The sequence below is a fragment of the Megascapheus bottae genome, chromosome 18, assembly GCF_031878675.1.
Source record: "Megascapheus bottae isolate mThoBot1 chromosome 18, mThoBot2.hap1, whole genome shotgun sequence".
Taxonomy (NCBI): Eukaryota; Metazoa; Chordata; class Mammalia; order Rodentia; family Geomyidae; genus Megascapheus; species Megascapheus bottae.
The window spans coordinates 40,047,013-40,252,542 of record NC_143526.1 but is presented as its reverse complement, the minus strand read 5'-3'; the positions used below and the strand labels follow the sequence as shown (position 1 = coordinate 40,252,542).

At 45.7% G+C, this 205,530-nt stretch overlaps 3 protein-coding genes and 1 pseudogene across 11 annotated transcripts; 1 reads left to right on the top strand and 3 right to left on the bottom strand.

Annotated features, from left to right (window-relative positions):
- Nucleotides 1–10,449: 10,449 nt before the first annotated feature.
- Stau1 (staufen double-stranded RNA binding protein 1) lies at nucleotides 10,450–66,188 on the top strand. 5 transcript variants are annotated; one of them, XM_090352510.1, is made up of 13 exons: nucleotides 10,450–10,637; nucleotides 22,258–22,314; nucleotides 43,090–43,228; nucleotides 44,491–44,656; nucleotides 53,734–53,832; nucleotides 58,885–59,115; nucleotides 60,743–60,886; nucleotides 61,971–62,117; nucleotides 62,715–62,790; nucleotides 62,912–63,231; nucleotides 63,687–63,809; nucleotides 64,654–64,739; nucleotides 64,939–66,188. In XM_090352510.1, the coding sequence occupies exons 3-13, from the start codon at nucleotides 43,128–43,130 to the stop codon at nucleotides 64,952–64,954; spliced, it is 1,509 nt and encodes a 502-aa protein (XP_090208636.1). In that variant the 5' UTR covers nucleotides 10,450–10,637; nucleotides 22,258–22,314; nucleotides 43,090–43,127; the 3' UTR covers nucleotides 64,955–66,188. The 5 variants fall into 5 exon arrangements, with proteins under 5 accessions (XP_090208636.1, XP_090208635.1, XP_090208634.1 ...); XM_090352508.1 differs by lacking the exon at nucleotides 10,450–10,637 and adding an exon at nucleotides 40,070–40,214 and having other exon boundaries at nucleotides 22,275–22,314; XM_090352509.1 differs by lacking the exon at nucleotides 22,258–22,314 and having other exon boundaries at nucleotides 10,554–10,637.
- Nucleotides 48,189–48,286, bottom strand: LOC150050583 (U6 spliceosomal RNA; annotated as a pseudogene).
- A 4,987-nt stretch (nucleotides 66,189–71,175) lies between the features above and the next one.
- On the bottom strand, nucleotides 71,176–105,371 carry Cse1l (chromosome segregation 1 like). Of its 3 annotated transcripts, none has more exons than XM_090352498.1 (25): nucleotides 105,251–105,371; nucleotides 101,296–101,391; nucleotides 100,772–100,914; nucleotides 98,021–98,122; nucleotides 97,807–97,952; nucleotides 97,442–97,532; nucleotides 95,033–95,140; nucleotides 94,078–94,170; nucleotides 90,825–90,992; nucleotides 90,594–90,723; nucleotides 88,951–89,016; nucleotides 87,527–87,729; nucleotides 86,290–86,374; nucleotides 82,472–82,533; nucleotides 81,106–81,242; nucleotides 79,570–79,673; nucleotides 78,064–78,161; nucleotides 77,110–77,260; nucleotides 76,792–77,000; nucleotides 76,282–76,379; nucleotides 76,100–76,185; nucleotides 75,457–75,538; nucleotides 73,599–73,745; nucleotides 73,046–73,277; nucleotides 71,176–71,542 (listed from the first exon to the last, which is right to left on the bottom strand). In XM_090352498.1, exons 2-25 carry the CDS (start codon nucleotides 101,378–101,380, stop codon nucleotides 71,453–71,455), a joined length of 2,916 nt encoding a protein of 971 aa, XP_090208624.1. In that variant the 5' UTR covers nucleotides 101,381–101,391; nucleotides 105,251–105,371; the 3' UTR covers nucleotides 71,176–71,452. The 3 variants fall into 3 exon arrangements, with proteins under 3 accessions (XP_090208624.1, XP_090208623.1, XP_090208625.1); XM_090352497.1 differs by lacking the exon at nucleotides 105,251–105,371 and adding an exon at nucleotides 104,700–104,839; XM_090352499.1 differs by lacking the exon at nucleotides 105,251–105,371 and adding an exon at nucleotides 104,399–104,487.
- Nucleotides 105,372–112,692: 7,321 nt separating this feature from the next.
- On the bottom strand, nucleotides 112,693–185,874 carry Arfgef2 (ARF guanine nucleotide exchange factor 2). Of its 3 annotated transcripts, none has more exons than XM_090352495.1 (39): nucleotides 185,609–185,873; nucleotides 172,480–172,510; nucleotides 171,815–171,938; nucleotides 165,213–165,359; nucleotides 163,908–164,087; nucleotides 163,328–163,562; nucleotides 155,821–155,889; nucleotides 154,734–154,885; nucleotides 153,066–153,196; nucleotides 151,547–151,781; nucleotides 150,932–151,031; nucleotides 150,169–150,308; nucleotides 149,575–149,683; nucleotides 148,454–148,637; nucleotides 145,694–145,805; nucleotides 144,817–145,022; nucleotides 143,141–143,225; nucleotides 142,866–143,037; nucleotides 142,178–142,329; nucleotides 140,312–140,440; nucleotides 138,601–138,759; nucleotides 137,831–137,978; nucleotides 136,837–136,936; nucleotides 135,875–135,915; nucleotides 135,608–135,777; nucleotides 134,842–134,993; nucleotides 130,785–130,957; nucleotides 129,889–130,049; nucleotides 127,913–128,043; nucleotides 127,675–127,804; nucleotides 124,921–125,056; nucleotides 123,841–123,979; nucleotides 123,667–123,721; nucleotides 121,134–121,248; nucleotides 118,381–118,511; nucleotides 117,881–118,049; nucleotides 116,150–116,288; nucleotides 113,643–113,760; nucleotides 112,693–113,264 (listed from the first exon to the last, which is right to left on the bottom strand). In XM_090352495.1, exons 1-39 carry the CDS (start codon nucleotides 185,727–185,729, stop codon nucleotides 113,088–113,090), a joined length of 5,358 nt encoding a protein of 1,785 aa, XP_090208621.1. In that variant the 5' UTR covers nucleotides 185,730–185,873; the 3' UTR covers nucleotides 112,693–113,087. The 3 variants fall into 3 exon arrangements, with proteins under 3 accessions (XP_090208621.1, XP_090208622.1, XP_090208620.1); XM_090352496.1 differs by having other exon boundaries at nucleotides 154,734–154,882; XM_090352494.1 differs by lacking the exons at nucleotides 112,693–113,264; nucleotides 113,643–113,760 and having other exon boundaries at nucleotides 115,977–116,288; nucleotides 154,734–154,882; nucleotides 185,609–185,874.
- Nucleotides 185,875–205,530: the final 19,656 nt, after the last annotated feature.

Below are 205,530 nucleotides of genomic sequence, written 5' to 3'. Positions count from 1 at the left end.
GGCTGCCTTGCTTCATTTAACATGTTTCCAAGATCCTCCTGTGTTGTCGATGTACCAGAATGTTCTCATGGTTGAATAAAGTCGTGTTGCCTGTACCTAGGAAGAGGAATTGATCATAGGACATAGGAGAGTTCTAGATGTAGCTTTCTGACAACCCCTGACTGGTATTCCCTAGGGGATGAATTATGTAATGATGGATATAAGTTGTGATGGCTCTACCACTTCACCTGTGCTCCATTTCTTTTTTTTAATTGTAATATATAGAGGGATTACAATTACATTCACCAGATAGTAGGTGCATTACTTCTCACACATTGATACCCTTCTCATGTTTTTGTCCCCATTTTCCTCCCCCCACCCCCTCCCAATCATCGTTTTTCCCTCCTTCCCTTTCCTATTTCAAATAAACAAATAAAGGTATATATAACATGCCAGGTAACCAAGTCAGATACTGTTTCCGGGGCCGGGAGTTTGGCCTAGTGGTTAAAGTGCTTGCCTAGCATGCACGAAGACCCAGGTTCAATTCCTCGGTACCACATACATAGAAAAAAGCTGGAAGTGGTGCTGAGGCTCAGGTGGTAGAGCTCTGGCCTTGAGAAAGTCCAAGGACAGTGCTCAGGCCCTGAGCTCAAGCCCAGGACTGGCAAAAAAATAAATAAATAAATAAATAAATAAATAAAACTCTTGTTTCCATATCCTGGAGATCCTTTCATTTAGCCTTATCCTGTATGGCCTTATGACTCTAGGTTTCCTGTGCTCCATTTCTTGACAACAATCTCAAATGGTTTTACCTGATATCTCTAATAGGAGTGAGTTTCATACCCTGGTTTACACATGGAGGCTTCTGAATGAAGAATAGACAACACTGCAGTGGTAATTCTAGATTTTTTTTTTTTTTTGCCAGTCCTGGGGCTTAAACTCATGGCTTGAGCACTGTCCTTGGGCCTTTTCCTCAAGGTTAGGCTCTACCATTTGAGCCACATCACAATTCTGGGTTTTCTGTGTATGTGGTACTGAGGAATCAAACCCAGGTCTTCATGCATGCTAGGCAAGTACTCTACCACTAGGCCACACTCCTGGCCTTAGACTTTTTTTTTTTTTTTTTTTGCCAGTCATGGGCTTGAGCTCAGGGCCTGAGCACTGTCCTTGGACTTTCTCAAGGTTAGAGCTCTACCACTTGAGCCTCAGCACCACTTCAGGCTTTTTTTTCTATGTATGTGGTACCGAGGAATCGAACCAGGTCTTCATGCATGCTAGGCAAGCACTCTACCACTAGGCCAAACTCCCGGCCCCTAGACTTCTTTTTCTTTTTTTTTTTCCTTTTTTTGTCGGTAGTGGAACTTGAAGTCTGGGCCTAGGTATTGTCCCTGAGCTCTTCAACTCAAGGCTACCACCCAGCCATTGAGCCATACCACCACTTCCAGCTTTCTGGTGGTTAATTGGAGACAAGAGCTTCACACACTTTTGTGCCCAGAATGGCTTTGAACTGTGATCCTCAGATCTCAGTCTCCTGAGCACCTAGGATTACAGGTGTGAGCCACCAGTGCCTGGCACTTTTTTTCTTTTTGGTGCCAGTCATAGGGCTTGAACATAGGGCCTCAATGACATGAGACACCAAATTTTCATTTTAATTTATTTACTTTTTTCAAGGCTTGGGATAGACCCCTGCAGCTTAGACAAGTGAACACACTACACACAGTGTCGAAACCCCTGCCCTTCTCTGTTTCTGAGTTGATATCTCTAGATAGCCAATGCTGACCTTGAACTCTCCATCTTCCTGTTTCAGCCTCACAAGTGCTGTGATCACAGGTTGTGTACATTGCCTACCTTTTTTCTTCTTTCATTCTTTTCTTTTCCATCATGAAATCAAGGCCTGAGGCTGAATCAGGACTCCAAGAATTTGTCAATCTTAGCCGTGTTGACATTTGGGACTGAGGAGGACTGTCCTGCGTGTGGCAGGATGTTTGGCAGCGTCCCTCGCCTCTGCCCACTAGGCATCCCCCTCATCCACTGTGACAACCAAAACTGTCTCAAATGCTCCTCGCCCCCAGCCGACAGCCTGCTGCCTTCCTTCTGCATGCTCCAGCCATCCAGGTCCCTGCATGGCTAGGATTGCGCATGTGCCTCGGCAGGCAGGCAGGCAGGCACATGGATGCAGCCTGAAGCCCTGAAACAGTCCTGTGCTGAGCTATGGTAAAATGCATCTCCCTGGAGTGGCTTCAGCATCCAAAGTATATTTTTTCTTTTTTTTATTGTAATTAATAAAAGGGTTACATGATATTTGCCAGATAGAAGGTGCATTAATTCACATACACTGATACCCTTTCACATGTCTTGGTCCAAAGTATATTTTTTAAGATCAACTTATAAGCATGGTATTTTCGTTGGTTCTACAAGTATTTATTGATTTCAGTTGGTTCCAAGTTCTTAGAGGCGCATCATCATCTCATTTGCGCCTCCTCTTCCGCTCCCCACAGTCATCCATTCCCATGATGCAGAAGGATAGCTTTCAGTGAACGAATGAATGATGTGGCTCCTGCCTGTGATCCTAGCTATTTAGGAGGCTGAGACCTGAGGATCGCTTTTCAAAGGTAGCCCAGGGACAAGAAAATCCATGATGCAGACTCGGAATGTGGCTTAGCGGTAAAATGCTTGCCTCGCATGCACAAAGCCTTGGATTCCATTCCTCAGCACAAAATAAACAAAAAGCTAGAAGTGGTGCTGTAGCTCAAGTGGAAAAGCACTAGCCTTGAGCAAAAAGAAGCTCAGGGACACTGCCCATGCTCTGAGTTCCAGCCCCAGCCAGAACTGGCAAAAAAAAAAAAAATTAAGGAAAAAAAGGAAGAATGTTCATGGCACTCATCCCCAATTAACCACCAAACAAACAAATAAAACCCCATGCAACAAAAGCTGAAAATGGGGCTGGGAGCTGGGCCTAGTGGTAAGAATGCTCACCTAGCATGCACTAAGACCCAGGTTCGATTCCTCAGCACCACATACATAGAAAAGGCCGGAAGTGTGCTATAGCTCATGTGGCAGAGCTCTAGCCTTGAGCAAAAAGTATCCAAGGGGGCCCGGAGTTTAGCCTAGTGGTAGAGTAGAGTGCTTTCCCAGCATGCATGAAGACCCGCGCTCAATTCCCCGGTACCACATACAAAGAAAAGAAAAGGAAAAAAAAAAAAGTGCTGAAAGTGGCTCAAGTCGTCCAGCACTAGCTTTGAGAGTTAAACACTAAAGGACAGCGCCCAGGCCCTGGGTTCAAGCCAAAACCAAAACAACAGAAATGTGATAGAGGCGGTTTCTGGCAAAAGATGTGAAGAAGTTCACCCATGGGGATGCTCCCTTCCCACTGTGGAAAGGCTCTGTTCGCTGTGGCGTTAAAGCCTCCTGCTCTGGAGAGGCACTTCTGGGTTCCTGAACACCTTCTCTCTGTGTATCCCCCTCCCCCTTCCCCCCTCCCTGGGCTGGGGGGAGAGAGGGCTGTGAATAAGTCCTGGACCTCCTTATTAGGTATTCATCTCATCCATGAGGACTCTACTTTTATCACCCAACTTACCTCCCATGTGACTGGCCGTTTAACTTAGCACATGAGCCGGGGACTACAACTGCAACTTAGGAATTGGGGGGGAAACATGTTCAGTCCAGAATAGAAGGGGCAACTCACAAATCATGACAATCAAACAACTATGTGTTGTGTTTTTTTGGGGGGTGCTGGTACTAGGACTTGGACTTAGAGTCTGGGTGTTGTCTTTGAACTTTTTTTTCCCTAAGGCTGGAGCTCTACCACTTGTCCCACAGCTCTGCTTCCAGCCTTTTGGTCATTAATTGGAGATTAGAGACTCATAGATGTTCCTGGCTGGGCTGGTTGTTTGAACCACAATCCTAAGATCTCAGCCTCCTGAGTAGCTAGGATGATAGGCATGAGTCACCAGTGCCAGGCTAAAACAGTGACTTTAACCGTGGAGAGGATCATTTGCTTTGGTAAGTGAAGTCTGGGGATGCAAGGTCATGATGTGGCTACTTTGCTCCCTAAGTTCTTTCTAGCTCTCTCAGTCATTGTCTGCATCCTCTTGGTTTAATATGGCAGCTGGAGTGCCGGCAATTGGATCCAAGCTTGTTCCCTGCCTTCAGGTCTCAACTTTGGAATACAGTCATTTTCTCCTGGGCTGCCCTGACCATGTGTCTCTGGGTCCCGTATCCTCTAATAGCTTGTCTTCCTTTGTTCATCTCCTCACTTGCCTGGACTGATTCTGAGGTCTCACCCCTGTAAGGTTTTGGGCAGGTTCCATAATCTCCCTGCAAGTCAATTTCTTATAAAATGGGATTACATCTGGCCTGGAGTGTAGTTCAATGCCTGGTGTGCATAAGCCTCTGGGTTTGACCTCAGCACTCGAAGTAAAATAAGTCATAGACATTAGGCAAAGACCAATGACCTATGATATTGAGACAAGAATAGACCCTTTGGATGAGCAAGGTATCATCAATGTGTCCTCTGTGCCTCTTTCTCAGGAAGAAAACAAACAAAAGAATTCATGGAAGCTGGACACTGGTAACTCACACTAATCCTTGCTACTCAGAAAGCTGAGATCTCAGTGCCATAGTTCAAAGCCAGCCTAGGCAATAAAGTCCTTAAAACTCTTATGACCAACTAACCAGCAAAAAGCCACAGTTGGAGGTGTGGATCAAGTGGTAGAGCACCAGTCTTGAGCAAAGGAACCCTAGCCTTAAACAAAAATCTCAGGGACAGGAAGTGGCACAGTGGCTCAAGGGGTAAGTGTTGGGGGCCGAGTAACGCCATGTCTAATAATTTTCTGCTGAAAACTGTAGTAGGGGTAAACAAGTGGACCTCTTTATCCTGCCCACCTGTTGTGCTGATAGGCTACGGCACCGAATATAAGGAGGAGGGGGGGTTTGGGGAGAGAGATTTTCCTGCCTTGATGAAGCTGCGTGGCGTCTCTGTTCATGTTCCGGGGAAGGAAGGCTGAGTGCGGGAGGACAGTGGGTCGCTCCTCTCGTGGCTCGTCCTGGTCGGGGCATGATTTTCCCCATCCCTCCTACTAGTCGAGAGGGACCGGGGACGAAGGACCCCGACAGGTAAGGGAGTTAACCTTAAGCTGAAGAGTTTAAGGACAGTGCCCAGGCCCAGACTTCAATCCCCAGGACCAGCCAAAACAAAAAAAGCTAAGGAAGAGTGCAGTTTGAGGCCTTGGAGCCCTGGGTTCAAGCCCTAGTTCCTGTACAAAAACAAACAAAAGAAAACCTAATGGAGGGTTGGGAGTTTGGCCTAGTGGTAGAATGCTTGCCTAGCATGCACGAAGACCCGGGTTCTATTCTTTGGTACCACATACATAGAAAAAGCCAGAAGTGGTGCTGTGGCTCCCGCTGTAGAGTTCTAGCCTTGAGAAAACCCAAGGACAGGGCTCATGCCCTGAGTTCAAGCCCCAGGACTGGCAAAAAAATAATAAATAAAATAAACGAATAGAATCAAGAAAGCCTAGGAAAGGACAGTCTTTACCAGTAAAGCAGAATAATTCCTCATCAGAGCCCAAGATAGAATTACAAAGATTTACCAAGAAAAAAAGTATAGACTGCCTTTTTTTTTTGGGGGGGGGGTGGACAGTGCTGGTCCTAAGGTTCAAACTCAGAGTTCTAGCACTTGAGCCACAGAACCACTTCTGGCTTTTGCTATGTATATAGAACTGAGGAATTGAACTCAGGTCTTTGTGCATGCTAGGCAAGCACTCTACCACCAGGCCAAACACCTGGCCATCCAAGAGATTTTGTACCCAAAGCTAGCATTCTACCACTTGAGCCACATATCCACTTAGGCTTTTTGGCATTTAAGTTGGAGATAAATGTCTCAAGGACTTTCCTGCATGGCCTGGATTTGAACCATGAGCCTCAGTTCTCAGCTTCCTGATTAGCTTGGATTGCAGGTGTGAGCCATCAGTGCATGGCTCTGATTTTGTTGTCCCTGAGCTCTTCAGTTCAATGCTAGTGCTCTACCACTGGAGCCACAGCGCCACTTCCGATTTCCTTGTGATTAATTGGAGATAAAGAGTCTGATCATTCGTGCCCAGGCTGGTTTTGAACCAGGGTCCTCAGATCTCAGCCTCCTGAGTAGCTAGGATTATAGGCATGAGCCACCAGCGCCCAGCCTGATGTTTTTGTTTTAACATCAGTTAGAACAAGGTCTTATTCTTTCAGAACTCTACTGTGGTTCAACTGGTGATAGTATACAAAACACTAAGTGTAGCCAGTTTGCTGAACAGATGGGCCCTATAGGATGTGGGCAGAAAAACCAGTTTATTATTGGATGACAAGTTTATTCTTTGTTCTGTTCAAGTTCACTCTGTCACTGTGAAGTCAATTCCCAGCACCAGTGAAGGATGTGAGGAAGTTCCACGGTTCTTTTTTTTTTTCTGTCCATTGTAAGGCTTGAACTTGGTGCCTGAGCACTGTCCCTGAGCTCTTTTGCTCAAGGCTAGCGCCCTACCACTTTGAGCAACATCTCCACTTCCAGTTTTCTGGTAGTTAATTGAAGATAAAGAGGCTCACCGAGGCTTTTTTCTTTGCCTGGGCTGCCTTCTAACCTTGATCTTCAGATCTCAGCCTCCTGAGTAGCTAGGATTACAGGAGTGAATCACTGGCACCCAGCTCCATGGCTCTCTTTGTTAACACAGGTAAAATTCTCTCCGTCACTTTGACTCCCCAAATGCTCTTAAGTTCACCAATGATAAAAAGTACACTCTTGGGGCTGGGAGTTTGGCCTAGTGGTAGAGTGCTTGCCTAGCATGCATGAAGACCTGGGTTTGATTCCTCAGTACTACATACATAGAAAAAGCCCGAAGTCATGTTGTGGCTCATGTGGTAGAGCGCTAGCCTTCAGAAAGCCCAAGGATAGTGCTTACTTTCTGAGTTCAGAACTGGCAAAAAAACAAAAACAAAAACAGAACAAAAACAACAACAATAAAAAAGATGTAGAGCTGTGTCTCAAATGCTAGAGCCCTAGCCTTGAGCAAATTAAAGTCCAAGGACAGTGCTCAGGTTCTAAACTCAAGTCCCAAGACGGAATAAACAAGTATATGCTTCTACATAAACCTGAAATTGTAAGTCACAAATGGTGGGATAATTGGCAATCAATCATATTTGGTTAATTGTAGCAAGAATCAAACATTTCACGTTTTCTGAAAAGAAATCTCCACATCCCAAACACCACCTGGAGCACTCACTGCCTCTGCTCCTCTGGGGTTGGGGGGGGGGGGCAGTGGAGGCAGGAGAGATAAAAGCCTCTTTGACCCTAAAGGGTGTTTGCAAAGTGCTTGTGGCACTTTGACCCTTCATCTCCCACAAGACTGTGATGATCTCTTCAGGGAATCTTTGTTTATTGTTGTTTGTCCTGTGTTGTGGGTCTTGAACTCAGGGCCTGGGCACTGTCCCTGAGCATTTCTACTCAAGGCTAGTGCTCTAAGAGCAACAGCACCACTTCCAGTTTTCTGGTGGTTAGTTGGAGATAAGAGGCTCACGTACTTTCCTGCTCAGCTGGCTCTGGGCATGATCCTCAGATGCCAGCCTCCTGAGTAGCTAGGATTCCAGGTGTGAGCCACTGATGCCATGCCAGCTTCTTCAGGGATTCTTTCACAGATCCCACTCTGCTCTGTGATGGGCTTTGCCTAACCAGAAGCCATGGGATTTTTTTTTTTTGATGGGTTATGGGGTTTGAACTAGGTTCTGTCCTAGCTAGCTCAAGGCTAGTGCTTTACCATTTTGAGCCACACTACTTTGAGGTCTACTACTCTGAGCCACAGCTCCACTTTTGGTTTTCTGGTGGTTAATTGGAGACAGGACTTAAGGACTTTCCTACTTGGGCTGGCTTTGAAATTCACAGGTGGGTTTTTAAGTACACACACACCTTTTTCTTCTTTCTTTCTTTTTTTCCAGTCCTGGGGCTTGAAAAAAAAAAAAGAATGTCATATAAATGGAAGCAAACAATACAAAGGCTTTTGGAGTCCAGGTTTTTGTTGTTTTGTTTTGCCAGTCCTGGGGCTTGAACATAGGACTTGGGAACTGCCCTGGGGCCTTTTCCTCAAGGCGAACCCTCTACCACTTGAACCACAGCACCATTTCTGGCTTTTCTATGTATATGATAACAAGGAATGGAACCCTGGTCTTTGTGCATGCTAGGCAAGCACTCTACAAGGCCAAACCCCTGGCCTCTAGGTTTTTTTCTTTTTCTTTCTTTTTTTTCCCAAGATAGAAGCAATAAGAGTCACGTGGTGGCTCATGCCTGGCATTCTAGCTACTCAGGAAATTGATATCTGAAGATTACTGTTTGAAGGCAGCCCCACCAGAAAAGTCTGAGACTTTTACCTCCAACAAAAAAACCCAGAATTGAGGTGGGGAGTTTGGCCTAGTGGTACACTGGTACAATATGCATAGCATGCATAGAGACCTGGATCAATTCCTTGGTACCACATATTGTTAATACCAATATCTTATTGTTATTATATAGGTGAATGTACAGAGGGATTAGTTACATGAGTCAGGTAATGAGTACATTTCCTTTATATGGTATCTTCTGTTCTCTCATTCCCTTCCTTTCTCTCCATCCTGTCTCTAATCATGAATTATATAGTTCACTTTTTATCAGTGTCCAGTGAAAGACCATGTCTTAAAAACCAAAAGGCCAAAGCTGGGTGCTGGTGGCTCATGTGTGCAATCCAAGCTGCTCAGGAGTCTGAGATCTGAGGATCATGGTTCAAAGCCCAGGCAGGATAATCTGTGAGATTCTTATCTCCAATTAACCACCTAGAAACCAGAAGTGGAGCTGTGGCTCAAAGTGGTAGAGATCTAGCCTTGAGCAAAAGCTAAGGGTCAGCACCCAGGCCTTGAGTTTGAGCCCCAATACCGAAATCAAAAACAAAAAAAGGGCCAGGCATCAATGGATGATTCATGCCTGTACTCTTATGTACTCAGGAGGCTGAGATCTGAGGTTCGCAATTTGAAGCAGTCTCCAGAAAGACTTAAATGCAAATAACCAACAGGTGTGGCTCAAGTGGTAAAGCACCAGTCTTGAGTGAAAAAGCTAAGCAAGAGCCATGAGATCCTGAGTTCAAGCTCCAGGATTTTAATTTATTTTTATTTTTTTTAGCCCTACCTTGGAACGGTCCTTGCTGCTGACTAGCTGAAGCAGGTCCCCTTTCCTTTCCCACTAACCCCAAACGCCCCCAGCAGTTTTGGAAGAAGAGAGCCTGAGACCAAGGCCCTGGCTGGCGCTGACACTGCTGGCAAACACAGATGCTGTTGAGACTTTGAAACTTCTCAGTCAAAACAAGATGCTCTCGCACCCTGTTTCCATCTCACACTGCTTGACTTCACTTTTTCTGCCTCTGTGTGTGTGTGTGTGTGCCGGCTGGGGCCTGAACTCAGGGCCTGAGCAGTTTCCCTGAGCCTTTTGTTCGAGGATAGCACGCTGCCACTTCTGGCTTTTTCTGTTTATGTGGTGCTGAGGAATGGAACACAGGGCTTTGTGCATGCTAGAAAAGCACCGCAGAGCTAAGCCACATCCCCAGCCCCAGTGCCTCCTAGGTAAAGGGACCCCAGCTGGAAGGCCATGTCTCCTCCCGCCCTCCTCGGGTTTTCTCCCTGAATAAAACCTGTTGGTCGGTCAAGCTCGCCTTTCAGCTCTTGGTTCATTTTCTCGGTATTCGCGGTATTTTCTTACACCACCAGCAGTGCCAATGGCAATGGTCATGTCAGCTGTCTTCCCCTGCTAGGGAAGAGGGGGAACTGGGGTTGGCGTTAGGGTTGAAACGTGGCTCCGCTCCTGAGCACACCGCGGACCACGGAGACCGCCCAGTGGCCCCGGCCTCCCGGTCCTCCTCCCCCGCGACCCCGCGGCCCCGCTCGGCGCTCATCTCGCTGGAGCTCCCAGGCCCAGTCCAGGCGGGGCCGCCCGAAGCCCGCGGTGCCGAGCCGGGCCGGGCCGGCGCTATCGCCCGCTTCTGGGGAATGCAGGCTGTGTCAGGGCAGGGCCTTGTGTCAGCGCGCAGCCTCCTCAGTTCTCCCTGCCGCACAGGTCAAGCGTGCAAAGAAACACCTGTGGAAGGAGGAAAGAGGGACCCATCTAGAGCGGGAAGGACCCCAGGATAGCTTTCCCGGCCGCAGCGGCCGGGCCCGATCCCCAGCGGAACTACAACTCCCAGCAGGCTGCGGGTGCGAGGCGTATCCGAGGCCTCCCTCCAGGCTCCCGGCGTGCCCTGCGAGCGCCGGCTCGGCGCGGCGCCCACCGGGACTTGTGGTCCGGCGTGGGTGGGGGTGGGGCTGGGCATGGAGGCGGGCGGGGGCCGGGGGCGGGCGCCGGCCCCTCCCCCGTCACTTCCTGCCGGGCTGCGGGCGCCGGAGCGGCTCTTCAGCGTTTGCGCCGGCGGCGTCCGCGTCTCTCTCGGCTCTCCCGTTTCCTCGGACCCCCCTTCCTCCCCCGGCCCGGCGGCGCCCGCCTCCTCCGTGGCCTCTCCGCGGCCTCTCCGCCTCTTCCCCCTCCGTCCCTTCCTCCTCTCCCTCTTCCTTCCTCCTTCCCCGCCTCGCCGCCGCCGCCCAGGACCGCCGGCCGGGGGACGAGTCCGGGCAGCAGCCAGGTGAGGCGGCCGGGCCGGGCCGGGCCTGGCGGGGCCCGCGCGGGCGCCGCGGCCGCGGGAGGTGGGCGGCGGGTGGGCTAGGCCTCGGCGGGCCTCGCGGCCGGACGCCGTCCCCCAGGCCCGGCTCGGCCCCGCGGGGCCTTCCTGGAGGAGGCGGGTCCTCCGCGTCCGAGTCTCCCCGTCTCTCCCCCCGCGTCCCCCGCGTCGGGGCCCCGGCGCCCCCACCAGAAACAGGTGCCACGCTGCCTGTGCGCCCCGCTGCGTGCGGGGTGCCGAAGTTATTCGCGGGGAGGGAGGGCGGCTGTAGGCTGCGATGCCCGCCTCCGGGCCCCGGGAGCCGGCTCGCCCACGTCTCCCCTGCCCTGCCCGGGGCGGCGGCGCCGGGAGGGCCCGCGCGGGGTGCAGGTCCCGACCTTGGTCCCTCGGGCGACTCGCTCACAACTCTTTTGTGTCTGGGTTGGAAGCGGGCACGGATGCCATCCCTGCTGCCTGAGGTGGCTGGGGTTCGGCGAAATGGGGCGTGTAGAGCGCCTGTCAGAGTGCCAGGTCCTCGGCGCGTCCCGGGACACCGCCTGCATCGCGGGTTAGCGCGCTGTGGACGTCTAGCGGAGTGGGCAGCGCGGACCGAAGTTGACCTACCCACCCGGTTGGGTTTCCTCGGAGGCCGGGACGCACCGCGTGCCCACCGCCAGCGCCCGGGCCCTGTGTCGGGGGGCATCTTGGGGACCCGGTAGCCCGCCGTGAGGGCGCAGGTTAGAAGCGCGGCTTTCCATCTTGTACAGCCAGCGGCCCGGCCGGGCAGGCACCCACTTCCGCAGTACCAGCGCCGGGGCCGCCGTGTTTTCCTCCACCACCCCGCCTCTTGTTGTCATTCCGTTTCTGGGAAAGTTATTGGCAGAAGCTCCTCCGGGGTTCGCAGACCTTCGTCAGCCCTCTCTGAGTGGCAGGCCAGGCCCGGGGGGGGGGGGGGGGCGGGGAGGAGGGGAGGGTGCATCCCGGACTTGTCACTCCCCTGCGCTTTGCTTGCCTTGGTCCTTGTGGGCAGACTTTGCTTCGAAGCCCTGGCCCTACCCACCTCCGTGTTGTCCTACTGAGTGTGTTTAAGTTTGCTGCTCGGCCAAGCAAGAGGTGTTGCTTCTCTGGTCAGCTCTGCCACTCTTTACGGGGGACCGTGTTCATCGTTCTTCCCTTCTGCTGGTAGCTTTAATTATGGAGAGGATGGTGGAAAGTGACATGTCAGGTTTTCTGGTGAGCTAGGGTCTTTCAGGGACCTGTGCTTACCAAACGCAGATGACATTGCTACTTGTTGAAGGGATGTGGAGGGCCAAGTTTGGGCTATCCTGCTGGCCGGTGGGACTTTTTAGGTCAACTTTATTGAGTACTAAATTTCTTTTAGCTCCGGCTTTGATTCCATGGACACACCCGCCACTCCCAGATGCTAACATTTATGAAAGAGTGAAAGGGAGCGTGTGCATGCTCTGCCCAGTGTCCAGCTTTTACTTAAAGTTGTTCCAGGCAATAGATTTCCTGAGTTAACTGATAGTGTGTGGTTTTTTTTTGTTGTTTCATATTCATCTCCCAAGAATGTAACATGACCTCTCTATTTTTGACATTTTCCCAGAATTTTCAGACTGTAATAGTCGTAGTAGTTCTCTTCTTTGTCTCTTTAGTGCTAGGCCTGGGGCTTCAATTTAAGGTACAATTTGATTGTACCTGAGGTTTTGTGCTTAGGGCCAGCACTCTACCTCTTGAGCTATACCGATTGACCTACTGCTCCATTTCTGGCTTTTTGCTGGTTAATAGGAGATAAGAGTGTCAGGGACTTTACTGCCTCTGCCACCATCAGAGCTAAGCCTTTTGAGTAGCTAGGATTACCGGTGTGAGCCACTGGCAACCTGGCCTATTTGAATTCTTTAGTAGCTTTTTAACAACACTTAACTGTACCAGCAATGCAAAACACACCTTTTACTGCCATATCACCCAGGATGGAAAGTGGTTATTTCAATATTGTGATAAAGTTAATCTTTAAAATTTTATTATGGAAAAATATAAATGTCAAACTATACAGAGGACACTATGCATTGATTTCTCAACTTTGACAATTATTAACTCATAGCCAAGATCAATCTTACTTGTGGTCCTCCTTCTCCCAAACTAGAGCATTTTGAAACAGACCCTAAACATAGGATGTTAGCAGTTTTGACTTTTACCAGCTTGAATCAGGCTGCTAACATGACACAAAATTTATTCTTGCTACATTTATAGTTCTATTAGTCGAGCTTCTCTATGCATAATTTCTGGAGAAATGATCAGGAAAAATAACCAGGTAAATCAGCTCTCTTTTTTGGCAATATACTGGGGTTTGAACTCAGGTCCTTGACACGTGCTAGGCAGACATCTAGAGTCTTGCTTTATGAACACAAACAACACTTCTTAAGCTATTAATGACTATAATTGAACAACTGATTTGGAAATAAAAATTTCTTTAAGCTTGATTTTATTTAGACCTACCTTTTAAAGCCATTTTTATTAGAGATTAGCTGCCAATGTTATTATGTATAGTTAATAATTCATAGTGAAAACAAAGTTTCAGTACGGTAGTCATGTAAATATATTCCTATCACCTTTGGTTAAGTATTAAGCTGAGGATACTTGATTTAAAAATGTTCTGAGCCAGGCGCTACTGGTGGCTCAAGCCTGTGATCTTAGCTACTTAGGAGGTTGAGATCTGAGGATTGCGATTCAAAGCTAGCCTGTTTACAAAAGTGCATTAGACTCTAATCTCCAATAAACTACTGGAAAAATGGAAGTGGCTCTGCTGAAGTGGCAGAGTGGTAGCTTTGAGCTGAAGAGTTTAGGGACAACACCTAAGCCCAGAGTTCAAGCCCCATTTACGCCCCCCCCCCCAAAAAAAAAAGCCTGAGCTGGGAATAACAGTGCACACTTGTAATTTTGGCACTCTGGAGTGCCAAGGCAGGGGCATATAAATTTGAGGCCACCTCTCCCCTCCCATCATCTATTGTTAAATTGTTTTCCATGGGCAGGGAGTTTGGCCTAGTGGTGTAGTGTTTGCCTAGCATGCATGAAGACCTGGATTCGATTCCTCAGTACCGAATACATAGAAAAAACTGGAAGTGGCACTGTGGCTCAAGTTGTAGAGCTATAGCCTTGAGAAAGGCCAAGGACGTGCTCAGGCCCTGAGCTGGGAAAAAAAAAAAATAAAATAAATAAAAAGCAGGGCTGGTTGGCTCACGCCTGTAATCCTAGCTACTCAGGAGGCTGAGATCTGATCCTGAGGATTAAAGTTTAAAGCCAGCGTGGGCACAAAGAAGACCTGAGACTCTTATGTGCAGTTAACCTCTAGAAAAATGGGAAGTGAGGCTTGGTTCAAGGGTAGGGCGGTAGCCTTGAGCTGACGAGCTTAGGGACAGTGCTCAGGCCAAGTTCAAGCCCCATAATAATAAAAAAAAAAGTTTACCAAAGAGCTCCCATCTGCTTTATTTACGAACAACAGTTGTTATGAGTGAAATCTTGTGAATAGTGAGGAATCATAGCATTCTTCGTATTTTTCTTGCCTTAAAAGAGGGTTTCCTAGAATACAAGAATATTATACATATTTGCAATTGCTACTTAGTTTTCAGACTTCTGTTGGTGATTGGTTTCTAGATTTTAGACCTGTAACATTGTTATGTCAATTCTGCCAGTTCTGGGCTTGGGCTCAGGGCCTGAGCACTGTCCTTGGATTTTCTCAAGGCTAGAGCTTTACCACTTGAGCCTTAGCACCACTTCTGGCTTTTTTCTATGTATGTGGTGCCAAGGAATCGAACCTGGGTCTTTGTGCAAGCTAGGCAAGTGCTCTACCATTAGACCAAACTCCTGGCCCTTAGATCTACTTTTGAGCTTGATTAGATACCTTGAAAGTGTTATTACAACCTGAGAGGGAAAGACAAAAGGGTATTCCTCTTTAAATAACTTAGGGGAGCCAGGCGATAGTGACTCACACCTCTAATCCTAGCTATTCAGAAGGCTGAGGTATGAGGATCCCAGTTCAAAGCCAGTCCTAGGCACTACAAAGTCCATGAGACTCTTATATGCCATCACCAGAAAACTGGAAGTGGCATTGTGGCCACAGCTTTGAGCTGAAGAGCTTAGGGACAGCGCCCAGGCCGAGTTTAAGTCCCAGAACTGACAAAGATAAATAAATAAAAATAAATACAAATAATGTCTCTGGAATCACAAAATCCCTTTCTTACTAAGTTCCATCCTGGTGAAGAGCTTCAATCAGATGCCTACAAACTGATTCACATGTGACTATCTTCAGTGTCTTCCTGTGGGCAACACTGGATGAAGTATGATTTAAATGATTACACCTGCAATAATACTGATGGTGGGAGCTGTCGAACTGTGGGGCAAGCTTATTTCTGAACTTAATTTATATGTAAGTGGGCTTAATTTAATCTACTTTCCTTTAAGTCTATGGGGAAAACAATAAGTACTGTTTATTGATTAAAATGCATTTTCTATCCTCTCTAGAGACTGTGAGGGCCCTCCCCCTTTTTTTAGTCAGTCATGGGGCTTGAACTCTGGGCTTGGGCGCTGTCCCTAAGCTCTTCAGCTTAAGGTTGCAGCCCTACCCCTGGAGCACAGCTCCACTTCCAGGTTTTTTTTTTTTTTTTGCCAGTCCTGGGCTTGAGCTCAGGGCCTGAGCACTGTCCTTGGACTTTCTCAAGGCCAGAGCTCTACCACTTGAGCCTCAGCACCACTTCCAGCCTTTTTTTTTCTTTCTATGTATGTGGTCCTGAGGAATTGAACCTGGGTCTTCGTGCATGCTAGGCAAGCACTCTACCACTTAAGCCCGACTCTCAGCCCCTCCACTTCCAGTTTTTTGGTGATTAATTGCAGATGAGCCTCTCATGGACTTTGTAATGCCTGGGGCTGGCTTTGAACTGGGATCCTCAGATCTCAGCCTCTGGAGTAGCTAGGATTACAGGCGTTCAGTGAACCATCACACCTGGCCCAGAGGCATTATTTAACTTTTTTGGTGGTACTAGGTTTTGAACTTGGGGCCTTGTGCTTGCTAAATAGGTGCTCTGTCACTTTAGCCACTTCACCATCCCCTTTTACATTGGTTAGATTTGAAATATGGGCTTAACTTTATGCTGAGACTAATATGTGACACTCCTATTTGTGCTTCTATGAGTAGTGGATAATGGACCATGTCCGCACCATTGGTTGAGATGTAGTCTCATGAATGTATCTGCCTATGATGGCTTTGAACTGCTATCCTCTCCCTGCTTCTCAGGTAGTCAGGGTTACAGACCTGGACCAGCAGGCTGCCAGAGGTTTTGTTTTTATGATGATCCCAACTGGTTCATTTTTTTTTTTTTAATTCCAACTGGTTTATCTTATGTGATGTCATACATACAGACACAGAATTGCTAAATATAAATTCTTTTCCCTCAAATTAGAGCTTTTAGAGCTTTTTTTTTCCTTCTCTCTCCTTTCCTCCCCCCCCCCCCCGCCCCATTATACTGGGCTTTTAGGAACTTCAGAAATATTTACTGGGCCAGTCATGGTGGCTCATACCTGTAATCCTAGCTACTCAGGAAGCTGAAATCTGAGGGTTGAGGTTCAAAACCAGCCAGGGCACTACGATCTATGAATCTGTGATATTCTTATCTCCAATTAACCACCAGAAAACTGTAAGTGGTGCTGTGGCTCAAGGAGTAGGGCAGTAGCATTGAGCTGAGTCCAAGGCTCATGATAGACAAAAAAACTGTGGCTCAAGTAGCAGGGCACTAGCCTTGAGAAAGCCCAAGGACAGTGCTCAGGCTCTGAGTTCAAGGCCCAGAACTGACAAAAAAAATTCCCAGGCTGGGAATGTGGCTTAGTGGTAGGTTGTTTATGTTGCATGCATAAAGCCCTGGGTTCTATTCCTCAGTACCACATAAAGAAAAAAAAAATTCCCTAGCTGGGTATTGGTGACTCACAACTGTAATTCTGGCTACTCAGGAAACTGAGATCTGAGGATCATGGTTTGAAGCTAGTCCAGGCAGAAAGTCCCTGTGAGACTCTTTATTGCCGGTTAACTACTCCAAAACCAGTGGTAAGAGCACTGACTAGAAAGAGGCTCAGGAACAGTGCCCTGAGCTCAAGCCCCATAACTGACCAAGGGGGAAAAAAAGTCTCATGGACTTTCCTCCCTGTCTTGCCTTCCAACCATGATCCTCAGCTCTCACCCTCCTGAATAGCTAGGGTTGCAGATGTGAGCCACCAGCACCAAGCCCTGCCCTGGTACTTTTTTTTTTTTTTTGCCAGTCCTGGGCTTGAGCTCAGGGCCTGAGCACTGTCCTTGGACTTTCTCAAGGCTAGAGCTCTACCACTTGAGCCTCAGCACCACTTCCGGCTTTTTTCTATGTATGTGGTGCCAAGGAATCGAACCCGGGTCTTCATGCATGCTAGGCAAGCACTAGGCCAAACTCCTGGCCCTACTTTTTTTTTTTTTTTGCCAGTCCTGGGCTGTCCTTGGATGTTCTCAAGGCTAGAGCTCTACCACTTAAGCCTCAGCGCCACTTCCGGCTTTTTTCTGTGTATGTTGTACTGTAGAATTGAACCTGGGTCTTCATGCATGGTAGGCAAGCACTCGACCACTAGGCCAAATTCCTGGCTTTTTTTTTTTTGGTTGTGGGGCTTTAACTCTGGCCTGGGCACTGTCCCTGAGCTCTTCAGCTCAAGGCTAGTGCTCTACCTCTTGAGCCACAGTGTCACTTCCAAACCCTGGTACAAATTTTTTATGTGAGTTTTTTTTTTTTTTTTTTTTTTTTTTGTGGGTCATGGGGCTTGAACTCAGCCTGGGTGTTGTCCCTGAGCCCTTCAGCTCAAGGCTACCACCCTACCCTTGAGTCAAGCCCTACTTCCCTGTTTTCTAGAGGTTAATTGTGCCTGAGCTGGCTTTGAACCGTGATCCTCAGATCTCAGCCTCCTGAGTAGCTAGGATTATAGTCATGAGTCACTGTAGATGATTCTATCACTATTAGATGGAATTATTTTATTTAGTGTCAGTTCAGGGCCTGTGTACTGTCCCTTAGCTTTTGTGCTCAAGGGCAGCACTCTACTACTTGAACTACAGCTCTACTTTGGTTTTTTAGGTTTTTTTTTTTGCCAGTCCTGGGCTTGAGCTCAGGGCCTAAGCACTGTCCTTGGACTTTCTCAAGGCTAGAGCTCTACCACTTGAGCCTCAGCACCACTTCCAGCTTTTTTTTCTATGTATGTGGTACCAAGAATTGAACCCGGGTCTTCGTGCATGCTAGGCAAGCACTCCACCAGTAGGCCAAACTCCCGGCCCCTACTTTGGTTTTTTAGGCTCAAAGACTTTTGACTTTCCTGCCTGTGCTGGCTTTGAACTACGATCCTCAGATCCCAGTCTTCTGAGTAGCTATGATTACAGGTGTGAGTCACCAGCACCTGGACTAATTTAATTTAGTTTTTGAATGCTTACATTCGTCCTAATGAATGGGTTGATGTAAAAGTAGTGCATAACAGCACTGCAGTGGAGATAGAATCAACACCCTTGCTGCCAAATTGTATTTTCTGGGATTACATGTGTTTGTTTAAGACCTATACTTAAGGGCCCTCATTATGTATTAATGGAAAGCAAAGGTGGAAAATATGTCAAAGAAAATACTTCCTTTTAGCTGGGGCATGGCGACTCATGCCTGTAATCCTAGCTACTCAGGAGGCTGAGATCTGAGGATAAGGTTCAAAGTCAGCCTAGGCACAAAAAGACCTGAGACTCTTATCTCCAATTAACCTCTAGAAAACGCAAGTGGGGCTTGGCTCAAGGGTAGGGTGGTATCCTTGAGCTGAAGAGCTCAGGAATAGCACCCAGGCCAAGTTGAAGCACTATTACCCCCCCCCCAAAAAAAAAAAGAAAATATTTGCTTTTGATTAAAATTTAGACTTTTTTTCTTGCCCAGTCCTGGGCCTTGAACTCAGGGCCTGGGCACTGTCTTTGGGCTTTCTCAAGGCTAGCACTCTACCACCAGAGCCACAGCCCACTTCCAGCTTTTTTCTATGTATGTGGTACTGAGGAATCGAACCTGGGTGTTTGTGTATGCTAGGCAAGCATGCTACCACTAGGCCAAACTCCTGACCCTAACGTTTAGACTTCTAAATGTTAAATTGTAGTCCACCTAACTTATGTTGATCTGGGGCTTACTTGAGAAAGAAGTGTGATAACTTTGTGGGTTTGTATGGTAGTAGAAGCAAAACAGGCCATTAAATTTCTTGCAGTAGAGTCTTTGTCATGTTTCGCAGACTATGAAGGCCACAAAATGAACTCAGATGCCTTGGGTTTGTCTCCCTGCATAAGACTTGCTGAAGACTATGGGTTGACTGATTGCAGTCAGTACATTCTCTGTTATCATTTACATTTTTCCAAGTGGTATGTAGCTGTAAAGTTATATTTATGTGACTGGAGACAAGGTTAGTAGACTTGCTAAATAGTAATGTTCACCAGTATTCATTGAACTCTTCCTAAGTGCCAGCTTAGTCTGAGTTATTTATTTATTTATTTGCCAGTCCTGGGCTTGGACTCAGGGCATGAGCACTGTCTTTGGTTTTTCTCAAGGCTAGAGCTCTACTACTTGATCCACAGCACCACTTCTGGCTTTTTTTCTATGTATGTGGTACTGAGTAATCGAACCCTAGTCGTCATGCATGCTAGGCAAGCACTAAGCCAAACTCCCAGCCCTGAGTTATTTATTAAAAGTACAATTTTTATCTTTATTTATTTATTTTTGTTGGTCAAGGGCTTCAGTTCTGGGCTTGGACGCTGTCCCTGAGTTCTTCAGCTCAAGGCTACCACCCTATCCCTGGAGACACAGTGCCATTACCAGTTTTCTAGTGGTTAGTTGGAGATGAGTCTCATGGACTTTAGTCCTGGGCTGGCTTTGAACTTCTGTCTTCAGATCTCAGCCTCCTGAGTAGCTAGGATTACAGGCATGAGGCTACCATGCCTGGCTCCAAAAGTATAATTTTTTGTGGCTTAGTAGATTGCCTAATCATGCATGAAGCTATAATAAATAATAGTTTCTCATAATTTATAAAAATATAAAATATAATTTTTAATAACAACACAATTTTATTATTAAGGTGATGTACAGAGCGGTTACCATTTCATTAGTCAGGTAATGAGTATCCTCTCCCCCCCACACCCCCCTTCCAGCAATCCTAGGGCTTGAACTGTCAGGGCCTGGCTACTATCCCTGAGCTTTTGTGTTCAAAACTAGTGTTCTGCCATTTGAACCACAGCTCCTGTTCCTTTCTAGTTAATTGGAGATAAGATTTTCATGGATTTTCCTGCCTGGGCTGGGTTTGAACAAGTCCTCAGATCTCAGCCTTCGGAGGTGCTAGGATTGTAGGTATGAATATAGCTCATACCTTTGATTTGCTTTCTGAAAAAAATTTTCTTTTGTTCCTTCCAGTCTATGATCTCCTGAATTTGAAACCTCTGGCTCTCCACCTAGTTATCCCCTTATGGATAGTCCCTGGCCGAATTAGTTAAATCAAATCTGCCTTTGGATTTGTGCTTTTAGGGAGGTGGTTATGCGATTTCATTCTGAGTTGAACTATGTAGGGTTGAGGCAATTGTGTTGTCTATAATGATATATGTCCCATGAATCATGAGAGGGTGTTAACAGTGATTCATTTAGGGGATGGAGTGAACAATAATGCTGCTTTAATTGTTATGTTGCTTCCTTCAGGATCAAGCCTTCTAATCTCACTAGATCTTTTCTGATTCTCTTACATCTTTGCTTTTTGAAAGTCTATGTGTTCTGTACATTAAAATTAATCAAGGTGTGGATTTTCTACTTTTGCAGATTTCACCCTGATTCAATAGGACCATTGTCTGCTGATGCCATTGTAATTTTGTGAAGAATGTTAGGTAATCCTCTGTCCTAAAGAGGGTAATTTGTATGCAATGGACAGAAGTCTGATTATGTTGGAATCTTAAGTTCCCTATTTCACAATTTAAATAACCTGCTCACTGAGGCTCCTGACCTTTTACCTAGAGGACAGTCAATATGGTTAGGTCAATAGGTAGGTTCTTTTGGCTCGCAGTATGGTAGTATCTAACAGTCTTGTGATGTTTAGCTTATGACCACTGGATAGTGATTTCTCTGTTAGTTGAAAATTTAAGTACTAAACATAAATAATAAAGCGATCTCATTTTGTTTTTCTTGGTTCCTTAAAAATGGCTACTTTTGCCAAGCGCAGTGGCTCACGCCTGTAATCCTAGCTACTCAGGAGGCTGAGATCTGAGGGTCAAGGTTCAAAGCCAGCTCAGGCACAGAAGGACCTGAGACTCTTCAGTTAACCTCTGGAAAACAGGAAGTGGGGCCTGGTCAAAGGTAGGGTGGTAGTCTTGACCTGAAGAGCTCAGGGATAGCGCCCAGGCAGAGTTCCAGTCCTGTCACACACACACAGGCTACTTTTTTTTTTCTTTTCTATTTTTGTCAGTCCTGGCCTTGAACTCAGGGCCTGAGCACTGTCCTTGGGCTTTCTCAAGGCCAGAGCTCTACCACTTGAGTCACAGCACCACTTCTGGCTTTTTTTCCTATGTATGTAGTACCGAGGAATCGAGTCTAGGTCTTCGTTCATGCTAGGCAAGCACCCTACCACTAGGCCAAACACCCAGGCCCAAGGCTACATTTTTTTTTTTTTTTTTTTTTTTGGTGCCAGTTCTGGAGCTTGAACTTAGTGCCTGAGCAATGTTCATGAGCTCTTTCTTTTTCTTTTTTTTTTTTTTTTGGTCAGTCCTGGCTCTTGAACTCCGGGCCTGAACACTGTCCTCGGGCTTTTTCCTCAAGGTTAATGTTCTACCTCTTGAGTCACAGCACCACTTCCAGCTTTTCTATGTATGCGATACTGAGAAATTGAACCTGGGTCTTTGTGCATGCTAGGTAAGCACTCTACCACTAGGCCAAACTCCCAGCCTACTTGGGCTTTGTCAAGGCTAGTGCTCTTCTAGCTTTTTCTAAGTATGTGGTACCGACAAATCAAATCCCAGTTTTGGTGCATGCTAAGCAAATACTCTACCACTAGGCCAAACTCCTGGCCCCTGCCTGAACATATTACGATAATTTTTTTTTTTTTTTTTTTTTTTGCGAGTCGTAGGGCTTGAACTCAGGGCCTGAGCACTGTCTTTGGACTTTTCTCAAAGCTAGAGCTCTACTACTTGAGCCTCAGCATCATTCCTAGCTTTTTTCTGTTTATGTGGAACCGAGGAATCAAAGCCAGGTCTTTGATCATGCCAGCCAAGCATTCTACCACTAGACCAAACTCCTAGCTCCATGACAAAAAGTTTGACGATGTCTACATTGCTGTCACCAGGATGCGGTGGAGACCAAAATAGGGAGGGTCTCCCATCCTGAGGTGTGTCTCATTTTGAAGTCTGAAGCTTTTTGTTTCTAGCCATGACATCATGCTTTCACAGAATTCCCTACTTGTAACTTCTGTATTTCCCCACAACTTGATCCATGTGTGTCTTCCTTCTCAGGGAAGATCTACCTTAGTAAGTGATGGCCTTTTTTTTTTTTTTTTTCTTTTTTCTTTTTAGGAGTCTTTGAACCACTTCACCTCACAGCTGGGCAGGACTTGCCTTGGAACGCCCGTGGTAAGATGCACATAATTTCGCTTCATAATTTTAGGTCTGCTTTAATTGGTGATAGTTCTCAGTTCTTCATTGACTTGTGTGGAAATGTTTTGTACTTGTGATTGTAATATCAGAGGAGCAGAAGAAATTATATTCAGTTTGAATTTCTTTTTTATTCTTAGTTTAATTAGAAAGCATATGCAGGAAAAAGTGGGGCCAATCCTGGGGCATGAGTACTCTGCTTCTTAGGCCACACTCCCACCCTGGCATATATTTTAAATGTGCAGACCTGAAGCTGATCTCTGGAGTTGTCATTAAGCATAACTCACTCTGGGAAGCTCTCTGTCAGAGATGTTCTTGTACTTTACTTTCTTAAAAAAAAAATACTTAAGCCAGGTCCAGTGGCTCACACCTAATCCTAGCTACTCAGGAGGCTGAGATCTGAGGATCGAGGTTCAAAGCCAGCCCAGGCACTAAAGAACATGAGACTCTTATCTCCAGTTAACCACTAGAAAACTGGAAGTGGTGCTGTGTCTTCAGGAGTAGAACGGTAGGTAGCCTTGAGCTGAAGAACTCAGGGACAGTGCCCAGGCCCAGAGTTCAAGCCCCATGACTGACTGACAAACAAACTTGATTTTTCAGGTACTTTACATTTAACCTGGTTTGTAGACTTGTGGAATGAAGTCATCATTATTTTCTGTTTCAAGCTTGGTTATAAATCAAGCTCTGTTTACCACTGGTAGCTTGTGATCATTCAGACCACAAGATAAATTTTTTTTTGATTGGTTGTAGGGCTTGAACTCTGGGACTGGGCATTGTCCCTGAACTTTGCAGCTGAAGGCTAGCGCTCTACCACTTTAGCCATAGCACCACTTTCTGGTTTCCTGGCCTTTTTGTGTCTGAGCTGGCTTTGAACCACGATCCTCAGATCTCAGCCTCCTGAGTAAGTAGGATTACAGGTGTGAGCCACTAGTGCTTACCTAAAAATAAGAATTTTATAAGTGGTTCAGGACTTTAGTCTTTTTGGCCCTGAGAATACACTCAGCACATTAACACTAACTGTGCCTCTAGTAGCTGAAGGTACATTGCTGTAAGTCTCCCTGAGATAGTTCTTAGTAGACAGGGCAGCCTACTTTTTGGGGGGAATAAGGATACTGAAGCCTCAGAAAGTTAGAGATATTATACAAAGCTCTGTGAATGGATTTATACCTATCACCCTGAATTTGTATAGTGCTATTTTTTTTTTTTTTGCCAATTGTGGGCTTAGCCTGTTTGTGTTCAAGGCTAGCACTCTACCACTTGAACCACGGTGCCACTTCCAGTATATTGCTTTTTGAAGAGTTGTATCACAAGACCTCAGGGTTCCTTGATGTTAACCCTGCTACAGCTGACACTTTGTCAAGTATTCTCTTATAAGTTTCTTTGGGGAAACTGAGTCATGGGAAACAGATTGCTGAAAGTTGGACTTACAGTTTTGTCTGAGCTAGAGGTAGAACCGAAAACCATAACCCAGAAGTTTGTTCTGCTTGAACCTGGTTGGTTGGCAAGGCTGGTGTCTAGGAAACTGAGTTGTGGCTGAAAATGATAGTTGGTGTGAAAATGATGGTCATGCTTTGAGGTAGATGGTACAGATTACAGCTTTCTTTTTCTGCAAGGAAAAGCCAATTAACTATGTTGTTGAACTAAGCCCCTTCTTAAAGAGTCAAGAATGTTAAACAGTTCAGCTTGTAAAAATCATTGGCAGATTATGAATAGGTAGGTGTTCACTCTGGATAGTTCAACGTATTTTACTTATATTTTTATAGGTTTAGACTTTTACAAAAATAACATGTACTTGAATTGTTTTTTTTTTTTTTTTTTTTTGCCAGTCCTGGGCTTGAGCTCAGAGCCTGAGCACTGTCCTTGGACTTTCTCAAGGCTAGAGCTCTACCACTTGAGCCTCAGCACCACTTCCGGCTTTTTTGTATGTATGTGGTACCAAGGAATCGAACCTGGGTCTTTGTGCATGCTAGGCAAGCACTTTAACCACTAGGCCAAACTCCCGGGCTTGAATTAGTTCATGCCTTTAATCCTGGCTACCCAGGAGGCTCTGAGGATTGTGGTTCAAAGCCAGCCTGGGCGGGAAAGTCTTGAGACTCAGTTCCAATTAACCGCCAGAATAAGTGGTGCTATGGCTTGAAGTGGTAGAGTGCTATCCTTGAATACGAAAGCTCAGGGACAGCATCCAGTTCAAGCCCCATGACAAAAAATTCTAGGAAAGGGTATTTCTGTAAGCTTTTTTTTTTTTTTTTTTTTTTTTTGGTGGGTCATGGGACTTGAACTGGCCTGGGGGCTGTCCCTGAGCTCTTCAGCCTAACGCTACTACCCTTGAGCCAAGCCCCATATCCTGTTTTTGAGAGGTAAATTGGGGATAAAAATCTTAAGTCCTTTTGTGCCAAAGCAGCCTTTGAACCTTGATCCTCTCAGATCTCAGCCTCCAGAGTAGCTAGGATTACAGGTGTGAGCCACTAAGCCTGGCTTTTTTTTTTTTTTTTTGGATTGGTTGTGGGCTTTGAAGTCTGGGCCTGGGCTCTTCAGCTCAAGGCTAGCACTCTACCACTTGAGCCACAGTACCACTCTGGTTTTCTGGTGGTTATTTGGAGGTCAGAGTCTCTTAGACTTTAGTGCTCAGGTTGGCTCTGAACGGTGATCATAGATCTCAACTTTTTGTATAGCTAGGATCACAGGAGTGAGCCACTGGCACCCAGTTTCTGTAAGCTTTTAAAAGGCTAGGAAAAAAACAATAAAAAAAAAAATAAAAGGCTAGGAAAGAGCCAGGTGCAGTGGCTCAGCCTGTAATTCTAGCTACTCAGGAGGCTGAGATCTGAATATTGGTTTCAAAGCCAGCCTAAGCACTAAAGAACCTGAGACTCATCTCCAGTTAACCACTAGAAAATGGGAGTGGGGCGGTGGATCCAGGGGTACAGCGGTAGCTTTGAGCTGAATAGCTTAGGGGCACTGCCCAGACAGAGTTCAAGCCCCATCACACACACACACACACTCTCTCTCTCTCTCTCTCTCTCTCTCTCTCACACACACACACACACACACACACACACACACACACACACACACACACACACACACACACACACACACACACACAGACTAGGAAAGAGGGCTGGGAGTTTGGCCTAGTGGTAGAGTGCTTGTCTAGCATGCACAAAGACTAGGATTTGATTCCTTGGTGCCACAAGGAAAGAAATAAGGTTTATGGTTGGTTAGACTATAGAGGTAATTTTTTTTTCACTTTTGTATGGTCTAATGGTTTTTCTAGGTGAATAAAATAATGAATTCCATTTAGGATATATTCTGCATAGATACCCAACAGTTGCATTTGTGTGAAAAGAAAATCTGCATTGTCTACTTGGCATTGGGTCACTTGTGAAATGGGGGCCATCTTCAGACATTTGTATTGCATACAGAGATCTTCAGCACTCTTGAGTTGTTTCTAGGCATTATCTACTGTTGCTGTCTGGGCAGTGGATGTAACTCCCAAGGCCTGATTTCCTGGTCTTTTTCTTTCACGTACTGAGGATAGTGATCCTATTGCGCCTCTCTTCCCTCTGTCTGACTGTCTTTCAAGCAGTTTTAAGGAATGTATTGTTATTGTGTGTTTTACCTATTTATAGGTGTTTATAGGTTGAACATTCTTGCTTGATACTTGGTTTTGGACATTGGCATGTAGGGTGATAGTGACCCTCATACTCTTGTACTGTGGCTTCCTGGTGGCAGATGCTTGGCTGATGCTTGCATCTGAATTGTTCTTTTGGGAGGTAACCTCATTGCAACTAGAAAAATGTCAGAGAAAGATCTTTGGAAGTAACTGTAAAGATGAAGGATGCACTTTAGCTGGATTTCTAGGGTATTGAAAAGGATTTTTTTTTTTTTGCCAGTCCTGGGCCTTGAATTCAGGGCCTGAGCACTGTCCTTGGGCTTTCTCAAGGCAGCTCACTACCACTTGAGCCATAGCACCATTTCTGGCTTTCTGTATGGGGTACAGAGGAATTGAACTCAGGGGTTTGTGCATGGTAGGCAAGCGCTCTACCACTAAGGCACATTCTACCCCTGAAAAAGATTTTATGTTGTAGGAAAAGTGGCCGGATTTTTCTGGGGGTGGAGCCTCCCAAAAGCTAAATAAAAAGATTACCAGATTTATAACTGGTTGTTTAAAGGTCTCTTCTGTCTGTGCCTTTGCCAGAAGGTTTAATAAACAGCTCACTTTGGCAGAGCACACACTTAACAGTGGTACAGTCCAGAGGTGAGCATGGTCTCTGTGAGAATGATATATGTCATAAAGTGTCCATGTTTTTGTGGTATAAAGAGAGGGAGTGTGGCTTAGTGGTAGAGTGCTTGCCTAGCATGCCTGAAGCCCTGGGTTTGATTCCTCAGTACTACATACACAGAAAAAGCCAAAAATGCTGATGTGGTTCAAGTGGCATACTGGCTGTGAGCAAAAAGTGTCCAAGAACAGTGCTCAGTTAAAGCCCCAGGACTGGCAAAAGAAAAGAAAAAAGAAAGCACTTGTTTCACACACACACACACACACACACACACACACACACACACACGGCCCAAAAAGTGTCCAAGAACAGTGCTCAGTTAAAGCCCCAGGACTGGCAAAAGAAAAGAAAAAAGAAAGCACTTGTTACACACACACGCACGCACGCACGCGCGCGCGCGCGCGCACGCGCGCGCGGCCCCCTGTGGCTCATGCCTATAATCCTAGCTGAGGATCATGGTTTGAAGCTAGTCTGGGTAGAAAAGTCCCCGTGAGACTCATCTCTAATTAACCACTCAAAAACTGGAAGTGACCCTGTGCTCAAGTGATATAGCACTTGCCTTGGGTACAAATAGGCTCAGGGACAGTGGTCAGGCCCTGAATTGAAGCCCCGCAACTGACAACAACAAAACACAAAATTAACATATAGTTTGAACTCACGTGTAGTAAATTCAGTGTTCGCTGGTGACTATTGAAAGAGTATGTTTATCCTAGCAAGGACCTGGGGTGCTCCTTTGTATTTATATTACATGAGACTTAATGAAGGATTTTCTAGGAAAGTGTTTAGTGAGATTTTTATGGCACTTTGAGAGGAAGTTTATCCAGAATTGAGATCCTGTGAGTGTATGCGCGCATACGTACGTGTATACCTACTAGGGTATAAACTTGGGACCTGGGTACTGTCTGAGCTTTTTTCTCAAGGCTAATGTTCTACCACCTGAGCCCCACTTCAGTTTGCCTGCTGTTTGGTGGTTAATTGGAGTTAAGAGTCTTATTGAGGGACTGGAATGTAGCTTAGTGGTAGAGCTTGCCTAACCCTGGGTTCAATTCTTCAGTACCACATAAACAGAAAGGGCCAGAAGTGGTGCTGTGGCAAGTGGTAGAGCGCTTTGAGCAAAAGAAGCTCAGGGGCAGTGCCCACACTCTTGAGTTCAAGCCCCAGGACTGGCACCCCCCCCCCAAAAAAAAGTCTCAACTTTACTGCCTAAGCTACCTTTGAACCATGATCTTCAGATCTCATCCTCCTGAGTATCTAGGATTATAGGCATGAGCCACTATAGTCAGCAAGGAATCTTTTAAAATTAATGCTATGACTCCATCCTTTCACCTCTCTTAGTGGTGTGGTACCCATCCGCACAGGAGACTGGGCAATGACAGTGCCATGCAGATTTCAGAGTCAAAGGTAGTTCCAGTGAAATCTAAAGAATGTGTTTCAAATATTCTTTCATGTCATTAGTTTACAGCGTACTCTCTAAGTTGTCAGCAAGATAGTTTGAGCTTTCAAATCAGGCAGATTGAGTCCCTCATACATAGGCCTGATGGAAAGCCATCACCAGGAACAAGTTTACAGGGAAAGATTACATTTCAGAAAGGTTGCATTGAAGGATTTAAGGTATAAGGCAGAGCACTGTTGAGCAGCAGTTCACCGCTTACACAGGAGCTCCAATTCCATAGTTTCCCTGAAGGCATCCCAACTGTAAGTGCGATCCTTAATGAAAAGCTGGTCTTCCTCTGAATAATGTGAATTCCACAGACAGCTATGGTATCTGTTGATGTCTACCAACTGGAGATTGTTTTAACCAAGAGGCATGGGTATTCGTCTCATGGGACAGAATTGTCCACTTGAGACCCACTGCTTTACTTTCACTTTTGAGGCTAAACCAGGACACCGTTAAGCACTAAATTAGCAAGTAACTAAAAACGGGTTTTTCCAAGGTTCTAGGGATTGAATGCAGGATCTTGTGCATGTTTGAACTATGCCCCCAGCTACTGCTTTGTTAATTTTAGTATTATGTTGGAAATTTTAATGTTTATAAGTCACAGTCTCTTTTCTTTTGCCAGTCCTGGGGCTTGAACTCAGGGCCTGACCACTGTCCTTGGGCTTTCTCAAGGGTAGAGCTCTACCACTTGAGCCACAGCATTACTTCTGGCCATTTCTCTGTATGTGGTACTGAGGAATTGAACCTGGGACTTTGTGCCTGCTAGGCAAGCACTCTACCACTAGGCCAAACAAGTCACAGTCATATTGGAGGTTTTGTCCATGATCTTATTCATTTTCTCTCTCTCTCCCCCCCCCCTCTTTCTCTCTCTTTCTCTTTCTTTTGTGGGTCATGAGGCTTGAACTCTGGGCCTGGACGCTTTTCCTGAGCTCTTGAGCTCAGGGAAAACTGGAAGTAACCCGGTGTTCAAGTGATATAGCACTTACCTTGGGTACAAAGAGGCTCAAGGACAGTAGTCAGGCTCTGAATTGAAGCCCTGCAACTGACATAAACTACCTACCCCTGGGCCTGGGCATTGACCCCCAGCTCTTCTGCTCAAGTCTACTACCCTGCCCATTGAGCCACAGCCCCACGTCCTGTTTTCTAGTGGTTAATTGGAGATAAAAGTCTCACTGCCTTTAGTGCCTGGGCTGGCTTTGAACCTTGTTCCTCAGATCCCAGCCTCCTGAGTAGCTTGGATTACAGGTGTGAGCCACTACACCCAGCCTTATTTGTAATTTCTAAATACTCATTTTAAGTAATCATTAGACAGCTTCTTCAGATATACCTGAAGTTAATGTTTTGGGGCAGTCAGTGTTCTAGAGGTGGATTTATGACTTAACTGGAAATTCTGGCAGTGAGCCTGCTCTAGACAGCATTAGTCAAGAAGGAGCCTTTTGGGCCTCACCCTTTCTAAATTTAGGCCTTCATTCAGTCTTAGTAGCTACTCTGGGCAGAGCTGGGTTTCTTGCTCTGGGATGGAAGAAGATATTAGAACAGACACTTGATTTTGGCTTGTTATTTGTCCTTGTGACCTCTGGTTGATGTTGTGAATCTAGATTAAGTGATTTGCTGCTCTTAGTAATAATGCTCTCATTATAGTTTCAAAAAAGTGGGAAGGGGAGGAGTGAGTGAGTGAACAACTGAGGAAGAGAAGTGTTTCTCATGTTTGCAGAGGAAAGGCTCTGGGCTTGTGTCCTAACACTGGAACTTGTCTGTCTCCTGTCCTTTTACTTTGTGCTGACTCTGAAAGTGAACAGAGTGAGGCAATGTTGCCCCTGCTCTCTTGCACTTCAGCAAGCTGTTTGTGGAAAGGTTTGCCAGGACTCCTCAAGTCGCTTGCTTGCTCTGATCATGCATTGCTTTATAGGGGCTGCTTTTAAAAGTTATTGAGAATCTATATTAAAAGTGAAAGTGACACACAATTATTTGGAAGTAGAACATCTAATTAGTTGGTGTGCTAGATTCTGGAGATTGGCTGTTTCTTGAGAAGCATGTCATTTCTCATCTAAAGTACTTTTGATTTGTTTAAGACATTCCCAGCAGTTTGAAGGATGGCCATGAAATTGGGAAATACTTGTCCCTATTTTAAATTTTAGTGCATTTATTTAGAAATACTTGCCTTTGCCGTCCTTCTAACAAACTGAAGTAAACTTCTGAGTGCCCCCTCAGGTTCAGCAAGCAGTCCACTGCCCAGTGCCTGTGTCTGGTGGGTGGGGCTCTTCTCAGCTCCCCTTTTTTTTTTTTTTTTTTTTTTTTTTTTTTTTTTGCCACTCGTGGGCTTGAGCTCAGGGCCTGAGCATTGTCCTTGGACTTTCTCAAGGTTAGAGCTCTACCACTTGAGCCTCAGCACCATTTCTGGCTTTTTTTTTTTTTCTATGTATGTGGTACCAAGGAATCAAACCCTGGTCTTCGTGCATGCTAGGCAAGCACTCTACCACTAGGCCAAACTCCCAACTATTTACTTGAAATAGTCTTAGTCCTACAGATGGCCTTTGTTATTCAAATCACACTGCTCAGGATCCTGAGCCTTGGTGTGGGTTAACAGGTCTCTCATATAGAGTCTAATTAAATGCAGTCCTCTGAAATAAACCTTGTAAGTGAAAAAGTACATCTTCTATCATCACACCAGAAAAAGCAGCAAAAGTAGGAAGTTCCTCCAGTTAGTCAAATTAAAGAACCACTCTAAGGGACCAACCTGTGACTGTGGCCCTTAGTTGGAAGCAGTATTTACACTGACCAGTTAATGTTGTTACTAACCCAGTTTGCTTTCCATTTTCATCATTTTGAGACCAGAAACATTTACTGAAAAAGCTTCTCTATACTTTTGCATTTGCACCTGCGAATGTAAACAGTAATTTGAGGTTCTAAATCTTCACTATTGATTATCACACTCTATGGTATGTGCTTGTAAAGTGAACATATGCAATTATAAATCCTTCTGAAAACACTAGAGAAAAGTTCCAAAGCTAGGAAATGCTCTGGAGATGGAATGGAAACCTCTTTCTGAGGACTCAGTGTATTGCTACATGCTAAGTGAAGCTGTTTTCATGTCTGAGCAGGTTGCACCAATTTTGACTGAATATCAGCAACTACATATCTCCTCTATAATTTACCTCTTTATTTTCTTTCCCTTACAACTTTTAGGTAGAACTTTAGACTTCATAGCACTGAATTAACCTGCACTGAAAGCTGTTTACCTGCAGTTGTTCACTTTTATTCAAAGTGATCATGTCTCAAGTTCAAGTGCAAGTTCAGAACCCCATCTGCCGCTCTCTCAGGGAGCCAAATACTTCACAAGAACCAGTCACTTCTCTCACAACCTTTGATGAGTATTCCTTCTACCCTAGCTCTCTACTCTCTGAACATGCAGGTAGACCTATCCAAAACTCTGTTTTGCCCTCTGCATCTGTTACATCCTCCAGTACAGCTGCAGGTAAGCCTGTGAATCCACATGTCTTCTCTTCCCATGTTTTCTCAGCATATTTTCTGATCTGACAAGTATATTGCAGAGGTGGAGAGCCACTTGTACTGACCTTTGAGAATCAGAGGAAGCCAGGTACTGATGGTTCATGCCTGTAATCCTAGCTATTCAGGAGGCTGAGATCTGAGGCTTATGGTTTAAATTCAGCTTGGGCAGACAAATCCATGAGAACCTTATCTCTTAATTAACCAGCAAAAAGCTGAAAGTGGAGCTGTGGATCAAGTGATAGAGTGCAAGACTTGAGCAAAAACGTGAGATTTGGAGGTACTGGGGATTTCAATCCTCAATCCCCAGTAGTGGCATGAAAATAAACAAATAGCAGAAGGTATCACCATCACTACCTGTGCTTCTTTGTCCCAGATAAGAGAACCTGAGTGTTCATAGGGTGAATGAAGCCCTCAGCAGCCCATTTGGAAGTTGAAAGAGAGTTGATAATTGCACAGATTGTAAGACCTACTGTGTTAAAGTGGTGACTGAGAGAAAAATTGAACAATAATAGCTAGTTTAGATAGTCATTGTTCTCAAGAAAATTCTGCTCTTAAAATTATTTCCCAGAACTGACAATATGCAAGCCCCCATTCTGTATGTCTACATGATTTGTTCCAAAGAAGGGGACAGTTAGATTTACTACAAGATGCACGAGCCACTGACATTTGTTAGTTTTTATTTTGAAGAAGTAAATTTTAAATCTGGAAGTTTTTGGCCAGTCTTGGGGCTTGAACTTAGGGCCTGGATACTGTCCTTGGACACTTTTGCTCAAGGCTAGTGATCTGCCACTTGAGCCCCAGTGCCGCTTCTGGCTTTTTCTGTGTGTGTACTGAGGAATCGAACCCAGGCTTCTTGCATGCTAGGAGAGCATGCTACTCCTAGGCTTTGCTCTCAGCCAAATCTGGAAGTTTCTTGAGGTGGTTCAGAAATCAGGGAGGCCAAAGTGCTATACCACTCATGCTATGATCCAATTCTTCTGTATTTTAGTTTGTTTTTCATACAGGGTCCTTTGTAACTTTAACTGGACTGTCTTTGAATGAAAATCCTACCTCTGCCAAACAGATTTTTTTGTTGTTGTTTTGAAAGGAAATACATTTAGAAACATTCAAACTTGATTACTAGAAGTTAAACATGAACTAAAAGTAGTCACTGAAACACCTGAAAAGACTTGAAACACTTGAGGAAGAAACCTGAATGTGTTGCTCTGCTTCCTCCCCTCCACTTGCCCAGTTACATAGATGAGATGTCAGTGTGGACCAGTCACTTTTCTTTGGATGGTGCATGTGCTCTCAGCTGCCCATGCATCTTCCCCTTTGATTTTTAATTCTTTTAACTCCCCGATCTGTTCTCTCAGTGCTATGTCTGCCTCCCAGCTGTGTGATGTCTTCTATACTAGCTCTAGAAATCCTGGCACTGCGTTCGTTCCTTAGAGACTCACTTCTCCCATGTTTGACCATATGGGGCATCTTGAAAGGGAAAGAAAGGCACAGGCTCTTTCAGTACTAGGATTTTTGCCTAGTGTGTTCTTGTGTTCGCATCCTATTGACATATATTTTACTTATGTAATCGCCGCAAATAGATCAGGTCCAAGGACAGCAGCCTCTGGAGAAAAGCACTGGGAGTGCACCAGGAGTGGGAAGTTGGCGCTCTGGAGAACAGTCCCAGTTTAGAGATGGTATTGGCATGTGGAGTTTGGTGAAATACCTAACAGGTTGCTGCTGACAGTTGTCCCACCAGTGTGTGTCTGGTTGGAAGACCTAGTGATTGCTTGGGTGGGCTATAGTTGCAGTGTTTCAGATTTCAAATTATGCTTGTGTATCCTAGGTTTGTTCTTGCCCCTGGCTGCTGTCCCCTCCTGCCTTGTGCTGATACTGGGGCTTTGAACTTGGGGCCTCACTCTTTTTTTTTTTTTTTTTTTTTTGGGCCAGTCCTGTGTCTTGAACTTAGGGTCTAGGCATTGTCCCTGAGGTCCTTTTGCTAAAGGATAGCACTCTACCACTTGAGCCACAGTGCTACTTCTGGCTTTTTTCTGGTGATGTGGTGCTGAGGAATTGAACCCAGATCTTCCATGCATGCTAGACACTCTACCACTGAGCCACATTCCCAGCCCAGGGCCTCAGTCTTTTGTTTAGCTTGTTTGCTTAAGACTGGCGATCTACCATGTGAGCCACACTTCCACTTCTGGCCATTCTGTGCTTTGAAGACATCCTTTCCTATGTTGCTTAGTCAGCTGATTCAGGAAACACCCCAATTATGTCTTCCCATGTGTGTTCCCAGCATGCTTTGTAGTTTTGCATCGCTGCAGCTGAAGTCTTTAAATCTTCAGATTATTCTCTCTCCACTTTTATTATCCTTGGGACAGTAGCACTTGCATGTATTTCTTAGATTTCCTGTTCTTACGTTTAGTTTCTAGTTCCCTCCAACTTGACGAACTCCAAAGAGAAAAACTTGAGTGTGTCTTGTGAATGAGGTAGCCTGTTTCCTCAAAGGTCAATCCAGTGTCTGAGTAAGGTCCAGCCCAGTGAAATAGTATTTCCAGCTTGCCTGTGTATTTGTACCCCACCAGGGAGGTTTTCTATTTTGTTACACTGTTAAAAGTGGTAGTATTATGGTTCTAAGCACATAATTTTAAAACTGTGAAGACCAAGATGTTCAAAAATAGAGATTGTCTTTTTGAAAATCTTTGCATAGTAGGTCAAAGAAAATGTATGCTTTTCTCTGGAGTATTTGGCTTTTAAAACTGTATGATTGTTTAGGTTCTGAATAGAGATAATTTATGAGTGCTGTGTTGATGTCTTGTGAACTTTCCAGGGCCATGGACCGCCTTTCCTCTGTAGCCTTTCTTCAGCTCATTTTCTGATTATTGGTGTGTCGGCTAGGTGGGGAGAAGAGGAGGTAAAAAGTCAATTTTGCTGCTTATTTAGCAATCTAGGTAGAAAGTTTGATGAACTAAGGTAAAATTCCTCTGAAACGAGTATTTTAGATTGTGTCTGATTGCAGTTACTCTTGTCTTTTTTCTTTTTTTGCCAGTCCTGGGCTTGAGCTCAGGGACTGAGCCCTGTCCTTGGACTTTTTCAAGGTTAGAGTTCTACCACGTGAGCCTCAGCACCACTTCTGGCTTTTTTCTATGTATGTGGTACCGAGGAATTGAACGTGGGTCTTTTTGCATGCTAGATAAGCACTCTATCATTAGGCCAAACTCCTGGCCCTACACTTGTCATTTCTTTTAGAGAAGGAAAGTCTTACTTGAAAGTTTGCTAACTGCTATTGAGTTCAGTTTTTTAAATTTGGTATCTGCTTATGCATTTTGGATCTTTTTTTTTAAAATTTCAACAGCTTTATTTTTATTTTTAGTTTAGTTTCAATAATTTTATTTTTTTAATATTTTTTTATTGTAATTAATAAAAGGGTTACATGATATTTGCCAGATAGAAGGTGCATTAATTCACATACATTGATACCCTTTCACATGTCTTGGTGCCCATCACCCTCCCCCCCCCCCGACATTTTGGATCTTAACGCTTTTGTATCTGACTTGATCTTTTTTAACACTGGTACACAGTGACAACAGAGGTAAGGAACTGGGCCCATCTGTTCCTGATTCAAGCCTTTCCGCAGAGATATAATAAAGGATAAGCTCTTTATTTCATGAAGCCCCAATTTCTTTCAAAATGAGACTTTCCTCACACCTAGAATAAAGTCAAGTTTCTCTTTGTATTTATTTGCCTAAATGTAACACTTAGCTTTACTTAGAGTTGCCTTTGGAATGAACCAGATTGAGTTTGAATCCCAGCTTCTTTTTACTCTGGGACTTTGAGAAAATTACTGCTGTTGTTGAACCTCAGTTTTCTTGCTCTTTCCAGTGGTGACAACCTACCAAACAGGTCCTATGCAGAGTTAAATGAGAGAGAATCTACTTCTACAAGCAAAGCTGATGCTTGGGAAATGCTTGACAAGGGGTAGCTAGTATTAAGTAATTGTGTATTTAAATAATAATACAAAAAGCAAGTTTCCCACTCCTGTGAGGTTAGTTTATTCTAAAGCAGTTTATTCTAAATTCTATTTGAAATGTTTCTTTGTAGTGGAGGACAATTAGTCATTTTCTGTAACTGTTGTGCTTCTTTACAGGATTTTTAAGGCTTTACTTTGGGATTCTCTTTAATTAACTTTTAAATGTTGTTTGGAATATGAACTTTCTTTTTTGTTTTTTTGGTTGGTTGTGGGGCTTGAACTCTGGGCCTGGGCACTGTCCCTGAGTTCTTCAGCTCACGGCTAGTGCTTTACCACGATGAGCCACAGCACCACTTCTGGTTTTCTGGTGGTTAATTGGAGATAAGAGTCTCATACACTTTCGTGCCCAGGCTGGCTTTGTATCCTGATCCTCAGATCTCAGCCTCCTGAGTAGCTAGGATTGCAGGCATGAGTCACCCGGGTTTGGAATATGAACTTTCTTACTTGAACTTTCATTTGATTGTATATTGATCTATTACTGCATTTCTTGTGCACAAGTTGCTCAAGAGGAGAAGCCATTCTCCTGTGTGACTGTTAGTTTAAGAGCCAGAGTGCCAAGATGCCAGTGGCTCATGGGTCGTGTTGCCCAAAGGTGCCCTCGAGCTCTATGATCGATTGTTCTGCATTCACCAGAATGTTGGGATTGCAAGTGTGTGGCACTGTGCTGGGCCTGCTGTACTTTTTTTTTTTTTTTTTTGGTTTTTGTTGGTAATGATAGGGCTTGAAGTCAGGGCCTGGGCATTGTCCCTGAGCTTTTTTGCTCAAGGTACTGTTTTACCTCTTTGAGCCAGAGCTTCACTTCTGGCTTTGTGATAGTTAATTGGAGATGAGAGTCTTATGAACTTTCCTGCCCAGGCTGGCTTTGAGCCACGATCCTCAAATCTCAGCCTTTTGAGTAGCTAGTTACGAATACGGGTATGAGCCACTAGGGCTCAGCCCTTTTTCTGGGGGTGATCTTTAATTGTGCAGTGAGGTTTCAGTTCAACATGTTAGTTTGTGAGTACACTGCATCTTAATCACTGGGATTTGAACTCAGGTCCTTGGACTTGTTTGGCTGGTACTTTACCATTTGAGTCATACCTCCAGCCATATACTTTTTTTTTTTGCTAGTCCTGGGCTTAAGCTCAGGGGCTGAGCACTGTCCTTGGATTTTTCTCAAGGCTAGAGCTCTACCACTTGAGCCTCAGCACCACGTCTGGCTTTTTCTAAGTATGTGGTACCAAGGAATCGAACCCGGGTCTTCGTGCATGCTAGGCAAGCACTCTACCACTAGGCCAAACTCTCGGCCCCCCCATATACTTTTTTTTTGCCAGTCCTAGAGACTGAACTCAGGGCTTCAGCACTGTTCTTGGGCTTTCTCAAGGCTAGAGCTTTCACTTGAGCCACAGCATCATTTCCAGCTTTTTGTATGTATGTGATACTGAGGAATCAAACCCAGGTCTTCGTGTTTGCTAGGCAAACACTTTACCATTAGGTCAAACTCCTGGCCCTGTCCAGTCATATACTTTTTGTGTGTGTGTGTGTGTGTGTGTGTGTGTGTGGAGGTCATGGGACTTGAACTCGCCCTGGGTGCTGTCCCTGAGCTCTTCAGCTCAAGGGCTACCACCCTACCCTTGAACTAAGCTCCACTTTCCTTTTCTAGAGGTTAATTGGAGATAAGTGTCTTAGGTCCTTTTGTGTTTGGGCTGGCTTTGAACCTTGATCCTAAGATCTCAGCCACCTGACTAGGAGTACAAGGGTGAGCCACCACACTCAGCTGTATACTTTTAATTCTACTAAAACCTTGCGATAACCCTCTCTACAGAATGCAGCTGAGTGGCAGGGTGCTTGATCCTGGAGAAAGTCAAGAGGCTCATGAGGCTGACTCTCCCTGCTTTTAGTATTCTCCCCTGGCCTCTCGCTATGAAGTGACTGGCTAGGGATGGATGGTGAGCATCTACCATGTGACTTCTCACCAGCTAGCTTTTTTTTTTTTTTTTTTGTGCTGTCCCTGAGCTCTCCAGTTCAAGGCTCCCACCCTACCTCACTAGCCAGCTTTTTAACCTTGTGATTTACTGTACATATTTAGTGCTTTAAAATTTTCCCAGTTAGTGGTAGCTGTGTGCCTAGGGACAGAAGCTTGAGACTAAGATCTAGAAGAAATAGGAACTGTGAGAGATACATTGCCTTGATTCTTTAGGCATGAAACTTAAGTGGCCTAGACAAACTCAAACCAGTGTTCTTGTTTTACATATAAAATTGATAGCCTATGATTAAATAAAAAGACAAAAAAAGGTAAAAACCCTTAAATGATTCCAAAGTAGTGATCTTGAAACTTTGGAGCATGTCACAAATCTACAAGCTTAGTAGAAACACATGCCAACACTCCTGCTTGCCATTTGAGGACAGTCCCAAGGGCTACCCCTAGGGACCTGTTCTCCTAGGCCTCCCGGCCTCCTGTGCAAACACGGAGCTGAAGAAACACTGCTTGGGGCCAGGAGCCTCGCCTAGTGGTAGAGTGCTTGCTTAGCACACACCAAGACCCTGGTTTGATTCCTTGGTACCACCATATGTAGAAAAAGCCAGAAGCGGTGCTGTGGCTCAAGTGGTAGAACTCTAGCCTGGAGAAAGTCCAAGGACAGTGCTCAGGCCCTGAGTTCAAGCCCCAGGACTGCCCCCCCCCCAAAAAAAAAGAAACACTGCCTGGTAGTGGTGGCTCCAGAGTGTTGTTACATTAGTGATGGAATGACTGCCTCTGTTTAAGAATGGGAATGTGTGCTTGTGTTTCATGGGTAGAGGAAGAAAGGATTCCTTTCTCTGCATGTGATGGGGTTCCTCCAAAGCAGATTAGTACAGAAACTGTTTTAAATCTTTCCTGTCCTGTTGGGGATCTGATTTTCTTCTAAAGTGAGGTGGTACCCAAATAGTACAGTCAGAAGAAAGTAGAAGGAACTTGGCTGACATGTTTTTGTCCAAAACAAGATTGTGTTTTCAGACATGTCTTCAAACACAGTGCATTTGCAGAAACATCTCTGTGTCCATATTGGAACACATTCTCATTTGGATATTTTTCAAATATTCAGATATTATTACACTATAAAGTAAAGAGCCTTTAGGCTCTGTTTTTACTGTCTCTGAAAGCCTTTTTTTTTTCTTTGGTGGGTCATGGGCGTTGAACTCTGGACCTGGATGCTGTCCCTGAGCTCTTCAGCTCAAGGCTGCTGCCCCCTTGAGCCAGCCCCACTTCCCATTTTCTAAAGGTTAATTGGAGATAAGAGTCTCAGGTCATTCTGTGCCTGGGCTGGCTTTGAACCTTGATCCTTAGATCTAGGCCTCCTTAGTAGCTACGATTATAGGCTTGAACCACCACTCCGGCTTGAAAGCTGGTCCTGGGCTTGGGTGTTGTCCCTGAGCTTTTTTTTTTTTTTTTTTTTAATTTTTTTAAATTTTTTTCTGGGTTATGGGTTTTGGACTCTGGGCCTGGATACTGTCCCTGAGCTCTTCAGCTCAAGGCTACTGCCCTACCCTGGAGCCATGCCCCACTTCCTGTTTTCTGGAGGTTAATTGGAGATAAGAGTCTCAGGTTCTTTGTGCTGGGCTGGCTTTGAACCTTGATCCTCAGATCTCAGCCTCCTGAATAGTGAGAGCCATCATGTCCAGCTGTCCTGAACTTTTTTGCTCAAAGCTAGTACTCTACCGCTTGCACCATGTGAGAAACTTTTTTTTTTTTTTGCCAAACCTGCCTGGGTTTGAACTCCAGGCCTGAGCACTGTCATTGGGCTTTCTTAAAGCTAGAGCTCTACTATTTGAGCTACTGCACCACTTTCAGCTTTTTGTATATATATAGTGCCAAGGAATCGATCCCAGGTCTTTGTACATGCTAGGCAAGCACTCTACTTACTATACTACTAGGCCAAACTCCCAGCCTGAAACTTTTTTTTTTTTAATCAAAGTGGATTGCTTACAGCAACACTTTCAGCTTTTTTTTTAGTAGTTAATTGGAGATAAATTGAGTCTCACAGACTTTTCTGCCCAGGTTGTCTACAAACCATGATCCTCAGATCTCAGAATCTTGTGTACCTAGGATTATAGACATGAGCCATTAATGCCTGGCCTTAAAGCATATTTTTTTCAAAGAATGCCAGTAGCAATGGATTTTAGAAAAAGAATTTTCTACATATAAAACAACAGAGCTGGGAGTTTTGTGCATGCACAAAGTCCTGGGTTCGACTCCTTGGTAACACATACACAGAAAAAGTCAGAAGTGGCACTGTGACTCAAATGGCAGAGCACTACCCTTGAGCAAAAAGTATCCAAGGACAGTGCTCAGGCCCTGAGTTAAAGCCCCAGGACTGGCAAAACCAGCAACAACAACTATAACTATGTCTAGAAGAATATGTTGCTGAGGCATGGACTAGGCTTTAGCCATGACCATAAAATTGTCCAGTGTCCGAGTGACATATGACATACCACCAACATCAGATTTCTAAAATTGCTCACACTTTTCATTTGTAGGTGTTTACAGTACAGCTCACTGTTGGAGATGAACTTTGAGGAACTACAGGAACTAGTATTTAAGAAGCCAGCACACCACTACTGCCAAAGAAACTCCATTTCTTAACTTCCAGCCTACCTTTTCTTAGGGAAGGAAGGAGTGCAGGTACCAGGATAAGCAACTTTTTTTTTTTTTTTTTTTTTTTGCCAGTCCTGGGCTTGAGCTCAGGGCCTGAGCACTGTCCTTGGACTTTCTCAAGGCTAGAGCTCTACCACTTGAGCCTCAGCACCACTTCCGGCTTTTTTCTATGTATGTGGTACCAAGGAATCGAACCCGGGTCTTCATGCATGCTAGGCAAGCACTTTAACCACTAGGCCAAACTCCCAGCCCCAGGATAAGCAACTTTTAAAAAGTATGCCTAGAGGCCCTCTTTAGCCTGATGTGAGTGGCCTCTTAGCTGACCTGTGCATTTTAACTGCATAAATCGTGTGTTACTAGTGACAGATGCTATTGGGGCCCTCAGCCTCACTGAGGTAGTGGCACCAGTTTGCAGGCCCTGAACCCTGATGATCTGCAGAAGTGCTCAGAAAAGAGTGAAAACATTTTTCTTCTGGTAAGGTTGTTCAGATTGCCAAAGCAGTCAGTTTTAGATGGAACCACGTCAAGTGAGTGTTGTTATATTGATTATAATCTATTGGTCAGTAGTGCTGGTTTTTAGTTCAAGGGAATATGAAAATACTATATATGTATGTACACACATACATACACACCAACACATATACATGTATGCACATACACATTGTACATATAAACTACTAGGTCATAGTGATCCAGACAAGAGTCTGACAGAGAATTAAGAAGTAAGGTATGTCTGGTGACAGACCTGACCATTCTCTTTGTATATGAAAATGGAATTCATTTTCCTAACAAATTGTAATGCCAAGAATGAAGCTATCTGGATCTTTTCTGGACCTCATCTAACTTCTCCAAGCAATCTGCCTGCTATTGTGTCTCTGATTTCACCCCTTCCCCACGACACTCCATCCCATTCTCTTGTGATTCTTGGAGTGTTTTGTGTTTTCTGTACTCTCTGGTTAGAAGATGGGTCCTCAAGTTTAGCAAAGTATTTTGCATCCAACTAGTACTTAATAATAAATGTATTGTTCAAAAAATGTAATTTTAAGTATAAGCCCCCAATTCTGGTGCTTGAATTCAGGGCCTAGGCACTGTTCTTGAGCTTTCTCAAGGCTAGTACTCTGCCACTTGAGCCACAGCACCACTGTGGCTTTTTCTGTGTATGTGGTACCAAGAAATTGAATCCTAGGGCTTCCTACAAGGTAGGTGAGCACTCATCACTAGTCCTTGCTCCTGGCTTGGGGATTTTTTTTTTTTTTTTGGTGGGTCATGGGGCTTGAACTAGGCCTGGACGCTGCCCCTGAGCTCTTTAGCTCAAGGCTACCTCCATACCTTTGAGCTAAACCCCACTTCTCTTTTTCTAGAGGTTAATTAGATCTAAGAGTCTTTGTGCCCAAGCTGGCTTTGAACCTTGATCCTTAGCTCTCAGCCTCCTGAGTAGCTAGGAGTACAGACGTGAGCCACTGCTCAGTTCAGGAATTTTTTTAAATCACAGAATACATATATATATATATTATATATACATAAATATGTATGTATAAATATATGTATTATATATATATATATTTTTTTTTTTTTTTGTTAGTCCTGGGGGTTTGAACTCAGGCCTAAACCCTGTCCTTGGGGGTTTCTGAAGGCTAAAACTATCACTTGAGTCACAGCACTACTTCTGGCTTTTTCTATGTATGTGGTACTGAGAAATCAAACCTGAGTCTTCATGCATGCTAGGCAAGCACTCTACCACTATGCCAAACTCCCAGCCCAAATCATGGAATTTTTATGTGCTTTGGAACGTAATTCTGACAACCGTATTACATGATTTTCACTGATAATATCTTGGTTTAAATTACTGTTCACTTTCCCTTCTGCTTTGTGCTGTTTTCTATGTATTAATACAAAGAAATCACACAAGACCCCTGATTTCCTGACCTCATTCCAAACAATGAATTATTCAGTCCTTTTACATAATACATTGAGTGTCCAATTAATAAAAAGCATGCTTACGTTATTTTTTATTTTTATTTTATTTAAATATATTTTTATTGTAATTATTAGAAGGGTTACATTATTTTTGCCAGATAGACTGTACATTACTTCACAAACATTGCTACCCTTTCTCATGATTTTGTCCCCATTTCCCTCCCCCTTTGTTTTTATTTTTTGCCAGTTGTGGTGCTTGAACTCAGGGCCTGAACACTGTCCTTGGACTTTCTCAAGGCTAGAGCTCTACCACTTGAGCCATAGCACCACTTCCAGCTTTTTTCTATGTATGTGGTACCGAGGAATTGAACTCAGGTCTTCGTGCATACTAAGGCAAGCATTCTACTACTAGGCCAAACTCCCGGCCATGTTATTTATTTTTATTTTTATTTTTTTGTCGGTCTTGGGACTTAAACTCTTGGGGCCTTGGTGCTGTCCTTGAGCTTTTCTTTCTTTTTGTTTGTTTTTTGCCAGTCCTGGGCTTGAGCTCAGGGCCTGAGCACTGTCTTTGGGTTTTCTCAAAGCTAGAGCTCTATCACTTGAGCCACAACACCAATTCTGGCTTTTTCCTATGTATATGGTACCAAGGAATTGAACTGGGTCTTTGTGCATACTTTGGCAAGCACTCTACCATAGGCCAAGCTCCTGGCCCCTGTCCCTGAGCTTTTTGCTCAAGGCTAATATTCTACCACTTTGAGCCATAGTTCCCCTTCTGATTTTCTGGTGGTTGATTGGAGATAAGACTCCAATGGACTTTTCTGCGTAGGATGGCTTTGAGCCATGATCCTCAGATCTCAGCCTCCTGAGTCGCTAGGATTACAGATGTGAGCTGCCAGTGCCTGACATGTTATTCTTTTTTTATTCCATTATTCTCAAATAAACATTTGAGAGACAGTTTTTTTTGTGTGTTGATTCTGTTTTCCAGAAAGTATAACTCCTACTGTTGAACTAAATGCGCTGTGTATGAAACTGGAGAAAAAGCCAATGTATAAGCCTGTTGATCCTTACGCTAGGATGCAATCCACCTACAACTACAACATGAGAGGGGGCGCTTACCCCCCAAGGTAGGTGTACTTTGGGTTTCTTGTAGAACAAAACAACATATGCTTAATTTTTTAATTATTTTGTTTATATAGTACCATGGACCTTAGGCATGCTAGACAAGCACTCTACCACTATACCACATTCCCAGTCCTTATGTCTCATCTTTTGCCTGGAGTAATAATTATAAATTGATAAATGAGTAATGATCTGGTTTTCTCTGGACCTGCCAAGTGTGGATGTATTCTTGGCTGCGCCTTTGGGGCTTATCCTGGTATTCTTATTTATTTATTTATTTAGCCAGTCTTGAACTCAGGGTCTGGGCACTGCCTTTGGGCTTTCTCAAGGTTAGCACTCTACCACTTAAGCCACTGTACCACTTCTAGCTTTTTCTGTGTATGTGGTACTGAGGGATTGAACCCAGGGCCTCATCCATGTTAGGCAAGCACTCTACTGCTAGGTATGCTCCTGACCCCGTCCTGATACTCTTTTAGCTACTGTCTGGTTCCTCAAGGGCAATGTGGCTTGGGTCTCAAACAGTCTGGCTAAAGATTACCTTTGGCTGCCTTTTTTCTCAGTATATGCAGAATTTGTGATTATTTTTTATTTATCCTTTCTAATTGTTGAGCTTGTATGCTTTGTAAATAGCTTTTGTGGAGTAAAATGTTAATTGATGGGCCAGGAGTTTGGCCTAGTGGTAGAGTGCTTGCCTAGCATGCCTAAAGACCCAGATCAATTCCTCAGTGCCACGTACATAGAAAAAGCCAGAAGTGGTGCTCATGTGGTAGAGTGCTAACCTTGAGGAAGTCCAAGGACAGTGCTCAGCCCCTGAGTTCAATCCCTAGGACTGGGAAAAAGAAATTAATTGACACTGTAAGATGTCGTGTATTGCAATAAGAGTCTAGGTAGATTAAATAGAGTCTTCCCCCTCTTTTCTCTCCTTTTCTTCCTGTCTTCTGTCTTCACCCTTCTTCTTCCCTATCCTCCTTGGAAGTGGGAAGCTTAGAGGGTACTAAAAAAAAAAATAATGATAATAATAATAAGCTTAGAAATGTTAGAGCTTTGGGAATTACTTACCAGAAATGAAGGTCCTTCAGCCTTAAAATTCCAGATTCCTCTGAGTCATGCAAGTACAAGCTAAGGCTTCAGAAATTGTTACTATGGAATCATGGGAGTCACTTTTAGCAAGTCCATGTTAATGCTTCTGGGGCATGGTGGAGGAGGTACTGGGAACATGCCAGAGCATGTATGGTGATGGGTTATTTCCCAACTTGTTTATTTTTAGGTACTTTTACCCATTTCCGGTTCCACCTTTACTTTATCAAGTTGAACTTTCTGTGGGAGGACAGCAATTTAATGGGAAAGGAAAAACAAGAACATCCTCGAAACATGATGCTGCTGCCAAAGCTGTGCGGGTCCTACAGAGCGAGCCCCCACCTGAGAGGCTGGAGGTGAGAGGCATGTGGAGGGATGGATGGGGCAGATGGGTAGGTAGGGAAAGCCTCTCTCAACAGGAGGCGTGTTGACAGCTGCCTATCATGTTGTTGTGCAATGGCCTACTTATAGATCATTGTAGCTTTCTCCCCCTTCCCCCATCCTTTTTAAGTTTTAGCAAGAAAGTCAAAAGCCTTCTTTATCATTCTGTGGCGTATTTTGAATGGGAAGTGGTATGAACATGTTAGAAAGGCCATGACTTCAATGGCTTGTGAATAACACATGGTGAATTCTTTGTGTGGCGGGTCAGAGACATCTAACCTTCTGTGACCAGTACTCTTTATACAATGGTACCTGCACTCAGTCTCACACACTGTGTGGCAAACAAGGTTTTTTTTTCTTCTAGTGGTAGGACTTGAACTCTGGGTCTGGGTGCTATCCCTGAGCTCTTCAGCTCAAGGCTACTGCCCTACTCCTTGAGCCACAGCACCATTATGGTTTTCTAGTGGCTAATTTTGAGACTAAAATCTCACAGTCTTTAGTGCCCGGGATGGCTGTGAATCGTGATCCTCTTATCTCAGCCTCCTGAATAGCTAGGATTACAGGTCTGAGCCACCATGCCCAGCGCTTTCTGCACTTTTTATATGGCTTACTCACGTGGCTGGCTGTCAGTAAGACACTGTGCCATGTTGCCTGGGACTCAGTTCCTCATAGAGCCCTCTGCAGGGACTCTTTCAATTTCATTGTGCAGTGAGGACACAGAAGTCATTATCTTGAAGCCTGTGCCCCCATATCCCAGCCTTACTTCTGCCATGTTTCATAGGTCAAACAGGCAACACTGCCTAGATCCGAAATAGGAGGTAGGAAGGTTCACCTTCTGTTTGTCTTCATTGAGATAGATACCATGTCACATGAGTTCACACAGTTCTAATGTACAACCCAGGGGGTCAGTGGGTCTTAGAACAGTTATAATGTGGAGGATCCCATAGCTGTTTTTTTTTTTGTGTGTGTGTGTGGGGGGGGGGGCGTCATGGGGCTTGAACTCTGTGCTTGGGTGCTGTCCCTGAGCTCTTGAGCTCAATGCTACAGTCCCACTTCCCGTTTTCTAGTGATTAATTGGAGATAAGAATCTCACGTTCCTTAGTGCCCAGGCTGGCTTTGAGCAGCAGTCCTCAGATCTCCTGAGTAGCTAGGATTACAGGCATGAGCCATTGTGCCTGGCTGTTTTTTTTTTTTTTTTTTTTTTTTTTTTTGCCAGCCCTCTGTGTTGAACCTTCAGAGAGGCTTTAAAAAGTGATTCTATATGGTGGGTGCCCTTGGCTCATGCCTGTAATCTTAGCTACTCAGGAGGCTGAGATCTAAGGATTGTGGATCAAAGCCAGCTGGTACATGAAAGTCTGTGAGAGTCTTACCTCTAGTTAACTTTACCAGAAAACAAGAAGTGACGCTGTGGCTCAAAGCGGTTGAGTGCTAGCCTTGAGCTGAAGAACTCCAGGGCAGTGTCCAGGCACAGGCTTCTTTAAGTCCCATGACTGACTCCAAAAAAAAAAAAAAAGATTTTATAAAGTTCAGTAGTTTATTGGAGACAATAAACTTTTCCGCCCTGCTGGAATGCTGCTCACTGAGGACTAAACACAGTTTCTTTTGCACACCTGTCATGTACCCATACTGAACCTGCAGCCCTGGGCCCTGTTTTAAGACCACTATGTTGGTTGTGGGGTTTGCAATTGTGGCTGATCACTGTCCTTGAGCTTTTTCACTCAGTGCTAGTGCCCTACCACTTTGAGCCACAGTGCCACTTCTGGTTTTCTGCTAGTTAATTGGAGATAAGAGCCTCACAGACTGTCCTGCCTAGGCTGGCTTCAAACTGTGATCCTTAGATCTCCGTCTAGGATTACAGGTATAATCCCCCAGTGCCTGGCAAGGCCTTTCATTTTTGTGCATGACTTTGGTATCAGTGTAATTGGAGTCAGATGGAATAGATGTTTCTCAGTTCTCACAGCCAGCAGCTAATAGATGATGGCAGAACCCCACTGATGTAGTATTGTGTACACCAGAAGAACTTGCTAAATTTAAAAAAAGAAAATTGCCCAGCCCAACCCATATGACCATACAGCAGTGCTGTGATAGAGCACAGCGAGCGGCTTGCTCCTGAGATCTTGGGGTGACTATTTGTGAGCAGAGTCTGGGAGCCACACACCCAAGGGCTGTGGTTGCTTCCCAATCCTCTTCAGGGTCTCCTTGGAGTGACCATAGCATTGCTGCATGCTGTGGTGCTGACTGTCCTGTTATGTTGTTCCCGAGGCCAGCACTCAGAGGCTGAGGTAGGTGGGCTCTGCTGGGCCAGGTTCTGTAAGTGCTTTGCTGACAGTAAAGTCTGGCTCTCCTGGTGTCCTCTGCTCCCCTCCTTCTTCGGTCCTTCCTAGAGCTGCGAGGTAAAGAGACTAGAGCTGGCATGGACTGGATGGGAGGCTGACTTACCTGTCCTTCCTGCCTGGGCCTTTGCCAGCCTCTGATGGTGGAGGGAAGAGACAGTGTTAAATCAGCTACAGACAGTAACTCAAAACATGGAAAAGTAAACAATTGATAGATAATTACTAGAACTGCTTTGGTGTCACCCGTGCTTATACATATGTCTGTTTCCTAACATAGGATAGTGTTGTATACTAAGCACCATTTTCCTCTGAAGTGTTTTTCATAAGTTAATGTCATTTACTGTGTAATTTATATTTTTGTCAGTCCTGGGGCTTGAACTCAGGGTTTGGGCACTGTCCTTGGACACTATTTTTGGTAGGTCATGGGGCTTGAACTCTGCCTGGGCGCTGTCCCTGAGCTCTTCAGCTCAAGGCTACCGCCCTATCCCTGGGGCTGGGTGTTGTCCCTGGGCTCTTTAGCTCAACGCTACTGCCCTACCCTTGAGCCTAGCCCCCCTTTGTTGTTTTCTGGAGGTTAATTGGAGATAAAGAGTCTCAGCACCACTTCCGCTCCCAGCTTTTTCTTTTTTCTGTGTATGAGGTACTGAGGAATCAAACCCAGGTCTTTGTGCATGCTAGGCAAGCACTCTACCACTAGGCCAAACTCCCAGCCTTTTTTTATTTTATTTTATTTTTTGCCAGTTCTGGACTTGAGCTCAGGGCCTAAGCACTGTCTTTGGACTTTCTCAAGGCTAGCACTCTACCAGTTGAGCCTCAGCACCACTTCCAGCTTTTTGCTATGTATGTGGGGTACCGAGGAATCGAACCCGGGTCTTCGTGCATACTAGGCAAGCACTCTACCACTACGCCAAACTCCCGGCCCCCTCCCAGCCTTTTTTTTAAAAAAATTATTTTATTGTTGGGGTGATGTACAGAGAGGTTGCAGTTATATTCATCAGGTAGTGGATATATTACTTTTTGAAAATAGTTACTCCTTCCCATGTTTTTCTCCCACTTTCCCTCACCTTTCCCCCTCCCAATTCATCTTATTTTTCCCTTACCTTCCCATTTTCAAATACACAAATAAATGTATATACAACATACCAAGTACCAAAGTCAGATACAGTGACAATACAGAAATATGGAATGTTTCATGAATTTACGTGTCATTCTTGCACAGGGGCCATGTCATTTCATTGTTCAAGACTAGTACTCTGCCACTTGAGCCACAGCACCATTTCTGTTTTTTTCTGTATATGTGGTTCCAGGGAATCGAAGCCAGGGCTTTGTGCATACTAGGTGAGCACTCTACCATTAGACCATGCTTCTGGCCCTATTGTATAATTTCTTATTTATTTATTTATTTATTATTTTTGCCAGTCTTGAGCCTTGAACTCAGGGCCTGGGCACTGTCCTTGTGTTTTCTCAAGGTTAGAGCTCTACCACTTGAGCCACAGCACTACCACTTGAGCCACAGCGCCATTTCTAGCTTTTTCTATGTATATGGTACTGAGGAATCAAACTTGGGTCCTCGTGCATGCTAGGCAAGCACTCTACCACTAGGCAAAACTCCTGGCCCTGTTCAATTTTTTTTTTTAATTTTAATTTTTTTTTTTTGACAGTCGTAGGGCTTGAATTCAGGGTATGGGCACTGTCCCTGGCTTCTTTTGTTTAAGGCTAGCACTCGTACCATTTGACACAGTGCCGTTTATGGCTTTTTCTGTGTTACTGAGAAATTGAACCCAGGGCTTTGTGCATGTTAGGCAAGCACTCTTACCACTAGGCCACATTCCCAGTCCTGCATAATTTCTTGGACTCAAATGAGTACAGATCCAAGTAACAAGCTTTTTTTTTTTTTTAAATGGGTGGAGGTAGTAATTGGGGTTTGATGGGGCTTAGTGGTCATTCAACTTGCTGCCTCTACCAGTTGAGCTATATCTCTGACTTTGTTTTTGCTGTTGTTTTGGAAATGGAATCTCTGGGGGCTTTCTGCCCATACTGGCTTTGAACTGTGATCCTTTAGATCTCAGCCTCCTGAGATTATAGGCACAAGCCACTGGCACCTGGCTCCTAGGAAACTTTCAATGGCTGCAGAGTATTCCCTTATATGAACAATTTATTTTTAACAGGGGGTTGATTGTTTAGATTGTAGATTTCCCGTTAGCAAATGAAGTGAAGGGTATCATTGGAGTGAAGTCTCTGTGTGTGTATGATAGCTGCTATGGCTACAATTACAGAAATGAATTGTTCAACTGAAGGACGTGCATAATGATACATACACAGCCAGCTTTCCTACCAGAGAGATGGTGCTATTTTAGACCCTTGCCAGCAGGGCTTTAAGCAGCCTGTTTGACCACAGCCAGCCAGTGTGGGCAATGCTCACTTGAGCATACTTTCTGTTATGCTGTTGACAGTTTGTATAGCATGTAGATGGTCAGCAGAGCCAGTGCCTTTGGCCTGGTGTTTCGGCAGATGTTTCTGGTCCCTCCACCGCAGGCCTTGTGCCAGGCCTGACAGTTGCACAGTCCTGGTGGGCATGTCCCTGTGGAGGTAGTAGTGAGGTACAATCGTAGGGGTCACCTAGCTGAGACCAGGATGGTGCCTTGAGTGCAGAGGCTCAGCCTGAGGAAAGTGCGTGCATGGGGATATTTTGGTTTATTAGATCTAAGGTGACTTTCATATGCTGTCTGAGCTGTTTGGAGCTGGATGCTGTTTGCTGCAGTCCCTCTTACTGAGATCACCATGGAAATGAACGGGTACGTTAGCCCAGGCAGCCTGCGGGGAAGATGCCCCGTGGACACTGCCCGGGTACCAAGTGACTGCCTGTGTTCCAGGAAACCAGAGCCAACAGCTTGCTGCTGTGTGTATGCGTGTTTGGATGTGTACAGTGGTGAATTTGAATCCTCTGGTGGTAGTAGTAGAGGGCATTCTTTTATACTGTGCCATTTGAAAGTTTCTATATAATTTTACTTGTGTGGCACAGAGATGGATTGAAACCAAACTGGTAACCCTCAGATGACAGTTTTCAGGGGAGCCAGTTCTCACTCTTTAGCTTGCAGGAGTGGTACTTTCATTCTTTCTACAAGCCTTACAGAAAAGTTGAGAGAAAAGGAAGGAAAGGAAGAAAGAAAGGAAGAAAGCAAGCAAGCAAACGAATGAACCTGTTGGGTCTATGCAGCTTCTGGCAGCCTCAGCCCTATTTATTTCCAGATTTTATTCTAGTTGCATATAGGAGGACATTTTCACTGGTCTAGTTATTCAGCTGAGGGGGGCATACTTTTTAAAGGATGCTTCAGAAAAAAAAATATATATATATATTTTTTGGTGGGTCATGGGACTTGAACTTGGCCTGGGCGCTGTCCCTGAGCTCTTCAGCTCAAGGCTACTGCCCTACCCTTGAGCCAAGCCCCACTTCTTGTTTTCTAGCGGTTAATTGGAGAGAAGAGTCTTGGGTCCTTTTGTGCCTGGGCTGGCTTTGAACATTGATCCTCATATCTCAGCCTCCTAAGTAGCTGGGATTACAGGCGTGAGCCACCGCACCAGCACAACCTCAGTTCTGTCTCTACACATTGCTTGCCTGTTTGCTCTCTAGAGACTGGCTGATGTCCAGGCTCACCCATGTTGTAGCATGCTTCAGAATTTCATTGCCCTTTAAGGCTTGTGTGAAATGGTATGTTTTGTTTGTTCGTTTTTCTGTTGGCGGACATTTGAGTTGTACTTTTGGGCTGTGATGGACAGTGGGTACAAATAACCTGAGTCTTGGGGGTTACAGGCGTGTCCTATGACTCTGCTAATTTGAGGACGACTCCCGCACTACTTGTTATAGAAGCTGTGCTTTGCCAGCATTCTGCAGGCTCTGGCTTCTATCAGATCACCACTTTTTCCTTGCTCTCTTCTGTGCTTTTGGGACAAGCTGTTCCAAGCTGACTATAATTCATTGCTCTAATGGTTAGTGCTGTCAAACATCTTCATTGTGTATGCTGTCCATTTACGTGTTCACTATGAATTGGGTCCTTTCATTTTATTTATTGAGTATTCTGAATAGAAATTTGCAAATCCCATTCAGTGGATTGCTATCTCTCATAATAATGTAGTGTTGTGTGTGTGTGTGTGTGTGTGTGTGTGTGTGTGTGGCTTGAACTGAGGGCCTGGGCACTTTCCCTGCTCTTTTTTGCTCACAGTGGTAGGCTGCAGCTTTACCATTGTGAGCCCTAGCACTACTTTCAGATTTCAGCCTCTTGAGTAGCTAGGATTACAGATGTGAGCCACCAGCACCCAGCTAATAGGATCCTTTGATGCACAAAAGTTCTCACATTTTGGTGGTACCAGAGTTTGTACTCTGGGTCTTGTGTTGGTGGACACATTCTACCACTTGACCTACACTCTCGGCTCTTTTTGCTTTATTTTCCATATGGGTCTCATGGTTTTTGTTGAGGCTACCCTCTGCCATTCTATTCTATTCTATTCTTTTTTTTTTTTTTTTTTTTTTCTCTGCCTGTCCTGGGGCTTGAGTCAGGGCCTGAGCACTATCCTTGGGCTTTCTTCCCCAAGGCTTGCATTCTACCATTTGAGCCACAGCACCACTTTTGGCTTTTCTATGTATGTGGTATTGAGGAATCAAACCCGGATCTTTGTGCATGCTAGGCAAGCACTCTACCACTAGGCCAAACTCCTGGCCCTTTTAATTATGTCTTTATTTGACAGTTTTGGGCTTGAACTCAGGGTCTAGGCACTATCCTTGGGCTTTCTGAAGACTAGTACTTTACCACTTGAGTCACAGCCCCACTTCGAGCTTTTTCTGTGTATGTGGTACTGAGGACTTTGTGCATGCGAGATGAACACTCTACCCAGCCCTTAACCTATATTTTTTAGTGTAGTGTTATTTTAGCTTATGCTCTATTTAAATTTAGATTTCAAAGAAAACTTTGTGGATCTGAAACTACTTATGGCAGGGAGGTTTCTTGAGAAATCTGGGCCCTAGACCTGGGCAGTGCATGTCCTTACTGTAGTCCCAGCCATGTGGGGTCTGAGGTTGGAGGAGTATAGAGCCTAGGAAACTTCCTGGTGAGGACTAAGAGCCATTCCATGCAGTGCCAGGATGTACTGACTCAACAGAATGGGATCAGGCTAGGAGGAAAACTGTTACGGACCTGGGTTAAAAAGCTGCATCTGTCCAGGATTATACCCTATGTTGTATTCATGGTGTGTTTGAGCCTACAATGTTATTTATTTACTTTGCTTTTAATGGTAACGTGTCATGTTGGTCCATCATGGGTGCCCTGCCTGATTAACTCACTGAAGAAATGCATGGAACAGCTCTTAGCCAGCCTGCCCTTGCCCACTTAGCATTGTAGCCAGGAGATGTTATGGCTCTAAGCTTGGAAACAATTTGCAAAGCCAAATGGCTCTCACAGAGCTCTAGTGCTACCCGCTGAGCTGGTCTGGTTCCTCCCACCATCACTGCAGAGGATGAAATGGTTACCAGCTTGTGGGGGAGGGCCAGCCCTCCCTGTGCACGCGCCCTGTAGCAGGATTGGAAACCTTGTCACTGCAGTAGGGGCTCTGCCCTGGCGGGAGTGTGTCTGGCTGTGGGGAGAAGAGCCACGACAGTTTCATAACATCTGCATCTTCTTCAGTGGCCAAATAAGAAACCTATTTATTTTGGGTGTGTGTGCATGCTTGTGTGCATGTGTGTACCAGTCCTGGGGCTTGAACGTAGAGTACTGACTGTTCCTGAACTTTTGTACTCAAGGCTTGTACTCTACAACTTGAGCCACAGCTCCTCTTCTTTTTTTTTTTTTTTTTTTTGATTAATTGGAGATAGAGATAAGACTCACAGAGTTTTCTTTCTAGGCTGGTTTTGAAGGACAAATGTCAGATTTTTGCCTCCTGAGTTGCTAGGGTTACAGTGTGAACTACCAGTGCCTGGCTTATGGTGGATTTTCAAGCTACAGTCTGATTTATGTTTGATTAGGATACCATTTATTTAATCTTTTTTTTTTTTTTTTTTTTGCCAGTTCTGGGTCTTGAACTCACGTCCAAGCTTCTTTTGCTCAAGTCTAGCATTCTATCATTTGATCTACAGTGCCTCTTTTTTTTTTTTTTTTTTTTTTTTTTTTTGCCAGTCCTGGGCTTGAGCTCAGGGCCTGAGCACTGTCCTTGGACTTTCTCAAGGCTAGAGCTCTACCACTTGAGCCTCAACACCATTTCCGGCTTTTTTCTATATATGTGGCACCGAGGAATCGAACCCACGTCTTCACTCATGCTAGGCAAGCACTTTAACCACTAGGCCAAACTCCCGGCCCCCAGTGCCTCTTTTTTTTTCCCCCCTTTCTGTTTATGTGGTACTGAGGAATCAAACCTAGGATTTCATGCATGCTAGGCAGGCAGTCCACCACTAAATCACATTCCCAGCCCATACTTAATCTTTGATATCCAGTGAGACAGAACTACGGAAGTGGCTCAAGTATAGAGGGTTTGCCTAGTAAGTGTGAGGTCATGAGTTCAATCCTCAATACTGATAAAGCATCCGATAAGGTAAATAACTCTGCGAGCCCTCATCACTGGTCCTTCTGGATCTGTAAAGTCAAGATTTGGGCTTTTACATTTTTTACTGCATCTGTGGTGGTGATTGTTGGTGGTTCTAAGAAAAAGGTAACACTAAGTATTTCTTCTTTTAGATTAATGGAAGAGAATCAGAAGAAGAAAATCTCAATAAGTCTGAAATAAGTCAAGTATTCGAGATTGCACTTAAACGGAACTTACCTGTGAATTTCGAGGTAAGCTTATTTTACATCTAGGACTTTGTTTTTGAAATCCCTGTTAGGATTCACCTCTGGAATGACTTTTTCCTCGAGGGCATTGGTATAATTACCACTTTGTGTGGCCTTACACATGTAGGATTTACCCTCTGCATTTAGCAGAGCAGTGCTCAGGCTCTCCTTGGCCTGGCTGTGAACTTCCTGCATGGAGCAGTGGCATGTTGTGCTTCTGCTCGCATGTTTGCTTTCCTGGAAAGGATCTGTTTTCATCTGTTTGAAAAGTAACTTTAACTCCAATTTAAATAGATAGGTTTTACTTCAATTGTTGTATTAGACTTTGTGTTGCTGGGACAGAGCAGGAAGGATTTATTTAGCACCCTGTTTCAGAGGTTAGTAGGTGCTTGGCTGACCCCCCAATTTTTTTTTTTTTTTTTGGCTTACTCTTGGGGCCTGAGCACTGTCCTAAGGCTTTCCGTAAGGCTAGAGATCTACCACTTGAGCCACACCACTTCCAGCTTTTTCTATGTATGTTGGTAACTGAGGAATTGAACCTGGGTCTTTGTGCATACTAGGTAAACACTCTACCACTAGGCTATATTCCCAGCCCATTGTCTTTTGACACTAGGCCAGGTAGAAGTAGCATGGTTGAAGGGCATGGGGAGAAGAGATGCTCACTCAGGTGGAATAAGAAGGGGCTTCAGAGTAAGTGGTGGAGGGAAGCCCTGAAACCAGCGTAGCCCACCCAACCTCCTCACACTGCTCTCTTGGCATCTCCCCATCCCGTCCGGCTGGCGTCAGGCCTACTTACTGCCATGCTTTTCCCAAATCCATGGCAGAATATAGTTTTTTTTTTTTTTTTTTGCCAGTCCTGGGCTTGAGCTCAGGGCCTGAGCACTGTCCTTGGACTTTCTCAAGGCTAGAGCTCTACCACTTGAGCCTCAGCACCATTTCCGGCTTTTTTCTATGTATGTGGTACCGAGGAATCGAACCCGGGTCTTCATGCATGCTAGGCAAGCACTTCAACCACTAGGCCAAACTCCTGGCCCAGAATATAGTTTTGAGAAGGATTTGGGGTTCACTGTTGAGCCACTCAGTGTACTTTTTTAAATTGCTTCATTTGTTGGAGATTGGTTGTCTAATAAAAACAATGGGTTAGTCAAAGTTGAAAGTAAAGTACATTTTATTAGGTTTTCTTCACACATCATAGTAATTCAGATATACTAGTGAGGTAAAGGAGAATGTAGTAAATTCTATCATGCTTCATTATAGAATTATGATCTTTTTTTTTTTTTTTTTTTTTTTTTTTTCCAGTCCTGGGGCTTGGACTCAGGGCCTGAGCACTGTCCTTGGGCTTTCTTCCACTTGAGCCACATCACCACTTCCAGCTTTTTCTGTGTATGTGGTACTGAGGAGTCAAACCCAGGGCTTCATGCTCCTGCTCCTGCTACTTTTTTGTTGTTGTTGTTTTTGTTTTTTGATTAATTGTGGGGCTTGAACTTAGATCCTGAGCTCTTTCACTCAAGACTACTGCTCTACCACTTCTGGTTTCCTCTCTCTCCCCCTTCTCTTTCCTCTCTCTTCTTCTCTCTCTCTCTTTTCTCTCTCTTCTCTCTCTCTCTCTCTCTCTCTCTCTGTCTCTCTCTCTCTCTCTCTCTCCCCCCCTCTCCCCCTCCCTCCCTCCCTCCCTCCCCCCCTCTCCCCCTCCCTCCCTCCCTCCCTCCCTCCCTCCCTCCCTCCCTCCCTCCCTCCCTCCCTCCCTCCCTCCCTCCCTCCCTCCCTTCCTTCCTTCCTTCCTTCCTTCCTTCCTTCCTTCCTTCCTTCCTTTCTTTCTTTCTTTCTTTCTTTTGTCCTTGGGCTTTTTCAAGGCTAGAGCTCTACTTCTTGAGCCATAGCACCACTTCTGGCCTTTTCTATGTATGTAGTACCAATGAATCGCATCTGGGTCTTCGTGCATGCTTGGCCAGCACTCTACCACTAGGTCAAACTTCCAGCCCCTACTGCTTTTCTGGTGGTTAAGAGAGTAGCTGGGATTATAGGTGTGAGCCACCAGGGCCCAGCTTTATAGAATCTTTTTTTTTTTTTTTTTTGTGCCAGTCCTGGGCTTGAGCTCAGGGCCTGAGCACTGTCCTTGGACTTTCTCAAGGCTAGAGCTCTACCACTTGAGCCTCAGCACCACTTCTGGCTTTTTTCTATGTATGTGGTACTGAGGAATCGAACCAGGTCTTCATGCATGCTAGGCAAGCACTTTAACTGGTAGGCCAAACTCCCGGCCCCTATAGAATCATTTTGTAAAGCCTGTCTTAAGGTTATTTGTAAAATACTTTATAGTTTTGTGGCTTTTTTTTTTCTAGTTATAGGTCCTCTCCCACCCCCCCAAGTTTCATGCTTGGCAAAAAAATACATGAATTCTTTTATCACATGTCAGTAATCTAAACTTCCAAGCTCCATCCTGCAGCATGTCCGGACAAAGGTGGGGTTCAGAGTTGCCCTCAGACTAGCGCTGAGGATTTTCCTCTTCCTCCCCGCAGGTGAGCCCAGGTTGACAGTGCTGCTCCCCTTTGGGAGCACTGCTGCTCCTCGCTCTACCTCTGCTCGCTTCTTCAGCTCCCATTGGAGAGGCGGGCAAACAGGGACAGACAAGATGGCAGAACCAGCTGAGTGGGAGAGCTTCCCTCAGAGAGTTGGTCACCTGTGGGTGTGCAGGCACCATTGGGCATCTTCCCTGTGCCTTCCTGTCTAATCATTGTCCCTGAAGCAGTGTTTCCGAGTCTGTCCCCAGGTGTTCTGCCTAAGTCAGCCTGCAGCCTGTGTGGATGGGCCCCTTCCAACACCTCCAGTTCACTAGAGAGACAGGCTTGGGGCCAGCGTCCCACTTGGCCCCTCTTGCCCTGTGCAGCTGGTTCTTGGGCACATTTCTTTTTCCTGCCCAGGTCTTCAATTTCTTAATTTTCCACCTTAAGGAAAGGTTACAAGGTCTCAGACTCACTAGTGACTGGAACCGGACATTTTCCCTTTCTTCCTCTTTTCCACTGAAGGCAGAGATTATTTTGGTCTCCATATTTTCTTTTGCTTAATCACTTGGGATTGTGCAGACAGGATGCCACTGGACTCTTGGTATTTTTGGCATGTGTCTCTAGCAAGGACATTCTCCTAACAGCTCAGTATTAGACACAGGACTCCTGTGTAGGCTGTGTCGCATATGCCCTGCTGCACAGGTTGTAGCCACGTCTTTTTTTTTTTTTTTTTTAAACCAGTCCTGGAGCTTGAACTCAGGGCCTGGGTTTCTTAAGGTTTCTACCACTTGAGCACAGCACTAATTCTGGCCTATTCTGTATCCGTGGTAGCATATCCCAGGGCTGTAATGCCAGTTCTTCATGCATGTTAGGCAAGCACTTTGCCACTAGGCCACATTACTGGCCAAGCCATATGTTTTCTTTTTTTTGCGAGTCCTGGGTTGAACTCAGGGCCTGAGCACTGTCCTTGGGTTTTCTCAAGGCTAGAGCTCTACCACTGGAGCCACAGCACCACACTGGCCTTTTCTATGTGGTACTGAGGAATTGAACCCGGGTCTTCCCTCCTGGTCCTGAGGCTTGAACTCTGGGCCTGGGCACCCTGAATTTTTCTGCTGCCTTTAACATTTAGTGTTGCCTCCTGGCTGCAATTGTCAGAACTCTCGCCTTACCCTGGCTCAGCTTTGAGAGTTCTGCCACTTGAGTGAGAGCTCCACTTTTATTTATTTTTATTTATTTATTTTTGCCAGCCTGGGCTTGAGCTCAGGGCATGAGCCCTGTCCTTAGACTTTCTCAAGGCTAGAGCTCTACACTTGAGCCTTGGCACTATTTTCGGCTTTTTTCTATGTATGTGTTACCGAGGAATTGAACCCGGGTCTTTGTACATGCTAGGCAAGCACTCTACCAGTAGGCCAAACTCTCGGCCCCAAGAGAGCTCCACTTTTAGACGAGTCTCATGGGTTTTTCTGCTGGGCCTGGCTTTGCACCATGACCCTTCTCTCCTTTTTCTTGAGTAGCTAGGGTCAGAGGTATGAACCACGAGTGCTTAGTTCTAGTTATTTTTTTTTTAGTTTTACTTATTATTTTTTTTGTCAGTCCTGGGCACTGTCCCTGAGCTTCTTTTCCTCAAGGTTAGCACTCTACCATTGAGCCACAGCACCATGCCTGGCTTTTCTGTTTAATGTATTAAACTGAGGAATCAAACCCAGGGCTTCCTGGATGCTAGGCAAGCACCCCACCACTAAGCCACAATACCAGCCTTCTAGTTATTTATTTTTAACATGTTAGAGATTTGAGTGGCTCCACTGCTTCGGTGTGTCGGGTCTCTGCCTGGCCCCTTTGTCTACTGTCGGTGACTTCTTCCTTGGTTTCCACTTTGTCCCTGGTGAGGTTGTTTTTTTTTTTTTTTCTGCATAAGCATAGAAGTAAATCTGTAGTGTGTGAGTGTGTGTATGTGTGAATGATACCTGTGCATTTGAATTCATTTGTAAGCCCTTTTTTTTCCTTATACACTCAGGTGACCACCCCACCTTTTCTGTATTATGTACTGACATCTGTTCTACCTTCACTCCAGACCTAGAGGTTTTTTCTTTTCACAACTACACAGGTGCTCCTGTTCCCCCCCTCATATTTTTTTATTGTAATTAATAGAAGGGTTACATTATATTCACCAAATAGAAGGTGCATTACTTCACAAACATTGCTACCCTTTCTCACATTGGTGCTCCTACTGTTTACGTGCCGTCTTGGCACGGCTGCGCAGAGAGCGGTCTTGGATGCCGCTGTGGTTGCTCTGCTGTGCCTGGTGTCTGCATGTACCTGCAGTGAGGAGCCAGGGCCCAGGTTTCCCTGTATTGGCCTGCCTGCCTGTGTGAGCCACCAGACTCCAGGATGTAGAGCAGTTTGAAAAGCACTCGGCCTACTTTAGTCCTGTGTGCGTGCCTTCCTGCACGCACATGAGCTGCCCCCTCATGCCCCAAGATCAGGCTTGCTGCGACTGGGGTGTGCCAACCAGTGTGTCCTACCGCTTTTAACGAGTGTCTGTCACGCTTTCACTCAGTCTTTCCCTCTGCCACAGGTGGCCCGGGAGAGTGGCCCACCCCACATGAAGAGCTTTGTCACCAGGGTTTCGGTTGGGGAGTTTGTAGGGGAAGGTGAGGGCAAGAGCAAGAAGATCGCCAAGAAGAATGCGGCCCGAGCCGTGCTGGAGGAGCTCAGGAAGCTGCCGCCATTGCCTGCAGTGGAGAGAGTGAAACCCAGAATCAAAAAGAAAGCCAAAGCCCCCAGCAAGGTGAGGGCAGTTGCCGGGGGGGGGGGGGGGGGGGGGGGGGAGGGAGAGGCGTCTTGGAGAATGGAGACCATGGGCCGCAGGCCGCCTCTCTCCACCAGAAAAGCCACACAGTTCCATCTGGGAATGCTGCTGGGTTCCAGTGTCATTCCCCTGCCTTAAATGTAGTCTTGTGCAGGTCCTCTCACGGGTCCTGGGAGTCACTGCTGTGGCTTCTGGGCTGCCCGAGGCCTCTTCTCTGGTTTCTGGGTTTACATTGTTGAGGAAGTGGGGACACTGCAGCACAGCCAGTCTTTCCCTCCACAGGCTCCCTGTCTAGTCCTTAGCCACCTTGAATTTAACCTTGGCACATGTTAAAAAGGGAAGCATATCAATGTTGGGATAACCATAGAAAGTCATAAGACAAAAGCTGGGCGTGCTGGCTCATGCCTGTAATCCTAGCTACTCAAGAGGCTGAGATCTGAGGATCAAGGCTCAAAGCCAGCCCAGGCACTAAAGTCCACTTATCTTAATTAACTACCAGAAAATTGGAAGTGGTGCTGTAGCTTAAGAGGTAGAGCAGTAGCCTTGAGCTGAAGCACTCAGGGACAATGCCTAGGCCCAGGGTTCAAGTCCCACAACCAGGAAAAAAAGAAAGAAATAAAAGAAAACCATAAGACATCTTTTAACTTGGGAGATTTTTTTTTTTTCGTTTTTTTTCTTTTGCCAGTCCTGGTCTTGAGCTCAGGGCCTGAGCACTGTCCTTGGCATTTCTCAAGGCTATAATTCTACCACTTGAGTCACAGCACCACTTCTGGCTATTTTTCTAAGTATCTGGTACCAAGAAATCAAACCCAGGTCTTCGTGCATGCTAGGCAAGCACTCTACCACTAGGCCAAACTCCCAGCCCTTATTTTCTTTTTTTTTAAAGATCTGCTTGGTGGGAACCGGGAGTGTGGCCTAGTGGTAGTGTGCTCGCAAAGCCCTGGGTTTGACCCTTGGTACCACATACACAAAAAAAGCTGGACGTGGTGCAGTGACTCAAGTGGCAGAGCTCTAGAGCCTTCGGAAAGCCCAAGAACAGTGCTCAGACTCTGAGTTCAAGCTCCAGGACTGGTTTAAAAAAAAAAAAGCCAGGAAAAAGATCTGCGTAGTGGCTACAGCGCTCGCCTAGCATGCACGAAGCCCTGGGTCAATTCCGATGTACCACATACACAGAAAAAGGAGTGGTCCTGTGGCTCAAGTGGCAGAGTGCTACTCTTAGAAAGCTCAAAGACAGTGCCCAGGCCCCGCGTTGAAGCCCCAGGACTGGCAATAAAATTAAAAATATATAAAATAAAAAAGATCTGCCTAGCTGGGCACCAATAAGTCACACACCTGTAATCCTGTCTACTCAAGAAGCTAAGATAAGAGGATCACAGTTCAAAACCAGCCCAGGCAGCAGTCTGTGAGCCTCTGATCTCCAATAAAACACCACAGAAGCTGAAAGTGGAGCGGTGGTTCAAGTCTTAGAGCACCAGCCTTGAACAAAAAGCTCAGGAACTGAGCCCAGCTCCAGTAGGAGAAAGAAGGTCTGGTTAATTCGGAGCCGTTGTACTTCTGCACTAGTCTTCTCCTCCCTCGAGTAACGTGGCTCCTTATCGCTCCTCAGTCACAGACCGGCCCAGAGTATGGCCAGGGGATGAACCCGATCAGCAGGCTGGCCCAGATCCAGCAGGCCAAAAAGGAGAAGGAGCCGGAGTACGTGCTGCTCATGGAGCGAGGCCTGCCGCGCCGTAGGGAGTTTGTGATGCAGGTGGGTGGGTGTGGTGGTTGGTGGGCAGCTTTCCACTGTCTGCCATCATCAGGCACTGTCACTGAGCCCTGTGGTTGGCAGCCACATACACCTGTCTGCCCTGTGTTGCAGCTCGAGCTCGTCCACGTGGACAGGGCGGAGGAGGGTCGGTTGGGTTGGTGCAGGCCCTGCCCTCACCCACTGTCGATGGTCCTGCTCTGTCCAGAAACTGACAGCCCCATTGCTAATGCTCGCCGCCTTCTGATTCTTGTGAAACTTAGTTTACCAAGTGTTCACTCCATGCAGGCATTTGGATTTCAGCCATTCTAGGCCAGGCACAAGGGGTTCGAGCCAGTAATCCTGGGAGGCTGAGATTGGGGGACCATGGCTCTGATCCTGGCACACATGTTCCCCAGACTTCTCTGTTGAGAGTTACCCTAGCTGTGCGGGAAGCCCACCATAGTTGGTTGTACATGTGCTTGGGCAAAAACTTCATAACTTCTGCCTGTGTACAAGCTGCACACTGCTGTGCTTCCGTTATTCCCATGTTGCCCACTCTGGTGGTGCCGGGGTTCAGACATAAGATCCATGCTTCCTGGAGCCACCCTGCCCCTGTCCCTTTCCTTTCTCTCTGTTGTTTCTCAGGGAAGGTTGTAGTTTCCTTGGCCTTGTTCATCCTGCTACACAGAACTCCTTTGTGGCTGGGGATACATTCCTGAACCACTGTGCCAGCTTTTTGTTGAGATATGTGGGGTCTTTTTGTCTGGAATGGCTTTGAACCACAATCCTTCAGTCTCTGCATCAGCTTACAAGTGTCTTGGCCCACAATAGCCAATTTCAGTTCAGGGAGGCGGCATCTGTGCAGCTTTGCCACAGTCATCCATGTCTGCACTGGTGGACAGGGCAGCCCGGGAGTGCTCAGCTAACTGAGGGTTACGTTTCTGTTGAATCATTAGGTAAACTTGTGTATTTCACAGCCATGTTTAACAGGAGCTCCACGTCTCCTGAGCGTTGTGTGACTTGCTCTGTTTCACTGGAGCAGGGGTGTCTGGGGCACCCCGAGGCCCTTGGTGTGAGCTCATGTCTGTGTTGTGGCTTCCTGCAGGTAAAGGTGGGCAACCACACTGCAGAGGGCGCGGGAACCAACAAGAAGGTGGCCAAACGCAACGCGGCTGAGAACATGCTGGAGATCCTGGGGTTCAAGGTCCCGCAGGCCCAGCCAGCCAAGCCAGCACTCAAGTCAGAGGAGAAGGTGACTGCGGGGCCCCGCCCTGTAGGGCAGCCGGGGCCAGGCTCCGACCTCATTGCCTAAGGGCCTGGGGTGCTTGGCTGGAGGGTGTCACTGTGACATCTGTGCCTAAACACAGCCTGCTGGCGCCAGTGTGCCCAGCATCCTCCCTGCACCACAGGCTCTGGTGTCTTGGACCAGGTAGCACCCGGTTACGTACTTACAGCTGACAGTTCTTTTCCCCTTATGACTTGAGTGGCAGGATGAGTGAACACCACCGCACAGAGCTGTCTTGTGTGCCACGGTGGTGGTGTGAGGCAGCTGGGCCATCCCGGCGCTCTCCTGTCCGCTGCTTAGCACGGGCTGCTACGCTCACTTCCAGGTGCTGGCCTGTTGCTCGAGGGAGCCATGCCCTCCCCTTGCTGGCCCTCCCCTTGCTGGCCCTCCCCTTGCTGGCTCCCACACCTCCCTGGCTCTTCCCTAGTGGTGGGGCAGGCACCAGCTTTGCCTCACGAGCTCCGTGGAGGGGCGGGCCTGTGCCTGCAGAAGGTGTGGTGTAAGGCTGCAGGAAATTAGGATTTCAGCGCAGATTTATAACCTTGATCTTTTCTCTTTCTCAAGACGCCAGTAAAGAAAGCAGGGGATGGAAGAAAAGTAACCTTTTTTGAACCTGGGTCCGGGGAGGAGAATGGGACGAGTAAGTGTGTCCAGCGCGGTCCCCCGGTGCCTGGGGCTGCTGTGGGGTCTGGGGTGGTATGGGGTCCGAGGGGCACAGCATAGCTCTGGGCGTGGCACGTGACGCAGAGCTCTCTGCCCAGGCCACCGGGAGGACGAGTTCAGGATGCCTTACCTCAGCCACCAGCAGCTGCCCGCTGGCATTCTTCCCATGGTGCCCGAGGTGGCCCAGGCTGTTGGAGTCAGCCAAGGACATCATACCAAAGATTACCCCAGGGCGGCCCTGAACCCCGCCAAGGCCACGGTAACTGCCATGATAGCCCGAGAGTTGTTGTACGGGGGCACCTCGCCCACAGCGGAGACCATTTTAAAGAGTAACATCTCTTCAGGCCACGTACCCCATGGACCTCTCACAAGACCCTCTGAGCAGCTGGACTTCCTTTGTAGAGTCCAGGGACTCCAGGTAAGTGCCACTGGGCTATGGCCCTGCTTTAAAGATCAGGTTCTTGCTGGGGCTGGGGCTCCTGGGAAAGTGCTCACCTCAGCGCCCAAGACCAGCCCCACGCAGGGGTACCTCCAAGGCCAGGTGAGGCAAGGCTGGACAGAAAAAAGCTTTGTGCTTTGGTAGCAACATTGGCAAACATTGGAAACAAGCCTAGAAACAAAGCCTTTGCCAAGCACTGAGGACACATTGCCTGCCTAGGCAGGGCCTTTGCCCTATAGAGAGGAGGGGTCGCACAGGCCCTGTGCCCGCCGCGCCCAGCATGGGCCTGAGCTGGGCTTAGAGCAGAGAGCGGTGCTGGTGGCCAGGTTGGAGAGGCTCTGCCTTGTCCTTCCCTTCCTCCTCCTGGCCTCCCTCCCTCTCCCCCCTCCCCCCCACAGCTTCTATCCAGGCCTCAATTCTCTTTCCCCTTTTAGGTTGAATACAAAGACTTCCCCAAAAACAACAAGAATGAATTTGTGTCTCTAATCAACTGTTCCTCCCAGCCACCCCTGATCAGCCACGGCATCGGCAAGGATGTGGAGTCCTGCCATGACATGGTACGCGTGTCAGCTCGGAGCTTGCGTGGATGCCCCCTCCACAGGGGGACAGGATTGTCCTGTAGCGCTTGTGACAGGCAAGGGGGTGGCATGTGTCATGTTTCTGAGGAGACGTCATGGATTGGGTGGACTTCAGCTCTAGCCAGCCTTTCACTTCCTGTGCTGGCTTTTCCTTGGGGCTCCCTTTGCTCCAGAAGGCTGTGAAGTGGCCTTACAAGCCCTGTACAAGCCCTGCCCTAAGGTACAGGCCCCGCCCCACCACCCAGTTGAGATGAAATAGCTCTCCAGGACTGGACACGGGACAGGACAGCAGCTCACCGCTAGCCCCCACAGAAGAGCACATGAGACACTTTTGTTTGAAAGCAGGATAGAAAATTTGTGGTTACGAAGGTGAAAAATTCTAAAAAGAAAATACTTGACAAAATAAGGGATTCTGTAAGGTAATTGTGGGTTTTGTTTTTGTTTTTTGCCAGTCCTGGGGCTTGAGCTCAGGGCCTGGGCACTGTCCGTGGGCTTTCTCAAGGCTAGTGAGCCACAGTACCACTTTAGCCTTTTCTGTGTATGGGGTACTGAGGAATTGAACCTGGGCCTTTGTGCTTGCTAGGCAAGCGCTCTACCACTAGGCCACACTCCCGGTCCTGCCGTGGGTAATTTTTTAAAATTCACATTTTTAAGCCGGAAAAAGCTGGAAATGGAGCTGTGGCTTGTGAAGTGTCCAGGTCTGGAGTGCAAGCCCAGGACTAAAAAAGACTAGTATTTTAAATGTAAATACTGTCGGCTGTGGGTGTGAGTGGTGCCCCCGGCAGTCTGGCCCGTAGGTCACTTGTCTTTCCGTGTTCCCTAGGCTGCGCTGAACGTCTTGAAGTTGCTGTCGGAGCTGGACCAGCAGAGCCCGGAGGTGCAGAGGACAGGCAACGGGCCGCTGTCAGTGTGAGTGGCGGGCCCTTACTAGCTCAGATCTGAATGGTTCCTAGAGATACACAGTGACGCCCCGCCCCCGCCGTGTGCCCTGCCATGGACCCCTGCAGCGCTGGTCACCGCCATGCGCCCTGGGTGGCAGTGGGGCGGTGTGACAGGGCAGCCAGTGCACCTTCATTTTGCGTCATTTTTTTGTTTTTCTCCCTTAAAGGTGTGGGAGGTGCTGAATCTGTTCTGGCCACACAGACCCCAACCCCAACATAGACACTGAGAATACTGAACCTGCTTTGAAAATTTGGACTCTGATCTCTGCAGTGGTTGAGGAGAGCGGAAGAGGCCATGGAGGCTGAGACCCAGGAGGCCTGGGAGCTGGGCTGCCCCACCCCACCGCCTGGGCCCAGGGTCTCCGTTCTTGATTTTTTGTTTGTTGCTGTGTGAAGAAATCAGCTGGCTCGCTCAGACATCTGGGACAATCGGGGACAGGGAAGCCTTACTCCTCCAGCCGAAAGTACCAGAGAAAAATCAAATGCTTCCTGCTCGGTGTGGCCTAACTCTGGGGGACTCTGCCCGCCGCCCCCCCTCCCTCCCCCCACTGCTTTCTCTCCCAACAGTGATTCGTATTCTTAGTTCCTTATTTACTTTTTGATTGATAAGACACTATAAACTTTTCATTCGGGAGTTTCTCAGTTGTATCTAGTTCTACAGCACACTTTAGAACCTTGTCTGAGGCTGACGTTACCATAATCTAACTGGCAGAGCGTACAGCCATGTGTTGCACATGTTTACCAGACTAACCCAGGACCAGCTCAGTGGTGCCAGGGCCTCAGGGCCCTTGGAACCCCACCAATGCATGAATTGGACAGCGTAGGAATTCTAAACTCATCACTTGCTCCTTTTCTATTTGATTTTGTTAATGCAGGACGTACACTTGAGTCTTTGTTTTAAAGATTATTAGCAAAATTGTGTGCCCACATGGCTCTTGAAGCCTTCCCTTGGACAGACCTGGCCACAGGTGTTGCCTGCCTGCTCCTTGCTGGGCCCTCAGCTCCACCCTGGGGAAGGTGGTGGCTGTTTGCAGCTGGGTTGTTGGTGTGCTGTTGTGCGCAGGTGTGTGCGTGTGTGCGTGCGTGCGTGTGTGTGTGTGTGTGTGTGCAGGCCTCTGTGCAAGGCACATTAGCCTGCTAGTTAAGTACTACTTCTGCTCATTTTATGCTGGAACTTTCTCCCCATGGAATGTAAGGAAAACTTCAATGTTTGTCATCCACAAATGGTAATACTAAATTTTTTTTGTTAATTTATTTTCAAATGCCACTACTGCTAGGTTGATCCCTTTCCAATTCAGCCCCTTCCCTTTTTTAAAGGAAACAATTTGTAATGCTTGTGATTCTGTCTGGGCAATTATCTGACGATCTGAAATAACTTTATATCAAACCATTGATCAATAAACAGCTACTAATGAAACTTTGGGGCCTGTGAGCAGTAACTAAAGTGGAGGGGTGAAGTGAGGGGTGGGGGCGGGACTTGTGGTGGTTTCACAGCCTTGGGAGCTAGACTGCTGTGACCCCACGTGCCGGAAGGGCAGGGAAAAGGCTAAGCATAGAAAGGGAAAAAGAGAGAAGGGTATTGGAAGTTGAGCTCCTCATGTAGCTGGCTTGGTGCTCCGCCTCAGTCACACATCCAGCAGCATGGGGTTTTTGCTGGTTCTTTGCAGGATAAGGTTATTTGACTTCAAACCTCTATCCTCTAGTTTCAGCTACCTAAGTAGCTGTGACTGCAGGCCTGTGCCATCAGTAGCACTTAGCTGGCAATTTAAACCTTTCCATCAAACAGTGGGCATGGCTGTGTTAAAGAGCAGCTGCTTAGAAAGAAGGTGGCTCTGAGTTCAAATCCTAGTACTGTAAGAAAAGAGGAAGAAGGTGAAGTTCCCATCAGGATGCCTGCAGGTTAGGGGGTGAGTGCATGGACTTGGTGTGTTGACAGGGGAGGTGGCAGCCAGAAGGCTTATTCCAGGCTCTACACTGAAGGGGCGTTGGGGCCCTCCCTGGGTGACCCACTCAATTCATGGATCCAAAGCATCGCAGTGAAAAAAATAGTTCACGGGGCTAGGAGTTGGGGCTCGCGTGCACGAACACCCGGGTTCGACTCAAGTGGTGCTGTGGCTCAAGTGGTAGAGCTCTGTCCTTGAGAAAGCTCAAGGACAGTGCCCAGGCCCTGAGCTCAAGTCTGGGACTGGCCAAAAAAACAAAACCAAAAAGTTTGTGGAATCTGCCACACACATTACATTGTATCTGCAGACGGATTGCAGCACTTTAAAGTCTTGCTTTTATCCCAGCCTTGTCCTCAAAACTTTCCAAGTCGGGGAGTGAACAGCCACCTTCTGCCTCCTCTCCCAGTGGCCATGGGGGTGGGGGGCGCACAGTGGAAGTGATACATCCTCTTCACACCACACCGTGAGATCCACTGTGGCTGGGCCATGCTGCCCTTGGCAACTCCAGCAGCAGTGCTTCTGGCTGAGAGCCTCGGCTGCTGCTCGTCTCAGGTTTCCACTTGAGCATGGTTATCATTTCTTCTATCAGGAGTTGCTTTTTACTGTTTCCATTGGTGTCTGAAGGAAGAGACAGAACCCAGAGCCCAGAGCTTTCCCAGGCTACAGGACTTTGCTGACAGCCTCCGCCTTCTACTTTGACCTTCGGAGTTTAACAAATGGCTTCCATCAGCAATCCTGTCTCTCCTGCCTACCCCATTTCAGTCCCACCTAGGTATAGTTCAGCATGACCATTCCCCCACCACGCACCTGTCTTCCCTTTGCTTACTTACCCTCCCCACAGTCTGCTTCAGCTGCCTGAAAGTAACTGTTCATTGGCCAAGAAGCTCATTAAAAGCACGGTCTGGGGATTGACTCAGGACCTGGGAACTGTCCTCGGACACTTTTTGCTCAAGGCTAGCGCTCTGCCACTTGAGCTGCAGTGCCATTTCAGGTCTTTCCTGTGTATGTGGTACTGAGGAATTGAACCCAGGGCTTCGTGCATGCTAGGCAAGCATTCTTACTACTCTACCACTATGCCATGCTCCCAGCCCCAGAAATATTTTTTTTTTTTTTGGTGCACAATTTTTGTGACATCCAGTAAAAATTCTTTGGTGCCATATCCAAGAAATTCCTGTTGGCCTGATGTAGTAGAGCAGCTGCTTTTCTGAATGTGTCCTCTAATCGCTGTAACTGTTGCCTTACACAAGGATTGCCCAGCATCACTGTTGATGCCCGGTCCTGGCACCTGTCATCTGTCCTTCGCCTTGTACACAGCTCCCTGCTCCAGTTGTGTACAATCGTGTTTGCCACCCCTTTAAGCTACTATAGCTTTGTAAGTATGCTTGGAAATCAGAGTAGTCCTTTTCCAAGACTTTTGACTATTCTGGATCGATATGAATTTCATGAACTTTAACTTCTGCCAAACCATCCATTTTTTTTGGGGGGGGGGGAGCAGTGGCTTACTTTGAACACATCAGAATTCAGTCATGTTTCCACAGAGCCCTGGACTCCAGGCAGGGCAGTGGGCATCAGAGCACAATCCAGGTTCAGTGATCATCCCTGACAAGGTACCAGCATTTATTCTACATGCACGGCTCTGCTTGTCTCATTGCCAACCCTAGATGTACCATTCCATCTGAAAACGTGCATCTGAGGCCAGGAGCTAACCAGGAGCTTGAGACCAGATTTACCGGCCTGCTCACAGCACTGGGGAGCAAGCGCGCACTGCACTGTCTCCTCAGCCTAGACTGGGAAGAGGGGCTGCTCACATCCCCAACTATGTTTTCAGTACTTGAGGCCAGAATGACGCACTTGACATTTCCCAAATCCATAGGCATTTGTCCAGTAAATCATTGCTGGACTGACAACTACAGAACTAGTCAGTTATCTTAAAACAGCCTTTAAAACAAATATTCTTGCGTGTGGGGTGTGTATGTACGAGTGCTGGCAAGGGATCTTGAACTGTGAGCCTTTCAGTCTAGATAGGCATTTTGGTTCTACCACGTGAGCCTCAGTTCCATATTTGATTTTTTACTGGCTAACTGGAGATGGATGTTTCAAAGATTTGTCTTCTTTGGGTAAGCTTTGAATCCTGGCTGTCAGATCTCAGTAGCTAACATTGTAGACATGAACTGCTGGCAGTTGGCTGTAAATGTGTGTACGTGTGCACACGTGTACGTATGCATGTGTACTGGGGCTTGAATCAGAGCCTGGGTACTGTCCCTGAGCTTTTTTGCTTAGGGCTGGCACTCTTACCACTTGAGCCACAGCTCCACTTCTGGCTTTTTGGTGGTTAACTAGAGGTAAGTCTCATGGACTGTGTTGCCCGGTTTGGCTCTGAACCATGCATGATCCTCAGACGTCAGGCTTCTGAGTAGCAAAGATTATAGGCCTGGGCCAATGGCAACATTACTTCAACAGGACATATGTTAAGGTCTTTAGCAGGTACCCTATATGTACAGGTATTTGCTGAATGATCGAAAACATAATACATAAGTTATAATCTATTTTTGCTTTACCAAGTAAATGTTAATGTCTGAAAGTTTAAAAAAATCATACAACAGTATAGCAAGTGCTACCAACTTTGTTTAGAGGGGGGGAAATAAGTGAACCAATGTTTAAAATTTGTCAGGAGCATAAATTAACTGTTTTCTGTTACTTCCCATATTTTCAAAGAAAAATACATTAAATTTCTAAGCAGCTTTTCAGTGCTTATTCTGTACAGGTTCCTTGTGTTAAGCAATCTGTATGCATTATGTCGTGTTATTCATTTTTAATCTCCGCCTGTTATTCTTGCACACATATCACCTAGGGTGTTAGTACAGTGGACAGATGTAAAGTCCTCTGTTGCATGTTGTCAGTGGAGCATTGGCCAATACTGAGCCAAAGCTGCAGATAAAAGCAGCCAGGAGCTGGACCTAGGGGTAAAGTGCCTGCCTAGCATGCACAAAGCCCTGGGTTAGATTCCTTGTTACCACATACACAGAGTGGCACTGTGGCTCAACCGGCAGGTGTCTAGCCTTGAGCAAAAAGTGTCCAAGGACAGTTCCTAGGCTCTGAGTTTTAGGCCCAGGATTGGAGGGGGGGGAAAAAAAGTGCACCAGACTGGGCTGTGAGTTCAGCCTAGTAATAGAGTGATTGCCTAGCATGCATGAAGATGCAGGAAATGGTACTGTAGCTCCACTGTGGTAGAGCGCTAGCCTTGAGAAAGCTCAAGGACAGAGCTCAGACCCTGAGTTCAAGCACAAGGACTGGAAAAAAAAAAAAAAAGAATAAAAAAAAGCAATAGACTACTAGGCACTGGTGGCTCATGCCTGTAATCTTAGTTACTCACAAGGCTGAGATCTGAGGATCGCGGTTCAAAGCCAGCCTGGGCACTCGAAAGTCTGTGAAACTCTTATTTCCAATTAATTACCAGAAAACTGGATGTGGCACTGTGGACTTGGCACGGGGCTCAAAGTGATAGAGCACTAGCCTTAAGCTCATACTTGTAATCCTAGACTCTTATCTCCAATTAACCTAACCACCAGAAAAGTGGAAGTGGCACTGTGGCTCAGGGATAGGGCAGTAGCCTTGAGATGAATTCAGAGCTCAGGGACAGTGCCCAGGTCCAGAGTTCACAGGTCCAGAGTTCAAGTGCCATCACACACACACACATATGCATGTTTGCACACGCACGTGCACGTGCGAATTCTAGGCCAGCTTGGCATCTACTTAATCAACCTGAGTTGAAGATGCCAAACTTTCCCCAGCAGCTCAAGCAAGCAAAGCCAAACCCGACCGCCGGTGCTCGCTGCTCACTGCCCTTCCACCAAGGACCCCGTGAGGACCGTGAAGCCGAGGAGTAACGTGGGGGTCAAGACCAACAGCACCTGCTGGCAAGTCAGAGAAATGACAGCATCACAGACCTGGGCTGGGGAGTAAAGGGCGCTGGAACTGAGTCACCACCAGTGTGGCACGCTCCCAAGGCCACCTTTCTGGCGAGACCTTTCCCAGCAGTTTGTACTGCCTGCTACCTGGGAATTGCTACAAAGTTCTAGGAGATCAACTCCAATCCACGCTATTTACCTCTGCAGCCCCATTGCAAAAAAAAAAAAAAAAAATTAAAACCAAAAAAAGACAGATTGACCTGAGTTTTAAGTGTTTTAGAAACTTGGGTTTTTATGGAGTTCAGAGGGTGAAGTAGATTTAACGAAATTCATTTTTATAAAAGTATCAGAGAGCACCAAAAATCTATCTTCAGATGTTCTTAGATACATATGTTAGGTTTTACTTTATTGCTAATTACAGACTTAAACTAGGAAATGTGCACTGCTTGGCAAGTTACACCTTTTTTTTTTTTTAAACTTTCTCACATTTCCAATAAAATCTTAAAGAAACAGACGAAACATACAAAGGACAAAAATACCAACCAGCAACAGCTTCAAAACAAAAGGATTTAGTAACAGAAATTAAGTCTCCACAGTCAGTATGTCAAAAATGTAAAATTATCCAAACCGTGCAAATGCTCAACTCAGATGTCCCACACCGCACCACGGCCTCCTGTCACCCGCCACCACCGCACTCACTCAGGCTGCAGCTTCTGAAAGCAGCATTCAACATCCTTCACAAAATGGAACTGGTGCTTGTTTCAACGCGGCTGAGCTCAGGCCTGCGCTCAGAAGAGAAGCCGGGAGTGGCCAGGTGGTAGTGTGCGGCATCACAGCAGGGTCACGCTGGCCGCCTGGAGGTATCCCTGGAGATACTGCAGCGCTTCCGCGTTCAGGCTCGTGCTCACCATCGAGGGAACCTGCAAGGGAGGGAGGGAGGTGCTGTCCTAGGTGCTCACCACCTCTCTTTTCGCCACCGGCAGGAGCTGCCATGGGGTAACGGTCGGAGGAGCAAGCCAGCCCTCCTCACTGTCGACCGCAGTCTCAAGTAACTCCACTGTTTCCTTATCTTCAAAAACAGACAGCTGGGGGAGTCTGGCCTAGTGGTAGAGTGCTTGCCTAGCATGCTCGAAGACTCAGGTTTGAGTCCTAGGTACCACACACATGGAAAAAAACCCAGCTGGAAGTGGTGCTGTGGCTCAAGTGTTAGAGCTCTAGCCTTAAGAAAGCCCAAGGATAGTGCTTAGGCCCTGAGTTCAAGCCCCAGGACTGGCACCAAGAAAACACACACACACACACACACACACACACGCATGCACGCACGCACACGACAGTCTCTAGGGTATTGGTGACTCATGCCTATAATCCTAGGAGGCTGAGATATGAGGATCAGGGTTCAAAGACAGCTCAGGCAAGATTTGGAGACTCTTACCTCCTATTAACCACCAGAAAATTGTAAATGGCTCAACTCTAAGTGGTAGAGCTAGCGCCTTGAGCCAAACAGCTCATGGGACAGCCCCCAGGGCCTGAATTCAAGCCCCAAGACCAAGCAAAAAAGTAAGAAAGGACAGTGTAAGCCAGGTGCAGTGGCCTATAACCCTAGCTACTTAGAAAGTGTACATGGGGGATTACAGTTTGAGACCAGCGAGCAAAAAACATTTTCAAGGCTTCCAGTGGTTGGCTGAGACAGCATACACCTGCCACCCTGGCAACTTAGGAAGCCCTGAGAGGAAGACTACAGTCCAAGCTGGTGTGGGCAGAAAGCAAGTCTCTGCACAAGGGCATGGTGCAGCTGCTGCCTTGAAAAGGCAGTACAAGCCAGGTATGGTGGTGCACGCCTGTAATCCTAGCTACTCGGGAGAGGCTGAGATCTGAGGATCGAGGTTCAAAGCCAGCCCAGGCACTAAAGACCATGAGGCTCTCATCTCTAATTAACCACTAGAAAAGGGGAAGTGGGGCTGTGGCTTGAGGGGTAAGGGGTAGCCTTGAGCTAAAGAGCTTAAGGACAGCACCCAGGCCCAGACGTCAAGCCCCATGACCCACAAAAAAAAAAAAAAAAAAAAAAAAAAGTAACATAGCAGACACAGGGCTTACTGCGCTGCTTGAAATTCCCTGTAATAAATACTTTAACAGCTAATAAGTACAGGAAGTATTGGCTGTGCTGAAGCAAAACCCCTTTGTACACAGAGAGAAAGTACTGGGCTAAATGTAAAGGTCTCTACTCTTCAAGTAATTCAGATAAAATGTTTATCTAGAACAAAACATGAGGGGGAAAAAAATCCCTCCACCTTTAAAGAAAACAGGCTTTCTGCAAAGTCAGGGGATGCGGCATGCTGGAGTGGCGAGACCATTTCTGCTGAGCCAGGTCCTGCTGCCCGCCCTGCAGTCCAGCCTCGGAGGGCTGACCACGACTGACCACTTACCCTTCCTGGACAGGCCGTGGACAACTTGTGAAGGGACTGTGCCAGGTGAATTTTGGGGTTGTTCACCATCTGACCCACAGGGTCATGCTCTTTCTTCCCAGCAAACGCTAGCTGTGAGAAGGCGGTCTGGTACCCGGGCGTGTCCTCTATGTCGATGAAGTGCTCCTCATCAGGAATGCTGTCATCTTCCGGTAACTCAAAGAGCCCAATGAGAGACTGCAACAGAGGAGTCCTGGATGGGAAGAAAGCAAGAGACACACAGGAACACCCTTTAAAGATTCAAAGAAATTCCTCAAAACCGCACTCCACTTAAAGAGCAGAATGGCCACTGGAGCTTCTGCCGGCCCAGAGACCACCCAGCTCCTTTGACTCCAGCACCACAGCACACAAGAGGCTCGAGAAAGACAGTGGGCCTCGGCTACAGGACCACACGCAGAAGCAGAGAAGGAGAAGTGAGAGCTCGCGTCTATCTCCTGGCCCTCAGATTGTCCAGGCCCAAAAGTAGAAGGGGGAGACGCGGAGGGCATGCTGCAGGGAAGGGACGGGCACCTACCACAGCTTGGTGTATTCTGTATCCATCATTGGAGGACACTCGGTGAGTAATTTGGTTATGCCAACTGCACAGATCTTTTTCTCGACATTTCCAGATACTTTCTGAATTTCAGGAATAATGATTTTTTCCAAAACCATTCCAAACATTCTATTAAAGCAAGATAAATTCAATCACTATTAAATAGATTAAACAGAAATTATCTATTAAGTAATAGGTTGAGTCCAGTGTCTCCTTATGAACAGAATAAATTATTATATAAAAAGGCTACTTCAGGCTAGGAGTTTGGCCTATTGGTAGAGTGCTTGCTTAGCACACACAAAGACTGGGGTTCAATTCCTCGGTACCACATACTTAGAAAAAGCCAGAAATGGTGCTGTGGCTCAAGTGGCAGAGCTCTAGTCTTGAGGAAAAAGCCCAAAGACAGTGGCCAGGCCCTGAGTTCTGGAAGGAGGGGAAAAAAAAAAAAAAGGCTGCTTCTTCAGGGGAAGAGACTGAGAGATGACAAAACAAGAAGATCCTTCGTAAACCTCATTACAGTGTAGCAAATACCCTTAGGTTACCGGGAACTTATGCTTTAGGACAATTTTTCTTCTTTTGGTAGCACTAGGGTTTCAAGTCAGGCTTTGTATTTGCTAGGCAGGTACTCTACCCCTTTAGGCCCCAGACCCTTGTTTGCTTCAGACTTTTCAGGTAAGATCTTGTGATTTGGCCAAGGTCCTCTATTAACACTGTGCACAGCTGCTTTGTGTTCGTGTGTGTGTGTATACATATACATACACACATGTGAGTACGCAAACCCGCATACATGTACAAATGTGTGCATACATGTATGCCTATGAGCCAGAGTTCTATTATTTAAAAAAAAATTGAAGAAATCCAATGACTTTCCCAGTTTTCCTTTACTTTCAAATAAACTTATTCTTTACTTCATTAAATAAAACTCCCTACCACTGCACTATCCAGGAACACACAGAAGCATTCTCCATTATAAACTTCCTGGATGGGAAGTAGACAAGTGCATGAATGCTAACTGCTGCAATAACAAATGATTTGGAGAAGGCCCCAAATTCAAAACCCAGAAAGAATGAGGGGAAAAAAATGTCCCATCACGGTAAGGAGCCTAGAAGTCTTCCATGATGACACATGAAGCAAAATCCTTAGACTTTATGTTTCATTAAGTCCTGTGAAACGTGGAAAGTAGATCAAAGCTGGAACCATTTTCCTCTTCTGGCTAGAGTTTTGCTCTTTAGAAATGGTGCCGATTTAGGCTACCCACTGGTGGGCCTAAGTGTCTTCTTTACACTGGAAACTCTACAGTATGATATTTTCTGGTTAAGGCCTGCTTTAGTTAATCTGGAATGTTTGGGGACAATTCAGGAATAGGGATTTATCTTTCCCTAAATAATTTTTCCAGTTATCCTATGTCTATCCTGGGTCTCTGCTTGAGCTTCCTTCCCCTGCTAATGAGAGAGGATAGCACATGACCTTTGTGCATACATTTAGATGAAGCCAGAAAAACAAAGTGTTCCTGGTCCCAGGTATTTCCTGTGATTTGTGCTGCTAGCCTAACAAGGTGTGTTGATGGGGAACACACTGGAGCTACAGTCAGAACCCAGGATGTGGAGGGAAGGGAGGGGGTGGGCTAACTTTGGGAGCTGGGAAAGTGATCACAGGATCTTCCTTCCACAACTCCACACCTGAAAACAGATACTCTCTCAAGACAGAACCATGAAACCATCTATAAAACAGCTGGTTTGCTTTAAAACAGTAAAAATGGTCCTCCTTTTAAAAATAAAATGCAACTATTTAAAAATACTTTAAAAGATCATTGTTTTTAAAAACAAAAAAACAAACTTACTTTGGTTGTATACCATCAAATATTTCTTGTAAAGCCAGTGCCCCGTATCTTATGCAATACAAATTAATGAAGACCAGGAAACCTGTGGAAAGATCCCATGGTTAGAAAGCACAGCTCCTCCAGAGGCCCACTGACGGCTCTCGTGTCTAGCTGCCACCTTCTGAGGAAGCAAGCACACAGAATTTACCTTCATACTGTAGCCCTTTATAAATAATCTCAGTTATTGTATCTTTCTTTTTTATTTGTCTTTGTGCCGAGCCTGGAGACTGAACTCAGGGCCCACAAACTGTTCCTCAGCTTTCTGTGCCTCTGTTTAGCACTCGACCACCTGAGCCACTATTCCACTTTTGGCTTTTTGGTGATCAACTAGAGATAAAGAATCTCTCAAGACTTTCCTGTGTGGGCCCTCAAACCATGATCCTCAGATCTAAGTTTCCTGAATGAGGCACTAGCAACCATCTCTTATTTCTTTTGAAATAGACACACAAACCAACCCGAGGACACATTATATTAGAAACTACTTATTTGGAGACCGCAGACATATCATTTTATATACTGTTCTAACAAAGTTTATTTGTAAATGAACTCTAAGGGTTTTAGCTACTTGCCTTCTTTATATCTATGAAAACAGAGATTTACTTACTTTTGATAAACTTTGTGGTTTTGGAATTCTGAAGTCTTTGGAAGAGCAGAATAAAGATTTGTTTCCTGTACTGGTCAACGGATTCCCTAAAGAATTAAGGAAAAGCAGCAATATAAATTCCATACTCATTTCTGAGCACTTGGTGAATGCTTCTTTCAAGGCACAGGCAGTGTGGGACTCACAGTGGCATGTGCTCTATAATACTGTTGAGAAGATAAAAGCCTTGGTGGTCATTCGCTTTGGATGCAATCAACTTCTGGAAGACACCCAGTAACCCGGGCTACGACAAATCACAGCAGACAATCAGCAGTCAGGGAAGTCACACTCGCCCACCCACATGTTGTGAAAAATGATCCACACTTAAAGAGGTCGGCCTCTCTCTTTATTCAGGCTGGACTGAGTCTGGCATAAGCTATGTGAGTTCTTGAAACCGAGCCATGTGGCTGCCATTTCCACCCTCACAGACAAATGGTAACTGAGGATGGAGGAGAGCAACGCATGATGAGGCTGGTCAGGAAAATGGTCCCACGGGTGGAAAATGTCACAGTAAAAGCCCCCATGTGTGACTCATATATACGAATAAAAAAGAACAAAAGGCCACGCAATTCAAACAAATACTTTCCATTTTTACTGAATCTAACTACTGTGAGTGAAAGAAAAAAATTGTAATTTTCTATTCCCAATGGACTCACGATTTTGTCGGCAGCAGCACTGGCTATGGTGTTGGACCCTCGTTCTAAGAATGCCTGGAGGAGCCTCACGAGGGCCGGGATGTTCCCTGCTCTTTCCCAGAGTACAGGCTGGAGGAGGTGAGGAAATAAGGCCATGTAGGAGGATGGGATGTCATTCTTGTGTGTTTCCAGCAGCAATGACATCACTTGAAAGACATATGGGACGAATTCTGTGGAGAAAGGTGCCCATGGGAGCAGCGGAGTGGAGCTGAGCGCAGGCCCTGCAGGGCGCAGTGCTCCCCACTTCCCCACAGGGCGCAGGGCAGGGCTCATGCTTACCCTGCACATCGTTCTGCAGGATTTCAGTGAACACCAGAAACAAAGCTTCCTCGAAGTTGACAACAGCAGCAGGGTTAGCTTTGCAGGTTATTCTTATGGACAAGCAAATTGCCTCAAACATGTAATGGTTAAAGTGTGGTTTGCTTGGATTCTGAAATTTTAAAACAAAGTCACTAATTAGTCTGATCATTTTAGTGACTACAACATAGCTAACTTTCTAGAACACATTTAAAATAGATTAACATCTACTCTGCAGTAAGGGGGAAAACACCATATAAACTCAACTAGTGAACTACTAGTCTGTTTGCTACCCTCCAAACTGCAGGAACACCATTTGACTTTTTCCCCTCAGTTCTGGGGCTTGAACTCGGTCTGGGTGCTGTCCCTGTGATTTTCCAACCACTTGAACCACCATGTCACTTCCAGCTTTATTTGAGTAGTTTATTGGAGATCAGAGTCTCATAGACGTTCCTGCCCAGGCTGGCTTCAAACTGAAATTATCAACACTCAGCCTCCTGAGTAACTAGGATTACAGGTATGAGCTACCAGTGCCCGGCTCATTTGAATTTTTTTTCTTTTTTGACAGTCCTAGGGCTTGGGCACTGTTCTTGGGCTTTCCTCTAGGCTAGTGGTCTATCACTTGAGCCACAGCATCACTTCCAGCTTTTTCTATGTATGTGGTACCGAGGAATCGAACCTGGATCTTTGTGCATGCTAGGCAAGCACTTTAACCACTAGGCCAAACCCTCCGGCCTCTCATTTGAAAATTTTAAAATGTACACAAGTTTCATCTTCCAGAGCTATAAAATGTGCTTCTGCGCCACAGACTCAGCCAGCCAGCCCTGAAGACAGTGCCGGGAGAACATGGCGGTCAGGGCCCGCCTTCCTCCAGCCTCCTTCACACCAGAGGTTCTGAATGGAAACTGCATGGAGCAGGTGAAAGTCCACCCTTACCTTACTAACAGCTAAGAGCTTCTGTGTGAGCTGAGAGATGAGGGTAGGGATGTAGGGGATTATGGCTTCTTGTAGAAGGGAGAAACTTCTCATGATGGCTGTAAAATAAAATAAAAAAAAGCACCAACAAAAGATTTGGTAAACTTTACAATGAAACACTGACTAGAAGAAACAAAGCCTACGGATTAAATACAATTTAATGATACTTAGATTCCTTCCTGCATTTAGAAAATTTCCCTTCAGTCTAAAATCACTGGGGAACAGTGTGTGCTTCCAGAAGGCCCTAAGCTTATGGAATTTAGAAAGGCCTGTGACAAACAAGCAGAGGATTAGGGAGACAGATGGGAGTACTGAACAAGGCCGAGCAGCACAGAAAGGTCTCAAGACTTCTACGCAAAAATCACTGGCAGAAAATGGCTAGCCTTTGTCTAGAAGAAACTCAGCCTGGCGTGTTGGCTTATGTCTATAATCCTAGCTACTCAAGAGGCTGAGATCTGAGGATCAAGGTTCAAAGATAGCCTGGGCACAAAAGGACATGAGACTCTAATCTCCAATTAACTTCTAGAAAATGGGAAGTGGGGCTTGGCTCAAGGGTAGGGCAGTAGCCATGAGCTGAAGAAAAAACAAACACAATCTCATCTTATAGGAAAGGGAATGTCAGCTACTCATTGTCCCCCAGATTTAGCACCCACAGGTAAAAAAAAAAGTATGCTTAAAGTCTCATACTGTAAAAACAATGCTCATTAACTGGTGTCTAGAAACATCTGGATAACAGTCTGCTTTCCACAACCTCACTTCCACAGTGAGTGCAGACTAAGCAGAACAGGACATTTAGTGAGTGCGTGCTGCTCTCTTCCCTTGCCTGAGCTAAGCCCCCACTTACCTTCCCACACTGCTAGAGAAGCCCTTCCCTGATCCAGGCCAGGTGAGGAGGGACTGAGGGTGAGTCAATCCAGCCATGTTCTGTTACGTACATGGTATTACAGAGAATGACACCGTACCTAAGAACCACAGACCTGCTGGCTGCCCTCTTGTGTGGGAAAGCCACCCTGGCACACACATGTGTGTGTCACAGCTTTGAGTTGCATTTCCCGCCATCCAGACACAGTGAAAGGAGTGAGACAGGCCCTGGACTCAGCAACAAGAAGCTCCTAACTCAGCACCTGGCAGATGACCCAAAGGCAGGTAACCAAGGAGGGCTGGTGGAGTCGACCACTCACACCACACTTGACCACACCCCAGAGCAGCAGCCACAAACATTTTCATATGAGTTGATCTCTGCTCTCAAGAAAGGAAAAGTGAGAGTGCTACAGTTTCTGTAACAAGCTAACACACAACATTTCAGAAAACAAGCAGTACACAAACCATGACTTTTCACTTTATATGTAATTCTTGACAACATTTGGTTTGTGAACTACACACCTGAAGTATAACTGGAGAGTTAGCTTTATCAGAACCTGAGGTTAGACACTTGGTTATGGTCTGCTCACCAGGGAAACGGCCTACCTTTCATAATATATTCATTTTCTGAAGAGCCAGGAAGTGTGAGAGCTTTGAAAAGGTTTGTTAGCAGAATCTCAACAAACGGTGCGATTTCTGCAGCTGTAAAACTATAGATGAAAAAACAGCTTTCAGTCACTACCGCCTGAGATCGCCCCTGTGGAACTCCCTGGCCACTACCAATCACACTTCTTGGCATGAACAAGCCATCTCCCACCACTGACAGTTGGTGCACAGCTTAGGGAAGTTATTGTTTGCATGTGCTCAAGTTACACTCCTGGTCAGGTGAACAAAACCCCGGTGAACCCAACATCACCAACACTGCAGAGGTTGTCCTTGGTTGCCAGGCGTCGCTGGCAGGGGCCCCCACAGCCTTGGGAATCTCCGCCGTCATGTAGGTACCATGTTCTCAGCCTCAACACAGGTCCTGGTTGAACTCAGCTAAAAAGATGTCTTTCTAGCCCTTAACGGCCTGAGGATTCTGTACTTTAAGTTCTTGGTGAAGAAAAAAAACTAGAACTGTTTTCTGTCTCATACTCAGAGCCCAGTTTCCAGAACTAACTGTGAAGAACAGCCTGAGAAACATGCAGACCGCCACTGCACATTTCAGCCATACACTGGGCCAGGCTAGAGAATTTCTTTCCATTGGCAGTGTGACATCTAAGAGCCTGGCAACTACACAGCAGTGCAGGAGTCTTGCTGAAAGGACCACTGTTGCAGCTGCGCTGCACTGCACTGTCTTAACGAAGGCAGCCATCGGACAGGTCTGTTTTAATTGCCACCTCAAGAATCCCATCATCCCCCTCAGCCTTGACTATTAGACCAAATAAAACTAGCAAATTCTTTCTTTTTTTTTGTGGGTCATGGGGCTTTAACTGGGCCTGGGTGCTGTCCCTGAGCTCTTCAGCTCAAGGCCACTGTCCTACCATAGAGTCAAGTCCCACTCCACTTCCCGTTTTTTAGAGGTTAATTTCGAGATAAGAGTCTCAGGTCCTTTTGTGCCTGGGCTGGCTTTGAATCTTGATCCTCAGATCTCAGCTTCCTGAGTAGCTAGGATTACAGGCATGAGCCACCTCACCCGGCTAAAAGGGGATTTACAGGACCCTCTGACACACATTCTATCCATCCATCTTACAATATTTCTTTTGGCAACCTGTTTCAAATCCTTTTGGAATGAAAATATAAATGAATAAAATATAATTTGCTTTTTTTTTTTTCTTTTTCTTTTTGCCAGTCCTGGGCATGAGCTCAGGGCCTAAGCACTGTCTCTGGATTTTCTCAAGAATAGAACTCTACCACTTGAGCCACAGCACCACTTCTGGCTTTTTGCTGTATATGTGGTACCGAGGAATCGAACCCGGGTCTTCATGCATGCTAGGCAAGCACGCTACCACTAGGCTAAACTCTTGGCCCCACTTTTTAAAAAAAAAAAAAACAAAACTAGTGCTGAAAAGTTAAAAACATCCAGAGAAATCTGACAGTGAAGTATATCCCTTATCCCACACTACATGTTACAGAAACTGCTTAGAATCCAACACTTACAGAGTGGCGTTGTTAGGCCCTCTCATGGTAAACAGCCTTTCCAGAGCATGTGCTGCATAAGTATGAACAACAATGCTTTCTGCTTGAAGATGATTAATCAAGAGGGGAATAGAGACTAAAAGATGCTCTTTTGGAACCTGGAAAATACAATAATATATATGTTCTAAATAAGAGACAATCAGAAGAGATGAGATGGTATGTAAATTTTTAATGTGTCTTTTTCCAGCTGTTACAATGGCAAATGATATAGCTAGGAAATCAAAACTTCCATCTTCACATCAATTCATTCCCACTGATTTTTTTCTAATTCTTTTGAACAAGACATCAAGAGGAATGAAAAATTTTATGGATAAGTGAATGGACCATAATATTATAAGAAACAGCAGATAGAATTCATCAATCTTTTTTTTTTTTTTTGGTGGGTCATAGGGCTTGAACTCTGGGCCTGGGCGTGTCCCAGAACTCTTCAGCTCAAGGCTACACCCCTACCCCTGGCCTGGATGTTGTCCCTGAGCTCTACAGCTCAAAGCTACTCCTTGAGTTAAGTCCCACTTCCCATTTTCTAGAGGGTTAAATGGAAATAAGAGTCTCAGGTCCTTTTGTGCTCAGGCTGTCTTTGAATTTTGATCCTCAGATCTCAGCCTCCTGAGCAGCTAGGATTTCAGGTGTGAGCCACTGTGTCCGGCTTCAGAATTCTAAGAGGCATACTTTTGACAAAATTTAAGTTATTTTAAGCTTTTTTTTTTTTTTAACTGTATTTACCTAGGGATAATATCCTAAGGATATAAAAGCACAAATGAAAGTACATTCAGTGATATTAGAATATTACATTTTAAAACTATATACATCTATCTTAATATAAATAAACTTATATAAATATCACATAAAAAAAAAAGTAAAATAAGCCAACTGCCAGTGGTTCATGCCTATAAACCTAGCTGTTGAGGAGGCTGAGATCTGAGGATGCTGGTTTGAGCCAGCCTGGGGAAAATCTACGAGACTCTTCTCTAATTAATCACCAAAAAGCCAAATGTGGAGTTTTTGCTTAAGCAAGTAGAGCAGTTGCCTTGAAAAAGCTCAAGGACAGGCAACTGAAGACATAATCAACCACCAAAAAATGTGTGGCTGCTTGGGTACAAACCTTCAATGAAGCTATAATAAGAAGACAAAAGACTAGGGATCTAGATTGATGGCACAGCGTTTGCTTAGTGTGTGAAGTCCAGGATTCAATTTCCACCGTGACAAAATCAGAAATCTAACAATGTTTTTGCAAGATGTGATGTCTGAGATAGCTGCACAGTTGACTGGTGCAAAAGCTGTATAGAGGAATTCCTCAGTGCCCTACAAAAAGTAAAAAGCCACTTACTTGGTTCCTAAAAATCATAATGTATTTGATGCCATCAGCTTTAAGCACAGGAAATTCATTCACTATTAAAAAAAGAAAAGTCACAGTTACTTAAGTGGTTAAAACTGTTATTCCTAAATCGGTAATATTATCAGAGATTTAAAAAAGAGTAAACAAAATGTCAAGTAAGCCAGGCACCAGTGACTCATGCCTGTAATCCTAGCTACTGAGGAGGCTAAGATACAAGGATAGAGGTTCAAAGCCAACCAGGGCACAAAATGTCCCTGAGACTCTTGCCCACCAAAAAACAGAAGTGGCTCCACTGCTTAAGTGGTAAAGCAATAGCCTTGAGCTAAAGAGCTCAGGGACAATGCCTATGCCCAGAATTCAAGCCCTGTGATTGGAAAAAAAAAAAAAAAAAGTAATTAAAGTATAACTGAGTACCATGTTGTAATGTTTCCAGAACTGAGGTTACTCTAAACCGAAGCAATTTTAAGTTAAGATCATTCTCTTCAGATAATGGCAGGGAAATATACTAAACATCCACCAACTATTAATTCTTAACCAGGTGCCTGCAATCCTAGCTACTCAGATGGCTGAGATCTAAGGATTGTGGTTCAAAGCTAGCCGGGGCAAGAAAGTCCATAAGACTCTTAACTCTAATTAACCACTAGGAAACTGTTAAGTGGCTCAAAGTGTTAGAGCGCTAGTCTTGAATAGAAAAGCTCAGGGACAGTGCCTAGGCTCTTAGTTAAAACTTCACAACAGACAAAAAAACAAAACAACTTGAATTGAAAGAAAACTCCTTACAACATTATCTACTAATAGGTATAGATAAAATTTTCCTACCAAGTTTTTGTTGTTGTTTAGAAATGCAGCTTAGTGACAGAGTGATTCACTGGCATGCATGAAGCACTGGGCTCAATCCCTTAGTACCACATAAACAGAAAAGGCTGGAAGCAGCGCTGTGAATGCTAGCCTTGAGCAGAAAAAAACCTCAGGGGCAGTTCCCAAGCCCTGAGTTCAAACTCCAGGACTGGAATGAATGAATGAATGAATGAATGAATGAACGAACTAAAGTATTTTAATGTAGATGAGCAGTCTCATCAATAGAAAATGGTACTTAATCTGTTAAGTACTTTGAATTATACTTTGTTTTTTTTTTCCCAAACATAAAGAAAACCAAGATAATTGCTATTCATACATGATTAACAAAACAATTTGGGCTCAATTATTCTTATCTCTTGTGTACTTCTCTTTATGTGGCATTCGAATTGATTCAGGGCCTCATGTTCGCTGTGCAGGTACTCTACCACTCAAGTCATGCCCCAGCCCTGTGTTTTGACTTTTCTTTGTGCCAGTTGTAGGGCTTGAACTCAGGACTAGGACAATCTCTCTGGGCTCTTTCAATGAAGGAAAGTGCTCTACCACTTTGAGCCACAGTGCCACTTCAGGTTTTCTAGAGGTTAGTTGGAGAGAAGAGTCTCAAAAGACTTTTGTATCCGGGCTGGCTTCCAACCACCATGCTCAGAACTCAACCTCTGGAGTAGCTACCATTACAGGAGTGAGCCGCTGGCAATCAGCCTGTCAGTTCTTTTGAAGATGGAGTCTAACTTTTCTGTGGAGCTGGCTTTGAACCAGGGTTGAGTCACCAGCACCCGGCTGCTATGCTGAATTTTCAGGTGGGGTCTTGCTTTATGCCTGGGTAGGCATACACTGTGTAGGCATCCCACTTGTGTATAACCTGTGTCGCCGGGGACGACAGGCCTGGACCTCTGTCTCAGACACTGTGCTTCCCTGGAGCAAGGATGACAGGACACACTGCTGTAAGTAACCACTGGCTGAGATGCAGTTTGGCAGATCCCTTTTTGCCTGGGCTTTCAGCTTTCAATGATGTCCATATCTCCATGTAACTCAGACCATAGGCCTGGGCTACTGTGCCCAGTTTCACCATAACATTATTACACATGTTAAGCATACAGAATCCTACGCTGAAAGCTGATAGTATCAAATACAGTTTTTAGGAATAAGCCCAAGGACAGTGCTCAGGCTCTGAGTTCAAGCCCCAGGACTGGCAAAAATTTAAAAAAAAAGTATATAATATATAAAAATATGCAATATGTATTTTGATTACACATATACAAATATCCCCACATCCCTTCTTCTGTCTTTGTCCCTTATTCACATATAAGCAACCTTTTCATTTTTGGCTGTACTGGAGTCTGACTAAGTTCCTTGAACTTGCTACAACACTCGAACTGCTCTATTTTTCAAAGGGAATCTCACATGTCAGGGCCAGCCTGGACCCTGAGGTTCATACTAGTGCATCCAGCCTTTTTTTTTTTGGTCAGTCGTGGGGCTTGAATTTGGGGCATGGGCACTGTCCCTGTGCTTTTCAGTCAAGGATAGCACTGCACCACTTTAAGCCACAGCTCCATTTCTGGTTTTCTGGTGCTTAACTGGAGATTAGGAGTCTCACAACTTTCTTGTTGGGGCTGGCTCCAATCTCATCCTCCAATCTCATTTTCCTAAGCAGCTAGGATTATATTTTTTGGCTGGCACTCATCGTTTTTACTGATTGAGGTTGGGTCTTATCAACTTTTTGTCCAGCCTGGCCTGGTCTAACCACGCCAATCTCAGCCTCTGGTGCAGCTAGGATTATAGATGTGGGAGCACTTTATTGTGAGTGAGTTTGGGGGTGGGAAGAAGAAGATTTCAGGGCTCAAACTCACATCCTCATGTCCTTGCTCAGTCTTTTCACTCAGCTAGTGCTCTACACTTGAGTCATGCCTCTACTTTCTGATTTTTGCTGTCTAATTATATACAAGAATCTCACAAACTGGCTGGGCTGCCTTTGAACTACCATCCTCAGATCTCCACTGAGTAAGGAGGATTACAGGTATGTGGCCAGTGACAAGGAGCAATACATTCTTTATCAAAAGTCAGTTTCAGGGCCAGGAGTTTAGCCCAGTGGTACAGTGCTTGCCTAGCATGCACAAAGATCCGGGTTTGATTCCTCGGTACCACATACATAGGGGGAAAAAAAAAGCTGGAAGTGGTGCTGTGGCTCAAGTGGTAGAGCTCTAACCTTGAGAAAAATCCAAGGACAGTGCTCAGGCCCTGAGTTCAAGCCCCACAATTGGAAGGGAAAAAAAAAAAAGAGGAAAAAAAAAAGTTTCAGCTGTGAGCTCAAGCCTCAGTAACACACACACACACACACACACAAGTTAATCTGAACTGGGAAAGAACTAAGGAAAAATTTGAAAGCTAAAACAAATACATCAAGGATAAAAATCAGTTTTGGAAGTACCTTGACAACTCTTTTGTCATGTTACTTACGTCACATATTGTAAATAATAATTATCAGGCACCAGTGGTTCATGCTTATATAATCTTAGCTACAAGACACATCTGGAAGATCCTGAGTCAAGGCCAGCCCAGGCAGTAAAGTTACTAGACTTTTTGTAAATAATTAGCAAAAGAAAACCTATTGCCATGGCTCAAGTAGTTATATAGCACCAGCTTTAAACACAAGGCCTTGGAGTTTTAACCCCAATATGACAATAGAATACAATATAAAAATTGCACAAATTGAGCAGGGGGCAAAGCCTAGTGGTAGAGTGCTTACCTAGCATGCATGAAGCCCTGGGTTTGATTGTTGGTGCCACATACTCAGAAAAAGCCAGAAGTGGTGCCATGGTTCAAATAGCAGGGCGCTAGTCTTGAGCAAAAAGTGTCCAAGGACAGTGCTCAGGCCATGAGTTCAAGCCCCAGGACTGACAAAGAAAAAAAACTGCACAGTGATGCAAGTTATATAAAACTAAATTCTCAAAACTCACCATTACTTGATTTTAAATCAGGGAGGATATGATTCACAAAGAACTCAGTCAGGTTTACAAGTTCATTGGCTTGTGTAATTCCATGCTGAAAAGCAAGTAACAGGCAAAATATAGGAATGAAATTAACATGAACACACACACATTTGAGCACTGTTGGAATATCACATTTAAAAGGGAGGATGAGCCTATGACTGTAGTCCTAGCTACTTAGGAGGTGAGACGTGAGACTGGCACTGTGGCTCAAGGGGCAGGGTGGTAGCCTTGAGCTGAAGAGCTCAGGGACAGTACCTGGGCCCAGAGTTCAAGTCCCATGACCGAAAAGATTTTAAAAAAGTGAGGATAAGCACTTCATGGGGGGTGGGGGGGGGGTCAGAGGTTTGGTCTAGTGGTAGATTGCTTGATTGGCTTGCACAAAGACCTCGGTTAGATTTCTCGGCACTACATACATAAAACAAAGCCAGAAGTGGTGCTGTGGTTCAAGTGGTAGCACTCTATCCTTGAGCAAACCCAAGGATAGTGCTCAGGCCCTAAGTCCAAGCCCAGGACTGGTTTAAAAAAAGGACTAGGAGTTTAGCCTAGTGGGAGAGTACTTGCCTAGCATGCACAAAGACCCAGGCTCTACTCAGTACCACATACATAGAAAAGTTGGAAGTGGTTCTGTGGCTCAAGTGGTAGAGCATGGACCCTGAGAAAAGCCTAAGGACAGTGCTCAGGCCCCGAGTTCAAGCCTCAGGACTGGCCCCCAGAAAAAAGATATTTTTCACGTAAACAAAAATATCTTAAACAATAGAGAATGCCCCTATATAAATAGCTAAATTTACTTATTCTTATGATGATGATGATGATGATGATGATGATGTCAGTCATGGAGCTTGAACTCTGGGCCTGGTGTCACTTCTAATTTTCTGGTGGTTAATTGGACTTTAGTGCCAAGGCTGGCTTTGAACTATGATCCTCAGATCTTAGTCTCCTGAGTAGTTACGATTATAACCATGAGCCACCACGCCTAGCTTGAATAGCTAAATTTAAATTAAGTCTTAATTAAATTTAAATTATACACAGTCTCATCTAAAATAACAATTGTATTTGTTAAAAAACACATGCTTAATTCATTTAAATTAGTTGTCTTTGGAGAACATAAAAATTTGAATGATATCTAAAAGGTTGCATTATCAGAGACAGATTGTCATTTTGAATTCTATGATTACCACTACAGATTTAGAAAGAAAATATTTACCTTTTGTGTTTGGGCTTTTGATGCCAAAGATGTCACCAGGTAAATAGCTGCATCTTTGTGTTTCCAGTTGACAGATGGGTTTTTGGCATACTCTTGAAGCATGGAATTAACATAACCAGAGAAGATTCCTGTCACAGGTCCCTCAAAAAACTTGCATAATCCTCGGACCAGGTCACACGCAGCTCTGCGTCTCGTGTCAATATCTATAAAATGACAAAGGTGCATTGGAGGCCAGCACCAACGGCTCATAGGTGTAACCCTACCTATTCAGGAGGCTGAGAACCACAGATCACAGTTCAGTCAGCGCAGGTAAATATGAGAATCTATTTCCAGTTATTCAGCAAAAAGCTAGAATGGGAGGAGGAGCCCAATTGTAGTACACGTTGAGCATATACAATGGGTATACACCGTTTTCTAGTGATTAACTGGAGATAAGAGTCTCATAGTCTTTTGTGCCCAGACTAGCTTTGAACCTTGAGCCTCAGACCTTAACCTCCTAAGTAACTAGGTTTACAGGCATGAGCTACTGTACCACGCTAAAAAGCAATTTCTTGTGCATATAAAATTTCTTGGAAGATGGCTGAGAGTTTGGCCTAGTGGTAAAGTGCTTGCCTAGCATGCACGAAGACCCGGGTTCAATTCCTCAGTACCACATACATAGAAAAAGCCGGAAGTGGTGCTGAGGCTCAAGTGGTAGAATTCTAGCCTTGAGAAAGCCCAAGGACAGTGCTCAGGCCCTGAGCTCAAGCCCAGGAGTGGCAAAAAAAATAAAAAATAAAAAAATTTCTTGGAAGAAAGAAGCAACCAATAATGAAGTGATCTAATTTATAAGGTATTTTCAGGGCTGGAAGTGTGCCCTAGTGGTAGAATGCTTGCCTAGCATGGCATAAAGCCCTGGATTTTATTTTTCAGTACCACATACATAAAAAAAGCCAGAAATGGTGCTGTGGCTCAAGTAGCTTTGAGAAAGTCCAAGGACAGTGCCCAGGCCCTCAGTTCAAGGCCCAGGACTGGCAAGCAATAAATAAATAAATAAATAAATAAATAAATAAAGGATTAAACCAAGCCCTAAATGCTTTTTAAAAGCTGTTCAGGGCCAGGAGTTTGACCCAGTGGTAGAGTGCTTGTCTAGTATACACAAAGCCCTGGGTTTGATTCCTTGGTACCACATACAAAGAAAAAGCCAGAAATGGTGCTGTGGCACAAGTTGTAGAATGCTAGCCTTGAACAAAAAACTCAAAGACAGTGCCGAGGCCCTGAGTTCAAAACCCTAGGACTGGCAAAAACAAAGAAAGTCTAAATTAAAGAAGGTATACAATTTTCAAGTTAGAACTACTCTTATCCTATCCTCCACTCTTCCTATTTACCAGAAAGAGAATGATATAAAGATGACTTGATAAGATCTACAAAAGCAAAATACTTACCAGATCCTTCTAAATCTCTTCTTATATACTCTTCAGAATTATCCTCAAATGCTTCTTCATCAGCAGCTACAAAGAGAGTTGATATTTTAAAATAACCCATAAAAAGACATGATAAGTCATGTCACTCCACATATAAGTATGGGACAGCACAGAAAGGCTGTTCACAGCATTCTTTCCTATCCATGGCTACTCCATTCTCAGTCATCCCTGGAAAAGCTAATGCCACCATGAAAAGCTACCATTAGGTAAGTCACACAGTTATGACAAACAACACTATTGCCAAGAATCAACTTTTACCCCTAACTTTTAGAAGCAGAGTATCAGGATTCCATTTAGAAATGCTTTTTGTCAGATACAAACACTAAGAACAGAAGAACCACCAGGTATTGCTACTTAGGAAGTTGAGATCTGAGGATTGTGGTTCAAAGCCAGCCCAAGAAAGAAAGTTTAAGAGACTTTTATTGCTCAAATTAACTATCAAATATCAAAAAGTCAGAAATTGTGCTGTGGCTCAAAGTACTAGACCACTAGCCTTGCACACAAAAGCACCCAAGGCTGGGAATGTGGCTTAATGATAGATTGCTTGCCTAGCATGCATGAAACCCTAGGTTCAAATCCTCAGTATCACATAAACAGAAAAAGTTGGAAGTGGCACTGTACTTCAAGTGGTAGAGTGCTAGCCTTGAGCAAAGAGAGGCTCAGGGACAGTGCACAGACTCTGAGTTCAAGCCACAGGACTGGCATAGGAAAAAACAACAACAACAACAACAACAAAAAACACAGAACACAAAAAACTATAACCAACACTATTTCAACAACAGAGCAGACAAGATATAGATGAAGACAGCTTCCATAAATGTCAACAAAAGCTTACACTAAACCGCCACTAATATCCTAGCAGTCCAGGACGAAGCACTGAGCCTCCACACCCTCTACAACCACTCCTGGCACTCACAACTGTGTGAAGAGGAACAAATGTGAACACTTATTCCTGACCTGTACACCGTGGCCTTCAACCTGGCATGTAAAAATCACCAGAAACAAGTCAGGTGCTGGTGGCTCACACCAGTAATTCTAGCTACTCAGGAGGCTGAGATATGAGAATCATGGTTCAAAGCCAGGCCCGGCATAAAAGTTTATATCTCCAATTAACCACCAGAAAACCAAAAGTGGCACTGTGGCTCACGTGGTAGAGAAGCAGCCTTGAGCTGAAGTGCTCAGGGACAGCAAGCACCCAGGCCCAGAGTTCAAGTCCCACAACCACCATCACAAACAACAAACATCATCAGTAGCTTCTATTCTTAAGTTAACTGTTTCAAAATGGCTATTTCACTTTGGTGAAACATTAAATCAAATGAAAGCAACTGCTAAAATTATCATAATTTGAGATCCTGTATTTTTCTAGATACACCAGGTCACTTTAAAAGTCTTATTCTAATTTTGTTAAATGAACCCTGCATAACACACGCCTTCTATAGATGGCATTTTCTTTCTTGCCTAGTTGAAAGCAGATTCGTAAACTGATTCACAATAAGCTTTCTTAGGAGTAACATTTAACTATATGTTACAAGACACAAAGGTTTATTACATCTATGCTAACACACTTTTAAAACCTGAAAACCTTCATACTTAGCCATAATTACCTCTAAATTCCATGTTAGGCACAATAACCTTCTCACAGATACTTGTCAGCGTGTTCTGGTCCTCAAACAGATTCTTATAATGAGGTCTCTCACAAACTGAAGCCAGAAATTGAATTGCATTACTTACCAACTGAAACAAAACATAAAAATAAAAGCATTTTAAAAGCATAACCTAGCAGGTCATTTACTGTAATACACAGGGAAGGAGTTCTGTCTCCACCATCATCTTACCAAATCATATTTAACTTCTTGGCCTGTTGTAACTAGTAAGTTCCAGATGGCTGTGACAAAACGAGGCAGGTACCGCTGAAATTCTTCATCATATTTTTGTGCATAGAGTGCAGCATTATCACAAATTTGGGACTTTAAAAGCTCCAATAAGCCTGCTTCCTCTTCATCCTCGTGTAAGAGAAAGGAGAAAACTCAAACATATAACTGAAAGCTACAGTACTGAAGAATTCTGCTGAAGTTCCAAATAGAAAGCAGCCTACTCAAGTCTTTCAAGGTAATAGTACACATTCTTATCAACAATGCTACGGTACAATAAATGCTCAGCAAGCTGCAGCCCAAATCCGGCCTAGCCCTACTACTAATGCTTTTCATCTGTTCTTCCTGTACACAACTGTAGTGCCACCTGCTGCCTGCATAGCACAACTGCTGTTAAAACAGAACTTGTGGCCCAAAAAACTCAACAAATGTGTACTCTGGTCTGTTACAGAAAAAGTTCACCATGCCTGTCTAAACTATGCCAGGAAACGGTGCCAAAGACCTCCAATTTAGAAGAGATAAAAACAACCCCCCTCAGCTGGGGATGTGGCTTAGAGGTAGAGTGCTTGCCCAGCATGTATGAAGGCCTGGATTTGATTCCTTAGTACCACACAAATAGAAAAAGGTAGAAGTGGTGCTGTGGCTCAAGTGGTAAAGTGCTAGCCTTGAGAAAGCCCAAGGACAGTGCCCAGATCCTCAGTCAAGTCCCAGAACTGGAAAAACAAAACCAATTATCAACTCCCTCATAGTTTATTCAGGACATAACTGTAAGGGATGATACACAAGGAGATAACACAGAGTTAGCTAAGCAAAGAGCTACTTATAATTTTATTTATTTTTTTGCCAGTCCTGGGCTTGAACTCAGGGGTTGAGCACTGTCCTTGGACTTTCTCAAGGCTAGAGCTCTACCACTTGAGCCTCAGCACCACTTCTGGCCTATGTATGTGGTACCGAGGAATTGAACCTGGGTCTTCATGCATGCTAGGCAAGCAGTTTATCACTAGGACAAACTCCTGGCCCCTACTTGTAATAATTTTATTTGAGAAATTTCCTTTAGACTTAACTGTCAAGCAAAAACGTTCTGCCAGGCATGATGGCATATGTTTATGATCCCAACATTTGAGAGGCAGACTCAAGAATCACAAATTTGAAATCCTTCTCAAAAATCAGTGAGCTAAGCTGGGCGTAGTGGCTTACACCTAAAATTCTAGCTATTCAGGAGGCTGAGATCTGAGGATCGCAGTTCAAAGCCAGCCTGGGCACTAAAGTCCATGAGACTTTTATCTCCAATTAGCCACCAATTAGCTCCTGAGATGAAGAGCTCAGAGACAACTCAAGCCCCACAACCAACCAAAAAAAAAAAAAAAAATCAATGGGTTAGCTGGGCACTGGTGCTTCATGCTTGTAATACTAGATATTCAGGAGGCTAAGATCTGAGGATTGTGGTTCAAAGACAGCCCTGGCAGGATTTGGAGATCTCATCTGCAATTAAACACCAGGAAAACAGAAATGGTTCAGTGACTCTAAGTGGTATAGGGCTGGCCTTGAGCAAAGGAGTTGGGTGGGCCCAGGCCCAAAGTTCAAGCTACTGGATTTCCCTCCCCACCCCCCCTAAAAAAAATTATTGGGCTAGGAAATGGTTCAAACATAAAAATAAGCATACAGAAAAGCTTATCTTCTGAGATGTCTTCCCCCCCCCCCAAGTACACTGAAATAATACTAAAGAGTCTACTTTAAACTCACGCCTGCAATCCTAGCTACTGAGGTCATGGAGGAGCATGGTCCAAGAAAAGTTTGTGAGACTCTTACCTCCAATTAACCAGAAAAAAAGCTAAATAGCAGAGTGCCAGCTGACCACGTAAGTTGAACAAGCTCCAAGTTGATTTTAAGCCCCAGTATCAATAACCGGCAATTAAAAAAAAAAACAAAACTATCAAGAGACTTGTTATGTGTATGTGCATGTACGAATATATTTATGAAGTTCCATAATAAAAACCCTTGGTAAAAATATACACACACAAGAAAGAAAAACAGCCTCTGTAGGTACCATTATGAAGGTACATGAGTGAATATGGTTTAAACAGTTGATGTGCATATTTTAAAATAGAACAATGAAACCTGCTATAATTCTTTTAGAAATGAGAGAAAGGAGAGGAAATGAATTTATGATATGCATACATGAAAATACCAAAACAAATTCCTCATGTAATTAATGCATGCTAATAAAAAATTGTAAATAGGGCCCAGAGTTTGGCCTAGTGGTTAAAGTGCTTGCCTTGCATGCACAAAGACCCGGGTTCCATTCCTTGGTACCACATACATAGAAAAAAGCCGGAAATGGTGCTGAGGCTAAGTGGTAGAGCGCTAGCCTTGAGAAAGTCCAAGGACAGTGCTCAGGCCCTGAGTTCAAGCCCAGGACTGGCCAAAAAAAAAAGTAAATAAACCACTGTGACAGTTTTAGCATCCTCAAACATTAATTGGTACATTAATTAATGTAGTAACATAGCTTCATCTATTATGAGGCCAGTAAGATTTTTTCTGTGTAGCTACATATGGAACAAGCAACAAAAGCAGGTTCCATTTGCATTAGTGAGATTGTATCTGGTAACAAAAAGTATTTTAAACAGGTTTTTAGGGTGTATCAAAGTAAATTTTTTTTTTTTTTTTTGCCAGTCCTGGGCCATGAACTCAGGGCCTGAGCACTGTCCTTGGACTTTCTCAAGGCTAAAGCTCTACCACTTGAGCCTCAGCACCACTTCTGGCTTTTTTTCTATGTATGTGGTACCAAGGAATTGAACCTGGGTCCTCATGCATGCTAGGCAAGCACTCTACCACTAGGCTAAACTCCAAGCCCTCAAAGTAATTTTTTGGGGGGTTGCTGGGGATCAAACCCCAAGCTTTTTCTTTTTTCTTTTTCTTTTGTGGGTCATGCATGGGGCTTGAACTCAGCCTGGGACTATCCCTGGGTTCTTCAATTCAAGATTACTGCCCTACCCTTGAGCCAAGTCCCACTCCACTTCCCGTTTTCTAGAGGTTAATTGGAGATAAGAGTCTCAGGTCCTTTTGTGCCTGGGCTGGCTTTGAACCTTGACCCTCAGATCTCAGCCTCCTGAGTAGCTAGGATTACAGATGTTACCCATGGTGCCCCTGGCTTAAACCCCAGGCTTTGAACTAAGCCCATGCAAAAAGGTCACTTACAAATCATTTTAATACTCACATCTGTCTGTAGAAGCTTATTATCCAACGTCAACAGGGTATGAAAATTATTCATCCAAGTTTCCATATTATCTTCAAAAAATTCAGGGAGATCCTAAAGAATAATCACTGACTTGAGATTTTTGACAAACAAGAATGTACTACTTCAGACTTACCAGTCTGAGCATTATCCACTATAATAATTCTTTGCTTTGGTGCAGTCTGCGGTAGTTTAGTTCACCACTTTGACTGTGGTCTCTGTGCCTTATCATAAGTCATCCTTTTTCCTGTCTCAACCTAGATCTGTTTATTCCTCAAGGTCCAGTTAGGACCACAGGAAGCCTATCAAAGTGCAATGTTTACCAATACCCCCTTTGCTTTCTCATTCACTTGTAAGGGGACCACCACCCAGACTCAAACCCATGGCCTACGTAGCTGATCCTCTCCCACGGCATAATCCAGGGCCACCTTCCTAGTGAGGGTTTGTTCTCCTTCCTTTGGTTTCCCTAAGTGATTCAATTTCTTGACTTTTCAGAAGAGCTAAGCAAAAGCTGTGTCGACAGTAAGTCCAGGTACAGGCTGTGAATAGTGAAAAGGCAAGATCCTCCTGGCAACTTGGTACTTAGTAATATACATTAATTACTATGTCGTTTTTGATCCTGAAGCACTGAGTCTGACTGATTCCAGACCAGATAAAAACAGTGGGGTGTTGATGGCTCCCACCTGTAATATTCACATAAATGAACAAAAAGAGGAAGGCCTCAGAAATCAGATTTCTTACTAGTTTCAGTAAAAGTGGTTAGGATGACTCTCAAAAGGTAAGTTGAGTTATAGGAAGGACCTTGCTAACCTTCTGGAAGAGGGAATGTGACCTTTCATAAAACATTTATTCACCATTGAATATGAACAGGAATCCAAGTCATTTTGTTCAGCAACAGTCACGTTATACTTAACATTAAAGAAAATGAAAACTTTACCTGGAAGTTTAAACTATAGAACAATTTTGAGATCAAGATCAAGGAAGAAAACAGAATTCTCAAGGCAGAGGCATCGTTAGCGTGGGTGCTGCACAACTCAATGGTAGCCTTAGGAAAGAAGGGAGGAACATGGTTTTACTGTGGCATAAACAGTTCTCTCATCTTAGCAAAACAGCTTGTGCTGCTACGCTCAAGTTAATTTCTATTTCTTTTACAAAAATGTGGCTTTTAAGTAGTAACATCCATTGATGTAAGATATCCCAAACGGATAGGAGTCTGGCCTAGTGGTAGTATTTGCCTAACATGCACAAAGACCCAGGTTCAATTCCTTAGAAAAGCCAGAAGTGGTGCTGTTGCTCAAGTGGCAGAGCACTAGCCTTATGGAGAGCCCTAGGACTGGGGAAAAAGAACAAAGATACTGCAAGCAATAGTGCATATTTTTAACTTGTCCATAATAGCACTACTGAAAAATTCAGTGTTAACAATTTGAACTATATCATCATTCCAACAGCCTATGTGATATTACACATAATATATAACACAAAAAATTTAGTATGTTTATTAAATGATTCCTCTGGCACTTGGTATTTAGGTTGCTTCCATCTGTTACAGGTGGTTGTATCTAATACAATTTTGTACATGCCTCTAATCTATCTATCTTTCCTTTCCTTTTCTTTTCTTTCTTTCCTGTCTTTCTTTCTTTCTTTCTTTCTTTCTTTCTTTCTTTCTTTCTTTCTTTCTTTCTTTCTTTCTTTCTTTCTTTCTTTCTTTGTTTTGCCAGTCCTGGGGTTCCAACTCAGGGTTTGCCAGTCCTGGGTTCCAACTCAGGGTCTGAGAACTGCCCTTGAACACTTTTTGCTCAAGATTAGTACTCTGGCCTGGTGAGGTGGCTCACGCCTTTAATCCTAGCTACTCAAGAGACTGAGATCTGAGGATCAAGTTTCAAAGCCAGTCTGGGCACTACAAAGCCCTAGAAGCCATGAGACTCTTATCTCCAATTAAGCATAAGAAAATGAGAAGAAGGGTGGTGGCTCAAGGGTAGGGTGGTAGCCTTGGGCAGAAGAGCTCAAGGACAGCACCCAGGCCCAGAGTTCAAGCCCCACGACCCACCAAAAAAAAAAAAAAGACTAGTGCTCTGCCACTTGAGACACACAGCACCACTTTCAGCTTTTTCTGTGTAGATGATATTGAGGAATTGATCCCAGGGCTTTGTGACCACTAGGTTATGCTCCTGGCCAAATGCCTCTAAATTTTAAGGACTGAGAGTCTAAAAGGCTATGGGTATTACTAAGGTAGGCTATTATGACCCAGCCATACTTAGGAACACAGACTGTTATTCATGAGCTATTGCTCCTAAGGAGGTAAACTATATGCAGAGGTATGGAGGCACACTCGTCATCACAGCACTTGGGAAGCTGATACACAAGGATCATGAGTTTAAGGTTAGGCTGCACTAAACAGTGAGATGATATCTCACAAAAACAAATCTAGCTGGGGGTCATATCTATCATCCTAGCTACTGAGGATTGCAGCCCCAGGCAAAAAGTTTCAGAGACCCAAATTTCAACTAACAAAAAGCTTGGTAAAGCAATACATGCTTATCATCCTGACATGGGAAGCTAAATAGGAGCACCAAGGTCCCAACAGGACATGGCAAAAAGTTAAGACTCTATTAAAAAGAAATAATGAAGCCATGAGCAAGGGGCTCACACCTATAATCCTACTCAAGAGGCTGAGAACTAAGGATGGAAGGTGAAAGCCAGGGCTGGCAGGAAAGTCCTTAAGATTCTTATCTCCAATTAATCATCAAAGAGCCAGAAGTAGAACTGTGGCTCAAGTGGTAGATTACTGGCCTTGAGCACAAAAACTCAGGGATAATACCAAGGCACTGATTCACACAAACAACAGTCACCGAAAGAACAAAAAGGGCTGAGAGCCTAGCCTAGTGGTAGAGTGCTTGCCTAGCATGCACGAAGCCCTGGGTTCAATTCCTCAGAACCACACACACAGAAAAAGCCGGAAGTAGCGCTGCGGCTTAAGTGGTATCACTAGCCTTGAGGAAAGCCCAAGGACTAGCACAAAAAAAAAAAGGTTGAAAGCATTTCAAGTGATAGAGCATTGCATTGCTTAGTGAATTAGTTCAAATCCCAGAGCTAAAAAACAACAACAACAAAAAAAACTGGGGGGGGGGGAGTGGATATGAGCATATTAAGAAAAAAAAGAATATCAGAAACTTAGTATTTGTATAACAGGAAGGAATTAATTATATCATCTTTGATTTTTTTCCCAAAGAAACGATGCTCTAATGCTCTATTAAGTAAACTTTCAAAACTATTCTTTTAAAATTTATATTTAGGCAACTTAAAATATGAAGTACTTTCAAGCTATCAGCAAGAATTTATTTCATACCTTAAAAAGATTGGTCAAAGGCAAAGCAAAGGCATCCAGAACAAGTTTAATTTCAGTCCATAATTCATTTGACTTAAATTCATGGCGGTATCTATAAAATTAAAGTAAGTAAATTTCAAATTATTGTTTATTCATTTATGTCTTCAAGGATAGATGCTGATTAGACCTCTGACTATATGGCTTTCTGAAATTACAAGGAAATTGCCTTCTTTTGAAAGAAATTAAGGCTAATTCTCTCACAAGCAATATAAAATAAATATTGTTCTTAAGAAACCAGCACAAAACGAACTGAAAGGTTATACAAATATTTACATAAATAAATAAATAAAATAGAAAGTATGTTAGAAGAATGAATCTGACAATACCTTTTAAATAATGAATGTGCTGTACGAAGGACTCCATTAATAACATGGAAATCTCCACTCTGAAAGCGATTCACCATTTCTGTCAACAAGTCAGGCCATTTCTGAGGAAAATCTTCTCTGCCAATAATGCTAATGGCATCACTCAACTGGGGAAGGACAAGATTATCAGACGAGAGCCATAGAAAGGCGCTCCCCTCAGAAGCAAGGTACTTACCTGCTTCTGGATCTGCTCTGGGCTGCTGAGCATTAAATGCACAATGTTGGCTTTAATGGCTACTCTATCAGCTTCACAAATTTTGTTTGGTTCATCTTCAACCTAAAAGTAAAATGATCAATGAGCAAGTAACACCAAATTCATACTTTTAGCAGGACACTGGTGGCTCATGCCTGTAATTCTAGCTACTCAGGAGGCTGAGATGTAACAGTCAGGTTTCAAAGTCAGCTAGCACAAAAAGTACATCAGACTTTTATCTCCAGTTAACTACCAAAAAGCTGAAATAAGGTGATAAAATGCCAGCCTTGGGCCAAGAGTTTGGCCTAGTGGTTGAGTGCTTGCCTAGCATGTACAAAGACCTGGGTTTGATTCCTTGGTACCACATACATAGAAAAAGCCGGAAGGGGTGCTGTGAGTCAAGTGGTAGAGCTCTAGCCTTGGGAAAGCCAAAGACAGTACTCAGGCCCTGAGTTCAAGCCACAGGACTTATATACAAATAAACAATAACTTCAATTTCCTAGTTTACTAAAAAAGAGGAAGTCGTTACTCCTAGTCTCCTTCTATATGAGTCAGATTCCCCAAAACCATTCCTCCTCATAAAAATGTAGGTTCCTTCCTAAAACAAAATAATTCACCTACAAACTAATGCAGTTAACTGACTCCCTACTGCCAACTAAGAATTTCAGTTCTGGGCTGGGCTGCAGTTCTTGGCAGAGATCTGTTTAAACTGCACAAATCCCTGGTTCAATCCCCAGCACAACCAAAAAGGAAAAAGATTTCATTTTTTTTGTCAGGTGTGAGACTTGAACTCTGGGCCTTGGTGCTATTCCTGAGCACTTCAAGGCTAGTCCTCTATTCGCTGAGCAGCAGGATCACTTGTGGTTTTCTGGCAGTTTAACTGGAGATAAGAGTCTCACTGGACTTTAGTGACCAGGCTGGCTTTGAACTTTGATCCTTAGATCTTAGCCTCCTGAGCAGCTAGAATTACATCCATGAGCCACCAGTGCTCCGCTAAGATTTCAGTTCGTTATATAAACCAACCAGAATGTGAAATCTTATCTTCACCTTTAAAAGATGCAACTATTTTCTAGAAAAGAAATTTTAATTAAAATCCTTAAGGATTTCAAGTTTGAAACCTGACTCATCAACAAAGTCTTCAGGACTCCATCTCCAATCAATGAGCAAAATGCTGGACTGGAAGGCAGTAGTTCAGGTGGTAAGAGTGTTTGCCACGAGCAAAAAACCCAAGAGCTAGAAGCAGGAGGTTCAAGCCCAGCTCTGCTACATACACAGAAAAGGCAATCAATCCCTTATAAAACATTTAAATCTAAGGTTGAAGGTATAACTCAGTGGTAGCAGGCTTACCATGCTACAAACCCTGCTTTAATTTCTAGAGCTGGGAGTTTGGCCTAGTGGTAGAATGATTGCCTAGCATGCACAAAGACCAGGGTTTGAATCCTTGGTACCACTTACATAGAAAAAGCCAGAGTGCTGCTGTGGCTCAAGCGGTAGAGTTCTAGCCTTGAGAAAGCCCAAGGACAGTGATCAGACCCTGAGTTCAAGCCCCAGGAGTGGAAAAACAACAACAACAATAACAACAAAATCAAGCCAGGCACAGGGGCTCACACCTGTAACCATAGCTACTCAGGAGGCTGAGATCTGAGGATTGAGGCTCAAAACCAGCCTGGGCATTAAAGAACATGAGACTCGGGCCGGGAGTTTGGCCTAGTGGTTAAAGTGCTTGCCTAGCATGTGCAAAGACCTGGGTTTGATTCCTTGGTACCACATACATACAGAAATGCTGGAAGTGGTGCTGAGGCTCAAGTGGTAGAGCTCTAGCCTTGAAAAAGTCCAAGGACAGTGCTCAGGCCCTGAGCTCAAGCCCAGGACCGGCAAAAAAAAAAAAAAAAAAAAAAAAAGAACATGAGACTCATCTCCAGTTAATCACTAGAAAATGGAAGGTGGGGATGTGGCTCCAGGGGTAGGGCAGTAGCCTTGAGCTGAAAAGTTCAGGAACAGCACCCATGCCTAGACTTCAAGCCTGACTACGACCAAAACAAAAACAAAACAACCAATCAAAAGTACTTTGCATTCTAAATTTTTGTTTCAGATGGGATATTATGCTGTCTAGGCAGTTTCTGGACTTGCTAAACCCTCCTGCCTCAGCCTCCCAAGAAGCTGGGATAGAAGGAGCATATCATAACCAGTGTAAAATTTTATTTATGTGATTGTTTTCAGCCTTAAATTTGCCAGTCTACAACATCACTATCAATTATTCATTTAGACTATATTCCTACATTCTATATTCCTATATTCCTACATTCTCAACAGGAATTAATTAAAACTGAGTTAACAGGGGCCGGGAGTTTGGCCTAGTGGTAGAGTGCTTGCCTAGCATGCAGGAAGACCTGGGTTCGATTCCTCAGTACCACATACATAGAAAAAAGCCAGAGGTGGTGCTGAGGCTCAAGTGGTAGAGCTCTAGCCTTGAGAAAGACCACGGACAGTGCTCAGACCCTGAGCTCAAGCCCAGGACTGACAAAACAACAACAACAACAACAACAAAAAACTGAGTTAACACTGTCCAAAAACTTGAACTACAAAGTTAAGGGAGTTTATATTAACTCAAATAAAGTGAGAGGACTTCAAGGAAAGAATCCTGTTTCTTTTGATTTGTGTCTGAATCTTTTATTAGTAGTCTAGGTGAATCGTACACACAGCTATGAAATTATAGATTCTTAAAATACTTACAATCCTCCAGTTCCTTTTAATATAATTCTTGAAGGTTACTGAAGCACACACTTTGATGACACTGTCCTGGGACTTCTCCAGTAAGGTTAAAAGTAATAGTGGGTAGTTCTGATTTCCTTCTACAGATTCAAGAAATTTCTCAGCTGTAGAAGAAATTTTCTGTTAGAAGATTTGTTTAATTGGAGTCTTACAAGCTTTCCTGCCTTGTAGGAAAGAGAGATGTTTATCTCCAATTAACTACCCAAGAGCCAGAAGTGAGGTATGGCTCAAGTAGTTGAGCACCATTTTGAGCAGAAAAGCCAAGTGACAGAGCAAGATCATGAGTTCAGGCGCCAATAAAAAAAAAAAAAAAGAGGGAGTTTGGTCTGTGGTAGAGTGCTTGCCTAGCATGCACGAAGACCCGGGTTCAATTCCTCCAGACCACATACATAGAAAAAAGCCGGAAATGGTGCTGAGGCTCAAGTGGTAGAGCTTCTAGCCTTGGGACTGGCAAAAAAAAAAAAAAGATTTAAGATTTTTTTTACCTGGACGTCTGATGGTGGGATCAGGATCAAGGGTTTTCTTTAAATATTCTGTTAGTGTTTGTAAATTTGCATCACTGAGCTCCATTATTGTAGAACCTAAAAGTAAAAACAAAACAAAGCTCAAATGTGTGGTCACTTAGAAGCATAGTGACTGGTATAAACCCATCTATATTATTATCTGTGCCTATCCCCCTGAGTCACACATTTGTGCCAGGCATGTGCTCTACCACTTGAGCCATACCTCCAACCCCATTTTGCATTTGTAATTTCCACGTAGTGTTTCCTATTATTCCTGGGCCACTCTGGAATTAACCTTCCTACTAGTGCATTCTTTGGTCTGGACACAGCTTGCAGCAGCATGCCCAGCCATTGTGGTTCCTGCTACCTAAGAGAGCAGGCACACCACACTTACCTATCACTGGTTATGATGGAGTTCTATGAAATTCTATTTTATTCTCTTTTACCTTAAATAATGAATTCCTCTTCTGCCTTCCTATTAGCCAAGATATACATTCAATCACAAATCACTTCATAAGTACATTTGTCTCAGTGAAGAAATATTAATGATAGCAGGTGTGGTGGATTATATGTCTGTAATCCCTGTTTTAAGGAGGCTGAGACTGGCCAGGCTGGATAGACTATACAGTAAGTTCCTGTCTCAAGCCAGGTAGAGGTACTAGTCTCTGAGATCTGAGGATTCAAAGCAAGCCCAGGTAACAAAGTTCATGAGATAGTCTCTCTTTCTCTTTTGCCAGTCCTGGGGCCTGAACTCAAGAGCCTCAGTACTGTCTCTGAGGCTTTTTGTTGTTGTTGGTTTTTTTTGCTTAAGTCTAATGCTCTACCACTTGAGCCACAGTTCCACTTCCAGCCCTTTCTGTTTATGTGTATATGAGGAATCAAACCCATGTACGCTAGACAAGCCCTCTACCACTAAGTCACATTCTCAGCCCTCTATTAGACTCTTATCTCTAATTAACTATGAAAAAAAGCTAGAAGTGGAGCTGTGGCTCAAGTGGTAGAGTGCTAGCTTTGACCATAAAGAAGCTCATGGACAGCACCCAGACACTGAGTTCCTGTGTTAAAGCCCCAGGACTGGCACTTCAAAAAAAAATTCTGGGCCAGGAATTTGTCCTAGTGGTAGAGTGCTTGCTTAGCATGCACCCAGGTTCAATTCCTTGGTGCCACAAACATAGAATAAGCCAGAAATGGTGCTGTGACTCAAGTTGCAGAGTGCTAGCCTTGAGAAAGCCCAAGGACAGTGCTCAGGCCCTGAGTTCAAGCCCAAGGACTGGCAAATTAAAAAAAAATTCTGTCTCAAACAACAAAAAAACAAAAATCCCAAAACAAAAACTGAAGCATGATATCAGTATGAATGTTATAATCTCTAAAAGTTAAAAGTCCTACAAAGAATTTAGTCTTAGATGTTAGCTAAAGGACTAAGAATTTGTCAGCAAATCCTTTTTATATCCTTTCAATGATAAGGTCTCTAAAAGCAAATGTCAGTTGGGCATTCCAGAAATCTGAAACGTGCCAAAATCCTAACTTTCAAATGTTAAGGCTGGTCATCAGTGGCTACTACCTGTAATCCTAGTTACACCAAAAGCTAAGAGCTAAGAATCAAGGTTCAGAGCCAACCCAGATAGACAAATCTGAGATCTAGCTCCAATTAACTAGCTAGAAGTAAAGGTGTGATAGTGCCAGCTGAGCAAGAGTGCAAAGCACAGTTCAAGTTCCACTACTGCCAAAACCCCCAAAACTAAGAAATACATATGGTAATAAATATTTACCTAACTCCAAAATTACTCTTTGTAGTCCTTGGTTTTGAACTCATGGCCTTGGGTTTTCCAGTCAGGTGTTCTACCACCTGAGCCTAGTCACCAATTCTGTGGAATGAATGGCTGGCTAGACCTAAGTCTAGGTTTTTCCTATAAGAAGAAATTATCTGGAATAAAAGCAGCTTTGCTTTCCAAGGCCATCTCACAAACATTCATGACATGAAGTGATCCAAGATGTGTGCCTTTTCCTCACATTACAGACTCAAATGAAGTCTTTCGTTGGAAAGAAAAGATCCAATACATGAAAATTCTCTGGTAAACACACAGGTCAAGAAGACAGCCCATCACTCCAACCTACCTTGTTTTCTAATCACAGGAATCTACCACTTAGTCAAATGCAAATCTATCCATTGCCTTCAAAGTCTTCTAACATCCTGGTCTCTGGATACCTCTCCCTTGTCCACACATGAGCAACCTGCACGTTCCTCAACTATTCCAAGCCTGTTCCTCTCCCTAGATATTAACATTACATTCTATCTGCCTGTAATATTTTGTCTCTTCACCATGCCCTGGATGGACCCACTCAAGTGTCATCTCTTCAGCACTGTCACCGGGGACTATCTGAAATCATCCAATCCATTCATTGTGCTTCCCACCAAACATACCAGAATGAATACAAGCACACAGGGAAGAGACCTTTCTGGCTTTTGTTTCTTCACTCTATTCCCAGAGACAAAGTAGATGTTTAATAAAGTTATTAAATGAATAAAGAACCAAGCCCAGTGGGGCTGGGAATGTGGCTTAGTGGTAGAGTGCTTGCCTTGCATGCATGAAGCCCTGGGTTCGATTCCTCAGTACCACATAAACAGACCAAGTCCAAGATCAGAGCAGTGCTTGATTAGCCACCTATACATGAGAGTTTCCCTGATCTGGCTCTGGACTACAGAAAGGAAAGTAACCAGAAGGGGACTGATGGAAGGGGGAAGACTAGGTACATATAAAGAAGAGGGGAGCATACAAGAAAGGCTAAAAACCTCAGAGGGGAGGAGGACTGACCCTGAGGTCAACGTGAGGAAAGAAGGGAAAATCAGTGGGGTTCAAGAACAAGGTCCTTTTCATTGCTGGTAGAGGCACACGCGTGCGTCAACCACGTGCAGGTCCATGGCATATCACGATGAGAAAGACAAGGCCCTTGTGCTCAAAGACCTTATCTAAGCAGCTGTCAAAGAAGTAAACAGTAATTGCAGACTGCAGGTAAATGATGAGGAGCAAATAAAAGTAGGGTGATGTCAACAGAGTAGATGCCCAGAGAAAAGATCTTTACAAACCCTGATCCGGAGATGCTACAGGGAGGGACACTTGGAGGGCGTCAGCCTTGCAAAGATCGAAGGTGGCAATTTCTAAGCAAGGAAGGGGGGGGAAGGGCGCCGATCCGATGAGCTTGGAATATTAAAAGACATCATTTTTGCAGGTTCGGGACTGGGAGCGAAGCTCAGTGGTAGAGCGCTTGCCTAGCAAGTTTAGGGCTTTGGGTTCGAGAGCCAGCACTACAAATTTAAAAAAAAACACAAAATTAAGAAATGCGGTGCTGGTGAGATCCAATGCCAAAGCCCGGGCTCCCCAACGTACCACTGGACATGTATGACGCCGCAGGCGCACAGACGACTCGGCAAGGTGAGATCGTGATACCCAGTCCATTCGGGGAGGCTGACGCCCCGCGGACGAGGACAGGGCGCGCTCGGGGACCCACGGCGGCGGGGCGCGGCCGGGGCCAGGCCCGGAGCTGCACACCGCTCTCACCAATGCGGGGCCCGTGCGGTTGCGGGGTCCGGCGCGCAGGGACGGGACGTGCGGCCTCCCGGCGCCGGCGCAGCCAATCAGCGCGGAGCTAGACGGGAAGGGGCGGGCGCTCGCGGGCTCCCGTCAGGCCGCGCCGAGGCCGCCCCGCCGAACCCTCGCAGGCCCCGCGGCCCCTCCCGGGCCCGAGGCTGGAACGTCGCGAAGTGCGGCGGGGCCGAGCCGAGCGCGCCGCCGGAAGCTCGGACCCGCATCCCGCCGTCGCCTGAGGCGCGGCCCTCGCGAGGTCCGTCCTCGCGCTCGTCAGCGCTTCATCCCTCCCTCCCTCCCTCAGCCGCGTCCCAGGAGCCACCCTGCGAGGCCGTGCTCGCCACGCGCCTCACCTCGCGGGGATATGGGGACGGATAAGGGAATCCCAGCTGCGAACTGGCCAGCACGACCCGTTCCGGCCGTCACTCCGCCTCACATTCAAACCTCTGCAAAATGGCGCGGCGGCGAGGCTGCAATCACAGCGCATGTGCAAAAGGAGCCGCGGAGGGGGGCGGAGTCAGGGATGCCCCGGCCCCGCCCACGCTCTAAGAACCAATCGGAACTAGACCGCTCTGCGCTTACGTCATAAGGGAGTTTGCCCTTTGACTTCTCTAACAGACGTCTCAGCCCGGGGTTTCCAGCCGGCCTGCCGGCGGCCTGAGTGCTACCCTGGACGGAACTCAGCTTCGCTGCCCGGGGAGACTTCCCGTCCCTCACTGACCTTCTGTCTTACGGGTAGAAGAGAAACAAAGAAGAACTCCAAGTCTGGAGTCTGAGGTCCGCGCATCCCCAGTTCAGAGCCAGCCGGGAGACGCTCAGCTCCAGTTAGTCACCCCGCAAGTAGAGCTGTGGCCCAGGTGGTAGTGCTCCAGCCCTGAAAAAAAAAGCTCAGGGACAGCACCCGGCCCCGGGTTCAAACCCCACGACCAGCACGAAAGAACGGATCAAAGTTCAGCTCTGCCAGGCAGAGACTTGGGGAGTAAGCCGGTGAGCAGGGAGGCCATCCCCGCCCTCACGATGTTGAGTTTTCAGTGAGGAGACAGCTGCCTAAAGGTCAGGATGGCAGGCTGCAGCTAGGTGGGGCCTAAAGGTCAGGATGGCAGGCTGCAGCTAGGCGGGGCCTAAAGGTCAGGATGGCAGGCTGCAGCTAGGCGGGGCCTAAAGGTCAGGATGGCAGGCTGCAGCTAGGCGGGGCCTAAAGGTCAGGATGGCAGGCTGCAGCTAGGCGGGGCCTAGGTTGAGCCAGAGAAGCAAATGGGGGCCAGGTGATGTAGCCCAGTGCTTGGCCCATTCTAGCAGAATGTGTATATAGATATTTACACAGTATATACCATAATATAATCTAGACTGTATTGACATAAGCATATAAACTATATTACATGTATGTATATATTTATAGGATCGAGGCTGGTGTTCTACCACTTGAGCTCCATTTTCAGATTTTTTTCCTGGGAATTGAAGATGGGAGTCTCATGTACTTTCCTACCAGCTGGCTTCAAACTGTGATCCTCATATCTCAGCTTCCTAGGAAATGAGGATTACAGGTATGAGCCACTTTCACCCAGCAAATGATTTTAGTACTCTCAGGGAACAGTGATTCTTATTTCCTACCCTGTCTGGTCTGGTCTTCAGCACATCATGAACAGCCCTGGTGTGATGTGAGAAAAATGGCTCTTCTGCCAAAGTATATTGCTTCCTCTTTGTCTGTCTTGTGAAAATTATTTTTCTGAAAAGTTCCTGCTTTGGCCCAGTGGCCTAGCTCTGGTTGATTACATTTTCATCATATCCTTTTCCTACTCCACTTTAAGACATCCTATTAAAAGCTCCTTGAAGCTGGACATTGGTGGCTCACACCTTAATCCTGGCTACTCAGGAGGCTGACTGAGACCTGAAGATCACGGTCTGAAGCCTGCTAGGGCAGAAAAGTCAGTGAGACTCTTATTTCCAATAAACTGCTCAGAAAAAACTACTTGTGGTGCTGTGGCTCAAGTGGGAGCACTAGCCTGGGCACAAAGAGCCTTAAGGATAGTGACCAGGCCCTTTTGGCCCAGGCCCAGCAAACAAAAAACAAAACAAAACAAAAAATCTTCCTTGTGGGGCTGGGAGTTTGGCCTAGTGGTAGAGTGCTTGCCTAGCATGCATGAAGACCCGGGTTTGATTCCTTGGTACCACATACGTAGAAAAAAGCCAGAAATGGTGCTGCAGCTCAAGTAGTAGAGCTCTAGCCTTGAGAAAGCCCAAGAGCCCAAGGACAGTACTCAAGCCCTAAGTTCAAGGCCCAGGACTGGCAAAAAAAAAAATCTTCCTTGAATTTTAGTTACGTACTATTAATTCTTGCCCTGCAGATTGGAACCTAAGCCCAGCCACTTCAAGCAGAGGGGCAGGCCTGCTGGGTTGGAGGTAAAAAGGGACCAATCTGCTTACTGTGTGCTTGCCAGATTTGGGGCTGCTGGTACATCCTTCTGCAGCAGTTTACCTAAATTCCTTTTAAGTTGGTGCCCCCCCTTTTTTGTGGGTCATGGGGCTTGCACTCAGCCTGGGTACTGTCCCTGAACCCTTCAGCTTAAGGCTACTACCCTACCCCTGCACCTGGCATTGTCAAGGCTCAAGGCTACTGCTTACCCTTGAGCCAAGCCCCACTTCCCATTTTCTAGGAGTTAATTGGAGATAAGACTCTCAGGTCCTTTTGTGCTGGGCTGAACCTTGATCCTCAGATCTCAGCCTCCTGAGTAGCTAGGATTACAGGCGTGAGCCACCTGGCAGTTGGTGCCCTTTTTTATTAATTTATTTTATTGTTATTAAGAGGTGGTTTCAGAGGGATTATAATTACATGAGTCAGCTAATGAGTATGTTTTGTGTGTGTGTGTGTGTGTTTGCTGGTCTTAGGGCTTGAACTCAGGGCCTAGGCACTGTCCATGAGCCTTTCTGTATTCCAGGCTAGTGCTCTACCACTTGAGCCATAGCACTGCTTTTGGCTTTTTCTTCTATATGTGGCACTGAGGACTCAAACCCAGGGCTTCAATCATGCTAGGCAAGCACTCTACCACTAAGCCACATTCCTAGCTGAGTATATTTCATCTGTACAGTATCTTCTGTTCCCTCATTCTCTCCACCCATGGGTTGTTTAGTTCACTTTCATCAGTGTCCATTGAGCTCCACTGGTACACTTTTTCACCGGGCAACTTTAATTCTTACGGGACACCCCAAAAGTCCAAGCCATTTCTAACAGTGAGATTCCTCCATGGATAAGGCTGTTGGGAGAATCAGACTTGTGGGAATGTGGGGCTGGAAGGGGAACTGCTGTGCTAGGCAATGAGCTCCAGAGCTTTACTGGGCTGGGAATCCCACAGGGTTCTTAGAGCTTTGTTTTAGTAACTTGGTGGGGAGCCAAGTCAGGAAAGCAAGCAGTGTAGCAGCGATGAGTGGCTCTCCATGAAGTATTTGTGGATGGTATCCAGTGAAGTATTGGAGAAAAGTATCTTTTCTATCAAAGTGGGTCAGTGTGTTGATTTCTGTGGATTTTGAGAATTTTTCTATTCTGCCTAAGACATCCTGTTCTCTTCTCATGAAGTTTCAGTTACAGCCTGTTCCTGTTCTGTCAAGACATCCTATTTAAAAAAATTTTTTTACCTATCTTGAAGCTAGCCAATCATGAGCTAGATTGTGAACTTGAGCTCACCCAATTAGAGCCAAGGGGCAGGGCCTGTTGCATTAAGGGATAAAGAGGGATTGGCTCTGTCAATCATGTACCATTCTGCACAGAAATTTTGCCTTGAGACTATTCTGTGTTTTTGTATCTTCAGCTGTAACACCACGGATTCCTGGACAGCATTTGTATAACATCTTAGCCCAGGTGGTCTGGAACTTGAGAATCCCTTACCTCACTCTTTCAAGTACTGAGATTACACTGAGCACGACCACAGCGGTTAAGTAGCAGCTGTAAACAAGATTGATTTGGCCCTTCCTTTCCAGTAATCCCAGTATATGCTCCCTAATAAAACAGACAGGAAGTATTTATTTCAAACATAGGTGAGGGAAGAAATGGGGTGGGAATGTCGGTCAATATGCATTGTATTCATAACCTGCTCTCTAAAATGGCAACTCCCAAGTGCAACTATTTAAAGCCTTTGGGACCGTTGACCAGGCTGATGGAGCCTTGTCAGGAGAAGGAAGTGACTTAATTCAGAGTTCCTCAGTCTGAGTACCATGACCCTTGGGGCCTGGGAAATTCCATGTCATGGGGCTGTTTAGAAGCATCTCGGCCTCTTCCCACAAAGATACCAATGGCCACTTTCACCCTTCTTGGGACAAGGATTGTCCACAGAAACTGCCAAATGGCAGAACTGAGTATCTGGTTGGTTGAAGAGCATAGCTGTGCTCTGAAAGAAAAGGCTCTGACAGCCTTCTCCGAGGGGAAGACTACCTATTGTAGAAATCCCATGGAACTTAAAGACTGGCACTACAGAGAGGATATAGTCCAGCAGTTCAGCGGTGTGTAGTTTAATTCTTCAGGAAGTATTTCCAAAAGAATGGTTTCAAAATCCTGAAACACAAATCCCAGCCTGGTTGTTTCCTATGCAAACAATATGAGAACACCTTGGAACCACCTCACCAGTGATAGTGCCCAGCTGGCCCTGCAGCCCATCTGCCCCATCACCTCATCCTCTGTGCCAGGAGAGATCTCTTCTGTCCTCTTGTGAACCAAAGCCAAATTTATTACTAATGCCACGGGGACTGGTTCAGAGATATGTAAGAATCTGGTCATGACTGAGTTTTCCTTCCCCAACTTTCATTGAGGGAGATTTATAAAAATGGCCAGGCACTGATGCCTCACACCTGTAAATCCTAGCTACTCAGGAGGCTGAGATATGAGGACCACTGTTCTAAGTCAGAATGGGCAAGAGAATTCATGAGACTTGAATCTCAACCACAAGAAACTAGAAGTGGTGCTGTGGTTCAAAGTGGTAGAGTCCTAGGCATGAGTAAGAGAGAGCAGGGATAGTCCCTAGAACCTGAGTTCAAGCCCTATAAACAATGGGGAAATAAAAAGAAGACCCACAATTAACAGTCTCCCATTAGTAATTATATTTATTAAATACAGTGGTCAAGTTTCACTGCCAACAGGAAACTTAGATCTACCACTAGAAGAAATTTAAAGTAATCTAAACTTATGGCTTGATAAATATTTTAAATTACTACATTAAAATCATATTTACTTTTTACAATTTTATTGATTTACCACCTGATCAAAGCATGGGATATTTTAACAGTATTATACATAATATTTTTACATAGAAAACTTTACATAGCATTTCTTACTATATAATTCTGCTTTATTCTTTCAAAAATGTATACATCCACTAGGCAAGGAATGCTTTTCATTAAATTAACAATATTAAATGCACTTAATCATTGTGTATAGATTAAACCAAAATAGCTATTAACTACACTTTAGACATTTTAAGGTTAAAACGTAACATTTTGCACATAAATATTTGACACAAATATGTAGATAAAAATTTTAAAAAATTAGAACACCGAAGAACTACACCTTTGATGAGTGTCACTTTTTGTTTGAGGGCAAGGATTCCAGATAGATTCATTTTTTAAAATATCCAGCTTTGGTTTCTTTGATTCTCACACTGCAAAGCTGCTATTAGGAAAAGCAGGTTTCCCATAAGTGCAAGCTACATCTGCCCTAATACAAACCGTTAAACAGAGCTGAGTGGGTCCCAGCTTTTCTCAAATTCCAGATCTAATCCCTGTGTATCTAAACAACAAACATGAATGGAGGGGAGACGGTGCATCTCAGGGGTGGTTTTGGTAATGGCAGACAACTACATGGATATCCTGAATCACACAAGAGCAACAACATCATGTTCAGTTGTTTGGGATTTTTTTTTTTCTGCATTTCATACAAAAGTTACCTGTCAGAGGAAAAGGTTGTATTTCCAGATATACAGTTTTCACAATGTTTGTTCTTTGGTTGTACATGAGGAATACAGGAAAAGATGTATTTGACTAAAGGTGCAAAATAGAAATAAACCTTCACATCCACTGTTTGTTGTTAAGATGCCAAAGCTGGTGATTTTCCTAGCAGACAATGAAGGCCAAACTGCCCAAATCAACAGTTTCTTAAACAAAAACCCAGCACATATAATCCACATTAAAGCATCTTGAGAAGTCAGACCTTGGAAAATGCTTCATTCTGCAGTCCCTCTTGCCCCCAGACCTGGAGCACCCAAACAGCATCCTGGCCCACTTCAGTATTGGAAGAATGAATTTGAAGGATTCAGGCTGAATGGCCTATCACTACAGGCAAGGGATCTCCTCTTTGTCTCTGCCCACTAAACAAAAATTATCCTGAAGGGTCTTACTACCAGTTTTTAAAAGGTGCCCTGTGGGTACAACTCATATGCCTCATTCTGAAAGTATATCTTTTATAAGACAAGATTAAAAAGGAATTCCAGCCTGAATGTCTGCAATAATAAGATACATGGACACATTTCCCTACTCTTCAAGACAGGCAGAGAATGCCATGGTGGATATTCCTAGGGAAGGAAAAACCACCAATGCCCTGGGAGGTGGCTGCGAGTACCATGAGCTCAGTGAGAGAACAGGCATGTGTGGTCCCCTCCCACACCTGTGATAGGACAAGGAAAGCAATTCTGCTCCCAAGCTCAGTACAATATTCTCCCTCAGTCCACCCTGCCAAATTAGATAGCCTCTTGTAATCTATATAAACTAAGTAGAAAACCTATTTTTCTCCTTTGGTAGACAAATACTTTTGGGTAAAGAGAAACAGTACTGTCAGCCAAAATCAAGCATTTCTCAGGCTGTTAAAGAAAAAAGTCAGTCTTTTAGTAAGCAAAAGCACCAGGAATCTTCTTACAAAGAAAAAAACATGTCTAATTTTATAGGTAGGTTTCCAAACTACTATCTGCTAAGGCACAGAGTTGACATCAGTACAAGCCATTTCCGTGTCGATGCAATTTTCTTAGGTGAGCAAAGAATACAGTGTGTGCTCCTCAGACTCAGGACAGAGAAGCTTCCACACCCAATGCTCGAGAGACTGCACACCCACTGTGAGTGAGCTTGGCATCCTCATGGACTGCCCATTTACACAAGCTGCATCAGAATTGCGCACTCTGCAACTCAGGGCACTGCATCTCCCCTGACATAAAACCCCGGAATCTCAACTTGCCCATTAATTCAGCTCTTTGCTCATCAACCACTGGCGGCTGCTCTATGGCAGGGCCAGCTCCACTTACGACCTGTGGACTGAGGTCACGGAAGCACCTCTTCTCATGCAAACTTCCTGTCCCTCTCTCGAGGTCCCTCTAGTGGGGGACTGTGCAAATCAGTGACACTCACCATGGGTACACTCACTGTCACTCTTCTGAGGTAAAAATAAAAAGGTGTGAAGGACTGCCTCCTATGTGAGATGTGAGCATGCGTGGTGGACAGGACTGGAACTCCTGGCTGGATGCCATCTACAAATACTTCACAGAAGGTCACTATTACACTGCTTGCTTTTCTCTGACCTGTCCCCCAGAGCCATGAGGCACTACGTTTGCTTTAACCTTGCAAGCTCTTAAAGCTAACTTAACTGCTAAATGTACCCTCAACTCTTCAATGAGATCTTTTAGTAAAACAGTTTAGGTATCACTCAAAACATTGACAAAACAGCCCTTTCTTTCCCTACCTTCCCCCAAACTAATCTACAGCTGAGGCAGAACTGACAAAACAGTCAAACTTCTCTAACACACTCAAACAGCAACAAAAACCCAGCGTATTTTAGGTGGCAGTTAGCCTTACAAGAAACTTTATTAACGTACTCTCTAGTGAACACGAACCTATACAGCTATTTTCAAGGAGAGTGACTTTCTGTGACAACACATTTACAGCCAGTCATGGGACTCTGCTAGGAAAGGTGACATCTGCAGTGACAGATTTGGTGGTTGGATTAGTCAAACGGAATGACAGATGAAAGACTCCCACCCACTATGTTCCCGGGTAGGCAGCGTCTAACTGGATGCCCCGAGCCTAGGCTGGGGCCTGATGGGGTCAGGGCGCAGAGGCCATTCTTATCTAGGCCTCTGTGAGCACAGGAGGGCAGCTGCTTGTGTCTGTGTGCGCCGAGGACGAGTCAGACTGAAACCACATGACGGGTGTTCCCCGAGGCCAAGGCTACCACACAGATGACAGGGCTGCAGGGGCCTGTGAAGGTTCTTCTGGAATCCAAATCTTATACACCACGCCTATCCGAAGGAAGAACTTGCGCAGCACCGCTCGGAGCTCGGGGATCAGGTCAAACTGCATAATTTCACACAAGTAGGGGTAGTACATGGAAGCATGTGCTTTGAACTTGAGATGGGAGAGAACCAGAGATGGAAAATTAGATTTTCATACTAGTGTTTCGGCACTAGTTTTTCAAAAAATGTTCATCTCCCTGAAACTTTTTTCTTCATTTTGCAAAGCAAGTTCCCAGGCTTCAACCAGCTTTCCACAACTCAACTTTCCCTTCCTACACTAAGAACCAACTGTCCCCAACAACCACCCACATGGCTGACACTGCAGCCTTTCTCAACTAGGGTTCTTCCAGCAAAGGCCCACATCTGAAGGCCTTTATTTCAATTTATCTGTGGTGTTTGTACAATGATGTCAGACATGTTCCATCCTTGCAAATTGTGAAAAGCCCTGAGTCCCTGCCCTGGAGCGGACACTGGGCTCCACCGTCTATACCTTCTCATCAGTGATTTTGAGGGTTTTCGTTAGCAGTAACAGCAGGAGACTTGTCCAGGCCTCTCGATGGCTTTCAGAATTCACTGTGATGAAATAGGCAAGGGCTTCACTGCACACGCTGAATTAAGAAAGAGAACAGATTAACAGCCTGCACTCAGTGGACAGCTCCTGGGACTTGTAGTGAATATTTACACTGAGTACCAACACTGGCTGGACTGTCCCAGGCAAAGCAACTGAGCCCTAGTTTCTTTAGCTGTAAAATGGAAATCAATGTCATCTCACCCTCCAATGAATTGCTAGTATTTTTTTTTGTCGGTTGCAGAACTTGAACTCTGAGCATGGGGGCTGTCCCTGAGCTCTTCAGCTCAAGATGACCACTCTACCCTTTGAACTGTGGTGCCACTTCCGGTTTTCTGGTGGTTAATTGGAGATAAGAGTCTCATGGACTTTAGTACTTTAGTGCCAGGGCTGGCTTTGAACCATGATCCTCAGATCTCAGCCTCCTAAATGGTGAGGATTACAGACATGAGCTACCATGCCAGGCTCCAGCTAGTATTTTTTTTTTTTTTTTTGCCAGTCCTGGGCTTGAGCTCAGGGCCTGAGCACTGTCCTTGGACTTTCTCAAGGCTAGAGCTCTACCACTTGAGCCTCAGCACCATTTCGGGGTTTTTTCTATGTATGTGGTACCAAGGAATCGAACCCGGGTCTTCGTGCATGCTAGGCAAGCACTTTAACCACTAGGCCAAACTCCCGGCCCTCCAGCTAGTATTTTTTTTTTTGCCAGTCCTGGGCTTGAGCTCAGGGCCTGAGCACTGTCCTTGGACTTTCTCAAGGCTAGAGCTCTACCACTTGAGCCTCAGCACCACTTCCAGCTTTTTGTATGTATGTGGTACCAAGGAATTGAACCCGGGTCTTCGTGCATGCAAGGCAAGCACTTTAACCACTAGGCCAAACTCCCAGCCCCTCCAGCTAGTATTTTTAAACCAGTTGACATGTATATTCTTTAGAGAAACATCATGAGACTCTGAAGGAATTGTCTTTTGGGCTTGATTTAATTAAGCAAGGTGTGATGCTGCACCCCTGTAATCCCAACATTTGGGGAACTAAGGAGGATCACAGTTTGAGATCAGCCTGAGCTACATATCAAGTTTGATGTTATCCCAGATTAAAAATAAACCCTGTGTCAAAAACAAAACAAAAACCAGAAAAATGAGTCCCTGATATCCTCTTTAACTGAATCTCTCTCAGCTGTGCCTTGTTATGCACTCTTATAAGACAACTGCAAAGTGTGTAAGATAATGAAGAGAAAGAAGCAAAATGGAAAGGGAAAAGACATCACTCTGGGGGATATGATGACATTCTGGCATATGTTTTTTTTTTTTCTTTTCTTTACAGGGCCTTGTACACAGGAGGTAAGTACCCAGTCAATGAGCTGCACCCATCAGCCCTGAAAAGCTCTGCATTTAATGGACATAAAAAACCCATTGTGGAGTTATCAGAGTTATTACCATAGTCATACTGTTCAATCACCTTCTGTTTAGAAATTAAGTCTGTGTGGGAGTCTGGGTTCAGGTTTCTGAAGGGTTTACATAGTAGATTTTCTAACAACAGAATTACTGTGTCAAAGAGATTTATTTATTTATTTTGTGGGTCCTGGGGCTTGAACTCTGGGTCTGGGTGCTGTCCCTGAGCTCTTTAGCTCAAGGCTACCACCCTAACCCTGGAGCCACAGCCCCACATCTCAGTTCTCCTGAGTCTGATCAAAGAGATTTTTTAGGTCTGAATATAATCTGCTTTCCAGAAAGAACATGTTACTATATACACTCTCACCAGCTGAGCAAGAGATTTCTGCCTTAGTAAATGGTTGCCAGTATAGCCATGTCACTGGTTTTAAATCTTAACAATGTAAAAGGAGGCTCTGGGACAGGTTTAGCTCAGTGCTCAAGGCCCTGGGTTCTATCCCCAAAATTAAACCAAACACAACATACAACACATGAATTGCGAACAGTGAAAATGTATAAACAATGAAATGTAACTAAAGTAAGCAATGCCCAATGCCCAAGAAGCAGTGGCCAACACCTACTTTTGTGCCAGGGCCTTTCTCACTGGTGCTCACTGTCTCCCCGACTCTGCGTGTTGGCACCACTGAGGCACGTACGTCCTGGTATCCATGTGACTCTAATTCATCCTTCTCAGAAAGAAGGAAGGACAGGCTGTCAGAGCTGACAGCAACCCTGAAGAGGACCTCCTCCCAAGGCCCCCAAGTGCGAGCCAGAGTCAGCAATGGTCTCTAGCCTGCGGACACCGCAGTCAGAGCAGTTTGCCTGTCTGGGATGGGGCCAGAGGAAGTCCTCAGAGAAGCAAGTGAGGCTGTCTTCTCCTCAGGAAGAGAATGGTGGAAGAAGACAGTTTGTGGGGTGTCAGTATTTATCTTCAACTCTTTAATTCACAGTAATGGGATGGACATTGTATGTGACAGACAAAATTGAATGGCAAAGCAATCTTACGTTACAAGTCGCTGCTGGATTTCACCCCAGGAATCCCTGCGGTTCTCATCCACATACATTCGAAACAGGATCCTCAAACAACAGGCCAGGCTGCTGGTTTCTTGTTTGAGAAGATTGGGCTTAGATTTGCCTTTAAAGCCTAGAGATGAGAAGGTCATCAAAGTATTGCCTGCTGCGGGGCTGCGGGGATACCCTGTGCACCCCCTCAGCTGTCTCACAGCTCAGTGCCGTGCTGGAAGTCAGCCTTGCCTCTACAGAGCCACCCTCCGTATGGCTGCCCCATTTCTCCAAGTAGATTGGCTGGCTGGCTGTGAACTCCCTGAGTTTCCTCATCTTTTCCTTTTGGTTGGTTGTGGGGCTTGAACTCTAGGCCTGGGCACTGTCCCTGAGCTTTACAGCCAAGGCCTTTGCTTTACTCCTTGAGCCACAGCACCACTTTCTGTTTTCTGGTGGTTAACTGGAGATGAGAGTCTCATGCTGGAGCTGCTTTTGAACCACGATCCTCAGATCTCAGCCTCCTAGGATTCCAGTTTCATTTTCTTAAACCTTAATAGCTTTGAACAATTCTGCCACATTTCAGCTACCTGATTTCTCCCTCACAAAGCACATGAGAACAGTTTTTAGAACAGTATTAGCTAGCCAGAGCACTATCACAATCAAAATTGTATTAGGAGCAGACATAAGGCTTTGGGATATTTTAAAACCACAGAGAAACATCTTTAGTTGTACTTTAAAATGCACTTAGAGACAATATGAACAAAAATTATGAACAATACTTATGTATGAAGTTCAAAATGCTGAGAATTTCCACATCCTTGAGGAAAAATATTCATAAAAACAAATATCTGGGGCCAGGAGTTTGGCCTAGTGGTTAAAGTGCTTGCCTAGCATGCATGAAGACCCGGGTTCGATTCCTCGGTACCACATACAACAGAAAAAAGCCGGAAGTGGTGCTGAGGCTCAAGTGGTAGAGCTCTAGCCTTGAGAAAGTCCAAGGACAGTGCTCAGGCCCTGAGCTCAAGCCCAGGACTGGCAAAAAAAAACAAAAACAAAAACAAAAAAAAACACAAATATCTGCATATCTTCAGGATTTATGTATTTCTTTTTGGAGCTAGGAAGGAGTGAGAAATTCTAAAGCCTTAGGAGAAGCATGATTGCCTGGTTCTCAATTCTCCATCTTTTCATATCACATTGAACTCTGAATGTCCAATTCCACAACCTGAAAGGTGAAAATTCTCTAACTTCTAATTTGCCTTTCTACCTAACATTTCCTGAGAATCTTCCATCTGCCAGGTGCTTTCCAGGCCCTGGGATGAGTCTGTCTAGCATCAAAGCTGCCCAGAGTTATTCCAAAATACTTGGCCAAGATATGTGGCTAAAGTCTATGTTATCAATACAGCCTTTATTGTGTATGATTGTGTATGTGGAGTCTGTGTATTTCCAAGTATTTGGCTCCAACAATGTATTCTCTTTATTTCACAAATATAGTGGGTTATGTTAAAAATACTCCAGTCTTGAGGGAGGGTGGGAGGAAAATGGGGACCATGTCATGAGAAAGGGTATCAATGTTTGTGAAGTAATACACCTTCTATCTGGTGAATATAATGTAACCCTTCTATTAATCACAATAAAAATTATTTATGAAAAAAAATACCCCAGTCTCCCAGAGGCTTTCATGCTTTGGGATGGAGACCAGCGAGGCCACCAGCCACACTGTCCGCCGCACGTTACCTGCTCTCCATAGGACAGTCCGCTGCTCATAGTTGGAGTTGAAGGCCTTGGAGAACGAATGGGATTCTTGCAAGCAGTCCAGCAGCTTGAAGAGGTGCTGGGAAGACATGTGCTTGTACATGCCCTGGTCCTCTGTCTCAATGTGGATCTCGGCCTCCAGGGTGTCTTGCTGAGGGGAGAGGGAGGAGATTGAAGGCAGACAAGTGGGTGGGCACTGTGGTGGCTGACAGAGGCACATCTTCTCTGGGAAGCTCACTCAGTTCCCCAGTGCCTATGGACATTCCCACTTAAGACTTTGCCCTGAAGCTTGGAGTTTTCCTTTCCGTTCGCTTAGTGGCTATGTCAAGTGACCACTGTTCTGTCCCTGAATGAAAGGCTAGAAAGATCTGAGCAAGTCGGGCTCTGGACAGCACAGCACAGCCTCTGAGCAAGCCTCCTCTGGAAAGGAGATGCCCCACCCTGGCCCAGGCCTGCACTAGGCCCAAGCCTGTGGTCAGTACCTGGGCAGCCACCATGTGCTCCGCATCCTCCTTTTTGCTGGTCGCAGGGTAGAACACGATGTTGTCAATGGTCTGAATGAGTTCCAGCTGGACCACACACTTGATGAGGAGGCTGGCAAACAGTTTCTGATCTATATTAGATGATAAAGATTAACCCTAATAATGACTCAGCCAGTAGTGAGTAAATGCTCAGAGAGCTCCCACCATGAGCTCAAGCTCCAACACGAGGAAGACATCCTGTGGCACTGAGAGCAGTCCGCTTACTGGGAGAAATGTACCCCCACTTTCTTCCAATTAACCACCTTATCAAGGACTGAGGAAGCAGCAGAGCCTCATGGCCTGTTCTCTGGAGGGAACGGGCTGTGTGGCAGTCACTAAACGATGATGCAGCAGGGGCCTTTTTAATGGATCTGGTGACTGCTTTTATTCCTTCAGAAGATAAGGGTAACCCCACTTTTTTCTATTGTGGTAATGCAGAAATGAACTTCACTTGCTGTTAGAGTGGACTGAGAAGACACAATATACTGTGTGACTTTAAAAGGCTGGAAGAACATTCCTTAGACTGCCAGAGTATGTCTGTACCTCAACTCTAGGGCACAATGGCAAATTAGATCATGTGTATAGGCCCCAAACACTCAGATGTGCAACAGTGCTGGTTCAAAGGCTGCTGAAAGGATTACCAGAGACCATGTGAAACACAATACACTGTTTGGCACATGACAAGTGAACCTAGTTTTCAAAATGAGAGGTGTCAGGGGCTGGGAATGTGGCTTAGTGATACGGTGCTTGCTTAGCATGCACCCTGGGCTCGAGTCCTCAGTACCACATAAACAGAAAAAGCCAGAAGTGGCACTGTGATCCAAGTGGTATAGTGCTAGCCTTGAGTAAAGGAAGCTCAAGCAAAAGTGCCCAAGCCTTGAGTTTAACCCTCAGGACTAGCAAAGCAACAGCAAACAAAATGGGAGATGCCAGAGTAACATTAAGAGACAAAATGCAAAAAAACTAACTTGAAACATATCTAGAAGAAGGATTTGTGTATATGCCAGTATTGGAGCTTAAACTCAGGACCTGGGCTTTTTCAATTAAGGTTGATGCTCTATTGCTTGAGCCTCAGCTCCACTTCTGACTTTTGAGCCATTAATTGGAAATAAAAGACTCAGGGGAGGTGGGGGGAGGGGGAGCTGGCTCTGTGGCCTAGTGGTAGAGTGCTTGACTAGCATGTATGAAGCCCTGTTGGATTCTTCTGTGCCACATACATAGAAAAAGCTGGAAGAGGTGCAGTCGCTCAATTGGTAGAGCACTAGCCTTGAGGAAAGCTCAAGGACACTGCTAAGGACCTGAGTTCAAGCCCCAGGACTGACAAAAAAAAAAAAAAAAAGACTCAGGGATTTTTTTTTCCTAGCCTGGGCTGGTTTCAAAGCATGATCTTCATATCTCAGTCTTCTGAGTAGCTAGGATTATGGGCATGAGCTACCAACACCCAGCTCCAGAAAAAGGATTTCTAATGTGCAAGGAGCACTTCAAAACAACAACAAAAAGGGTAAGAAACCACTAGAAAGTGAGCAAAGATTATGAACACAGAAAATATAAGTGGTCTTAAAACATGAGAAGGGGTATCAATGTGTAAGAAGTAACGCACCCACTACTTGATGAATGTAACTGTATCCCCTCTATACCCGAAAATAAAATTAAAAAAGAAAGAAAGAAAATATAAATGGTCTTAAACAGAGGAAACTACTCAATCTCAGTCATCATCATAATAATAAAAAACCTGTAAATTAAGTTACTCAAGAGATCAAATTCACTTGTGTGTGAATATCTGCATATCATGCTACCTCTAATAGACAGCCATTAGAAATACCTCTCACAATGACAAATGTTGATAGCATGGCCCAGCAGTACAGTGCCTTTCTAGCAAGCTCAAAATCATGGGTTCAAACTCCAGTACTACTTACCCCACTCAACATGGCATTTGTTTTTGTTGTTGTTTTATTTTATTTTATTTTTGCAGTACTGGGACATGAACTCAAGGCTTCTCATTTGCTAGACAGGTGCTCTATCACCTGAATCACACCAAAAGCCCTGGCAAATTCTCTTCTTCACCCAATCCATAACTCTATTTCTGGAATTTACTGTATCATATAAACTACTGACATAAGCATTACTTTATGCAAACAGTACTGCTTATAGCAGCAAAAGACCAGCAATGTATATGAAACCATAAACATTACTAAGAGCCCAGTTAAAGACACATGAACACACTTGTTATTAGCATAACAGATGTGGAAATTCACTATGTACTGGTTTTAAATGCACTGTAAAAATGAAAACACAGGGGACCGGGAGTTTGGCCTAATGGTAGAGTGCTTGCCTAGCATGCACGAAGACCTGGGTTCTCTTCCTCGGTACCCCACATACATAGCAAAAAGCCAGAAGTGGTGCTGAGGCTCAAGTGGTAGAATGCTAGCCTTGAGAAAGTCCAAGGACAGTGCTCAGGCCCTGAGCTCAAGCCCAGGACTGGCAAAAAAAAAAAAAAGAAAAGAAAACACATAATACTCCATAACCTATAAAAAGGAGAAGAGAATTTCTATACATGCGTATGTGTGTCAATGTGAACACGTATGCTTGTGGGCACAGGAAGGGAAGAGGGATCTGGGGCTCAGGCACTCAGCTCATTCCATTTACCCTTCAGTGCCTCTGCATCCCCATAAAGTGTTCAATGATGAAGACAAGCAGAAAGAAGAGGGCCTTACTTGCATATGGTCTCCCCTTCCAGCTGTCATCTGTTGGGTTGGAGATCTGGCTCTGGCCTCTCTCCGATGCATTCTTGTCTATGCTGCTTAAAGACTGGCGGTCCAGGTCCACATCCTAAAGGTAAACCAGAGAAAACCATGAAGCTCACTTTTCTTTTGTCCATAGGGAGAGATGTGACTGTTTTAGTACTCATGGCCCACCCAGCTTTAAACTTCATATTTTTCTACTTCGATTCAAGATATTTCTCTCCACTTTATGATATCATGATGAGTATGACAAAGTTATGGGGTTTGTTTTTGTATTTTTTGTCAGTCGTGGGCTTGAACTCCGGGCACAGGCACTGCTCCTGAGCTCTTCATCTCAAGGCTAGTGTTCTACCCTTTGAGCCACAGCACCACTTCCAGTTTTCTGATGGTTAACTGGAGATAATTAGAGTCTCATTGTCTGGCGTGGTGGCTCATGCCTGTAATCCTAGCTACTCAGGAAGCTGAGATCTGAGGATTGAGCTTCAAAGCCAGCTCAGACACTAAAGACCTTGAAACACTTATCTCCAATTAACCACTAGAAAACTGGAAGTAGGGCTGTGGCTCAAGGGCTAGGGTGGTAGCTGTGAGCTAAAGAGCTCAGGGACAACGCCCAGTCCAGGGGTAGAGTGGTAGTATCCTTGAGTTGAAAAGCTCAGGGACAGCGGCCAGGCCCAGAGTTCAAGCCTATGGTTCAAGCCTATGGGCTGGGTCTGGCTTTCAACTGCAATCCTCAAATCCTCAGATCTCAGACTCCTGAATAGTTAGAATTGCAGGCGTGAACCACCAGTGCCTAGAATGACAAAGTTTTCATTGGATCAAATTCAAAATTAAATGAGCAATGTGGTATCTATGTTTTTTGTTTTCTTAGTGGTATTAACTGCGGTTTGAACTCAGGGCCTTGCACTTGCTACATAGATGGTCTACCACTTGAGCTACCCTACCAACTTTTAAGTTATTATGTACTATATGCCTGTTAAAATCTATATGCAAGGGCTGGGATGTAGCTCAGTGGCAAAAGGCTTGCCTAGCAATTTCAATGTCCTGGGTTCCATCCCCAGTGCCAAAAAAGAAAGACAAAAAAAAAAATCTATATGCTAGTCAAATGCTGATGCCATATACCTAAAATCCCAGCTACTCAGGAAGCACAGAACTGAGGATTACACTTGAAGCTAGCCTAGGCAGGAAAGTCTGTGAGACTCTTATCTCCAATAAACTACTCAGAAAAAGCCAAAAGTGGAACTGTAGTTTAAGTGGTAGAGCTCTAGCCTTGAGCAAAAAGTGTCCAAGGACAGTGCCCAGGCCCTAAGTTCAAGCCCTAGGACTAGAAAAAAAAAAATCCATAATCTTAGTTATTTGGGAATATAAGCTACTGTCCAGTAAAACAAAGTTTTCTAAAGTGAGATCTGAATGAGAGCGTCTTATTATTTATCTTGTGGTGCTGTTTTTATTTGATTACTATTTTTTTTTTTTTTGCCAGTCCTGGGGCTTCAACTCAAGGTCTAGGCACTGTCCTTGAGCTTTCTCAAGGCTAGCGCTCTACCACTTGAGCCTCAGTACCATTTCTGGCTTTTTCTGTGTATGTGGTATCAAGAAATTGAACCCAGGGTTTCATGCATGCTAGGCAAGCACAATACCACTAGGCCACACTCTAAGCCTGTTTTTTTTTTTAACTCAGGGTCTTGCAAGATGTGCTGTATCACTGAGGCACACCACAGCCTTAAAATGAGAATTCTTTTTTTTTTTGCCAGTCCTGGGCTTGAGCTCAGGGCCTGAGCACTGTCCTTGGACTTTCTCAAGGCTAGAGCTCTACCACTTGAGCCTCAGCACCACTTCCGGCTTTTTGCTATGTATATGGTACCGAGGAATCGAACCCGGGTCTTCATGCATGCTAGGCAAGCACTTTAACCACTAGGCCAAACTCCCAGCCCCCCGGCTTTTTTTTTCCTATGTATGTGGTGCCAGGAATCGAACCCGGGTATTCATGCATGCTAGGCAAGCACTTTAACCACTAGGCCAAACTCCCGGCCCCTAAAATGAGAATTCTTTATGTGATGTTACAGAAAAAAACCACTACATCTCACAAATGCTATTGTTTTCTTATTTTCATTGTTGCAAACAATCTATTTCTTGGTCAAAATAGATTGAACCACCTTCATTCAAGGTACTATTTCAACAGTGTAACATTAGAATTGACCTTAGAGTCCATGATAATAAGAATTTGTTTAAGAAACAAGAACAGGAAGTGCTTTTCTCAAGGAACAGTGAGAACAGTGGAGAAGTTCTTCAAGGTGTTACGGCGCTGTGTGGGTACACACAGACCTACAGAGCCAGCTGGAAAGCCCGTGTGCTTTTTACTGGGTACTTTCTAAACGATGGTAGCAAACATTGATTTTAGATGTCACCACCTTTCTCACTGACTTCCCATCAGAAAGGGCTAATCACATAGGCTGACTTTAATCTTTTATTGAGTTAGAAGAAGGAAAAGATGACAACAACATCATCCTACCGTATGTTTTTCTAATGATTCGTCCTCTATCCCTGCAGGTCTCCACGTCAGCAACCTTCAGGGAATGAGAGAGGAAGAAAATGTCAACATCCAAAGTCAACGGCTAACAGGTTACCAGGTGAGTAAGGATGCTCCAGACTCAAGAACCAAACCTAACAACTATGATTTACTTACACATGTGGTATAGTGGTTTTGAAAATATCCAACATACAGCTGCATGTTTTGTCCCAGACTTCAGGACTGAATTTCTCTCCGTTGGAGATGACTAAGTTCTCTAAGCAATTGGTACCTGATCGAGCCAACTGTTCATTATCTGCACAAAAAAACATTAGGAGTCATGAAACCAAACTATTATTGTGATGCCTGGAGCCTAAGAGCTCGCTCCACTGTGTGGAGAAGACTGAAGTCAGAGGTCTGTGGGCTTTTAATTAATGAAGCAAGGCTTCAGAGAGAGTAAAAGTTCTACAGTTTAAATATACTAGTAAGAGGAAAATGTCTTAACTAGTTTTATTGCTAGGGATGGAAGGCTGATTTTTTTTTTATTACTTCAAACGGCTGACAAATGAGAAATAGCAAAAAATGGAACTATGTGACCAGTGTTTTTAAAAATTCAGTTTTATGTTACATTTCTAATTTTTGAAATTTATTTTAGAGCAGAGGAATTCTTTGAAAAACTTAAGTTTAACCTAACATAACAGATGAGCATTGATCACACCAAAATACTCACCTGCCACGGTGACACTGTTTCCACTCCAAAGTACTTTTTTTTTTTTTGCCATCCTGGGGCTTGAACTCAGGGCCTGCGCACTCTCCTTGGGCTTTCTCAAGGCTAGCGCTCTACCACTTAAGCCACAAAACCACTTCCAGCTTTTTCTTTTTCTATGTATGTAGTACCGAGGAACTGAACCTAGGTCTTTGTGCATACTAAGCAAGCATTCTACTGCTAGGACAAACTCCTGGCCTCCAAAGGACTTTAGAAAAACATTTTACTATTGAAAACCTCCATCATATACTACTAGAAATAGCATAATTCCCAAAGGCCTATCTTTCAAAATTATAAAAGAACTATATTCCACTGTAAGGAAGTGCTCTACTGAGTCCAGGCCCAGAGTTCAAGCCCCACCAAAAAAAAAAGTGAGCTGAGCAGGAAGTTGTACTGATACATTCACTGTTCCTTCTCTGGCATTACATTATACTTATACACTGACACTGAGTAAGACATGGTGCCCAACACTTAAGAGAATAAATAAATACCTTGTTTAACACACCACTGCAACTGGGCAAACACATCAGAAAGCAACACTTCATTTAAAGCTTCATAAAACTGAGTAAATACATCACAAATAGCATACAGGGCATGATTGCAAGTTGTTGTCATCCACTCTGATTTCTGAAAAAAATGATAAAAAAGTATTTAAAAGGTACTCTCTACAGTGGAATAGATAGTTTTGGTTATTATGAAAACTACTGTGGAAAATTATACATATATTTGTATATATATATATATATATATATGTCTTAAAAATGTTCCCTTTGCTGGGCACTGATGGCTCATACCTATAAGCTACTCAGGAGGCTGAGATCTGACCAATTGTGGTTTGATGCCAGCCGGGGCAGAAAAGTCCATGAGATTCTTATCTCCAATTAACCATCAGAAAACAGCAAGTGGCACTATGGCTCAAAGTGGTAGAGCACTAGCCTTGAGTAAAAAGCTCAGGGATAGTATAAGCTCCGAGTTCAAGCCCCACAACTGACCCCCCCACTCAAAAAAAAATTCCCATAGTAATAGTGGCTCATGTCTGAAATCCTAGCCACTCAGGAGGCTGAGACCTGAAATACAGAGGTTCAAAAACAGGGCAGGCAGAAAAGTTTTTTTTTTAAGATTCCATCTCCAATTAACCAGCAAAATGCCAGACTGGAGGCAGGGCCCAAGTGGTAGTATACCAGTCATGAGCAAGAAAGCTGAGCAAGACACTGAGATCCTAAGTTCAAAATCCCTGGTACTGGCTGGTAACAAATGCAAACAAAACAAAAAACAATCAACCAATCTGGAAACTAAGTGTCAATGTATTATAGGATATCCACACTAAGAATACTCTGTACACATTAAAAATACGGTAGAGGCTGGGAGTTTGGCCTAGTGGTTAAAGTGCTTGCCTAGCATGCATGAAGACCCGGGTTCGATTCCTCGGTACCACATACATAGAAAAAAGCCAAAAATGGTGCTGAGGCTCAAGGGCTAGAGCTCTAGCCTTGAGAAAGTCCAAGGACAGTGCTCCGGCCCTGAGCTCAAGCCCACGACTGGCAAAAAAAAAAAAAAAAAGAAAAAAAGAAAAAAAAAATACGGTAGAAAACACTTTTTTTTTTTTTGTCAGTCCTATGGCTTGAACTCAGGGCCTGGGCACTGTCCTTGTCCTTGGGTTTTCTCAAGGCTAGAGCCACAGCACCACATCTGGCTTTTTCTATGCATGTGGTACCAAGGAATCAAACCTATGTTTTTGTGCATGCTAGGCAAGCACTCTACCACTAGGCCAAATTCCTGGCCCTAGAAAACACTTTTGTGCTAAGAAAGTAGTGTATGTGGGTGTGCCGAGTTCCCATCTTTGTAAAACAAATAGCTAAATAAGCAAAAATGTTAATATACACATCAGTGATGGGGCTAGCAGTGGTTACCTATGGAAGACTGGGACTGTGGATGTCTACATTTTTTATTTTTGCCTAGTTTTGGATTCGTCTGTAATATATATATGTGTGTGTGTGTGTGTGTGTGTGTGTGTGTGTGTGTGTGTGTGTGTGTGTGTGTGTGTGTGTGTGTGTGTTATAAACAGAGGAAAAACTTTATTTTAAAATTAAAGAAAATTGGCTGGGAGTTTGGCCTAGTGGTAGAGTGCTTGCCTAGCATGCACAAACACCCAGATTCGATTCCTCAGTACTGTATACATAGAAAAAAGCTGGAAGTAGTTCTATGGCTCAAGTGATAGAAAGGAAGGAAGGAAGGAAGGATGGAAAGAAGGAAGGAAGGAAAGAAAAGAAAGATTAGAAAATGCTATACTATGACTCTAACTATATTTATACTATATGTTGGGACAGAGAAACTTGCCAAAGCATTAACCTGTTCCTTTTTACTTTTTTTTTTTTTTTTTTTTCGGTCATGGGACTTGAACTCTGGGCCTGGGCACTGTCTCTGAGCTCTTCAGCTCAAGGCTACCGACCCACCCTTGAGCCAAGCCCTACTTCCCGTTTTTTAGAGATTAATTGGTGATCAGAGTCTCACAGACTTTCATGCCATGGCTGGCTTTCTCAGATCTCAGTCTCCTGAGTAGCTAGGATTACACGCTTCAGTTGTTTGTTTGTTTGTTTGTTTTTGGTGGGTCATGGGGCTTGGTGGGTCATGGGGCTTGAATTCTGCCTGGGCGCTGACCCTGAGCTCTTCAGCTCAAGGCTACCACCCTACCCCTGGGCCTGGGTGGTGTTCCAGAGCTCTACAGCTCAAGGCTACTGCCCTACCCTTGAGCCAAGCCCCACTTCCCTGTTCTCTGGAGGTTAGATAGAAGTAAGAGTCTTAGGTCCTTTTGTGTCCAGGCTGGCTTTGAACCTTGATCCTCAGATCTCAGCCTCCTGAGTAGCTAGGATTACGGGTGTGAGCCACCAGCATCTGGCTTCAGTTGGTTCTTAATACTTCTTATCAAGCATAAACTACTTCTACAGTAGAATAAGGGAAGGAATGGTATTCCTGAAATAAGGCCTGGGATTCTCTGGAGTGATTGCTGTAATCGCATTTTACACCATGACAGCCAGTGGGTTCCATTCCCTTGGTGGCCCACAAGTCCATGACAGGGATAGAACAACTAGGCTGAACTGACAGGAACAGGTTCCGAATGCCTGACACAGGGCCAGGAGGGGTGATGGCACAACCACAGGAAAGCCAGCAGGCTTGCCAGCCACCAACCCCACACCGCCACCCCCCAACATACACACAACACAGAGGCAATGCCTAAAGTTTCCTACCTCCGACTGCTGCTCAGGGAGTTTCATATTGTCAAAAATCCGAAAGACGATTCTGAACAGGTCTTGCCACCAGTGCTTCTCAAAGGTGTGGCCATAGCTCTTCATGATCTCAAACATGACGGTGAGTCCTCTGGAAGAAACAGGAGAGAGCGAGCCATGAAGGAAATGGCGGAGGAGAGATGGGGAGAAAAAGACTTGGGGAGCTTGGAACTGTGGCACCATGCTGGGACCCAGTTACCTGGTCCTCACGTCCAGCTTGCACCTATTAATGATGCAGGAGAGCTCAAATAAGATGGGGAACCAGCCTCGGACCCAGACTCTGTCTCCAGGAGCTACATTCATGTCATCACTTGTGTATTCTTGTAGCACCTACAATGGAAGTCACATCTCAGAGCAGACTAAGAGGAGGGAACCAAAAAGGAAGTAGACAAGGACTGAGAACCCCACATACATGTGTCCTTCTCCCCAAATGTTCTCTGCAGCAATCACTATATAGAAACCCACTGAGACAGAGGGACAGTCACCTGTCAGAAGGGCACTAGAGGCGATTCTCTTAAAGGCCTGTGTATTTTTTGGATTAAGCTGAGTGGAGCAAATTAAGAGAGTGGGTGTGGCATATTACCTTAACAAGAGTGCCAAATACCCAGAATAATTCAATGCTTTAGCCTTTGTACTTAACAGTAATAGCAAAGGAACGACCCTTGTTTACTGGGTGATTGTTATGGGCCAGGAATGGTCAAGTGCTTTAGATGGACTGACAGTTCACACAACAATTTTGTGCGGTAGGAAGAAGTGAGATGGTGCTAGTTTACTTAGGCTCTCAGGAGCTAAGCAGGCACACAGCCAGGAGGTGGCAGTCACCTACAATCTGAGTGTGAAGTTCTTACTCTGCCCTAACTGCAACCACAGTGGTAGTAGGATTTTTGTTGTTGATGGTGGTGGTTGTGGGGCTTGACCTCAAGACATGGGTGCTGTTCCTAAGCTCTTTCACTCAAGGGTAGTACTCTACCACTTTAAGCCACAGCACCACTTCCAGTTTGCTGGTGGTTTAACTCATGGTAAGACTCGCTCATGGTCTTTCATGCCCAAGCTGGCTATGAAACATGATCCAATCTCAGCCTCCAGAGTAGCTAGGATTGCAGGCATGAGCCACCAGAACAGCCACTATTATTATTATTATTATTATTATTATTATTATTATTATTACTGGCTGGTGGGGCTTGAACTCTGGGCCTGGGCATTGTCCCTGAGCTCTTCAGCTCAAGGCTACTGTCCTGTCCCTTGAGCCACAGCCCCACTTTAGGTTTTCTAGAGGTTAATTGGAGATAAGAGTCTCATGGTCTTTAGTGTTTAGGCTGGCTTTGAACCGTGATCCTCAGATCTCAGCCTCTTGAGTATCTAGGATTACAAATGTGAGCTACCACGCCCGGCTGGCCACTATTTTTTTTTTTTTAACCAATTCTGGTTATCAGACAATCTGTTGTTTGGTAAACCTTCTGCAAACAGGCTATTAGTGATTTCACAGGTCTGATGTGAAAATTAAATGGTACTATCTATGTCATCAACCCTGGGTCCTCTTTGGCATTACTTTTTGCTTAAGATAGGCATGGTCAGGTGGTCCAGCCTGGCTTCCAACTTGGGATCCTCCAGAGTCAGACTCCCAAGTGCACCACCATGCCTAGCTTAGATGAGCTTGCCCCTGAAACTTCATGTTCTGGGACTATCCTTTAAGCCAAGCAGTTTAGAAAGATTTTTTTTCCCAAGGTGGGGGACAAAAAAAAAAAACCCCAAACACTTTCCAGAGAAAACAAAAAATGATTTTTTCCCCTTTTTATTGAGAACAGAACCAGGACCTTGCACATGCTAAGCTACTACCCCTGAGCTCTATCCCCAGCCCCAAAGGTGATTTTTTAAAAATGCAACTTCTCAGGCATGTTACTTCTTAAAAGGGAGGGTTTTGTTCTTTCACATGAAAGATCCAACTTCTTAAAAAATATTCAAGCTAAAATATTATATTACCTTTACCAAAACCACCTGCAGAAAGCTATGTAAAAGTTCAGAGGAAGAAGGTAAGTCACACACAGAAGCAAGGAAAGGTAGAACCTCACAAGGCAGCACTTGAAGTTAACACACGCCTAACGGTGGGAAGCTCTCCGGCAGGAGGGAGGGAGGGCCTTGCCCGGTGACTCTACTGGCCCCAGGAGAGCAGCATACCCTCGGCCTCTCGGAGACATATCTCCCGCAGAAGCGGATGAGCCGGATGGCCTCCATACTGGTGTCGGGGAAGGCGGCATTGCAGGCAAACTCTGACAGGCACTTCACGGCGTCCTGGAAGGAATCGATAGCTGCCGGGAAGTGGTGCTGGAAAATTGTTGCTGGGGAGACAGAAGGCACAGTCAAGGATTCAGAAGCAAGGTAGAGTGAGAACAGGGATGCTGCCTTGGTGGAAACTCAACAATAGCAGCTCAGCACTTCGGGGCTCAGCACTTTGGCTCTATTCTTTGGTGGGCTTTTCTTATTTGCTCTACTTTCCTGTGCCTCAGTTTCCTCTTTGGAAGAATGAGGACAGTAATGACGTGCTTGGGTCTTGTTAGTCGTGGTGCACAGACAATGACTCTGGGCAGCACAGGTTCCTCAGTGTGGTGACTATTTTTACCAACTGGGAAACATGTGACCTTGTCTCGAGAGGATGCTTGCCCTCAGTGACTGCAGACATGGCAGCCTGACCTCACAGCCAGCAGCGCTACAAGTGAGGCCCACAGGAAGCTCATCCAGTGTCTATCCACAGCCTTTGTGTGCCAGGGGCACTACATGGAAAGATGGCAGGGAGGGGTCTGCTTATGAGCTGCAGTGAGGTAGAGCAGCCATGCGGCAGGTGCCCCTGTGGTTTGTTTTCTGCTGTGTGTGCATGCCCTGGCAGTTGATCACTGCAGCAGCACAGCACCTCGGCACCATGCTGTTGACCACGGTTAGGCACACCCATTAGTGAAGGGGTGTGCTGACTGCATCTCCTCCATGGAGCCAAGAACTGGAATACTCCCTACACGTCACCGCCCCACAGCAGAACCCAATGGGGCCATAGTAAAGAAGCGCTCCCTTGCTAGGCTTACACACGATGTGGCCTGTGGTCTGGAAGGCCAGCTCCACGATGTTCCCATCATGGTCGGAGGCTGCCTGGTGGAACACAGCAAAGATGTTCTTCCAGCCCGAGCGGATGTTGGCCGCCTGGGAGCTCACCATCTGGGCAATGCAGCGGATCACCATGTCCCGGATGGTGGGAGACCTGAGGAGGGATGCACAGTCACATCCTCTGCACTGGGTGTGAGGAGACACAGGGAGCTCCTCCCTCAGAGCAGCGGCGAAGAGGAAAAGGCTGTCTTCTAATGCACATGGGGCTCTATGTTCAGCCTCTGCCCCTTTCCTTATTTTTTTTTTTTCTTTTCTTGGTTGTGGGGCTTGAACTCAGAGCCTGGGCACTGTCCCCAAGCTCTTTTGGCTCAAGGCTAGCCACACTTCCACTTGCAAGTTTTTGGTGGTTAATTGGGGATAAGAGTCTCATGGTGACTTTCCTGCCTGGTTCGGCTTTGAATCTTGATCCTTAGATCTCAGACTCCTGAGCAGCTAGGATTACAGGTGTGAGCTACCAGTGCCCAGCTGCCCTTTTCTCCTTCTCACTCTGAGTCTCTTGTGTTATCTTGGGTTGAGCCACATTGTGTAACCATCAAACAGTCAAGGATGAAAAATGACCATGTGTTTGACAGAATCAAAGAATGGGCAGAGTCTAGGTCCACAAAAATTGGGGCTATGGAGTCAAATCCAGGCTGGGCTGCCCATGTCTGAATTATGAAGTGCACAGGTGAGGCTGAAGCCATGGTTTGTCATTATTCAATTAATACACCTGCAATCCTACCATTCAGAGACTATTGTTAGTTAATTCCTTTGGGGCAGAATATACATATACATATACATATACATATACATATACATGAGATGAATATACTCAAAGGTTGGAATGCACATACATAATTTAAAATGCAATGTTTTAAATTTATTGTCCCCAACAATACCTCAAGACAGCAATAGTGATACTTTCTGAAACAACAGCAAGATTCAAATCAGTTTAATTATTATCTGAAGCAGAAACCCTAGGACACACACAGTTATAGGGAAACTACCTACTCAGAGAGAGAAGGAATGCTACAAGCTCCTGTTGCTTCTAGTACTATGTGTGACTAAAAGTCATAGAGTTGGGATGATGTAGGCTATGTCATCATAGGAATAGCCATTTAGAGGTGGCAAGGAGATGGTTGCAGCTAAGTCAGAAGCCAGCTGAAAGTTCATGCAGTAAATATGGACCCTGCAGATCATGGAGTAGTTCCTGCCTGAGTAGCTTTAATACGGGATAAAATGGGATTCTAGTTGTCTTCCCAACTAGGATAGTGCAACCTATTGGGCAGAAGCCACATGCAAAGTATGTGTTTTAGGGGCCAGGAGTTTGGCCTAGTGGTAGACTGCTTGCCTAGCATGCACAAGGACCCGGGTTCAATTCCTTGGTTATCACATACATAAAAAAAGCTGGAAGTGGTGCTGTGGCTCAAGTGGTAGAGGTCTAGCCTTGAGGAAATCCCAAGGGCAGTACTTAGGCCCTGAGTTCAAGCCAAGATTAGCAAAAAAAAAAAAAAAAAAAAAAAAAAGTATTCAATGTTCAAAAAATAAGATCTTTTTTTTTAATTTTTTTTTTTTTTTTTGCCAATCCTGGGCTTGCATTCAGGGCCTGAGCACTGTCCTTGGACTTTCTCAACGCTAGAGCTCTACCACTTGAGCCTCAGCACCACTTCCAGCTTTTTATTTCTACGTATGTGGTACTGAGGAATTGAACCCGGCTCTTCATGCATGCACTCTACCACTAGGCTAAACTCCCAGTCCCTAAAAAAAATTTTTAAATAATAATAATAAAAAAAGCATGTGTTCTACTACTGAGCTACAGCCCAGCCCTTCAACTACTTTTTTGTTTGTTTGTTTGCCAGTCCAGGACTGGCAAACAAACAAACAAAAAAATTATGTGACACGTGTTTTGTTGTTGTTAGCCATGAGGCTTGAACTCAAGGCCTAGGAATTGAGCCACAGCTCTACTTGAGGTCTTCTGGTGGCTAATTAGAAATAAGTCTCACAGACTTTCCTACTTGTTTTGGCTTCGAACCACGTTCCTCAAATATCAGCCTCTGTGTGCAGCTAGGATTACAAGTGGGAGTCACCAGCGCCTGGTTGTAAAACATGTTTAATTATTTATTTCTTATTTTTGGTGGTCCTGGGGTTTACTAGGCAGATGTTCTACTACTTGAGCCGCTTCCCCAGCCCGACTGTGTTGTCAATGAACTCCTTCAGAAAGTGGTAGAAGTGTGACATTACTAAACCAGTAAGTTCTTGATTTATCCCCAAATGCTTCTGAAGATGCTACAGCAAGTTCCGGTCAACAACCTCAAATGCTAGGCAGGTGCTGCCAGGGTGGGCAGTGAGGTATAGGCAGTGCGCTGCAGGGCCAAGGCGCACTGCAGGGCCACAGGCTGCCTTGGTCTCTTCAGACTACCTCAAAGTAGTGTAGTACACTTTGTGCATGGGCTAAGGGTACAAGGGGGACCAGACTGGGAATGGGCTTAATATTAGTCGTGTGTGTGTGTGTGTGTGTGTGTGTGTGTGTGTGTGTGTGTGTTTAAGGGGAGGGAAAAGGAGGAAGAGGAAGGAAAAAGGAGAAGGGGAATGGAGGGACAGAGAGAGGGGGAGGGGAGCAAGCAGGGGAGGGAGAGGGGAAGGGGAAGGGGAAGGGAGAGGGGAAAGGAGAGGCAGAGGGGAAGGGAGAGGGGGAAGGAGGGGGGAGGGGAAAGAGGATGGGGAGGGGGAGAGTCAACAGGAGAAAGCCATGCCAGGGAAACATTTCTGCTGCCCCCACCTGGCAGGAGCTTCTCTCAGCTTCAGAAAGTACAGGGTCTGATCTAACCTGGCTACTGCCTCCCCATTCCAAACCTGAGCGTTGACAAGGGCCTCCTAAGTCATCCTGCTGCGTCTCATTCCCATGGCCAGTTCCATATCTCTGCCTAAAATCTACCTCTTACAGAGAGCAAGCTGAAGTTCTCACATGGCTGACAAATAATTCTGCATGGCCGAGGGGCCTGCTTCCCTTAGAAGGGGCTTCAGTACATGGCTCACCATTCCAGCACACCAGACTCAGCAGCTCCTTAACTGCTCCAATAAGCCCTTCTCGTGCCTTGCTCTTGCTTGTCCCCCATCCTTAACACAGCTTGCTCCTCCCTTCTTCCCAGCGTTCCGGAACATGGCCGAGGGCTGGTTAAAGAAGGGATTCCCAGCACTGCTGATCTCAGCACTTGTCTCCACCAATTGCCAACAGTAATTTGGTTTTTCATGTGTGTGTGTGCGCGCATGTGTGCACGCACATACCCCAGGGCTGGTGCTTAGACTTGTGGCCTATGTGCTGCCCCTGAGCTTTTTTTGTTCAAGGCTAGCACTCTACCACTTGAGACAGAGCTATACGTCCAGCTTTTGCAGGGGTACTTTATTATAAAAGGTGGGAGTCTTGCGATGTTCCTGCCTGGGCTTGTTTCACAGAGTAGACGATGGAAAGAATCGGCGTAGCCATCCTCTAGGTGCAGCTACGGTCAATTCAATGTTTGCTGCTGGATTGTCTACACTCCACTACCAAGCAGGCCAGAGGCGAGACAGCCCACTGCAGGGGAGCTCAATTCCTGTCTAACTAGCACCTCCCTGGGGCCAAAGGTTACACCCGTAACTCTAATCCTCATCTGAGTTGTTTCCCCAGTGGCTCTTTACCACTAAGCTATCAGGTTGGGCCACCAAACTCAGCTTTTTCTCCAACCCCCACCAGCCCCAGCCCCAACAGGAACATTTATATACACACACATGCACCCATGTGCACAGCCACACCTACTCACACAAACACTCCGCTAGTTGCTGCAGCAGTGTCTACCACAGATACTTGGGGAATTTACCAAGGACAAGGGAGGTGACTCACACTTGTATATTCGTATATTCTCTTTGCTTCCACCAACAAGGCAGGGAGAATGAATCCCGTGCTTAGTGTTAGGAGGGCGCTCTGGACACAGTGGGGAATCTGACCACGATTTTCCACATTACCTGTTTTTCTTCATAATGTGCTCAAAGGGCCTCAGAAAATCTTTCTGGAATCGGAAGTTGGCTAATTCACCCTTCTCTAGAAACTTCATAGAGAGTTGCCTTAAAGAGTCCACAGCAAAGATAGCCACATCTTCATTGGGGTTACAGCCGACCTGAAAGGAACAGAAAGTGAGGTGACAAGTGTGGATGAGGCACTCTGCACAACTGGTCTGCACACACCCTGAACCCCAGGAGAGAGCCCCCAAAAGGTCATGGTGACCTTTACATGTGAACCTACTTCTGGAATGTGTGGTGGCATTTAGTATTGTCATTATCCCTGGAGTTTTGATTCTGCAGAATTCTAACAAAGCATAATATGACATAACTCCTATTGAGCTATCATTCTCTACAGGGATAATAAGTCAATGGCACCCCCAAAACAGAGCCACGGTTTTTGTTGTTGGCAGAACTAAGAATTGAAATCAGGGCTTCGTGCTTGCCAGGCAGGTCTGCGCTGGAGCCCTACCTCCAGCCTCCTCTGGTCTCCTCCATCCTTTCTTTTAAGGTGGTCCTGATGACTGAAGCCAGAACCACCCACATGTTAGGTGAGCACTCTACCACTTGAACCACACCACCATATCTTGTTTTTCCTGAGTAGCTAGGATTGCAACCATTTGCCACCTTGTCCAGTTTGGGGCCTAGTCTTTAAATTACTATTTTTTAATTTAATTTAGTTGCCTATCTTGTTCTGACAATGACAAAGTGGCTTTTCAATATGAAAAGTTACCTTATTGAAGTGATCTCCAATCACATGCCATATCCGGGACCACTGCAGCCGGATCCGATTCATGTTGTAGTATGAAATCTCCACGATCTTCTGCAGGCTGAACATGCGAGGGTGGTGGGGGGATGCCAGCTCATCCATGGACACAGCACACAGCCAGCGGACAAAGTCAACTACAGGCCAGAGCCAACAACACGTGCAAAGCCTCATTAGTAAGACAGACAGTCATAATGCGAGGCTTCTATGGGCACAGGCAAGGGACATACATACCAATTGCATTTCCATCCAGTCTGGTGGAGCCAGTAAAAATTCTAGGGTGACAATCACAGACATAATAAAAGTTAGATGTGGAAGCTGGGTCTCTGAGATACCCAAAAGGCAGAGGTGGAGGACATGCTTTATGTCTTGCATCTCTGCCAAAATAAACCGTGACAGTCAGGCATAGTAGATTTTGCCTATAATCCCAGTTATCCAGGGGGTAGAAAGAGGAAGATCTTGACCTGGGCAAAGTTAGTGAGGCTGTCTCAAGAACAAGATGGGAACCAAAGGTTTGGAAATGCAGCTCAAGTGGTAAAGCACCTGCCTTGATACTAGAGACCCCGGATTAAATCCCCAGCACTTCAAATAATATGCAAATAAAGTAAAATAAACTTTGAGGCCCCAGTTGGACCGAACTGGTTGGTGCACTGAGCCGCGAGGATCTCACTTTGTTTGGGGATAGCTTCTGACCTCGATCCTCCTATGTATGCCTTCCATATACCTGGGATTACAGGCGTGTACCACCATGCCCAGCTTGTGTATTGATACAGAACCTAAGGAATTTTTTTTTTCCTTTTCCCTGGTCCTGGGGCTTGAACTCAGGGTCTGGGTGCTGTCCCCGAGCCTCTCTGTGCTCAAGGCTAACACTCTACCATTTGAGCCACAATGCCATTTCTGGCTTTTTTCCCCATGTGGTACTGAGGAATTGAACCCAGGACTTCATGTATGCTAGGCGAGCACTCTACCACTAAGCTACATTCCCAGCCCAAGTTTATAATTTTTTCTAAGGCCAAAATTCAAAGGGATATGATGGTAGTTAATAACTGGGTAATGTATATCATCTTTAATCTTTCTTATCTCATAGTCTAGAGGTGACCACACACAGTAAAACTGATTGGCCACCATTACATCACAAATGACACATAGGACAGCAAACAGGCAGGTCCAAGCTCACTGGAAAATGACATCATTACCTATCCACGGCGACAACCACACTCTGAGAGCTGGTCTCACCAACCGACTCCTGGAAGCTGGCCATCTGTCTTCTGTCCACACCTCCACTCACCAAGTTACCTGCAACACAGTGCCCAACGTCAGCACGACTCCCAATACAGCCCAGAACTTAGACCTAAGTACCCTGTGCCCTCAATGCAGACCAGGGAAAGAATGAGAGGACCCTGCATGCAAAACAAAGCAAGGCAAAACCCCAGAGACAACATGTAAAAAAGGTACTTGGTTTTGGCATTTAAGCTGCTTTGTATGTACCAGCCACCTCCCAGCCTGACTCCTCTCAAGCTGTGACAGTAGGAAGATCTTGTATTTAGGAAAACAAATCAGTATGGATGCAACAGCTGCCCTCTGCAAGGCGCTTCACAGGGTGATGCTCATCATCCTTACAAGTCCCCAGTGCCCAGCCCGGGCTTTCACCCTTCCCAGTACTGTGCAGGCCCTCTCGGGGCTTCAGAGGCTATGCCTGAACCCCACCTCTGCAACTTCCTTGCTAAGTGACCTTGCTCGTGTCACTTGTCTTCCCCAGTACAGACTGGGAGGAAGAGAACAGCCCTGTCGGTGGGCTGCTAAAACATTGAAACTGAGCACTTGACTGGGCACATTTCCCCAGCACTGTGCCCCCAGGGCCTACTCCGGGCTGCGAGGCCACACCCCCTCTACTAGCATCGGAACAAGCAGGGAGGGGACAAGGTCCTCTAAGATGCAGCAGTGCTTAGACGTGGTCCCCCATAACCTCCCCCTCCCTGCACTGTGCTCACCCAGGGCAGTTTAGAGGAGGACCGGGAAGGCATCCTGATGACGCTGCACTGTGAAATCGCACTAAGCAGCAGACACGCATGCCCACTCCCCTTCATAGCAGAAGGGACAGCCCATGGAACACTCCTGACCACTCAAGAAGCACTGTACCCCCGTTCTCTTGAAAATCTCTGCCAGCTAGCTGTGGGCCTGGGCTCTTACCAAGGCCAAGGCCCATGAACTCTTCTCCTGCCAATGTGTGGCCTTTCAAGCTTCCTTCCCTCTCTCGCCCAGAGCCCGACAGGTAGCGGGTCTTCACCCCGGTTCCTATCAGCTGAGCAAGCTCCAGCTGGCTGATGCATTTCAAGATCTAGGGTAAAAAAAGGTATAAAGAAGTGAATTCCCACTTTACACCTGAAAAAGGAACTGCCTCTTGGGTCATTCATGCTGGGTCATAGCAGGAATGCAATTTGAGGCTCTCAGGCTTGCATTCTCAGAGGACAGAAGGCCTTACAAAGGTAGCCAGCCACAGCTACACAGCCTGACGTGGGTCTTGAGGACACATGATAGTCATTCATTTTTTTTAACTATTAAAAAGCAAAAAGAAGTAAAAGTAAAGTTGGCACAATGGGGTTGTGTCATACTGATGTTAATTCAAACTTAGGTGCTCAATAGGGCAAACACACGGGACTGGAGCCACACCACACAGCAGTCCCACTGCCGCCGTCCACAGACTTTACTTGTCAGCTCTGGTCTCACCACAGGGCCTCTGCCTTCACTGATTACACACACATATGTGTGTCCCCACAGACCACAGACCTGACTCTCCTGACCATACCCCCACCTCCCCTTTATTTCTCCTTAGTATTTAACACTTTGGGGCATGTTATCATTTATTGATTTGTTCTTAACCTTATGTGTCAAGAGGACACAGAACTGACCAAGAAAGAGCCTGCCTGGCAGAGTGGTGTGGCAGGATGGGAGAGACACACCTCGTGCCATGAGTTCCCCAGGTAGTTGCCGTCAGTGTGGGCGACGGTGATGAGTGTTTTGATGGTGTCGATGTTCTTCTGCTTCATTTCTGTGATGCTGGAGCTGGCTGTCAGCAGAGAGAAGCGAGCCAGGGCTTGAACGTAGGCATCTCGTTCCAGCTGAAATGGGAGCCCAAGAGCATGTTTGAAATCCAGCCCACCCCTTCCAATGACCTCAACACACTTATCTATCAGCTGCTTCAATCTGTTGAATGCCAAGACTGTCAAGTCAACTCTAGCAGCCACAGTGATCTCCCTTCCCAGGTTATTTAGCAAGGCCACCACTGTCGGGCAGAGTGAGAGCCTATGATCTTAGTACAAAAGATGATGGTTAAATGGGGACTGAGACAGCAAATTCTCACTGACCAGAAAGCAATGCTTGGGACAAAAACAAACCAAACCAAAACAACAAACCTTATGCCTTCACAACAGCTGGAGAATTGTACTTCATTTATTTGTTGTATTTTCCTTTTCTTTCTTTTATTTTGGTGCTAGCCCTGGGACTTGAACGCAGGGCCTGGCATTGCGTCCCTGAGATTTCTTTTGCTCAAGGCTCTCACTCTACCTTTCGAGCCACAGTTCCACTTCCTTTTCTTTTCTTTCTTTTTGCCAGTCCTCGGGCTTTCCTCAAGGCCAGAGCTCTACCACTTGAGCTACAGCACCACTTCCGGCTTTTCGACATATGTGGTACCGAGGAATTGAACCTGGGTCTTCGTGCATGCTAGGCAAGCATTCTACCACTAGGCCAAACTCCTAGACCCCCAACTTTCTTGTAGTTAATTGGAGATGAAGGTCTCATAGATGTTCCTACTCTGGGTGCCTTTAAACTACAATCCTCAGATCTCATACTCCTGTGTAGCTAGGATTCCAAGAGTGAGCCTCCAATGTCTGGTAATTTGTTAAATTTTTCAATATTCAAAACAAGTGTATAGACTTGCTAATTTTGTATTCATGTATTTGTTTTTTCAGAGAAGGATAGTAAGTAAATGACAAAAATGGATTTTAGAAGAAAAAAACACTGTCAGGATGTTGTAAATGGAGCCAGACTTGAACTGCTAATCACACCCCAGATCTCTGCTCCCCATTCCCAGTTAGGAAAAAAATAATTGAAGCAGTAAGGCAGCTAAGTCAGGCAGGTGGGCAAAAATGAGTTTTGAGAAAACTGATTTGAGAAATCTGAGAAAATGGCTTGAGCCCTACTTCCCTTTAAAGAAACTTCAAATGCAATTTTCCCCAAATGAGTCCATTAACAGCACAAAGCCATGGGTTTCTTCTCAGTGGGAAAGAGTAAGAAGTCTGCTGGACACTTGATTAACTAGGCATTTTTTATAGTTCTAAATTTTGACAAATCTAAAAGAATAGGCGCCAGAGGTCTTGTGCCAATGGTTCATACCTATAATCCTACCTACTCAGGAGGCTGAGATCTGAGGATCATGGTTCGAAGCTAGCTTGGGCACGAAAGTCCATGAGACTGTTACCTCCAATTAGCCACCAGAAAACTGGAGGTAGTGTTGTGGCTCAAGTGGTAGAGTGGTAGCCTTGAGCTGAAGAGCTCAGGGACAGCACCCTGAGCCGACCAAAAAAAAAGAAGGAGAAGGAGGAGGAGGACAAGGAGGAGGAAGAGGAAGACGACGACAAGCCAGCAGTAGGGACTATGTTCTCGTACACTCACCTGCATTGAGAAGATGCAGGCGATTCGGATGGCGCATCGGATGCCTTCCAGACACAAGGAAGCCACTTCAGTGTCGTCACAGTTCTGTAGCCCAATGCTATACGCTGCCAGCAATGGTGTCCATACCAGCTAGCAAGGAAGGCAGGCTTCAGCAATGCCAGAATTCCAGCAGGGAAAAGCACACTTAGAGATACACTGTTGGCTAGGGAAACAGCCAGGATTCCAAGTTGACTGCTACCTAAATCTCAATCTGTTCTGCTCACTATATAAACAGTCCCTCTGAAATTGGTCAAAGCAATCACTGTAAACATGTTATGCACTGAACGTACAAAGGAAGTGTGGTTACTGGTAGCTGCCGTGCCATTTCTACATCAGCCCGTGCTTATGGCAGACATCACTCATCAATCAAAGGTCTTTTTTGTTTTTTTATTTTTTGGGTCCAGCCATGGCACTAAAGAACTCCAGACTCTTATCTCCAATTAACCACTAGAAAACCAGAAGTGGTGCTGTGGCTCCAAGAGTAGGGCGGTAGCTTTGAGCTGAAGAGCTCAGGGACAACATCTAGGCCCAGAGTTACCAACAAAAACAACAGGTCAGGGCCGAGAGTTTGGCCTAGTGGTAGAGTGCTTGCCTAGCATGCATGAAGACCCGGGTTCAATTCCTCGGTACCACATACTTAGAAAAAGCTGGAAGTGGTGCTAAGGTTCAAGTGGTAGAGTTCTAGCCTTGAGAAAAATCCAAGGACAGTGCTCAGACCCTGAGCTTAAGCCCAGGACTGGCAAAAAACAACAACAACAACAAAAATAACAGCTTAGAGAAAAACAATGTGTTAAAAGTATAAAATAGAGGCTTTAGGCTATGTGCAATGGTTCATGGCTATAATTCCAGCCACTAAAGATATAGAGATCATGAGGACAGTGGGTTGAAGCCAACTCTGACAAAAGTTATTGTGGCTCTATCCAAACAAAAAAGTTGGACATATGGTTTATACCTGTGATCACAACTATGTAAGAGGTCTGTCATAGGTAAAAGGATCACAATCTCAGGCTAGCCTCGGGCAAAATTATGAGATGCCGGCCAGGAGCAGTGGCTCATGCCTATACTCCTAGCTACTCGGGAGGCTGGGCGGTAGTAGCCTTGAGCTGAAAAGCTCAGGGACAATGTCCAGACCCAGGGGTAGGGCAGCAGCCTCGAGCTGAAGAGCTCAGGGATAGTGCCCAGGCCGAGTTCAAAATTCATGACCCACAAAGAAAAAAAAATTAGATACTACCTGAAAAATAGCTGAAGTACGAAAGGGATGGTGGCATGGCTCAAGTGGTAGAACTCCTGCCCAGCAAATGCTGGGTCCTGAGTTTAAATTCCAGTATCACCTCCCAAATAGCCTTCAGTTATTGACTTTTGCTTCTACTATCTAATCTCACCTGGTAAACTAACCCTAAGACTACCGAGGTGAAACGGCATAAGGAAACTGTTCTTTCCTCCTTCGTTTTGGACACAGACTGGCCTAGGACTTGTGATCTTAGCCTCCAAATGCTGGGACTACAGGCAGGTGACAACTAACCCAATTTGTTTTTATATACATGTATTTCTTTTTCATTTCAATAAATATTATTTTATATGATCGGAAGCACAGAGTCATTGAGATTTTCTGTTCCTCCCCTAAGAGTATCCTCTTTTTGTCTTTTTATATATTTGCCCTAGCAATTACTAATTCATTCAATCCCCTAGAAGCCCTTATACCAACTCTGATTTGACCACTTTTCGGATGGCCTTTCCCTTTACCTTGGCTCTTCTTCTGGGAACTTGCTGATTACCTGCCCTGCTGGGAATCGGGTCTAGCCACACATTCCAATCCACGATACTCACTTTGAACATTGGCCGGACATGGTCCAAATGGGTGGCACTTGTGAATGGGGCTTTGGCATGGCTCACGGCCTCCATCAGAGCTTTGGCTGTTTTAGCCATTTGCTCCATCTCCAAATTGTACAGCAGCCGCCTCTGCTTTTCACTAGCCACATCTACAAGGAAGTAAGAGCCAGGCGGCTAGTACTCACAGAGTGTCTGCCAAGTGCCTAGAACTGCTTCAAAAGGCTCACAACCATCAACTCACAACTCCTCCAAACACGTTAGGAGCCTGTTAAAATATGCTCATCACTTCTCACACCAGAAAAATGAGGCAGAAAGGTCATATAGCTAATAAGCTAACAAGCTAAGTGTCCAAAGCACAGCAAGCACCCAGTGACTCTCCCTTACTGACAGCTATACAGGAATAATTACGGGAGCTATAATCAAGGTTGGCAGAATCACCACTTGAATTTAAGTGAGATTTTAAGAAGGTAATTTAGTTTTTAGATTACCTATTTTAAATTCCTCTGGTTCCTGATCACAAATTGAGAAAAGTAGTCATATCATAAAAGAATTAACATAAGCATAATTAATCATTCTTATTCAGATACCTAGATATGCAAATCACATTTACCAACAGCATCATTAATCATGCATTCTGATACACTCTAATGCTAGACTTAATGGACCCATTTGGGCTGGACCTTACTGTGCTTCGTAGACTTCGTTGCTATAGAGTGCTCTTTAGTTTCCTTCATGGCGATTTTCTTGCCTTCGATCTCCTCGTAGATGCTGGACAGATATTCCTCCGGCAAATCTTTACTATCATTGATGCCCCGGTTCATTTTAATATACTGCTCTTTTGTCATTTTATTTTTTACCTGAAAAATTTAAAAGATTCCATTACAATTAAAACAATTTCCAAGTGTTCAAATCCAGCTCCTGTACAGCTGGGAGAGTGCAGGAATCCCAAGTGGGCTTTACCTGTGGGCTGTGCAGGTCTGTGGTTAGCATGATAATGGAGTACGCCAGGACATACGCAGTGTCAGCACTCGCAAACAGAGTTTGCCTGGAAGAGAAGATTCCAGATGCAGGTCACTGAGAGCAGACTCCTAGCTGCATGGGATGCTCAGCCAGGGGCATTCGCATCTTCTGCCCTCTCCATCACTGAATGCTAATCAAAAACCTGGGCTGTTATCTATTAGCTGCAGCGTAATAGATCTGAGGCTTCTTGGAAACACTTGGACCACAGCTAGAGAGAGGCAGGTGAGAAGATGTGAAAGCCAGCCAAGGAAGGAAAGTACATGAGACTCATCCCCAATTAATTACCAAAAAGCTGAAAATGGAAAAGTGGCTCAAGTGGTAGAGCACTAGCCTTCAGCACCCAGGCCCTCAGCACAAGCCTTAGTATGGCATACGTGCGTGCACACATTCATGTGCACATGGCAAGCACAAGGTGAAGATTGTGCAGCTTGAAATCTCAGCACTTTGTTTTTGTTTTGTTTTGCTGGTTGTGGGGCTTAAACTCTGGGCCTAGACACTGTCCCTGAGCTCTTCAGCTCAAGGCTAGCACTCTGCCACTTCTGGTTTTCTGGTGGTTTACTGGAGATAGGAGTCTCACATACTTTCATGCAGGGGCTGGCTTTGAACTGCGATCCTAAGATCTCAGCCTCCTGACTAGTTTAGGATTACAGGCGTGAGCCACTGGTACCTGGCAAGCTCAGCACTTGGGAGGGGGAGACTTTGCAAAAATCTTGAGTTCAAGGCTAGACTGGGGCACACATCAAGACTGTATCTCACAAAACAAAACCACAAAATAAAAAGCAAGATAAAATTATGCTTTTTTTTTGGTCGTGGGGCTTGAACTCTGGACCTGGGGTACTGTCCCTGAGCTCTTTACCTCAAGGCTACCACCCTACCTCTTGAGCCACAGTGCCACTTTCTGTTTTCTAGTGGTTAAATGGAGAGAAGAGTTCCATGGTCTTTAGTGCCTGGACTGGCTTTGAACCTTAATCCTCAGATCTCAGCCTGCTGAGTAGCTAGGATTACAGGCGTGAGCCACCACACCGGGTTGAAATTATGCATTTTAATAGTTTTATTAAGATAGCCATTTCTAGTCTATTATTCAATATGTAATCAGAGGGAAACCAAAGTCCTTAAGACCTAGGCTATACATTAAATCAGAAAGTGGTACTTTTTTTTTTTTTACAGCTCTAAGCTTTATATGTAGTGGGCAACCCCCTATCACTGTTTTTGGCTTTTTGAGGTAGCCTTTCTATGTGTAGCTCACTGCGGAGCCCATGTTGGCCTTGAACTAATTATCCTTTTATTTCTGCCTCTTGTGTGCTGGGACTATAAGTGTGCAGAACCAGATTGGGCAAGGAGCTATAATTTATTAGGAAAGAGGTGCTTAACTTTCTCTTAAGTCTATGAAATTATTCTTCCATAGTAACAGCGTGACTTCTAGCTGTGTGATCTTAGGCAAGTTACTTAACCTCTCTGGTTAAGTAGGTAGAATGGAGATACAAATGGTTTTGTCAAGTCTTAGGTAATATAAATCCTTAGCACAGAGCCAGTTGCCTAGTGAACAGAAATTTTAGTTGCTCATTTTAGATGCATTCAATCAGATTTGTGCTGTGAGAGGTCAGCAGTACACTCACCCTTGGTTGCACTCTATGTATCTTGCAGCAAACTTCTCCATTAAGCGGTCAATCTTCTGGGCCTCCCCAGGAAGACGGAAACCTTCCAGGAATGTCCTGAGTGCTGAGACAAACTCCTTCTCACAGAAGTCCAGTTGGTCCACGTAGGCATACATCACCTCCTTGTTGAACCTGATGCCATCTCCCAGAAAATCGCCCACTTGGGTCTGAAACATGCACACTCACATCTAGAAATTGTCCACAGGGTCCCACGGCAGAGACCCCATCAAGAGGTACTCAGAACACTCTGTCCCTGACTGCCCACATCAGGTGCACAAGGGAAGCTGCCCACCCTGCCCATTTTGGACACAGAATGTTCTACCAAGGAGGTAGAGGAGCGACACAGAAAGATCAAATATGAAGGGGACAGCCAGGTCCCAGTGGCTCCCACCTGTAATTGTAGCTACTCTGGAGGCCCAGATCTGAGGATCATGGTTCAAAGACTTGCCAGGAAGGAAAGTCCATGAGATTCTTACCTCCAATGAGCCAGTACAGCTGGAAGTAGAGCTGTAGCTCAAATGACAGAGCACCAGCCATGAGCAAAAAGAAAAAAGCTAAGGGACAAGAACCAGGCCCTGAGTTCAAGTCACAGGACCAGCCTTTAAAAAAGAAGTAAAAAACGGAGGAGATGATAGACTGGCTTAGGAGGGAGCTGCATTTCTAACAGCTGAGAAAAACCAAATGTGCAAGCACATTCTTTGTAACACTGGAAAGCAGGACAGGCAGGGGACAAACTAGGGCCAAACTCAGGCTCTGTTTATCTGGAGGCACTGGCCAGGGAGCCCTCACAATGAATGACCTGAGAGCCGCCTAAGGGCAGCGCCAGTCCCTCACTTACAGAATCAAGGCGCTCCTCCTGTTGCAGAAACTGAGCAATGTCCTCAGCTGATGCTCCCAGCATGCCCTGCTCCTGGAGAAACTGGATCCCCCTCTTGGGTTTCTTGTTGAAGCTATTTCAAGGGAAGGAACAAAGATGGTGAATTCAGAATCTGAGCCTACATAGAGCTGATATTTAAGGTAAATTGTGATGACACTGTGAACAATCCATTCACTTAAGTTCTTCTCAGTTCCACCTTCAGTTTCTGGTCAGCAGAGACTGCTGGTTGTCACCCCATCCATTCTCCCAGATGCTCTACTGGACAAGCAGTCATTGGAATAAAAACTATGCTTCCCAGCTGGGCACCATGGCTCACGCCTGTAATCGTAGCTATTCAGGAGGCTGAGATCTGAAGATCGAGGTTCAAAGACAGCCGGGTTTGGGCACTACAAAGCCAATGAGACTTTTTTTTTTCCCCCAAGAGATTCTTATCTCCAATTAATCACCAGAAAATAGGAAGTAACGCTGTGGCTCAAGGGGTAGGGTGGCAGCCTTGAGCTCAAGGGCTTAGGGACAATGCCCAGGTCAAGGGGTAGGAAGGGGTAGGGCGGTAGCCTTGATCTGCAGAGCTCAGGAACAGCACCAGGCCCAGAATTCAAGTCCCAAGACAGACAATAAATAAAAAATTAAAAACCAAAACCAAAACAAAAGAAACTATGCTTCCCTACCTGGCAAGTACAACCATGACTAGAATGGCATAGGCAAGTACAGAAAGGATTCTTTCTTTGCCTTTGTCAGTCATGGGGCTAGAACTCTATGCCTGGTCGCTGTCCCTGAGCTCTTCAGTTCAAGGCTACCGCTGTACTCCTATACCTGGGCATTGTCCCTGAGTACTTCAGTTCAAGACTACTGCTCTTAAGCCACAGTATCACTTCCCATTTTTCTAGTGGTTAACTGGAGATAAGAGTCTCATGTTCTTTAGTGCCTGGGCTGGCTTTGAACCGTGATCCTCAGATCTCAGCCTCCTGAGTAACTAATTACAGGTGTGAGCCACTTCCTGGCTTCAGGAGAGATTCTTAACCAAGGCTGCCTCAGGTAAGTGTGTGCTCTTTTTGCCCTTCCTCTTTTCTTCTCTAGAATAAACATGTACTGGCTAGTACTTCAAAGCAATTAACCTAACCACGAGGCAGTCCTGAGCATGAAAATGATGGGCTTGTAGTGGTAGAGCACACAGATAAATGGAAGCTGAGTTCCTCATATGTGTAAGACACACCCTGATGGCCTCAGATGTCTGCTTTGGATTTCCTTTACTTGAGAAATACATGGTTCCTGTGACTTTGTATTTCCTGTTGAAGGAAAGCAAAGGCACCCAAGGCATACTTGGCCATCCACCACCCAGCCCAGAATGAGCAGGACCATGAAGACACAAACGTGGACAAGGTCAGAGATGATGTGCTTATGGAAGGCCTCTTGGAGGAAGTTGGGAATGAAAGGAGCTAAGAGCCTCACGGGGGAAGGAGAGAGCTCCCTGCCGCAGTCAACGATGTTCAGGGGACTGAAAACACTGCTGTGACTCAGGGACCTGACATCTGGGGTCAGCGAGGAAGGCTGGGCCAGGTCCTATTACAGAACAGAAAATCTGTAATCCTTTTAGGCAGGATGAAGGCAGCCTGATTGCTGTGTTTCGTTTTTTGGGGTTTTTTTTGTTTTGTTTTTGGGTTTGTTTTTTTTTTTGCCAGTCCTGCGTGCTGTCTCCAAGCTTTTGTGCTAAAGGCTAGCACTCCACTTGAATTACAGCTCTACTTCCAGATTCTTTGGTGGTAAATTGGAAATAAGAGTCTCAGACTTTTTTGCCCCAACTGGCTATGAACCTCAATCCTCAGATCTTAGCCTCCTGAGTAGCTAGGATTATAGGCAGGAATCATTAGCATGGGGTTTGATTTCTGCTTTTATAAAAGATCACTTTAACTTCCATGGGGAGAACAGAGTGCCCGGTAGGGAGGGGGAGAAAGAGGTGAGAACACCACCTCTATTAATATGTGACTTCAACTTTTAAAATGAAGTGAGCCTGATGTGGGTGGTGACTGCCTGTAACCTCAAAGACTCAGGAGGCAGAAGTAGAGGATAGAGGCCCAAGGGCTGTTCCAGGCAAAGGTATCCTGAAATCCTATCGAAAAACAAACTGAAAGCATAAGGCCTGGTTCAAGAAATAGACAGCTTACCTAGCAGGTGAGAGGCCGTAGATTTAAAACCCTAGTAACAGTAAGTTAAATGAATGGATAAACAAATGATATTACTATCATCATTCAAAAGCTAGCCTGGTATTAGATTATGATGATGAAAAGAGATGCTGATGATTATGAAGATGCCATGGCTACATGGCCAATGTCCTTGTGTTGCATGAAGGCTACAAATTATAAATGGCTCAAAAATATGCATAGCTAAGGCAAGCAGCAGGAATATTTTTCTGCATGTTGAGGGTTTTTATAACATACAGATAAAAAAATGTTTTTAATGGTGATTTCATCCAGGAAGTGAGTTTATGGGTCAGTTTCACATTTCTGATTCATACTTTCTGCACTGGCTTAACTTCTGTCATCAGAAAAGGAAAGCCACCCACAGGTATAAAGGTTTTCTTCTCACATGCGGGTACCATCCCTGGCCTGCTCCCTCAAGCCTGGCTACAATGCCCTGTGCACTGGCCTGCTGCAGACATTTCCCTGACAGGTCAGTGTCAGATTCCCAGGGTCCTGAGAGCTCTCCGAGCAGCGGCCCACTCACAGCTCAATGCCATGTTCGATGATTTCCTTTTGCTGCTTGATGACCTCAAACTGCTCCGGATCATCCTGAACGGTCGTCTGGGTACCCGAGGACACGGTGGACTCCATGGATGTCACACTGCAGCGCCTTGCCATGTCCAGGCCTTTCCCATCCCCCATTTCCTGATCTGTGAGCCTCTCCTGACCTGCAGTGACATAAACACAAAGGAGGCCAAATAAGACACAGACATGGCCAAGTGAGCTCTAGCATCACAGTTCGTGCCCAGACCTTCGACAGTTGCAAGGCTATGCTCTAAGAAAACCTCAGAAGAGAGCAGATACATATTTAACATCTCTCAGAAACTTTGTTTTTCATGGAACTTAAGAGACTAGTTCTAAACCTCACATCAGAGTGAAAAATGTAAGAACAGACACCTGAGGACAATAAGCAGGACTTGTCCTAGCAAGTACCCAACATTTTTATAAAACTGATCAACTGAAAAATGTGGTCTTCATGCCAGATATACACATCAGTTGAGCAGAATAGAAAGTTTGGAAGCAAAAAAAATGTGGGATATCATAAAGATGGTACCTCAAACCAATGAAAGGAAGATAAAATACTAAAAATGTTGGAGCAATAACTTCCCTTAACATTCCAGATTAAAAGGCAAAACCTTAGCTGGGAGCCAGTGATGCATACATCATATAATCCTAGCTACTTGGGAGGTTGAGACCACTGGAGTTCAGGCTCGAGATCACCCCAAGCAGAAAGGAGCTCATGAGACCCCTTCTCAATGAAAAACTGGATGTGGTAGCATGCACCTGTAATCTTAGCTACCAGGGAGCCTGACATAGGTGCATGCTAGGCAGGAAGTTAAGACTCTACCTGAAAAATAACCAGTAAAAATCAGGGCTGGAAGTGTAGCTAGTAAAAGCACACACATTGGATTAGTTTTGGGCCCAATAAGTCCAAAGAAATTAATTATATATATGTATAATATATAAAATATAAATATATATTTTTAAAAATCAACAGAACCTTTAAAATACTGTAGGTATTTATTAGCAAACATAACTGTTTGGCTCTATTCCAAGACACCACTTCCCAGCTGCTCTGAAGGGACGGTCAGCAGAGCTACTCACCAATGCTAGTCTGGTGGTTAGGGTTCACGTAGAGGTCTTTACTCCACTCCACCATGCACTTGAGAATGGACACGAGGCACTCTAGGCCTTTCTTCCTCAGACTAAGCTCCTAAAGGCCAAAAGTGACATGCACAGAAAAACCATCATCAACCAAGAGCAGGCTCACACTAGGCTCCTAAGGGATCCAGGGAAGATGTCAGCCATCACATTAAGGATGGATCTCAAGGAATGGCTAACACAAGTGGTACAGTTCCATGACTCCCGACCCTCCTTTTCCTCCTAGGTACTATAGTAATTAGGCAGTCTCCCAACATATGGGAGACTGGAAAGTGATCGAGGAGGACCTGGCTCCTTGCAGGTCTCTGTAGCATCCTCTCCTTGAGCGATGCACTTGATGAGTTCAGAGTCCCAGGTGTCACTGCCAGCACACTGCATCCACAGTGCTGCTGGCCCTGTGACAAGTCATGGGGAGAACTGAGTTCACTGCTTTGTTCACTGTTGTACTCAGACCAGGGATGGCACTTGTGAGTGTCAGCACTCGACAGAAACTACTTCAAATACAACCCAGTGTCTTACAGCAGAGGGGTCATTCACCTGCAGAGGGGTCATTCCCAGCTCATGGCCACTCCTTCCCTGGGCAATTTTTGATAAATCGTTCACAAGGCGTTCAAAAATGTTAGCAGCATTTAGATCACAGTCATAGTTGACATAAATGTCCACCACACACTGGGCATCTTGGGAGATGGGGGGGAAGAAATCAAGTATTAGAAATACAGACCAGAGAATAACAGTTTTTCATTATTAAACAGGATTTCTCTGCTAACAAAGCTTTCTCAGGGAACTCCCAACCCATGTGGCTACACCTTAGTCAGAAGGGGGAAGGGCTGCTGTCAGGCCTGTGTCTGTAGTCACTGAAGTCCTAGGCATTCACCCCATCTGACCAAGTCCCAGTCTTCTCATCAAAGAGGCCAATAGGTTGGGCATGGCTGAAGCCCCTATACCTCACAGGCCTGGGTATGATGACAAGTTTGTACAAATTTACCTCAGCACATAGCTTAGATTCTTAGAGCCTGAGATTAGTCCACAGCACCCAGCTTGCAAGCAGCGGTGACTAAGTGTCCTAGTTTGTCAGGATTAAGCTTTCTGATTGCTAACACCCAAAGCCCCAGCAAATTGGCCTGAGCCAGCCATGCTCTAAAAGAGGATAGTATGACAGGACTTTTCATTAGATAAGAAATAGCCTTTGGAACATGATTTTCCCCACATTTCATCACGTAAGCATTTGGCTTTGGCAGATGGGAGCATCAAAGTGTTCTGTGCATGTCCAGTGGATGAATGCCCTCAGACTGACGTGTACCTGCACAAATCCTTGTCAGAGTCTGGATGACCATCCATCTGTGCTCAAAAGAACTTGTAGATGTTTCTAAAATGTTCAGGAAAATCTCTTTGAAGAAGACCTATATGACACAAAGACACAAAGGGAACAAAGTAATCAAAATCTAGAGTCCTTAGAGACCAGGCAGGTTCTGCAGGTGAAGCAGCCTAGGCAGAAGAGGAAGGGGTCTTCCATTGCAGAAGAGTATAGGGGATCCTGGCTCATCAGAACAGCTGGCAGGGTGGGCCACACCAGGTATGTAAACCTTGAAATTGGAAAAGTGTGAGACTTGGGGCCAGGACTTTTATGAAAAGGTACTGCATTACTCATTCAAAAATTCCTCTTCTTTTTTGGAGTGTGGTGGTATCTGTCAGTAATCCCTCCCAACACGTGAGTGGCTGAGGCAGGAGGACTGTGAGTTCCAGGGCAAACTGAGCTACCCAGTAGGACCTTGTCTCAAAACCAAATAAATAAAATAACTCCTCTCTGGGCTGCCAGCAAATACCATGAGTAACTAGTTCAGAAGATTAGAGCACAAGAAATTTTCCCATCTGATATGAATGCCATCACGTAAAAAAACTAATGTGGAGTCCATACCTCAATTTGCATTTTCAGATGCATTTTAAAGTTTGAAAGGAGAGTAAGGAAGATGGCAAGAGAGAGTTCGAAGACATCAGGCACCGAGGAGACACCGTTCTTGGACAAGGCCACACAGAGGTACTGCTTGATGGCATTGATGAACATCTCATGGGTCCTGAAGACTGGGCCAGCATTCTGCAACACGGACAGAAGCAGCTGCAGGGAGACTACCTTGGAGCGAAGCTCATGGGACCTGTGAAGAACAGAAATGACGACAATGCTAGTCCAAAAAGTACAAAGCAGTGTGCTGCTTTTTGTTTTTAGCAGTACATTCTTCCTTTTCTGCTTAAACTGTGTGTGTGTGTGTGTGTGTGTGTGTGTGTGTGTGTGTGTGTATTTGGTGCCAATCCTGGGGCTCGAATTCAGGGACTACATGCTATCCCTGAGCTTTTTCATTTAAGACTAGCATTCTTGACTTCAGGAATGACCAAGGATCTTAGCATTTGGGAGGCTGAAACTCAGGAGGATCCTGAGTTCTAGGCAACCTGGGATACAAAGCAAAAACTTGGCCAAGGCGCAGTGGCCTGTAATTCTAGCTACTCAGGAGGCTGAGATCTGAGGATCAAGGTTCAAAGCCAGCTTGGGCACAAAAGGACCTGAGACTCTTATTTCCAATTAACCTCTAGAAAACGGAAAGTAGGGCTTGGCTCAAGGGTAGGGTGGTAGCCTTGAGCTGAAGAGCTCAGGGACAGTGCTCAGGCTGAATTCAAACCCCATGACCCACAAAAACAAAGCAAAACAAAACAAACAAACAAAAAACCAAGAACCTGACTTCAAAAATACAAATACAAAACAAGGAGTTAGGAGGGGAGGGAGGGAGGAAGTAGAAGAGCGGGGGTGGGGGAAGCATGGAACATACTGACTTGCTAATGGACTGGTAGTGCTGGGTAGATGAGTTGAGGATGCTCAGGGAGGACTATGACTGTAACGACGATGTGACTAGGTCCAGTCTCTGTGCAAGGCCCAGTGCTCTGGACCACAGCCAGCTCACTCCATTTAATAAACCCTGCAGGGTGATTTTCCATCTTCCTAGTTTTCCTAAGAGGCTCAGACACTCACACAAGCCTTGGAGCTGCTCTCAAGTGCCTGGATGGGAACTCATTGTCCATGCTCCCGCCTTCACAGGCTGATATCCCTGAGCTAGTTTGTTCGGACACAGAAACATGGGATTCCTGGGTTAATGTGGGGTTAAATCTTTATCCATGAGGTTTGCAAGCATTCTGTCCCGCCATACACTGGGACAGTCAGTAAAGTAGAAACTATGTGTTCTATATAATGGTCATCTTTTTAACACATAAACAGAGAAACGCCAAACTGGACAGTAAAGACAGAGTCACTGAGAAAGGACCATAGTGGCTGGAAGGACTGTGGAGACTAGAAAGCTGCAGAACCATTCACTAACCAGAGGTGGAAGAAACCAGAGCCACATACTACGACATCACTGGGGTACAGATGATGCAAACAACTGGGTGCTTACTTTGGATCTGGGGGGCCTTCCCCAAGGGGCTTCATGGACAGCTTGCACAAGGAGCGGAACACCAGGAAGGCATCCTTCTGCAGAATGTGAGAGAACCTGGCAGCCACCTGATGTCCCTGCACATCCGACTCCTAAGATGGGACAAGAATGCTTTCAAAGCCAAGAAATACAGCCACTGCATGGGGCTGGGAGTTTGACCTAGTGGTAGAGTGCTTGTCTAGCATACACAAAGGCCCAGGTTCCAATCCTCAGTACCACATATATAGAAAAAGCCAGAAGTAGTGTTGTGGCTCAAGTAGTAGAGCTCTAGCCTTGAGAAAGCCCAAGGACAGTTCTTAGGCCTTGAGTTCAAGCCCCAAGACTGGCAAAAAAAAAGAAAGAAAGAAAGAAAGAAGAAAACTGGAAGTAGAGCTGTGGCTCAGAGTGGTAGAACACTAGCCTTGAGCAATAACACTCAGAGGCAGTACCCAGGCTCTGCCCCATGACAGACCTCCCCCTCCCCCCAAAAAAGGGTATTTATAATACTGTTTAAGGATAAATGAGAAAAACAAACAAACAATAGGCATCTAAAAAACTACATATAAAAGTATACATAGGGGCCCGGAATTTGGCCCGGTGGTAGAGTGCTTGCCTAGCATGCACCAAGACCCAGGTTTGATTCCTTGGTACCACATACATAGAAAAAGCCAGAAATGGTGCCATGGCTCAAGTGGCAGAGTGCTAGCCTTGAGGAAAAAGTCCAAGGACAGTGCTCAGGCCTGAGTTCAAGCTCCCAGACTGGCCAAAAAAAAAAAATGTATATACAAACATAATAAACAAATTCTAAGAATTCATTAAGAAAATATGGAAAGTTTCCTTCCAAATGACAAAAAAAAAAGGAATAAACCATAAATAAGCACTCCACAACAAACTTGAGCACCCCAACCTCAGCAATGAGGCAGGACTCTCCTCTACCAGGCTAGCCAAGCGTTCATTCATTAATGTACCTTTAATGGAAGAAGGGAAAGTAGCTGTCTTCCTGGAACACTACTTCAGTGCAGGGACCAAAGCCTTAAAAGTTTCCAACCTCTTCCTTTTCTTCCTTTCCCCTCTGCATGCGCTCTCTCTCTCTCTCTTCCCCCTTCCCCTTCCTCTCACTCTTCCTTCTTCTCTTCTGCTTTTTTTTTCTTTTTCTTCCTCTTCCTTGTTGTTTTTTTTAGTGCTCAGAACAGAACCCCAGCCCCATGCACCAAGCGAGTTCTACCTCTAAGCTAGAGCCCAGAGCTTCCCACTCTTGACTCATTGATACAACTTGAAGGAATTCATCCACAAGAAAAATATAGGGACCTGTGAGGGTATGTACTATGAACTGGTGAAAAGAGAACTGGTTAAACAGACTAAACAATCCACACAGAATTTACATAATCATTACAATTTGGTTGGCTCTGCATGTGCTGATAGGGAGAACATCCCCGTAGAGTGGTCTGTGAACAAAGAAAGTCACAGCTTCACAGCACACAGCCCTGCAAGGTTGAATGCAGCCCTGTATGTATTTAAAGAGATGGCATAACTACAAGGGGACAAAAACTGGTTCATGGGAGCAAAAAAAAAAAAAAATTTTATACACAGACATATGTACAGTATATATCAGCTGCATACAAGAACAAATGGAAATGGTGGACAACATACCAGATTATCCGCTGATGACAAGGACTGCCTGTCGTCCGCTATGCCGTTGGTCTGGGAATTTTCATCAACCCCAGGGAGACCAGCACATTCCTGACACTCTAGCTCACCTAAGACCCTGTCGGGTTCTGTCAGTCCATGTTTTTCTGCTGCTGCTTGAAATGAAAGTCATCACAAATTAATAGACCCAAAAAATCACTGCCTTAATAAATTAAATTTTAATTCATATCCTAGTAGAGACACGTGGCCACAAATAATCAAAACACATTTTATGAAACAAGACATTTGACGTGCTTAGATCACGTGTACTCTATTTCATTTGACTCATTTAAAAAAAATGCTGCCTCAACTGGACACCAGTAGCTCACACTTGTGATCCTAGCTATTCAGGAGGCTGAAATCTGGAGAATGGTAGTTCAATGGTAGAAAAGTCTGCTAGACTCCATTTCCAAAATAACTAGTAAAATGGATTGGAGACATGGCTCAAATGGTAAAGCATCAAATACTGAGTTTGAGTCCTGGTCTGGGGGAACGGGGGAAAGCTAGCAAAAAATTAGAGCTGGATGTGTGTCTCAAGTATAGAATGCCAGCCTAGCAAATAAAAGGCTCTTAGGTTCAAATCCCAATAGCATCCCTCCTTCCCCCGCAAAAAAGCTGATTAAAATCCATTATTTTTTAAAATTTCATATGCAATGATTGATTTATTGGCAGTGAAATCAAAATGAGAAATCATTGACTTGAGATTTGGAGCAAAAATGAAAATCTCATCAAAGACACATTGAGCTATGTGAGTGTAATAGTGCTGGAGCCACAGCAGGAAGCGGAGGGAGTTGGCGGGCAGTGAAACTTGAAGCAGTCACAGATGGGGATCTCAGGACTGAGACCAATGGCCTGACCTGGGAGACACATGGAGTAGCTCTCTGCATTCTACCATGACAAGACCGTAGCAAATAAGAAGCTCAATCACTAAGAGATCCTGTGCAGAATGGGAGGTGGCGGCAGGCTGTTGCCAGGAGCTCCCTGTGCAGGGAGGCAGGCAGGCAGGCAGTGGTAGAAGTAGTGGGGCAGACATGTGTCCTTGAGTCCTCACCTTTCACAGCAGAGGTGACCACATCTTCTAGGATATCCTTCACCACCTCCTGGGCTCCATCCTCGCTCCCTGTGCACATGCAAACACACAAACACACAGGGCATTTCCAAGGAAAGAAAGGAAGGGAGAAGGGGCTGGTTAAGTCAATGTCCCTCAATTACTCTCAGAAGGCAAATGGTACATTATGTTCTGAAGACTGTTCTCACTGGCCAGCGGTCTACCTGCAGACAACAACACCCCTGGCCTGTATTCTTTCTCCTCTGCCTTCCTCAATCCCAGCTGCTTAGCCCAAAGCTTCCCCACTCCTCCAACCCAGAAGCAGAGCTGGTTTTTACTGTTCTGCACCTGGCAGGACAAAAGATGGCCCTTTTACATATATGTCCTAACCATTGATTGAGTAAGCAACATGTCTGCCCTGTTGCTGAGCTATCCACAGCCTAAAAACCTGAAATTCTAATTCAAAGGTTGAGCATTCGCTACATTGTAAACAGGATAGATCTGTAAAATGGTAACCACTTCAGTAGAAGAAGTGCAACTTCATTTGTTTACTTATTTACTTACTTCTTGCAATTTAGTCCTGGTAAAGAGTGCTTTACTACTGAGTTACAATCCCAGCCTAAAACTTTGAATCAATTGCTAATATGTATAAACGGAGAGACTGCTCATAAAAAACAAAACAAAAAAGATATGACTTTTATTGACCCAGCAATGTGGTAACGGGGGCCCAGGGGGCTGGAACCAGCAGAAGTCAATCCTCCTGCACAGGGCAGGAACCCTGCCTCACCCCCCCAAACCCCTACACACACACTGACACCATCCCTCTTCCACTGAAGCAACCTGCTAGGTATCACAACTCCACTTCCGGCTTTTGGTGGTTTACTGGAGATAATAGTCTTAAGTATTTTCCTACCACGGCTGGCTTCAAACTACCATCTTAGATCTTGGCCTCCTAAGTAGCTAAGACTATAAGCTACTTACTTCTGGGAAAGCCTGTGGACAGAAAAGTAGACAATACCCCATTTCCACAATAACCAGCAAAAAAAGCTGGGCTGGAGTTATGGCTCAAGTGGTAGAGTTGCCAGTTAAGCAAGCAGGTTGAACAACCTTGAGGCTAAGTTCGTTCTCTCTCTCTCTCCTCTCTCTCTCTCTCTCTCTCTCTCTCTCTCTCTCTCTCTCTCTCTCTCTCTCTCTCTCTCTCTCACACACACACACACACACACACACACACAAGTATACAAGAGGATTTTGGTATCTGTGAGGATCCTGGAACCAATCTCCACAGACTATATTCCTAGGCCAGGAAAGGGGTAAGATCAGGAAGCCCTACTCCTAAAAGGGGTTTGCTGCTGAGGACCAGGCCCAACAGAGGAGAATCCTTAAGCAGCAAGCAGCAGAGCTCTATCCAGTAAACCATTTATTTCCCTTGCTGACACACAAGTTCTCAGGAGGGGTTGGATGCCCTGCCAAGCACAAATGAATCTGCAAGGTTTAAGATCCAAGCATGCTATAAAAAATGATCACCAAATCAATTTACTACTTGAAAGGTGAAAGAGAAGACAAACAGTGGCCACGTTGGTTCCTGGGTGCAGTCAGCAGGTACCACTGCTGCTTCACCGCTACCCACATCTAGTAAGCTTACCATGAGCAGGTTCAGCTAGGAGAACCAGGCTGGACCAGGCACTGAAAACTACCAAGGTCACAGCTAGTTTTTCTTACTAACAGAGACTTTGTTTTGGAAAAAAAAAAAAAATTGCTTTCCCCTCCCAGTGTTCCTTGTAGAACAGCGTGCCTGTAACCACATTCTAGCCAATGAAGGTGAGTGCAAGCTCTTGGGTGCCGCTGCCTTGTAAGAAAGCTTCTCTTTGGAAAGGGGAGTAACTCAGCTGGCAAGGAATCTTTTAGTCCACCCCTCTTCCTCTTACCTGACCCATAAAGTGGCCTTGAGGATCAAAGTCAAATACTAATAGTAAGAAAGAACAGGAGCCAGGAGTTTGGCTGAATGGTAGAGTGCTTGCCTATCACACACCAAGACCCAGGTTCAATTCCCCACTACCACATACATAGAAAAAGCCAGAAGTGGTGCTGTGGCTCAAGTGGTAGAGCTCTGGCCAGTGCTCAGGACCTGAGCTCAAGCCCCAGGACTGGCAAAAAGAAAAAAATAAATAAAAAAGCACAGTAGTCTGAGTCAAGGCCTTCCAAAATTCCTGTTCCTTGTTCAATTATGGAGGCACTATGAGGATGGGAGAGGTGTGGTTTGATATACTCCCTCATACATTCAGTCAAGGAACAGAGCATTTGGAGCACAGGGCTGTGTAAGACTCATGCCTAGCGGGCACGGTGGCTCACGCCTGTAATCTTAGCTACTCAGGAGGCTGAGATCTGAGGATCAAGGTTCAAAGCCAGCCTGGGCACAAAAGGACCTGAAACTCTTATCTCCAATTCACCACTAGAAAACAGGGACGTGGGGCTTGGCTCAAGGATAGGGTGGTAGCCTTGAGCTGAAGAGCTCAGGGACAGCGCCCAGGCCAAGCTCAAGCCCTATGACCCACAACAACAACAAAAACAACAAAAGACTCATCCCTATGGTCCTCACGGCCAACCTAGGACAGTGAATGAAGGCTTCTGCAGGCTACTGTACTTGGGGAAAAAGCAAGAGAAGGGAGATGAGGACTAGAGGGGCAAATAAACACATGGAGACAGGAAAGCATGGCATTCTTACCTTCTAGAACTGTAAACACTTACTACCATGTGATGTGTGGGAATACTAAAGGAAAACCCTCAGCCATACTCCTACATGTTCCTTTGACTAGGAAACAGCTGTCCATAGAGAAGAAACACATTCAGGAATTCTTTGTTCCAGATACATGTTCACCACATGGCTAACAGAAATGATGTAAACCAATAGGCTTTTGTCAAAAGCTCACTGGAAGGCAGACCGTCAAAAACAAGCCAAAGTACTTACTTAAGTAACTGTAATCCCTCTGTACATTACCTTTATAATAACAATATTTTTAAAGCCCGAAGAAAAGGGATGCATTTTTTTTTGCCAGTCCTGGGCTTGAACTCAGGGCACTATCCTTGGACTTCCTTGGCTCTACCACTTGAGCCTCAGCACCACTTCCGGCTTTTTTCTATGTATGTGGTACCGAGGAATCGAACCCAGGTCTTTGTGCATGCTAGGCAAGCACTCTACCACTAGGCTAAATTCCCGGTCCTGTTATTTTTTTAAATCAATGTCAAGCTGAGATTTCTTCCCCATCTCCCTCTCCCCCCAATCCTGGAGCTTGAACTCAGGGCCTGGGCACTATCCCTAAGTTTCTTTTGCTCAAGGCTAGCATCTACCACTAGACCCATAACACTGCTTCCAGCTTTTTCTGTATATATGGTACTGAAGAATCGAACCCAGGGCTTCATACATGGTAGGCAAGCACTCTACCACTAGGCCACATTCCTAGCCCTTTCTTCCTCTTTTGATCAATAAAAACAGTTTTTTTTTTGCCAGTCCTGGAGCTTGAACTCAGGTCCTGGGTACTGTCCTTGAATGTTTTTGCTCAAGGCCAGCACTCTACCATTTGAACCATAGCACTATTTCTGGCCTTTTTTTTTTTTTTGCCAGTCTTGCGCTTGGGCTCAAGTACTAGAGCTCTACCACTTGAGCCTCAGCACCACTTCCAGCTTTTTTCTATGTATGTGGTACCGAGGAATTGAACCTGGGTATTTGTGCATGCTAGGCAAGCACTCTACCACTAGGCCAAACTCCCGGCCCCTACTTCTGGCTTTTTCTGTGTATATGGTACAGGCCTTTGTGCATGCCAGGTAAGTATTCTACCACTAGGCCGCATTCCTGGCCCCCCAAACACATGTCCTAAATCTAAATATCTGGCACTATTCACTATTGGGCATATATCCAAAAAAGAGCCAATCAATAAAGATAGCCATCTGCATCTCTATGTTTAGGATAGTGCCATTAACCACTGCTAAAACGTAGAATTGGCCAACATGCCCAACCATACACAGATGGATATGTGAGATGCATGTCATGTAAGACTATATAGCCAGGGGCCGGGAGTTTGGCCTAGTGGTTAAAGTGCTTGCCTAGCATGCGTGAAGACCCGGGTTCGATTCCTCAGTGCCACATATATAGAAAAAAGCCGGAAATGGTGTTGAGGCTCAAGTGGTAGAGCTCTAGCCTTGAGAAAGTCCAAGGACAGTGCTCAGGCCCTGAGCTCAAGCCCAGGACTGGCAAAAAAAAAAAAAAAAAAAAAAAGACTATATAGCCATAAAAAAAATGAAATCATGTCTTCTACGGGAAAATGGATGGAATTGAAGGAACATCTTGGGCAAGATAAGCTGAGCTCCAAAAGCAAAGTACTATATGTCTTCATTCATAATGTATATATCATGTATACATTAAACTACCTATAGACATGTACATACACACACTCAGATTCATGTCCCAGGAGGAGCCTCACGGGCCAGCCAACTACTGGCAAAAAAATTTTCCTGCAATATGTCAATGGCAAATCGCTTTTTAAGTATATTTTAAATCATTTCTTTTGAATGTTTTTCTTGGTTGTTTCATAGGAGAAAAAGTATGCTCCCCAATAACACCAGTGAGAGAGGCAATATACTGGATTTCACCAGCATGGTGTTACAAAGTAACGGAAATGACTCCAATCTCACTAAGGAGTGCCCGATACCATCCTATCATGTTTTAACCTGCATCACACACATTAAAGATGATTTTTTTTTTCCTGTCAGTCATGGGACTTGGACTCTGGGCCTAGGCACTGTCTCTGAGCTCTTCAGCTCAAGGCTACAGCCCTACACCTTGAACCACAGCACCACTTACAGTTTTCTGGTGGTTAACTGGAGATGAGTCTCACATTCTTTTGTGCCAGGGCTGGCTTTGAACTGAGATCCTCAGATCTCAGCCTCCAAAGTAGTTAGGATTATAGGTGTGAGCCACCATGCTGGCTAAAAGAGGAATTATTTTTTTTGACCAGTCTTGGGGCTTGAACTCAGGGCCTGGGCACTGTCCTTGAACATTTTTTGCTTAAGGCTAGTGCTCTTGGAAGAGGATTAAAAAAAACAACAAAACAAAAACAGTATAGGAGCCAGGAGTATGGCCTAGTGGTAGAATGTTTGTCTAGCATGCATGAAACCCTAGGTTCAATTTCTTGGTACCACATATACAGAAAAAGCCAGAAGTGGTGCTGCAGCTCAAGTAATAGAGCACTAGCCTTGAGAAAGCCCAAGGATGGTGCCCAGGCCCTGAGTTCCGGCCCCAGGACTGACAAAAAAAAAAAAGAAAATAGCATGTATTAATTGTACCAAGCCCAGGATTTCATCTTGATGTAGACATACATTCTTATAATATATTAAAAATTATTTGTCAAAACATTGTCTTTATTGGAGCAAAACTTACAGTGACAGTGTTTCTACAAAATTACAGAAACCTTTGCCAGAAAATACATTTATTGTTGGTGGCTCACACTTGTAATCCCACCTACACAGGAGGCTGAGATCTGAGGATCACAATTTAATGCCAGCCCAGGTAGGAAAGTCCATGAGACTCATCTCCAACTAACCACGAGAAAACCAGAGTGATACTGTGGCTCCAACTGGTAGAGTGCTAGCCTTGAGCAAAAAAATCTCAGGTACGGTGTCTACGTCAAGCCCCAAGACCACCCCCCCCCCGAAAGAAATAAAGAAAGGAAGAAAGAAAGAAAGAAAGAAAGAAAGAAAGAAAGAAAGAAAGAAAGGAAGGAAGGAAGGAAGGAAGGAAGGAAGAAAGAAAGAAAGAAAGAAAGAAAGAAAGAAAGAAAGAAAGAAAGAGTGAACTTATGCTATGTGCCAGGCACCATTCTAGGTATGGAAAACACAGTGTGAACAGAGCCACCTGGGCCTCCAGCCAGAGCAGGTCACCATAATAGACACTGGTAATTTCAGATGCTCATGTGTGTTAGGAAGAAAGAGAAGATGATGGGACAGATGTGTTGAGAAGTACAAAGAATAACCAGAGAAGCTTCTCCCAGTGTGTATTAAGAGACCTCAAGATGAGAGAATGGAGTGGAGAAGGGAAGTGCAAAGACGTGGCAGAAACAAACACATTTTCAAGAACCACAAGTGAAACCATGTGCCTTGTGTGGCAAAGAAAGAGATGTGAGAAAGGGACAGACAGGTAGGCTAGAGCCTAGGTAAACTGTGGGGGCAGGCCTGGCATGTATTTCACGCTTGAGCAGGATAGGGAATTAATTACTAAATGGGTTTAAGCAAGAGAGAGTCGCTGTCTCATCATGCTTTTTTGAAATCACTTTGGCTGCTATATAGAACGTGGGATGTAAAGGAAGCATTCTGGTGTAGCCCAGAGAGAACTGCTTTTCTATCTGCACAACTACATTTACTGTAGTGGGTTTAAATATTAATATTTATTGACCAACCACAGTCTCATAAGGATTACAGTGAAAACCAGGACCCTTTCACTGAGTGTGAAAAGAAGACAAATACTATGGCAGATGTAGAAAGCTGGCTGGAGTCTCCAAGCACCATCCTTAGGATACATGGCAACAAGAATGAATGGAAAGCAATTCTTGGTGATACTTTCTTTTTTGCCCTTTCCTTGGTTAAATGAAGACAGAACAACACACCAGCAAATTGTTCTGTTCCAGGCATGCTAAGTACTCTGGTAAATAGCCGAGGAGTAAAGCTGATTCAATATGCATGCTCCAATAGGGAAAGCACAACCAACAGACTGTGACCAGGGCAAAAAGCCCAAAGACAGTGCTCAGGCTCTGAATTTAAGCCCCAGGACTGGCAAAAAATAAAAAATAAAAAAAGCAAACCCAGAACTGGGAGCACAGCCTAGTGGTGTAGTGCTTGTCTAGTCTACACGAAGCCCTGGGTTCAATTCCTTGGTACTACATGCACAGAAAAAGGTGGAAGTAGTGCTTTGAGAATGTCCAAGAACAGAACCCAGATCCTAGTTCAAGCCCTAGGACTGGCAAAAATCAAAACCAAAATCAAAAAACAAGTGACACCCCAGTGACTAGAAGAAGGAAACAAAGCTATCTGTTTTTCCACATATGCCATCACCTACCACCCATGCAAGCTGCCAGCAGAGCACTGACTCCTTACAGAGGCAGCTGAGCGGGTCTTAACTGCAGATCTTGGGCAAGGCAGAGATGCAGTGTGCACAGTATTAGCAAGGCCTTCACTCACCCTAGGGCAGCTAAGACATTGAATGAATCATCTCTGAGTATCTTTCCCGTAAGTGCCTAAGTACCTAAGCTGAGTCACTGCACAGAGACTGCCAGGGACCAGTAGTGGAACATCCCTTCCAGGAAGGACTCAAAGGCAACTAACCTGCATTAGACTGTAGGCCTCACTGGCTGTGTGCCATAAAAGACAAGCAAAAGGAATCAAGGGGAAAGCCTGGAATAGACAAGCTGCCCTCTGTGCCATCAGCCACAGGCAATGCCCTCTCCCCTTGGAAGGCTTGCTGTACCTGGCAGTGACGGGCCTCTTTCTCGGGGTGCACCTCCATTCTCTGAGCTCATTTTCCTAGTGTCACTCCTGGCATGTTCACCGTTGGGTAAATCTGTTTTTTCAGGAGTTGTTGGCTTGCTGTGTGCCTGGTTCTGCTTCAAATGGTTCAACTTTGGGGATCCTGCTGCAGCCTGAATCACAGGGGACTGGGGTTTTGATTGGATTGGTTTTTCCAGTTCTCTCGCCTCCTGCAACTAAAAGGCAACAGAAAGGGACTCAGTCTAGATGGTCTGAGCATTTCAAGAAAGAACAAAAAAGTTACTAACTTATTGCTTAAAAGATCTGTAACCACCAGGATAAAATTTCTCCAAGGAAACTGACTCAAAGTAAACTTGGAATAGGATAAACACAACGCACATACTGAACACTTCTAAGCCATACTTCTGAATGCATACTAGATTCTTGCTGATTTTAAATGAGAACAAAAGCCCAGTACAATCCCTGGACACCAGGGGAAAGTTTAAAGTACTAGAGAACCCACATGTCAGGGCTCAGCACAGGATGTCCCGCCCTCAGCAACCAGATCTGCTGTCACTCACCACCTGGTTTTCCATGCGGGTAAAGATGACATTAAGCATCTGGGTGAGCGTGGCCTTGGCAGTAGTTTGATTGATAAGGTTTTTGCTGGCCAAATAGATATTGTAACATGTCCTCACGGTTTGTAGGATAGTGCCCTCATGAATCTCAATATGTGGGGAAGTCACCGCAGTCAGCAGAGCCTGAAAAGCACAGGGGAAACAGTCACCTTCACGTACAGCCACCTCTGTCCTGCGTCCCTTGGCCAAGCAGGCCCAGAGAAGCTGAATGCACTCTTGTTTTGGCAGACCCTACAACAGCCTTGCCAACTGAACTGAATGATTAGTACCAAGAGCCAGTTTCTTGTTGTTTTGAGTATAAAACTCCTGAAAACTCGATTACTTAAATAAGTTGATTGAAATAGGTTTTCTGTTGGTTTATTTTTAAAATGTCAGACTTCTGAATGCTAACACTGATTGAAAAAGCTAGAATGAAAACTTCCGACACTTTGCTCAGGAAGAAAAGTCTCCCACTTGATTTTGCCCACAGGAATCCCCAAATATACATTTTTTGATGAGCAGCCAAACATGGATGGGTTCAAAAGGCCTTGAGGAAGGTGTGAATGACATGGAGCCATTTGTCATGGAGCGAGGACTTCAAGACCTGCAAGTTGTTTAAAACCCATTCTGACACTACTAGCTACTCAGGATGCTGAGCTCTGAGGATCACAGTGTGAAGGCAGAAAAGACCCACTCAGATTCTTATCTTCAATTAACCACTCAAACACCCGAAGTGGAGCTGTGGCTCAAAATGGTAATGTTCTACCCTTGAACAAAAGAGCTCAGAGACAGAGCTCAGTGCTGAGCTCAAGGCCTACAACTGCCCAAAAAATAAAAATTAAATCCATCCTACCCCTGTTCCCTGAGAAGCTGATACTTTTAAGCCAGGTCATGTCACCTGGCAGCAGACATGGAAGAGGAGAGCAGAATGGGGAACCAAAGGCCTGGGACATGTGAATGACACATGCACCCATAAGGCCTGCTGAGAAAGCGAGGACCAAGGGTTTTAGATGATTGAACTCACGTGCGATATACAGTATCATGAGTGCAACTGTTTAGTGGGAGAGTACACCTGGTCCTCCTCTCCTTGCCTGAGACCCTGCTAATAAATTCTGACTTTTAACCACAGAGCTGGATAATTCTTCCACACCAGGTGGTGCTCAGTTCAGCACCACCTGAGACAACGAACACACTAAGAAATTAGAAACATCGGTTCCCAAAGGAACTGGCTTTCTAATCTAAAATCCCAACAGGCAAATAGAGAAATACCTTAATTATTTGTAACTGAACTCCTTCATCCGTCTGAGGTCCCTGAAAACAGTTGCATATGGTTTCAACAATCCTATCAATCAGCCGCTTCCCTGGGGCTCCGCTGTCTGGGGCGTTGCCAGTGATATGCCCATACGCGATGAGTTTCTAAACACAGAACAAGAGTTATTAAGAGTTCCTGCCTGCCCAGTACCAGGGCTGCTGTGAGAGAGGCAGGGAGCATGGCCTTTCACTTCTACTTCTATAAGATACCCTCTCGTGGCAGTCCAAGAGCCTGTGACTGCAGGCTCCAATGCAAATCCTAGCCACAGAACTCACCAGCACACACCTGTATGCACATAGGTACAAACCCCAAAGATTAGTCACACACATTGAAGACAGAGTTGATGAGTGGTTCCCTAGAACTCAGGTGAGGGTGTTGTTGACAGAGGAGTGACCAAGGTAGTAAAATGATCTGGGTAGAGTGTGGTACTGCCTCACAATCACCGAATTATCCTAGCTACTCAGTAAGTTGGGCTCTGAGAATCATAGTTCAAAGCCAGCCCAAGTAGAAAAGTCTGAGACTAACAAAAAGCTAGAAGTAGAGCTTTGTCTTAAGTAATAGAGCGCTAGCCTTGAGCAAAAAAGCTAAGGGGCAGTGCTCAGGCCGTGTGATTAACCTCTAATGACAGTCCCCCACTCAAAAAAAGAAAAAAAAAAAAGACGTTTTGCTTAAGAAGAGAACCTAGCAGTTTGCATAGTAAGACCAAGAACACTTGACACTGGCAACTTTTGTGTGTGTATGTGTGCCAGTCCTAAGATGAACTCTGGGTCGGAGAGTCCTGAACTTTTGTGCTCAAGGCTAATGTTTTACCAGTTGAGTCACAGTTCCACTTCCAGCTTTTGGAGGCGAACTAGAGATAATGTCTCATAGACTTCCCTGCTTGGGCTAGTTCAGAACCACAATCCTCAGCTCTCAGCCTCAGTATAGCTACTGAGTAGCACGAGGCACTTGTGTGTGGCTCCCCCCCACCCCCCTCCCTGTACTGGGAATGGAGCTCAGCCAGCCTGACCAGTGAGGTGGGAAGACTTACAGATGCCCTCCCCCTCTTTATCCTGTTAGGCTCTGCCCATCACATGCCTGCCTCTGCCCACAGAAAGCAGGCAAGAGTCCTGCCATTACAGCCCCAGCCACTCAGCAGAATCCTGATGCCATTTCTCAGTGGATTTTCCCTCATCATCATCTACAGTGTGCCAGAATTCAATAATAAAGAGACAGATTGAGACAGCAGCTAATGGAATGGAGAAGCAGGCGGAAGCTTGCATTGTCTCCATTGTTCATGTTCAGACCCCTGGAGAAGCAGTGCTGAATGAGAGCAAGCCCAGAGCTCTCTACCTGCCCTGCTAATGCTCAGATGCCTGTGAGCATGGGGGAAGTGGAGGGAGAGATGCCTGCTGTGCAGTTTTAGGTCCCAGAACTGCTGGTTCTCTAGGACTCAGGTCTGTCCTGAGTATTGTGATAGGAGTGCAACAATCTACACACTCCCAGAATGTGAATGATGAAAAGGACACTCCCATGGGATGGGAACATGACTCAGTGGTACAGCGTGTACTAACCATGCATACACAAAATGGGGTCCAGTGGGTTGAAGGCATGACTTAGAGGTAGAATACCTGCTTAGCAAGCTCAAGGCCTTGAGTTCAAATTCTAGTACTGCCAAAAAGCAAAGTAAATTCAGCACAACCTGGATAACAACACTGCAAAGCAAAGACAAGAGATGAAGCCAGCTGCTGGTGACACATGCCTGTAATCCTAGCTTCCCAAGGAGGCTAGGATCTGAGGATCACAGTTCAAAGCTAGGCAGTCAAGTCCACGAGACTCTCACTTCCAATTATCCACCAAAAAAGTCAGACGTAGAGCTGTGGCTCAAGCAGTAGAGTGTTAGTCTTAAGTTCAGGGACAGCGCCCAGGCCCTGAGTTCAAGCCTCAGGACCAGCATCCAAAACAAAAGTGCCATTTCTCATGTTTTATAATATATAAACTTTAATAAAAATAGCATATGAATATAACTTCAGCTGAAGAAATTTATCAGAAGGATATCCTTAAAAAGTTTTCATTCATCAATAAAACTTTAGGTTAGGGCTGGGATTTTGGCCTAGTGGTAGAGTGCTTGCCTAGCATGCATGAAGCCCTAGGTTCCATTCCTACAGAATGGCTCCATACACAGAAAAAGCCAGAAGTGGTGCTGTGGCTTAAGTGGTAGAGTGCTAGCCTTGAGAAAGCTCAAGGACAGTGCCCAGGCCCTGAATTCAAGACCCAGGACTGGTATAAATAAATAAATACTTTACGTTAGGCCAGCTCTCCTTGGTAGAGCCCTGCATTGGGACAGATGTGGGGATGCAGGCTGACACAAAGAACATGGGGGCCTCACTTTTCTGCCTGAAGTGACAGTTGCCAGATGTCTTGAGGCTTCCCCTAGTAGGGAGGGAAATCCAAAGCACCTTTGCCCTCATTATGTCTCCAAGACAAAGAAAGGACAAGGCAGAGCATCTGGCTTTCAATTCTGCCTAAACCAGACTTTACCCAGACACTACTGCCTTCCATTTCCAGGATGGACTTTTCACTCTCCACTCCTGCAAATTCCAGTCAAACAAGCTCAGCAGGGTAGCCACCAAGGGGAAGTGTATTTTCCTTCAGTGGTGCAATTGCATCCAGACACTTTCTAATGGCATAAAAGATGATAAATGTTGCATTGTGTATATCAAATAGTGAAAACCTAGTATACTATAAATTTCCAGATAATCCATTCCAAAAAGAGAAGAAAACCATCCACCAAGTAAAAAAATCCCAGTGGGTTTAACCACAGCAGTAGCCATTTGAAATCAAACTCACATTTACATGAAGTTCCACAGTTTTTTGTTGCCAAAAAGGATCAGAGCACTGGGTAACTCTTAAAAGGAAGGGTCAGTACTCTTTCGTAAAGGAGCACATATTAAATATGGAGCCATGTAGGTCATGTGATCTCCACAGGTGGCCACAGGTAAGACCTGTGGGTGGACTAAGCAGTGTTTCTCCCTGTCATGCCCAGGAAGAAGTGTTCACCCACGACAGGAGGGTATTAGAAGACTGGCCTTTGGGAAGTGATCAGGCTTAGATAAGGCATCGAACTGGGGGCCTTGTGATAAGATCCATGTGTGCTCCCTAAGAAGAAACAAAGAGCTAGTGCTCCTGAGGGGAGAGAAGTCATAGGGAATGGGGCAATATGTGGGCAAGGGAAAGAGGCTTCACCAGAAACCACCCAGATGGAACCTTCATCTTGGACCATCCAGCCACCAGAATTGTGAGAAATAAATGCCTGGGGATTGAGCCACTCCCGGCCCTGGTCACTCTATTCTTCAAGCCTCAGTTTTCCTTGATTCTAAAATACCGATGAACCTAAGCATCTCGAGGGTTGTTGAGGGGATTGAGCACTTACTGTGGAAGAAGTACCAGGTCTCAGCAATGTTACCTGATACCAGCAGCCCAACACTGACCTCCTTAGGGAAGCAGAAAACTCAAAGTACATTTATACCAGAAGAGGCTGGTCATATCAAACATTTTAGGATGTAAGTAGGACCTGGTCTGCCATTTAGTTCTTAGATCATCAGGTGTCTCACAGAGAACATGGCACACAGAATTATTTTGAATAAGCAAGGCTTTTCGTTTGGAAGAGCTGCTTCTGTGAAAAATACTGTCATCAGTTCTCAACAATATATAGCAAAGAGAAGAGACTGAGTAAGTATCAGACAAGGAGTACCAGCAATGTGGTATGCCTAGTGCCACTGTACAGTCCCACAAGTAACTAATCAACAACGTAACTAATCAACATAATCAAGCATAACTAATCAGATACAACTAATCAACATAATCAGACATAACTAATCAACATAATTAGATATAACTAATTAACATAATCAGAAATAACGAATCAACAGCAGCAATCTATCTCATGGGATCTACACAAGCCTTTATTTATTTATTTGCCAGTCCTGGGGCTTGTACTCAGGGCTTAAGCACTGTCCTTAGGCTTTCTCAAGGCTAGAGCACTACCACTTGAGCCACAGTACCACTTCGAGCTTTTTCTCTGTATGTGGCACCTGGGTCTTTGTGCATGCTAGGCATTCTACCAAATTCCAGGCTAGCACAAACCTTTAGAATATGGCTATTCATCCATCCTGATAAAATCACAGGTAAATTGTACAACCTCTTCAATATATTTAAAAACTTTTATCATTGATGTGGATTGATTACTGGGGTTAAGAATAAATGTCTTGTCGTGAGTTTGGCCTAGTGGAAGAATGCTTGCCTAGCATGCATGAAGACCTAGGTTTGATTCTTTGGGACCACATATATAGAAAAAGCTAGAAATGGTGCTGTGGCTCAAGTGGTAGAGCTCTAGTCTTGAGAAAGCCCAAGGACAGTGCTTAGGCCCTGAGTCTAAGCTCCAGGACTGGCAAAAAAAAGAAAAAGAAAAAATGTTTTTAGTTGAGTGCCAGTGGATCACACCTATAATCCTATATATTCAAGAGGCTGAGATTTGAGGATCATAGTTTGAAGCCAATCCTGGTAGGAAAGTCCATGAGACTCATCTCCAATTAACCACAAAAAAAGCTAGAAGTAGAGCTTTAGCTTCAATGGTAGAGCACCAGTCTTAAGGGACTGAGGGACATTGGTAATAGGCCCTGAGTTCAAGCCTCAACACTGGCACAAAAAGGAAATAATAAAATAATTTTTAAAAATTTTTTTTTATTGTAATTAGTAAAAGGGTTACATGATATTTGCCAGATAGAAGGTGCATTAATTCGCATAGATTGATACCCTTTCACATGTCTTGGTACCCATTTCCCCCCACACACACCCCCCTCCCTAAAATAATTTTTTTAAGTAATCAGAAATTTTAGGATTAGGTTTGGAGAAAAAAAAATATAAAGACTTCAGATTAGAAATTAAGAAACCCAAGTTGTCCTGTTTCTGCCTCTTTCTATTTTATATTTATTGGACAAGTCACCCAATTTCTCCTGCTTCTTCATCCACTTAGAGCCTGAGCTGCTGTCCCTGAGTGTTTCTGCTCAAAGTTAGTACTCTTCCACTTTAAGCCATAGTTCCACTTCTGACTTTTGGTGGTTAGTTGGAGGTAAAAGTCTCACAAAACTTTCCTGCTCATTCTGGCTTTAAACCATTATTCTCAGATCTCAGCCTCTTGAGTAGCTAGGATTACAGGTGTGAGCCACCATCGCCTGACTGTAAATGATCTTTGATGGATGAAGCCCTATGACCACCACCACCACCACCACCAAAGATCAGTTACAATGAGATTATTACAGCTCTAAGCAGTCAATCCCCATTATTTGCATTTTCTGTATTTCAAATGTATCTACCCTCCAAATTTTATTGCACAATCCAAAAGTAAAACCTGGAAGTTTTGTAAGCATTTGTGGGCCTATGCAGAGGAACATCAAGCCTGGATCACTGACCTCCTGTTTACAGCTGAGGTCGTACAAGGTGACACTGCCTTTTTCCCGGTTCCCTCTGTAAACAAATGCCCCTTTTGCAGAGTAATAAGTGTTATGGTTCTCACACTTGTCCTTTTTACTCTTCAAAATGGCCCCCAAGTGTGTGCTGGAGTGCTTTTTAATGTTTAGAAGCAAGAAGGCAGAGATGTGCCTTACAGAGAAATCACATAAGTTAAATAAGCTTTCTTCCAGTATGTGTAGCATTGCGACTGACATGAGTCCAATGTTAATGAGCCAACAATACATATTAATAAATAAGGTGTCTTTAAATAGAAGGTGTCTTTTAAATATATAGCCCAGCGCTAGTGGCTCATGCCTGTAATCCTAGATACTCAGGAGGCTAGGAGAGAGATTGTAGTTCAAAGCTAGCCCAAGTAGGAAACTGCATGAGACTCTCATCTCCAATTAACCACCAGAAAACTGAAATAATGCTATGGCTCAAAGTAGTAGAGCACAAACTTTGGAGCAAAAAGAGCCCAGGGACAGTACTCAGACCCTGAGTTCCAGCCCCATGATTGAAAATAATAATAAAAATACAATATATAAACAAATAGAAATACACAGAGAACCATTCTATGCTGATTGTTGAACAAAAAAAAAAACCAAAACATGATGACTGGAAAACTGCAGAAACCTAAACCTGTACTTCTAGGAGCTTTGGTTCAGCACACACTCATGCTCACAGCAACTTTAAGAACAAAACTACAAACCAACAAGATGAGACAGTATCTATTTCTACATGTGATACTAAGAATTTTATGAGTCAAGAGAGAGGCTTTGTGTAATCTAATACTCTTATGCTATTAGTTTTTCCCTTAGAAAAAGAGCAACAAAAGGGGAATAACAAATGAAAACATTTTGGGGAAGCCAATATGTTAGCTGAAGACCTCTCTTCCTGCCTTCATAAGACCTTCACAAAAAGAACATAGCCTTCTTCTTTCCTCTCCACCTCCAGGGACACTCTGGTCACCTGAGCCAGCCCTAACAAGGCTCTAGGGGAGCAAGAGAGGGAGGGAGGTTTCCAAGGCTGGGAGGGAATCCCACTATCCCATCAAGTTAAAACGTGGTACCTGCAAGCAGTCAAGGGATGTGCTGACCACGCGAGGGGACTTGGACTGGCAAGCCAGCTCAAATGGAAGGAAATACTTGTCCGCTTCGATGAAGTTCGCCTTTGGTGGGGCTGCAGCGCCGAGCCTTGGAAAAAAACAGAAGGCCGAAAGGGGAAATGAAAAAAACTTGCTTTCTCTACTCTTCACTATGACTTCCCATTCTGCTTGTGATCATTTACTTAAAAATGCCTCCAAACTCAATCTCGAGGCCAGTTAATCAAAGCAGACACAGACAACTCAACTACAGAAAGAAACCAGTACCGTGTGTGGAGTGCAGGATCTCTGGCCTGCATGCTGAGCCTGTAGTATCCCACATAGAATCTGTTGGCAGCCATGTCAGTCTTGTATTTCCAAAATGCAACTACTCACAGAGCAAGCCAACTTCAAGCCTAAGCAAGCACTAGGCAAGCGCTCTGTCTCTCTCAAGAAGAGATACAAGGCATTCACTTGACCTTCATTAGCCTTCCCTCAAAGTAAGTACAAAAGTATCACACCAGTAACCTGTTCAGAAACAGATTCTATTGCATGCCCAGCAAGAACCAGGGGAGCAGAACAGGAAATGGGTTATCCTGACTATGACCTACCCCTTCGTGCCATTTCAGCAAGGACAGAGCGCTATTGCTTACCTCTGCTTTTCTATTTCTGCTTTAATCTCATCTGGTGGGGAAGAAAGAAAAGCACATTAGGAGCATACAACATTTATGGATAAGAAAACTGTACAATATAGTATTTGGAGATGATTAGAAGAATGTTTGTATGAGATTTTGAAATAATGAAATCTTGATATGAAATGAACCACTAAATTACCACAGCAGTAATCCCAGCTATTGCAGGCAGTTGCTGTGTGTTTAGGTTAGTTGACACACACAGCAAATCTAGGAGGGAGTATTGCTGTTTCCTCCATCTTTTTTTCCTTTCTCTCTTTTTGCCATTCCTGGGGCTTGAACTCAGGGCCTGAGTTCTTGGACTTTTCCTCAAGGCTAACTCTCTACCACTTCAGCCACAGTGCCACTTGCAGCTTTTTCTGTGTATGTAGTACCAAGGAATCAAGCCCAGGGCTTCAAGCATGTTAGGCAAGCACTCTACCACTAGGCCATGCTCCCGGCCCCTCCTCCATCTTATTTACAGCAGCGTTTCTCAACCCCGGTGCTGCTGGAATCTGTGGGTAGAGAATCTCTTATTCTGAGGCCACCCTGGGTGCATAGCAACATCCCTGGCCTCCACCTGTTGGGGGCCAGTAGCTCTTCCACACTCTGCGGTGTTTGTGCTGTTTGGTGATAGGATCTTCCTAGGTGGAGCCTGCCTCAACCATGAGATATTCTGGCCTCAATTTCCCAAATGCTAGGAAGTACTGAATGATTCTAGACACTGCTGCACATCCCCTAAGAAACTCCCTCTGCTGTGAACCAGTGATTTTAATGAGGAGACCCAAACAGAAAGAGCTGGGGAAGCAAGGTGGTGTGTTGACTCAAGTCTGCAATCAAGCTGCTTAGGAGATACATGGTTCAAGTCCAGCTGGGCATGGAAGTTCACAAGATTCCATCTCAACAAAAGCTGGTCACAGGGGCACACATCTGCTCTGGTGGGTACAGAGAAGCACAATGATTGTACACAATGACATGGGGAAGCATAGTAGAGGATCACAGGCCAAGCAGGCTCAGATATAAAGTAACATAGTACCTCAAAAAATAACCAGTGCAGGCCAGGAGCGTGGCCTAGTGGTAGAGTGCTTGCCTAGCATGCATGAAGACCTGGGTTCAATCCCTCAGTACTATATACATATAAAAAGCTCTAGCCTTGAGAAAGCCCAAGGACAGTGCTCAGGCCCTGAGCTCATACCTGGGATTGGCAAAAACAAAATAAACAAACGACAAAAAGAAAAAATAGTGCAGGTCAGGCACTGATAGCTCACATTTGTAATCCAAGGATCTCAGGAGGCTGAGATCTGAGGATCATAGTTCAAAGCCAACTTGAACAGGAAAGTCTGTGAGATTCTTATCTCCAGAAAAACAGCAAGTGGTGCTGTGGCTCAAATTGGTAGACTGCTAGCCTTGAGCAAAAAGAGCTCAAGGACAGTGTCCAGGCTATGAATTCAAGCCCCAGACTGACAAAAAAATAAAACTTGGAAAATAACCAAGCCAGGTGCGGTGGCTCACGCCTGTAATCTTAGCTACTCAGGAGGCTGAGATCTGAGAATCACAGTTCAAAGCCAGCTTGAGACTCTTATCTCCAATTAACCACTAGAAAATTGGAAGTGGGGCTATAGCTTCTGGGGTAGCATGAGAGCCTTGAGCTGAAGAGCTCAGGGACAGTGCCCAGGCCCAGAGTCTAAGCCCCACAACTGACCAAAAAAAAAAAGTAAAGAAGGAAAGAAAAGAATCAATGCAGCCTGATGCTAGTGGCTTATATACTTATAATTGCACACCAGCTATGATGGGATTCAGCCAGGGGGAAGTATCCATTGTAGGTAGATGCCAGGCTAAAAATGGTCAAGTCATATGAATAACTTTGGAGAACACTAATAAGTAGAAGGATGAGGGAGAAGTGTGTGCTGGGGACCACACAGCTAGCCTATCGGTGCTGCCCATAGGAGACACAGATAGAGCTGGTGGGTATCTGTTAGCAGAGTGATGTGGGGTGGTGGGGGCACCACCTCCTGGAATCTTGATTTCCTAGTCTGGAAACTGGATGGAACTGGCAGGACAGGAGGCGGGGGGGGGGGGGGGGAACCACTCCTGACCTTCCATGAGAAAACCTTGTTGGATCAGTGAAGAAGGCAGTGGCTCGCACATAGTGGGCAGTCAGTAAACGGCAGTTGCTTGCTCTTATCTTAAAATAAGAGTCAATGAGAGTGCAAAATCTCTAGTATCACTGCTGGAAATAGGCCAAGGGAAAAAGCGAAAGAGTAGGATCGCAGGCTTGGCACGCCTGACAGGGCACAGAAGACTGGTACTCACCACACCTTCACTGCAGCCTTCATCCCAGGGGGCCACAGCCTCACTTACACACACACACACACACACACACACACACGCACGCACGCACGCACACACACGCAGAGTCTAGGAATAGGAGAAGAGGACTGCCCAGAGAGGTGCTCCCACCTACCTGCTACACTTTACCAGTGTGCCCCCCCACCTGCTATGAGGCAGCAATAATCGCCCAGGCTGGGAAGTAGTGGCAGGGAGAAAGCCACAGTCCTCCTGGAATTCAGTTCTGTATGTCCTGATTGCCTACAGGAGCAGCCACCCAGACCCACTTAGCAACAACTTGGGCTCAGATTCACCTTCTCCTTCCAGGATGAGCCCATCAACAATCCTCACCAACCCCACAACCAGCCCGCCATCGGCAATCCTGCCACAAATCCTACATCACTCCCCACGACACAAACTTTCCTCTCATCCCCTCTTCTACACGGGGAATCATGTCCCCATTGAAAGCAGGGGCACTGCCCATAGCCTCCTCTCTACTGTAGTGCTCCCAGAGAGGACTTTCCACAGCCTTCCTCCTGCTGCATGCTCCACCACAGGTCCCATTCGCAGGGGCCTTTTCAAGAAGGACAGGCCACCAACAGCCACCAATGACCCCTCTGACCTTGGGTCTTCCAGAAAAATCCCAAACTAGGACCACACTAGCATCTACTTGAGAGCTGCCTTCACTTATCAGGACAGGCTGGCTGGCAGGTGAGAGAAGCCATCACCCACAGCCTGGGGGGGGGGGGTGCTCAGTCAATCCCTTCTCCCCTCTTGTATCACCACTATGACACAAGACTCTCCAAACAGCCTAGCTCTCCCCTGCCTGTCCCACCCCACCGCCTCCTCAGGGTCCCTGGAGTGGCTCCTCCCTCCATGCAGAAACCAGTGAGTTTGAATAAGCCCAAGCCTCCTCTACTTTCCAAAAAAGAAAAGCAAGGGGACACATCTTTTTGACAGCCCCATTCCTCCACTATTTCAGCATACCACCTCAACCCACATGTCCCCAAACCTGACAGGTGTGATGACAATCTCCATTCGCCCTGATCTCCCTGGCATGTGACTGCTGACCTCACACTTCTGGCCAGTGCTGTAGTCACAACTTTCCCCATCTTCTCCTCCGCCTCCAACCTGTCTCTGAGCCAGCGCTGGCACCACTGCTGACACTCTTCCACCCAGCCAGGAAAAGCTGGAGGCCCAGCCCAGGCCTCCTCCCCACTCCCCTGCACGATTCCTCTCAGACACTGCTACCCTACAACTCTCTTCCGGTTTCCATTCAGCAACATGCTTGTTATGTGTGGTGGCCTGTGTGAGCCATGTTCCTCCAAAAGCTTACACGCTAATGCTTGTCCCTATCTGTGACCCAAGGGGAAGTCATCGGATCATGAGAACACCAACTTCATCTGTGGATGAGTTCACACTGGAGGACATTAGGTGAGGCCTGGTCAAAGCCAGCAGGTCACTTGGGGAGGTGCCACTGAATGTGTAGCTTTCCCTTCCTTGCTTCCTGCAGCCACAGGTGAGCAGCTCTGCTCCATCCCAACCTCTTCTCCATGAAGTGCTCCCTTACCTCAGGCCAACAAAGGATTAAAACCATGAGCCTTCTTAGCCAGGCACTAGTGGCACATGCCTATAATCCTGGCTCCTCAAGGGCTAAGATCTGAGGATCCCAATTCAAAGCCAGCCTGGGCAGAAAGTCTGGGAGTTTAGCCTAGTGGTAGAGTGCTTGCCTAGCACACACAAAGACTGGGGTTTGATTCCTTGGTACCATATACACAGAAAAAACCAGAAGTGGTGCTGTGGCTCAAGTGGCAGAGCTCTAGCCTTGAGCAAACAAAGCTCAGGATCAGTGCTTAGGACTTGAGTTCAAGCAGGGGAAAAATGACAACAACAACAACAACAACAACAACAACAAAAAACAACCAAAGAAATAAATCCTTCCTCTCTGAAGTTGTTTCTCCTGGGTGTTTGGCACTATAATACAAAAAACAGACTAATTCCATTTTCAAAGGCAGAACCAACCCACATCTGCCTCCTCCCCACTCCACCTAGCTCCTCCTTCAGCTCAGCACCATCCAGCAGAAAGCAAGTCCCAGTCCCAGAAGCCTCCCTTCCAATGACCTCAGCTCAGCCCAGCCCAGCCCAGCCCAGCTCCATGTCCTCCGGGATTGCTTCCTAACCAGACCTACACTCTACTCCCATGTCACCTCACCTACAGGACAGCAATCCCTCTGTTCTTCCTCTAAGATACTCTGGACACATGTTCAGAATTGGTCTTTTCAAAGTTCAAACCTGGCCATCCCAGCACCTTCTTCCCTGTTCCAAACTCTTTTGAACACTTCTCTACCCCAAAACTCACACCTCTCACCAAGATTTCCAAGGATCAGCTGGGTAGGGCTCTAAATACTTCTCCCCTTTTGCCAAGCTCTGACCAACAATGACCTCTTTCAGTCGACCTTCTGCCTCAGGGGCATTGCTCAGGCTGTTCCCTCTGCTTAAACATCAGACGCTGGTCTGTGTCTGACCAACCTATTTACTGCAGATCCATCACTCAGACCTCAGAGCTAACCTCCCCAAGGAAGCTGCCTTCAGCCCTCCAATGCCCAAGCATAGCTAGGCCTCTCCCTCTGGACTTCTTGAGTAGTCAGTGACTGAACCAGACCCCATCAGAACCTGATGCATGTTGGTCTGCTCCCCTTGCATCCTGACACCAGGTGTGACATCCAACTAAACCTCTTCTGAGTGAGGGTCACACTGGCCTGGTTCACGAGGGATTAAATACAGAGCAGCAGATATGCTCAGCGAGGGCTGGACTGAGGAAACACATAAGAACTTGACGTCCCAGCACCAGAAGCCTGTACTCGCCCACTAAATTATAAAACCTAACAAAATACCATGCTAAAAAAAAATCTGAATGTCACCAAGACAGTAAACCAAAACAAATCTCTGACAGGAAGAGTCAAGGAATGAATCAGCAAACGTAAAACTCATTTCTAAGAGAACTTCACTGGAAAGGAAGTCACTTCCTGGCAGGCCCCAAAGCCTGGAGAAAATGGTGAGAAGAAACACAGCTCTGAGCTATTTATATAGAGGCCTCCATGTTCCTGTGGCTCAGGTACACATTTCCACCGCTCTCACTCTCCTACATCAGATCAATCTTCCTGGTTTCTCCAGATCTGCCTCGGTGGCTCCCCTATCCCAGACACACAAGGGCTGGACACAGCCACCTGCCAATGTTGGAGATGTCCAAAAATGTCCATAAGCCAAGTGCCAGTGGGGGCAATGAAAGGCACCCATTCAATTCTGTCTTCAAGACAGCACCACCAAGGCCTCTGCACTATGGCAGAGGTTCTGCCCTGTGCTGGGTCTGTCAGTCACTTGCTGTTCTAGTGCACTTGATCATGAAAATAGACTTACCTATTAGGTAAGTCCTACAGTTATCTTAGGAATCCAAGGATCAAAGAAGTGAAATAGATCTAGCAATAAGCAAAGTTTCAAACTCAGCTTTGAATAAATTTTCTACCAAACCTATAAACTCTTTTCAATAACCAACAATAGCGCAGGTGCCAGTTGCTCATATCTGAAAACCCTAGCTACTTATGAGGCTAATAAGATCTGGAGGCATAAGTTAGCCTGTGCAGAAGAGTCTGTCTCCTCCAAAATAACTAGCAAAATGCCAGACTGGAGGTGTGGCTCAAATGGCATAGCATGAACATATCATACAAGCCAAGTGAATGTGAGACCCTGCATTAAAAACAAAACAATCAGGCACCAGTGTCTCACATCTATAAGCTTAGCTACTCAGGAGGCTGAGATCTGAGGATCGAGGTTCAAAGCCAGTCCTGATGGCAAAGTCCATGAGCCCCTTATCTCTACTTAACTTCCAGAAAATTGGAAGTAGTGCTGTGGCCCAAAGATGCAGAACACTAGCCTTGAGTAAAAAAACTAAGGAACAGTGTCCAGGCCCTGAATTCAAGCACCCAGGCCCCGAGTTCAAGCTCCATGACCAACCAAAAACAAATACAAAACACAATCCAATAAACTGAATTAATACTGCCAGAACAACCTCCTTTCTCCTGAAAAAGCATTACAAAACTTTTCAACTAGGACAGTCGTTGTAGCTGTTTCTCTGTGTGAGCTGTGAGTATACTGCTGTTGAGACTTGGTTTCCCATCACCAGAGGATCCCCAAAACAGAAATCACCCCCAAGATTACCAGGATGGCATTCACTGCTGCATCAGGAAAACTTAGCTCAAATGCAGCCAGGTCAAATGCCATTGATGTGTTCATTTCTCCTGAGTCTTTTTTTTTCTTTCTTTCTTTCTTTTGCCAGTCCTGGGGCTTGAACTCAGGGCCTGGGCACTGTCCCTGAACTTCTTTTGCTCAAGATCGGTGCTCTATCCCCCTTGAGCCACAGCGCCACTTCTGGCTTTTTTCTGTGTATATGGTACTGAGGAATTGAACCCAAGGATTTGTGCATGCGAAGCAAGCACTCTACCACTAAGCCATAGTTCCAGCCATCTCCTGAGTCTTAAACCAAGGACATATGCAGTACACAGTTCCAGAAAGTGGGGTGGGGGGAGAAGCCGTGATCTTTTGACTAATGGTTTTCACACATATGTCAAATTCAGCTACAGAAAATACAGTGTCCGCAATGAAACTTCCCTTTTAGTATAGGAACTGTTTGCAAAGGCTTCATCGAATATTTTACACACGAGAACGTGCTTGGAGCCAGGAGCCAGATAGGAATGAGAGATGTGGGACTCAACCCACACCACCTGGTGCATACCCTGGATTCCCATCAGTTCCTGGCTGAGTTACCCTGGCCAATTGGCTTAACTTCTGTGGGGCTCTACGGCGTAATAATAGTGAGAACCTATCACATGGATAGCTCCATGCTGGGAACTCAGAAATGTAGATGTCACACAGTAAGTAAGTACAGAAAATCATTCAGCTACTTATGAAATATATATATATATATATATTTACAATTTTCCTGACAACTGAGATGGCAGCAGTCAGTAAACATTTGGCCCTTACCCAGCAAATTAATGTATTCAGATAATACATCTCTAGTATGTGACTGCATGCATATGTGCCCACATGTGGAGAGGATTGTTAAAACAATTCAGTTAAACTACAGGAAAAAAAAATGTTTCCAGCCAGGCACAGTGGCTCATGCCTGTAATCCTAGCTACTCAGGAGGCTGAGATCTGAAGATCATGTTTCAAAGCCAGCCTAGGCACAAAAGGACTTGAGACTCTTTTTTTTTTTTTTGCCAGTCCTGGGCTTGAGCTCAGGGCCTGAGCACTGTCCTTGGACTTTCTCAAGGCTAGAGCTCTACCACTTGAGCCTCAGCACCACTTCTGGCTTTTGTCTATGTATGTGGTACCGAGGAATCGAACCCGGGTCTTCATGCATACTAGGCAAGCACTTTAACCACTAGGTCAAACTCCCGGCCCCGGACTTAAGACTCTTATCTCCAATTAACCTCAAGAAAATGGGAAGTAGGGCTTGGCTCAAGGGTAGGGTGGTAGCCTGGAGCTGAAGAGCTCAGGGACAGTGCCCAGGAGGAATTTAAGCCCCATGACCCACCAAAAAAGAAAGAAAAAAATGTTTCCATATCTAATTTTTTTGTGTATTTAGTTAAACTACAGACAATTTTATCTAATTTTTGCATGTGTGCTGGTCATAGAGCTTGAGCTTAGGACCTGGGTGTTGTTCTTAGGTGTCTTTTGTTCAATACTAGCACTCTACCACTTGAGCTATAGTACCATCTCAGGAATTCAGTAGGTAGCCCACCTGGGCTAGCTTAGAACCATGGTCCTAGCTACCACATCTAATTTTAAAACTTAAAAAAGTTTTTTGTCAAGTCTCCAAATGCCATATAGTTTAGAAGTAGACATGTAATTTAAAGAAGCGTCATGGGAAAACACAGGTCTCAAATCAGACAATTACAAAGGGGAAATTGTAGGAATGTAATTATATTTCCCAACAGCAGGCTGAAAGGTTGGAGGTCATGAATACATGTCAAGGCTTCATTAGCAAAGAGCAATGTACTTGGGGTGATAACCATTCTTACTAGCCCTTGATTCTCCTCCACTTGGACAGTCACCTGTGCCTTCTCCACTTGGACAGTCACCTGTGCCTTTGGTATTTACACAGGTGAGTCACTGACATTAGTCCAAACCTGTTCCATCTTGATATCACTGATTGCACAAGGGACAACCCTGGCTTCACTGACCTTAGCAAATTAACACAGCCAATAAGCACAGGCTTTCTGTCTCGTAATTAGTCTTATGTATTACATGTACAAATCAAACGGAAGTAACTCACTCTTGGAGACTCAATGTTAAGAACAACAGCTGGGCATGGTGGCATACCCTGTCCTCCCAGCTATTGAGAGGGCCCAGGATTGTGGTTCCAGTCACCACCTCAACTCCACAGAAAAAGCTGGGTATACAGTGTGTCAAGCATAAACAAGAAAACCTAGCATCTGTCTACACAAGAAAAAAACAAAAACAGCTGAGATCCTATCTCAAAATAAAACAAAATTTAAAAAGGCTTGGTGTGTAGCTCAAGTGGAAGAGCTCTTGCCTAGTAAGCATAAAGTTCTGGGCTCAGAAAGAAGCAAAAACAAAAATTAAAGAATAAAATAAAACCCCATCAAATCAGAGCACTTCCAGTTTTGTGGCTTGTTGCATCTGAAAATAAACACAGTAGCCAGGTGCTGGTGGCTCACACCTGTAATCCCTGCTACTCAGGAGGCTGTGATCCGAGGATCATGGTTTGAAGCCTGTGAAACTCTTAATTCCAATTCACTATTGGAATAACAGCTAGAACTGAACCTGTGTCTCAAGTGGTAAAGTGCTAGCTTTAAACAAACAAAAAAGGTCAGAGACAGTGCCCAGGCTCTGAGTTCAAGCCCCAGGACCAGCACCAGAAATAATAATCACCTATACTGGGTATCTCCTATACACCACCTTCTTTGTACAGGTCACCTAAATCTTTATGGAGATGTGTAAGAGTAAAGAGCCTGTTCAGCACAGAAAGCGGAAGGAAGAAGCCCGGGCCCCAGGAGGCGGGGCTCCTAGCTTCTAACATTGTCCATGACATATTGCCTTGGCAGCCCTGACCCGCTCCATTCCACAACATGCTACAGCTGGGGGAGATGCAGCCAGAAACAGTGCCCTATAAATCACTGCAACTTGCACCATTCTCTTATTAAAATTAACGACAATTGCTGGGTGCCGGTGGTTCACACCTGTAATCCTAGTTACTCAGGAGGCTGAGAAATGAAATGGCAGCTGGATGCTAGCCCAGGCAGGAAAGTCTGTAAGACTCTAATCTCCAATAAATCACACACACACACACACACACACACACACACACACACACACACACACGGAGCCAGAGATGGAGCTGTGGCTCAAGTGGTAGAGCACTAGCCTTGAAGCAACTCAAGGACAATGCCCAAGTTTGGAGCGCAACACCCCCCCCCACACACACACACGTGTGCACACACAATTAATGTCATACACAGACAACTGACACAGACATCTCCAGGATACTAACTATATTACCACACTTCTTTTGGTGGTGGTGGTGGTTGTGGGGTCTGAACTCTGGGCTTACATCCCTGAGCTCTTCAGCTCAAGGGTACTGCCCTACCCCTTGAGTCACAGCACCACTTCCAGCTTTCTGGTGGCTAATTGTAGGTAAGAGTCTCACGGACTTTAGTGCAGTGACTTTCAACTGTAATCCTCAGATCTCAGCCTCCTGAGTAGCTGGAATTACAGGTGAGAGCCGCCGCACTGGACTCTACCACACTTCTTAGACATTCTCCTCAAATGGGATTACTAGACACAAACTGGCCTTTGAGCTACCAAGCAACGGATCACCAGGCACTTTGTGTCCTGTTTGTAAATACCAGCAGTCTTTCCATTTCACAGTAATGACTCTCAGCATGGCACTCCGGAGAGCCGATCACTTTAAGTCAACACACAGAGGTCCCTGTGCATCATCACAGTGGTGGCTCATTTCAGAGAGGGCCACTGTTCCACCTTCTACAATCTGTGGTCCACTTTCTTTCCGTCTATCTCATTTTTCACAGTTCATTATTAAAATACTCAAGACACAGCCTCCAACTTGAGTTGGAAAAATCTGAACTTTTTGAGCAAAAATATGATCCAAGAGTACCAAATAAGGTCTCAATTTTAAGGTTGCTGACACTTTTAAAAGTTCCAATAATGTGATATACAACTTGGTGAAAACCTTATGCTACAATGTCCTAAGGAGAAATGAAAACTAATCCCTAATTTGAAACTCCCATAGAGAGAAGGGCGTCCAGGGAGACTTCAATGTGGAGTTCCCAGTATCATCAGGCTTCTACCTAACCAACAGTCAGCCTTAATTATCAAAACAGAAAAGCTTTATCAACCTACTGCTGTTCACACCTATAGTTCTAACTACTGGAAGGCTGAGATTTGAGGATGGGGGTTCAAAGCCTAAATAGGAAAAGCCTGTGTGACTCTCCAATAAACTAACAAAAAAAAAAGTCAGAAGTGCCACTGTGGTTCAAGTGGCAGAGTTCTATCTTGAGCAAAAAGCAGCTCAGGGACAGCGCCTAGGCACTGAGCTCAAGTCCTAGCATCAGTGCACACGCGCAGAGACGCAGAGAGACACACACACACACACACACACCTCAATCGCAGTGAATTTCTTCCACAGATCCTGAATTTCACAAGACTACCAACTGCTTCTGGATTATCTAGGCAACAATCACTCTCTCTACAGTTCCTGACCCTTGAGGGAGTCACAGATCTGAGAAAAGCTGATCTTCCTCACAGGGAAAAGCAAAGTTTATTAAGTCAATTTCTAGGTTGCAAGCGAACTCTTTCTATATCTTACACCAAATGCAGAGAGAACGGGGAAATCAATCTTAAACTAAAGACACCCCCCCAAAAAAAAAGCATCCCTTCCACTTACTGAATTTGTGAGGAAAATCAAACTTTTTTTTCTTTATTCGCAGAATCCAATGGGAAAGCACTGGGGTACTGAATTGGCCTGAAGACAGCAACGCTCATGAGGACCCATCCTCCTGACTCAGAGCACTGCTCAAGTTCCCCACAGTGAACACTTCCTGCTTTTCACAACTGGACTCATGTCACATTTTCAGAAAGGATTATTTTCCTAATTATCCTGTTTCTAAAGCAAATCCCTGGTTCTGCATTTCCTTTCTTCCTCTTATACTTTATGTTAACAAATAGTATTCACTAAAATTCAAAATCGCCTAATGTACCAGGTCCTGGTGGCACACACGTGAGAGCAGATGATCAGAGCATCAAGGTTCCCAGCCAGTCTGGGCAAAGGAAGTTTGTAAGACGTTATCTACAATTAACCACCAAAAATTCAGAAGTAGAGCTGTGGCTCAAGTGTTGAAATACTAGCCTTGTGCAAAAAGGTTAAGGGACATAAGGCACTGGTAATCCTAACTACTCAGGAAGCTAAGATCTGAGGATCCTGGTTCAAAGCTAGCCCTGGCAGGAAAGCCTGTGAAACTATTTCTAACTAATCACCAGAAAACTGGAAGTGCAGCTGTGGCTCCAGCCTTGAACCCCGGCCCCAAGTTCAAGCCGCACAACCAACACACACACACACACACACACACACACACACACACACACACACTGGAAGTGCAGCTGTGGCTCCAGCCTTGAACCCCGGCCCCAAGTTCAAGCCGCACAACCAACACACACACACACACACACACACACACACACACACACACTGGAAGTGCAGCTGTGGCTCCAGCCTTGAACCCCGGCCCCAAGTTCAAGCCGCACAACCAACACACACACACACACACACACACACACACACACACACACACACACACACACACACTCTGGAAGTGCAGCTGTGGCTCCAGCCTTGAGCCCCAGCCCCAAGTTCAAGCCGCACAACCAACACACACACACAGAGCTAATGGACAGTGCCCAGGCCAAGTTCAAGCTCCAATATTGGCAGGTACAAAGAGACACAGATTCATTTGCTCTATTAGCACATGAGTTCTCCCAGGCAGGTCTTGTTTCCCACCCACTGGGCCTGGTACACAGTGGGCATTTGACAGGTAACTAGAAGACTGATGTGGGCATCACCTCGCAAGATTCTCTCTCTGCTTTCATAATCTGCTGGTCCATTCAACCAGCAAATATTGTTGAGCACCTACTGTATGCCAGGTACAAGAGGCACAGCAGAGAAAAAAAGAGCGGACAATATCCTTCCTTTGCGGGCCCAGCATACATTTTAGGGGCCACCCAGAATATGGGTGCACGGCACACGGGGTATGCGTCTTGCACGGCGCCACGCCAGGAGCCCACAGATGGCCCTGTAAGCAGGTTCCGTGAGGGGAAAAGCTCCGCATGATGAGAAGACTCTCCACTCGGACAATTCCCCCCGACTCCAGCTGGGCTGCCTGCCCTGCTCACCAGGTACAGAGAAACACTCGGGGCCAGAGCAACTGCCTCCAAGGACTTGGAGTAGGGGAGGGAAGAACCAGGAAACGGGGCGAGGAGCGTGGCCAGGGCCCTGCGCAGGGCGGCGGCAGGACCAGCCCTGGCTGTCTCAGCTTGCCAGGTGACCTTGGGCCGGTCCCGGGCGGCCGGGCACCGGCGCCCCGCGGGGCCTGGGGGGAGGCGGGAAGGTGGGGCGGAGGTCCCGGAAGGCCGAGGCCGAGGGCCGGACTGGGTAACGGCCGGGCCGAGTGGGACGGCTCACCCACCGAGCGCCACCTGGCAGGCCCTGCGCAGCTGGGAGTGCTGGGGCCGCTTCACCTCCTTGTCGGCCAGGATCTTCTCCAGGGCCCGGGACACGAACATGCTCTTAGTCTGGCTTTCCTGCATGGCCCCGACCGGCGGGGGGGCGGCGGCCCCGCGGGCGGGCGGCACGAGCGAGGGAGGAAGCGAGGCTGCGGGCCCGGTGTCCCGGCCGGCAGCCTCGCCGCGTCCGTCCGCGCCGCCCCGTCAGGAAGCGACGCCGCGGCCCCACGGCGCCGCCATGTTGGAGCGCGTCACGTGATCACGTGACTGACGGGGCCGCTACGTCCGCCGCGTGTCCGTAGACCCCGTGACCCTGACGGGGGCGTGGTCGTGTCTCTGGATGGGGGCGGGGCCTGGCCTTGACGTGGGGCGGGGCGAATTGGGAGGGGCGGGGCGAAGCCGGGCGGGAAGCGGGTGAGGGGAGGGAGGGCGTGAGTGACGGCTGAGGAAGACCCGCCCCTGTCCCTGAGCTGCTTTTGCTCTACCCCTTGAGCCACGGCGCCAGTCCTGGCTTTCTCTGTGGGTGGCGTACTGAGGAAGGAGCCCAGGGCTCTGCCACCTTTCCAGCCCAAGAGCAGAGCGAGGTTTGCAGAAATGCGGCCACGGAAGGTCCCGGAAAGACAAGGTGTATTTTCACCGCTGGGAAGTCTCCCGCCGCCTGGCCCGCCGGAGGCCCGGAGGCGTCTCCACCCGGAGCTGAGGCATGTGGGGGAATTCTGCCCCCGGGCCGGGACCCTGGGGTCCTCCTGTCTGCCCCGTGTCTGAGCATTTGGAATCAAGTTGGTAAGGTGGACATGGCCTTTCTTTTTGGTTCATCCTTTCGTCAGGTCCTTATGACTCTTGTGTGTAAGCCCATGTGAACTCGGGACAGTTACTGGAGGACTTTGTTTATGGAAAAGGGTGCCCGATGTCTGGGATGATTGGAAAGTGAGCCACCCAGCCCCTTCCCACAACCTGCTGGCACATCCCTGGGTGCACATGGCCATCTCCTTGCATTTGGAGGCCTGTGCTCTCACGAGGAAGGTATTCTGGCTTGGCTTGATTATCCTACCCTCCTCTGAGGTCCCCAGCTCTTTGCCACTTGGTGCCTCTACAAAGGTCCTGTGGCTGCTTCTGTATTGGTCCCCATCTCTCTGCATTTCACTCATCATCACATGTCTCTGTCCCTGCGCTCCCATTGTTAGGAGAGTCAATGAAGTTCTCTGTCTCTATCCTTGTGTCTGGAAAGAAAATGATTCAGGCAAGATGTTAATGGAGTTTAAATGTTAGGAAAGAAACAGGGCAGAGAAAGATTGCATGGCATAATGCCACGGGAAGCTGGCACTTCAGATCATCTTCAGCTATCCTCAGGGAACAGACTGAGCATTAGGGTTAAACGAGGAAGACCCAGGGGCAGAGGCAAAGGTAGATGCAGCTTATGGCTCCCGATTACAGGCAGCCTGGTTGTCATCGTCTTGATTCTGCTTCTGAGAGGGGTGCTGGAGAAGCCATCCCTGTCATCACTCGAGGGGAGCAATCAGGCCCCCAGGAGATGACTCCCCCAGCTCCAGGGCACAGCCCCATCTTTGTGAACAACTACTCATTTGAGGGTATCTGCCCTATGATGCTCTTGTCATGAAGACATGATGGGTCACTCCTGTCTTTCCTGGTGATGACAGTGACTGGAGAGAAGGGCTTAAATAAGGACATACAGCCCAGCTTTTAGTTAGTTCATGGCACCAGAAACAGTGTAACGCACGCCCGATGGGATGAGAGTGGCTGTCTAGAGTGATGACAGCCGCAGGAGTTGTTGGAGTACGGACTTGCTGGGGTCCCCATGAGAAATCCTCACCCTGGGGTCTAGTCCACAGCATTGGGGTCACCAGTGAAGCCAGCAGTCTTTGTCTCACATTTTCTCTCAGAGACCAAGTGACTTCACTGTCCTCTCCCACCCTGCTTACACTTCTGTGTTTCCTGAGCAGCTGGCTGCTGCCTATGATTATGCTGACCAAATCTAAATTTCACATAAAACAGCAAATATTTTTGTCAGCATATGTGTGTCCACTGCAATGCAAAAGGTATGATTTACACACACACACACACACACACACACACGAGTTGTTTGACCTGGGCGTCAGTGGCTCACACTTGTAATTCTAGGTACTCAGCAAGCTTAGATCTGAGGATTGCAATTCACAGCTAGGCCCATCAGGAAAGACCATGCAACCCTTATGTTCACATAACCACAAAAACGCTGGAAGAGAAGCTAAGCCTCGAGTGGTAGAATTCTAGCCAAGAGCACAGAAGCTCAAGGATAGTGCTCAGGTCTAATGTTCATGCTTCAAGACTGGCAAAAAAAAAAAAAAAAGAAAAGAAAAAGTTTGCCTGTAGCTGGGTGTGGTGGCTCATGCCTGTAATCCTAACTACTCAGGAGGCTGAGTGAAGATCATGGTTCAAAGCCAGTCAGGGCACTAAAATCTGTGATGCTCTTATCTCCAATTAACCACCAGAAAATGGGAAGTGGCACTGTGGCTCAAGTGGTAGGGCAGTAGCCTTGAGCTGAAGAGCTCAGGGACAGCACCCAGGCCGAGTTCAAGCCTCACAACTGACCAAAAAAACACACACAAAAAAAGTTTTCCATGAACCTTAAATACAACTGGATATGTCCTGGAATTTATCTGGCACTGCTGCCAGTCCCTCTTTCCTCTGTTGGACCAGAAGGCCAACTTTGAAACAGAAGTCAGTGTCATCAGAGATGAGTGAAGGTGCCAAGACCCCTGGCATTATGGGATGCCACACCAGTTCTGGAGGGCTTGCCTGCCTGCTCTCACATGAGACAGAAACACAGACCTATTTTCAGTTGTCTAGCCTCACTGCTGTGCCTAGCGCTAAGTCAATGAACTTGCCCACTGCCAGGGCCCCTGCTTCTGAGTAATGTCTCAGGTGGGTGAGCTACAGCAGCAGCTCAGGGCCTTGGCTGCTGGACCTGCAAGGCTTTCCAGCTGGCCATCCACCTTCTCCCATCACATACAGACTCTCTTTATCCTCCTGGCCACGCTGGATGGCTTGTCCCAGCTCCCAAGGCACAGTTGTGCGTCACTGCCCAGCTGCCCTCCCAGCCCTGCCACAGTGTGTTTTTTATGTGTACCCCAAGAAAACTTAAACCCAACTCCTCCACTCCTCCCACAGTGGGCAGCAGAGGCTCAGAACAGAAGCACTGCTTCACTGGGCCTCAACTAAGGAATAGAAAGTGTGGACTTTGAGGGCCCTCTAATGCCTGTCCCTGTTTGTCTTTCTGTCTGTCCATCCACCCATCCATCCCTCCATCTAGTCACCATCCATCCGTGTCGGTTGTGTTCTGCTTGTGTGTGCATACCTGAACATGTGTGTGTGTGTGTGTGTGTGCGTATGCATGCAGGCACCCATCTGCACTAAAGCTCGTGAATGGACTCTGTGTAGCCATTGAGGCCATCGCAGCAGGGGGACAGTATGTGCAGGGATGTGGGGGGATGTCCACCATCTTAGTCAGGCCACAGGAGACAGCCCAGGTCGGAGTAGGAGGTGCAGTAGGAGTTGCTCCAGGCAGCTGGAAGGCAGGGAAGGTAGCCGTGGTAGGCACCTGACAGCCACCCATGACCCCTCCTGCCAGGAACACTAAGTCAAGCCATGCCTGCCTTCAGGTGAGGTGGGGGAAGGGCTCCCAGGCGCCCATTCACTGCATTTCCTCCATCTTCTTCGGAGCTGCATCTGGAGACATTATCTCTGCCTCTGTCCTGTTTCCCAAGCCCTGGTCTGAACCATCCACATACCCAGGGAAGCAGCCTCCTTTAGGGAGCCAACATGCAACCCGTGGCGACCGTGGCTTCTGCTGCTGCTCGCTGCTTGAGGATGTGTATTCAGCCACGCCCAGGCAGACAGAAGGACCCACTGTTCACAGCCAGGGCTGGTCAAGCCAGGCACACAGCCCTGCAGGTGTCCTGTCTGCTCCCAGATCAGGCCAGAGGATTCACATCACAGCTTCCTTCCCTCTTCCTCCTCCCCCAACTTCCCCATTGGTGTTTTCTGGAAGTACCTCTCAAACCATCTGCATCTAAACGCCTTCCCAAGGAGTTCTACTCTGGTAGAATGGTTATACTCGCTCCAGAAGACACTCTTACTGGCTAGAAAGCGGACACAGTGACAGGTTACCATGCTAGAGCATGAGGCAACGTGGGAAAAGCACCCAGAGCACAGCGCGATTCAAGGGTGCTAGGTCTCTGCAGCCCTCGTGATCGGTAGGCTGCTGACCTCTGCACTTTTCTTCACATGCAGAAAACAACTATCTCGAGTCACAGCGTTCAGGGGCTTTCCTATTGCATGCCTCAAAATCTAGTCCACACACCCCACGACTCACCAACTTAAGCAGAAAAGACTCTTTCCTAGGACAACAGTAAGTCATTGTCATAACTAATCAGGAGCTTGGAGAATGAGGCTCAGAAAACACCAAAGAATATTCTAGAAAGGCTGCTGGTACTGTATTGGCAGGATCCTGGTTCCCTCACTCTGGGCTTGGTCTCAGCAGCTGCCATGGGAAAAACAACCCTGACTTTCTTACTTGCAGGCTGTGCCACCCCAACTAAGTGACTCAACCTCTCTGACCTCAGTTTCCTAATCTGTACAATGGGGTGGATAATGACACTTCATAGAATTTTTGTGAGGATAACCTGAGTTGCTGTGTATAAAGCAACACCCTGCCACATAGTAGGTGTTCGTGGGCACATAGTAGGCATATTTCCTTCTATTCAATATCTGATTCTTGAGCCCTCTTCTAGCCACCAGAGACAAACCAGGGAAGAAGCTGGGTGCCAGTGATTCAGCCTGTAATCCTAACACCTCAGGAGGCTGAGATCTGAGGATGGAAGTTCAAAGCCAGCTCAAGCAGGCAGGAAAATCCATGAGGCTTTTGTCTCTAATTAATCATTAAGGACCCTGCCAGGGGACCCCAGGTTTCTGACTTGAACACGATTGACCAGGGCAGGGAAACCAGGATGAGCTGGCTTTGGGAGAACAGACGCTGCAGACTCCAGCTCAAGGGGACGTTTTCCCGTGACCAACCCTCCTCCCCCAAGCTTGGCCATCCTCTCAGACAGGCCCACTAACCCTTCCTCCACCTAGATGCCATTTATATGTCAGCCAGCAGAGGGCAGCATGGCGCCAGTGGCCGGTGTCACTCTCACGGGTGGGGGGAGGTTGGCCTCCTCCCGAGCCTCCTGGCACTGGGCCATTGATGTGCCCTGGGAGCAGGGAAGGGCTGGCACTGACTGGTCGTGCCCACCACCTTCTTCCCCCAGGATGCACTAAGATCCTGACCTTCTCCTGGCTAACGTTAACTTGTCCCCACACTGCCCCACTGGACAGAGAGGGGGGACCCTTCCATGGTGATGGTTTCCTCCCTGCCTCTACCCAGGGGAGCCTGGGGAGGGACATCCCCTGCCTCCAGGCCTCTCCTTTTGTCTCTAAGTGACCCCACTCCACCTGCACAGGTTTACACACACACACACACACACACACACACACACACACACACACACACACACAGCTGGCGTCCCCTGAGAGCCACTCCCAGCCCACTGTGTCATGGACACAGCATTGCAGGCCCCTCTGCTCCTGGAAAAAAATCAGCTCAGCTGCTCGTGCCTGCCACGCCAGCATCTGTCAAGGTGGTGATCTGAAGAGCGCGGTTCAGGGCCAAGCTCCAGCAGGAAAGTCCATGATCTCCGAGTAACCAGGAAAAGCCAGAAGGGGCCAGGAGTGTGGCCTAGTGGTAGAGTGCTCGCCTAGCATGCACGATGACCTGGGCTCGATTCCTCTGTATCACATACATAGAAAAAGCTGGAAGTGATGCTGCGGCTCAAGTGGTAGCCTTGAGAAAACCCAAGGACAGTGCTCAGGCCCTGGAAAAAAAAAAAAGCCAGAAGCGGTGCCATGGCTCAAACAGAAGAGCACTAGCCTTAGGAACAAAAACTCAGAGACAGTGTCCAGACCAGTTAAAGCCCTAGGACACAGCGGGCAGGGAGGAGAGGAAGGAAGAGAGGGAGAGAGGGAGGGAGAAGAGAGGAGGGAGGGAGGGAGGGAGGGAGGGAGAGAAGGAAGGAAGGAAGGAAGGAAGGAAGGAAGGAAGGAAGGAAGGAAGGAAGGTGCCTGGACCTCTGCTGCCCATCTAGTGTGCTCTCCCAGAGGAGTGGGGCTCTCTCTGCCTCTGGTTTCTCACTGCTTTCCTTCTGCTCAGATCCTGCAAAGCACCCCAGGGAAAGGACTGCATCCCCAATTCCATAAAGCTAGAGACTGTGACACCCCTCACCACACACACTGAGCTACATATACGCAGAGATATACACAGACACACAACACAAATGGACATGGATGTACATATACAGACATTCAGATCCACAGACATACACACATGTACACACACACACACACACACACACACACAGTCTCTATGCTGAGGACTGTGATGAGTCTGTTCTGTTTTACCAACTCCCAGTACTTTGGAGAAAATACAACAAGGCAGTTTAATTTTCTTTCTTTTTTTCCTCTTTTTTTTTTTTTTTTTGTAGATTATGGGACTTGAACTCTGGGCCTGAGCACTGTCCCTGAGCTCTTTAGCAAGGCTACTGCCCTACCCCTTCAGCCACAGTGCCACTTCTAGTGATTAATTGGAGATGAGTCTCATGAATTTTTATTTTCATTTATGTATTTATTTATTTTTGCCAGTCCTGGGCTTGAACTCAGGGCCTGATAACTGTCCTGGACTTTCTCAAGGCTAGAGCTCTACCACTTGAGCCACAGCATCACTTCTGGCTTTTTTCTATGTATGTGGTATCAGGAATCGAACCTGAGTCTTCATGCATGCCAGGTAAGCACTATACCACTAGGCCAAACTCCCGACCTCTCACAAACTTTTTAGTGCCTAGGCAAGCTTTGAACCTCGATCCTCAGATCTCAGCCTCCTGAGTAGCTAGAATTATAGGCATAAACCACTGTGCCCAGCGGCAGTTTAATTTTTCAATCTTCTAAAGTTTTACCCCATTTTGGGGTGGGGGGGGTCTGGTTTTGGCATTGGTTAAAATGGACTTTCTGGACTGGGAGTTTGGCCTAATGGTAAAGTGCTTGCCTAGTATACATGAAGACCCAAGATCGATTCCTCGATACCACATACATAGAAAAAAGCCAGAAGTGGTGCTGTGGCTCAAATGAGTAGCTTTGAGAAAGCTCAAACACAGTGCTCAGGCTCTGAGTTCAAGCCCCAGGAATGGCAAAAAAAGAAAAGAAAAGAAAAGGGCTTTTTCGGGCAAGTAACAGTAAAAAAAATTTTTCCCTTTTACCCTAAACTCTCTTTGGTCACACAGAAAGTAGATCATCTTGCACCAATTGCTCAGTTATTTGTTTTTCAAGTTTTTTTTTTAAAGCTGATCATGGTAATACATTCTTGAACTCTCAGCTAAGCAGAGGTCTGGGTGGGAGGACTGAGGTCCGAGGCTAGCACTAGGCAAAAGAGCATGAGACTTTATCTGACAACTGAAACAAGCGTGTGAGGAGGCCGTGAGTGTATTTTAAGAGGAGGAACCCTACCTAGAAAGCTCAAAGAAAAAAAATGAGGAAAAAATAAAGTGAAACAAATTAATTTTTTTCTGGCCTTGAGAAATCTGAAAGGCTGGGAACCATTGTTCCCTGACACCTAGCCAAGTCCCCGAAGCAGAGCAGATGTTGAGAAACTGTAGCATCATGTGACACAGCAATTCCACTCCCAGGTATTATCCAATGTCAAGACAGTGGAGGACAAGGAATGCCCCACTTACACACAGCATATTTAGCCAAATACAACCCACAACCCTGTGCCTGTGACTCATCCAACTTCTCAGGAGTCTGATATCCAGACGAACGAGGTTCAAAGCCGGCCAAGGCAGAAAAGTCCAAGAGATTTTATCTCCAATGAACCAGTGAGAAGCTAAGCTGGTGGCATGGCTCAGGTGGTAGAGCACCAGCCATAAGTGAGCAAGCCCAGCAAGGGTACCTGAGTTTAAGCTCTGATACACACACACACACACACACACACACACACACACACACACACACACACACGCGCGCGCGATAAGCAATGTAAAAGCCATGAAATAAGTGGATAAATGTCCACACAGTGGGTTATTATTTGGCCATGAAAAGGAACGAAGTATGTAACAGAGCAGGCCGACTCAGATCACGAACTACACGATCTCTTTCTATGCCCTGAACAGGCACACGAACTGAAGGGCAGGGCCCATGGGGTTGATGGGAGATTGTGGGGGGTGCTGTTTGAGTGCTCATGGGCACAAGTTTCTTTTGGGGTTGATGAGGATACTCTGAAATGGACTGTAGGGGAGCATCATACAACTGTGTGAGTGCGCTGAGTACCAGTGAGTGTGTACATGGGTGTGTGTGTGTGTGTGTGTGTGTGTGTTTGCCAGTCCTGGGGCTTGAACTCAGGGCCTGGATACTGTCCCCTAGCTTTTTCACTTATAGCTGGTGCTCTATCGCTTGAGCCGCAGCACCAGCTCTGGTTTTCTCGGGTGTTGATTAGAGATATGAGTCTCACAGACTTTCCTATCTAGGCTGGCTTCAAACCAGGATCCTGGGATCTCAGCAGCCTCCTGGGTAGCTTAGTAGCATGGTGATGAGGATGCTGCCAGTGCGGGGTGGGGGAAGAGTAGAGAGAGACAACGGTGTTATGGAGATGCTAGGGCCACTGGGCAGAAGCTGGGCCTGTGCTGTGCCAGCCCAGTAGTGCCAGGAACACCAGAAGTGCTTCAGGAGGATGTGGAAAAGAGACTACGGGGGGGTCAGCTGCCTCTCTCCTTCCCTTCCTTGGCTAAGCTCATGTGAAGAGCAGTCCTGTCCACGCAGGAGCTGGCCGGTGTGGTCCTGAGGGGCTATGCAGGCCGCCAGGCCAGATAGCACTGCGTCCTTTGCCACAGTCCTCACAGGGAGTTTCAGCCAGGCTGACCTGCCCCCTTAGTGACCCCCAGCAGTGTCTACGGCTACCAACCAGAGAAGCTGCTATGGCCCCTGGGTATCCGAGACAGCCCTTGGGGCTTCTCTGGACCTAATTGTTATCAAGATTAAGGTCAGGTCAGGCACTGGTGGCTCATGTTTATAATCCTAGCTACTCAGGAGGTTGAGAGCTGAAGATCCAAGTTCAAAGCCAGCTGGGGCAGCAAAGTCTATGAAATTCTTCAGTTCACCACAGGAAACCAGAAGTGGCACTGTGGCTCATCTGGTGGGGTGCTAGCCTTGAGTGCAAAAGCTCAGGGACAGAGCCCAGGCCCTGACTTCAAGCCCCACAACTGACAAAATAAGAAGAAAAACAACAACAACCAGGTCAGACAGCTATGAGCCAGCAGGAGTGGGAGGCCTGTGTCACAGGCCAGGACCCTCCCAGGACCTTGGCTCGTTTTTCCAGGGGCTCCTGGTCCTCAGCTGGCAGAGGCACACCCCTTCCGTCCCCCCCGCCCCCCGAGGGCGCCTGGCCCCCAGAACAGCCCTAGCCTAAAGCAGGTCAAGGCTCTCTTCCCCTTGCTGAGTCTGCACACTGCTTTCAATTCCCCACTGATTCTGGGAAGCATCCCCTGCTATTTATAGGGTGTCAGGGGGTACATGCCCATTTCTTCCTGACCTCAGCCCTTTAGTCTTTGAGGTTCAGAGAGACCTGGTCATTTCCCTCAGCCACATAGCTAGAAAATGCTGGAGCTCCAAGAGGCTGGAGTCTGCCCTACCTTCTAATCTTGAAGTTTCCAGAAGAAAAAGGAGCAATAACAGGACCTGAGAGCCGGGTGTGCAGAGAACCTGGCAGGGAGAGTTTTCTGGTGAGAATGTGCCCCACTCAGGATCTCCCGTGGTCTCTCACTGCTCCCAGAGGAGAAGTGGAAATGCTCACCCCCACGTCTACGGCCCATGAAAGATGTGGGGTGCCATAGCGGCCAGGCCATGGCTCAAGAAGTGGAGTGCTAGCCTTGAGCACAAAGAGGTCCTGGGACAGCACCCAGGCCCTGAGTTCAAACCCCATGACTGGCAAGAAAAGAAGGAAGGGAAGAAGGAAGAAAGGCAGGGAGGAAGGAAGGAAGAAAGGAAGGAAGGAAGGGAGGAAGGAAGGAAGAAAGGGAGGGAGGGAGGGAGGGAGGGAGGAAGGAAGGAAGGAAGGAAGGAAGGAAGGAAGGAAGGAAGGAAGGAAGGAAGGAAGGAGAGAAGGAAGGACGGGAAGGATTATAGGCGTTTTCTTTTTATGCTAGGAATGGACTGGGCTGCAATCCCTGTTCAGTCTCCAGTCGTGTGGAAGGTGTGGATTGAATGGCAGGTGAGGGGTCCTCAGGGTGACGGCTCCAAGGAGAGAAAAGAATACCACAGGGCACCAATGGCTCCCATCAGCCTCCACTCCCCAGTGCTCTCACACCTCCTCCCTCCAGGTTTTATGTATGCCGGGAGTTTAGCCTAGTGGTAGAGTGCTTGCCTCACACGCAGGAAGACCTGGGTTCCATTCTTTTTCTTTCGAAAAAAACCAGAAGTGGTGTTGTGGGAGAACTCTAGCCTTGAGAAAGCCAAGGACAGTGTTCAGGCCCTGAGTTCAAGCCTGGACAGAGAGAGAGAGAGAGAGAGAGAGAGAGAGAGAGAGAGAGAGAGAGAGAGAGAGAGAGAGAGAGAGAGAGAGGAGGGAGGGAGAGGGAGGGAGGGGGAGGGAGAGGGGAATTGGGGGGGAGGGAGGAGGTGTAAAATGTTGGGATCACAGTAGTTGAATGCAGGACCAATCAGCTAACACCCCCCCACACACACACACACACATACACACGCACAGACACATACAAGATGTGCTGGGCCACCCAGCTTCCTCATGCATTTATCTCATCTCGTATATATTTTTACAAACCATTTAAAACCCTTTATAGACTTAGAGTTGAAATAAATAATCCAGCAGGCAGATTCTTCTTTCAAAGAGCCACAGCAAAACAAAACACTCCCAGACCAAAAGTTCCACCAGGTCTTAGGACTTGCAAAACTGAAGTCTGAATCAGGGAGAAAACCCGTTGCTTATTAGCCAAAAGATGGGTACCACATGGAAATTCGACTTCCAGCAGAGCAAGTTTTAAAATGTGAAGAGCTGAACGAAAACGGACCATATGTCCCCGGGTGGAGGATGGGCTGGGGTGGGGGGGGGGAGGACATCAAAGGACTGTCAGATGGTCACTAGAAGGAGACAGAGGGAAGCAAAGAGGCAGAGGGAAAGACAGGACAGGTCTGGTATCTTACCGGCTTAATCCCAGCCCTCCAACCACAACTCCTGCATCCTCAGGCTCAGTGGACTCCTTAACCGCACGTGGTGATTTGGCAGGAGCTGAGGTTCACAGAGCTGCTGATAATTTGGTGTTTCCACTTAGTGTTCTGACGGAACAGTTACACAGGGCTCCAGAAGGCTCCTGCTGAGCTCAGCCTTAACCCTCTAGGTGCCACTTAGGTGCTAGACAGACAGAAGAGCTCAGAGGGCCGGTGGCAGATTGGGCGCCACCATTATTTCTCAACCATGCTATAGGTACTTCAGTGTCTCCCAGAACTTGCAAGGCTGTACTATCACCAAGCCGCCAGCGGCCCCACTGTGTGGACCCCTGAGCGCTCCCTTTTGGAAGCAAACATTTCAAAAGTGGGAACAGATTCAAATATATGTGCAGAAGATGGAATCATAAAATATTAATAATAATTACTTCCATTTTGGATAGCAGGGGGAGGCCTTATGGCCAAAACACTTTGTAATTCATTGCGACATTTAACCCTTACTACAGCAATCTTGCAATCTTTCCCATTGCATCTTTTGGCGATGACTGACTGAAGCCCCCCTCAGATTGGCTTGAACCAAAGGAAGGAAACCATCTATAAGGCTGCAAAGTCTAGTGTGATTCAGGCATGGCTGGATCCAGAGGCTCAAAGCCATGGGTAGGACTTAGTTTTCTTCTTTCTGCCTCATCCTTCTGTTTTCTGTGACCTCAGTTTCACTCACAGGTGTGTTTTTCTCTGTGTAGTGGCTTCCGTACCACCAGGCTTACATTTTCCTTTGCCATCATAAAAAAGACTATTGTTTCAAAGCTTGTTAAAGTTTTTGTGTTTGCCTATCTTGGGCCCTGAACTCACCCTGGACACTATCCCTGAGCTTTTTTCTTTCTCAAGGCTGTGCTCTTCTACTTGAGCCATATCTCTACTTCTGGCTTTTTTGGTGGTTAATTGGAGATGAGACTCTCAGGGAGTTTCCTGCCAAGCTGGCATGATGCTCAGATGCCGGCCTCTTGAATAGCTAGGGTTACAGGGGTGAGCCACCAGAGCCCAGCTTTAACCGTTTGTGTTTACTTGTGTGGCCAGTAGGAGATGGGTATGGGGTCCGGACCTGCTCATCAGCACATGGGTTTCCTGTCAGACCAGCAAGAGTCAGTCCAAACCTTTCTTAACTCATTGACCCCTATTTTGGTACCACAGTTAGGTGCTAAGATAGTTTGTCCTGGGTTCGAGCTCCCAGAGGGCCCACAAATGAGACAAAGAATATATATATAGCTAAATTTGGTCTCTGTTTTCCTGATGATAAGCCCAGTGTCGGAGGGGCCATCATGTTCTTTCTTTCCCTCTTCAGGGCTTTGAGTCCTTAGGTGGTGAGTGCTCTCTCAACAATGCTCCCTCACCAGTGGACTTGAGGGATTTCCAATGAGAAAGAGTTCAAACCCTAAGTAGTAGGGCTCTGGTGGCTCGCGCCTTAATCTTAGTTACTCAGCAGGTTGAGATCTGAGTATTGCAGTCTGAAGCCAGCTGAGTCAGGAAAGTCCCCGGGATTCTTATCTCCAACTAACCACCAGAAAAGGGGAAGTGGTGATGTGGCTTACAGAGCTAGAGCATTAGCCTTGAGCAAAAGAGCTCAGGGTCAGTGCTCAAGGCCTAAGTTTAAGCCATAGGACTGACTTTTTTTTTTTAATTTATTTTTAACTGTATTTTGTTTTTGTCTTTTCTTTTTTGGCATTGGGGATTGAACCCAGGACGTTGCACTTGCTAGGCAAGCACTTTGCCACTAAGCTACATTCCAGCCCTAGGACCGACTTTTAAAAACAGAATCTGGCTAGGCCAGGAGCAGTGGCTCATGCTTATAATCCTAGCTACTCAGGAGGCTGAGATCTGAGGATCAAGGTTCAAAGCCACAAAAGGACCTGAGACTCTTATCTCCAATTAACCTCTAGAAAATGGGAAGTGGGGCTTGGCTCAAGGGTAAGGTGGTAGCCTTGAGCTAAAGAGCTCAGGGACAATGCCCAGGCCGAAAGCTCCATGACCACCTCCCCCCCCCCAAAAAAAAAAAATCCGGCTAGGACCTGTGTTCTTCTCCTGCTAGATCCACTCCAGAGCCCAGGCTGGCTGTGAACCAGGTGGAGAAAGGAGAGAAAGCAGGTGGGGCTTTGTTCCTTCTTTGATTGGAGAAGAGGCTGTAGACTGGCTGAGCCCAGCCCACTGCCTGGGGTTTTCATCCTGTAGTTGCCAGACCCAGCCCACAGCCAGCTCCAGCTCCTGAGAACTCTGGTTGGCTCCAGGGCTGCACACCTGAGCACAGGGGAGGAGGAATCCGCTCCATACTCAGCCTTCACTGCAGGCAACCTGGGCTGGAGCCCCTCTGGGGCTGCATATTTGTCTACTGGAGGAGGGGAGTGGGCCCGAATGGCTCCTCCAGTCTTGTGGGATGACAGAGATCCAGGAAGTGACTGAACCATTTCATCAAGAGCCATCAGAGCCAGGACCCTGTGGCTCACACCTATAATCGCAGCTACTCAGGTGGCTGAAATCTGAGGCTCACAATATGAAGCCTGCCCCAGCAGGAAAGTCTGTGAGACTCTCATCTCCACTTAGCCACCACAAAGCTGGAAGTGGGGCTCTGGCTCAAGTGGTAAAGAACTAATTTTGAGTATAAAAAGCTCAGGAGCCAGGCATGGTGGCTCACCCCCAACTACTCAGGAGGCTGAGATCTGAGGATTGAGGTTCAAAGCCAGCCCTGGCCCTAAAGAACCTGAGACTCTTATCTCCAATTAACCTCTAGAAAACGGGAAGTGTGGCTGTGGCTCAAGTAGTCTTGAGCTGAAGAGCCAGGGACAGCACCCAGGCCCAGAGGTCAAGGCCCATGACCCACAAAAAAAAAAAAAATAGAATAAAAAGCTCAGGGACAATTTCCAGGCCCTGTGTTCAAGCCCTAGGACGGGCACCATCCGGCTCACTGGCTGCTCAGGGCTCTCATCCCCCCGAGTGGAGGCAGAGAGGGGGAGGATGGTGGTTGGAGGCGAATCTAGACAAAAGGGAAAGACCTTATTCAAACAATAACTACACCAAAAGGCTGAGAGCACAGCCCAGGTGATCTCGAGTTCCAGGCCCAAGTTCAAATGTGAGGACCACCTAAAGTTATTAGAAGAAGACCCACTTGTCCTCAGTTCCCCCATTTGAGGGATGGAAGGGGCCACCTGTGCCCTCCAGGTACCTTGGCAGTCCCCTGACACCACAGGCTGCCCTCCTCAGCCTGGCACAGCTCACCTGCCCACGCTCGGCCTGCAGGATAACTGCTTCTCTCCAGGCATGGCACCGAAGTTAAAAACTATGGAATTGGGCTCTCCCTGGCTTTCAAACTTCCTGGGCAACCTTTGTCCTCTGCTTGCCCAAGTGGGTAATTGTGAGATGCTTCAGCTCTAAGACATTCCCTGCCCCCATTCCTCTTCGTTTCCCTCCTCCTGCTGTGGGGGGGGGGGACGGGGGCTGTGTGGGCTGCTGTGGGAAGCTCTCTTTTCTTTCTTCCTAACTTTCTTTCTTCTTTTTCCTTTTTTTAAACCAGAAAGTTATTTTAAACTCTAAGTGGGGAGCTGCTAAAAACCACCTGCCCTGGGTGTCACGTGCTCAACCTCCAGTTCTTAGGGTTGCTTGTGTGTCCCCCAGCCCCACCCAGGGGGAGGGTGGCAGGGAAGAGAAGGGGGTGCAGCTGAGGCAGGCATCCTTGGCCAGGAGAGGCCTGTCCTATAGCTTTTAAGCCCACCCACTGGGGGTTTGTGAACTCATCCCTATCTTTTTGGGATCTCTTATCCTCAGGGACATCTCTAGGCACTGAGGCCCTGAGACTCAGAGTCTGGGCTGTGGCTGCCATAAGCTTAGAAAACCCAGCTGGAAAAATCCTCAGAAAATCCCTCACTGGCTCCTTTTCTCATTTTGTCCAGTACTGTTAGTGTAAATAATTGTGACATCTAGGCTGGGAGTGTGGCTTAGTGATAGAATGCTTGCTTAGCATGCATGAAGCCCTGGGTTCCATTCCTCAGTACTACATAAACAGAAAAAAACAGGAGTGGAGCTGTGGCTCAAGTGGTAGAGAAGTAGCCTTGAGCACAGAGAGATTCAGAGACAATGCCCAAGACCTGGGTTCAAGTCCTATGACTGTCAAAATAATACTAATAAGAAGAGGAATAAAAAGAAGAAGAAGAAGAGAAGGTGATATCTAAATACATGATAGTATGCAAGATGTTCTTTTAAAAAGAGATTTTCCTAAAAGGATACGCACTGAACACATGTGTCAAAAGTCACATTTGCCAGTTGTCATGTGTATTCCCTGACCTCAGAGATGGGAACTCATCATGGACCTCTCAGACCCTCCAGGGGGTTTGTGCAGAATGGTAAGGATTATTATTTGCATAGCTATTCTGTCTCTCCCTCCCCTTGCCCTATGTTTTATGTTTATGTTATATTTCCCAGCCGGTCCTTAAATTCCTGGGCTCAGCAATCTTCTCACCTCAGCCTCCTGAGCCTCTGAGACAAGGGGCATGTACTACCTCCCAGCTATTAAAGTTCTACTATTATTAATTTTTTTTTGTTGTTCGTGGGGCTTGAACTCTGGGCCTGGGTATTGTCCCTGAGCTCTTCAGCTCAAGGCTACCACCCTACCCCTTGAGCTACAACACCACCTCCGGTTTTCTGGTGGTTAATTGAAGAGGAATCTCATGGACTATAGTACCTGGGCTGGCTCTAAACTGGCAATCTTCAGATCTCAGTCTCCTGAGTAGCTAGGATTACAGGTGTGAGTTTTGTACCCTTTTGGCTTTTCCATGGCTCACTCTGAACCATCCCATGGGAAGCAAAGTGGGGAAGAATGCCCATCCAACGCTGTACCCCCCCCCAAAGTCACCCCTAGGTGTGTGGCTTTTCCAGCAGGGTTGGAGTCACTCTGTCCTCTTGGTCAGAACAGCCTGCTCCTGCAAGGAGTAGCATTTGTCACCAAGCATTTAATGACTTAAAAATAAAGGGGGATCAGATTGCAGTGGTGATCTCCAGGCCCTTCCCCTCCTGCCCCTGGGGCCCAGGGACAAAGTAAGAGCACCTTTCAGCAATGAAGCTGGGCTTCCAAGAGTCCTGAGCTAACCAGCTGGAGATCAGGGTTCAGCAGGGACCCACCCTAATTCTCAGTCTGAAATGACCCCCACCCCAAAACATGGTAAAAAGTACAGACTTGGGGGCCATGACCTGGGTTCAAGTTCTGCTTCCTCCTCTGCTGAGCTCTGCCTCTGGCTTAGGGACCTAACGTCTGTGCCTCTCTTGTTTCCTGTCTTCAAACCCAGGACAGAGCTGGTCTTCTCTCCCTGCAGATTAACTGCCAAAGGAACCAAGATTTTGGAACAATGCCTGGTTCAAAAAAAGTGCACAATAGTGATTAGCTTTTATTTCGGTCGTAGGATTTGCTTATTTATTAGGTCATGGTTTGTCTAGAGATCTCCCAGGAGGGAAAAGATTTCATGTCGTTCTGTCCCAGTGATGTCCCCTGGCCTAATACAGGGAAGTGTCCTGTGAGTACCCACTAAGGGAAGGAAAGAATGAATGAACACATGAATGAATGAATGAAGAACAAAAAATGAATGGATGAATAAACAAATTAATGAATGGAGGGTGGATGAACTGACAAATTAATGAACAAATGAATGAATGGATATATGAATGAATGAGGAGACTATACTTCCTATCCTTGGAACCAGACTGGTTCATTCTCTAGGCTCATCCATATTTTTAAATCTGTGGTTGGAGGTTATTGCTTTTGCAACTGTTAGGGTCCAGTGCCCCAATATTAGGGTCCGTGATCAAAGGAACAAGTCTGACACAAAAGCGAAGTTAAACAGTTTTGTTTCTCTCCTAGCATCGAGAATCACGCAGACCAGTCAGGGCCATCTCTAAGATGAGAGTGAGAGAGCCACCCAGCCTAAAGGAAAGGGAGGGAGTTTCCTGGCAGGCAAAGGGGGCGGTGGGGGAGGAACTCTGGTAACTCCACCTGGTTAAACTGTTCTTGTAATCTGAGCTCTATTATCAGGGAATTTACAGCCCCCAGCTTACTCCTTTGTCATAAAGATGGGAAATGCCTACAGGGGATACATGAGGGGTCTCAAAGAGGTCTCTATTTTAGGGGAAATCAAGAAAGGGATCCCTTCAGCAACTAGAAGAAAAGTATCAAAAATGTATAAGCCTTTATGCATAATGGACTAAACTTGGAAGCTTAAAGATGCCCTTCAGGTGATGAATTGATAGAACTCTGGTGCATTGGGACAGTGCAGTTTTATTCGGTGATTAAGAAAAAGGAAGAAAGGCCGGCAGGCAGGCTTGCACTAGTGGCTCACTCCTATAATCCTAGCTACTCAGGAGGCTGATAAGGTTAACCATTCCAGACCGCTTCAGTCAGGAAAGTTTGAGAGACTCTTATCTTGGAAATAACCAGCAAACAAAACAAAACAAAAACAAAAACAGGTCTGAGGGTGTGGCTCAAGTGCTAGAGCACCAGCTGAGCAATTGCTGAGTTCAAACCTCACTACTGAAAAATAGTAATAATATTATAGAACTGTAATCTCTTTGTACAACTATTTAATAGTAATTTTTTTAAAGAAATGATACCTTTTTTTGTGTTGGTCTTGGGGCTTGAACTCAGGGCCTGAGCGCTGTCCCTTAGCTTTTGTGCTGGTCCTAGGGCTTGAACTCAGGGCCTGAGCGCTGTCCCTTAGCTTTGTGTTCATGGCTGGAGCCACAGTGCCACTTCTGGCTTTTGGGTGGTTCATTGGAGATAAGAGTCTCAGAGACTTTCCTGCCCTAGCTGGCTTTGAATTGCAGTCCCCAGATCTCAGCCTCCTGAATAGCTAGGATTACAGGTGTAAGCTACCAGTGCCTGGCTAAAAAACAAAAACAAAAATATATATATATATACTCTACAGACATAGCGTTATATTATACATAGTTCGATAGGTATCTAAGACATATAAACTCTCAGCTTAGTTTTAATTATGTTCTAAAATTTATGTGCCAGTGATTGCATATAGAGATTCCCTTCTTGAATACTTGTTACACATGTAAAAATCAGTGTTAATAAAATCTTTTAATAAAAATAACTCTGGAGCCACCATATGTGTTGCTATATGCTGGGCTTGTCGCGGTGGTTTGCTAAGTAAAAAAAGCCAACATGAATGGCTATGTACTGTCCACAGAGCATTCTGGGAAAATGTAGACTCCAGTGCCATAAGGCAGTGTACATGGCCAGGATTTCTGGCCACCATGGACATTTAGGGTAACAGAAGCAATGCTGTGGACTTCGGAGCTGTGAGGCTGCACCACTTCACCACCCAGTGACCTTATGTCACGGCACGTGTGCGAGCAGCTAGAAACCCAAGATGGCTCTAAAAATAGTCTATTAATTTAATGTATGTATACAGTCTTGGTTTTAAAAGTTTCTCTCATTGGAGGCAGGGTGCTGGTGGCTCATGTGTGTAATCCTAGCTACTCAGAAGCCTGAGATGCAAGGATGGCAGTTCAAAGCCAGCCTGGGATAAAGTCCTTGAGAAGCCTATGTCTTTAGCTAGCCACCAAAAAGCCAGAAGTGGCAGCCATTAGTGTGGCCTAGTGGTAGAGTGCTTGCTGAGCATGCAGGAAGCCCTGGGTTCGATTCCTCAGTATCATATACACAGAAAAAGCTGGAAGTGGCACTGTGGGTCAAGTGGCAGAGTGCTAACCTTGAGCAAAAAGTGTCCAAGGACAGTGCCTAGGGCCTGAGTTTAAGCCTCAGGACTGGCAAAAAGAAAAAAACCAAAAAATACTCAAAACAAACAAAAAGCCAGAAGTGGAGCTATGGCTCAAGTGGTAGAGCACCATCCTTGAGCAAGAAGCTCAGGGACAGTGCCCAGGCTCTGAGTTCAATCCCTAGGACCAGTGCACAAGTGCACACACACACACACACACACACACACACACACACACACACACCTACCCACATAACTTTAATTTAGTCTTTTTTATGTCTGCTTTGATTTTTAGCACTTGAGTTTTAGACTATGACCACCGCGTGGAGCTTGAAGAACTCACAGAGCACTGAATCCTTGGGGATGCGAAGGACAAGTAGGGTGAGGCGAGCTCTCTTACCTCAACCCCCCAACCCCCTGCCTTGCCACTCTGTGGGCTGTGCCCTCCCCTCTGTAAAATATGCTCTTCCCCTCCTTGAATGAAAGCAAGGGTATATGAAATAAATAGAAGAAGGTCTAACACCTGGTAAATGCTCAGTAGAAGTTCCCCCAGGAGGCTGGGTATGATGGGGCATGAATGCGATTCTAGCTATGCAAGAGGCAGAGATGGGAGGATCATGGACTAAGGTCAGCCCTAGGCAAGGAGGTGTGGCTCAAGGATATCCAGAAATCTTTTTGTGCTGGCACTGGGGCTTGAACTCAGGGCCTGGCTATCCTTTCGCTTTTTCACTCAGGGCTGGTGCTCCATTAGTTGAGCCAACAACTCCATTTCTGGAATTACGCTGGGGGATTGGAGATATGACTCTCTTGGGTTG

Excerpts from the sequence above, each read along its gene's own strand:
- Stau1 (XM_090352506.1), top strand. The coding sequence starts at position 31,324 with ATGTCTCAAGTTCAAGTGCAAGTTCAGAACCCCATCTGCCGCTCTCTC. Across the intron at positions 63,232-63,686 it reads GTAGAGTCCAGGGACTCCAG|GTTGAATACAAAGACTTCCC; the intron begins GTAAGTGCCACT and ends TTCCCCTTTTAG. Across the intron at positions 63,810-64,653 it reads TGGAGTCCTGCCATGACATG|GCTGCGCTGAACGTCTTGAA; the intron begins GTACGCGTGTCA and ends CGTGTTCCCTAG.
- Cse1l (XM_090352497.1), bottom strand. Across the intron at positions 97,533-97,806 it reads GCACATTCATTATTTAAAAG|ATACCGCCATGAATTTAAGT; the intron begins GTATTGTCAGAT and ends TTAATTTTATAG. Across the intron at positions 78,162-79,569 it reads AAATGAATATATTATGAAAG|CCATCATGAGAAGTTTCTCC; the intron begins GTAGGCCGTTTC and ends TTTATTTTACAG.
- Arfgef2 (XM_090352495.1), bottom strand. The coding sequence starts at position 185,729 with ATGCAGGAAAGCCAGACTAAGAGCATGTTCGTGTCCCGGGCCCTGGAG. Across the intron at positions 143,038-143,140 it reads CAGACCTGCACAGCCCACAG|GTAAAAAATAAAATGACAAA; the intron begins GTAAAGCCCACT and ends TAAATTTTTCAG. Across the intron at positions 121,249-123,666 it reads AATCATTAGAAAAACATACG|GATGTGGACCTGGACCGCCA; the intron begins GTAGGATGATGT and ends GTTTACCTTTAG.